The sequence below is a fragment of the Ranitomeya imitator genome, chromosome 5 (genome assembly GCF_032444005.1).
Source record: "Ranitomeya imitator isolate aRanImi1 chromosome 5, aRanImi1.pri, whole genome shotgun sequence".
Taxonomy (NCBI): Eukaryota; Metazoa; Chordata; class Amphibia; order Anura; family Dendrobatidae; genus Ranitomeya; species Ranitomeya imitator.
The window spans coordinates 542,197,852-542,486,209 of record NC_091286.1 but is presented as its reverse complement, the minus strand read 5'-3'; the positions used below and the strand labels follow the sequence as shown (position 1 = coordinate 542,486,209).

General features: G+C 45.2%; 1 protein-coding gene across 1 annotated transcript; it reads right to left on the bottom strand.

The window, feature by feature from the left end:
* Window positions 1-48,444: 48,444 nt before the first annotated feature.
* Window positions 48,445-197,892, bottom strand: LOC138638365 (type-1 angiotensin II receptor A-like). Its single transcript, XM_069727598.1, has 3 exons — window positions 197,771-197,892; window positions 197,630-197,662; window positions 48,445-49,710 (listed from the first exon to the last, which is right to left on the bottom strand). The coding sequence occupies exon 3, from the start codon at window positions 49,664-49,666 to the stop codon at window positions 48,581-48,583; it is 1,086 nt and encodes a 361-aa protein (XP_069583699.1). The 5' UTR covers window positions 49,667-49,710; window positions 197,630-197,662; window positions 197,771-197,892; the 3' UTR covers window positions 48,445-48,580.
* Window positions 197,893-288,358: the final 90,466 nt, after the last annotated feature.

Here is a 288,358-nt window from a genome sequence, read left to right as displayed (position 1 = left end):
TGCGTGACTTGGTTTTTTGATGAGACGCAGCACAGGTGTCCAAAATAACGCCTTGGTGCTTGGAGCAGCTTCCTGAGCGTTGTTATTTGCTGTACAGGAGTCTGCGCTCTTGTGTTATCCCTTGGCAATGCCCTGTTAGCGCTGCCCATCTTATGACATCATTTCATGTTGGCCGGTGCGGTTAACGATGGCCATAAATCCCAGACCCACAGTGTCTTTTCATAAAGCCACACTGCGGTGCTGGGATTCGTGGCCTTGAGCAGTAAATATTTTGGCCGCTCACACACGTCCTTACACCTGCTTCAGACTGGGCGGCCTCTGCTGATCCCTTCTCGCATGCCGCGGCCATGAGGCTGCACAGTCTGAAGAAGGCTGAAGGAGATGAGTTAAGACAGGCGAAGATATGCACTGCTCGTGCCCATCAATCACACCCTCGCAGTCAAAATAATTAAGACAACGAGGAGCATTTTATTCAGGCAGGGCGGACGAACAGGCGCAAGTAGCCAACCAATGATGTCAGAAGACGGGAAGCGCTACCAAGGGGGGTGCTGCGTATCATTAGAAAGGAAAGTCACACCTCAGGGACAGTGGAATGGTCTCAAAGAGACACATTTTGTACGTGTTGAGTTCCACGTGGGCAAGGAGAAAAAGTCAGCCACCTCGTACAAATGCAGCAGTACTGCTGTACAAGGTGGCTGTTATACATAGAAACACCTGTGGGTGGGGGGCAGGCTCCCTTCAATTTCAGTTCATGTGCCTGCGTGGCGTTTGCAGGTCACGTTGCAAGCTACACAGCAGGGGAACAGCTGGCGTTGCTGAACCCCACTGACACATTGACTGGTGTTTTTCTCTGTGCAGATTGCATGTCCGGGCAAAAACTAGCGGTGTTAGAGCCCAGGGTCAGCAGGAGGAGGAGGAGAGGAGCAAAGTGTAGGCCGAAGCCTGCACTGGTGGCAGCTTTTGGTCGGTTGTGCCAGCGTGGCTTGTGCTGGACACGATGCCGGCTACACAGCGGGGGAACAGCTGGCGGTGCTGAACCCCACTAACACATTGGCTGGTGTTTTTCTCTGTGCAGCTAGCATGTCCGGGCAGAAACTGGCGTTGTTTGAGCCCAGGGTCAGCAGGAGGAGTAGAGGAGCAGAGTGTAGGCCGAAGCCTAGTTGAACCAATTTCAAAGGTTACCTTTAACCCCCCCCCTCAGGTGTTGCAAGGTACAAGAGCCACACCTTGAACAGCATTAATGATGCACAAGTCAAAGGTTGCTCTATTTAATTTTGCTCCTTGCACACGCTGAATTAAACACGTACACTATTTAGCCCATTATACTGTCAAACAGTTGTGGAGGCGTGACTTGTCTTTTTAACGAGACGCAGCACAGGTGTCAAAATTTGCACCTAGGTACTGGGCGCAGATTCCTGAGCGTTGTTATTTGCTGTACAGGAGTCTGCGCTCTTGTGTTATCCCTTGGCAATACCCTGTTAGTGCAGGCCGTCTCATGACCTCATTTCATGTTGGCCGGTGCGGTTAACGATGGCCATAAATCCCAGACCCACAGTGGCTTTTCCTAAAGTCACACTGCGGTGCTGGGATTCGTGGCCTTGTGCAGTAAATATGATCGCCGCTCACACATGTCCTTACACCTGCTTCAGACTGGGCGGCCTCAGCTGATCCCTTATCGCATGCCGCGGCCATGAGGCCGCACAGTCAGAAGAAGGCGGAAGGAGGGGAGTGAAAACAGGGGAACATATGCACTGCTCGTGCCCATCAATCACACCCTCGCAGTCAAAATATATGAGACAACGGGGGGCGTTGTGTCGGACAGGGGGGACGCACAGGCACAGCCAGCCAACCAATGATGTCAGGAGACGGGCAGCGCTAACAATGGGGGTGCTGCGTGTCATTAAAAAGGAAAGTCACACCTCAGGGACATTGTAATGGTCTGTAATGAGACACATTTTGTACTTGTTGAGTTCCACGTGTGCAAGGAGAAAAAGTCAGCCACCTTGTACAAATGCAGCAGTACTGCTGTACAAGGTGGCTGTTATACATAGAAACACCTGTGGGTGGGGGGCAGGCTCCCTTCAATTTCAGTTCATGTGCCTGCGTGGCGTTTGCAGGTCACGTTGCAAGCTACACAGCAGGGGAACAGCTGGCGTTGCTGAACCCCACTGACACATTGACTGGTGTTTTTCTCTGTGCAGATTGCATGTCCGGGCAAAAACTAGCGGTGTTAGAGCCCAGGGTCAGCAGGAGGAGGAGGAGAGGAGCAAAGTGTAGGCCGCAGCCTGCACTGGTGGCAGCTTTTGTTCTGTTGTGCCAGCGTGGCTTGTGCTGGACACGTTGCCGACTACACAGCAGGGGAACAGCTGGCGGTGCTGAACCCCACTAACACATTGGCTGGTGTTTTTCTCTGTGCAGCTAGCATTTCCGGGCAGAAACTGGCGTTGTTTGAGCCCAGGGTCAGCAGGAGGAGTAGAGGAGCAGAGTGTAGGCCGAAGCCTAGTTGAACCAATTTCAAAGGTTACCTTTAACCCCCCCCTCAGGTGTTGCAAGGTACAAGAGCCACACCTTGAACAGCATTAATGATGCACAAGTCAAAGGTTGCTCTATTTAATTTTGCTCCTTGCACACGCTGAATTAAACACGTACACTATTTAGCCCATTATACTGTCAAACAGTTGTGGAGGCGTGACTTGTCTTTTTAACGAGACGCAGCACAGGTGTCAAAATTTGCACCTAGGTACTGGGCGCAGATTCCTGAGCGTTGTTATTTGCTGTACAGGAGTCTGCGCTCTTGTGTTATCCCTTGGCAATACCCTGTTAGTGCAGGCCGTCTCATGACCTCATTTCATGTTGGCCGGTGCGGTTAACGATGGCCATAAATCCCAGACCCACAGTGGCTTTTCCTAAAGTCACACTGCGGTGCTGGGATTCGTGGCCTTGTGCAGTAAATATGATCGCCGCTCACACATGTCCTTACACCTGCTTCAGACTGGGCGGCCTCAGCTGATCCCTTATCGCATGCCGCGGCCATGAGGCCGCACAGTCAGAAGAAGGCGGAAGGAGGGGAGTGAAAACAGGGGAACATATGCACTGCTCGTGCCCATCAATCACACCCTCGCAGTCAAAATATATGAGACAACGGGGGGCGTTGTGTCGGGCAGGGGGGACGCACAGGCACAGCCAGCCAACCAATGATGTCAGGAGACGGGCAGCGCTAACAATGGGGGTGCTGCGTGTCATTACAAAGGAAAGTCACACCTCAGGGACATTGTAATGGTCTCTAATGAGACACATTTTGTACGTGTTGAGTTCCACGTGGGCAAGGAGAAAAAGTCAGCCACCTCGTACAAATGCAGCAGTACTGCTGTACAAGGTGGCTGATATACATAGAAACACCTGTGGGTGGGGGGCAGGCTCCCTTCAATTTCAGTTCATGTGCCTGCGTGGCGTTTGCAGGTCACGTTGCAAGCTACACAGCAGGGGAACAGCTGGCGTTGCTGAACCCCACTAACACATTGGCTGGTGTTTTTCTCTGTGCAGCTAGCATGTCCGGGCAGAAACTGGCGTTGTTTGAGCCCAGGGTCAGCAGGAGGAGGAGAGGAGCAAAGTGTAGGCCGAAGCCTGCACTGGTGGCAGCTTTTGGTCGGTTGTGCCAGCGTGGCTTGTGCTGGACACGTTGCCGACTACACAGCAGGGGAACAGCTGGCGGTGCTGAACCCCACTAACACATTGGCTGGTGTTTTTCTCTGTGCAGCTAGCATTTCCGGGCAAAAACTAGCGGTGTTTGAGCCCAGGGTCAGCAGGAGGAGTAGAGGAGCAGAGTGTAGGCCGAAGCCTAGTTGAACCAATTTCAAAGGTTACCTTTAACCCCCCCCTCAGGTGTTGCAAGGTACAAGAGCCACACCTTGTGCAGCATTAATGCTGCACAAGTAAAAGGTTGCTCTATTTGTTTTGCTCCTTGCACACGCTGACTAAAACACGTACACTATTTAGCCCATTATACTGTCAAACAGTTGTGGAGGCGTGACTTGTCTTTTTAACGAGACGGAGCACAGGTGTCAAAATTTGCACCTAGGTACTGGGCGCAGATTCCTGAGCGTTCTTATTTGCTGTACAGGAGTCTGCGCTATTGTGATCCCTTGGCCATGCGCTGTGAGCGCTTCCTGTCTTCTGACCTCATTTCATGTCGGCCGTTGCGGTTAGCGATGGACATGAATCCCAGACCCACAGTGTGTTTTTAAAAAATCACACTGCGGTGCTGGGATTCGTGCCCTGGTGCACTAAATATGTTTGCCGCTCACACATGTCCTTACACCTGCTTCAGACTGGGCGGCCTCATCTGATCCCTTATCGCCTGCCGCGGCCATGAGGACACCCAGTCTGAAGAAGGCGGAAGGAGATGAGTGAACACAGGCAAACATATGCACTGCACATGCCCATCAATCACACCCTCGCTGTCCAAAAAAATAAGACACCGAGGGCCGTTGTTTCGAGCAGGGGAGATGCACAGGCGCAGCCAGCTAACCAATGATGTCAAAAGACGGGCAGCGCTAACAAGGGTGGTGCTGCGTGTCATTACAAAGGAAAGTCACACCTCAGGGACATTGTAATGGTCTCTAATGAGACACATTTTGTACGTGTTGAGTTCCACGTGGGCAAGGAGAAACAGTCAGCCACCTCGTACAAATGCAGCAGTACTGCTGTACAAGGTGGCTGATATACATAGAAACACCTGTGGGTGGGGGGCAGGCTCCCTTCAATTTCAGTTCATGTGCCTGCGTGGCGTTTGCAGGTCACGTTGCAAGCTACACAGCAGGGGAACAGCTGGCGTTGCTGAACCCCACTAACACATTGGCTGGTGTTTTTCTCTGTGCAGCTAGCATGTCCGGGCAGAAACTGGCGTTGTTTGAGCCCAGGGTCAGCAGGAGGAGGAGAGGAGCAAAGTGTAGGCCGAAGCCTGCACTGGTGGCAGCTTTTGGTCGGTTGTGCCAGCGTGGCTTGTGCTGGACACGTTGCCGACTACACAGCAGGGGAACAGCTGGCGGTGCTGAACCCCACTAACACATTGGCTGGTGTTTTTCTCTGTGCAGCTAGCATTTCCGGGCAAAAACTAGCGGTGTTTGAGCCCAGGGTCAGCAGGAGGAGTAGAGGAGCAGAGTGTAGGCCGAAGCCTAGTTGAACCAATTTCAAAGGTTACCTTTAACCCCCCCCTCAGGTGTTGCAAGGTACAAGAGCCACACCTTGTGCAGCATTAATGCTGCACAAGTAAAAGGTTGCTCTATTTGTTTTGCTCCTTGCACACGCTGACTAAAACACGTACACTATTTAGCCCATTATACTGTCAAACAGTTGTGGAGGCGTGACTTGTCTTTTTAACGAGACGGAGCACAGGTGTCAAAATTTGCACCTAGGTACTGGGCGCAGATTCCTGAGCGTTCTTATTTGCTGTACAGGAGTCTGCGCTATTGTGATCCCTTGGCCATGCGCTGTGAGCGCTTCCTGTCTTCTGACCTCATTTCATGTCGGCCGTTGCGGTTAGCGATGGACATGAATCCCAGACCCACAGTGTGTTTTTAAAAAATCACACTGCGGTGCTGGGATTCGTGCCCTGGTGCACTAAATATGTTTGCCGCTCACACATGTCCTTACACCTGCTTCAGACTGGGCGGCCTCATCTGATCCCTTATCGCCTGCCGCGGCCATGAGGACACCCAGTCTGAAGAAGGCGGAAGGAGATGAGTGAACACAGGCAAACATATGCACTGCACATGCCCATCAATCACACCCTCGCTGTCCAAAAAAATAAGACACCGAGGGCCGTTGTTTCGAGCAGGGGAGATGCACAGGCGCAGCCAGCTAACCAATGATGTCAAAAGACGGGCAGCGCTAACAAGGGTGGTGCTGCGTGTCATTACAAAGGAAAGTCACACCTCAGGGACATTGTAATGGTCTCTAATGAGACACATTTTGTACGTGTTGAGTTCCACGTGGGCAAGGAGAAACAGTCAGCCACCTCGTACAAATGCAGCAGTACTGCTGTACAAGGTGGCTGATATACATAGAAACACCTGTGGGTGGGGGGCAGGCTCCCTTCAATTTCAGTTCATGTGCCTGCGTGGCGTTTGCAGGTCACGTTGCAAGCTACACAGCAGGGGAACAGCTGGCGTTGCTGAACCCCACTGACACATTGACTGGTGTTTTTCTCTGTGCAGATTGCATGTCCGGGCAAAAACTAGCGGTGTTAGAGCCCAGGGTCAGCAGGAGGAGGAGGAGAGGAGCAAAGTGTAGGCCGAAGCCTGCACTGGTGGCAGCTTTTGGTCGGTTGTGCCAGCGTGGCTTGTGCTGGACACGATGCCGGCTACACAGCGGGGGAACAGCAGGCGGTGCTGAACCCCACTAACACATTGGCTGGTGTTTTTCTCTGTGCAGCTAGCATGTCCGGGCAGAAACTGGCGTTGTTTGAGCCCAGGGTCAGCAGGAGGAGGAGAGGAGCAAAGTGTAGGCCGAAGCCTGCACTGGTGGCAGCTTTTGGTCGGTTGTGCCAGCGTGGCTTGTGCTGGACACGTTGCCGACTACACAGCAGGGGAACAGCTGGCGGTGCTGAACCCCACTAACACATTGGCTGGTGTTTTTCTCTGTGCAGCTAGCATTTCCGGGCAAAAACTAGCGGTGTTTGAGCCCAGGGTCAGCAGGAGGAGTAGAGAAGCAGAGTGTAGGCCGAAGCCTAGTTGAACCAATTTCAAAGGTTACCTTTAACCCCCCCCTCAGGTGTTGCAAGGTACAAGAGCCACACCTTGTGCAGCATTAATGCTGCACAAGTAAAAGGTTGCTCTATTTGTTTTGCTCCTTGCACACGCTGACTAAAACACGTACACTATTTAGCCCATTATACTGTCAAACAGTTGTGGAGGCGTGACTTGTCTTTTTAACGAGACGCAGCACAGGTGTAAAAATTTGCACCTAGGTACTGGGCGCAGATTCCTGAGCGTTGTTATTTGCTGTACAGGAGTCTGCGCTATTGTGATCCCTTGGCCATGCGCTGTGAGCGCTTCCTGTCTTCTGACCTCATTTCATGTCGGCCGTTGCGGTTAGCGATGGACATGAATCCCAGACCCACAGTGTGTTTTCAAAAAATCACACTGCGTGGCTGGGATTCGTGGCCTTGTGCAGTAAATAGGTTGGCCGCTTACACATGTCCTTACACCTGCTCCAGACTGGGCGGCCTCAGCTGATCCCTTATCGCCTACCACGGCCAGGAGGCCGCACAGTCTGAAGAAGGCGGAAGGAGATGAGTTAAGACAGGCGAACATATGCACTGCTCGTGCCCATAAACCACACCCTCGCTGACAAAATAAATATGACAACGAGGGGCGTTGTTTCTAGCAGGGCGGATGCACAGGCGCAGCCAGCTAACCATGATGACAAAAGACGGGAAACGCTACCAAGGGGGGTGCTGCGTATCATTACAAAGGAAAGTCACACCTCAGGGACAGTGGAATGGTCTCAATGAGACACATTTTGTACGTGTTGAGTTCCACGTGGGCAAGGAGAAAAAGTCAGCCACCTTGTACAAATGCAGCAGTACTGCTGTACTAGGTGGCTGTTATACATAGAAACACCTGGGGGGGTGGGGCCAGGTTCCCTTTTAATTTCAGTTCCTGTGCCTGCATGGCGTTTGCAGGTCACGTTGCCGGCTACACAGCAGGGGAACAGCTGGCGTTGCTGAACCCCACTAACACATTGGCTGGTGTTTTTCTCTGTGCAGCTAGCACTTCCGGGCAAAAACTAGCGGTGTTTGAGCCCAGGGTCAGCAGGAGGAGGAGAGGAGCAGAGTGTAGGCCGAAGCCTGCACTGGTGGCAGCTTTTGTTCTGTTGTGCCAGCGTGGCTTGTGCTGGACACGTTGCCGACTACACAGCAGGGGAACAGCTGGCGGTGCTGAACCCCACTGACACATCACCTAGTGTTTTTTTCTGTGTAGACAACACTTCCAGGTGGCAACTGACAGTGTTGAAACCCAGGGAATCAAAGAGGAGCAGAGTGTAGGCCGAAGCCTGCAGTGGAGCAAGTTGAAAGGGAACCTTTAACCCCCCCCCCCAGGCATTTGTTGCTGAAAGAGCCATCTTGTACAGCAGTAATACTGCACATGGAAAATGGTGGCTCCGAAAATTATGCTCCTTGCAAACGCTGAAGTACACACTCATATAATGTGTCCCCTCACACCGTCAAACCATCCCGGAAGTGGGACTTTCCTTTGTAATGTGACACAGCACAGCCGTCATTCCAACCCCCTTGGTGCCGGGCACCACCTCCTCAACGTTGTTTGGTTCTGTCACGGAGCCCGCACTGTAATGTTATCCCTTGGCCATGCACAGTTAGCGGTGCCCGTCTTCTGACATCATGTAGGTGTCAGGCTGGCAGTGCCTGTGCGTCCAAGCTGCCCGAGATCCAACCTTGCAGTGTCATCTAATGTAGTCCCACTGCGGGCCAGGGATCCATGGGCATGCGCAGTGCATATCATCGCCTCTCACTCACCTCCTTCCTGCTTCTTCAGACTGTGCGGCGTCACGGCCGTGGCATGCTATTAGGGATCAGCTGACGCCGCCTAGTCTGAAGAAGCGTGAAGAAGGGGAGTGAGAGGCTAGTATATGCACTGCGCATGGCCATGGATACCAGGCCCACTGTGGGATCACATTAGACGACACTGCGAGGTGTGATTTCGGGCAGCGTGGACGCACAGGCGCAGCCAGGACGACAACAAATGATGTCAGAGGACGGGCAGCGCAAACTGTGCATGGCCAAGGGATAACATAACAGCGCAGGGTCCATGACGGAATCAAACAACGCTAAGGAGGCAGCGCACGGTGCCAAGGGGGTAGCAATGACGGCTGTGCTGTGTCACATTACAAAGGAAAGTCCCACCTCCGGGACGGTTGGACGGTGTGAGGGGACACATTACATGAGTGTGTAGTTCAGCGTTTGCAAGGAGCATAATTTCAAGAGCGACCTTTCCCTTGTGCAGTATTAGTGCTGCACATGGTGGCTCTTTCAGTAACAAACGCCTAGGGGGGGGGGGGGACAGGTCCCCTTACATTTTAGTTGTGCCAGCGTGGCGGTCGCATGACACGTTGCCGGATACACAGCTGGGGATCAGCTGACGTTACTGAACCCCAATAACAGAGGAGCGACTGTTGACTGTGCACACAGCACTTCCAGGCACCAACTGGCGGTGTTAGAGCCCAGGGACAGCAGGAGGAGCAGATTGGAGGTATTGCCGCACACACAGCTGGGGATCAGCTGACGTTACTGAACCCCAATAACAGAGGAGCGACTGTTGACTGTGCACACAGCACTTCCAGGCACCAACTGGCGGTGTTAGAGCCCAGGGACAGCAGGAGGAGCAGAGGAACAGAGTGTAGGCCGAAGCCTGATTGGAGCAAGTTGAAAGGAAACCTTTAACCCCCCCCCCCAAGACGTTTGTAGCTGAAAGAGCCATGTTGTGCAGCACTAAGGATGCAAAAGGAAAAGGTTGCTCTTTTAATTATGCTCCTTGCAAACACCGAAGTAAACACTAAAAATGTGTCCCTTTATACCGTTAAACCGTTCCGGAGGTGCGAATTTCCTTCGTAATGGGACACAGCACAGCTGTCATTCCTATCCCCTTGATGCCGTGCGCTGCCTCCTCAGCGTTGTTTTAAGCTGCCACGGAGCCTGCGCTGTTCTGTTAGCCCTTGGCCATGCCCAATTAGCGCTGCCTGTCTTCTGACATAATTTGGTGTCAGGCTGTCAGTGCCTGTGCGTCCACGCTGCTCCAGATCCCACCTCGCAGTCTCATCTAACGTAATCCCACTGCGGGCCTTGGAACCATGGGCATGCACAGTGCATAACCTCGACTCTCACTCCCCTCCTTCCCTCTTCTTCAGACTGTGCGGTGTCACGGCCGTGGCATGCTAGGGATCAGCTGACGGCGCACAGTCTAAAGAAGGCGGAGGGAAATGAGCGAGAGCCCGAGGGGAAGATATGCACTGCGCATGCCCATGGATCCCAGGCCCGCAGTGTGACTCAATCAGAAGACACTGCGAGGCGGGATCTCGGGCAGCGCGGCCGCACAGGCGCAGCCAGCCTGACACCAAATTATGTCAGAAGACAGGCAGCGCAAATAGGGCATGCCCAAGGGATAACAGAACAGCGCAGGCTCCGTGACAGCTTAAAACAACGCTGAGGAGGCAGCGCATGGCACCAAGGGGGTAGGAATGACGGCTGTGCTGCGTCACATTACGAAGGAAAGTCCCAGCTCCGGGACGGTATAACGGTATCAGTGAACACATTTTATAAGTGTTAAGTTCTGCGTGTGCAAAGAGCTAAAAAAAAAGAGCTACCTTTTCCTTGTGCAGCATTACTGCTGCACAAGATGGCTCTTTCAGTAACAAACGACGGGGGGGGGGGGGGGGGACAGGTTCCCTTACATTTAGGTTGTTGTGCCAGCGTGGCGGTCGCAGGACACATTGCCGGCTACACAGCTGGGGATCAGCTGACGTTACTGAAACCCAATAACACTGGGTCGTATGTTTTTACTGTGCAGCCTGCACTTCTGAGCCGCAACTGGCGGTGTTGGAGCCCAGGAATAGCAGTTCAGGTGGTAGAAAGATGAACACAGCAGGAGACCTGGATGACACCCAATTACTTAATCAGGCAGAGGAGTGGCAAATTCCTGCGAGATCCAGGCCTGGTTCATTTTCAGGAAAGTAAGCCGGTCAACGTTATCGGAGGATAGTCGCATGCGACGGTCTGTTAGTACACCACCTGCGGCACTAAAGACACGTTCCGATAAGACACTAGCCGCAGGGCAAGCCAGCACCTCCAATGCATACTGGCTTAGCTCTGGCCATGTATCCAGCTTAGAGACCCAAAACTTGAACGGGGAAGAGCCGTCTGGGAGTACAGTAAGAGGGCAAGCCATGTAGTCTGTCACCATCTGACGGAACCGTTGCCTCCTGCTGACTGGAGCCGCCGGTGATGGTGTAGACATTTGGGGCGGGCACACAAAAGTGTGCCAGAGTTGTGCCATACTGGGCTTGCCTTGGGCAGAGGCACTGCTTCTGCTCCCTCTTTGGGCAGAGCCTCCCCCACTGCCTCGACGCACTGAGCTGCTTTGTAAAGCACTAGCAGCACTCCTCTCAGTTGGACAGGAGAAGATGATGGAATTCACCAGTGTGTCGTGGTACTCCCGCAATTTACGCTCCCGGGTCAACGCAGGGATGAGGTTTTGGACGTTGTCCCGGTAGCGAGGATCGAGGAGGGTGAACACCCAATAATCAGGCATGTTGAGAATGTGGTCGATGCGGCGGTCGTTTCTCAGGCACTGCAGCATGAAATCCACCATGTGCTGCAGAGTGCCAACCGGCCCAGAAACGCTGTCCCCTGCTTGAGACATGATCTCTGCCCGCTCGTCATCACCCCACCCTCGCTGTACACACTGACCACTGGACAATTGTGTCGCTCCCTCCTCTGGACGGAGCTCTTCCTCCTCCATTGACTCCTCCTCATCCTCCTCACAAATTGGCCCCTGCGTACCCCTTTGTGAGGAACCACGTGGCGCTGACTCTCCAGAAGCTGATGGAAAAGGTGACTCCTCATCCTCCACCTCTTCCACCACATCATCCCTTAACCCTTGCAAAGTTTGCTGAAGCAGGCAGATAAGGGGGACAGTCATGCTGACTAGTGCATCATCTGCACTTGCCATCCGCGTGGAATAATCAAAAGGACGCAAAACCTGGCAGACGTCCTTCATAGTGGCCCACTCTGTGGTTGTGAAGTCTGATCGGCGCTGACTGCGACTTCTTTGCGCCTGATGCAGCTGGTACTCCATAACTGCTTGCTGCTGCTCACACAACCGCTCCAACATATGTAACGTGGAATTCCACCGGGTAGGTAGGTCACATATGATGCGGTGTTCCGGAAGGCGGAATCGGCGCTGCAGAGCAGCAATGCGGGATCTGGCCAAGCTGGAACGCCGCAAGTGAGCACACTCTAGGCGGACCTTGTGCAGCAGGGCATCAAGATCCGGATAGTCCCTCAGAAAACTCTGCACAACCAAATTGAGCACATGTGCCAGACATGGGATGTGAGTGAGGTTGCCAAGGGCCAAAGCTGCCACCAGATTTCGGCCATTGTCACACACTACCATGCCTGGCTGGAGATTCGCTGGCAGTAACCACACATCGCTCTCCTGCTTTATGGCATTCCAGAGCTCCTGCGCTGTGTGGCTTCGATGCCCCAATGAAACTAGTTTCAAGACGGCCTGCTGACGTTTGGCCACGGCTGTGCTCATGTCGGTCATAGGTAAACGTTCACGGGTCCATGTGGGGGTGGACTGTGACGGATCCTGCAGAGAGGAATCAGAGGAACTGGTGTAAGAGGAGGAGTCGATGCGTACAGACTGGATTCCTGCAATCCTTGGAGTGGGCAGGACACGTCCTGCGCCACTCGCACGATCTGTACCTGGCTCAACAACATTAACCCAATGGGCAGTGAGGGAAACATATCGCCCCTGTCCATGCTGACTGGTCCACGCATCGGTGGTGAGGTGGACCTTGCTACTGACGGCGTTCAGTAGCGCATGTTTTATGTTTGCCTCAACATGCCTGTGCAGGGCAGGGACAGCCTGCCTGCTGAAGTAAAAGCGGCTGGGCACCTTGTACTGTGGGACTGCCAATGCCATCAAGTCACGGAAGCTGTCAGTCTCCACCAGCCTGAACGAGAGCATTTCCAGGGACAACAGTTTGGCAATGCCTGCATTCAGAGCCTGTGCTCGGGGGTGGTTGGCCGAGAATGCCCGCCTTTTCTCCCATGCCTGTACTACCGATGGCTGTAGAGTAGACTGGGAGTGTGAGGATGACTGGGAAGGTGGTGCTGTGGGTGGAATTACACAAGGTCTCTGGGAGGAAGCCAAACCAGCTGTGCGTGAGCTGGAGGAAGAGGCAACACGAGCTGAAGAGGTGGTAGCTGCCGCTGTTGGTTGGCCTACATCTTCAGTGTGTTTCTGTAACTCCACCGCGTGCCTGGTCCGCACATGTTTCCACATATTTGTGGTATTGAGGTTGCTGACATTTTTCCCTCTTTTTACTTTATGATGACACAGCTTGCATTTGACAAAACAAATGTCATCTGCAACTGTGTCAAAAAAGGACCAGGCACTGCAAGTCTTGGGAGCGCCCTTTTTGGCTTTGGAAAGAGACAGGCTCCTAACGGGTGCCAAAGTGGAGGCTACAGGCTCCGCAGTCTTCCCCCTCCCTCTCCCTCTTTGGCCCGTAAGAGGAAGCTCTTCCTCTGAGCTGCTCCCACCACCTTCCTGTTCCTCACGCCACGATGGGTCAAGGACCTCATCATCTCCACTACCCTCTGCCACCAACTGCTCCTCCTGGGTAGTCTCAGCAGCACAGTACGCACGAGAAAGCGGCACCTGAGTTTCATCATCAGATGCGTACTGCGCTGTGGTCACCGGAGGCACTGGCCCACCTGCCTCTTCAGAGTCAGAGAGATAAAGCTTTTGGGCATCACTGCACACTGCCTCTTCTTCCATTTCTCCAATGCTGCTTGGCTGGCCCCCTGTTTCCAAGCCAAGAGATTCAGAGAACAGAAGTAGAGACGGCTCCTGTCCTGGGCTCTCTGACTGCCTGGCCAATTTGGCAGGTGGTGAAGAGACAGATGGCTGCTCTCCAGTGCTCTGTGCCTGAGAGGATGTGGCACTAACTGAAGTCGATGCCGAGGCGTTAGCTGCCATCCACCCGACAACGGCTTCAATTTGGTCTTCACGCAGCAGCGGTGCACGGCGCTCTCCGACAAAGCTGCGCATGAAGGACTGTTCCCTGCTGAAACTGAGTGACGACGAGTCACCGGCGCCCGCAGCAGGCACAGAATCACCACGTCCTCTCCCTGCTCCTCTCCCTGCTCCGCGCCCACGCCCACGTGCCTTACTCCCTGCCCTCTTCATCTTGGTTGACAGATAAAGATAAGCAGAAAAGTACTAAGGCCTTAGTGTGCTTATTCCTGTAATGCTCCTCCTAACAGGTGTAAGAAACACTAATGTTGTAAATTGTGGACTAAACTTTATTATTTTTCAAATGTGGCCTACACAAGTGTAAGTTGTGTTTGGTGAACTTAACCTTTTTTTTGGTGCAGATCGGGCTACAGAGCTAGTTTAAATCACACGGAGACCGTGCAGACAGCCGTAAACGGCGCTGCAAGGCCAAGAAACCCTCCTCTAGGTTATCCTATATAGTGTTTTTCCACTATTTAGCTGGATACAAGTGGAAAGACACTAATAGGAATTTTTTTTTTCAAATTTTAAACTGGCTGCACTATTTGAAAAAAAGGAAATTTTTTTTCAAGGTATGAGGCAGTAACGCACCCTGAGCTGAATCCAACCGGCTATGGCTGCACACAGACTACAGGGCGAGCTGGGCTCACACGGAGACCGTGCAGACAGCCGTAAACGGCGCTGCAAGGCCAAAAAACCCTCCTCTAGGTTATCCTATATAGTGTTTTTCCACTATTTAGCTGGATACGAGTGGAAAGACACTAATAGGAATTTTTTTTTTCAAATTTTAAACAGGCTGCACTATTTGAAAAAAAGGAAAATTTTTCTCAAGGTATGAGCCAGTAACGAACCCTGAGCTGAATCCAACCGGCTATGGCTGCACACAGACTACAGGGCGAGCTGGGCTCACACGGAGACCGTGCAGACAGCCGTAAACGGCGCTGCAAGGCCAAAAAACCCTCCTCTAGGTTATCCTATATAGTGTTTTTCCACTATTTAGCTGGATACGAGTGGAAAGACACTAATAGGAATTTTTTTTTTCAAATTTTAAACAGGCTGCACTATTTGAAAAAAAGGAAAATTTTTCTCAAGGTATGAGCCAGTAACGAACCCTGAGCTGAATCCAACCGGCTATGGCTGCACACAGACTACAGGGCGAGCAGGGCTCACACGGAGACCGTGCAGACAGCCGTAAACGGCGCTGCAAGGCCAAAAAACCCTCCTCTAGGTTATCCTATATAGTGTTTTTCCACTATTTAGCTGGATACGAGTGGAAAGACACTAATAGGAATTTTTTTTTTCAAATTTTAAACAGGCTGCACTATTTGAAAAAAAGGAAAATTTTTCTCAAGGTATGAGCCAGTAACGAACCCTGAGCTGAATCCAACCGGCTATGGCTGCACACAGACTACAGGGCGAGCTGGGCTCACACGGAGACCGTGCAGACAGCCGTAAACGGCGCTGCAAGGCCCAAAAACCCCCCTCTAGGTTATCCTATGTAGTGTTTTTCCACAATAGAGCTGGAGACTGGTGGAAAAACACTAATAGGAAATTTGAGAAAAAATGTGCAGCAGGCTGCACTAAGAGCAAAAAAGAACAACTGTGTGAGGCAGTGTGAACCCCCCCTGAGCTGAATACAACCGGGTATATGGCTGCACACAGACTACAGAGTGAGCTGCACACACACACACACACAGAGACCTTGCAGAACGCTGTTAAAACAGCGCTGCAAGGCAAGAGCAAGGTGAACAGTGAAGAACACACAGCGTTTTGCTAAATTAGCCTTTGGAAAGGAAAATAAAGCAATTAGCTAGCTCAACTGGCCCTCAGTTAGAACACAGCGTCCTGTCCCTAACTGAAATCACAGCAGAGTGAGCGCAAAATGGCGGCAGCGCTTTTTTATAGTGCAGAGTGACATCATTTCAGCAGCCAATCCAAGCCTTGCCAGTACTTACATGCCCACCATGCTAAACAGGATGTGCCCACACTTTCATTCATTCCTCATTGGCTGCTGCGTTCAATTTGAATTCTGGGAACTTCCGATTCCGGTATCCGATACGCGGGAAGTATCGGAATTCGGTATCGGAATTCCGATACCGCAAATATCGGCCGATACCCGATACTTGCGGTATCGGAATGCTCAACACTACTCAGCACATGTACGTACAACCAAAATATTTCTGTCTGATGGTGCAATATTTTAGCATTTAAGGCCCCACTTTAAACTTTTGTCCAGGGCCCTGATAATTACCATATATATTAGTATGGCAAATTGAACTTACATTCTGATATAGTAACTTATATAATAAGAATTACAATTTTGAAAGTCATTTTTATTAAGACACTGAAATGAATACACATTTTTAAAGTACTTTTTTTTCACAGAAAACACAACAGCTGAACCTTTGTTTATCCAGAACAAAACTATACCATCAATACTATAATCCATACATAAAAATAAATATAAAACATCATTATAAGGAGCAACTGTGTGGTATGTGTCATTTACTATATTCTATAATATTATCAAAATGTAAGTGTAAATGAAAAGATCCAATGCTTAAAGCCCTAACATTCAATATGGGCACAGTACAGTGTTGACTATTACGTGTATACAAATTATGAGACATTTAAAAGAGTTATCACAGACTTTTGTATTTTTTTCTTATGGAGGTAAGAACTCTTACAGGCAGGTAGCAACTATCTTTCTGCCTGTTCTTTCAAATATAACTAAGAAAATACAGCTGCATTCTGAAATGCTATAATGTGCAAACATTGAATATATGAATTTGGAAATTCATTTCTGCTATAGAAAATATGAAGCATGTTAGCACAAAAATTTGCCAATTCACAAGAGTCTATCAGTCACTACAAGGCATACCCATTTGATGGGACCCTAATCTTATTAGCCTCTCCTAGGCTGAAAGCCTGCATTTTAAGGGCAGGCAGGGTACAGCCTAATTAACCCCTTAAGCCCCGAGGGTGGTTTGCACGTTAATGACAGGGCCAATTTTTACAATTCTGACCACTGTCCCTTTATGAGGTTATAACTCTGGAACACTTCAACAGATCCCGGTGATTCTGACATTTTTTTCTCGACACATATTGTAATTCATGATAGTGGTAAAATTTCTTTGATACTGCCTGCGTTTATTTGTAAAAAAATTGAAATTTGGCGAAAATTTTGGAAATTTTGCAATTTTCCAAATTTGAATTTTTATGCCCTTAAATCACAGAGATATGTCACACAAAATACTTAATAAGTAACATTTCCCACAAGTCTACTTTACATCAACACAATTTTGGAAACAACATTTTTTTTGTTAGGGAGTTATAAGGATTACAAGTTGACCAGCAATTTCTAATTTTTACAACACCATTTTTTTTAGGGACACATCAAATTTGAAGTCATTTTGAGGGGTCCATGTGATAGAAAATAACCAAGTGTTACACCATTCTAAAAACTACACCCCTCATGGTGCTCGAAACCACATTCAAGAAGTTTTTTAAGCTTTCAGGTGTTTCACAGGAATTTTGGGAATGTTTAAAAAAAATGAACATTTAATTTTTTTTCACAAAAAATTTACATCAGCTCCAATTCTTTTAATTTACCAATGGTAACAGGAGAAAATGAACCCGAAAAGTTGTTGTACAATTTGTCCTGAGTACCCCGATACCCAATATGTGGGAGTAAACCACTGTTTGGGCGCATGGCAGGGCTCGGAAGGGAAGGAGCGCCATTTGACTTTTCAATGCAAAATTGGCTGGAATTGAGATGGAACTCCATGTTACAGTTGGAGAGCCAGTAATGTGCCTAAACATTGAAACCCCCCCTCAAGTGACAACAATTTGGAAATTAGAACCCCTAAGGAACTTATCTAGATGTGTGGTGAGCACTTTGACCCACCAAGTGCTTCACAGAAGTTTATAATGTAGAGCCGTAAAAATTAAAAACAATATTTTTTCACAAAAATGAAATTTTTGCCCCCAATTTTTTATTTTCCCAAGGTTACCAGAAGAAATTGTACCACAAACATTGTGCAATTTGTCCTGCGTACGCTGATACCCCATATGTGGGGGTAAATCACTGTTTGGGTGCATGGCAGAGCTCGGAAGGGAAGGAGCGCCATTTGACTTTTCAATGCAAAATTGGCTGGAATTGAGATGGGACGCCATGCTGCGTTAGGGAGCCCCTGATGTGCCTAAACATTGAAACCCCCACAAGTGACACCATTTTGGAACGTAGACCCCCTAAGGAACTTATCTAGGTGTGTGGTGAGCACTTTGACCCATCAAGTGCTTCACAGAAGTTTATAATGTAGAGCTGTAAAAATAAAAAATAATATTTTTTCACAAAAATGAAATTTTCGCCCCAAATTTTTTATTTTCCCAAGGGTACCAGAAGGAATTGTACCCCAAATGTTATTGTGCAATTTGTCCTAAGTACGCTGATACCCCATATGTGGGGGTAAACCACTGGGTGCATGGCAGAGCTCTGAAGGGAAGGAGCGCCGTTTGACTTTTCAATGCAAAATTGGCTGGAATTGAAATGGGACACCATGTTGAATTTGGAGAGCCCTTGATGTGCCTAAACATTGAAACCCCCACAAGTGACACGATTTTGGAAGGGAGACCCCCTAAGGATCTTATCTAGATGTGTTGTGAGAGCTTTGAACCCCCAACCCCCAACACAGAGCCGTGAAAATAAATATTATTTTTTTTCCACAAAAATGATTTTTTAGACCCCAGTTTTGTATTTTCCCAAGGGCAACAGGAGAAATTGGACCCCAAAAGTTGTTGAGCAATTTGTCTTGAGTACGTTGATACCCCATATGTGGGGGGTAACCACCGTTTGGGTGCATGGCAGAGCTCGGAAGGGAAGGAGCGCTATTTGGAATGCAGAATTAGATGGATTGGTCTGCAGGCACCACGTTGCATTTGCAGAACCCCTGATGTACCTAAACAGTAGAAACCCCACACAAGTGACCCCATATTGGAAACTAGACCCCCAAGGAACTTATCTAGATGTGTTGTGAGAACTTTGAACCCCCAAGTATTTCACTACAGTTTATAACGCAGAGCCGTGAAAATAAAAAATCATTTTTTTCCCACAAAAATGGTTTATTAGCCCCCCTACCTTTTATTTTTACAAGGGTAACAAGAGAAATTAGACCCAAGAAATTGTTGTCCAATTTGTCCTGACTACGCTGATACCCCACATGTTGGGGTAAACCCCTGTTTGGGCGTGTTTTACTTTTTCAACGCAGAATTGGCTGGAATTGAGATCGGACGCCAGGTCGCGTTTGGAGAGCCCTGATGTGCCTTAACAGTGGAAACCCCCAATTCTAACTTAAACCCTAACCCAAACACACCCCTAATTCCAAACACACCCCTAACCCCAACCCTGACCACACCCCTAACTCCAACACACCCCTAACCCTAATCCCAACCATAACTCTAACCACACCCCTAACCCTGACAAACCCCTAACGCAAATCCTAACCATAAATGTAATCCAAACCCTAACCCTATTCCTAGCCCCAACCCTAACTGTAACCCTAGCCCCAACCCTAACCCTAGCCCCAATCCTAGCCCTAACCCTAGCCCCAACCCTAGCCCTAACCCTAGCCCTAACCCTAATTCTAATGGAAAATGGAAATAAATAAATTTTTTTATTTTTTTTATTTTTCCCTAACTAATGGGGTGAAGAAGGGGGGTTTGATTTATTTTTAGAGAAGGTTTTTTTAGCGGATTTTTTTGATTGGCAGCTGTTGCACACTAAAAGACGCTTTTTATTGCAAAAAATTTTTCTTTGCGTTACCACATTTTGAGAGCTATTATTTTTCCATATTTTGGTCCACAGAGTCATGTGAGGTCTTGTTTTCAGCGGGACAAGTTGACGTGTTTATTGGTAACATTTTCGGACACGTAACATTTTTTGATCGCTTTTTATTCCGATTTTTGTGAGGCAGTATGACCAAAAAACAGCTATTCATGAATTTCTTTCAGGGGGGGAGGGGAGTGTTTATACCATTCCGCGTTTGGTAAAATGGGTAAAGCAGTTTTATTCTTTGGGTCAGTACGATTACAGCGATACCTCATTTATATATTTTTTATGTTTTGGCGCTTTTATACGATAAAAACTTTTATAGAAAAAATAATTATTTTTGCATCGCTTTATTCTGAGGACTATAACTTTTTTTTGTTTTGCTGATGACGCTGTATGGCGGCACGTTTTTTGCAGAACAAGATGACGTTTTCTGTGGTACCATGTGTGACGGGGTGTACGGCAGAGCAAGAAGGGACAACAGGCCAAGGGATGATTCCACAGATTTATTATCAAGAACGCTGGAACAACACATGCAGGTAGATCTACAGAGTCCACAATTAGTCCAGTGGAACAGGTTCGGGGGCACCTCCCGATAATCCTTGTGCCAGGTAACAAAGCAATAGTCCACAATTAGTCCAAGGGATCCCAAAACAATCTCACGAACGACGAGATATGTCCTCAGCTCAAGTCTCGCCCCGTTCGCTTCCGCAGTCCCAGATGGACATGGGGTCTTGCCTCAGCTAAGAATCCCCACTCCTTCTCCTTCAAGGATCAACTCACATCTGATCTCAAAATAAGAATGGATTGTCTGAGCTCCTGGGATCCGCCCATGAAGGGGGTAGGGGTCACACCTTCTATTCAATGGTTGGGTCCACCAGAAGATTCTAGACTGGTGGGCTCCACGTAGTCTATGTAGTATGTACATTTGACTAGCCACCTGCTGTGAGGAAGAATGGCTATTCCTCCACTAGTGATGTTGACAAAGCTTAATTACATTATAGCTTAGGGCTGCAAGTATTGGGGGAAGGAGACATATTGTTACAGGTGAACCCCCAGCACAAGAGAATACATAAATTACAGCTAATAGAAACCAGAGAACAGTTACATACATCAAATGGCGTATTATTCAAATACAGGACAGGGCAAAAGTACATATCATGACACCATGGTTATTTATATCTGTGTTTTTGATCGCGTGCTATTCCACTTTTTGTTCGGCGGTATGATAATAAAGCATTATTTTTTTTTATTTTTTTTACGGTGTTCACTGAAGGAGTTGACTAGTGGGACAGTTTTATAGGTCGGGTTGTTACGGACGTGGCGATACTAATTATGTGTACTTTTATTGTCGAGGGGTTCAAGAGAGGCCTGGATGTCTTCCTGGAGCAGAACAATATTGTATCATACAATTAGGTTCTGTAGAAGGACGTAGATCTGGGGATTTATTATGATGGAATATAGGCTGAACTGGATGGACAAATGTCTTTTTTTCGGCCTTACTAACTATGTTACTAAGTTACTATGTTATTTAAAGGAATGTATTTTTGGGAACAATATTTTTTTTCTTTATTTAAGAATTTTTTTTTTTTTTTTTTACACATCTAAATATTTTTTTTTTACTTTATAACATTGCCCCAAGGGGATCTGACACTTTGCAATGCACTATGTCAGATCAGCGATCTGACGTGCACTGCTCCAGGATTACAGGCGCTTGCTCTGAGCAGGCATTTGTAAACCACCTCCCTGCAGGACCCGGAAGTAGCCCTGTGGCCATTTTGGATCTGGGGCTTGCCGGGACAAATGCTTGGTACAAGGTGAGCACATCGCCTTGTACCTAGTATTTCTGGGAAGCACGCAGGAAGCCCCCTCCCTGCGCGATGCTTCCCTATGCCCCCGGAATGCTGCGATCTTGTTGATCGCAGTGTCCCGGGGGTTAATGTGCCCGAGGCGGTCCGTGACCTCTCCTGGCGCATAGTGCCGTGTGTCAGCTGCGATAGTGAGCTGACACCCGGCCGCGATCGGCCACGCTCCCCCCGAGAGAGCAGCCGATCGCTATGACCTACTATCCCGTCCCTGGGAATTAAGTTCCAGGTCTCCTTGACGGGATAGTACGTCATATGGGATTAAGGGGTTAAAAAAGCCTTAGGCTGTCTGTTCTGTTGGGCACCAATTTCTACATGCTCAGAGTAGTCCCGGACTGCTCCTGCCTGCTTTCTGCTGCTTCATTCAACCACACGTCAACAAAGCAGTCCTTTCTCTTCACTTTGTTGAGGGTCATCACTGCTGATATCATGCTGCTTGACAGCCAGCACTTTGGAGTTGGACAGCTGACTTTCAATCAGCATGACAGAGCAACAGAGCAGAGAGAAACAGAAGAAGCTGCTTTGATACACAAATCAGAAAGCAGGCAGGTAGTAACTACCTGCCCAGAAGTTCTTAGGTCCATAAGTAAAAAATACAAAAGTCCCAGATAATCCATTTAACTTGTATCTAAGACATGATAATCTATATTTTATACCCGTATATAATGTAGATGTTTAATGTTTTTACATCAATGACTTTACGATGTTGTGACAAATATCTTAACACCACAATTGGGCAAGTTCTAGAACTTTACAAAAACTCAATTATTTTAAACAGTGCCTGCAATCTATTTTTTAAAACATCCAACTTCTGATAATGTTTTTATTTCCTTTAATCAACTGACACATTCAATGCATTAAAAAAATATTATTCATAATTTTTTTTGTCATTTCCTTCATATGCAGACTAATACAATCTAGCAAACACATATGACGACAATACAACGGGCTGGTATGGGCACTTTGAAACTGAGAGTTGAATGGTAATAGGAGATTATAAAAGATAATACTGAACATGAAATATATAATAGAACACATATAACTCTGTTTTAAGCACAAACACATGGAAGACACACAAATATTTATCATCACTTTTTCACAGTTCATTAGAAAATCACTCACGAATAATAAAAAATTGTGTTGGAAAAACAATTCTAATATTTATTTTACAATTAACAATTACATTTAAGGAACAATTAATGACTATTTTATTCCGCTTTTTTCATTGACATGTTACTCAATTTTAACAAAATAGTTGCATTTGTGCCCATACCTAAGGCATAATCTACACCAGGATGGCACAAACTATAGCTCATAGGCCCATGATGTGTGGCTCATGACTGTCGGCCCATCGGGTGCATTAGTACCAGGTCTAGCAAACAGCTAATGAACATGTCTCCAAATTGTGATTTTTGTAAATAGTTAAACACAGAAGGGCACATTTGAATGACATATACAAGCCCTATGGGTAAGAGGGAAATATTTTTAGCTGGAGATAGGGTGATGCTGTCAGAGTGTCTGGGAACCTCTATACCAGAGGTCTCAAACTGCATTCCTCAAGGGCCGCAACCAGGTCATGTTTTCAGGATTTCCTTGTACTGCACAGGTGATAATTTAATCACCTACACACATAATGATTCCAGCACCTTGTGCAATGCTAAAGAAATCTTGAAAACACGCATGGTTTGCGGCCCTCGAGGAATGCAGTTTGACACCCCTGCTCTAGATGTAAGTATACTGCCTATAGGAGAGGGGTGGCACAATGTGTCAATGTGATTTCTGCAGGGAAGCTTTGGCTGTCATTATACTGGTAATAGGGATATCAGGATGTGGCTCCCAACTATTTCTCAGACCTGAATATGGCTCTTGAGGAAAGACCACTGATCTACACTATGAATGCAAATGTTTTCTTCAAGATCCCGTTTTCACGACATATAGCTAAAATAATTTGATATTGAGACTACTCTTATGCTTGGAAAACACTTTGTTTGGGCCGTATTATTTTTCAGATGATTTGAAAAATATTTCCATCATATGTCTCTAATGTTCTTACACAGTTGTGGACGTGAACACATCAATACAACTGGATGCCTCAAAGAATGTTGCAGACATCTAAGGCAGATTTCTCAAAATATCTGACCTAAAAGCTGCTCTATCATTTCAGATGACTCTTCAGAATTAACTTTCATGTGTGCACACATGAGGAAGAATACCATGTATTACCATTATATAAGTTGAATCTTGCATTTTCAACACTTATCTCTTAATTTTTAGTTATCTCTGAGCTAGTGGGTGAAATACTATATCTTCCATACATTAGCAAACACTTTGATGATTCATGCTATGTCTTTGTAGCACGTTTCAGGTACAGCAGCATAGAGAACATTATGCAACAGTACTGAACAGTATAGCTGTGAATCCAGCTCAGATGTGAGATACCCAATTACTAGAACGTATAGAAAGTTTTAACAGCACAGGTCTGTATGTGTCTATGTCTTTCTTTAATTTTGCTTCTCCCTCTAATCATTCCTTCTTCTCTCCTTGTCCTCCTTTAGACCTCAATAAGCAGCTTTAACACGATCCTTCAGTGATCTGGAAGCCAGTCTTTTTTTTTACGAAGATGTTTTTTGCTGTATTTAAAAGTGAAAGACTATTTCAAAAAGCAGGAAAAAGGAGGCATTGCTGATAGGTGGAGAAGGAAGCACATTTTCCAGATTAAATATTTTATAAAATGTCTTATATTTCCATGTATTTTATGCTAATTTTGTGTGGAACAACAGTAATTTTTTATTGTGAGCCTTACTGTCTACTTGCACCTTGCTATATTTTCTATTAAAATCCAGACTTCTGTCTATTTATTGTGCTCCTTCTTGCTGCAATTCCAACAAATTAGCATTTTCATTCATAAATGCAAATGAGGCTTTCCCCGGTCCCGCACGCTCGGTGCCTCGGGGTGATCCTTGACTCTACCCTCTCTTTCAAGCCACATATCCAAGCCCTTGCCTCCTCTTGCCGATTCCAACTCTAAAACATTTCCCGGATCCGTGCATTCCTTGACCATGAAACCACAAAAACACTAGTACATGCCCTTATCATCTCCCGCCTCGACTACTGCAACCTCCTACTCTCTGGCCTCCCCTCTAGCACTCTGGCACCATTCCAATCCATCCTAAACTCTGCTGCCCGACTTATCCACCTGTCTCCTCGTGACTCTCTTCACTGGCTTCCTATTGCCCAGAGGCTACAGTTCAAAGCACTAACAATGACATACAAAGCCATTCACAATCTGACTCCTCCATACATCTGTGACATGGTCTCCCGTTACCTACCTACACGCAACCTTCGATCATCTCATGATCTCCTTCTCTACTCCTCTCTCATCTCTTCCTCCCACAACCGCATCCAAGACTTCTCCCGTGCTTCCGCTATACTCTGGAACTCTCTACCCCAACACATCAGGCTCTCACCTACCACGGAAACCTTCAAAAGGAACCAGAAGACCCACCTCTTCCGACCAGCCTACAACCTGCAGTGATCTCCAGTCTACTGAGCCACCACATGACCAGCTCTACCCTCACCTAGTATATCCTCACCCATCCCCTGTAGACTGTGAGCCCTCGCGGGCAGGGTCCTCTCTCCTCCTGTTCTTGTGTGTGCCTTGTTTAACTCATGTTTATGGTAGTTGTCTATATTTGCCCAGTTCACATGTAAAGCGCCATGGAATAAATGGCGCTATAAAAATGAATAATAATGATAATAATAAAGGGCATATGTCACTAGGATCAACCCTCCTAAGTTGTGTATATGGGCTGCAGGTCATAGGAAGTTGAATAAAATGATACCTTGATATCTACGATATACTTTCTTGTTCCAAAGAAATACACATACTTCTTATATGTAAATTAGCTGTTTCAGACTATGAGCCGGACACTTAACTGCATGAGAATAAATTGGGGTATTACCAGTGTGAGACATGTAACAACTGACAGTCTGCAGTCATAATCACACACAGCTTTGTAGGAGATCAGAAATAACACAGTACAGCAGGATTTAAGGATCCTTTTACACAGCGTTGTGGCACCTGTTCCTTGGTCTCATCGGTGCTTATGTCCGAACCTTGCCCAAAATAAATATGGGCCTATTGAAAATGAATAGGTGGAAATGGAAATCAATAAGGTCCTTTCAAAACTGGATGTCGGATTAAATATTTTTGACTGGAATTATAAATATTACAAAATATAAGATCAAATACATATGCCCCTTGTTTCAATAAATTCCCCATGTCTTAAGCAATTCCAACATATTTCCTTAGAAAGGTTGTTAACAGTACTTTAAATGAAAAATAATGGATTTGAGTATGTCCAACGATGAACACCATTTCTTAGTATACATTTAGAAATATCAAACTTCACATCCAAGTACATTGGATTGCTTATCTAAGTATTTTAATCAAGAACTGCATTTACAACGGCTTGTGAGAACACATGACTTCCCAGCCCTTGATATGTGGCTCATGGCTCACTAATCAGGAGAGTGCCATATTCATTGCATCAGCGTCCACAGGGGTCATTATTAGGGTTGAGCAAAACGGATCGGACAAATTCAAAAATCGCCGACTTTCGGCAAAGTCGGGTTTCATGAAACTCGACTCGATCCTAGTGTGGGATCGGCCATAAGGTCGGCGATCTCCGCGTAAAAGTCGTGTTTCGTATTACGCTTTCAGCGCCATTTTTCAGCCAATGAAGGAGGACGCAGAGTGTGGGCAGCGTGATGACATAGGTCTCGGTCCCCACCATCTTAGAGAAGGGCATGACAGTGATTGGCTTGCTTTCTGCGGCATCACAGGGGTTATGAAGGGGCGTGCACGCCGGCCGCCATCTTACTTCTGCCGATCTTAGCATAGGGAGAGGTTGCTGGAGCTTCATCAGAAGAAGGGATATAAATAGGGAGGGAAGATTAACCCACAAACTGCTTGTGCTGTAGCGATTTCCACTGTCCAACACCACCATTTTTTTGCAGGGACAGTGGAGGCTATATTTTTGGGCACCAGCTCTGTAGCTTATTAGGCTGCCTTATAAGGCTCCCTGATAGCTGCATTGCTGTTTGCACGCCGCTGTGCAAACCAACTGCTTTTTTAAAAGCAAAAATCCTGTTGCTCCTTTCTGCACAGTTATCTTGTTTATTTGTCCACACTTTTGTGTGCAGCAGTCCTTTTTATTGCTGCCATACATTTTCTGAGATAATTGTAGGGAGATTGAAATTGTACTACAGTCCTTGTATTTTTTCATATATCTTCCAGCCACTTTCTGCCACTTACATTGTGTTGTTATATACACTGGGCCTGAGTTTTGGTTTAGTCTCCTCCAAAAAAAGTGAGATTCAAATTCTCACAAAGTGGATATACTTCAGTCCTGTTAGTTTGTCGTATGTCAGCCAGCCACTTTCTGCCACTTAGATTGCATTGCTATATACACTGGGCCTGAGTTTTGGTTCAGTCTCCCCCCAAAAAAGGGAGATTCTAATTCTCACAAAGTGGATATACTTCAGTACTTTTAGTTTGTCGAATATCCGCCAGCCATTTTCTGCCACTTACTTTGTGCTGTTTTATGCACAGGGCCTGAGTTTTGGTTCAGTCTCCCCCCCAAAAAAGTGAGATTCAAATTATCACAAAGTGGATATACTTCAGTCCCGTTAGTTTGTCATATGTCAGCCAGCCACTTTCTGCCACTTACATTGTGTTATTTTATACACTGGGCCTGAGTTTTGGTTCACTCTCCCCTAAAAAAAAGTGAGATTCAAATTCTCACAAAGTGGATATACTTCAGTCCTATTAGTTTGTCGTATATCAGCCAGCCACTTTCTGCCACTTAGATTGTGTTGTTTTATGCACAGGGCCTGAGTTTTGGTTCAGTCTCCCCCCCAAAAAGTGAGATTCAAATTCTCACAAAGTGAATATACTTCAGTCCTGTTAGTTTGTCGTATGTCAGCCAGCCACTTTCTGCCACTTAGATTGTGTTGTTATATACACTGGGCCTGAGTTTTGGATCAGTCTCCCAAAAAAAAGGAAGATTCTAATTCTCACAAAGTGGATATACTTCAGTCCCGTTAGTTTGTCGTATATCCGCCAGACACTTTCTGCCACCTACAATGTGTTATTTTATACACTAAGCCTGAGTTTTGGTTCAGTCTTCCTAAAAAAAGTGAGATTCAAATTCTCACAAAGTGGATATACTTCAGTCCTATTAGTTTGTCGTATATCAGCCAGCCACTTTCTGCCACTTAGATTGCGTTGTTATATACACTGGGCCTGAGTTTTGGTTCAGTCTCCCCAAAAAAAGGGAGATTCTAATTCTCACAAAGTAGATATACTTCAGTCCTGTTAGTTTGTCGTATGTCAGCCAGCCACTTTCTGCCACTTAGATTGCGTTGTTATATACACTGGGCCTGAGTTTTGGTTCAGTCTCCCCCCAAAAAAATGGAGATTCAAATTCTCACAAATTGGATGTACGTCAGTCCTGTTAGTTTGTCGTATATCAGCCAGCCACTTTCTGCCACTTACATTGTGTTGTTTTATGCACAAGGCCTGAGTTTTGGTTCAGTCTTCCCCTAAAAAAGTGAGATTCAAATTCTGACAAAGTGGATACACTTCAGTCCTGTTAGTTTGTTGTATGTCAGCCAGCCACTTTCTGCCATTTAGGTTGCGTTGTTATATACACTGGGCCTGAGTTTTGGTTCAGTCTCCCAAAAAAAAGGGAGATTTAAATTCTCAACAAGTTTATATACACCTTCTACCTTGTTTTACAGTACCATATAATGGTTGTTATTTTGATTAGATTTTCCAAAAAATGAGGAAGTCTGGTAGAAGAGCCCGGGGCGGTGGTTGCCAGCTGGTACTGATGGTGGTGGTGGTGGTAGTGCATCTGATGGTAGTGGCAAAAGCACAATAGCACCTAAGGCTGGAGATGTTGAGCCAGCATCATCGTCAGGCTACACAAGGCCTCGAAGGCTCCCTTATCTGGGAGTAGGAAAACAGCTTTTAAAACCGGAGCAGCAGGAAAAAGTTTTTGCTTTCCTTGCTGACTCAGCCTCTAGCTTTTTCGCCTCCTCTTCAGAAAGTTCCAAATATAAAAGCAGCGAGTCGTCAGTGGATGCTCCCAGTCAGGAACAAGATGTTTCCTTGTGTCCTTCACCCAAACCAAAAGTGAAGGATGTGTCAGGCGACACTACAGGCTACTTTATGGAGCTCTTTACACATACCGTGCCTGGGTTAGAAAGGGAAATTGTTAACTGCAAGATGAATCGGACATGGAGTGCACTGATGCACAGCCACAGCTAGATTATTATGCAGTTCCATTGACTCAGATCACTACATTGCCCTCGCAGTGTACTGAGCCAGAATCTGACCCTGATGAGACTATGGTGCCCTGTCCCGAACGCTATAGCACCTTACACGGTGACACAGAGGAAGGTGCACATGACATTGAAGAGGAGTTGCTAGATGACCCAGTTGTTAACCCAGATTGGCAGCCATTGGGGGAAGAGGGTGCCGCTGCCAGTAGCTCAGAAACAGAGGAGGATGATCCGCAGCAGCCATCTGCATCACAACAGCTGTCATCTGGCAGGCCCTTATCAGGCCAAAAACGTTTGTCAAAAACAAAAACAGTTTTAGGACAGCGTGGCCATCCGGTGAAAGGAGCACAGTGTGCAATGCCTGAAAAGGTATTCCATAGTAGGAAGAGTGTAGTGTGGCAATTATTTAACCAAGATCCGAATGATCAGTCAAAAGTTATCTGTAAGAAATGCTCAAAGACCTTTAGCAGAGGGAAGAATCTTCAAAATTTAAAAACAACGTGCATGCATAGACATTTAACCAGCATGCACTTGCAAGCCTGGACTAACTACCAAACGTTCCGTACCGTTGGTGCACCTGCTCAGAATGAAGGTAGTCAGCTACGCTACATTGATTCCCTCAATGTAAGCCCACCGGTTAGGACACCACCAGCAGCAAATGTGGAGGTATCGTCGCAAGGCCAAAGCAGTCAGGGAATCACAAGGTTATTGGTAGGAAACACTGTATGTAGGCTAACATCAAGAATACCATCACCAACCCTCTCTCAATCCGCCATGTCCACCATCACCTCCGCTAGTTCCACCATATGCAGCTCTCCAGTCCAGCTCACCCTACAAGAGACTCTCGTTAGGAAAAGAAAGTACTCATCCTCTCATCCGCATACACAGGGTTTGAACACCCACATTGCTATACTAATCTCATTAGAGATGATGCCCTACTGGTTGGTTGAAAGCAAAGCTTTCAAAGACCTGATGGCCTACGCAGTACCACGCTATGACCTACCCAGTCGGCACTTCTTTGCGAGAAAAGCCATCCCAGCCCTCCACCAGCATGTCAAAGACCGCATTGTTCATGCACTGAGGCAATCAGTCAGTGGAAAAGTACACCTCGCAACAGATGCATGGACCAGTATGCATGGCCAGGGACGTTACGTGTCCATCACGGCGCACTGGGTTAATGTGGTGACACAAGAGACTCTCGTTAGGAAAAGAAAGTACTCATCCTCTCATCCGCGTACACAGGGTTTGAACACCCACATTGCTATACTAATTTCGTTAGAGATGATGCCCTACCGGTTGGTTGAAAGCAAAGCTTTCAAAGACCTGATGGCCTACGCAGTACCACGCTATGACCTACCCAGTCGGCACTTCTTTGCGAGAAAAGCCATCCCAGCCCTCCACCAGCATGTCAAAGACTGCATTGTTCATGCACTGAGGCAATCAGTCAGTGGAAAAGTACACCTCGCAACAGATGCATGGACCAGTATGCATGGCCAGGGACGTTACGTGTCCATCACAGCGCACTGGGTTAATGTGGTGGATGCAGGGTCCACAGAGGACAGCCATAGTGGGACAGTTCTGCCTAGCCCACGGTCTATTACACAGTTGGCTGTAGGCATTTGCCACCCCTCCTCCTCCTCCTCCAGAAGCGAAAGCTCGTCCACAGAGCGCAGTCGCACGACCACTCCATCTGCAGCTGCCAGTGTTGCACATGAGGTGTCCCATTATCGAACAGCTAGTGGTAAGCATCAGCAGGCTGTTTTACAAATGAAGTGTTTGGGCGACAACAGAAACACCGCGGATATACTGGCTGAGCACTTGCAGCATCAAACTCAGTCATGGTTGGGCAGTGTACATCTTGAGGCAGGCAAGGTAGTCAGTGATAACGGAAGGAATTTTATGGCTGCCATAGCCCTTTCAGAACTTAAACACATACTGTACCTTGCCTGGCTCACACTTTGAACCTGGTGGTGCAGTGCTTCCTCAAAAATTATCCGGAGTTACCAGCCCTGCTCCTGAAGGTGCAAAGACTTTGCTCGCACATCCGCCGGTCGCCCGTACACTCCAGCCGTATGCTGAACCACCAGCGATCGCTGAATCTTCCCCAGCAATTCCTAATAGTTGACTTTGCAACAAGGTAGAACTCCACACTGCACCTGGTTCAGAGGCTGTGCGAACAGAGGTGTGCTGTAATTAATTTGTGGGAGGATACACATACACGGGCAGGCACTTGGATGGCAGACATAGAGTTGTCTGGTGTGCAGTGATCGAAGCTACAAGATCTCTGTCAAGTCCTTCAGTGTTTTGAGGAATGCACAAGGCTGGTAAGTGCAGACAACGCCATCATAAGCATGAGCATCCCACTAATGCATCTGCTGATACAAAGTTTGACGCACATTAAGGAGCTGGCGTCTGCAGCCGAGGAGGAGGGAAGCCTTGATGACAGTCAGTCATTGTCTGCTCAGGGAACTCTCCTGGATGAGGTGGCGGATGAAGAGGAGGAGGAGGAGGATGATGGGGATGAATATTTATGGGAGGAGGATGCTTCTCAGGGGGCAATACAAACTGGTGGCGTTGTAAGGTCAGGTACAGGGTTTTTGAGGGACATAAGTGATGTTGATTTGCAAGAAAGTGCTCCTCAACCCAGCACAAGCAGTGAATTGACACCTGGAACATTGGCCCACATGGCTGAATATGCCTTGCGTATCCTAAAAATGGACCCCCGCATTATCAAAATGATGACCGATGACGATTACTGGTTGGCCTGCCTCCTGGATCCATGATATAATGGAAAAATTACAAAATATCATGCCACATGGGAACCTTGAGCAAATATTGGCTACCAAACAAGCAACTCTTGTAGACCATTTGGTTCAGGCAGTCCCAGCACACAGCGGCGGTGATGGTTCTCACACAAGCCGTAGGGGGCAACATGGCAGAGGTGTTAGAGGTGCACGAATCCGAAGTAGCGTTGGACAGAGGGGTTTTATGACTAGTTTGTGGAGTGATTTCGCAATGACCGCTGACACGACAGGTACTGCTGCATCGATTCAAAGTGACAGGAGACAGCATTTGTCCAGTTTGGTTACCAACTACTTTTCCTCCCTTATCGATGTTCTCCCTCACAGGTCATTCCTCTTTGATTACTGGGCATCTAAAAAACACACCTGGCCTGAATTGGCAGAATATGCATTACCGGAGCTCGCTTGCCCTGCTGCTAGTGTGCTATCAGAAAGAGTCTTCAGTGCTGCTGGTTCAATACTGACCGAAAAAAGGACATGTCTGGCTACCCAGATTGTTGATGATCTAACCTTCATTAAAATGAGCCAATCATGGATTTCAAATTATTTTGCCCCACCTTCCCCTGCTGACACGTAGTTTGCCAGAAAAATGTCTTGCTTTTGGCCTCCTCTTACTGACTTCTCCAATTCCTCCATTTGCAGCTGCTGAATGTCCACCATAGGCCATTTTTATACCTCCCTAAATGGGCTGACTCCCTCCACAGGGCCGTGGTCACCACCTGGCGCAAGCACCTGTGCGAGTGCCGTTTGCCTGGACAGGTGGGTGGGCCCACTCTTGGGCGACGGCACTGGCACAGGGTCCCTCATAGTACAATGAACTGTCTCTGACTGTGGTGGTGCACAACCAACGTCAAAACACACCATTGTAATATGAGGGGCCCTGTTCCAGTACCGCCGCCCACAAGAGAGTGTTTCCCCCCCAGCTCGAACAGTGCTCTACCACTTGCAATACTTACATCTCCCTGCTCCACCACTGTGTAGTCTGTGTTGTTAAATCCTTCAATGGCACTGCCAATACAAATTTGTTGAAATGATAGATGATAGTTAAAATATACAGGGGCTCTGGCCTCCATTTAGACCAGTTAATACTTTGCGCCTACTACCACTGTCTGCTACTCAGCAGAGGAGCCCAACCCTGTTCCTAGCTATGCCACCTGTTTAGTCCTGTTACCAATTTTGAACTGCATTTAGCCTACTTTATTATTTGGGCCTACTAACTGTGTTTGCCACTCATTACAGTTGTCCTCCACTGAACAAAGCAATGCCGCCTGTTTAGTCCTGTTACCAATTTTGAACTGCATTTAGCCTATACCTATACTATACCACCCTACACGGGGACAAAGAGGAAGGGGCAGATAAAAGTGCAGGCTCCTTCAGCAGGTGGGGGGATGCATACTCGTATGCAACATCACTGCCACAGGGCCCCTCACCACAGGCCCTCCCCTTTTCCTAGCTCTGCCACTTGTTTAGTCCTGTTACCAATTTTGAACTGCATTTAGCCTACTTTATTATTTGGGCCTACTAACTGTGTCTGCCACTCATTACAGTTGTCCTCCACTGAACAAAGCAATGCCGCCTATTTAGTCCTGTTACCAATTTTGAACTGCATTTAGCCTACTTTATTATTTGGGCCTACTCACTGTGTCAGCCTCTCATTATAGTTTTACTCCACTGAACAAAGCAATGCCCCCTGGTTAGTCCTGTTACAAATTTTGAACTGCATTTAGCCTACTTTATTATTTGGGCCTAAATCTGTGTTTCCTCCTCATCCTGTCCATTGCCCAGCCACTGCTAGATGAGTCTGCTCGTACATTGACCCAGACCACTACATTCCCTTTGCACTCTACACAGCCAGAATCTGACCCTGCTGAAAGTCAGGTTCCCCTTCCCGCATACTATACCACCTTACACGGGGTCAAAGAGGAAGGTGCAGATGAAAGTGCAGGCTGCTTCAGCAGGTGGGGGGATGCATACTCGTTGGCAACTTCATTGCCACAGGGCCCCTCATAGTACACAAAAGTGTCTCTGCCAGTGGGAGGCGCCACTCGCCATCAAACACACCACCATACTATGAGGGGCCCTGTGCCAGTGCAAACGAGTGGGCCCCCCTTGCTTGCTCAGGATCACAGCACTTGCAAAGTTGAAATACTTACCTCTCCCTGCTCCACTGCCGTGACGTATTCCACGTTTCCTGGGCCCACAAAAATCTTGAGCCAGCCCTACCCCCCCACAACTTTAGAAAAATGACCCCCAGTTTTCAATGCCTAACTATTATTATAAAGAAAATTAAGATTGACAAGCTTAAGTAATAAGAATTGATGTTTTTGGTATTAAAATGGTTACTGTAGGTGTTTTCCTGTCCTCCCCTCACTGCTGACTTTGATTCCCCATTGAAATTGCATTGGGTTTCGTGTTTCAGTCGGCCCCCGACTTTTCGCAATAATCGTCCGATTTTACCCGACCCGACTTTTGACAAAGTCGGGTTTCGCGAAACCCGACTCGATCCGAAAAAAGTAAAAGTCGCTCAGCTCTAGACATTATTACTTGTTGAGGAGGGGACATTATTAATTGGCTTTGGGGCACTTATTGGCATGCTTACTTTATAAGCGACACTCAGGCCATTATTATTATTATAAGGGGGCACTAAGGATATTACTTTATTCTATAAGTAGCTTCTCAGAATGTTTTAAACTTCTGAGGGGCACACAAAGGGTTTCTATGATTATTTCACATAGAATTGAGGCTCATGACCATCTCTCAGAACTGAATTGGGCTCTTAAGGTCAGAAAGGTTGGAAAAATTCTACTTTAGAATCTTAGTTGGCTTATTGTCTGCACATTGTTAGGGTGGTTTGCATTTTCTTTGTACTAGGCAAGGTACTGTACTCCAATGTTAAAAGAATACCTCTGTCACTTTGTTAAAGGATCTGTTTAGGACGTATCTGAAAAAAATGCACCTAACGATAAGACAGTGTCCAGTGATTAATATGTTATGCGTTCCTTTATCTGAATGATGTTTTACTGTAGTACCAACCCCATTCTGAAATAGATTTTCAGTTGTAAATTTTTGCAGCAAATTTTGACATTCCAATCTCTAATTGCTATTTTAAATTACATTTTTGTTGCATATTTTACAATGTACCTGTGCTATCGACATCAGATTTCCAGCATACTATGGAGAAGAAGTTTAAAATGTGACGAGCGCGGCTGTCTCCATCCTGTCTCCCTGTCTCTGTCTCCCAGCCAGTAATTCACAGCTGTTCTGACCCTCAACATTCTCCAAATCTCACTCCAAATCTGACACCAGACCCGAGATGACACTGTTGCTGTAGCCCAGCGGATCCACTGTTGTACAGTAAAGAAAGAGAGAAGTTGAGGGCACATATGGCAAATTTACAGGGTACCACACTGAATATACAGCCATTTGCTCTTGAATTAATGTAGGCAGGAGGACTGGCTGTCAATCAAGTGACAGGAAATGCGGTTTGATACAGATTGGGATAATTGTGGTAAATTTCTGCGCTGCTGAATCACTAGAATTCCAGAATCATTAGTACATGTGGCTTTATTATTCTACGCGTTTCAGAGTTCAAAACTTCTTCATCAGGAAACACCACAGGAACATTGATGTAGAATAATAAAGCCATATGTACGAATAATTCTGGAATTCTAGTGATTTAGCAGCGCAGAAATTTACCACAATTATCCCAATCTCTATCTAACGGCTGGTCCTTCCTGGATTTGTGGACGTGCTGCAGCGAATCCTTTCAATTCTTCAACACAGCTACATCTGGTGAGTGCAATCTTATGGATTAACCCTTTAACCTTCTCAGATAAGACACTATTTGCCCTCTTTCCTTCAACAGTTTTCATAGGAAATGGGGTTTGTTGCAGCCCTCAGAAAAAATGTCAGACTCATTTTTAACTAAAAAAGCCTAACGGGATTTAAAACTTTGGGGTGCAAAATCTTGGTGACAAGTTCTTTAAATAATAACTCCAAGCAAACAAAAAAAAACCAGATATACTGTAGATTTTATATCTGTAGCTCGCAAAATCAACAGACAGCCCTGGCACACCAGCCTGACCAAAGAACTAAGGCGAGCTTCCAAGGCTGCTGAGCGCAGATGGAAAAGATCCCACTCCAACGAGCACATCATCGCGTTCAAACAGTCCCTCACTACTTTCAAGACCACACTCGTCACAGCTAAACAAACCTACTTCTCATCTCTCATATCCTCTCTGTCTCACAACCCTAAACAGTTATTCAACACCTTCAATTCTCTCCTCCGTCCCCCAGCACCTCCTCCGCTGAAGACTTTGTCTCATTTTTCAAGCAGAAGATTGATAGCATCAGAGACAGTTTTGGTCAACAACCCCCAGAGCCCTTCCTCCCGACTTCCCAGCCCTCCACCTCCAAAACCAACTTCTCCACCATTACAGAAGATCAACTCTCCACTCTACTCTCAAGATCGCATCTCACCACCTGTGCACTTGACCTGCTCTCATCCCACCTCATCCCAAACCTTACCACAGTCTTCATCCCAACCCTAACCCATCTCTTCAACCTATCACTAACAACTGGTGTTTTCCCCTCAAGCTTTAAACATGCATCCATCACACCTATCCTCAAAAAGCCCTCTCTTGACCAATCCTCTGTATCTAGCTATCGCCCTATATCACTACTCCCTTATGCCTCCAAACTACTGGAACAACACGTTTAGCTTGAACTGTCCTCCCATCTCTCTTCTTGCTCCCTCTTTGACCGCTTACAATATAGCTTCCGGTCACACCATTCCACTGAAACTGCCCTAACTAAGGTCACCAATGACCTCTTAACCGCCAAGAGCAAGCAACACTACTCTGTCCTCCTCCTCTACTCTGTCCACTATTTCATCCTTCTTCTCCACTAGATTTCTCAAACTCAACATGGACAAAACAGAATTGATCATCTTTCCCCCATCTCACGCGACCCCCCCCCAACGAACCTATCCATTACAGTAAATGGCTGCCCACTCTCCCCAGTCCCACAAGCTCGCTGCCTCGGGGTAATCCTTGACGCTGATCTCTCCTTCAAACCCCATATCCAAGCCCGTTCCACTTCCTGCTGACTTCAACTCAAAAATATTTCACAAATCCGTTCATTCCTCAACCAAGAATCTGCAAAAACCCTAATCCATGCCCTCATCGTCTCTCGCCTTGACTACTGCAACTGTTGTGAATTCTGTGGTCAAGCTCCCTCCTGTGGTCATGAGTGGTACTTCGGCTGGTTCTGTCCATGAGCTTCCTCTGGTGGATGTGAGTGGGGCTGCGGTTTCTGAGTTTCCTTCCTCAGGTGACGAGGTTAAGTCGTTAGGTGCTGCTCTATTTAACTCCACCTAGTTCTTTGTTCCTGGCCTCCAGTCAATGTTCCAGTGTTGGTCTTGCTCTCTCCTGGATCGTTCTTGTGGCCTGTCTGCCCTGCATAAGCTAAGTTCTGCTTGTGTTACTTTTGTTTGCTATTTTTTCTGTCCAGCTTGCTATATTGGTTTTTCTTGCTTGCTGGAAGCTCTGGGACGCAGAGGGAGCACCTCCGTACTGTTAGTCGGTGCGGAGGGTCTTTTTGCGCCCTCTGCGTGGTTGTTTGTAGGTTTTTGTGCTGACTGCAAAGCTATCTTTCCTATCCTCGGTCTATTCAGTAAGTCGGGCCTCACTTTGCTAAAATGTATTTTATCTCTGTGTTTGTATTTTCATCTTTACTCACAGTCATTATATGTGGGGGGCTGCCTTTTCCTTTGGGGGATTTCTCTGAGGCAAGGTAGGCTTATTTTTCTATCTTCAGGGCTAGCTAGTTTCTCAGGCTGTGCCCGAGGCGCCTAGGTCTGGTCAGGAGCACTCCACGGCTAACTCTAGTGTGGTGTGATAGGATTAGGGATTGCGGTCAGCAGAGTTCCCACGTCTCAGAGCTCGTCCTATGTTATTAGTAACTATCAGGTCACTTTGTGTGCTCTTAACCACCAGGTCCATTGTGGTTCTGAATCACCAGTTCATAACAGTACTGGAGGCCCAAAGTACTAATGCTTCTCAATAGAGGGAAAAGAGAATTTCTGAAACCATTTTTTTTTTCTCCGCACTGTGTTTTGTCTTTCTTTTCCCCTAGACATTTGGGTGGTTCAGGACACAGGTGTAGTGATGGACATTAAAGGTCTGTCTTCTTGTGTGGATCATCTCACTGCAAGAGTACAAAATATTCAAGACTTTGTGGTTCAGAATTCTATGTTAGAACCTAGAATTCCTATTCCTGATTTGTTTTCGGGAGATAGAGCTAAGTTTCTGAGTTTTTAATAATTGTAAACTATTTCTGGCTTTGAAACCCCGCTCCTCTGGTGACCCAGTTCAACAAGTTAAGATCATTATTTCTTTATTACGTGGCGACCCTCAAGACTGGGCATTTTCCCTTGCGCCAGGAGATCCTGCATTATGTAATATTGATGCGTTTTTTCTGCCACTCGGATTGCTTTATGATGAACCTAATTCAATGGATCAGGCAGAGAAAAATTTGCTGGCTCTGTGTCAGGGTCAGGATGAGGTAGAGATATATTGTCAGAAGTTTAGGAAGTGGTCTGTGCTCACTCAATGGAATGAATGTGCGCTGGCAGCAATTTTCAGAAAGGGTCTCTCTCAAGCCCTTAAGGATGTCATGGTGGGATTTCCTATGCCTGCTGGTCTGAATGAGTCTATGTCTTTGGCCATTCAGATCGATCGACGCTTACGTGAGCGTAAAACTGTGTACCATTTGGCGGTATTATCTGAACATAAACCTGAGCCTATGCAATGTGATAGGACTTTGACCAGAGCTGAACGGCAAGAACACAGACGTCGGAATGGGCTGTGTTTTTACTGTGGTGATTCCACTCATGCTATTTCCGATTGTCCTAAGCGCACTAAGCGGTTCGCTAGGTCTGCCACCATTGGTACGGTACAGTCAAAATTTCTTCTGTCCGTTACCTTGATCTGCTCTTTGTCATCGTATTCTGTCATGGCATTTGTGGATTCAGGCGCTGCCCTGAATTTGATGGACTTGGAGTTTGCTAGGCGTTGAGGGTTTTTCTTGGAGCCCTTGCAGTATCCTATTCCACTGAGAGGAATTGATGCTACGCCTTTGGCCAAGAATAAGCCTCAGTATTGGACCCAACTGACCATGTGCATGGCTCCTGCGCACCAGGAGGATATTCGCTTTTTGGTGTTGCATAATCTGCATGATGTGGTCGTGTTGGGGTTGCCATGGCTACAAGTCCATAACCCAGTATTGGATTGGAAATCTATGTCTGTGTCCAGCTGGGGTTGTCAGGGGGTGCATGGTGATGTTCCATTTCTGTCTGTTTCGTCATCCACCCCTTCTGAGGTCCCAGAGTTCTTGTCGGATTACCGGGATGTATTTGATGAGCCCAAGTCCAGTGCCCTACCTCCGCATAGGGATTGCGATTGTGCTATCGATTTGATTCCTGGTAGTAAGTTTCCTAAAGGTCGACTGTTTAATTTGTCTGTGCCTGAGCACGCCGCTATGCGGAGTTACGTAAAGGAATCCTTGGAGAAGGGTCATATTCGACCGTCGTCGTCACCATTGGGAGCAGGGTTCTTTTTTGTGGCCAAGAAGGATGGTTCGCAGAGACCTTGTATTGATTACCACCTTCTAAATAAAATCACAGTCAAATTTCAGTACCCCTTGCCGCTGCTGTCTGATTTGTTTGCTCGGATTAAGGGGGCTAGTTGGTTCACCAAGATAGATCTTCGTGGTGCGTATAATCTTGTGCATATTAAACAGGGCGATGAATGGAAAACAGCATTTAATACGCCCGAGAGCCATTTTGAGTACCTGGTTATGCCATTCGGGCTTTCCAATGCTCCATCAGTATTTCAGTCCTTTATGCATGACATCTTCCGAGAGTACCTGGATAAATTCCTGATTATATACTTGGATGATATTTTGGTCTTCTCGGATGATTGGGAGTCTCACGTGAAGCAGGTTAGAATGGTGTTCCAGGTCCTGCGTGCTAGTTCTTTGTTTGTGAAGGGGTCAAAGTGTCTCTTTGATGTTCAGAAGGTTTCATTTTTGGGTTTCATTTTTTCCCCTTCTACTATCGAGATGGACCCTGTTAAAGTTCAGGCCATTTATGAGTGGACTCAGCCAACATCTCTGAAGAGTCTGCAAAAGTTCCTGGGCTTTGCTAATTTTTATCGTCGCTTCATCAATCATTTTTCTAGTATTGCTAAACCGTTGACTGATTTAACCAAGAAGGGTGCTGATGTGGTCAATTGGTCTTCTGCTGCTGTTGAAGCTTTTCAGGAGTTGAAGCGTCGTTTTTCTTCTGCCCCTGTGTTGTGCCAGCCAGATGTTTCGCTTCTGTTCCAGGTCGAGGTTGATGCTTCTGAGATTGGAGCAGGGGCTGTTTTGTCGCAAAGAAGTTCTGATGGCTCGGTGATGAAACCATGTGCCTTTTTTTCCAGGAAGTTTTCGCCTGCTGAGCGTAATTATGATGTTGGCAATCGAGAGTTGCTGGCCATGAAGTGGGCATTCGAGGAGTGGCGTCATTGGCTTGAAGGAGCTAAGCATCGCGTGGTGGTCTTGACTGATCACAAGAACTTGACTTATCTCGAGTCTGCCAAACGGTTGAATCCTAGACAGGCTCGTTGGTCGCTGTTTTTCTCCCGTTTTGACTTTGTGGTTTCGTACCTTCCGGGCTCTAAGAATGTGAAGGCGGATGCCCTTTCTAGGAGTTTTGTGCCCGACTCTCCGGGTTTGCCTGAGCCGGCGGGTATTCTCAAAGAGGGGGTAATTTTGTCTGCCATCTCCCCTGATTTGCGGCGGGCGCTGCAAAAATTTCAGGCTAATAGACCTGACCGATGCCCAGCGGAGAAACTGTTTGTCCCTGATAAATGGACGAGTAGAGTTATCTCTGAGGTTCATTGTTCGGTGTTGGCTGGTCATCCTGGAATCTTTGGTACCAGAGATTTGGTGGCTAGATCCTTTTGGTGGCCGTCTCTGTCGCGGGATGTGCGTTTGTTTGTGCAGTCCTGTGGGATTTGTGCTCGGGCTAAGCCCTGCTGTTCTCGTGCCAGTGGGTTGCTTTTTCCCTTGCCAGTCCCCAAGAGGCCCTGGACACATATCTCTATGGATTTTATTTCGGATCTCCCCGTCTCTCAAAAGATGTCGGTCATTTGGATGGTTTGTGATCGCTTCTCTAAGATAGTCCATTTGGTACCCTTGTCTAAATTGCCTTCCTCCTCTGATTTGGTGCCATTGTTTTTCCAGCATGTGGTTCGTTGGCATGGCATTCCGGAGAACATCGTCTCGGACAGAGGTTCCCAGTTTGTTTCGAGGTTTTGGCGGTCCTTTTGTGCTAAGATGGGCATTGATTTGTCTTTTTCTTCGGCTTTCCATCCTCAGACAAATGGCCAAACCGAACGAACTAATCAGACTTTGTAAACATATCTGAGATGCTTTGTTTCTGCTGATCAGGATGATTGGGTGTCCTTCTTGCCTTTGGCTGAGTTCGCCCTTAATAATCGGGCCAGCTCGGCTACTTTGGTTTCACCGTTTTTCTGCAATTCTGGTTTCCATCCTCGTTTCTCTTCAGGGCAGGTTGAGTCTTCGGACTGTCCTGGTTTGGATACTGTGGTGGATAGGTTGCAGCAGATTTGGACTCAGGTAGTGGACAATTTGACATTGTCCCAGGAGAAGGCTCAACGTTTCGCTAACCGCAGGCGCTGTGTGGGTCCCCGACTTCTTGTTGGGGATTTGGTTTGGTTGTCGTCTCGTTATATTCCTATGAAAGTTTCCTCTCCTAAGTTTAAGCCTCGTTTCATTGGTCCATATAGGATTTCTGAGGTTCTTAATCCTGTGTCTTTTCGTTTGACCCTTCCAGCTTCTTTTTCCATCCATAATGTATTCCATAGGTCATTGTTGCGGAGATACGTGGCACCTGTGGTTCCATCCGTTGATCCTCCTGCCCCGGTTTTGGTTGAGGGGGAGTTTGAGTATATAGTGGAGAAGATTTTGGATTCTCGTATTTGGAGATGGAAACTCCAGTACCTGGTTAAGTGGAAGGGTTATGGTCAGGAAGATAATTCTTGGGTCTTTGCCTCTGATGTTCATGCTGCCGATCTGGTTCTTGCCTTTCATTTGGCTCATACTGGTCGGCCTGGGGGCTCTGGTGAGGGTTCGGTGACCCCTCCTCAAGGGGGGGTACTGTTGTGAATTCTGTGGTCAAGCTCCCTCCTGTGGTCATGAGTGGTACTTCAGCTGGTTCTGTCCATGAGCTTCCTCTGGTGGATGTGAGTGGGGCTGCGGCTTCTGAGTTTCCTTCCTCAGGTGACGAGGTTAAGTCGTTAGGTGCTGCTCTATTTAACTACACCTAGTTCTTTGTTCCTGGCCTCCAGTCAATGTTCCAGTGTTGGTCTTGCTCTCTCCTGGATCGTTCTTGTGGCCTGTCTGCCCTGCATAAGCTAAGTTCTGCTTGTGTTACTTTTGTTTGCTATTTTTTCTGTCCAGCTTGCTATATTGGTTTTTCTTGCTTGCTGGAAGCTCTGGGACGCAGAGGGAGCACCTCCGTACCGTTAGTCGGTGCGGAGGGTCTTTTTGCGCCCTCTGCGTGGTTGTTTGTAGGTTTTTGTGCTGACTGCAAAGCTATCTTTCCTATCCTCGGTCTATTCAGTAAGTCGGGCCTCACTTTGCTAAAATCTATTTCATCTCTGTGTTTGTATTTTCATCTTTACTCACAGTCATTATATGTGGGGGGCTGCCTTTTCCTTTGGGGAATTTCTCTGAGGCAAGGCAGGCTTATTTTTCTATCTTCAGGGCTAGCTAGTTTCTCAGGCTGTGCCCGAGGCGCCTAGGTCTGGTCAGGAGCGCTCCACGGCTACCTCTAGTGTGGTGTGATAGGATTAGGGATTGCGGTCAGCAGAGTTCCCACGTCTCAGAGCTCGTCCTATGTTATTAGTAACTATCAGGTCACTTTGTGTGCTCTTAACCACCAGGTCCATTGTGGTTCTGAATCACCAGTTCATAACATGCAACCTCCTGCTCTGTGGCCTCCCCTCTAACACTGTCGCACCCCTCCAATCTATTCTAAACTCTGCTGCCCGACTAATCCACCTGTCCCCCTGCTATTCCCCGGCCTCTCCCCTCTGTCAATCCCTTTACTGGCTCCCCATTGCCCAGAGATCCAGTACAAAACCCTAACCTTGACGTACAAAGCCATCCACAACCTGTCTCCTCCATACATCTGTGACCTCGTCTCCTGGTACTTGCCTACACGCTACCTCCGATCCTCACAATCGTACGCAAGACTTCTCTCGCGTATCACCCCTACTCTGGAACCATCTACCACAACACATCAGACTCTCGCCTATCATCGAAACCTTCAAAAAGAACCTGAAGACCCACCTCTTCCGACAAGCCTACAACCTGCAGTAACCACCGATCGACCATACCGCTGCATGACCAGCTCTATCCTCACCTACTGTATTCTCACCCATCCCTTGCAGATTATGAGCCCTCGCGGGCAGGGTCCTCACTCCTCCTGTACAAGTTATGACTTGTATTGTTTAAGATTATTGTACTTGTTTTTATTATGTATACCCCTCCTTACATGTAAAGCGCAATGGAATAAATGGTGCTTTAACTATAAATAATAATAATAATCTGTATCTTATTTGCAAATTATGCCCTTCATTTTGTGTAACTGTGTAGCACAGATGAATATTTGGCTCTGGAGAGATGTACCTTCTAGTAGTGGTGAAAAGTCTGTCGCTGTTAGATAGTGTATCCATAGTAACCAGTCTGTAGTAGTTCAGCTGTTTAGATCAAAGCTCGATGGGCACCGCGCTGACATCAGACAGAAGAGAAAGCCGCCATGTAGCTTTCAGGCCATTCCTCATCTCCCTCTTCTACTGTAAACTAAGAGCGTTCTAAACAATCATTTACCTATTAAATATCTTAAAGCTTCTTATGAAATTTGCTGGCCTTAGTGATGTGTTAAAGGGCTATTTTCTGCATAGTGCTTCCGGAGGGAACTTGTTTCTCTTGCTCTCTGCTTTAACCCCGCAGGTTTTCACCACCTCCAAAAGCAATGCTGAAGAATGTGAATGGCTGCATAAAGCACTGGTAGGGCACGTCATAAGAGAAACCTCTGATTATGATCTTTTCTTGTCACCTGACCACTACTGCCAGTCACGGTCTTCATGGGTCTTGTTGAATTCTGGATCACACAGACTTAGTTTCTGGAGCAACAAAGTAACCTGCTTTGTGATGGCAGAAAGTGAATATTCCTCTGTCTTTATTTTGAAAACATTAATGCTTAAATGCGTTGTCCGGTCTTAAGGTAAGTTCACACAGGGCATTTTTGCTGCTTTTTTATGCTAATTTTCAGCTGCTTTTTACAGTACCAGCAAAGTCTATGAGATTTCAGAAATCTCATGCACACAAATTGGGTTTTTGTGCGATCAGTATTTTGTGCTTTGCAGCGTTTTTTTTACATAGGGCATGTCACTAGGGTTGAGCGACCTTGACTTTTTTAGGGTCGAGCCGGGTTTCGCGAAACCCGACTATCTCAAAAGTCGAGTCGAGTGAAATCGGCCGATTATGGCGAAAAGTCGAGGATCGACCGAAACACGAAACCCAATGCAAAGCCAATGGGAATTATTATTTTTTTTCTCTCTCTCTCTCTCTCTCTCTCTCCTCCGTCCGTCCCTGAACTGAAAAGCTGTTGTTACACAGTGCAAATCGCTACAGCGCACAAGCGACAACATGGCGATAGGCGTCCACGCCCCTAAGACCTATGTCATCACTCTGCCCACGCCCCTTCATTGGCTGAAAAAAATGGCGCCAAGCGCATCATACGAAACGCGACTTTGGCGCGAAAGTCGCGTACCGCATGGCCGACCCCACACAGGGATCGGGTCGGGTTTCATGAAACCCGACTTTGCCAAAAGTCGGCGACTTTTGAAAATGAACGATCCGTTTCGCTCAACCCTACATGTCACTTCTTTCAGCGTGTTTTCAGCATTTTTCACCCATTGACTTGAATGGGTGGTGAAAAAACGCTGCAAATACGCTAGGTTGACTTTTCTTGCAGCGTATTTGATGCAGAAAAGTCAAAGAGAGCCGGATGTGACGTCACATTTGGCTCTGCTACATCTAGATGGCAGGCTGCATGATGCGTCCATGCAGCCTGTCTTCCAACAGCAGACCCCCCATTCACTTAAATTGGGGGTCCGACATTAACATTTGACACGCTGTCATGTGCATGACAGCGCGGCAAACACCGCTTCTGATCAACAGGGAGATCCTCCCTGCCGGTCAGAGAGCCGCGTCTCCCCGCTATCAGAAGATAGCGGGGATCGCTCAGCTGTGATCGGAGGTATAAACATTACCTCCGATCACTGGTGTCAGCTGATGGGACTACTAATCCTAATTACAGTGACAGCAGGTGCTGCCAATGGGAGTTTTCTTCTGCCACTCCTGCGCTATAAATAAATAATTAAAAAAAAAAAACGGCGTGGGTTCCCCCCTAATTTTGAAAACCAGACAGACAAAACTCACAGTTGGGGGATGCAACCATCAGCTTCAGCAAGGCTAGTTATCAAGAATAGAGGGGTCCTTACGCTTTAAAAAAAATAAAAATATTTAAATAAATAATATTAAAAAAGGCGTGGGGTCCCCCCATTTTTTACTACCAGCCTTGCTAAATCTCACAGCTGAGTGATGGTATTCTCAGGGTGGTAAGTGGCCATTAATAGAGGCCTCCCCCAGCCTAAAAATAGCAGCCCGCAGCTGCCCCCAAAAAGCTCATCTATTAGATGCACCAATTCTGGCGCTTTACCTGCCTCTTGCCACTTGCCCTGTAGTGGTCGGATATGGGGTAATAAGGGGTTAATGTCACCTTGCTATTGTAAGGTGACATTAAGCCGGCTTAGTAATGGAGAGGCGTCAATAAGACACCTATCCATTACTAATCCTATAGTAATTAAAGGGTTAAATAAACACTCACACACATGCAGAATAGTCTTTTAATGAAATAAAACACCACACAGTTTTGCAATCTTTTTATTGTTCTGCCATTCCAAAGCAAAGCCATCGATCGTCTGTAATAATAAATAAAATATAAAGGCAAAAGTATACTCCCTGATCCATCGTAGTCCGATATAACGAGTGTCCCACACATTATCTGGGGGAGACAAAGCTTACAACCTGGAGCTCTGCTAATGTGACCCCTCCAGGCTGTAAGCTACTGGGGAATGAATGAGCCGGAGCGGGCGCAGGCTCAGTAACTAGCAGTGACATCACCGAGCCTGCGCTCCCTCACTGCCTGACCTGAGGTAACCTCTACACCATGGGAAAATGCCGGGAAAGAGGTTACCGTGGGTAATGTATCTATTCTATCTATCTATTCTGTTGTGAATTCTGCTTTTGGGCTCCCTCCGGTGGTTGTAGGTGGTAATGCAGTTGTCCCTGGGTTGCAGTCCTGGTCAGGTGTATCTGCTGATTGCAGTTCTGACTGGGGTATTTAGGTGTGCAGGATTCATTAGTCCTTGCCAGTTGTCCTTGGTTGTTGGGAGGTGTTGGACCTCTGTCTGGTTCCTCCTGCCTTGCTTCAAATTCATACGTTCCATATCTTTAGTTAGATGGTGGAATTTTTTGTATTATCTGCTGTGGATATTTTTGGAAGGGTTTTAATACTGACCGCTTAGTATTCTGTCCTATCCTGTCCTATTTAGCTAGAGTGGCCTCTTTTGCTAAATCCTGTTTTCTGCCTGCGTGTGTCTTTCCTCTCCTACTCACAGTCAATATTCATGGGGGGCTGCCTATCATTTGGGGTTCTGCTCTGAGGCAAGGTAGAATTCCTATTTCCATCTATAGGGGTATTTAGTCCTCCGGCTGTGTCGAGGTGTCTAGGGTTTGTTAGGCACACCCCATGGCTACTTCTAGTTGCGGTGTTAGTTCAGGATCTGCGGTCAGTACAGTTTCCACCTACTCCAGAGAAAGTTTCATGCGGCTCCAAGGTCACCGGATCATAACACTATTCTATCAATCTATCTATCTAGCCTATCAATCTATATTCTATAAATCAATCTATTCTATCTATTCATTCAATCTACAGGAAGTTGTTTTTTTTTCGCTATGTGCACTCAACTTTATTGGCATGCACACAAAGAAAAGAAAACATGAAAAAAAGCACCAAAAACACCGCAAAAAGCACCTAAACCTGCGTTTTTGGCACAGCTTCTTTCCTGCCAAGAGGATCAGGTTTTGCTGCAGAAAAAAATGCAGCAAAAAATGCCCTGTGTGAACTTACCCTTAAGCTGCGAATTCTCACATCATGGCACTGCACGCCGCGAGGATTCTCCTGTACCGGGAGCAGGCTGCCATGTAACTGCAAGTATGCGATATGCATACTCCCAGCCACATTCCAACTAGACTGGCCTCGCTCAATACACCTGCATTGAGTGAAGCTGCACCCATCAGTCAGCATGTGATGACCACGCGTATGCAAATCACATACTTCCAGTCATGCACTCATTCCTCCCGATGAGAGTGCAATACATGCAATGTGAGGATTCACAAGTCTGCACTACATATTGTAAACTTGTCTCTACTTTTGTACGGGGTGTATGTGGCGCTGCAGTACATCACTTTCAGGTAAAGGAGGTTGAGCTGCCACACCAGACACAGCCTTTAGACTGAAGTGGTTCTGTTTCTGGAAAAGCATACTTTTTTTCTAATACTGGCTAACCCATATAATTGTGTCCCTTATTTAGAGCCCAACTTGAAGACAATAAGGCAACCAACACTAGTCTTCTTTAATGCTATCACTTTTGTATTGTCTTTCTAAATTAGTATTACTAGTTAGGCTACATGCACATGCAAGCATGTGTAAAATATAACGCTTTATTGGCTGATATGGGCAATTTGTAAAACAAAATAACAATGTTACATCAATTTTTGCAAATCTCTTAATTATGTTAAGAATAAGGTTGTATTTTGTGACACTGACTCCTTATTTACATAGTCTCTATATACACACACACACACACACACATATATATTTATTTCATTGTGTAAATTCTCTCTACATAAAAATAAAATATTAAGAAACATTCTTTACAAATAATGAGGTATAGTTATTAATGATCGTTTGAGTGGAATCCACACAAAGAATTGACATGCTGCAGAAAATACAATGCAGCGCTTCCGCTGATGGACAACTGCTCCGAATCCACAGCGACCAATCCACTGCGGATCCGCAGGCAAATCGCAACGTGTGCACATACCCTTAAAGGGAAAGTGTCAGCTTGATAATGCTATGCATTTTTTGAGCTGCAAGAACTGAATAAGTGCATCCACAGTTTTATGGAAAAAGATTCAGTCTAACTTTTATGTACTTAAATCATTGCTCAATCTGGACCTCATAATCAAGAAGGTGGTGCTAATCAATAATTCACAACCTTCCCTTGATAAATGTGTATACATAGATAGTTGTTGGTTACTGTTTAGGACGACCCACTTGACTCCTAAGGTCTAAATCAGTAGGGATTTCAATGAATAAAATGAAAGTTAAATTTTTTTTTTCCCCATAAATCTATACTTCAAACTGTTTGGCATCTCTGCCGCTGTAATATGATGCTGGGAGAGGATACTGCATGTACAATGTGACAGCTTCATTTTAAAAGTCTGTCTTGCTATCATACTATCCATTATACTAAATTATACAATCTCTTTATACAGCAAAAGTTTAGTAGCCACTGGATATGTGTTGTAAGTTTTGTAGACTTTTGATACTGGACAGAAGATGTGATTAAAACGACGAAAGTGAACATTAATTTCAAGGCTCCGAGGCCAATTGTGTTAACGCAAAATCTTTGAATAGTAGCAATTACTATTTTAGATGTGTCTAATGTGTATTTCTTCACGTTCACTTGAATGCAGCGAGTTTTTCAATGAAGCATTGAGGTGCTCCGATGGACGATATGAAAGTGTACTCAACTTCGTGTTCACGCTTGTATGTGACCGAAGTTTTGGTGGTATGTTTTTCAGAAGCTGTAGAAAGTGTTTCCTGAAATTCTTCCCAAAAAAGCCATACAAAAAAGGGTTCAAACAGCTGTTGAAGTAGGCAATGCAAATAGTGATAGGCATTCCGGTGTCTACAATGTCTTCAAATTGACAGTTTTCTATTATCTGAAACTGAATTAATATATCCAAGAAGGTAAAAATTTGATGTGGAAGCCAGCAGAAGAAGAACACCAGAACAATGGCCACAATCATCTTAAAGATGTCATCATTCCTAGTCTTGCCCCTCTGACCATGGAAGGTGGCCTTCAGTGTCTTACAAATCAAGGTGTAACTTGTTAATATGATCAAAAAGGGAACAAAGAATCCAAGAACGTTCTTTGTTATGTTCATCCCAGTCAAAACTGTTTTTGAAGAGTTGGTGGGATAGAAGAAAGCACACACTGTGATGTTGTCCTTGAGGGGTACTACTGTGCGATATATGAATGTAGGTAGGCTTGCCAGACATGCAATGATCCAAATGGAAATACAAATGATCTTACCAACCATTATTGTCCGGCGAATACGGGATATCATTGGATGGACAATGGCTATATATCGGTCAATGCTGAGGCAAGTAAGCAAAAATACAGTGGTGTACAGATTAAAGGTGACTGCTGCTGCGGATAGTTTGCACAAAAAGCTGCCAAAGGGCCAGTTATAGTGCATGGCTGTGTAGGCTGCCCATAATGGCAATGTGATCACAAAACACAAATCAGCAATAGCTAAATTCATGAGAAAGATGCTGGCCACTGTCTTCATCTTCATGTAACAGTAAATCACGATGACAACAAAGCTGTTTCCAAAGACTCCAATAATGAATATTGTGCTGTAGATTATTGGAACAGCAATAAATATGTAATTGTGTCTTCCTGCTGTGAAGCACGAAACTTCCACCTGATGTGATGAAATATTCGGCATCTTGAAATTTGTATGTTTTACAGTTCTCTTCTTTTCTCTTAAACCTAAAAATATACACACAAGCAAAAATATTAATGTCTTTGGATTCATAAGTAGTTGAATGACTTGGTATATTATCTTCATTTCTAGACATTTCTTTTGACTATCATTTTGTTATATACAATACATATATCTGTGCAGAGTAGAGCCCCATGCAAGAAGTTATAGAAAGTGTCATATTTAGTGTCAAACCACATATCCAAGTCCTTTCCACCTTCTGCCGACTTCAACTCAAAAATATTTCACGAATCCGCTCATTCCTCAACCAAGAATCTGCAAAAACCCTAGTCCATGTCCTCATCATCTCTCGCCTTGTCTACTGCAACCTCCTGCTCTGTGGCCTCCCCTCTAACACTCTCGTACCCCTCCAATCTATTCTAAACTCTGCTGCCCGACTAATCCACCTGTCCCCCCGCTATTCCCTGGCCTCTCCCCTCTGTCAATCCCTTCACTGGCTCCCCATTGCCCAGAGACTCCACTACAAAACCCTAACCATGATGTACAAAGCCATCCACAACCTGTCTCCTCCATACATCTGTGACCTCGTCTCCCGGTGCTTACCTACACGCAACCTCCGATCCTCACAAGATCTCCTTCTCTACTCCCCTCTTATCTCCTCTTCCCACAATCATATACAAGATTTCTCTTGCGTTTCACCCCTACTCTGGAACCCTCTACTACAACACATGGGCAGCACGGTGGCGCAGTGGTTAGCACAGCAGCCTTGCAGCGCTGGAGTCCTGGGTTCAAATCCCACCTTGGACACCATCTGCAAAGAGTTTGTATGTTCTCCCCGTTTTTGTTACTATAATAACCATGTATAAGTATATAAGGGGACAATACAAATATCTCGCTGAGGATCTGTTTATACCAAGGAAGGTGACGGGCACAAGGGGGCATTCTTTGCGTCTGGAGGAGAGAAGGTTTTTCCACCAACATAGAAGAGGATTCTTTACTGTTAGGGCGGTGAGAATCTGGAATTGCTTGCCTGAGGAGGTGGTGATGGCGAACTCAGTCGAGGGGTTCAAGAGAGGCCTGGATGTCTTCCTGGAGCAGAACAATATTGTATCATACAATAATTAGGTTCTGTAGAAGGACGTAGATCTGGGGATTTATTATGATGGAATATAGGCTGAACTGGATGGACAAATGTCTTTTTTCGGCCTTACTAACTATGTTACTATGTTACTATGTTACATCAGACTCTCACCTACCATCGAAACCTTCAAAAACAACCTGAAGACCCACCTCTTCCGACAAGCCTACAACCTGCAGTAACCACCGATTGACCAAACCGCTGCATTACCAGCTCTATCCTCACCTACTGTATTCTCACCCATCCCTTGTAGATTATGAGCCCTCGCAGGCAGGGTCCTCTCTCCTCCTGTACCAGTTATGACTTGTATTGTTTAAGATTATTGTATTTGTTTTTATTATGTATACCCCTCCTCACATGTAAAGAGCCATGGAATAAATGGCGCTATAACAATAAATAATAATAATAATAATATTTGTGCTAATAAACTGTAAACTGCGTGCGTGCTTCCCACTGGTGCTTCTTTCAGTGTGGTTTTAGGTCAGATTTCCATTTAACCGTACCATCAGATCAGTTTTCTTATGCCGTAACTGATACCAACTGATGTTGCTTTGACATCAGTTGTTATCAGGTTTTTTCACCAGTTTCTACTCCACAACTAGTGGGCAAAATCGAAAAACACAACATATAGTGTTTTCTCGTCTTGATTCTGGAAGAGTCTGGTGTAACCATTGATGCACTGGATGTATGTTAATAATGCCTTAGCAAACTAAGGTATGTATCCATTCTTGTATTATTTTCCGTCCAAGATTTCAATAATTGTATGAAACAAACTTGGCACGCAATATTTTTGAAGAAGGATAAGGCTGTTTATTTCACATCCTGACAAACAAATCAATTGCTGAACGTTTTTGGTCCGACATGGACCTTCCTCAGAGCAATGAAGTTTATCTTGAATGTATACAGTTTAGCCAATTTGCCCTTCGAGTAGTATTTGCGGTAGCCAATTTGCAATATGATGGCTGTTGTAATGGTAACAGTTTGTGCTGCTATAGGATGCGGTCCTTTTACACCGTGCACGGTATAATTGCTACAGCGCTGGTGGCGTCTTGTGTTGCTGGGGGAAGTGCTGGGGGAAGTATTTCAATGTCATGCTAGAATAGAAAAAGTTGAACGACTGTATAGATGAAAAGAATGCCTTACAGAAATATACAATTCTTCTAGGAAAACATAGTTCACTGCTGTGGTATTAAATGGAGTATGGTGTGGTATATTTATTGTTGGATTTATTTTGTATAAAATTACAGACATACCACAGTGTTCCATAAAGTTCAGTGAGGACATTATATTTTCCGGGATAATAAATTGCCCAATACTGTCAGTGTAATGTCTTCTAAAAAATAATAACCTTTTCATGGGAAACACATTCAAAGAGGGTAAAAGTGAGTAAAGTAAAAAAGAGGACCTGTCAACAGGTAAAAAGTGGCTAACTTTACTCTTATTCTATTCCTGTTGCTCCCTTGATAATTCCATATTTTTAAAATCCTCTGTATGGTTGCAGAAATATGGACATTTTGATTTATTACAATTTTTCAAAATCTTTACCAAGGAATTATTGCTCACATGGTAGTAATTCAGAGTTACCAGAAGAAATACAGCCAAATAATCCTGTGAACAACGCCACTTTGGCAAAGACAATAAAAATTAGCAATAAATTAAAAAAAGCCCATATCTCTGGAATTGTATGGCAAATTGTATAAAAGAGACAAAAATTGAAGAGTCAGAGCAGAAATAACATAAGTCGAAAAACTTTGGTGACACAAGTCTACATAAATTATTAACTAATTTTTAGTTTGATGTGGGTCCCACTCTTGGGACAGCCACCCATTGAAAGAATAAGACACTAAGGAAATGAAGTGAGAAGAGCACAACTTATTTCCTATGTAATGTTTTAGATGCCTTCTCCATCAGTGTCATGTACTTTGGTGTATTTGTGATCAGCAGTTTCATTCACCTCTTTCTGGCCACAATTCTGAAGCCACAGGAATAATAGATGGAATGTGGGACACAAATCCCCATTTTGATATACAGTAGGGCACCAGTGATGGAACCAGTGTTGGAACCCTCAACAATCTAAAAATTACTTCCTAATCAGTGGATAATTTATTTTAATAATTTATATAGACTGGAATACCCCTTTAACGGATTATTCATTGAAAATTGCATAGTTTACATAGTACGTATTCATTAGAGATTGGTAATAAATAAAAATAAAATAAATAACCTAGCAGAACTAGATAGACTGCCTACCAGTGGCCACTCTGGTGCTGTGTGACCCTACAAGACCCAGTGTGATCATATTTCGTAGAGGTGTAACTTGAGAAACTGGCAGCACATATCACTTTTAACACTTTCATAGCTGCTTTTTACAAATGATGATCTGTCCATCAGGCCAATTGACATTGAACTTGACAATCCATTTCATGTCAAGTTTATATGGTCTATAAATATGGTTCACTCTCTGGCTTCAGCAATGGGACATATACATATGAACCTGATGCAAATTTTTGGTCTGCAATTGCTGGTAGATCGGTACACCAGTGAGTAACTTCCTAGAGAGCTATGAGGGAGGGTATATTATTATTTTTCCAGTCTGTGTCCAGAAACAAATGTTTGTGCTAAAACTCTCCATTTGCGAATACCCCCTGATGTCTCTAAAGAGATGGCGGTACTGTAACTAAATGAACATCATCCTGTAATATGAACTATAATACTCAGGTAAATGAATCTTTAATTTCATTTTCTTTTAGGTAAACACTTATATTCAATGCAGAATATTGTAAAGAGATAATTGTCTATTAAGTCAAGAGGCTGAGAAACAGGATACTTTATATTAATGTGATTGTCATTTAATATTATAGCAAAGATGAATAATCTTAATTTCTGAAGCTGCTCTTTTGTGTTTGGCAATAATTCTTGCCCTACAACCTGCCATGCTGGTTATTTTTACGGTAAATATATCCATAACTATATTCCTGTAGCCAATGACCCACAAAACACTGCTGATTTTTCAGCTTTATCTTATCAGTGCTCAAAGATACTAATTATAGAGCAGCCGAAAAGAACAGGTCTCCAGTTTCCAGATCTTTACTTGAGAATCTGGTGTTGTTGAAACACCTGGTAAAATGTATTCTTTACATGTATCTGGTGAATGAAGTTATCAAATATAATTTGATCATTAATCACTTCTAATAATTTCATTGAATCTTCAGGTCTTCTACTGCTGAAGTGCATTCAGAGTAAGTAAAAATTCTAAAAAAGCATGTTCAATTTAAATTCCATTCTCTGCAAGCCGGGGTATGACCTCCCTTTCCTGAGCTGGAAATTACAGGTCCTTCTCAAAAAATTAGCATATAGTGTTAAATTTCATTATTTACCATAATGTAATGATTACAATTAAACTTTCATATATTATAGATTCATTATCCACCAACTGAAATTTGTCAGGTCTTTTATTGTTTTAATACTGATGATTTTGGCATACAACTCCTGATAACCCAAAAAACCTGTCTCAATAAATTAGCATATCAAGAAAAGGTTCTCTAAACGACCTATTACCCTAATCTTCTGAATCAACTAATTAACTCTAAACACATGCAAAAGATACCTGAGGCTTTTATAAACTCCCTGCCTGGTTCATTACTCAAAACCCCCATCATGGGTAAGACTAGCGACCTGACAGATGTCAAGAAGGCCATCATTGACAATGATGAATCTATAATATATGAAAGTTTAATTGTAATCATTACATTATGGTAAATAATGAAATTTAACACTATATGCTAATTTTTTGAGAAGGACCTGTATATTTAATGGCTTCCCAAAGACTGGTGTCCATAGATTGGGACCCGGTCCTTTTGTCTGCCCTTATTCACACACTGAGGTCAACTCTGACACATGGTAAGGTTTTTAATATTAGATAGCATAGGATCGTCCTGATCAGGTCACCTTGTCGACGGTGGGATGGCTTTTATGCTAGTTTTGATCAAAAACAGTATTACTAAGAACCCTGTGTTATTTAAATACACTTTTGCTTTTTACCTATTTAGTTACAGCAGGGTTTCTGCTCATTTTGTGTCTTGTAGGTTTTGTGTTCAATTTAATGTTTTGCATTATCATTTACATAGTAGTGCTCTCCAAAATTCATCCCTTCTTAATGTATTTTTTTTAAACACATGAAAAGGTATTCTCATCTTCAAATATGGACATAATTGGAAACGGCTTGTAAAAACAAGCCACCTTCTCATTAACTATTTACTAACATTTGAAGCACTTTTCCTGATATCACTGTTTTTCCATTTTTTTTGTGCATAGCGCACTGCCTAGGGGACTGGAACAATGCTTATAATGTTTTATTCTCTCAAGCTTGTAAGCAATGCACTGAAGCTGACTCAGATCATTAGAGCACACCGTTAGCTCTCGATCCGGGCCAGTGTCAGTGCTAATGCTCACCTCCGATGGTACAAAGGCAACGCTGCTTCATGTATTTGCAAATAAAATGCACAGTCCGAACCAGTGTGATGACAACGCTTTTGGTCAGACGTGACCACCCATGAGCATTGAAGAATTTGGCTGGCTGGGGAAAATTGGGCTACTGAAGAGAGAAGATGGGAGAGCTTTTTAATAAATCAGTAAATTTGCAGAGAATTGATAACGGAGAGTAAATTGTGATTAGAGAATTACCTGTTGCGTTCAATGTAATGTATGATATGGGTAATTTAGGAAAAAATACAGCTTACACATCAAAAGTTAGACCACAGTGTCTGGTAATATCAAATATTGTAGGTTACATCCTAGTTTTGGTATATCTTACTTCTTTAATTTGGTTACGACAAAACTTATCCATACAGCTGGTTAAGGCATATTGATGCAATAGAGGGATTCCACACATTGCAGAGCTGCTTTAACCGAGTTTGTACCAGGACCCGACTAGCTCTTGCATTTCATAGCCAGGCCAATACATTTATTGTAATGCTTTGTCTCCTCTGCAGTGAAGTTGCATAGGAAATTTGGATTTTCCTGCTTTCTCCAGTGATAACAGTCAACATCTTGGTACATAAACCTGTCCCAGAAGAAAGGGTGGTCCATATTGGACAACTCTTTCAAAGTGTTGGGTCAAAAATTTATGAGACTAGAAAAAAAGAGCTTCATATGTTATTTTTAGGTTAGGGTCACACCACCATATTTTCTCTCTTCTGAGAGAATTGGGTCTATCATGCTAATCACATTCCAATCAATATCTGATTAGAGTATGATCACAGTGTGAGCCAAACATCTCGGATGAAGAGAGGATGGGAAAAAAAAGCTGTCATCTTCTCCATTTTGTCAGTCCAAGTCATCCGAGCACAGTCAGATTTTTTCCACAGACTCATTGACTTGCATGGCTGAGTGCAATTCGAATATTGGATGCAAATCAAGCATGCTATTTTTTTTTCCTCGGACAGACTCACTCAGACATGTGCACGGCTTCATAAATTAACATTGGTCCGAGTGCGATCCTATGTTTTGTCGCATCACACTCAGACTGAAAAAATGGTTGTCTGCACAAGCCCTTAAAGTTGTCACGGGCATGCTGCATCTAGCTGCAGAAGGTCTCTGCATTTGGCTTTGCAGATATGTTCTTAACCCTTCTGACTCTTTGACCAAGTGGCAACCTTTCTCTGGTTCTAATTGACACACCTGGACCTGGGTGTTTATAGACTCCCAGCCTGCTACTGGGTGTTGCTGGTGATATTTCCATTTCCCATTGTTGAGGCTTGGAGCTATAGCAGTCAGCTATATTCTTTTTTGGTGTTGCTGGAGGACATCTGTGTTACACCTCTGAGTCTACTCAAGCTAAGTGTTCCCCTTGTTCGTCTATCCCAGCCCTCTTTAGTGGTAGGGGGATCAACTAGTGCTTACTCCATCATTCCCTAAGCAGGGCTTATCACCAGGGTCAGGCAGGAATTAGGTTCCAGCTCGACGATAGGTGCAGAACCTATATAGGGACGTTTAAGGCAAACAGGGTGACTTTAGATCTACCTAGGGGTCTCCACTCCCCCCTTCTCTAGTGTTGGTCTCCCCCTCATCCCTTCGTGTAGCACTTAGTCTTTCCTAGACTGTGCGTGACAAAAGTAGCTTAAGCGCAATGGCAAAGTACTGAGATGTACACAGGAATACGTTGTCCTGTTCATTCATTTGATCACCCAACTTTCAGCTATTATTTGTTTAGACACTTTTCTAAATCTGCAGCCTGATTTAGTGCACTGCACAATTCAGGATCTTGCATTTTCAAAGTGATTGGAGTTTGGATATTCAAAACCCCAAAATAAACAATTTATCATCCAAATCTTAGTAAAAAAAAACATGCAAATATTAATGATTTGAAATGGATCCTGTCCCTAATAGCCATCTCTCTATTTATATATTAACACATTAAGGCCTTGTGATTGGCCTTGTAGATCGCACACAAATGACATTACCTCTTAAAAAGCCCCTGGGCTATAATTAGGATGACATACTACTTGAAATCCACCTATAAAACAGCTTTGCTCCAGCGATCAGTGTCACACATAGGAGAAGAGGAAATGCAGGAAATTCAATTATGTCTGAAAGTTCACCTTTCATTCCAATTAAAGGCTAGAAAACACATGGGAATTGAGGGCTCCTTGGTTACAGCCTACTTGATTAATGTTCTTACAAATCCCATAATTTGAGATGAGAGCTGGGAACTAGGAGCTTTCTGCAGTCTACAGTCTGCAAGTAAATCTCTAACTTTTACAAATAATCAGACAAATGAAAATAATACATGTATAAACCCCTTGGCATCACAGAACATTTGGACCTTTTTTGCAGATCTTTTTTTTTCCAATTTTCTATTTGTCACGTTCCAGGAGTCAGATCTTTTATATTTTTTTGTGACGTAATCAGTCATATAGGTGCTTATTTTTTTCAGGACTATCTTTTATTAACTCTTTATAGGAAGAAATATGAACAAAACAACAATTCTGTTACTTTTTTTTTCATTATGATTTTGAAATGTAGCATATTGCATATTTGCGGTCATATGACTGCAGACTTTGTACCAAACCTGGATAACAGCTTTAAATTAAAACTGTGGATTAGTATGAGTATGGTAATAATACATTTGCATAGTTTTATGTAGGGTTTATTACTTTTGTACAATTAATACACTCTAAAAATTATTTGTTTTTTGGTTGCCATGTCCTCAGAGCCTCTAGTTTCACAATTTTCCATCAGCAAAGCTATATGAGGACTTCGTTTTTGTGGCATGAGATATAGTTTTTATTGATGACTAGTGTTGAGCATTCCGATACCGCAAGTATCGGGTATCGGCCGATACTTGCGGTATCGGAATTCCGATACCGAGATCCGATATTTTTGTGATATCGGGTATCGGTATCGGAAGTGTAAAATAAAGAATTAAAATAAAAAATATTGTTATATTCACCTCTCCGGCGGCCCCTGGACATCAGCGGGAGGATCCGGCGTCCGGCACGGCTTCTTTCTTCAAAATGCGCGCCTTCAGGACCTGTGGAATGACGTCCCGGCTTCTGATTGGTCGCGTGCCGCCCATGTGACCGCCACGCGACCAATCAGAAGCCGCGACGTCATTCCTCAGCTAAAGTCCTAGAATGAGCGCCTTCTAGGACCTGAGGAATGACGTCGCGGCTTCTGATTGGTCGCGTGGCGGTCACATGGGCGGCACGCGAGCAATCAGAAGCCGGGACGTCATTCCACAGGTCCTGAAGGCGCGCATTTTGAAGAAAGAAGCCGTGCCGGACGCCGGATCCTCCCGCTGATGTCCAGGGGCCGCCGGAGAGGTGAATATAACAATATTTTTTATTTTAATTCTTTATTTTACACTTTAATATGGATCCCAGGGCCTGAAGGAGAGTTTCCTCTCCTTCAGACCCTGGGATCCATGAGGATACATTCCGATACTTGATGTCCCATTGACTTGTATTGGTATCGGATATCGGTATCGGCGATATCCGATATTTTTCGGGTATCGGCCGATACTATCCGATACCGATACTTTCAAGTATCGGACGGTATCGCTCAACACTATTGATGACAATTTGTGATACGTGTGACTTTTTCATCACTTTTTATTACACACTTTGGTAGGCAGAAAGAACTAAAAGTACTTAAAGGAAACCTGTCATCTGATTCATGCTGTCCAAACCATGGGCAGAATGAATCAGAGCCTTATATATTTTTCTCTGGAACACTTGTGCGTTTCAGAGAAAAATATACTTTAAAGAGCTGTCGGGGAACCATAGCAGAGAAAAGTTTAGTCCAGCTTCTCACAGTTCTGCTTCAAGGGAACCTGTCACCTGAATTTGGCGGGACAGGTTTGTGGTCATATGGGCGGAGTTTTCGGGTGTTTGATTCACCCTTTCCTTATCCACTGGCTGCATGCTGGCCGCAATATTCGGTTGAAGTTCATGCTGTGTCCTCCGTAGTACACGCCTGCGCAAGGCTTCAATATCGCATCCTTGTCATCAATGCTGATCTTTTCTGCTGCTTTTATATCTTTGATATGCTCCAATGTACAAACACGTTGTTCACGTGTCGTCATCCCAACATATGCTAAATTGCATGGACAAGAGGCTAGAAAAATGACCATAGAGGTCCGACAATTAATGAAACATAGAATCTTATATTCACGTTCTTGTGCAGAGTCTTGAAAAATGTTTGAAATAATTTATAATTGGCACACTCCAGAAATGTGATGCAAAGGGGAATATTTAATGTACATACAATAGTTACAAAAGTTTCGGTCCACGTGGACCTTCATCAGTGTACTAAGTATATAACTGAGGTGGTGTAAACCGTATAAAGGGCCCCAATAAGAGTTTTGCTTGCATCAGCTGAATGGTGTTGAAGAAAAGACACTACAGGATGTCACAGTCCAGCAACTTGTAGGGAAACGCGCAATGGACTGAGTGCAGCTACGCGGTGTCCACCGAAAAATGTTTGTCCTAATCGTGTATTTGCAAGCTTTGTAGATACCACAACTGAAGGAGCCCCATTTTAGACCCTAAGACCACAAAATAAGTTGAGATGTAGCAGGTACAGTGGGGCAAAAAAGTATTTAGTCAGTCAGCAATAGTGCAAGTTCCACCACTTAAAAAGATGAGAGACGTCTGTAATTTACATCATAGGTAGACCTCAACTATGGGAGACAAACTGAGAAAAAAAATCCAGAAAATCACATTGTCTGTTTTTTTAACATTTTATTTGCATATTATGGTGGAAAATAAGTATTTGGTCAGAAACAAAATTTCATCTCAATACTTTGTAATATATCCTTTGTTGGCAATGACAGAGGTCAAACGTTTTCTGTAAGTCTTCACAAAGTTGCCACACACTGTTGTTGGTATGTTGGCCCATTCCTCCATGCAGATCTCCTCTAGAGCAGTGATGTTTTTGGCTTTTTGCTTGGCAACACGGACTTTCAACTTCCTCCAAAGGTTTTCTATAGGGTTGAGATCTGGAGACTGGCTAGGCCACTACAGGACCTTGAAATGCTTCTTACGAAGCCACTCCTTCGTTGCCCTGGCGGTGTGCTTTGGATCATTGTCATATTGAAAGACCCAGCCACGTTTCATCTTCAATGCCCTTGCTGATGGAAGGAGGTTTGCACTCAAAATCTCACGATACATGGCCCCATTCATTCTTTCATGTACCCGGATCAGTCGTCCTGGCCCCTTTGCAGAGAAACAGCCCCAAAGCATGACGTTTCCACCACCATGCTTTACAGTAGGTATGGTGTTTGATGGATGCAACTCAGTATTCTTTTTCCTCCAAACACGACAAGTTGTGTTTCTACCAAACAGTTCCAGTTTGGTTTCATCAGACCATAGGACATTCTCCCAAAACTCCTCTGGATCATCCAAATGCTCTCTAGCAAACTTCAGACGGGCCCAGACATGTACTGGCTTAAGCAGTGGGACACGTCTGGCACTGCAGGATCTGAGTCCATGGTGGCGTAGTGTGTTACTTATGGTAGGCCTTGATACATTGGTCCCAGCTCTCTGCAGTTCATTCACTAGGTCCCCCCGCGTGGTTCTGGGATTTTTGCTCACCGTTCTTGTGATCATTCTGACCCCACGGGGTGGGATTTTGCGTGGAGCCCCAGATCGAGGGAGATTATCAGTGGTCTTGTATGTCTTCCATTTTCTAATTATTGCTCCCACTGTTGATTTCTTCACTCCAAGCTGGTTGGCTATTGCAGATTCAGTCTTCCCAGCCTGGTGCAGGGCTACAATTTTGTTTCTGGTGTCCTTTGACAGCTCTTTGGTCTTCACCATAGTGGAGTTTGGAGTCACACTGTTTGAGGGTGTGCACAGGTGTCTTTTTATACTGATAACAAATTTAAACAGGTGCCATTACTACAGGTAATGAGTGGAGGAAAGAGGAGACTCTTAAAGAAGAAGTTACAGGTCTGTGAGAGCCAGAAATCTTGATTGTTTGTTTCTGACCAAATACTTATTTTCCACCATAATATGCAAAAAAATGATAAAAAAACAGACAATGTGATTTTCTGGATTTTTTTTTCTCAGTTTGTCTCCCATAGTTGAGGTCTACCTATGATGTAAATTACAGACGCCTCTCATCTTTTTAAGTGGTGGAACTTGCACTATTGCTGACTGACTAAATACTTTTTTGCCCCACTGTACATAATGACTGTGTATCAAAAAATCATGTAATGTTTTACCAGGTTTAGCAACAATGGACAGCTGCCTTGGTAAAAGCCATGAAAAAGAAGGGTCCTGCAATAAAATAGGCCAGAATTTGGATATGATGCTAGACATTTCCCGACATCTAGAGTGGTAATTGGTAATAAAACACACTTGACCATCTACTTGTTTATTCTTATTTTTCCAAATCAATCAAGATGGTTGTTCCATTCTTTTGGCCCTGGAATAAGCTCTCTGTATGTTGTCCATTTGATATCCACATTGCAAGAATGTAGATATGAGGTCATCTGCTTGTTTCTCAAAAGCATCATCCTGGTCACAAATGCGTCGTATTCACAAAAACTGGCCTGTGGGTATAGCTTGGATAACATGAGCTGAGTGTGCAGACTTGGCATGGAGTAATGCACTAACACTGGTCTTCTTGCGGGAAACATCAGTATGTAGTTGACCAAGGTCATCGTTGTAATATGGCCAATAATACAATATGAAAGGGAAGCTTTTAAACAGTTGAATGATCCCATATGCTATCAACGATTATCTCATGATCCCACTTTGACTTTTCAAAATGAAATATTTGCCATCTTGGATAATGGGTATAATTTCTAAAGGTATTTGGGAAGGATTAAGAATCGCGTCTCCATCTATACCTACCTTTTATTTACTTCCGAAGGTTCATAAGAACATAATAGATCGACCAGGACGTCCCATCATCTCTGGCAATGGTAGCCTAATAGAACCTATTTCCAAATTCTTGGATTATTATTTAAAACCTCTTGTTGCGGAACTGCCATAGTTTATCAGAGAAACCACGGAGGCATTGCAGAGATTGTATGGGATACATATCAGTGCTGATATGTATATAGTTACTTGCGATGTGGAGTCGCTTTATACTTCAATCTCTCATGATGATGGATTTTTTGCAGTTAAACAATACCTATCCAATCAGAACCTAGATGATTCATTGGTTGAGTTCTTGTTGGAATTATTAGAGTTTGCCTTGTCCCACAATTATTTTACTTTCAAGTTTCGTTCTTTTCTTCAGAAGACGGGCGAGGCAATCTGTGCGGCTTTTGCCTGTTCTTACACCAACTTATTTTTCGGCTTATGGGAGCATGATTACATCCAAAATGTGGACTTCATTTCATCAGGATCGGTGATTTCATATATGAGATTCATTGATGATATTCTATTTATTTGGCAGAGTTCACGGAATGACCTTGAGGAGTATCTTCTTTTGTCTTAATACGAATACCAGGAACATCAAACTTACCCATACCATACAGCAAGACTCTATCGACTTTCTGGATATAAAGATCTCTATTGATGACCTTGGACAACTACATACTGATGTTTTCCGCAAGAAGACCAGTGTTAATGCATCACTCCATGCCAAGTCTGCACACTCAGCTCATGTTATCCGAGCTATACCCACAGGCCAGTTTTTGCGAATAAGACGCATTTGTGACCAGGATGATGCTTTTGACAAACAAGCAGGTGACCTTATATCTACATTCTTGCAACGTTCATATCAAATGGACGACATACAGAGAGCTTATTCCAGGGCCAAAAGAATGGAACGACCATCTTTATTGATTTGGAAAAACAAGAATAAACAGGTAGATGGGCAAGTGTGTTTTATTACCAATTACCACTCTAGATGGTGGGAAATGTCTAACATCATCTTCAAATTTTGGCCTATTTTATTGCAGGACACTTCTATGTCAAGGCTTTTACCAAGGCAGCCGTCCATTGTTGCTAAACGTGGTAAAACATAACATGATTTTTTGGTACACAGCCATTATGTATCTCCTACATCTCAACTTATTTTGGGGTCTGAGGGTACAAAATGGGGTTCCTTCAGTTGCGGTATCTGCAAAGCTTGCAAGTGCATGATTAGGACAGACATTTTTCAAGACTCTGCACAAGAACGTGAATATAAGATTCTACATTTCATTAATTGTCGGACCTCTATGGTCATTTTTCTAGCCGCTTGTACATGCAATTTAGCATATGTTGGGATGACGACACGCTAACAACGTGTTCTTACATTGGAGCATATCAAAGATATAAAAGCAGCAGAAAAGATCAGCATTGATGACAAGGAAGCGATATTGAAGCTTAAACCTCTGACCAGACATTTTCGTAAATTTCACAATAACCAATTCCATTTACTGTGAGTCAGAGAGAATGATCGGCGAGTTTGACCCCCGGCGGTTTGAATGAACAATGGGGTTTCTCCAGTTTTTTGTAAAATATTTAATATAAAGGTGTTCTGTTCCCCCAATTCTCTCTTTTTTCTTTTTTTATTGTCTAATATTTTGGTTTCTAATAGACTTGTTCTGGATGAGATTAATGTATGTGCCATTGCCATCTTTAAATTATGTGTGAGGGTATTTTATTATTCATATTTATTATTTTTTCATTTATTTATGCTATTTATTTATTTTTGTTTTTATTTTTTATTATTTTTTATTAATATTTTTTTATTTTTTTGATCTTCATTCTGCCATCTTCTCACTCATTTTTTATCTTTCATCATTTTTCCACATTTAGCACCTCAATCATTATATAATTTACCTCACTCTAATCCCTCAATCTTCACATACAGTGGGGCAAAAAAGTATTTAGTCAGTCAGCAATAGTGCAAGTTCCACCACTTAAAAAGATGAGAGGCGTCTGTAATTTACATCATAGGTAGACCTCAACTATGGGAGACAAACTGAGAAAAAAAATTCCAGAAAATCACATTGTCTGTTTTTTTAACATTTTATTTGCATATTATGGTGGAAAATAAGTATTTGGTCAGAAACAAAATTTCATCTCAATACTTTGTAATATATCCTTTGTTGGCAATGACAGAGGTCAAACGTTTTCTGTAAGTCTTCACAAGGTTGCCACACACTGTTGTTGGTATGTTGGCCCATTCCTCCATGCAGATCTCCTCTAGAGCAGTGATGTTTTTGGCTTTTTGCTTGGCAACACGGACTTTCAACTCCCTCCAAAGGTTTTCTATAGGGTTGAGATCTGGAGACTGGCTAGGCCACTCCAGGACCTTGAAACACTTCTTACGAAGCCACTCCTACGTTGCCTTGGCAGTGTGCTTTGGATCATTGTCATGTTGAAAGACCCAGCCACGTTTCATCTTCAATGTCCTTGCTGATGGAAGGAGGTTTGCACTCAAAATCTCACGATACATGGCCCCATTCATTTTTCATGTACCCGGATCAGTCGTCCTGGCCCCTTTGCAGAAAAACAGCCCCAAAGCATGATGTTTCCACCACCATGCTTTACAGTAGGTATGGTGATTGATGGATGCAACTCAGGATTCTTTTTCCTCCAAACACGACAAGTTGTGTTTCTACCAAACAGTTCCAGTTTGGTTTCATCAGACCATAGGACATTCTCCCAAAACTCCTCTGGATCATCCAAATGCTCTCTAGCAAACTTGTACTGGCTTAAGCATTGGGACACGTCTGGCACTGCAGGATCTGAGTCCATGGTGGCGTAGTGTGTTACTTATGGTAGGCCTTGTTACATTGGTCCCAGCTCTCTGCAGTTCATTCACTAGGTCCCCCTGCGTGGTTCTGGGATTTTTGCTCACCGTTCTTGTGATCATTCTAACCCCACGGGGTGGGATTTTGCGTGGAGCCCCAGATCGAGGGAGATTATCAGTGGTCTTGTATGTCTTCCATTTTCTAATTATTGCTCCCACTGTTGATTTCTTCACTCCAAGCTGGTTGGCTATTGCAGATTCAGTCTTCCCAGCCTGGTGCAGGGCTACAATTTTGTTTCTGGTGTCCCTTGACAGCTCTTTGGTCTTCACCATAGTGGAGTTTGGAGTCAGACTGTTTGAGGGTGTGCACAGGTGTCTTTTTATACTGATGACAAGTTTAAACAGGTGCCATTACTACAGGTAATGAGTGGAGGAAAGAGGAGACTCTTAAAGAAGAAGTTACAGGTCTGTGAGAGCCAGAAATCTTGATTGTTTGTTTCTGACCAAATACTTATTTTCCACCATAATATGCAAATAAATTGTTAAAAAAACAGACAATATGATTTTCTGGATTTTTATTTCTCAGTTTGTCTCCCATAGTTGAGGTCTACCTATGATGTAAATTACAGACTCCTCTCATCTTTTTAAGTGGTGGAACTTGCACTATTGCTGACTGACTAAATACTTTTTTGCCCCACTGTATATTATTATATTTTTTTTCTATTTTCTTTTTTTATTAATATTTTTTCCCTTGCACACACTCATTATTTATTTTCATTTTATCCCTTGTCACCTTTTCACATTATTCCCCCCTTTTTCCTTTATTACCATACATTGAACATTATTAGCAAACTTCTCACTTTTTGGTCTACACATTGCACATTGGTATACATAACTCCCCTTTTTCTTAAGTATGCAGTATGGGCATTTCTTTCCCCTTACTAAGGCTACGTTCACATTAGTGTTGCGCGCCGCTGCGTCGGCGACGCAACGCACGACACACAAAAAAACGCACGCAAACGCACGCAAAAACGCTGCGTTTTGCGACGCGTGCGTCGTTTTTTGACGAAAATCGGACGCACGAAAAATGCAACTTATTGCATTTTCTTGCATCCGACGCTAGCGTCGGAAACGACACATGTGTCGGAAAACGCAAAAAAAAAAACGCACGCGTCCCCCATGTTAAACATAGGGGCGCGTCGCCGCTGCGTCGCCGCTGCGTCGCTGACGCAACAGCGACGCACATTAGCGGAACGCTAATGTGAACGTAGCCTAAGATGGCTGCGGGGATGCAGTGTGCCGCTCTGCGCATGCTCTCGCTTCGCTCCGTCTTTGGTTGTCATGGAGATGCGTCGCTGACTGTGACTCACGTCGCACTCCATGATGTGCTTCCAACTTCTGATTGCTGGAGCGTGGCGGGCTCGTGGTGAGTGCGGCTCCATGTAATGTGGCACTCCTGATTGTTAGTTATTATAGCTGATATGGCGAAACATAAACCCGGCATATCTCGTCCTCCTCACTCCCTGACAAAGCGGTAGCGAAATGCACGTTGGAGCGCAGTGAGGGGGTGGTGTGCGCTGTCTTGGTCAGTGTTTCATTATGCATTGATTTTTTTTCATCCCATTTTCGTTTGGTCATTTTTGCCTACATTCAATTATACAATATGATATGATGCACTATGCACTATGCACTTTTACTTCTAGTTTTCATTGTTCACAATTTGTATTGATAACTTGTATAAACAAATATAATTATTTGTTTTTTAGCTGCCACTAAACTTCTATCTCTCACTTCCTCCTTCGGCCTCACTCAATGGTCTTCTGCAGCCACTCACAAAGATGGTCACACATTGGACCTCACCTTCACCCGCCTCTGCTCCCTATCTAACCTCTCTAACTCACCTCTTCCACTCTCTGACCACAACCTTCTCACATTCTCATCTCTCTCCACTCCATGTCTACAATCCCCACCCCACAAACTTTCACACCCTCGCAGAAATCTTAAACATCTTGACCTACATTCATTCTCTGAATCCGTCCTCCCTCTCACAGATATAAGTTCCTTATACAATGCGGATGATGCTACCGCTCTATATAACACCACAATAGCTGTAACTTTGCAATCTGCTGCCCCACTAACACATACCAAAGCTCGCAGCCCTGTCACACCAGCCTGACCAAAGAACTGAGGCGAGCTTCCAGGGCTGCTGAGCGTAGATGGGAAAGATCCCACTCCAACGAACACTTCATAGAATTCAAACAGTCCCTCACTACTTTCAAGACCACACTCGCCACAGCTAAACAAACCTACTTCTCATCTCTCATATCCTCCCTGTCTCACAACCCTAAACAGTTATTCAACACCTTCAATTCTCTCCTCCGTCCCCCAGCACCTCCCCCCTCCCCACTTATCTCCACTGAAGACTTTACCTCATTTTTAAAGCAGAAGATTGATAGCATCAGAGACAGTTTTGGTCAACAACCCCCAGAGCCCTTGCTCCCGACTTCCCAGCCCTCCACCTCCAAAACCAACTTCTCCACCATTACAGAAGATCAACTCTCCACTCTACTCTCAAGATTGCATCTCACCACCTGTGCACTTGACCCGCTCCCATCCCACCTCATCCCAAACCTCACCACAGTCTTCATCCCAACCCTAACCCATCTCTTCAACCTATCACTAACAACTGGTGTTTTCCTCTCAAGCTTTAAACATGCCTCCATCACACCTATCCTCAAAAAGCCCTCTCTTGACCCATCCTCTGTATCTAGCTATCGCCCAATATCTCTTCGCCCCTATGCCTCCAAACTACTGGAACAACACGTCTACCTTGAACTGTCCTCCCATCTCTCTTCTTGCTCCCTCTTTGACCGCCTACAATCTGGCTTCCAGTCACACCACTCCACTGAAACTGCCCTAACTAAGGTCACCAATGACCTCTTAACCGCCAAGAGCAAGCGACACTACTCTGTCCTTCTCCTCCTCGACCTGTCGGCTGCCTTTGACACAGTGGACCATTCCCTATTATTACAGACCCTTTCATCCCTTGGCATCACAGACTTGGCCCTATCCTGGATCTCATCATACCTAACAGACCGGACATTCAGCATCTCCCACTCACACACCACCTCCTCACCTCTCCCCCTATCTGTCGGAGTCCCTCAAGGTTCAGTCCTTGGGCCCCTACTCTTCTCCATTTACACCTTTGGCCTGGGACAGCTCATAGAATCTTATGGCTTTCACCTCTATGCTGATGACACACAGATCTACATCTCTGGACCAGATATCACCTCCCTACTAACCAGAATCCTTCAATGTCTGTCCACTATTTCATCCTTCTTCTCCGCTAGATTTCTCAAACTTAACATGGACAAAACAGAACTCATCATCTTTCCCCCATCTCACGCGACCCCCCCAACAAACCTATCCATTACAGTAAATGGCTGCCCACTCTCCCCGGTCCCACAAGCTCGCTGCCTCGGGGTAATCCTTGACGCTGACCTCTCCTTCAAACCACATATCCAAGCCCTTTCCACTTCCTGCCGACTTCAACTTAAAAATATTTCATGAATCTGTACATTCCTCAACCAAGAATCTGCAAAAACCCTAGTCCATGCCCTCATCATCTCTCGCCTTGACTACTGCAATCTCCTGCTCTATTGCCTTCCCTCTAACACTCTTGCACCCCTCCAATCTATTCTAAACTCTGCTGCCCGACTAATCCACCTGTCCCGCCGCTATTCCCCGGCCTCTCCCCTCTGTCAATCCCTTCACTGGCTCCCCATTGCCCAGAGACTCTACTACAAAACCCTAACCATGACATACAAAGCCATCCACAACCTGTCTCCTCCATACATCTGCAACCTCGTCTCCCGGTACTTACCTACATGCAACTTCCGATCCTCACAAGATCTCCTTCTCTACTCCCCTCTTATCTCCTCTTCCCACAATCGTATACAAGATTTCTCTCGCGTATCACCCCTACTCTGGAACCCTCTACCACAACACATCAGACTCTCGCCTACCATCGAAACCTTCAAAAAGAACCTGAAGACCTACCTCTTCCGGCAAGCCTCCAACCTGCAGTAACCACCGATCGACCAAACCGCTGCATGACCAGCTCTACCCTCGCCTACTGTATCCTCACCCATCCCTTGTAGATTGTGAGCCTTCCCGGGCAGGGTCCTCTCTCCTCCTGTACAAGTTATGACTTGTATTGTTCAAGATTATTGTACTTGTTTTTATTACGTATACCCCTCCTCACATGTAAAGAGCCATGGAACAAATGGCGCTATAACAATAAATAATAATAATATATATATACACTCTTATATTTAATGTTTATATTATAGGCAGCATTACCATTGCTACCTTGGTTATTAATGTGGATGATCTTTAACAAGTTCAAACTTGTGCTGACCGAGCTTTGCACTTTGCTCCCTCACCTTATTACCATCAGGTTTTTATTAATATTTTTTTTATTATTTTTGTTTCAATCATGTTATCCATGATTTTTAATTGTGTTGTACAATTATGTTTTTAATTGTTACTCAATAAAATTTATACATGTGATATTTTGTTATGTTGGATACTTTCTTCTTTTTTTCTGGGATTTGTCTGAGCAAAGGGTCTGAACACTTATGACCATGTGATATTTCAGTTTTCTTTTTTAATAAATATGCAAAAATTTCTAGATTTCTTTTTTTTTTCAGTCAAGATGGGGTGCAGAGTGTATATTAACCCCTTCCCGACCTTTGACGCCACGTAGGCGTCATGAAAGTCGGTGCCAATCCGACCCATGACGCCTGTGTGGCGTCATGGAAAGATCGCGTCCCTGCAGATCGGGTGAAAGGGTTAACTCCCATTTCACCCGATCTGCAGGGACAGGGGGAGTGGTAGTTTAGCCCAGGGGGGTGGCTTCACCCCCTCGTGGCTACGATCGCTCTGATTGGCTGTTGAAAGTGAAACTGCCAATCAGAGCGATTTGTAATATTTCACCTATTATAACGGGTGAAATATTATAATCCAATACTGCAATATCATCGGCCATGGCTGGAAATACTAATGTGCCCCCACCCCACCCCACCGATCGCCCCCCCAGCCCCCCGATCTGGCCGGTACACTGCTCCGGCTCCCCTCCATCCAGTGCTCCGCTCCCCCCCGTGCTCTTGTCCGCTCCCCAGTGCTCCAATCACCCCCCCGTGCTCCAATCACCCCCCCTGCATTCCGATCCACCCCCCCGTGCTCCGTTCCACCCCCCGTGCTCCGTTCCAGCCCCCCCGTGCTCCGTTCCACGCCCCCCGTGCTCCGTTCCACGCCTGCCACGCTCCGATTCCCCCCCCGTGCTCCGATCCCCCCCCCCGTGTTGCCCCCTCACCCCATCATACTTACCGATCCTGCCGGGGTCCCGTCCGTCTTCTCCCTGGGCGCCACCATCTTCCAAAATGGCGGGCGCATGCGCAGTGCGCCCGCCGAATCTGCCGGCCGGCAGATTCGTTCCAAAGTGCATTTTGATCACTGAGATAGATTATATCTCAGTGATCAAAATAAAAAAAATAATAAATGACCCCCCCCCTTTGTCACCCCCATAGGTAGGGACAATAAAAAAATAAAGAAATTTTTTTTTTCCACTAATGTTAGAATAGGGTTAGGGGTAGGGTTAGGGTTAGGGGTAGGGTTAGGGGTAGGGTTAGGGCTAGGGTTAGGGTTAGGGTTAGGGGTAGGGTTAGGGGTAGGGTTAGGGCTAGGGTTAGGGCTAGGGTTAGGGGTAGGGTTAGGGGTAGGGTTAGGGTTAGGGCTAGGGGTAGGGTTAGGGCTAGGGTTAGGGCTAGGGTTAGGGTTTCGGTATGTGCACACATTCTGGTCCTCTGCGGATTTTTCTGCTGCGGATTTGATAAATCCGCAGTGCTAAACCGCTGCGGATTTATGGCGGATTTACCGCGTTTTTTTCTGCGCATTTCACTGCGGTTTTACAATTGCGATTTTCTATTTGAGCAGTTGTAAAACCGCTGCGGAATCCGCACAAAGAAGTGACATGCTGCGGAATGTAAACCGCTGCGTTTCCATGCAGTTTTTCCACAGCATGTGTACAGCGATTTTTGTTTCCCATAGGTCTACATTGAACTGTAAACTCATGGGAAACTGCTGCGGATCTGCAGCGTTTTCCGCAGTGTGCACATACCTTTAGAATTAGGCTATGTGCACACGGTGTGGATTTGGCTGCGGATTGGCCGCTGCGGATTCGCAGCAGTATTCCATCAGGTTTACAGTACCATGTAAACATATGGAAAACCAAATCCGCTGTGCCCATGGTGCAGAAAATACCGCGCGGAAACGCTGCGTTGTATTTTCCGCAGCATGTCAATTCTTTGTGCGGATTCCGCGGCGTTTTACACCTGTTCCTCAATAGGAATCCGCAGGTGAAATCCGCACAAAAACACTGGAAATCCGCGGAAAATCCGCAGGTAAAACGCAGGGCCTTTTACCCGCGGATTTTTCAAAAATGGTGCGGAAATATCTCACACGAATCTGCAACGTGGGCACATAGCCTTGGGGTTAGGGTTGGAATTAGGGTTGTGGTTAGGGTTGTGATTAGGGTTATGGCTACAGTTGGGATTAGGGTTAGGGGTGTGTTGGGGTTAGTGTTGGAGGTAGAATTGAGAGGTTACCACTGTTTAGCCACATCAGGGGTCTCCAAACGCAACATGGCGCCACCATTGATTCCAGCCAATCTCGTATTCAAAAAGTCAAATGGTGCTCCCTCACTTCCGAGCCCCGACATGTGCCCAAACAGTGGTTTACCCCCACATATGGGGTATCAGTGTACTCAGGATAAACTGCGCATCAATTAATGGGGTCCAATTTCTCCTGTTACCCTTGTGAATCTAAAAAAATGCTTGCTAAAACATCATTTTTGAGGAAAGAAAAATGATTTTTTATTTTCACGGCTCTGCGTTGGAAACGTCTGTGAAGCACTTGGGGGTTCAAAGTGCTCACCACATATCTAGATAAGTTCCTTGGGGGGTCTAGTTTCTAAAATGTGGTCACTTGTGGGGGGTTTCTACTGTTTAGGCACACCAGGGGCTCTGCAATCGCAATGTGACGCCCGCAGACCATTCCATCAAAGTCTGCATTTCAAAAGTCACTACTTCCCTTCTGAGCCCCGACGTGTGCCCAAACAGTGGTTTACCCCCACACATGGGGTATCAGCGTACTCAGGAGAAACTGGACAACAACTTTTGGGGTCCAATTTCTCCTGTTACCCTTGGGAAAATAAAAAATTCTGGGCTAAATAATTATTTTTGAGGAAAGAAAACGTATTTATTATTTTCACGGTTCTGCATTATAAACTTCTATGAAGCACTTGGGGGTTCAAAGTGCTCACCACACATCTAGATAAGTTCCTTTCGGGGTCTATTTTCCAAAATGGGGTCACTTGTGGGGGGTTTCTACTGTTTAGGCACATCAGGGGCTCTGCAAACGCAACGTGACGCCCGCAGAGCATTCCATCAAAGTCTGCATTTCAAAACGTCACTACTTCACTTCCGAGCCCCAATGTGTGCACAAACAGTGGTTTACCCCCACATATGGGGTATCACCGTACTCCGGAGAAACTGGACAACAAATATAGGGGTCAAATTTCTCCTGTTACCCTTGGGAAAATTAAAAAATTCTGGGCTAAATAATTATTTTTGAGGAAAGAAAACTTATTTATTATTTTCACGGCTCTGCATTATAAACTTCTATGAAGCACTTGGGGGTTCAAAGTGCTCACCACACATCTAGATAAGTTCCTTTCGGGGTCTAGTTTCCAAAATCGGGGGGGGTTTCTACTGTTAAGCCACATCAGGGGCTCTGCAAACGCAACGTGACGCCCACAGAGCATTCCATCAAAGTCTGCATTTCAAAACGTCACTACTTCACTTCCGAGCCTCGGCATGTGCCCAAACAGTGGTTTACCCCCACATATGGGGTATCATCGTACTCAGGACAAACTGGACAACAATATTTGGGGTCCAATTTCTCCTATTATCCTTGGCAAAATAGGAAATTCCAGGCTAAAAAATCATTTTTGAGGAAAGAAAAATTATTTTTTATTTTCATGGCTCTGCGTTATAAACTTCTGTGAAGCACCTGGGGGTTTAAAGTGCTCAATATGCATCTAGATAAGTTCCTTGGGGGGTCTAGTTTCCAAAATGGGGTCACTTGTGGGGGAGCTCCAATGTTTAGGCACACAGGGGCTCTCCAAACGCGACATGGTGTCCGCTAACAATTGGAGCTGATTTTCCATTCAAAAAGTCAAATGGCGCGCCTTCCCTTCCGAGCCCTGCCGAGTGCCCAAACAGTGGTTTACCCCCACATATGAGGTATCGGCGTACTCGGGAGAAATTGCCCAACAAATTTTATGATCCATTTTATCCTACTGCCCATGTGAAAATGAAAAAATTGAGGCGAAAAGAATTTTTTTGTGAAAAAAAAGTACTTTTACATTTTTACAGATCAATTTGTGAAGCACCTGAGGGTTTAAAGTGCTCATTAGGCATCTAAATAAGTTCCTTGGGGGGTCTAGTTTCCAAAATGGGGTCACTTGTGGGGGAGCGCCAATGTTTAGGCACACAGGAGCTATCCAAACGCGACATGGTGTCCGCTAACGATGGAAATAATTTTTCATTCAAAAAGTCAAATGGCGCTCCTTCCCTTCCGAGCCTTACCATGTTCCCAAACAGTGGTTTACCCCCACATGTGAGGTATTGGTGTACTCAGGAGAAATTGCCCAACACATTTTAGGATCCATTTTATCCTGTTGCCCATGTGAAAATGAAAAAATTGAGGCTAAAAGAATTTTTTTGTGAAAAAAAAGTACTTTTTCATTTTTACGGATCAATTTGTGAAGCACCTGGGGGTTCAAAGTGCTCACTATGCATCTAGATAAGTTCCTTGGGGCGTCTAGTTTCCAAAATGGGGTCATTTGTGGGGGAGCTCCAATTTTTAGGCACACGGGTGCTCTCCAAACGTGACATGGTGTCCGCTAAAGAGTGGAGCCAATTTTTGATTCAAAAAGTCAAATGGCGCTCCTTCCCTTCCAAGCCCTGCCGTGCGCCCAAACAGTGGTTTACCCCCACATATGAGGTATCAGCGTACTCAGGACAAATTGGACAACAACTTTCGTGGTTCAGTTTCTCCTTTTACCATTGGAAAAATAAAAAAATTGTTGCTAAAAGATAATTTTTGTGACTAAAAAGTTAAATGTTCATTTTTTCCTTCCATGTTGCTTCTGCTGCTGTGAAGCACCTGAAGGGTTAATAAACTTCTTGAATGTGGTTTTGAGTACCTTGAGGGGTGCAGTTTTTAGAATGGTGTCACTTTTGGGTATTTTCAGCCATATAGATCCCTCAAACTGACTTCAAATGTGAGGTGGTCCCTAAAAAAAATGGTTTTGTAAATTTCGTTGTAAAAATGACAAATCGCTGGTCAAATTTTAACCCTTATAACTTCCTAACAAAAAAAAATTTTGTTTCCAAAATTGTGCTGATGTAAAGTAAACATGTGGGAAATCTTATTTATTAACTATTTTGTGTCACATATCTCTCTGGTTTAACAGAATAAAAATTCAAAATGTGAAAATTGCGAAATTTTCAAAATTTTCGCTAAATTTCCGTTTTTATCACAAATAAACGCAGAATTTATTGACCTAAATTTGCCACTAACATGAAGCCCAATATGTCACGAAAAAACAATCTCAGAACCGCTAGGATCCGTTGAAGCGTTCCTGAGTTATTACCTCATAAAGGGACACTGGTCAGAATTGCAAAAAACGGCAAGGTCTTTAAGGTCAAAATAGGCTGGGTCATGAAGGGGTTAATGAGAAAAAAAATGAACTTTTTTGAGTTTACCAAATAGCTGCAATGAAATAACGAGTGAAAAATTAAAAGGGGGTCTGAATACTTTCTGTACTCACTGTATATGCTTGATTACGGGAAATCACCTGCAATCTAGAGGTATAGTTATGTCCATTTGCGGAAAGCGGTTAAGGGTACCGTCACACTATACGATTTACCTACGATCACGACCAGCGATATGACCTGGCCGTGATCGTAGGTAAATCGTAGTGTGGTCGCTGGGGAGCTGTCACACAGACAGCTCTCCAGCGACCAACGATGCCGAGGTCCCTGGGTAACCAGGGTAAACATCGGGTAACTAAGCGCAGGACCGCGCTTAGTAACCCGATGTTTACCCTGGTTACAAGCGTAAAACTAAAAAAAAACCAAACAGCACATACTAACATTCTGGTGTCCGTCAGGTCCCTTGCCGTCTGCTTCCCGCACTCACTGACTGCCGGCCGTAAAATGAAAGTGAAAGCACAGCCGCTGTGCTCTGCTTTCACTTTACGGCCGGCAGTCACAGTGCGGGAAGCAGATGGCAAGGGACCTGACGGACACCAGAATGTAAGTATGTGCTGTTTGTTTTTTTTTAGTTTTACGCTTGTAACCAGGGTAAACATCAGGTTACTAAGCACGGCCCTGCGCTTAGTAACCCGATGTTTACCCTGGTTACAAGCGAATGCATCGCTGGATCGCATCACTAGATCGGTGTCACACACACCGATCTAGCGATGACAGCGGGAGATCCAGCGATGAAAGAAAGTTCTAAACGATCTGCTACGACGTATGATTCTCAGCAGGATCCCTGATCGCTGCTGCGTGTCAGACACAGCGATATCGTAACGATATCGCTGGAATGTCACGAATCATACCGTCGTAGCGATCGAAATGGTATAGTGTGACGGTACCCTAAGAATGATAGGTGTGAATTATTAAAGAATGTAAGAATATCCTAGAATATACATGGCAAAATCACAGGAAGCTGTGATCCCACAGTAGTCTATAATACTAACATGGAGTTGGCCCCATATATATACAATCAACTGAGGGAAATGGTAATGGCGATGTATGTAACCTACTAAATGGGTTATCTGCCTGTCCTGCACTACGGAACTTGAGGTGGCAATTTGATCTCACACAAACAGAGCAGCTCTTTCTTTTTGGGCCTGCTTTGCCAATGGGGTGTCATTGCAGATGTCATACTGACAGCTGGTTTCCTGCAGTTGGCAGGGCAGGGCGGAAGAGAAGGCAGTGTTCTGCAACCAGCAAAAGCAGTCTGTGACCCCTCTGAGAAGGAACAGGTCATCGCACGGCAGAACAGGGAGGTAGTTAGCAACTACCTGCTGTTAAGATCTTTACCCAATAGCTAAAAAAAACAATGTCCCAGATAAACCCATTTAATATACAGGCAGTATGATCTTCTGATGTTCTGTGCCATTTTTTTCTTTCTTAATCCTTACCCCTCTGCAATCCAAGTGTTCTCCCTGACAGCTCAGAGCCTACAAATAAGCACTGAGGGATGGGCACAGAATGCAATCCTGTGCATCAACACCAAATATACATAAGTGCTCTAATTTACTTAGTAGATGTAGGTCTGGATGATTAGGAATCAAACACAGACACATGAGTTCCCAAGAGAGGCAGGAATACGTCACATAAGACAGGGATATTTAGGGCAAAAATTTGGTTGGATTCAGAAAGGAAGAAACTCCTAATCCTCATTAGCCACTCTCCTGTACTCATTATATATAAGATGGGCATCCCTTTGTATCAATGCTCAGTTTTAGGGCTCATGTGTACTACTATACTGCTGCTCTGTACTACTTTTCAGCATAAGAGTTCTTTTATAAGAGCTCTTTTTAATGGATATTTGCCTTTTGGAATGCCTGGGAGGCACCAGGGAATAGGGGAGACCTCCCAGACTTATGGAGGAGTTTTCAAAAACTGGAAAGAATGCTTTCACTAGGACTATTAATGTACCTCTGCATGCCTCCAAACAGAGTGATTGCAAGTTTTTTTTCATCTAAAATGTATTTATTTGTCAGACTCAGACAATATTGTGGTATACCTTCAATAAACGACTATTAGAACCCCTCAATGAAGGTAGAAATTGCGTAAAACGTTAATTAGCTTACAATATATTTAATAAAATACATTAATTTTTTTTACAGCCAGGAGCTCTGCTAATGCAGCGCTGCCCGTGGCTGTAAACCCCAGCGAATGAATGGAAACTAGGTCAATGACCTGTAGTTACCTTCATTCGCGGTGAGGCGCCCTCTCACGCCAATTTTTTCCGCCATTTAACCCTTTAATTAAATAATCCACCAAAAAAGTCATCCTTCAAACCACGAATAAAATCAATATATACTTTATTAAAGACATAATTAAAAAATATATACCAGATAAGTAACCACAACACAGGCACAAGGTGGGTTACACAAGGAAGCAAACTCCATACAAATATAGTAACAGAAATACAATCATGTAACAGACCGTAAGCACATAGTTGTGCTAGGTGACCATGTACTAACTTGCAGCCCAATAAATAAACAACAATATCATACAAGTGTAATAATAATAGTAATAACTGATAGTCACCTACGGAGAGCTCCTCGTGTCCCACCACACCCGACGCGCGTTTCGCACTGAAATGCTTCGTCCAGGGGTGGTTGGGAACTGGCCAGTAACGGTATATATCACACTAAGGACCAATGAGAGGGGTGATTAGGTAAAATGGATAATGCACTACTCCTGTGTCCGCATGCGCAATGGAGTCCATATTACCCAGTGAGGCAGGATAAACAAAACCTATGCGGTAAAAACAACCGCTAATGCTCAAACAAAGACATTAAACACCGGAAAAGATAGAAATAAAAACATACGGACTGAAGATCTCTTCCGATTCCTGTGAGACACATATAACCTTCTCACGCCGTTGCTGCTGTAACCATAGTAATGTATAGCCCCACGCAACTTCCGGTGCGCGGCATCGGATGGCCATGGTAACGTAACACAGCACAAGACTGACACACATTAGCGCGCCGCCGACGTAACATCCGGTGCGTCGCAACAGGTAAATACAATGGAAAAAATATACCGCTGCAATGGCACGCAACGACTGGCCACCAACGCAACATCCGGAACGCTGTAGTGGGTAACTATGGTACCAAACACAACGCTATATCGACACAGAAACTCCGCACAGGCGCAGAAGTAACTGAAAGCAGCCCATAGATGATATGGGAAAAAGATACAATACACATGTCACACCAACCAGTAAAGAATAAAAAAGTAAATGTATATACTGGAGTGTGTTACAAAAATAAGTAAGGTGCATAAACTGTGAACTATAAAGTGCGTAGTGACCCGAAAAGAGCTGTAAGGAAAAATAATTAACAACATATAACAACACATACAAAATTGTATGAACAAAAACACGATAAGAACATAATACAATAAGTGAAAAACCTATTATAATAATAATACCCCACAGAACCAGCAGTGGGATACTACCTAAAGTGCAAAGTGCAATTAAGGTTGCATAGTAAGTACATGGGCACCAACACACAACACATACAGAGACAAATAACATCCCTATCAAGAACAACAACCAGTGTGAAGAGATGGTAGATCCATAAATGTATTGCAACTCCCAGCGTCCATATCCAACACCGATATCAAAGTCCTAAAATAAACACAAGAACAACAATTAATTAAAACCAGCAAAAAAAACAAATCCAAAAAAGAACAGACAAGAGAAATCGATCAAACACAATGTCCGAGAACAAAACCATAAACATATCGAAACCCAATCCCATAGGACTAAACAGGCAGGAAAGGGGCATAACTGTTGTGATCATTAAGGCCCAGAGGTGTGATGGCATCCAGTTTGTAAATCCACCTAGTTTCCCTCTGGGCCAACATCTTCTTCCAATTGCCACCCCTCTGACCCAAAAAGATCCGATCAATACCTTTAATGCGCAAACCGTTGGGATCACACCCATGTAGGGCCTTAAAATGCCTTGGGATGGGTTTTAATCTGAGAGGGTCATCCACGGTCAACGCCCCCTTTATATCCAAGACGTGTTCGCGAACCCTTCTCCGAAGCTCACGTGTAGTCATTCCGACATAAATAAGGCCACATGGGCACGTCGCGTAGTACACCACAGCTTTAGTTGTACACGTAATGGTGTGGGTAATCCGATACACCCTGTCACCTTTCGAATTGAGGAAGTCAACGGCCGTGTCGATGTTAGAGCATGCTACGCACTTCCCACAGTTGGTGCAGCCCCATTTGGGACCCCGAACACCAAAAATAAAATTAGGGCCAGGACCTTTGTGGTAACTGTGCACCAACTGGTCTTTAAGGTTTGAAGACCGTCTGAAAGTGATAAGGGGAATTGGTCCCATACATTTGGCAAGAAGTTTGTCTGTCATAAGCACCGGCCAATACTTGTCAATGGCCCTCCTCACATCATCACTCCTAGAGTGAAAATCCAACACACACCTTACCTCATCATGATTGTTGGCTTGCTTTTGTTTTGACAGTAAGGAGTTCCTCTGGCTATAGTATGCCCTTTGATAGGAGTGGCAGATATCTCTCTTCCCATAGCCACGATTTTTAAACCGTGAACATAAGTCTTGGGCTTGTTTCTCGAAAAGTTCATCACTGGAGCAAATTCTTCTGGCACGTAGAAATTGTCCCGTCGGGATGTTTCTAATTAGATGACGTGGGTGCTGCGAAGACGAATGCAAGAGGGAATTAACAGACGTTTCCTTCCAGAATAAGTCTGTATAAACCATCCCATCACTCCCAACTATAATCGAGATATCTAAGAAGTCAATTTTCCTGGTCTCATGTTTGTATGTAAGTTTGATGTTTTTAACGTTAGAATTCAATACATCGATGAATGCCTCCAGCTCTTCCTGTGTCCCTTGCCATATCATGAGTACATCATCGATGTATCGCCACCATGAGACCACTTTGTGACTCAAGGGGTGTGAGTTGGTCTGAAACATTTCCCTTTCCCATAAACTCAAAAACAAATTTGCGTAAGAGGGCGCACAAGACGCCCCCATCGCGGTACCTTGCAATTGAAGAAAGAACGAATCCTTAAACGTAAAGAAATTATGTGTGAGAACAAAATCCAAGGCTTTAACCAAAAAGTTGCACAAATCCTGATCCAACCCACTATTGGCAAAGAAGAATGATGTTGCATGTAGGCCATCCTGGTGTCGAATTGAGGTATATAGCAATTCGACATCACAGGTGACCAAAAACATGTCTTTATCCAAATGTAAGCCGTCCAATTTCCTCAGGACATCAGTAGTGTCCTTAAGGAAAGACAGCAACACCTCAACCAATGGTTTCAAGTAAAAGTCGATTAGTTTAGAGATTGGGTCACATAAACTATTAACCCCAGACACAATCGGCCTACCTGGGGGTGTAATCGGATCCTTGTGGATTTTGGGTAGGAGATATATGCTTGCTACCATAGGGTCCTCATTCCACAAGCCATCCCTCTGTTTAGATGTCAAGACACCTCCTGATACTGTCTCCTGAAGAAGGTTAGATAATTTGCTTCTAAATTTCGACAAAGGGTTGAATGTTAATTTTTTATAGCATACAGGATCTTTCAACTGCCTCATCATCTCTTTTTCGTAGGCCAGTTTACACCATACCACTACATTGCCACCTTTATCAGATGGTTTGATGATTACCTCCTTTAGTCCTTTCAATTCTTTTAGGGCTTGTCTCTCATCATGATTAAGGTTGTCCCTCTTGATGGTTTCCGGGATAGCCTCGATGTCCTTCATAACCAGTTGAACGAATAAATCAATAGCAGGCACAGTACCAATCTGTGGGAAGTTCTTAGACTTGGGAAGCAAATACTTCGGGTACTGTTTAGAAGTAACCGCCTCCTCAGCAAGCTCCTCTAAAATCTGGAGTACTTCCGCTTCTGCTTCTATAGGAGATAAAGTTACAGAAGATTGTTGACAATATAATCTCCTAAAGAACATTTTACGTGCAAACAATTGCAAATCCTTCAAGATAGAAAAATGGTCGGGGGCAGAAGACGGGGAAAAGGATAAACCCTTCCTCAGAACCGCCACCTGGGCTTTAGATAAGACAATATCCGAGATATTAATTACCTTCATAAGGTTTCTCTGTGGTTCCTCATCACCATCATCCAAGTTGGCATTAGCCCTCTTCCTAGTGTTATATCTCCGGGAGCGGTCATCCCTTCGTCTTTGATTATATCGTACATAGTTCTGTTCACCCGTAATACTGGAGGACATAGACGTACTGGCACTGGATGCGCTCGCTGCTTCAGATGCAACTCCTCCTATATCTTGCATAGCGGAATGTGTCCATCTATAAACTTTATTCTCATTCTTATCTTGAAGGTCCCGTTGAAATTTATTATTCTTATTTGCAGATATATCTTTCTCCCATTCATCACAGGAAGTATCAATCTCTTTCTTGAAATTATCGAACTCCTCTTGTGTGCACTCCCTCTGGAGCTTTTTATAAATCACATCTATTTCCAAACCCAAATCATTGATAGATTTAGCATTGATGTCAACAAGAATGGCCATAAACGTTAGGGAACATGTGTGGCAAGCTGCCTCCCAACGGGTTCTCCACGCTATATCGTTAACGTGAAAAGAGGGAAAGATCTGTACCCGCAGACCTCTCGGGATTAGATTCTTAGAAATATAACTCTCTAAAAATATTTTGTTACACCAAATCTGCATGCGACGGTTCAGTAAATTCTTAAAAGTTCTGTGGGTTGGATCAGGATTTGTGCAACTTTTTGGTTAAAGCCTTGGATTTTGTTCTGACACATAATTTCTTTACGTTTAAGGATTTGTTCTTTCTTCAATTGCAAGGTACCGCGATGGGGGCGTTTTGTGCGCCCTCTTACGCAAATTTGTTTTTGGGTTTATGGGAAAGGGAAATGTTTCAGACCAATTCACACCCCTTGAGTCACAAAGTGGTCTCATGGTGGCGATACATCGATGATGTACTCATGATATGGCTAGGGACACAGGAAGAGCTGGAGGCATTCATAGATGTATTGAATTCTAACGTTAAAAACATCAAACTTACATACAAACATGAGACCAGGAAAATTGACTTCTTAGATATCTCGATTATAGTTGGGAGTGATGCAATGGTTTATACAGACTTATTCCGGAAGGAAACGTCTGTTAATTCCCTCTTGCATTCGTCTTCGCAGCACCCACGTCATTTAATTAGAAACATCCCGACGGGACAATTTCTACGTGCCAGAAGAATTTGCTCCAGTGATGAACTTTTCGAGAAACAAGCCCAAGACTTATGTTCACGGTTTAAAAATCGTGGCTATGGGAAGAGAGATATCTGCCACTCCTATCAAAGGGCATACTATAGCCAGAGGAACTCCTTACTGTCAAAACAAAAGCAAGCCAACAATCATGATGAGGTAAGGTGTGTGTTGGATTTTCACTCTAGGAGTGATGATGTGAGGAGGGCCATTGACAAGTATTGGCCGGTGCTTATGACAGACAAACTTCTTGCCAAATGTATGGGACCACGTCCCCTTATCACTTTCAGACGGTCTTCAAACCTTAAAGACCAGTTGGTGCACAGTTACCACAAAGGTCCTGGCCCTAATTTTGTTTTTGGTGTTCGGGGTCCCAAATGGGGCTGCACCAACTGTGGGAAGTGCGTAGCATGCTCTAACATCGACACGGCCGTTGACTTCCTCAATTCGAAAGGTGACAGGGTGTATCGGATTACCCACACCATTACGTGTACAACTAAAGCTGTGGTGTACTACGCGACATGCCCATGTGGCCTTATTTATGTCGGAATGAATACACGTGAGCTTCGGAGAAGGGTTCGCGAACACGTCTTGGATATAAATGGGGCGTTGACCGTGGATGATCCTCTCAGATTAAAACCCATCCCAAGGCATTTTAAGGCCCTACATGGGTGTGATCCCAACGGTTTGCGCATTAAAGGTATTGATCGGATCTTTTTGGGTCAGAGGGGTGGCAATTGGAAGAAGATGTTGGCCCAGAGGGAAACTAGGTGGATTTACAAACTGGATGCAATCACACCTCTGGGCCTTAATGATCACAACAGTTATGCCCCTTTCCTGCCTGTTTAGTCCTATGGGATTGGGTTTCAATATGTTTATGGTTTTGTTTTCGGACATTGTGTTTGATCAATTTCTCTTGTCTGTTCTTTTTTGGATTTGTTTTTTTTGCTGGTTTTAATTAATTGTTGTTCTTGTGTTTATTTTAGGACTTTGATATCGGTGTTGGATATGGACGCTGGGAGTTGCAATACATTTATGGATCTACCATCTCTTCACACTGGTTGTTGTTCTTGATAGGGATGTTATTTGTCTCTGTATGTGTTGTGTGTTGGTGCCCATGTACTTACTATGCAACCTTAATTGCACTTTGCACTTTAGGTAGTATCCCACTGCTGGTTCTGTGGTGTATGATTATTATAATAGGTTTTTCACTTATTGTATTATGTTCTTATCGTGTTTTTGTTCATACAATTTTGTATGTGTTGTTATATGTTGTTAATTATTTTTCCTTACAACTCTTTTCGGGTCACTACGCACTTTATAGTTCACAGTTTATGCACCTTACTTATTTTTGTAACACACTCCAGTATATACATTTACTTTTTTATTCTTTACTGGTTGGTGTGACATGTGTATTGTATCTTTTTCCCATATCATCTATGGGCTGCTTTCAGTTACTTCTGCGCCTGTGCGGAGTTTCTGTGTCGAGATAGCGTTGTGTTTGGTACCATAGTTACCCACTACAGCGTTCCGGATGTTGCGTTGGTGGCCAGTCGTTGCGTGTCATTGCAGCGGTATATTTTTTCCATTGTATTTACCTGTTGCGATGCACCGGATGTTACGTCGGCGGCGCGCTAATGTGTGTCAGTCTTGTGCTGTGTTACGTTACCATGGCCATCCGATGCTGCGCACCGGAAGTTGCCTCGGGCTATACATTATTATGGTTACAGCAGCAACGGCGTGAGAAGGTTATATGTGTCTCACAGAAATCGGAAGAGATCTTCAGTCCGTATGTTTTTATTTCTATCTTTTCCGGTGTTTAATGTCTTTGAGCATTAGCGGTTCTTTTTACCGCATAGGTTTTGTTTATCCTGCCTCACTGGGTAATATGGACTCCATTGCGCATGCGGACACAGGAGTAGTGCATTATCCATTTTACCTAATCACCCCTCTTAATGGTCCTTAGTGTGATATATACCGTTACTGGCCAGTTCCCAACCACCCCTGGACGAAGCATTTCAGTGTAAAACGCGCGTCGGGTGTGGTGGGACACGAGGAGCTCTTCGTAGGTGACTATCAGTTATTACTATTATTATTACACTTGTATGATATTGTTGTTTATTTATTGGGCTGCAAGTTAGTACATGGTCACCTAGCACAACTATGTGCTTACGGTCTGTTACATGATTGTATTTCTGTTACTATATTTGTATGGAGTTTGCTTCCTTGTGTAACCCACCTTGTGCCTGTGTTGTGGTTACTTATCTGGTATATATTTTTTAATTATGTCTTTAATAAAGTATATATTGATTTTATTCGTGGTTTGAAGGATGACTTTTTTGGTGGATTTTCAGTTGTTATTCCCTTCATGATCTATATATTGGATGCCTCTAGGTGTTTTCTTCCTTTAATTTAATAGCTAGAACGGCCAAATTTTGCACATACACACTACTAACGTTAGTAGTGTGGAATATGCAAAAAAAAGGGGGATATGACACGGTTTACTGTATGTAAACCATGTCTCATATCATGTCGGGTTTAGGAAGGAGATAGCAAAAGCTGTCAATTGAATTACCGGCTATTAAGCTATCTAGCGCTGGATGAAATATTAATATATATACATATATGTGTCTCACTGACATATACTGTATATATATGTATATATATATATATACCTATTCTATGTGTACACATTTATTCTACCTATTCTATTCTAAGCTGTCAGTGTGATTTTACTGTACACCGCACTGAATTGCCGGCTTTTCTCGCTACACCGCTGCGTATTTCTCGCAAGTCACACTGCTGGTCCGTGTGTAATCCGCATTTTTTGGGCCCCCATAGACTTGCATTGGCCATTTTTTTGCGCAATACGGAGACAAACGCAGCATGCTGCGATTTTCTACGGCCGTAGAAAGCCGTATAATACAGATCAGTAAAATACGGCAGATAGGAGCTGGGGCATAGAGAATAATTGAGCCGTGTGTAATGCGTGTTTTACGGACGTATTTAATGCGCTCATACGTCCGTAAAACTCGCTAGTGTGATGCCGGCCTTAGTATAAAAAGCCAAAACAGAATAACAAATTGCAGGCACGGTGTTGATTGGTGAAAAAATGTTGCAAAAATAATGATAGAGTTGACAGACAATTGACATAGTGCAAGGTTGTAAAAATTGCTTTGGTTCAAATCTGCTAGAAAAACTTAAGCGACATTCACATGTGATTTCAGAAATCTCATTTACTTTGTTAACACTGTAAAGTGCAGCATTTTTTACTGTTGAAAAATGAAAGGAAGCAATGCAGCCAAAATGCAGTGTGTAAACGAGCCCTACAAGATTAGTGAAACATTATACCTGTTGTGGAAATTCAGCAATTTAAATCCAAATAATCTATAGTAACCGCTACTTTTACAAGCAAGCAGCACTGCAAATTTTTGCACATCAATTTTCAGGGTGCAGCCAGGTCCATGATTTTTTTGACTTGTAAACTAGGGTGTCTGTTCTCATCAGCGGCTATTAGTTACTGCCGGGCAGCCCACCTAATCTAATAGCATGGGCATCAATAATAGGCTGTAAGCCTGGCACTGTGCAATACCTGAGTGTGACCAGTGCCCTATACAAGCAACTTTTGTGCAATGCAGTACTAAGCAATTATCCCTTAATTAATTGGTAGGTTGTGAGTGGTTGTCTAATCTTTACTATATGGGTTTACTGCATTCTGACAATGTGGCAGTTATAGTTCATAAAGATAAACTGTGGTGGTTATAATTTATAAGAGAGGACACTGATGTGGTTATAATTTTATAATGGGGACAGTGTGGAGTTAAGGAGTTATAAGAGCGACAGTGTGGGGGTCAAAGATTGAGCAGGGAGCACAGTGAGGGTCAATTAGTTATTTAGGTGCACAGCATGGGAAATATTGTTATTCATCTGGCATTATAATGATACTTTTAATTTTAACCCCTTTGTGATATTTGTCATAATAATACGTCTCTGTGCCCTGGGTACAGCCTGCAAAAAATGATAGTCCCATATTGGGACAAAATAAAGAAGTAAAACAAATATTTAAAATAAATGTAAAGATTATTTTACAAAATATCAAAATAATAACAAAAAAAAATCAAAAGGTATTGTATTTATCTACTATATAATTGTCTAAGGGTCACTTCCGTCTTTCTGTCTTTCCTTCTGTCTGTCCTTCTGTCTGTTACGGATATTCATTGGTCGCGGCCTCTGTCTGTCATGGAATCCAAGTCGCTAATTGGTTGTGGCAAAACGCCCACGACCATTGCCACGACCAATCAGCGATGAGCGCAGTCCAGCGGCAACATGGCCGCTTCATCCTCCCTGTAGTCAGTGCCCGCTCCGTACTCCCCTCCAGTCAGCGCTCACACAGGGTTAATGGCAGCGCTAATGGACCGTGTTATGCCGTGGTGTAACGCACTCCATTAGCGCTGCTATTAACCCTGTGTGACCAATTTTTTTTTACAATTGATGCTGCCTATGCAGCCTCAAAAGTAAAAAGATCCGACAACGATCCGACCTATAAAACTGTCCTACTAGTTAACTCCTTTAGTGAACACCATAAAAAATAAATAAAAACCAAGGCAAAAAACAATGCTTTATCATCGTACAGCCGAAGAAAAAGTGGAATAAAATGCGATAAAAAATATAAATACAAATGGTACAGCTGAAAACTTCATTTTGTCCTGCAAAAAACAAGCTGTCAAGCCACTCCATCAGTAGAAAAATAAATCAGTTATAGCAATCAGAATAAAGTGATGCAAAAATAATTATTTTATCTGTAAAATAGTTTTATTGCGTAAAAGCGCCAAAACATAAAAAAAAGGTATCGCTGTAATCACACTGACCCTAAGGGCTCATATTCACCTGTGGGGAACTCAGATGAGTCTCGCATGTCAATACCAGGCACTGCTGCCGGCACTCAGGAGCGGAGTGTGCGGCTGCATGTATTGCTGTTCTGTCGCATGCTCCTATCTTAGTGCAGGGTGCAGTACCAGGTATTAACATGTATGACTCATCTGAGTTTCTCGCAGGTGAATATGAGCCCTAAGAATAAAACTACCTTATCAATTTTACCTCACGCAATGTCATAACCCTCCTGTGAGGGACGATGTAAATGTCTCTCCCCTCCTGAAATGTGCCCCCACCCTTGGGATTCCACAGGATAATTGTTTTCTTTTAATTAAAACACCAGGAAGAAGCTCTTTGAAGCTGTAAACACAAGGGTGTGAACTTTCCTGCAGCTACAGCAAACTGAACTTTTTTGTCTGACTGAAGCACATGAAGACACCATGGCACAACAAGTCACAGCAAGGCTCGGAGGTATTGAATCTGGAAAATTACCTATAATAACAAAATGCAATATATCTGAAACTAGCTGAGCACATAATCAGATTCGGTATTCCTTCTGCCATACACCCGTGCATGTCAGCCACTTGCAGAACTCTGCGTTATTGAGTTATAAAGCATAGCTAACAGGAATCACAGAAATTATATACAGTAGGCATATTTAGACCTTATGTGCAGATAAAATCCAGCGGAACCCAGTGACCGTGTTGCCAACCCATTCAGAGCTTCTGGTGGAAAGTTATGGGCCAGCCACGGGTCTGCCCAGAAAATCAGAAAATCATATTCTCAGAAATGGGAGGGGAGAGGCTGTACAAGCCCATGGGTGGGAGCAGAGTGTGGGAGGAAGCAGCCTAGGAGATATAAGGCAGCCCCTCATTTTGGACTTGCTTTTTCTACTGGCAGGAGAATAAGTTAGCTAACGCTGCCAGGAAAGCCTGTAACTAAGATTTGGACCTGTGATCCATCAGCGCCTCCCTGTGGTCACATGCTACATAACATGGTAATTGCAACCTATCTATACCCTACCCTTGTACTGCACTCTTGACTATATACCTGTATATCTGCTTTCGGCGATTAAAGGGACACTGTCACCTGAATTTGGAGGGAACAATCTTCAGCCATGGAGGCGGGGGTTTTGGGTTTTTGATTTGCTTGTGCACGCCCTCATCATTTCCCGCCTTGACTACTGCAACATCCTTTTCTGTGGCCTCCCTGCTAACACCCTTGCACCTCTCCAGTCCATCCTTAACTCTGCTGCCTGACTAATCCATCTCTCTCCTCGCTACTCCTCCGCTTCCCCCCTCTGCAAATCTCTTCACTGGCTCCCATTCCCTCAGCGTATCCAGTTCAAATTGCTAATACTGACCTACAAAGCCATCCACAACCTGTCTCCTCCATATATCTCTGAACTAATCTCTCGATATCTTCCCTCACGTGACCTCCGGTCCTCCCAAGACCTCCTTCTCTCCTCCACACTTATTCGCTCCTCATCCAATCGCCTCCAAGACTTCTCCCGAATATCCCCCATCCTCTGGAACTCTCTGCCCCAACACGTCCGACTATCAACCACAGTCGGATCCTTCAGACGGAACCTGAAAACTCATCTCTTCAGGAAAGGCTACAGCCTGCACTGACACCGCTGCTGCCTCATCACCAACGAAGCTACCGCCTCACCAACACCGGAGCTACCGCCTCACCAACACCGGAGCTACCGCCTCACCAACACCGGAGCTCCTGCAACCCTCAACCTACTGTCTCCTTCCCCATAATCCTGTAGAATGTAAGCCCGCAAGGGCAGGGTCCTCGCCCCTCTGTATCAGTCCGTCATTGTTAGTTTACTGTATGTGATATTTGTAACTTGTATGTAACCCCTTCTCATGTACAGCACCATGGAATCAATGGTGCTATATAAATAAATAATAATAATAATAATAAACCCAAAAACCCCGCCTCCATGGCTGAAGATTGTTCCCTCCAAATTCAGGTGACAGTGTCCCTTTAAATATAAAATTAATCTTGGGCTGCTCTTTTATTTCGATTCACGAATCCCTACGTCTAAACTCTCGGTTGGTCAATTATACATTACTCTGGTATGGTTTCTGATGCAACATAAGCCTGTTGTGGGACGGGACTTATGTATAGTGAGGAACTGGTGGTGACATACCGTACCGTGTGTTAGTGAAGAACTCTGATAGTGATGGCTGGGAGGTTTACATATATGTCCCCAGCCTGGACTGCGAGCACCTGAGTAACTCATACCTATAAGGGAAGCCTTTCTGGCAACTATTTGCCCCCAGTACAGTTTCCTTACTGACCTGGAGCAAGTGGTGGTGCCAGAGAGCCGATCCGTGCTGGGTTCTTCTCTCCCCTTCCCCCGAGGTGAGCAAAGTCAACACCCCCTTCCCCTGTGTGATGCATCGCAGATTGGTCGGAGCATGGCGGGATCGAGATAATAGTGTGCATGGGATCCCTACTCCCAGACACTAAGGACTAACAGCAGTAACTTTGTCTGCTGGGGTCCCCAGCACTAGACAGTCCGAGTTGCCGCTGTGTCTATGACCAAGGGCTGAACAGACTAGCTGCAAGCACATACAGTAAACCATTTCATATCCCTTATATTTTTACATATTCCTCACTAATAATGATAGAAGTGTCTGTGTGTAAAATTTGAGAGCTCTATGTGTAAAAATAATGGGTTAAATCACGGAAAAAACTGGCATGGGCTCCCGCTCAATTTTCTTCCCCAGAGATATTAATAGCCTAGAGAGGGACCATGGTTATTGCCCCCCGGCTAAAAACATCTGCCCCCAGCCACCCCAGAAAAGGCACATATGTAAGATGTGCCTATTCTGGCACTTAGCCACTCTCTTCCCACTCCCGAGTAGCGTGGGATATGGGGTAATACGGGGTTAATGTCACCTTGCTAATGTAAGGTGACATTAAGCCAGGTTAATAATAGAGAGATGTCAATAAGGCACCTATCTATTATTAATCCAATAGCAATAAAGGGTTAAATAAACACACACATTATGAAGAAAGTATTTTAATTAAATAAATAAACAAACACATGGTGTTTTAATATCTTTATTGTACTCTCAATCCAACTGGCGACCCTCGATCTTCTGAAAAAAAAAAGAAAAATAAAAAAACAGCAACACCCCATACCTGTCCGCCGTACAGTCATGTCCTACGATGTAAATCCATCTGAAGGGGTTAAATAATTTTACAACCTGGAGCCTGCTAATGTAGCTGCCCGTTGACTTGCAGTGCTGCGCCCCCTGGTGGCATAAACTTATATAAACTCTAGCTTGAGAAAATATTCAGAAAAATTCCCACGCTTTACGGGTGTTAAGGGGCTTTTTGCATGTAGTTTCTTCAGGTGGAGTCACGCAGGGTGACAGATAGGTAAGTTCACAGCAATGGGGAAAGGGAGGTGAAAGCCCATCACTAGGGAAGTGGGGAGTTAAGACCACTAGGCAGATCTAAAATCACCCTGACTGCCCTAATCATTCCTATAAAGGTTTGGCACCTATAACCAAACGGGAACCTAATTCCTACCTGAAAATTGTGACTGGCCCTGGTTATTGAGGGGATGGGGTGTGCACTTGACAGTCCCCAGTACAACTGAAGACAAAGAGGGGTGGACAAACAAGGGGACACTTAGCTTGAGAAGACAACGGAGATGTCATGCGAGCAATCCTCCAAAAGTACTCTGAGAGGAAACTAACCAACTGTTAGTGCATCCAACTAGACAGAGACATGTAAGAGCTAACACCAGCAGCATGCTGCAGACACAAAGTGAATATAAACCTTCAGCACAGATGTCTAATAAGCAGCAGAAGGAGGAGGTAACCATTTGGTCCTAAAAGGAGAGGGATATCACTCCACAACAGAGATAAAAAAAAATCAGGAAGGTGCTTGAGCTAATTGCAAAGACAGTCTACAGCCGGATCCAGGATGATTGTCTGACACACCTGACACACCTGTGACAGGTGGGCACCACTCCACTGGCTCCTGGCTTATTTGTTGCAGGAGGCATTGCGGTCAATTCAGAACACTTTCTTTAGAAGACGTAGTGGTGCCCCCATTGGGAGTTGTGCCAAAAAAGGAACCCAATACATTCAGACTAATCCACCATTTGCCCCAAGGGGCAGGTCAGTAAACGACAACATTGACTCGGAACCAAGTACAGTACTATGTACTGTACCTCCTTTGATGAGGCAATCAGGCGGGTCAAGAAGTTGGGAAGGGGCACCCTAATGGCCAAAACAGACATTGAGGTGGTGTTCCAGTTACTACCCGTGCCTCCGAATAGTGTCCTCCCATTGGGCTGCTTCTGTTAAGGAGCATACTACATAGATCGCTGTTTGTCCATGGGGTGCTCCATGTCCTGCTCACTATATGAGGAGTTTAGTTGCTTCCTCGAATGGGTCGTCATGGATGTTTGTAAAGCGGCACATATTATCCAGTACCTCGGCGACTTAAGTGGCATCAATTTCGCCAGAGTTTTTTAAAACGGTTGGTGAGGTGATTTTCAAAAATCATCAAGCTTTTAGTCTCCCCAGGATGGCACAGGGGTAAAAAAAAGTCCTTGCGGGTCCAGGATTTGTGTATCTTGATGAACGTTAGTCTGTCTACATTGTCACTGGACAGCCGCGTGCGCTTATCTGTCAGCACATCACCAGCAGCGCTGAACACACATTCAGAGAGAATGCTGGCTGCGGGGCACAACAAGATCTCCAAGGCGTGAGTGGGAGCTCAGGCAATTTTTCAAGATTGGAAGCCCAAAATGAGCATGGGTCCAGTTCCACAGTCATGGCATCGATGTTAACTTGGAGATACTCTTGTACCATCCTCTCTAGGCGTTGGCTGTGCATCAGACTTCTTGTCTCCTGTGGCCTTGCAAAGAATGGTCTAAAAAAATCTTGAAACGATTGGAAAAAATTGCTGTTACCACCAGATACGATGTTACTACTACGGTTTGAGTGATGACTCGATAGTCCCACGGTTGGCAAGTTAGAACTCAGAGATTCACCACGTGCACTACTGGTGTTTTGTGGAAAAGCAGATGTAAGATTCTGTAACAGTCTCTGCTGATACTCCTGCATGCGTGAATCCCTTTCTATGGCAGGAATTATTTCACCAAATTAACTTTCGTACTGGGGATCTAAGAGTGTGGCAACCCAGTAGTCAGCATTACTTTGGATTCTGACAATCCGAGGGTCATGTTGCATGTAGTGCAGCAAGAAGGCACTCATGTGTCTTGCGCATCCAGGAGGACCAAGTCCTTGTTGTCTTGGTGGCGGCGAGGTGAGAGTCATGCTTCCTTCCTTCCCCCTCTCCCCCCAACCTCGCACAACAGGAATTTGATCAAGGTCTCCCTCATCTGATGAGTCTTCCATGCCCAGCGCCAGTTCATCCTCCACTTCTTCCTCACCTCCTGCACCTTCCTCAATAGTTTGGCTGCTACCATGTGCCCTCGATAATCCCTCTCCCCCAGCCTCCAATGCCAGCTGCCTTGGTGCTGCCGACCGTCTGGACTTTGGAGATATTATCCCTTTCCGCATACGACTCCTCCTGTTCCTCCTCCTCCTCCTCTTGTTCCACCACCTGACTCTGAATACTGTTTAAGGTGTGCTCCAGCATGTAAATTACCAGAATAGTCGTGCTGATAATGGCATTGTCAGCACTAAACATCTTGATTGCTATTTCAAAACTGTGCAGAAGAGTGCATTGGTCCTTGATCTGAGACCACTCCTGCAGCGTGATTTGCCCCACCTCTGGATCTTGTTGGCCCAGGCTATATGTTATAAAGTATAACCAGGGCTCGTCGGTGCTGCCACAGTCGCTGCAACATGTGCAGAGTTGAATTCCACCGAGTGGGCACATCACATTTCAGCCGGTGAACTGGCAGGCCCAACGACTTCTGTAGAGATGTAAGTCATTAAGCTGCAGGATGCGAATGGCGGAAGTGAGCACACAGCGACCGTGCTCTCTGCAGAAGCCCATCTAGTCCGGGATAGTTGGATAAAAATTTCTGGACAACCAAGTTCAAAACGTGAGCTATACAAGGCATGTGTGTGACATTGCCCCGGCGAAGGGCTGCACCCAGGTTTTCAGCATTGTCGCACACGGCCTTCCCTGGCTGCAGGTTGAGTGGAGACAACCTTTGATGGAACTCAGTCTCCAGAGCTGACCACAACTCCTCAGCTGTGTGACTCACATTTCCCAGACATTTCAATGTAAACGGCGTGATGCCATTGAGCCCTGGTGACAGCATAGTAGGGAGGTGTGCAGGATTCCTTCTGCGCAGTTACAACTCGGCATTACCAGACAAGCTTTGGGTGCAGGTGGAGGACCGAGAGGAGGCAGAAGCAGTGGAGGAAATTCTAGATACAGAGGATCGATGAGGAACTCGTGGTGACGGAAAGACTTGGACAGCAGCCCCTTCTCCTGATGTCACCAAAGTTACCCAGTGCCCAGTCACCGACATGTAACGCCCCTGTCCATGTCTACTCATCCAAGTGTCTGGTGAAATGCACCCTGTCACACACAGAGTTTCTCAAGGAAGCGGTGATGTTGTGTTTGACATGCTGGTGTAGCGCAGTCACAGCTTTCTTTGAGAAGTAGTGGCGACTGGGCATCTAGTACTGGGGCACTGAGACGGACATAAGGTCTTGAAAATCCTCTGTGTCCAGCAGGCGGAAAGGCAGCATTTCTGTAGCCAACAGCTTGCAGATGGTGAAATTCAATCTCTTAGCTTTGTCATGGCTAGGTGGAAATGGTCTTTTACTTGTCCACATCTGAGGGACTGAGGGCTGGCTGCCGTGCTTAGACGGAGTTGAGTAGTGTCTGTGAGGAAGGTGCAGGCGGAGATGTTATGTTCCCTTGATCAAAATGTGGTCTCAATGTCGGAGAGTGCTCAACTCCAGCAGGTGTTTCCACTTGCAATTGTCTTGACGACCTGCCAATCACACTGGCTGTTGCGGGTAAAGAGGTGGAAGGTCTGCGTCCAAAACCATGTGTGACTGCTGTCCCCAAAGTCACAGAGGATGAAGAGGACGTGGATGCACTTGATGGGGCAGACGGTGGTTGACCCGGCCCAGTAGGCCGCATTGTAGCACAGTGAGCTTCCCACTGCAACTTATGCCTCATATCCATGTGACGGTCCATGCATGAAGTACTCAAGCTAGTCATTTTTTGGCCTCTACTGAGATTTTGGTGACAAATCTTACAGACAACATGAGTTGGGTCATCCTTTGCGATGTCAAAAAATGCCCAGGCTATGCAAGGCTTAGAGCCGGTGCGACCTGAAGAGCCACCTTGACTTCTGCTCAGAGGCACAGTTGGGGTTGAGGATGCAGTTGTTGACGTGCTTCCAGTACTCTGTCTCTGTCCAGGAAGGCGCAACCTAACCTCGTCGTCAGACTCGTCACTAGCATCCTCCTCTACCACCTCTGCTGACCTCATGGACTGGTGGACTGTGGGTTGACAGTAAGTGGGGTCTCCAACCTCGTCATCATCATCCTGTGTGTTCTCATACCGTCGTCTTCAGAGCCAACCTCTTCCTGCTTTGACTGAAAAGTCAAGTTTTCATTCCAATCAGGTATCTCAGTCTCATCATCATCTTCCTCATTATCTCCACCAACAGGAGTTACAGTTTGGGAACGAGGGTCTATATTATGCTCAGAACCTTTTTCATCTGGGCCTGGATCTGACATACAAAGATTCTGGGCATCAGTGCAGATCATTTCCTCATCTGGATTCACAGAAGCTCTGGAGCAGACCTCTGATTCCCAAGCTATAGTATGAGTAAACAGCTCTGCAGACTCAACCATCTGTGTTGCCCCATACTCAGACGGGCGGCTGGAGACTTGGGAGTTGTGAGGAGGCAAGTGCGATTGGGGTGACAACTCTGAGGACTGAGTAGTTGTGATGTTGAAGTTGACATGAAGGAGAGCCCACTTGGACGAGCACTTGATATCCGTTCAAGCACCTGCTGTTTTTGTGCCTCATCTGGAATTTTTGGCGATGCTTGTAGCAATGGTCGTAAGTAGGGTTGAGCGACTTTTACTTTTTTAGGGTCGAGTCGGGTTTCGCGAAACCCGACTATCTCTAAAGTCGAGTCGAGTGAAATCGGCCGATTATGGCGAAAAGTCGGGGATCGACCGAAACACGAAACCCAATGCAAAGTCAATGGGATTTTTTTTTCTCTCTCTCTCTCTCTCTCTCTCTCTCTCTCTCTCTCTCCCTCCCTCTCCCTCTCTCTCTCTCTCTCCCCTCCGTCCCTGAACAGAAAAGCTGGTGATACACATTGCAAATCGCTACAGCGCACAATCGACAAGATGACGATAGGCGTCCACGCCCCTAAGACCTATGTCATCACTCTGCCCACGCTCCTTCATTGGCTGAAAAAATGGCGCCAAGCGCGTCATACGAAACGCGACTTTGGCGCGAAAGTCGCGTATCGCATGGCCGACCCCACACAGGGATCGGGTCGGGTTTCATGAAACCCGACTTTGCCAAAAGTCGGCGACTTTTGAAAATGAACGATCCGTTTCGCTCAACCCTAGTCGTAAGAAAGGGATCATATCAGATTGTCCACGAAAAGATGTAGACATCTCACTTTGGCTGGAAGATGGTCTTTCTTCTGCAGATGTTGCTGTTGCTTTACCACCTACCCCACGGACACAACCTTTTTTTCCCTTTCCAACACGCCTATTCCTTTTTTCACCAGCAGCAGGCCTTTTGCCGCTCATTTTGGTGCTTAACTAATTGGCAACTCTGTATCTGTAGTTGTTGGCACAAAAACCGATGGATGAAAACTGAGCAGAACTGAGTGGCCAACCTGTGGTACTAGGCCAAAAGTATTTTCTGGATTAGATGCAGTAAAAATTTAGATACATAGGCGGGCTACTCCGCTGACGTGCAGACACTGCTACTAAGCCCAAAAAGATTTACTGGGCTAGATGCAGTAAAAATTTAGGTACACAGGCAGTGTAGCTAGCTTCACAGGCGGGCTACTCAGATGACTACCAGACAATGCTACTAGCCCAAAAGGATTGGCTGAGCTAGATTACACAAAATGCTGTGACAAACACTTGCATAGCACTGGCACAGACCTGCCTGGCAAAAATTGCTAGGAACTGCTGTAACCTACCCTGAAAAAGGCTGATATTACAACTAGTCACGACTCCTGACTCCCTAAACCTATCTCTCTGTAAATTCGTTTCCAAAAAAGACTCTTAGTCTGTATAGCGCCCACAGCAGCAGTGGTTGTGTCTAACACTATGCTGCTGCAGTGGGGAAATGGTGGCGACGGGGAAAATGGCTGGTTCTTATAGGGCAAGAACATGTGACATACACAGCCAAAGACACATGCCCTTGCTTGTGTGCATCACATGCACATTGCTGTGTGTGTGTGTGTGCACTGCTGATAGGCTCAGAGACTGCACCGCCCCACTGTAAATGCGGGAAAGAAAAAAAAATGGAGATCGGCATTATTTCAGCACAGATCTATCCTCCGCCCCTATACACTGAAACAGTCTATTAACAATGATAAACAGTTTTAATGTGCAAATCAAGTTAAGCTTTTGGTGAACGAACAGTTATCGAACAGAAACTCGAACAGACGAATTTTAAGCAAATTGTTCGAGTTCGACGAACAACTCGAACACTGCCCAAAACAGCTCAAATTTGAAATTGGCGAACAGTTCAACTCGAACACCGCTCATCTCTGCTAATGATCCGACAGCTTCAGAGCAGCACAAGCAGGTTGTAAAGCACAGGGCCTACAAGTGGCTTGTGCTCCTTAAATGGGTGACAGATCATTCTGAGAGTGCAGGGTGGACTGTAACCTGGCAAGAAGCTGTACAATATATAATTAAACATCCCTACAACATTGAGAACATAATAAGAGATAAATTGCAAAGTTGTTGGTGTTTAGAAACTGTTTGAAAATTTACCCATTGAAATTGGGACAATTCCTTTAATTTAGTGACCTGAATATTTGCCCTAAAAAACCCCTAGATAACACTCTTCTCACAGCACACCATTATTCTGCTTCTATCAGGTTTGTGATTAGTTTCAAACTAATGATCCAGTTATTAATTCTTCTCTACCAAATCATCCATTAAGCCATAGTCCACTGGACATAGTAACACTATTGTACATCTTGTACTTATGATATATGTCTGAAGCCCACAGTAAAATGATATTTTATGCCAAATCTTAGCACTTCTATCTAGCGACAGTTTGCAGAGTTCACTGTGTAGAACACGGCTGGATCTGTGGCATTTTATGATTAATGAAGATGTGGAAGGACAAAATAATCTCATTAAGTCAGGTTTTTATTGTGCAATCTTTCTAGTAATCATTGTATGTTTTTGCTCTGCTTTTGACTTGCCTGTGTGAGAAACAGCAGATTTCCAATAACCTTTTGTTCTAGTTCAGCCATCAGTTCATAAGTTTGGACACTCAATAGCAATAAATCTTTGTTCAACTTGATAGTAACCTTTGCCATGTATATCTGTAGCAAGAACTATCCTTTGTCAGCACCATTCTTGCTGTAGAAGCAAGCCTAGCAGCTGCTGTTGGGTTTTTGCAGAGAGGGAGCCCAGTCCTGATTGGCTAACCACCGTATATCTTTGTGCCGGAAAGTACAAGTACCGTATTTTCAATTGGAAGAGAGAATAAGCAGCTCCCCCCTCCTGAACAAAAAGAAAAGATAATGATAAAGCATTGACATTTAACATGCCTGATCCTTTTTATCCTGACATCATCTGGGAAAATTTGGAGGGCCCTCATACACATAGGAACACAAGATAGTTGATGGGTTTAGCAAACTTTTCTCTAAACTGTATTGCAGCCTTCAGGTGTCAGACTACATTGTAACATGACTTAGTTGCCATTAATGTAGATTGCAGGGCACTTTTTTAGCAGCCGATATAGTTGAAAAATTATAGTTAAATGAGTTTCAATCAAAACAATAGAACTTACAAAAGTGACCATGATCCAGAGAGTGATCCCCTCATAAACATCACTAGCAGAGTAAAACTAGCTTAATAAACATCACCAGCAAAGTGACCCCCCTCATAGGCTATGCTTCCACGTTCCGGAAGCTCTGCGCTTTGGACACAGCGGATACCCTGCTCCGCCCAAAGCGCCGCGTCCTTTGTACGCACTGTGAATCACCGCATCCTATACATAGGACTGTGGTATTTATCTTGTGGAGACGGAACGTCTCCGCAAGATAAATAGACATGCTGCAGTCTAGAAAGACCTGCCGCATGTGCGTAAACGCAGGGCCGCCGGATGCAGCCGTGCACACATAGTGAAGACGGGATTTCATAAAATCTCCTCCTCTATGCTGTAACATCTGGACACTGCGGATTGGATGCTGCGGCTGTACGCAGCGTCCAATCCTCAGCAAATCCTGATGTAATACACTACATGGAAACATACCCATAAACATCACCAGTAGAATGACCACCTCAAACTCTTCCTGCAGAGTGACCACCTCATAAACATCACCAGCAGAGTAACCCCAAAATAAACATCACAAGCAGAATGACCACCTCATTAACACTGCCATCAGAGTGAGCCTCTCATAAACATCACCAGCTGAATGACCACCTCGTAAACTCTTCCCACAGAGTGGCCCCCTTATAAGCAGGGTCAGACTGGCCTGGTGGGGTATCGGGGAATTCCCCTGTGGGCCCTTGTCTCTCAGGGCAGGAGAGGAGAAGAAGAAGGAAAAAAAAGTGTCTGTGATTTTTAGGGGCATTGGCCCTTTAAAAGCGCAGGCAGAGTATGTGCAGGGACCCGCGTACGCAGTGTTTATTACCTGAACTGCTGCGGCGCACATTCTGATCAATAAAGCAAAGTGTGCGCCCATGACGTCAGTGTCATGCGTGCGCACACATTAACAACCACTTCTATGTCGGTGGCCATTTTTCTATGTGCACGCCGGACCTGCAGAAGAGAAGGAGGATGAGGATGCTGCACGGTGCTGGGAGCACAGGAAGGTAAGAGGAATCTTTTTTTCTTGTTCTCTTTTACTTCTCTCTATCTCCAAGGGGCCAGGATGGAGATACATGGGGAGGGGGACCAGGATGGAGACACATGAGGAGGGGACCAGGATGGAGACTCATTGGGAAACCAGGATGGAGACACATGGGGATGGAGGACCAGAATGGAGACACATGGGGAGGGGGACAGGATGGAGACATATGAGGGGGGACCATGATGGAGACACATGGGGAGGGGGAACCAGGATGGAGACACATGAGGGGGGACCAGGATGGAGACACATGTGGAGGGGGGACCAGGATGGAGACACATGGGAAGGGGGGACCAGTATGGAGACACATGGGTAGGGGGAGGGGGGACCAATATGAAGACACATGGGGAGGGGGACCAGGATGGAGACAGATGGGGAGGGGGGACTAGGATGGAGACACATTGGGGGAACCAGGATGGAGGCACATGGGGGGAACCAGGATGGAGACACTTAGGTGGCCAGGATGAATATATTGGGGTGGGGCATGACTTGTTGTCAGGATTATTACATCTGGTAGAGCCAGGATGCATATATATATGGGGGGCAGGATGGATTTATGGTGGGCTGGGGCAGGACAAGGGCCCGAAATGCATATATTGGGGGCCAGGATGGATATATGGGAGTGCCAGGATTGATATACTGTATCTATAATATAAGGCTGGGAGCATCACTCTGTCCGAAGCCTTTATAGACTGCGCAAGCGCAAGCGCCGGCGCAGTCTGGACCCCACAGAGTAACGCAGCCCAGGAGATCGCAGTATGCGTAAGCACTGAACGCACACCGCGATCTCCAACGGAGAAGCAGGGACGTGGCAGGAGGGTGAGTATAAGCTATATTCACCTCTCCCGTTCCAGCGCTGCGCTGTTATGACCTGGTGGTTAGGAGCACCCGGAATGATCTGATAATTAAACCTCATACAGGACGAGCTCTGCGATGTGGGAGCTCTGCTGACCGCAAGCCCTAATCCTATCACACACACTAGAAATAGCCGTGGAGCACTCCTGACCAGACCTAGGCGCCTCGTCACAGCCTAAGAACTATCTAGCCCTAGAGATAGAAAATAAAGCCTACCTTGCCTCAGAGAAATGCCACAAAGGTAAAGGAAGCCCCCCACATACTGTATATTGACTGTGAGTAAAGATGAAAGTCACAAACGCAGAAATGAAACAGGTTTCAGCAAAGGGAGGCCAGACTTACTAAATAGGCAGAGGACAGGAAAGGTAACTTTGCGATCAGCACATAAACCTACAAAAGACCACGCAGAGTGTGCAAAAAAGACCTCCGCACCGACTCACGGTGCGGAGGGGCCACCCTGCATCCCAGAGCTTCCAGCTAGCAAGACAAAATCATGAAAACCAGCTGGACAAGAAAACAGAGAACAAAATAAGACTATAAGGAACTTAGCTTCTGCAGGAGAAGACAGGTTACCAGAGAGATCCAGGAGCGAACTGAACGAATGCAAAAACATTGACAGCTGGCATGGAGTAACGATCTGAGAGGAGTTAAATAGAGCAGCCAACCAAAGGATAAACCACGTCACCTGTGTAAGGAACCTCAGAAGCAACAGCTTCACTCATAGCCACCAGAGGGAGCCCATAGACAGAACTCGCCGAAGTACCATTCACGACCACAGGAGGGAGTTCGACAGCAGAATTCACAACACTGCGCGTCGCTCCATCTTTCGGGTCCTCTGCCTGTGGCGTTCACAGTTCAGATGGCGCGATGACGCGCTTAATGCGCGCCACCCTCTGACTGAACAGTCACAGCCAGAGGACCCGGAACACGGAGCGGCACGCAGTGCTGGATCAGGGCCAGGTGACTATAGCAAGTGTCGGGGGCCTGAGCTAGCGGCAACTCCGGCACCTGACCCCCGCAGGGCACCGGTGTCTCCGCCTGCTCAGGCCCCCCCAGCACTCGGCACCCAGCGACGATAGGTGAGTATGTTATTTTTTTTATATATCACAGCAGTATACGGGACATATACTATGGAGCATCTTATGGGGTCCATCAACCATAATGGAGCAGCATATGATGCATATACTATGGAGCATCTTATGGGGGCCATCAACCATAATGGAGCAGCATACGGGGCATATACTATGGAACATCTTATGGGGGCCATCAACCATAATGGAGCAGCGTATGGGGCATATGGATGGGAGCAGCAAGTTACAGAACGGTGGTGCAGGAAGGGAGCAGCACATGACAGAATGGGGGTGCAGGATGGGAGCAGCACATGACAGAATAGGGCAGCACATGACAGAACGGGGGTGCAGGATGGCAGCAGCACATGACAGAATGGGGTGCAGGATGGAAGCAGCACATGACAGGATGGGGGCGCAGGATGGGAGCAGCAAATGACAGAATGGAGGTGCAGGATGGGTTCAGCACATGTCAGAATGGAGGCGCAGGATGGGTGCAGCACATGTCAGAATGGGGGTGCAGGATGGGAGCAGCACATGTCAAAATGGAGGCGCAGGATGGGAGCAGCACATGTCAGAATGGGGGCGCAGGATGGGAGCAGCACATGACAGAATGGGGGCGCAGGATGGGTGCAGCACATGACAGGATGGGGCGCAGGATGGGAGCAGCACATGACAGAATGGGGGCGCAGGATGGGTGCAGCACATGACAGGATGGGGGTGCAGGATGGAAGCAACACATGACAAGATGGGGGCGCAGGATGGAGCAGCTCATGACAGGATGGGGATGCAGGATGGAGCAGCACATGACAGGATGGGGACGCAGGATGGAGCAGCACATGACAGGATGGGGACGCAGGATAGAGCAGCACATACCAGGATGGAGACCATATACCAATATAAATGCTCTCCACCCGGGCGTAGAACGGGTTCAATAGCTGGTATATATATATATATATATAAGTGGACTTACTAAGCCAGTAGTCCAAACAATAAAACCATAATATAAACAAACAAGCTTTTATTGGAAATCATAAAATATACACAACAAAAAATAACTCATCAAGTGAATGCCAAGAGTGTGCAAAGCAGTCATCAAAGCAAAACGTGGCTACTTTGAAGAACCTAGAATATAAGACATAATTTCAGTTGCTTCACACTTTTTTGTTAAGTATATAATTCCACATGTGTTAATTCATAGTTTTGATGCCTTCAGTGTGAATGTACAATATTCATAGTCATGAAAATGCAGAAAAATCTTTAAATGAGAAGGTGTGTCCAAACTTGTGGTCTGTACTGTATATATATATATATATATATATATATATACACCGTATATACTAGAGTATAAGCCGAGATTTTCAGCCCAAATTTTTGGGCTGAAAGTGCCCCTCTCGGCTTATACTCGAGTCAAGGTGGGTGGCAGGGTCGGCGGGTGAGGGGGTGAGGGCGCTGAGGCATACTTACCTGCTTCCAGCGATCCTGACGCTCCCCGCCTGTCCCACGGTCTTCGGTGCTGCAGCTTTTCCACTGTTCAGCGGTCACGTGGGACCGCTCATTAGAGAAATGAATAAGCGGCTCCACCTCCCATAGGGGTGGAGCCGCCTATTCATTTCTCTAATCAGCGGTGTCGGTGACCGCTGATAGAGGAAGAAGCTGCGGCACCGAAGAAAGCTGTACGGGAGAAGGAGCCGGACGCCAGGACCAGGTAAGTATCGCATATTTACCTATCCCCGTTCCAGCCGACGGGCGCCGCTCCATCTTCCCGGCGTCTCTCTGCACTGACTGTGCAGGTCAGAGGGCGCGATGACGCATATAGTGTGCGCGGCGCCCTCTGCCTGATCAGTCAGAGGGGAGAGACGCCGGGACCGGACGCTGGGAGCTGCAAGCAAGAAAGGTGAGTATGGCATTTTTTTTTTTATTGCAGCAGCAGCAGCAATGGCACAGATATATGTGGAGCATCTATGGGGAAATATGAATGGTGCAGAGCACTATATGGGGCACAGCTATGGGGAAATATGAACGGTGCAGAGCACTATGTGGGGCACAGCTATGGGGCAATATGAACGGTGCAGAGCACTATATGGCACAGCTATGGGGAAATATGAACGGTGCAGAGCACTATGTGGGGCACAGCTATGGGGCAATATGAACGGTGCAAAGCACTATATGGCACAGCTATGGGGCAATATGAACAGTGCAGAGCACTATATTTCAGAGCTATGGGGCAATAATGAACAGTGCAGAGCACTATATGGCACAGCTATGGGGAAATATGAACGGTGCAGAGCACTATATGGCAGAGCTATAGGGAAATATGAACGGTGCAGCGCACTATATGGCACAGCTATGGGGCAATATGAACGGTGCAGAGCACTATATGGCACAGCTATGGGGAAATATGAACGGTGCAGAGCACTATATGGCACAGCTATGGGGCAATAATGAACGGTGCAGAGCACTATATGGCAGAGCTATGGGGCAATATGAACGGTGCAGAGCACTATATGGCACAGCTATGGGGAAATATGAACGGTGCAGAGCACTATATGGCAGAGCTATGGGGAAATATGAACGGTGCAGAGCACTATATGGCACAGCTATGGAGAAATATGAACGGTGCAGAGCACTATATGGCACAGCTATGGGGCAATATGAACGGTGCAGAGCACTATATGGCACAGCTATGGGGAAATATGAACGGTGCAGAGCACTATATGGCAGAGCTATGGGGAAATATGAACGGTGCAGAGCACTATATGGCACAGCTATGGGGAAATATGAACGGTGCAGAGCACTATATGGCACAGCTATGGGGCAATAATGAACGGTGCAGAGCACTATATGGCACAGCTATGGGGAAATATGAACGGTGCAGAGCACTATATGGCACAGCTATGGGGCAATAATGAAAGGTGCAGAGCACTATATGGCACAGCTATGGGGCAAGAATGATCTATTTTTATTTTTGAAATTCACCGGTAGCTGCTGCATTTCCATCCTAGGCTTATACTCGAGTCAATAAGTTTTCCCAGTTTTTTGTGGCAAAATTAGGGGGGTTGGCTTATACTCGAGTATATACGGTATATATATATATATATATATATATAAATATATACACTCTACCGTTCAACCGGTCAAACGTTTAGGGTCACCCAGACAATTTGTGTTTTCCATGAAAACTCAAACTTTTATTAATCAAATTGGCTGCCAAATGAATTTAAAATCTAGTCCAGACATTGACAAGGTTAAAAAAAAAGATTTTTCTTTGAAATAATAATTTTCTCCTTCAAACTTTCATTCGTCAAAGAATGCTCCCTTTACAGCAATTACAGCATTGCAGACCTTTGGCATTCTAACAGTTAATTTGCTGAGGTAATCTGGAGAAATTTCATCCCATGTTTCCAGAAGCCCTTCTCACAAGTTGGTATGGCTTGATGGGCACTTTTTGTGTACCATACGGTCAAGCTGCTTCCACAACAGCTCAATGGGTTTGAGATCTGGTGACTGCGCTGGTCACTCCATTACAGATAGAATACCAGCTGCCTGCTTCTTCCCTAAATAGTGCTTGCATAATTTGGAGGTGTGCTTTGGGTCACTGTCCTGTTGTAGGATGAAAATGGCTCCAATCAAGCGCTATCCACAGGGTATGGCATGGAGTTACAAAATGGAGTGATAGTCTTCCTTATGCAATATCCCTTTTACTTTGTACAAATCTCCCACTTTACCAGCACCAAAGCAACCCCAGACCATCACATTATCTCCACCATGCTTGATAGATGGCGTCAGGCACTCTTCCAGCATCTTTTCAGTTGTTCTGCATCTCACAAATGTTCTTCTGTGTGATCCAAACACCTCAAACTTGGATTCGTCTGTCCATAACACTTTTTTCCAATCTTCCTCTGTCCAATGTCTGTTATCTTTTGCCCATATTAATCTTTTCCTTTTATTAGCCAGTCTCAGATATGGCTTTTTCTTTGCCACTCTGCCCTGCCAGCATCCCGGTGTTGCCTCTTCACTGTAGACGTTGACACTGGCATTTTGCGTGTACTATTTAATGAAGCTGCTAGTTAAAGCTTTCTACTCTGGTTAGAGCCTGTTTGTGCTCTCCTCTGTAGGGAGTAGTACACACTGTTGTAGGAAATCTTCAGTTTCTTGGCAATTTCTAGCATGGAATGGCCTTCTTTTCTAAGAACAAGAATAGACTGTCGAGTTTCACATGAAAGTTCTTTTTTTCTGGCCATTTTGAGATTTCAATGGAACCAACAGATGTAATGCTCCAGATTCTCAGTTAGCTCAAAGGAAGGTCAGGTTTATAGGTTCTCTAATCAGCCAAACTGTTTTCAGCTGTGCTAACATACTCGCACAATGGTTTTCAAGAGTGTTCTAACCATCCATTAGCGTTCTTACACAATTAGCAAAAACAAAGTACCATAAGAACACTGGAGCGATCATGGTTGTTGGAAATGAGCCTCTATACACCTATGAAGATATTGCATTACAAACCAGATGTTTGCAGCTAGAATAGTCATTTACCACATTAGCAATGTATAGAGTGTATTTCTGAATCATTCAATGTTAGCTTCACTCAAAAGAACTGTGCCTTTCTTTCAAAAATAAGGAAATTTCTAAGTGACCCTTGCATCCCTCATAATATATATGCACTAGGTAAACTTATATATACTGAGAGTGTATTACATTTGTGTACAGAGGTTGGTACTAGTGTTTTATCAGTTCCCGTTTAGTTTGCAGAAGTTATTTGGTATATATTTTTCAGTATACTGCCTGTTTTAGAATGGATTAACATCCACTGGAAATTGGGAATTATTTATCTGATACATTGGAGGTGTATATGTACTATCTTGGATATGTATAGCCATTGATGCCGTTTTAGAGCCCCCCATTGGACATTCCTTTTTCTTTATTTTTGTAATATGTTAATTTTTGAGTTTAAAGGAAACTATTATCAGAAAATTAACTATTGTTTATATTTATGGCAGGTTATTTCCATATTATCACATTGATTAAAATAAAAAAAAAAAAAATAAAATAATAATCTTGCAATTTTCACACTGGCCACTGGGGCCTTTTTTAGACTCAGACTTTCTGTTCTTACAGGAAAGGTTTACAGCAAGGCTCCATATTATTGAAGGCAGGTTATGATGACAGGTAACAAGGCTATACACAGCAGATAACGCAGAAACCATCATCATAATAGGAGATGTCACTCCCTTCTCAATGACTTTTGCACAGACTGGTTAGACACATCAATACAAAAGAAAAGGTCGGGATCTGACTATTTTGGCTATATACTTGTGTTTTTGCTGAAACAAAAGGAAGTTAAAGTCTAAAAAATCCCGAGTGGCCAGTGTGAAAATTGCAAGAGTTCTATTTTTTTATTTTTTAATACAGATTGTGATATGAAAAAAATGCATTTAATATGAAAACCTGATTTAAAGAATGGCTCATTTTCTTATGATAGCCACCCTTTAACAGAATTATCAAGTAATTATTATTTTCCAGAATTAGAATTGTCCAATTATGATTTTTCCAGTATTGTGTTTCTGCTCTTTGTGATAATGACTTGAGCACTGTCTCTATTCTGTTAATGTTCTGGATAAATTGGCAATTGAGTTCTCAAATATTTTATTGTCTGCCAAATTACTAAGTAAATTATTTCCTGTTTGACCTTGTGGATTGCGGTAAAATGCAACAAACAAGAAGGTCATTTATCTCTCATCCAAAAGGAAAGTTAAATTGTTCACAATCACAACATATTCTCTCCAGTGTTTTCTCACTTTTACAATTTAATTTAAACCACACACTCTGATTCATACAGTATGTACTGTTAGGTCCAGTAATATTTGACAGTAACTGAATCATCGTGATTTGGGCTCTGCAGGTCACTTTTTTTCATTTAGAATGAAACAACTGAGATGCAGTTGAAGTGTAGACTTTCAGGTTTAATTAAAGATGTTGAACAAAAATATCTTGTGAAACATTAAGGAATTACAACATATTCCTACAAAGCTTAATAATTTCTGGGGCCCAAAAGTAATGGACAAAACAACTTTAATCCCTTCTTGACCTATGATATATGGGTACATCATAGTTCATGTCCCCGTAGTCCATGTGGGCTCCAGCGCTGAGCTCGCATATTTTCCGGCACATGTCAGCTGATTTCATAGGGGCCTATATGACAGAAAATACCCAAAAGTGACAGCATTCTAAAAACTACAGCCATCAAGGTACTCACAACCACATACATGAAGTTTATTAACCATTCAGGTGCTTCACTGAAAGTTTTGGAATGTGGAAAGAAAAAATAAACATTTATTTTTCTTTTACAAAAATTTTCCTTTAGACCTGATTTTTTTTACTTTTGCAAGGCTAACAAGAGAATATGGACCATGCAATTTGTTGTGCAATTTCTCCTAAGCACACAGATACCTCATATGTGAGGGAATACTACTGTTTGGGCACATGGCAGGGAAGGAGCGCCATTTTACATTTTGAAGGTCAAATTTGCTGGCACAATTAGCGGACGCAATGTCATGTTTGGAGAGCCCCTGATGTGCCTAAACAGTGGAAATCCCCTAAGAAGTGACACCATTTTAGAAACTAGACCCCTTAGTGAACTTATCTAAATGTCTATTGAGCACCTTTAACCCACAGCTGCTTCACAGAAATTTATAACATTAAGCTGTGAAAATTTAAAAAAATCACATTTTTCTCAGATAAATCTTTTTTAGCTCCAAATTTTGCATTTTCATGAGGGGTAACGGGAGAAATTTGTTGTGTAATTTCTCCTGAGTGCGCAGATATCCAAAATGTGGAGGAAAACAACTGTTTGGGCGCATGGCAGAGCTTGGAAAGGAAGGAGCGCTATTTGACATTTTGAACGTCAAATTTGCTGGAATAATTAGAGGATGCAATGTCTCGTTTGGAGAGCGCCTGATGTGCCTAAACAGTAGAAAACCCCAACAAGTGACACCATTTTGGAATCTAGACCCCTTTGGGAACTTATCTAGAAGTGTATTGAACAACTTGAACCCCCAGGTGCTTCACAGAAGTTTATAAAGTTAAGCTGTGAAAAATAAAAAATCAAATTTTTCCTGCAAAAATCTTTTTAGCTTCAAATTTTGTTTTTTTCACAAGGGTAACAGTAGAAAATGGCCCCCAAAATTTGTTGTGCAATTTCTCCTGACTTTACCGATGCCCCATATGTCATCAAAAACTACTTTTAAGGCACAGTGCAAGGCTCAGAAGAGAAGAAACGCCATATTACAGTGCAGATTTACATAGGAAACCTGGTGTAAGCGTTCAGTGCAGAGCACAGGATAAATGTGCCAGAGCCTTACTGTGATCTTTGGGAGGCAGAATGAAAAAATCAACAGCATGTGAAGAATAGGTTTTATTTATTTTTTGCGCCATTCCTCAAGCAGTATAATTGATATGGCGACTTTATTCTTTGAGTCGGTGGGATTACAACGATACCAGATTTATATCGGATTTTTATGATTGGCTGCTGTCACACACTAAAAGACGCTTTTTATTGTGAAAACTAGTTTTTGCTTCACTATATTTTGAAAGATATAATTTTTCCATATTTTGGCCAAAAGGGTCATGTTATGGCTTGTTTTTTGTGGGACAAGCTGACGTTTTATTGGTACCATTTTCGGGCACATTACATTTTTTGATCGCTTTCTATTCTGATTTTTGGCAGACAGAATGAACAAAAACCAGCAATTCAGGAATAGTTTTTTGGTGGTTTTTATTTATACCATTCCGCATGTGGTAAAATTGGTAAGGCAGCTTTATTCTTTGGGTCAGTACGATTACAGTGATACCCAATTTACATAGTTTTTTCAAGTTTTGCCTCACTTTAATTTGAGAGTTATAACTTATTTTTATCTTTCTGCTGATGGAGCTGTATGTTTTTTGCGGAACAAGATAACATTTTCAACAGTACCATTTTTATTAACATTTCTCTTTTTGATCGCATTTTACTGCACTTTTTGTTCAGAAGTATGAAGATAAAGCATTATTTTTTGCTTATTTTTATAGTGCTCACTGAAGGACTTAACTAGTTGGACAATTTTATAGAGCAGGTCGTTATGGACGTGGCGATACCAAATATGTGTACTTTTATTGTGTATTTGTATTTACATAAATGTATTTATTGGAAAAACATTTGTTTCTTTTTTTTACTTGAGGATTTAAAAAAAAACATTTTTTTTACACTTTTACATTTTTTTTCACATTGTCCCAGGATGGGACTTCTCTGTATAGTGTCAGATCGCTGTTCTGATACTCTGCAATGCTTCTGCATAGCAAAGTATCGGAGCAGTATCTGACAGACAGGTAAGGAGTCGTCTCAGGTTCTGCTCTCTGCAGGCACTGGGAAGTCACTTTCCCTGAAGAACTCCAAGGCCATCTTGTGGCCGGAGGTCTCCATGGATACCATCAGGACAACGCAATCGTGATTCTCTTCTATGTCGCTGTCAGTACTGACAGCAGCATCAGAGAGGATAAATGCCCGCAATCAGTTAAGCAGCAATCATGGGCATTGATGTGGGGTGTCAGCTCTGTATGAGAGCACCCGATCACCACGGCGCTCAGCGTGAGACCTCACGATTGTGCCGCTGTACATGTACTGCTGTTTGAGGGAACACAGTTCCTGCAGAGCAACGCAGACCCCGCAGAGTAGTTCATGTACGGCACATGTCGGGAAGGGGTTAATATAAGATGTCTACATTTATTTTTGGAAATCTGTTTTAATTGTCTGCTTTAGATACACGACAATACAGCCACAGTTGCTGCATGTTTGTGTAACACGGTGCAGAGTTGAGTATGTCACCACAGAACAGACAGACCAACTGTTGAGGGGGATTTATTAACAGGAGTAAGATTCTCCTTGCAGGGAGAAAACAGAGGGTTAGTAGAGATAAAGCAAACAGTATAACAATACACAACAAGCTAACTGAAGCTATGAAACAGTTAAGCGGAATACTCGACAGGTCAAAAGTGGTGCACTCTCCAAGTTACGTGGTGCTCAAAGGAAAACTAGTCGTATGTAGAAAGGATATCCTTCGGCACTCAACAAGTCCACAAGTATTTGTTCTCAATGAAAAACGATTTATTGATAGACAGCCAGCAAAAAAACAGACATCAGAACTCCAACGTTTCGGCATACAATGCCTTTGTCAAGGAAGTCTGCATATGATCCACAATATTTATGATACGCCGTTTTACCAAAGATGGCTTATTGAAGAAAAATAATGACTGCAATCATAGGAACAAATCGTGCTATGCCATTGCCAAATGATTAATGGCTACAAAAGATGAATGATAACGGAAGCCGGGTATTAGATCAGGGAGATCAACAATCGTGTGATCGCGTACCTAAGAGAAGTAAGTAACCATTTGGCAATGGCATAGCACGATTTGTTCCTATGATCTGACCACACTCCTCTCTTCCTCTCTGCCCCCAGCAGTCACATGGTCCCTCTGTCCAGGGCAGAAAGTCCTCCCCCCAACAACCCAGCTGTCCGACTAAGTGGTTCTAGTTAAGGAGCAGGGAAAGCAACCTTCTTTTGGCTCGTCTTCCTCTTCACCCCCTTACATTTGTTACCAGTATCAAACGAAAAAAAAAGAATATGGATCGCAGAGCAACAATAAAAAATAGAATTTTTATTGATAATTACATCATAGGATTTATCTTGGTAAAAATACATAAGTACACAATATAAAACAGAAGAAAAAAAGGGAATTAGTGACACCTTAGTGTCACGTCCAAAAATGTTTGGTTAGGTCAGAAAGGTAAAGTTAGGCCACATACATATATGTGTACACATACCTATTTCCATTGCAAGCAACTTGTTTGTATAGTTAATATTTGGTAAATAATACAAATAATGGCAGCTACTGGAAGGCTAATTATGGAGGTTGATAAGGGCCTCAATTCAAATATAAAGTGGCAAGTGCATACTATGTTGGAGGACAATCACATAAAAAGAAGCCAAACCATTACTGCCCTCATACAAAGAGCAGCATGATACAGACAGATTGCCATGCAGTACAGACTAATGGAAAGCATATAAATAATCAAAGTGGTTCAAACAAAACGCCCATAATAAACCAACCTTGAGAGAGGATGTGGAAGACAGACCCCAACGCGCGTTTCGCTATAATGCTTCCTCGTCATGAACCTACGTGTAGCAACTTATCATTTCATGTTTTATTAAATTACTTTTCCATATGGTTGAATGTCATTTTTGAAAAAAAAAATAAAGCACAAAGAAACAATAAGAGGTTAAAGTTTACTTATGCAGATATCTTTTAAATTTTAGTTTAGGGTTTTTTTTAACAAAGGTAGATTGTTAACAAAGTTTATAAACAAGCTATACTTTTGCCCAAAATGCAAAACCAAAACATGGCATGTGTGACGGACGTGGTAAGGTGATAGAGAAAAAAATTACTAATATGTAGTGATGGGCAAACCCAAAATCTCATCAGCGTACGCCTGCTGTCGCTGATAACAAGAGCTGGAGACGCTCATAGGAGTATTCATCAGCTGACACATGTGCATTAAAAAAATTAATTACAGAAAAAAATTACATGGGTCTTTTTATGTTTGCTAACAAGTGCAGTCAAAACTGACAGCTGTGGGATGCAGCTCTCAGCTGTCAGATTTTTCTTGGCTGGTTATCAAGAATAGAGGGGTCTCATGCCATTTTTAAACGATTTAAATAAATAATTTAAAAAAAACGTAGTGGAGTCCCCAATTTCTGACAATCAGCCAAGCTGAAGCAGACATCTGGGGGCTGGTATTCTCAGAATGGGAAGGGGTTATGGCTATTGCACCTCCCCAGCCTAAAAATAGCAGCCACCCCAGAAAAGACACATCTATTAGATGTGCCAATGCTGGCACTTTGCTCTGCTCTTCCCACTTGCCCTGGTGAGGTGGCAAGTGGGGTAATATCTTTGGGGTTCATGTCAGCTGTTTTATGTCCACTAACACCAAGCCCTAAGGTTAGTAATTGAGAGGCATTTATAAGACGCCACCATTGCTAACTCCATAGTAAGATGGCAGAAAGAAACACAGCCAGAATAAAGTCCCTTAATTGAACTAAAAGCACTAACTCCTTTATTTAAAAAAAAAAAAAAAGCAAAGCTATACGTTTACTACTTTTACTAATTTTAAACACCTACTACATTTACACTTAATCCACTGCAGCCCATGTCCCCTGTAAAAACAAAAAAATAAAAAACAGCCATATTCCTCATCTGTCTGATGAGAAGTTAATCCTCCGATGCCCATGTCCCCTGTAAAGACAAAAAATAATATGCAACCATATTCCTCACCTGTCCAGCGAGAAGATAGTCCAGTTGTCCCTTGAGGAGTCTAGCTCTGCTAAATCTAGATGCCATGCTGGACATTGGCATGATGCGATTGTTCAGCCTGGCAGCCAGCAGAGATACTAAGCTGCGCGTCATAGTGCAGCATCAATGTCTTGTGGTGACATGAATAAGGTGAGCGGAGTTCATAGCCGATGAAGTCCATTTTCCTTACCGATCTCACTGCTAGTGTGAGAAAGTTTACACTCCCTAACAGTACTGGAGCTACAGTGAGACTTGATGGCTTGAACTCCGGTGTCTTCAGTTTTCCAGCAGCTACAAGGCCTGGAAGCCTCATGGGAAACTTTGAGGGACATTTTAAGATTACTGAAGCTTCTAGCTGCTTTAGCACCTGGAGGTTGTGAACTAAGGTTACCTTGGGTGAGTATTTTACTGCACTTGTTAATACATTTAAAAAAAAATGAAAAACAGAATGAGGTCCCCTGTAATTTTCATAAACAGCTGATGGAAAGCTGATGGCTGGAGGCTGATGTTAATGTTCTGAGAACGGGCTAATGTCTATAATGGTTCCAGGCTATTAATATCAGCTCACAGTTGTTTGCTTAGCCTGTACTGGTTATTATAAAGGAGACCCCCCAAAAATGATGTGGTGTCCCCCCCTATATTCAATAACCAGCAAAGGCTAAACAGACAGCTGCAGACTGATATTAATGGCCTAGGAGGGGGCCATGGTTATTGACCCCCTCTCAGACTTAAAAATCAGATCTCTGCCACCCTGGAACTGGTGCATCCCTTAGATGTACCACTTCTGGCGCTTAGCCTCGCTCTTCCCACTTTCCGTGGTGTGGTGGCAAGTGGGATAATAGTATTGGGGTTAATGTCAGCTTTGTATTGTTTTTATATTTCTATTGTATTGTACTTTATTTTAATTCAAATAAAGTAGTCAGTGTTTTCATTTAAAATGACTTTATTCTGGCTGTGTCATTTTTACAATCTAACAGTGGAGTTAGTAATGGGGGTGTCTTATAGACTCATCTCCATTACTAACACCTGGGCTTTATGTCAGCGGACATAAAACAGCTGACATCAACCCCAAACCTATTGCTGCAACAATGCAAGTGGGAAGAGCCGGGCAAAGCACCAGAATTGGCACATCTAAAAGATCCATCTTTTCTAGGACAACTGCAGGCTGCTATTTTTAGGCTGGGGGAGCCAATATCCATTGTCCCTTACCAGTCTGAGAATACCAGGCTCCAGTTTTTTGCTTTAGTTTTGCTGGTTGTCAAAGATGGGGGGGATCCCTCGTCATTTTTTTTATTATTTATGTAAATAATTAAAAAAAAACTGCAATGGACCCCTCTATTTTTGATAACCAGGCATGATAAATGAAACAGCTGGGGTTTGCAGCCCCCAGCTGTCAGTTCTGCCACTACTGTTTACCCAGAAGAGAAGAGACCCCATGTCATTTTTAACATTTATTTATTGCACAGATGCCGGACCATTGCCGGTTGATAAATACTCTCATCAGCTTAACCTGCTTTTGCTGTCACTAGCAACAGGTGGCGTAATCTTTTTATCAGAGGTCACAGTTGCTGGCTCATGTACTGTCATCTGACACGATGGGAATCACAGCTCACTGACCGGTGGTAATGATATTACCGCCGATAAGAGCCTGTGTTTGTCGTGCTGTCACACAGATAACAGCGTGGCAAGCAACTGATGTTCATCTGAATGGGGTTCAGGTTCAGGCTCGTGTTCGGGTACTGTTCTGGTACCAGAACCGAACTTTTTTAAATGATCGGATGAACTGGCCAGGCCTAAACATCTACGGCTACGCCCATGTGACCGCTCACGCGACCAATCACAAGCCGCGACGTCATCGAAGGTCCTTCACGCGCTCATTCTTAGAAACAGAAGCATGGCGGTTGCAGCGGTTACAACCAGGGCGCGTCCGAGGGTAAGTATATCAATATTTTTTATTTTTATTCTTTATTTTACACATCAATCTTCATCCCGATTCCCGATATCGCAAAAATATCGGAACTCGGTATCGGAATTCCGATACCGCAAATATCGGCTGATACCCGATACTTGTGGTATCGGAATGCTCAACACTACCCATCACTACTAACAAGAGTAAAAATGGGCTTACAGCTACCAGCATCTCTAACACTACTGGTAGTTCTGACAGCAATAATTGTAGTACCAAATGCAAGTCACATTTTGACTTTTTTTTGCATTTGGCATTAGCAGGGAAGATTCTGAGTATATTTCTCATCTCTCATCCCAGTCACAGCGGGATTATATAGCCTCTTACAGCGACACCCCTTCAGCTGGAATAAGCATTTTACTCAGTCTACCTCCTGCCACCATAACAGTTAATGTTGTGCATAGTAGCATTTCCAATCTGTCAATGGCACTTATTTTAATTCTGCACCAATGTACACTACCATACAGCACCCTGGGAAATGAAGAACATATTACATCAAAAAAGTCAGTATTTGTTCTCGAAAACTATAATGCTGGAGGAGATGAACAACATGATTCTAATGCCAATTTGAATTACAGGCTCTTTGAGTTGAGGTCTTAGGAACACTGTTTATAGAAGTAGTATTCAGAGATAGGGCAAACCTTGCGGTGGGAATCAGGTGGTGAGACAGGGGTGGAAGGTGGGTGCAAGGAGCACTGGCCATTTTACACTCAAAGCCACAGACATGTCTGCCGAATCAGTTTGACAATGAAGACTATGATTCTGTATTCGACAAAACCTGGAAACCAGAAAAGGATAATGAAGAGTTGAGGTCACCAGAGGAAGAGGTTGCTGACAATGTTATATATAGCGCATACATGAGCCAAAAACATTCTCTGAGGCAAAATTAACTTTGGATTAGGTAATGCTGGGCATGATTAAGGTGGAAAAAGCATAAAAGTCCTGACATATACCTTTCAGACTTGTGTACTTGTGTATGTAGTGTACTGTCAGCATGTGTTAATATACTCACCTACCGTTATCTTCTCCGATATCCAGCACAGTTACTCACCTCTTCTGAGTAGCGTCACTGTTGTTCAGACTATCCAGCACACATATTCCTCTATGCATGAACCGGAAGTGTCTATTACAATGTAAGCGTATGTAGCCTTGTTCTGATACTCTATAGACTTACATTGTAAAAGCTACTACCAGGTCACACAGAACAATGTTACCCAGCTAATCTGAAGAGCAGTGACATCATTCAGAAGAGAAGCAGAGAAATGCTGGATAGCCGATGAGGTGGTTGGTGAGTATATTAATACACACATACACACCCTATACTCCATACTATACACATACTTAGAGTTCATGAGAGGGCTTCTTTAAGAATAATAATAAATGTAAGATTTAAAATATCCGTTACTCACCTTACTAGTTACCTCTCTGGCCCCTCCGCTCCTCACCGCCATCAGTCCAGTTCTTGTCATATCTTGTAATCCTCACTGCTCATGCTCAAATCTACCAGATGTCTCATACTAAGCTGGGTCTACTGGCTCTGATGAGTGTCCTGCACAAGTATATGAAAGGTCATGACAGCACAGTGTGCACTGTAACCATGTGTGTGCATGTGCTGAACCTCATGAGAGACAGAAAACATCATTCTTAGACGTCCAAGGTTTAACTTTGTGATAGACCTATATAGTTCTGAAAAATAGTGGCCAGCATCATTTTGTTGAATCCATGGCTTGTAGAAAGTAATTGCAAAAAATCTGCATTTTGGCAAATGCAGATTTTTATAAAGTTAAAGTAGAATTCAATTCCACTCATATATTTCCTCATCTCTAGTCGTCATGAAGCACTGTGATTTTTAGGGTCTGTTAAAATAGAGCATGAGAAAGTTGGTATAACATTAAACAAAATAGAAAACATATGTAAAAACTGTGAGAAGTTAAGCAAAACAAGATTCTGTCCTTCCGTAAATGTCCTAAAATTAATGTCTCATGTTCAAATTTTTCTGGCGTATCTTAAAAGAAGAAATAGGATTAGAGGTTTAACCCCTGAAGGTTCAATAATGACCCTCATGGAATTGATAACAAATGTGTATTGAGAAAGGCTAAGGAAATTATGGTGAGATAAAGAAACATGGTTATTTAACCCCTTTCTGCCATTGGACGTAATATTCCGTCCATGTGGGGTGGGCCTTAATTCCCAAGGACGGAATATTACGTCCAGCGCGATCGGCCGCGCTCACGGGGGGAGCGCCGCCGATCGCGGCCGGGTGTCAGCTGCTTATCGCAGCTGACATCCGGCACTATGTGCCAGGAGCGGTCACGGACCGCCCCCGGCACATTAACCCCCGGCACACCGCGATCAAAGATGATCGCGATGTGCCGGCGGTGCAGGGAAGCATCGCGCAGGGAGGGGGCTCCCTGCGGGCTTCCCTGAGACCCCCGCAGCAACGCGATGTGATCGCGTTGCTCCGGGGGTCTCCTACCTCCCTCCCTGCAGTAAGTCCCGGATCCAATATGGCCGCGGATCCGGGTCCTGCAGGGAGGGAGGTGGCTTACCAAGTGCCTGCTCAGAGCAGGCACTTGGTAACGCTGCACTGCTCTCAGACAGATCGGTGATCTGTCAGAGTGCTGTGCAAACTGGCAGATCACCGATCTGTATTGTCCCCCCCTGGGGCAAAGTAAAAAAGTAAAAAAAAAAATTTCCAAGTGTGTAAAAAAAAAAAAAAAAAAAAATCCTAAATAATGAAAAAAATATATATATATTATTCCCATAAATACATTTCTTTATCTAAATAAAAAAAACAAAACAATAAAAGTACACATATTTAGTATCTCCGCGTCCGTAACGACCCGACCTATAAAACTGGCCCACTAGTTAACCCCTTCAGTAAACACCGTAAGAAAAAAAAAAAAAAACGAGGCAAAAAACAACGCTTTATTATCATACCGCCAAACATAAAGTGGAATAACACGCGATCAAAAAGACGGATATAAATAACCATGGTACCGCTGAAAGCGTCATCTTGTCCCGCAAAAAACGAGCCACCATACAGCGACAACAGCAAAAAAATAAAAAAGTTATAGTCCTCAGAATAAAGCGATGCAAAAATAATTATTTTTTTCTATAAAATAGTTTTTATCGTATAAAAGCGCCAAAACATAAAAAAATGATATAAATGAGGTGTCGCTGTAATCGTACTGACCCGAAGAATAAAACTGCTTTATCAATTTTACCAAACGCGGAACGGTATAAACGCCTCCCCCAAAAGAAATTCATGAATAGCTGGTTTTTGGTCATTCTGCCTCACAAAAATCGGAATAAAAAGCGATCAAAAAATGTCACGTGCCCGAAAATGTTACCAATAAAAACGTCAACTCGTCCCGCAAAAAACAAGACCTCACATGACTCTGTGGACTCAAATATGGAAAAATTATAGCTCTCAAAATGTGGTAACGCAAAAAATATTTTTTGCAATAAAAAGCGTCTTTCAATGTGTGACGGCTGCCAATCATAAAAATCCGCTAAAAAACCCGCTATAAAAGTAAATGAAAAAAATGTATTTATTTCCATTTTCCCATTAGGGTTAGGGCTAGGGTTAGGGTTAGGGCTAGGGCTAGGGTTAGGGCTAGGGCTAGGGTTAGGGCTAGGGTTAGGGCTAGGGTTAGGGCTAGGGTTAGGGTTAGGGCTAGGGCTAGGGCTAGGGTTAGGGCTAGGATTAGGGCTAGGGTTAGGGTTAGGGCTAGGGCTAGGGTTAGGGCTAGGGTTAGGGCTAGGGTTAGGGCTAGGGTTAGGGTTGGGACTAGGGTTAAGGTTAGGGTTAGGGCTAGGGCTAGGGTTAGGGTTAGGGTTAGGGTTGGGGCTAGGGTTAGGGCTAGGGTAAGGGCTAGGGTTAGGGTTAAGGCTACAGTTAGGGTTGGGGCTAAAGTTAGGGTTAGGGTTTGGATTACATTTGCGATTGGGATTAGGATTACGGGTGTGTCTGGGTTAGAGGTGTGGTTAGGGTTACCGTTGGGATTAGGGTTAGGGGTGTGTTTGGATTAGGGTTTCAGTTATAATTGGGGGGTTTCCACTATTTAGGCACATCAGGGGGATCTCCAAACGCGACATGGCGACCGATCTCAATTCCATCCAATTCTGCATTGAAAAAGTAAAACAGTGCTCCTTCCCTTCCGAGCTCTCCCGTGTGCCCAAACAGGAGTTTACCCCAACATATGGGGTATCAGCGTACTCAGGACAAATTGGACAACAACTTTTGGGGTCCAATTTCTCCTGGTACCCTTGGGAAAATACAAAACTGGGGGCTAAAAAATAATTTTTGTGGGAAAAAAAGAGATTTTTTATTTTCACGGCTCTGCGTTATAAACTGTAGTGAAACACTTGGGGGCTCAAAGTTCTCACAACACATCTAGATAAGTTCGTGGGGGGGTCTAGTTTCCAACATGGGGTCACTTGTGGGGGTTTCTACTGTTTAGGTATATTAGGGGCTCTGCAAACGCAATGTGACGCCTGCAGACCATTCCATTTAAGTCTGCATTCCAAATGGCGCTCCTTCCCTTCCGAGCCCTCCCATGCGCCCAAACGCTGGTTCACCCCACATATGGGGTATCAACGCACTCAGGACAAATTGGACAACAACTTTTGGGGTCCAATTTCTCCTTTTACCCTCGAGAAAATACAAAACTGGGGGCTAAAAAATAATTTTGAGGTGAAATTTTTTATTTTATTTTCACGGCTCTGCGTTATAAACTGTAGTGAAATACTTGGGGGCTCAAAGTTCTCACAACACATCTAAATAAGTTCCTTGGGGGGTCTAGTTTCCAATATGGGGTCACTTGTGGGGGGTTTCTACTGTTTAGGTACATTAGGGGCTCTGCAAACACAATGTGACGCCTGCAGACCATTCCATCTAAGTCTGTATTCCAAATGGCTCTCCTTCCCTTCCGAGCCCTCCCATGCGCCCAAACGCTGGTTCTCCCCCACATATAGGGTATCAGCGCACTCAGGACAAATTGCACAACAACTTTTGGGGTCCAATTTCTCCTGTTACCCTCAGGAAAATACAAAACTGGGGGCTAAAAAATTATTTTTGTGGGAAAAAAATTTTGTTTTATTTTTACGGCTCTGCATTATAAACTTCTGTGAAGCTCTTATTGGGTCAAAGTGCTCACCACACATCTAGATAAGTTCCTTAGGGGGTCTACTTTTCAAAATGGTGTCACTTGTGGGGGGTTTCAATGTTTAGGTACATCAGTGGCTCTCCAAACGCAACATGGCGTCCAATCTCAATTCCTGTCAATTTTGCATTGAAAGGTCAAACGGCGCTCCTTCCCTTCCGAGCTCTCCCATGCGCCCAAACAATGGTTTACCCCCACATATGGGGTATCAGAGTACTCAGGACAAATTGTGCCACAACTTTTGTGGTCCAATTTCTTCTCTTACCATTGGGAAAATAAAAAATTGGGGGCGAAAAGATAATTTTTGTGAAAAAAAAAAGATTTTTTATTTTTACGGTTCTGCATTATAAACTTCTGTGAAGCACTTGGTGGGTCAAAGTGCTCACCACACCTCTAGATAAGTTCCTTAGGGGGTCTACTTTCCAAAATGGTGTCACTTGTGGGGGGTTTCAATGTTTAGGCACATCAGTGGCTCTCCAAACGCAACATGGCGTCTCATCTCAATTCCTGTCAATTTTGCATTGAAAGGTCAAACGGCGCTCCTTCCCTTCCGAGCTCTCCCATGCGCCCAAACAATGGTTTACCCCCACATATGGGGTATCAGAGTACTCAGGACAAATTGTGCCACAACTTTTGTGGTCCAATTTCTTCTCTTACCATTGGGAAAATAAAAAATTTGGGGCGAAAAGATAATGTTTGTGAAAAAAAATGATTTTTTATTTTTACGGTTCTGCATTATTAACTTCTGTGAAGCACTTGGTGGGTCAAAGTGCTCACCACACCTCTAGATAAGTTCCTTAGGGGGTCTACTTTCCAAAATGGTGTCACTTGTGGGGGGTTTCAATGTTTAGGCACATCAGTGGCTCTCCAAACGCAACATGGCGTCCCATCTCAATTCCAGTCAACTTTGCATTGAAAAGTCAAATGGCGCTCCTTCCCTTCCGAGCTCTGCCATGCGCACAAACTGTGGTTAACCCCCACATATGGGGTATCAGCGTACTCAGGACAAATTGTACAACAACTTTTGGGGTCCATTTTCTCCTGTTACCCTTGGCAAAATAAAACAAATTGGAGCTGAAGTAAATTTTTTGTGAAAAAAAGTTAAATGTTAATTTTTATTTAAACATTCCAAAAATTCCTGTGAAGCACCTGAAGGGTTAATAAACTTCTTGAATGTGGTTTTGAGAACCTTGAGGGGTGCAGTTTTTAGAATGGTGTCACACTTGGGTATTTTCTATCATATAGACCCCTCAAAATGACTTCAAATGAGATGTGGTCCCTAAAATAAAATGGTGTTGTAAAAATGAGAAATTGCTGGTCAACTTTTAACCCTTATAACTCCCTAACAAAAAAAAATTTTTGGTTCCAAAATTGTGCTGATGTAAAGTAGACATGTGGGAAATGTTACTTATTAAGTATTTTGTGTGACATATCTCTGTGATTTAATTGCATAAAAATTCAAAGTTGGAAAATTGCGAAATTTTCAAAATTTTCGCCAAATTTCCGTTTTTTTCACAAATAAACGCAGGTAATATCAAAGAAATTTTACCACTATCATGAAGTACAATATGTCACGAGAAAACAATGTCAGAATCACCGGGATCCGTTGAAGCGTTCCAGAGTTATAACCTCATAAAGGGACAGTGGTCAGAATTGTAAAAATTGACCCGGTCCATAACGTGCAAACCACCCTTGGGGGTAAAGGGGTTAAAGCTCCACCAGCTAAGGCATAATAGTATTGGTACAATGTGTTAGGGCTAGCAGAACGCACCAAAAAATAAGGTGCGTTCGCAGCCCGGGGTCCACCATGCAGAGATGGAACCTGCTGCTGAGTAATGATGGACTATATGGCGGTATAATGTGGATACACACACGGGTTAGCTTCAACCGGTATGAAGGAAGTGAACCCTGTTGCGTCACAGGGCCGCGGTACAACACAAAGAGCGCAAGCAAGGAGTCATAGAACTCTGTCCCAAGACTCAGGGAAAGAGTTCCTCTACACCTCTTGTGCTCTTGGGGTGTCAGAGATTAACAGAAATAATAATAATTTAATGCACAAGAGGGCGTGCAGTACCGCTCTGGCGGACGCCACTAACCACCCAAACTTGGGCCAGGAAAGCGCTCTATTAGCGCACGGCGCCGCACTGGCGATCACTGCTATCAGACGCTGTATCATGTGCTAGCTGTGCGGAATAGCACTGTCAGGCGCTAGCTAGCTTCCGCCATTCGCAAACAGTCAACAACACTAGGGAAGGGAATAATTTGGAGCTTCCATCCATCGACAGGCATACATCCACACACACACGTTAATAAGTTTATACTAGCGTATGGCCATGTGAACCTTTTATAGCGGAAGCTCTCCAGGACCCTCCTAATGATCCAACAGGATCTGCAACAGGACCTGAGCATGTGACCTCCGACCTCAAATGAGAGGTCATCCCTTGGGCATGCTCAGAAGAAGAAAATCAGGACTTCGTCCCAGGGACGCCTGCCCGCCACTGATCAGTACTAGTTTCAATGGCTGAGCCTGGAACGACAGCAGTAACCAGACCCACAGTATCAGCTAGAGCCAGATGCTGGGACCGACGTCTCTGCTGAGCAGGCTCCACTGCGGCTGAAGGAGACTGGGAGACCGCAGCAGAGATGGATCGAGATTCCCCCTGTGCAGTGGCAGGAACTCGACACCTAACATTACCCCCCTCCTTGGGCCTAGCTAAGCTCGAAGGCAGCAATGAGCTGTGGAGCCCGAATGTGCTCAACAGGCTCCCAAGACCTGTCTTCTGGGCCATGACTCTTCCAATCCACCAAATAGATTTTTTTGCCACGTACCACCTTACACCCCATGATGGCGTTCACCTCATATTCTTTCATGGACGAGCCCGATGTCCCGGCAGATGACTCAGAAACTGGGGCATGTGGATGGGCTTTAGGAGGGACACATGAAAGGTGTCGGTGATGCCTAGGTGTGGAGGAAGAGCCAGATGGTAGACCCCAGGATTAACCTGTTCCAGGACCTTGAAGGGACCTAGGTAGTGAGGTGCAAACTTAGTGGACTCAACTCGCAGCCTGATGTTATGGGCGGAGAGCCACACTAAATCACTAGGAGCAAAGGTCGGAGCGGGGCGCTGATGTGCATCGGCGGAGACCCTCATTCTCTCCTTGGAGGCCCAGAAAGCATCCTGTGTGCGGTCCCAAATATCACGTGCCTCCACAGCCCATTCTGCCACCCTGGAGTCGGCGGAAGACACGGGCATGGGTACAGGACCCCACAGATGCTGGCCGTAATTAAGGAGGAATGGGGTCTGCCCAGTGGAGTTGGCTACGGCTTTGTTCAGCGCAAACTCCGCCCATGGTAGCAAGGATGCCCAGTCATCCTGCCTGGCTGAGACAAAATGTCGCAGATATGTGACCAGGGTCTGGTTGGCCCTCTTTACCAGCCCATTCGTCTCGGGATGGTATGCTGAAGAGAGATTCAGCTCGATGCTGAGAAGATGACAAAGCTCTCTCCAGAACCGAGACGCAAACTGGGGACCCCGGTCACTAACAATTTTATCTGGAATACCATGTAGGTGGAAAACGTGCTTAATAAACAATGCCGCCAAGGCCCGTGCAGAAGTTAGTCGTGGAAGAGGCACCAAGTGCACCATTTTGGAAAAATGGTCGGTGACTACCCAATGGTGCAGCTGTGGGACTTGGGTAAGCCCACTACAAAGTCCATGCCGACCATTTCCCAGGGCCTGTCCGCTACCGGCAGTGGGTAAAGTAGCCCAGCAGGTCGTTGTCGAGTAGACTTATTCTTGGCGCAGGAGACACATGCCTGAATATAGTCTCTGACGTCACGGGCCATATGTGGCCACCAGTACGTCCTCGCCAGAAGCTCAGATGTCCTCTTGGTTCCAAAAGGTCCACCCACCCTGGACGAGTGAGCCCAAGAGAGAACCTCTGGTCACAAATTAGATGGCACAAAGGTCTTGCCTGGGGCAGAGACTCTAGCAAAACCGGGGCGACGGTCCTCAGGCTTTCCGAAGGGACAATTAACTGAGGCTCCTCCTCCTCCACTGATGACACTACGGAGTGGGAGACAGTGTCGGCAGGAATGTTCTTCTCCCTGGAAAGATAGTGGAGGGTGAAGTGGAAGCGGGAGAAGATCAAGGACCATCTAGCCTGGCGAGAGTTTAGCAGCTGGGCAGTCTGTAAATAAACCAAATTTTTGTGGTTGATATACACTTGGAAGGGAAAATGAGCCCCGTTCAGTAGGTGTCTCCACTCCGAGAAGGCCAACTTCATAGCTAGCAACTCCCTGTCCCCGATGGAATAATTCCTCTCCGCTGGTGTGGATGTCTTCGAGAAAAAGAAGCAAGGATGCTTCCGACCTTGAGCATCCTTTTGGAAGAGGACTGCTCCAGCACCAACGGATGATGCATCCACCTCCATTATAAATGGCTTATCTACATCAGGAGGATGTAGGATAGGAACACTAGCAAAATGAGACTTAATAAAGAGGAAGGCAATGGGACCCGTTGAAGTGCCGTAGAGCACGAAACGATCGTTTTCCGTGGCTGACCCTATCCCTCCCTGCTATCCGTTTGTTTATATGTCCTAATAAAGTGATATTCACCGCAACAGGGTAAGTGCGCGCCTACTTTTTCTTTTTTGCCATTTGGATTCTGCACACATTTTTCCTGGCAGCAGCACCCCGTTGATTCAGGTGTAATGGATTCATACAGCCAGTATCACTTTCTGTGGTGCTAGACCGATATTATAATACGGTCACTGAGTTGGACCTTTGAGCAGTGCGGATGTATGTTTTCTCTACTATTGGACTTAATAAAGAGGAAGGCCTTGGAGACCTCCTCTGACCATAATTTGGGATTTGCTCCCTTCTTGGTGAGGGCTACTAAGGGAGCTACCAAAGTTGAGAAGTGGGGAATGAACTGGCGCTAATAGTTAATGAACCCCATAAAGTGCTGCACCGCTTTGAGAGAAAGTGGTTCCTGCCAGTCCATCACAGCCTGTAGCGTGGCAGGATCCATAGCCAATCCCTGGTCGGAAATGATATAGCAAAGGAAAGGCAAGGACTCCTGCTCAATCACACATGTCTCCAACTTGGCATAGAGGGAGTTTGCCCGTTGGAGATTGAAGATTTTGCAAACATCTCTCCGGTGGGAGTCTATATCTGGAGAGTAGATGAGAATATCATCCAGATAGACTACCGAGGTAGTGAGCATATCCTGGAAGATATCATTCACAAAGTCTTGGAAAACGGCAGGAGCATTACAGAGCCCACAGGGCATCACCAGGTATTCAAAGTGCCCGTCCCTGGTGTTAAATGCTGTCTTCCATTCGTCCCTCTCACAAATGCGAATTGGGTTGTAAGCACCTCGTAGATCAAGCTTAGTAAATACCCTCGCTCCACACAACTTATCGAATAGCTCAGATATCAGAGGCAGAGGGTATTTGTTCTTAACGGTGATTGCGGTAAGACCCCTGTAATCTATGCATGGACATAGTTCTCCGTTCTTCTGCACAAAGAAAAACCCCGCCCCTGCGGGTGACACTGACTTCCTAATGAATCCTCTTGCCAGATTCTCCGGAATGTATTGGGTCATCGACTCCGTCTCCGGGAGAGTTAGGGGATAAACTTTACCCCGGGGAGGCTCTGCACCAGACAAGGGGTCAATAGGACAGTCATAGGGGCGGTGGGGTGGAAGGGTCTCCAGAGCCGTGTTGGAGAAAATGTCCGCATAGGGCCAATAGTGCTTGGGGAGAGAGGAAAGATCTGCGGGTACTTCAGTACTAGCAACCTGAACGCACTCCCTCAGACATCTATCCTCACAATATTCACTCCATCCCAGCATTCTCCCAGATGACCACTCTATATTAGAAGATTGGGATGGAGACATGGATAAAGTAAATGGGATGGTCTGGTGTGGTATTTGTGAGGGCAGAGTCGACCCATTCAACACTCGTTCAGCCACCGGCTTGGCGAGCATCACCAAGGGTATTGCGTGGCATTGGGACATAAAATTCCAATCCGCCCCCGAATCCACACAAAGCCCGACTGTAAGAGTGGATGGACCAAAGGTGATTGTCCCTTTGAAGGACAGTTTGGAGGAAAACGTCGCCGTGTCTAGTGTACCTCCTCCTGCATCCACTAGACACTGAGGTTTTCCTGACCGCTGGGAACATCTCTCTGCCTACACTTGTCTCGCTCCAACCTTCGCTCATTAAAATGAAGGTCAATGCGAGTTGATACAGCTATTAGCTCCTCCAGTATGGCGGGAATCTCCCTAGTGGCCAAAGCGTCCTTCACATGGTCAGCCAGCCCCCTCCAAAATACAGGGATGAGGGCTTTATTTGCCACTCCAGCTCAGATGCTAAAATCTGGAAGTGGAAGGAAAAATGTCTGACCAAGGATGAGCCCTGTGTCAGTGCCAGCAGATGGAGTGCCATATCATGGGTGACTTGAGGTCCCAAAAATACCTGTTTCAGAGTGCTCAGGAACCGCAGAGCACTCTGCACCACATGATCATCATGCTCCCACAGCGGTGTAGCCCACTCTAACGCCCTGTCCGACAAGAGAGATATTATGAATCCCACTTTAGTCCACTCTGAGGTGAAATGTGCAGCCAGAAGCTCAAGATGTATCGCACACTGGTTCACGGATCCCCTGCATGACTTGCTATTGCCAGAGTACTTATCTGGCAATGGGAGGTGGGATAAAGTCGGAACAGGGGTGGCAGTGGACACCAGTAACATCCACAGCCGAGGTTGTGCGCTCGAGAGCCGCCAACCTGCCCTGCAGCTGCTGGATGTACCGCTGCAGTCGCTGTTCATCCGCCATTACCAGCCAGACCCTGGTGCTAGTATAATGTTAGGGCTAGCGAAAAGCACCAAATAATTAGAAGGATGGTAAACGGTGCGTTCGCAGCCCAGGGTCCACCGTGCAGAGATGGAACCTGCTGCTGAGTAATGACGGACTATATGGCGGTATAATGTGGATACACACACGGGTTAGCTTCATCTGGTATGAAGGAAGTGAACCCTGTTGCGTCACAGGGCTGTGGTACCGCACAAAGAGCACAAGCAAGGAGTGACAGAACTCTGTCCCAAGACTCAGGGAAAGAGTTCCTCTAGACCTCTTGCGCTCGACACTGCCACTGGGGTGTCAGAGAATAACAAAAATAATAATAATGTAATGCACAAGAGTGCATGCCGTGCCGCTCTGGCGGACGTCACTAACCACCCAAACTTGGGCCAGGAAAGCGCTCTATTAGTACACGGCGCCGCACTGGCGGTAACTGCTATCAGGCACTGTATCGTGTGCTAGCTGTGCGGAATAGCACTGTCAGGCACTAGGTAGCATCCACCATTCGCAAACAGTCAACAACACTAGGGATGGGAATGATTCGGAGCTTTCATCCATCGACAGGCACACATCCACACACACAGTTTAATAAGTTTATACTAGCGCATGGCCGGGCGGACATGTGAACCTTTTATTGCGGAAGCTCTAAAAGGACCTTCCTAGTGGTCCAGCAGGAGCTGCTGCAGGGCCTGAGCATGTGACCCCCGACCTCCAATGAGAGGTCATCTCTTGGGCATGCTCAGAAGAAGAAAAACAGGACTTAGTCCCAGGGACGCCTGCTCGCTACGGATCAGTACTGGTTACAATGGCTAAGCCTGGAAGTACAGCAGTAACCAGCCGCACAGTATCAGCTTGAGCCAGATGCTGGGACCGATGTCTCTGTGGCTCAGTGGAAAGCACTGCCAGCCCTGCAGTGCTGAAGTCCTGGGCTCCAATCCCACCAAGGACAACATCTGCAAGGAGTTTGTATGTTCTCCCCGTGTTTGCATGGGTTTCCTCCGGGCTCTCCGGTTTCCTCCCACATTACAAGGACATACTGATAGGGAATTTAGATTGTGAGCAGAGGGCGCCTCACCGCGAATGAAGGTAACTACATGTTATTGACCCAGTTTCCATTCATTCGCTGGGGTTTTACAGTCAGGAACACAGCTGCATTATAGCTGAGCTCCTGGCTGTAAAAAAAATTAACCCCTTCAGATGGATTTACATCGTGGGACGTGACAGATCCTCAGAAGGTATGTATATTGTTGGTTTATTATTTTTTCTATGTCACAAAGCGAGGGTCTTCAGGTGGATTACCAGAATAATAAAATATTCAAACAACCTGTGTTTTTATTTAATTAAAAGACTTTTTAATAATGTGTTTGCGTTTTTTTTAACCATTTCAGACTATTGGATTAATAATGGATAGGTGTCATAATTGACGCCTCTCCATTATTAATCTGGCTTAATGTCACCTTACAATAGCAAGGTGACATTAACCCTTCATTACCCCATATCCCACCGCTACACGGGAATGGGAAGAGAGTGGCCAAGTGCCAGAATAGGCGCATCTTCCAGATGTGCCTTTTCTGGGGTGACTGGGGGCAGATGTCTTTAGCCAGGGAGGGCCAATAACCGTGGACCCTCTCCAGGCTATTAATATCTGCCCTCAGTCACTGGCTTTACTACTCTGGCGGAGAAAATTGCGCGGGAGCCCACGCCAATTTTTTCCGCCATTTAACCCTTTAATTTACTAGCTAGAACGGCGAAATTTTGCATATACACACTACTAACATTAGTAGTGTGGAATATGCAAAAAAATGGGAATATGACATGGTTTACTGTATGTAAACCATGTCAGATATCATGTCGGGTTTTGGAAGGAGATAGCAAAAGCCGGCAATTGAATTACCGGCTTTTAAGCTATCTCGCGCTGGATGAAATATTAATATATATATATATATATATATATATATATATATATATATATATGTGTCTCACTAACATATATATATATATATATATATATAGACAGTACATATGTTTTTATTATTTTTTGAGCACATGGATCCCTTGTATATCCGTATGTCGGTTTTGCAAGCCTGCGAGAAAAACACGCAGTACGGATGCCATACGGATTACATACGGAGGATGCCATGTGCAAAATACGCTGACACACCCTGCCTACAGAGGAGATACGGACCACTATTTTGGGGACTTTTCAGCGTATTACGGCCGTAAATTACGGACCGAATTTTTATACGCTGAGTGTGACACCGGCCTTAAAGGGAAGGTGCCATAAAAAAAAATTCCAGCGATTGAAAAAATGTAAGGAATTAATGTTTCAATTTTCTTAAAAGATATTATAATTTGTTTATATTTTAGTATAATATGAAAAATAATTTTAAAAGGTTTGGCATTTCCACTTTTAAACACTAGGGGGAGCAGCTAATGAAATTTGACGAAAACCTAGTGTACAACTAGCTCACATTACTGCACTGCAGTAATTATGGGCGGAGTCTGCTGACATGGCTGTGAACACAGTGAGAAGCCATTTTGTTGGTGACTGCAAAGTTGTACTTACAAGTAGACAGTCACCAAGGATGGCAGGCAGCAAGGATTCTGGGAGATATATGGTGGAGGGAGCAGGGTGACAGCAGCACGGAGTATTTCAGGAGAGCAGTGTGCTGGTCTATGGGGGGGGCACCCTGTTTGGTGCGCGGCACAGCCAGGGATTGTACATAGAGCACTGTCTTTTATACACATGGATGCTTGTCTGCTTTGTCTGCTCCACAGAAATCCAGGAAACATTTCTGTGGATTGATGGCCTGTTCTGATCCAGACTTTGCATGCAGACCCCATTCCCCTCCTCAGATCTTGTCTTCTCCATCCTGTCCTGGCAATGTGTGAGAGCGAGGCAACAGGCGCAATCTGGGGTGACACTGGGAAGGAAATGTAGCCATATAGTAACGATAAAAATGAGACCCCTCTCTTCAGCTGCCTCACCAGCCCTGACTGCACCTAACTGGAGGTCATGCTGCTCCCTCTATTACAGCAGACCCGTGTGCAGGTGCTCAGCCAGGACCACCCTAGAATGGGTCCCCTTTCTGAAGATAATACTGCCATAGTGTTCTCACATAATACCGCCATACAGACCACACATAACACTGTCCTATAGTTCAGGGGTGTCAAACTGCATTCCTCGAGGGCTGCAAACAGGTCATGTTTTCAGGATTTCCTTGTACTGCACAGGTGATAATTTAATCACCAACTCATTATTTGTGTAGGTGATTAAATTATCACCTGTGCAGTCAAGGAAATCCTGAAAACATGACCTGTTTGCAGCCCTCAAGGAATGCAGTTTGACACCCCTGCTATAGTTCTCACATAATACCATCATATAGATCGCAAATAACGACGCCAAAGTGTTCTCACATAATACTGCCATATAGATCACACATAATACCGCCATAGACTTCACACATAATACCGACATATACTTCACACATAATGACGCCATATAGATCTCACATACCACCAGTGTTCTCACAATACCGCCTTATAGATCACACATATATGCTTCACACATAATACAGCCATATAGATCACACATAACAGGGGGGAGAGGAGTGCATAGGAGAGGATTAGATACATGGCCCAGCAGTTAGTATCACACATAGGAGTATTAGATACACAGCTCAGCAGTCAGTTTCACACCGGATAGTATTAGATACACAGCTCAGACAGTATCGCACATTATAGGATTAGATACTGTACACGGCTCAGCAGTCAAGATCACACAGGGGATACAGCAAAGTATCACACAGGAGAGGATTAGATACATGGCTCAGCATACAGTAACACACAGAATAGGATTAGATACACGGCTCAGCACACAGTATCCCACAGGAGAGGATTAGATACACGTCTCAGCACAGTATCACACAGGGTAGGATTAGATACACGGCTCAGCAGACAGCATCACATAGGAGAGGATTAGATACACAGCTCTGTCAGTATCACACAGGATAGGATTAGATACACAGTCAGCACAGTAACACCCATGGGAGGAGATACACTGCTCAGAGGTTATAACTCTGGAACGCTTCAACGGATCTCAGTGATTCTGACACTGTTTTCTCGTGACTAGTGTTGAGCGATACCGTCCGATACTTGAAAGTATCGGTATCGGATAGTATCGGCCGATACCCGAAAAATATCGGATATCGCCGATACCGATATCCGATACCAATACAAGTCAATGGGACATCAAGTATCGGAAGGTATTCTCATGGTTCCCAGGGTCTGAAGGAGAGGAAACTCTCCTTCAGGCCCTGGGATCCATAGGGATGTGTAAAATAAAGAATTAAAATAAAAAATATTGATATATTTACCTCTCCGGCGGCCCCTGAACTCAGCGCGGGTAACCGGCAGGCTTCTTTGTTCAAAATCAGCGCTTTTAGGACCTGAGAATCATGTCCCGGCTTCTGATTGGTCGCGGGCCGCCCATGTGACCGCCACGCGACCAATCACAAGCCGCGACGTCACCGCAAGCTATTAACGCTCTCATTTTTAAAAATGAGCGCGTTAATGACTTTCAAAGACGTAGCGGCTTGTGATTGGTCGCGTGGCCGCGACCAATCACAAGCCGCTACGTCTTTGAAAGCCATTAACGCGCTCATTTTTAAAAATGAGCGCGTTAATAGCTTGCGGTGACGTCGCGGCTTGTGATTGGTCGCGGCCACGCGACCAATCACAAGCCGCTACGTCTTTGAAAGCCATTAACGCGCTCATTTTTAAAAATGAGCGCGTTAATAGCTTGCGGTGACGTCGCGGCTTGTGATTGGTCGCGGCCACGCGACCAATCACAAGCCGCTACGTCTTTGAAAGCCATTAACGCGCTCATTTTTAAAAATGAGCGCGTTAATAGCTTGCGGTGACGTCGCGGCTTGTGATTGGTCGCGTGGCCGCGACCAATCACAAGCCGCTACGTCTTTGAAAGTCATTAACGCGCTCATTTTTCAAAAATGAGCGCGCTAATAGCTTGCGGTGACGTCGCGGCTTGTGATTGGTCGCGTGGCGGTCACATGGGCGGCCCGCGACCAATCAGAAGCCGAACGTGATTCTCAGGTCCTAAAAGCGCTGATTTTGAACAACGAAGCCTGCCGGTTACCCGCGCTGAGTCCAGGGGCCGCCGGAGAGGTAAATATATCAATATTTTTTATTTTAATTCTTTATTTTACACATCTCTATGTATCCGATACCGATACCCGATACCACAAAAGTATCGGATCTCGGTATCGGAATTCCGATACCGCAAGTATCGGCCGATACCCGATACTTGCGGTATCGGAATGCTCAACACTACTCGTGACATATTGTACTTCATGTTAGTGGTAAAATTTCTTTGATATTACCTGCATTTATTTGTGAAAAAAAATGGAAATTTGGCGAAAATTTTGAAAATTTCGCAATTTTCCAACTTTGAATTTTTATGCAATTAAATCACAGACATATGTCACAGAAAATACTTAATAAGTAACATTTCCCACATGTCTACTTTACATCAGCATAATTTTGGAACCAAATTTTTTTTTTTTAGGGAGTTATAAGGGTTAAAAGTTGACCAGCAATTTCTCATTTTTACAACACCATTTTTTTTAGGGACCACATCTCATTTGAAGTCATTTTGAGGGGTCTATATGATAGAAAATACCCAAGTGTGACACCATTCTAAAAACTGCACCACTCAAGGTGCTCAAAAACACATTCAAGAAGTTTATTAACCCTTCACGTGTTTCACAGGAATTTTTGGAATGTTTAAATAAAAATGAACATTTAACTTCTTTTCACAAAAAATTTAATTCAGCTCCAATTTGTTTTATTTTACCAAGGGTAACAGGAGAAAATGGACCCCGAAAGTTGTTGTACAATTTGTCCTGAGTACGCCGATACCCGACATGTGGGGGTAAACCACTGTTTGGGCGCATGACAGAGCTCGGAAGCGAAGGAGCGCCATTTGACTTTTCAATGCAAAATTGACAGGAATTGAGATGGGACGCCATGTTGCGTTTGGAGAGTCACTGATGTGCCTAAACATTGAAACCCCCCACAAGTGACACCATTTTGGAAAGTAGACCCCCTAAGTAACTTATCTAGAGGTGTGCTGAGCACTTTGACCCACCAAGTGCTTCACAGAAGTTTATAATGCAGAACCGTTAAATAAAAAATCACATTTTTTCACAAAAATTATCTTTTCGCCCCCAATTTTTTATTTTCCCAAGGGTAAGAGGTGAAATTGGACCCCAAATGTTGTTGTACAATTTGTCCTGAGCACGATGATACCCCAAATGTAGGGGTACACCACTGTTTGGGCGCATGGGAGAGCTCGGAAGGGAAGGAGCGCTGTTTGACTTTTCAATGCAAAATTGACAGGAATTGAGATGGGACGCCATGTTGCATTTGGAGAGCCACTGATGTGCCTAAACATTGAAACCCACCACAAGTGACACCATTTTGGAAAGTAGACCCCCTAAGGAACTTATCTAGAGGTGTGGTGAGCACTTTGACCCACTAAGGGCTTCACAGAAGTTTATATTGCAGAGCCGTAAAAATAAAACAAAAATTTTTTCACACAAAAATTATTTTTTAGCCCCCAGTTTTGTATGTTCCCGAGGGTAACAGGAGAAATTGGACCCAAAAAGTTGTTGTCCAATTTGTCCTGAGTACGCTGATACCTCATATGTGGGGGACCACCGTTTGGGCGCATGGGAGGGCTCGGAAGGGAAGGAGCGCCATTTGGAATGCAGACTTAGATGGAATGGTCTGCAGGCGTCACATTGCGTTTGCAGAGCCCCTAATGTACCTAAACAGTAGAAACCCCCTACAAGTGACACCATTTTGGAAAAAAAAAAACCCCCCAAGGAACTCATCTAGATGTGTTGTGAGAGCTTTGAACCACAAAGTGTTTCACTACAGTTTATAACGCAGAGCCGTGCAAATAAAAATTATTTTTTTACCCCCCAAAATTATTTTTTAGCCCGCAGTTTTGTATTTTCTCAAGGGTAACAGGAGAAATTGGACCCCAAAAGTTGTTGTCCAATTTGTCCTGAGTACACTGATACCCCATATAGAGGGGGAGAACCACCGTTTGGGCGCATGGGAGGGCTCGGAAGGGAAGGATTGCCATTTGGAATGTAGACTTAGATGGTATGGTCTGCAGGCGTCACATTGCATTTGCAGAGCCCCTAATGTACCTAAACAGTAGAAACCCCCCACAAGTGACCCCATATTGGAAACTAGACCCCCCAAGGAACTTATCTAGATGTGTTGTGAGAACTTTGAACCCCCAAGTGTTTCACTACAGTTTATAACGCAGAGCCGTGAAAATAAAAAATCTTTTTTTCCCACAAAAATTATTTTTTAGCCTACAGTTTTGTATTTTCTTAAGAGTAACAGGAGAAATTGGACCCCAAAAGTTGTTGTCCAATTTGTCCTGAGTACGCTGATACCCCATACATGGGGGGGAACCACCGTTTGGGTTCATGGGAGGTCTCGGAAGGGAAGGAGCGCCATTTGGAATGCAGACTTAAATGGATTGGTCTGCAGGCGTCACGTTGCATTTGCAGAGCCCCTAATGTACCTAAACAGTAGAAACCCCCCACAAGTGACCCCATATTGGAAACTAGACCCCCCAAGGAACTTATCTAGATGTGTTGTGAGAACTTTGAACCCCCAAGTGTTTCACTACAGTTTATAACGCAGAGCCGTAGAAATAAAATATCATTTATTTCCCACAAAAATGATTTTTTAGCCCCAAAATTTTTATTTTCCCAAGGGTAACAGGAGAAATTGGACCCCAAAAGTTGTTGTCTAATTTGCCTGAGTACGCTGATACCCCATATGTTGGGGTAAACCCCTGTTTGGGCACACGGGAGAGCTCGGAAGGGAAGGAGCACTGTTTTACTTTTTCAACGCAGAATTGGCTGGAATTGAGATCGGAAGCCATGTCGCGTTTGGAGAGCCCCTGATGTGCCTAAACAGTGGAAACCCCCCAATTATAACTGAAACCCTAATCCAAACACACCTCTAACCCTAATCCCAACGGTAACCCTAACCACACCTCTAACCCAGACACACCCCTAACCCTAATCCCAACCCTATTCCCAACCGTAAATGTAATCCAAACCTTAACCCTAGTTTTAGCCCCAACCCTTACTGTAGCCTTAACCCTAGCCCCAACCCTAACCCTAGCCCTAACCCTAGCCCTAACCCTAACTCTAGCCCTAACCCTAACCCTAGCAATATCCCTAACCCTATCCCTAGCCCTAACCTTAGCCCTAACCCTAGCCCTAACCTTAACCTTAACCCTAGCCCAAACCCTAACCCTAGCCCTACCCCTAGCACTAACCCTAGCCCTAACCCTAACCCTAGCCCTAACCCTAGCCCTAGCCCTAACCCTAGCCCTAACCCTAACCCTAATGGGAAAATGGAAATGAATACATTTTTTAAATTTTTTAATTTTTCCCTAACTAAGCGGGTGATGAAGGGGGGCCTGTTTTTCTTTTATAGTGGGTTATTTAGCGGATTTTTATGATTGGCAGCCGTCACACACTGTAAGACGCTTTTTATTGCAAAAAATATTTCTTTGCGTTACCACATTTTGAGAGCTATAATTTTTCCATATTTGAGTCCACAGAGTCATGTGAGGTCTTGTTTTTGTGGGACGAGTTGATGTTTTTATTGGTAACATTTTCGGGCACTTGACATTTTTTGATCGCTTTTTATTCCGATTTTTGTGAGGCAGAATGATCAAAAACCAGCTATTCATGAATTTCTTTTGGGGGAGGCGTTTATACCATTCCACGTTTGGTAAAATTGATTCAGCAGTTTTATTCTTCAGGTCAGTACGATTACAGCGATATCTCATTTATATCTTTTTTTATATTTTGGCGCTCTTATGCGATAAAAACTATTTTATAGAAAAAATAATTATTTTGGCATCGCTTTATTCTCAGGACTATAACTTTTTTATTTTTTTGCTGATGATGCTGTATGGCGGCTCGCTTTTTGCAGGACAAGATGATGTTTTCAGCGGTACCATGGTTATTTATATCTGTCTTTTTGATCGCGTGTTATTCCACTTTTTGTTCGGCGGTATGATAATAAAACGTTTTTTGCCTCGTTTTTTTTTTCTTACGGTGTTTACTGAAGGGGTTAACTAGTGGGTCAGTTTTATAGGTTGGATGTGTACTTTTATTGTTTGTTTTTTTTATTTAGATAAAGAAATGTATTTATAGGAATAATATTTTTTTTTCTTTATTTAGGAATTTTTATTTTTTTTATTTTTTTTACACATGTGGAATTTTTTTTTTTTACTTTGTCCCAGGGGGGGGGACATCACAGATCGCTGATCTGACAGTTTGCACAGCACTCTGTCAGATCAGCGATCTGACCTACAGTGCTGCAGGCTTACCAAGCGCCTGCTCGGAGCAGGCACTTGGTAAGCCACCTCCCTCCCTGCAGGACCCGGATGCCGTGGCCATTTTGGATCCGGGCCTTGCTGCAGGGAGGGAGGTAGGAGACCCTCACAGCAACACGATCACATCGCGTTGCTGCGGGGGTCTCAGGGAAGCACGCAGGGAGCCCCCTCCCTGCGCGATGCTTCCCTGTACCGCCGGCACACCGCGATCATGTTTGATCGCGGTGTGTCGGGGGTTAATGTGCCGGGGGCGGTCCGTGACCACTCCTGGCACATAGTGCCGAATGTCATCTGCGATAGGCAGCTGACACCCAGCCGCGATCGGCCGTGCTCCCCTCGTGAGCGCGGCCAATCGCGTATGACGTACTATCCCGTCGGTGGGCATACGGGCCCACCCCACCTCGATGGGATAGTACGTCAGATGTCAGAAAGGGGTTAATAATAAAAAAATGTTAAAGTTAAAAAAATGTAAATTTGTATTAAAAATAATTGTTTATATAAGCAATTATTTTTAATACAAAAAATAAAATGCGGCACCTTCCCGTTAAAGGATATACATAAACCATTAAGTGTGAATTCATGTCAAATTCCATAAAGTACATTATAGTAGATCAGATTCTCTTATCCTCATGAAACCAAACACTTTGGAACATTTTGGAACATGGGAGATTTATTTTACCGCTGGGGTTATCATTAGCATATTGTAGATGATTTTATTTGAAAGGAAAGGTGTTTAATTCCAGTATTGCAACACACATGGATTATTTTGAAGTGTTTGAAGTTTCTGACCAGCCAATTCATCTTAAGGATTTATGAGCAGAGACTTAATTATTTTTGGAGCTATAATTTTGTTATATTTTCAAGAAATTCAGTCAGCCAAAATTATTCATCAGAAATCTCATTATTGAAACAGCAATATTGTTGGAAAGTTGAAAAGCATTCCATCAAAAAAAATGTCCAATATTTGTAAAATGTAGAACTGGAAGAAGATTTAGCAAGTTGAAGAGTTGTGAAGAAGTGCGGTGGCATATTTTTAACGCTGGTAAAGAACTGTGTGAAAAATGATTAGTAAGGTGAATATTTTGACCATATGCTTATCGAATGCTTCTTGGATGAAGCAGATCAGGTGATGTGTATTTGTGTAAAGAGGGATGTTGTGGCCTAGGGATATCAACATATTTTATCTAGGTGTGCTGAATTATTAGACTGTTTGTTTTCTCAGGCAAAATAAAAAAAATGGTCTGAAATAACATTTTTGTTGTAAAAAATGTATTTTTTTTTATTTTCACGGTTCTACGTTATAAACTTCTGTGAAGCACCTGGGGATTCAACGTGCTCACCACACAACCATATATATTTCTTGAGGGGTCTAGAGGTCTTGTTTCAACTGTTTAGGCACAGCAGGGGCTCTCCAAATGGGATATGGCGTTCACTAATGATTCCAGCAAATTTTGCGTTCTAAAAGTCAAATGACTCTCCTTTCCTTCCAAGTCCTGCCGTGCGCCCAAACAGTAGCTTTCTCTCACATATGGGGTATCGGCATACTCAAGAAAAATTACACAACAAATTGTATGGTGCAATTTCTCCTATTACCCTTATGAAAAATTTGGGGCAAAAAAATATTTTTGTGGGGAAATGTGATTTTTTTTCATAACTCAATGTTGTAAACTTCTGTGAAGCACTTGGAGGTTCAAAATGCTTACCACACATGTAAATACATTCCTTGAGGGGTTTAGTTTCCAAAATGGAGTCACTTGTCTGGGATTTTCCCTGTTTAGTCACATCAGGGGCTCTCCAAACGGGACATGGCTATTGAGTTCAGCAAATTTTGCGTCATAAAAGTCAAATGATGCTCCTTCCCTTCTGAACCCAGCTGTGCGCCCAAACAATAGCTATTTCCCTCATATAGGCATATCAGCATACTCAGGAGGAATTGCACAAAAAATGTATGATGCAATTTTTCCTGTTCCCCTTTATAAATACAAAATTTGAGGCTAAATAACATTTTTGCGGGGAAAATTTGATTTTTTTATTTTCTCGGCTCAACATTATAAACTGTGAAGCACCTGGGGGTTCAACATGTTCACCACACATCTAAATACATTCTTTGAGGGGTCCAGTTTCCAAAATGGGGTAGTTTGTGGTGGATTTCCACTGTTTAGGCGCATCAGGGGTTCTCCAAATGGGACATGGCGCCTGCTAATGATTCCAGCAAATTGTGCATCCAAATAGACAAATAACGCTCCTTCTTTTCCAAACCATGCTGTGCGCCCAGTGTTTTTCCCCCACATATGGGGTATTGGCATGCTTAGGAAAAATTACACAACAAATTTTGGGGTCCAATTTGTTTCTGTTACTCTTGTGAAAATGAAAAAATTGGGGTCTAAAGAAAAATTTTTGTGAAAAAAAGTTAAATGTTAATTTTTTTCCACTTTGCAAAAATTCCTGTGAAGCACCTGAATGGTTAATAAACTTCTTGAATGTGGTTTTGAGAAGCTTGAGGGGTGCAAAGTTACTTCAAATGTAATGGTTTTGTAAATTTTGTTGGAAAAATTAGAAATTGCTGGTCAACTTTTAACCCTTATAGCTTCCTAATAAAAAAATTAGTTTCATGTAAAGTAGACATGTGGGAAATATTATTTATTAACTATTTTGTGTGACATCTCTCTGATTTAAGGGCATAACAATTCAAAGTTTGAAAATTGCTACATTTTCCAAACATTTGGCAAGTTTCTGTTTTTTTCACAAATTTTACCACTATCATGAAGTACAATATGTCATAAAAAACAGTCTCAGAATCAGTGGGATCTGTTGAAGCATTTGAGAGTTATAACCTCATAAAGTGACACTGGTCAGAATTGTAAATATTGACCTGGTCATTAACGTGCAAACCACCTTGGGTGGTTCATACACAGATGAAGAAATGTACAGGGCCACATAGTATCGAGGCAAAAAGTATTAAACAGAGTACTCACTTAGCAAAAATAATTATTATCTGTACCCTGGTGGTCCAGAGAAGTGAAGGCAGGGCCGTATTTGCCACTAGGCACTTGAGGGCACGTAACTAGGGCGGGACGATGCAGGGGGGAGGCACCTGAGCAAGTGTTTTGTTCTGTTTTTTTTTTTAAATTTAAGTCCAGGGTCTCCTCCCTGCTTGCGCCCGCTGGCCTCCCACCTTACAACCCCCCCACTTGAGAACGTCATACTCACCTACTCCAGCGATGCCTGGTCTCAGCGCCTGCAGCGAGTCCTGTGTGAGTGGTCACGTGGTACCACTCATTAAGGGGATGAATATGGACGCATATTCATCACGTTAATGAGCAGTACCACGTGACCGCTCACGCAGAAAGAAGCTGCCGCGCCGGGACAGAGCTGGGTTCGGCGTGTTGTGGAAAGTTGAGTATGACAGCCAGGGAGGATGGGGGGAGGATTAAGGAGGGCGGAGGGAGGATGGGGGAGTGAGCCATGCGTGCAAGATGGGAGCAGGAGCCGGGGAAAGCTGAGCCATTCATACAAGAGGGGGAGAGCTGAGCCATTTATACAAGGGGGGGAAACTGAGCCATTCATACAAGGGGGGAAACCTGGGCCATTCATACAAGGGGAGGAAACTGAGCCATTCATACAAAGGGGAGGAAACTGAGCCATTCATTCAAGGGGGAGAGAGCCATTCATACAAGGGGGAGGAAAATGAGCCATTCATGCAAGGGGGAGGAAACTGAGCCATTCATACAAGGGGGGAAACTGAGCTATTCATACAAGGGGGAGAGAGCTGAGCCATTCATACAAAGGGGAGGAAACTGAGCCATTCATATAAGGGGGGGGAAACTGAGCCATTCATACAAGGGGGGGAAACTGAGCCATTCATACAAGGGAGGAAAGCTGGGCCAGTCATACAAGGGGAGGAAACTGAGCCATTCATTCAAGGGGGAGGAAACTGAGCCATTCATTCAAGGGGGAGAGAGCTGAGCCATTCATACAAGGGGGAAGAAACTGAGCTATTCATAGAAGGGAGGATGAAAGCTGGGCCATTCATACAAGGGGGAGGAAACTGAGCCATTCATGCAAGGGGGAGGAAACTGAGCCATTCATACAAGGGGGGGGGAACTGAACCATTCATACAAGGGGGAGAGAGCTGAGCCATTCATACAAGGGGGAGGAAACTGAACCATTCATAGAAGGGAGGATGAAAGCTGGGCCATTCATGCAAGGGGGAGGAAACTGAGCCATTCATACAAGGGGGGGGGGAAACTGAGCTATTCATACAAGGGGGGAAAGCTGGGCCATTCATACAAGGGGGAGGAAACTGAGCCATTCATACAAGGGGAGGAAACTGAGCCATTCATACAAGGGGGGAGAGCTGAGCCATTCATACAAGGTGGAAGAAACTAAGCCATTCATACACGGGGGAGGAAACTGAGCCATTCATACAAAGGGGGGGAAGTTGGGCCATTCATACATGGGGGAGGAAAGCTGAGCCATTCATACAAGGGGGGAAAGCTGAGCCATTCATACAAGGGGGAGGAAAGCTGAGCCATTTATAAAAGGGGGGGAGAGCTGAGCCATTCATACAAGGGGGGAAAGCTGAGTAATTCATGCAGGGAGAGGAAAGCTGAGCCATTCATACAAGGGGGGGAAAGCTGAGCCATTCATACAGGGGGAGGAAAGCTGAGCCATTCATACAAGGGGGTAGAGCTGAGCCATTCATACAAGGTGGGGGAAAGCTGGGCCATTCCTACAAGGGGGGAAAGCTGAGCCATTCTTACAAGGGGAGGAAAGCTGAGCCATTCATACAAGGGGAGGAAACCTGAGCCATTCATACAAGGTGGGAGAGCTGAGCCATTCATACAAGATGGGAGGGGGGAACTGAGCCATTCATACAAGATGGGGGTGGCAAGCTGAGCCATTCATACAAGATGGGAGGGGGGAACAATTTGCGTGGGGATGGGGGGATTTATTATGTCTATGGTGAGTTTGAGTGGGGATGAGGGGATTTATTATGTGTGGGAACAATTGGAGTGGGGATGAAGGGATTTATTGTGTGTGGTGACAATTTGAGTGAGGATAGAGGGATTTATTATGTGTGGGGAGAATTGTAGTGGGGATGGGGCATTTAATGTGTGGGGGGATATTTGAGGACACAAAATGAAGAGCAAAGCGGGAGATGGGGATAAAGTATGGGGATTGGGGGCATGTTGTTGTGAATTCTGTGGCAGAGCTCCCTCCTGTGGTCACAAGTGGTACTTCGGCTGGTTCTCTCTGTGAGCTTCCGTTGGTGGAGGAAAGTGGTACTGCGGCTTCTGAGTTTCCTTCCTCAGGTGATGTGGTGAAGTCGTTAGGTGCTGCTCTATTTAACTCCACCTAGTGCTTTGATCCTGGCCTCCAGTCAATGTTCTAGTATTGGACCTGTTTCCTCCTGGATCGTTCCTGTGGTCTGCTGCTCTGCATAGCTAAGTTACTCTTTGCTATTTGTTTGCTGTTTTTTTTCTGTCCAGCTTGTCAATTTGTTTTTTTCTGCTTGCTGGAAGCTCTGGGACGCAGAGGGTGTACCTCCGTGCCGTTAGTTTGGTACGGAGGGTCTTTTTGCCCCTTTGCATGGTTTTTGTAGGGTTTTGTGTTGACCGCAAAGTTACCTTTCCTATCCTCGCTCTGTTCAGAAAGTTGGGCCTCACTTTGCTAAATCTATTTCATCTCTACGTTTGTCTTTTCATCTTAACTCACAGTCATTATATGTGGGGGCTGCCTTTTCCTTTGGGGTATTTCTCTGAGGCAAGGTAGGATTATTTTCTATCTTCAGGCTAGCTAGTTCCGCAGGCCGTGCCGAGTTGCATAGGGAGCGTTAGGCGCAATCCACGGCTGCCTTTAGTGTGGTTGGAAAGGATTAGGGATTGCGGTCAACAGAGTTCCCACGTCTCAGAGCTCGTTCTTGTTTTTTGGGTTATTGCCAGGTCACTGTATGTGCGCTGACCTCTATGTCCATTGTGGTACTGAATTACCTTTCATAACAGTACTGGAGGCCCAAAGTACTAATGCTTCTCAATAGAGGGAAAAAAGAAGTTCTGAGACCATTTTTTTTTCTTTGCACTGTGTTTTGCCTTTTTTTCCCCTAGACATTTGGGTGGTTCAGGACACAGGTGTAGTGATGGACATTAAAGGTCTGTCTTCTTGTGTGGATAATCTCACTGCAAGAGTACAAAAAATTCAAGACATTATAGTTCAGAAATCTATGTTAGAACCTAGAATTCCTATTCCTGATTTGTTTTCTGGAGATAGAACTAAATTTCTGAGTTTCAAAAATAATTGTAAACTATTTCTGGCTTTGAAACCTCGCTCCTCTGGTGACCCAGTTCAACAAGTTAGGATCGTTATTTCTTTTTTGCGTGGCGACCCTCAGGACTGGGCATTTTCTCTTGCGTCAGGAGATCCTGCATTAAGTAATATCGATGCATTTTTACTGGCGCTCGGATTGCTGTACGATGAGCCTAATTCTGTGGATCAGGCAGAGAAGAATTTGCTGGCTCTGTGTCAGGGTCAGGAGGAAATAGAGGTATATTGTCAGAAATTTAGAAAGTGGTCCGTACTCAGTCAGTGGAATGAAGGTGCGCTCGCAGCTATTTTCAGAAAAGGTCTCTCTGAAGCACTTAAGGATGTCATGGTGGGATTTCCTATGCCTGCTGGTCTGAATGAGTCTATGTCTTTGGCCATTCAGATCGGTCGACGCTTGCGCGAGCGTAAATCTGTGCACCATTTGGCGGTATTACCTGAGCTTAAACCTGAGCCTATGCAGTGCAATAGGACTTTGACCAGAGTTGAACGGCAAGAACACAGACGTCTGAATGGGCTGTGTTTCTACTGTGGTGATTCCACTCATGCTATCTCTGATTGTCCTAAGCGCATTAAGCGGTTCGCTAGGTCTGCCACCATTGGCACGGTACAGTCAAAATTTCTTCTGTCTGTTACCTTGATCTGCTCTTTGTCATCATATTCTGTCATGGCATTTGTGGACTCAGGCGCTGCTCTGAATTTGATGGACTTGGAGTATGCTAGGCGTTGTGGGTTTTTCTTGGAGCCCTTGCAGTGTCCTATTCCATTGAGAGGAATTGATGCTACGCCTTTGGCCAAGAATAAGCCTCAGTACTGGACCCAGCTGACCATGTGCATGGCTCCTGCACATCAGGAGGTTATTCGCTTTCTGGTGTTGCATAATCTGCATGATGTGGTCGTGTTGGGGTTGCCATGGCTACAAGTCCATAATCCAGTATTAGATTGGAAATCCATTTCTGTGTCCAGCTGGGGTTGTCAGGGGGTACATGGTGATGTCCCATTTCTGACTATTTCGTCATCCACCCCTTCTGAGGTTCCTGAGTTCTTGTCTGATTACCGGGATTTATTTGATGAGCCCAAGTCCGATACCCTACCTCCGCATAGGGATTGTGATTGTGCTATCGATTTGATTCCTGGTAGTAAATTCCCAAAAGGTCGACTGTTTAATTTATCTGTGCCTGAGCACGCCGCTATGCGGAGTTATGTGAAGGAGTCTTTGGAGAAGGGGCATATTCGCCCGTCATCGTCGCCATTAGGAGCAGGGTTCTTTTTTGTAGCCAAGAAGGATGGTTCACTGAGACCTTGTATAGATTACCGCCTTCTAAATAAGATCACGGTTAAATTTCAGTACCCCTTGCCATTGTTATCTGATTTGTTTGCTCGGATTAAGGGGGCTAGTTTGTTCACCAAGATAGATCTTTGTGGCGCGTATAATCTTGTGCGTATTAAGCGAGGCGATGAGTGGAAAACTGCATTTAATACGCCCGAGGGCCATTTTGAGTATCTAGTAATGCCGTTCGGACTTGCCAATGCTCCATCAGTGTTTCAGTCCTTTATGCATGACATCTTCCGAGAGTACCTGGATAAATTCCTGATTGTGTACTTAGATGACATTCTGATCTTCTCGGATGATTGGGAGTCTCATGTGAAGCAGGTCAGAACGGTGTTTCAGGTCCTGCGTGCTAATTCATTGTTTGTGAAGGGATCAAAGTGTCTCTTTGGTGTTCAGAAGGTTTCATTTTTGGGGTTCATCTTTTCCCCTTCTACTATCGAGATGGACCCTGTTAAGGTCCAAGCCATCCATAATTGGACTCAGCCGACATCTCTGAAAAGTCTGCTTAAGTTCCTGGGCTTTGCTAATTTTTATCGTCGTTTCATCTGCAATTTTTCTAGTATTGCTAAACCATTGACCGATTTGACCAAGAAAGGTGCTGATGTGGTCAATTTGTCTTCTGCTGCGGTGGAAGCTTTTCAAGAGTTGAAGCGTCGTTTTTCTTCTGCCCCTGTGTGGTGTCAACCAGATGTTTCGCTTCCGTTCCAGGTCGAGGTTGATGCTTCTGAGATTGGAGCAGGGGCTGTTTTGTCGCAGAGAAGTTCTGATTGCTCGGTGATGAAACCATGCGCCTTCTTTTCCAGGAAGTTTTCGCCTGCTGAGCGAAATTATGATGTGGGCAATCGAGAGTTGCTGGCCATGAAGTGGGCATTCGAGGAGTGGCGTCATTGGCTTGAAGGAGCTAAGCATCGCGTGGTGGTCTTGACTGATCATAAGAACTTGACTTATCTCAAGTCCGCCAAGCGGTTGAATCCTAGACAAGCTCGTTGGTCGTTGTTTTTTGCCCGTTTTGACTTTGTGATTTCATACCTTCCGGGCTCTAAAAATGTGAAGGCGGATGCTCTGTCTAGGAGTTTTGTGCCCGACTCTCCGGGTGTATCTGAGCCGGCGGGTATCCTCAAAGAGGGAGTAATTGTGTCTGCCATCTCCCCTGATTTGCGGCGGGTGCTGCAAAAATTTCAGGCTAATAAACCTGATCGTTGCCCAGCGGAGAAACTGTTTGTCCCTGATAGGTGGACGAATAAAGTTATCTCTGAGGTTCATTGTTCGGTGTTGGCTGGTCATCCTGGAATCTTTGGTACCAGAGAGTTAGTGGCTAGATCCTTTTGGTGGCCATCTCTGTCGCGGAATGTGCGTACTTTTGTGCAGTCCTGTGGGATTTGTGCTCGGGCTAAGCCCTGCTGTTCTCGTGCCAGTGGGTTGCTTTTGCCCTTGCCGGTCCCGAAGAGGCCTTGGACACATATCTCTATGGATTTTATTTCAGATCTTCCCGTCTCTCAAAAGATGTCAGTCATTTGGGTGGTCTGTGATCGCTTTTCTAAGATGGTCCATTTGGTATCCTTGTCTAAATTGCCGTCCTCCTCTGATTTGGTGCCATTGTTTTTCCAGCATGTGGTTCGTTTACATGGCATTCCAGAGAATATCGTTTCTGACAGAGGTTCCCAGTTTGTTTCGAGGTTTTGGCGAGCCTTTTGTGGTAGGATGGGCATTGACTTGTCTTTTTCCTCGGCTTTCCATCCTCAGACTAATGGCCAGACCGAACGAACCAATCAGACCTTGGAAACATATCTGAGATGCTTTGTTTCTGCTGATCAGGATGACTGGGTGTCCTTTTTGCCTTTGGCTGAGTTCGCCCTTAATAATCAGGCCAGCTCGGCTACCTTGGTTTCACCGTTTTTCTGCAACTCTGGGTTCCATCCTCGTTTCTCTTCAGGGCAGGTTGAGTCTTCGGACTGTCCTGGTGTGGATACTGTGGTGGACAGGTTGCAGCAGATTTGGACTCATGTAGTGGACAATTTGACTTTGTCCCAGGAGAAGGCTCAACGTTTCGCTAATCGCAGACGCTGTGTGGGTCCCCGACTTCGGGTTGGGGACTTGGTTTGGTTATCTTCTCGTCATATTCCTATGAAGGTTTCCTCTCCTAAGTTTAAACCTCGTTTTATTGGTCCATATAGGATTTCTGAGGTTCTTAATCCTGTGTCTTTTTGTCTGCTCCTTCCAGATTCTTTTTCCATACATAACGTATTCCATAGGTCATTGTTGCGGAGATACGTGGCACCTATGGTTCCATCTGTTGATCCTCCTGCCCCGGTTTTGGTGGAGGGGGAGTTGGAGTATATTGTGGAGAAGATTTTGAATTCTCGTGTTTCAAGGCGGAAACGCCAGTATCTGGTTAAGTGGAAGGGTTATGCTCAGGAAGATAATTCCTGGGTCTTTGCCTCTGATGTCCATGCTCCCGATCTTGTTCGTGCCTTTCCTATGGCTCATCCTGGTCGTCCTGGGAGCTCTGGTGAGGGTTCGGTGACCCCTCCTCAAGGGGGGGTACTGTTGTGAATTCTGTGGCAGAGCTCCCTCCTGTGGTCACAAGTGGTACTTCGGCTGGTTCTCTCTGTGAGCTTCCGTTGGTGGAGGAAAGTGGTACTGCGGCTTCTGAGTTTCCTTCCTCAGGTGATGTGATGAAGTCGTTAGGTGCTGCTCTATTTAACTCCACCTAGTGCTTTGATCTTGGCCTCCAGTCAATGTTCTAGTATTGGACCTGTTTCCTCCTGGATCGTTCCTGTGGCCTGCTGCTCTGCATAGCTAAGTTACTCTTTGCTATTTGTTTGCTGTTTTTTTTCTGTCCAGCTTGTCAATTTGTTTTTTTCTGCTTGCTGGAAGCTCTGGGACGGAGAGGGTGTACCTCCGTGCCATTAGTTCGGTACGGAGGGTCTTTTTGCCCCTTTGCGTGGTTTTTGTAGGGTTTTGTGTTGACCGCAAAGTTACCTTTCCTATCCTCGCTCTGTTCAGAAATTTGGGCCTCACTTTGCTAAATCTATTTCATCTCTACGTTTGTCTTTTCATCTTAACTCACAGTCATTATATGTGGGGGCTGCCTTTTCCTTTGGGGTATTTCTCTGAGGCAAGGTAGGCTTATTTTCTATCTTCAGGCTAGCTAGTTTCTCAGGCCGTGCCGAGTTGCATAGGGAGCGTTAGGCGCAATCCACGGCTGCCTGTAGTGTGGTTGGAAAGGATTAGGGATTGCGGTCAACAGAGTTCCCACGTCTCAGAGCTCGCTCTTGTTTTTTGGGTTATTGCCAGGTCACTGTATGTGCGCTGACCTCTATGTCCATTGTGGTACTGAATTACCTTTCATAACAGCATGTATGAGGAAACAGTACTGGGGAATGGGGGGCATGTATGAGGAAACTGTACGGGGAATGGGGGCATGTATGAAGAAACAGTACTAGGCAATGGGGGCTTGTATGAGAAAACAGTATGGGGGAATGGGGGGGCATATATGAGCAATGGGGGGCATGTATGAGGAAACAGTATGGGGGGATGGGTGCAGACAGCATGGGGAGCAAACGGGGGAATATATGCGGGCACAGTATGAGTATCAATGTGAAAAATGTATGTGGACAGAGTATGGGGAGTGAGGTTGATGGGATGTGTGCAGACACAGTATGGGGAGTCAGGTGCACAGGCAGTATAGAAAGCGAGGGGGTAAATATATGAGGAGACAGTATGGTAAACAGGAGGGATGTGAGAGGAGGCAGAATGAGGAGGGAGGGGAATAGTGTGAGGAGACAGTGTGGGGGGACAAAAGTGAGTGGGCACAGAATAGAAATTGAGTAGTGGGGGCATAGCATGGGGGGACAGTGTAAGGCCACAGCCAGGAGGGGACAGTATACCAAGGAGGGGGAATGTGATGAGAGAGTACAGTATAAATACTGGGCCCTATAGGGAGGACACAGTAAGAGAGGACAGTGTGAAGAGGGGGCCGATATGGAAAGGAGACGTCAGTGTGAAGGTCATGTACCATAAGAGTGACAGTGTGGGGGTCATGTTTTGTGCAGACAATATAGTGTGGGGCAATTTTTCATTCAGAAGCATTATAATGACACTTGTATCTTTAAGGGCATCATGCGGAGATTTTCTGCAAAAGAGCAGAGAAGATAGAGGTCTGCAGAGACGGCTGTGGATGAGAAAACTCATCATGGGGTCTGGACAAGATGAAGAAAAGAAGGAGAAAGGCTCCAGAAGCGACGTCATCTATCAGGTACCTGGATGTAAATGTTATTTGTGATACTAACTAACTCTCATATTTTATTTATGTTAGGAGTATTAAAGGGGAAGTCCAGGTTTGTTATGAGTCTGCAGTCATTCTTTGTGACTGCAGACTTCTGACTTTTCACAGTGCGCACTGCACGCTGTCAGGATTCTCTCATGCTGGCAATTTACATACATGCGGTCACGTGCTGACTAGACATGTGTGGCCTCACTCTATGGAAATGAACTGAGCGAGGCTGGGAACGTCTAGTCGGAATGTGGTCAAAAGTATACAAATCACATGTTTGTGCTGACATGACTGTCCATCGGCAAGGGAAAATCCTAAAAGTGTGCAGTGCATTAGTTGTGAGAATTCAGTAGCCTGCAATGTCAGGATTCAGCTCTGCAGGTTTCAGTAGTTGTCACATGGGCACTTCACTCACATGCGACTTTCACACTTATGTACCTGTGACATCGAGCTTCTCTATTGCTTCTCTCTGTTTTTCACTGAACATTGAGAGCATTAGGGAGAGGTGCTCGTCGGTACATGACAGTGTGCAAATCGCATGTGTGCTGGGGGGCGCCAAAATGAATTCTTTCCCTGGGTGCCAGAAAAGCGACATACACCTCTGCCGGTATGCTACTGCGAGCGGTGATTACCGGGTCCGGTGGAGGGATGTCTGTGCACTGGCAGTGAGGCAGGGACTGAGGGTGTGCACAGCGAGAGACTGGAGACCCAGAGAGTGCCCGTCCCAGTCTACGTCGTAGCCTGGAGCCCTCATTATCAGAAGAATGTCAGTTAATAAATTGTTTTTCTAAAGCTTTATAGTGTAGTTTTAGGTCAGAGAGGGATGGTTAGGGATGAGCTAGCAAGGTGAAGGGACAGGTAGTGATGTCTATTTGTGGACATGTGCGGCACTTGCGGTTTTGCACTTGCAGTGAGACAAAAAACACTGCTAACAGCATTTTTTTTCCATTGCTGCAAGTACCGCATTTGCCGGATCACATGTCGCACATGTCCGCAAGTCCCATAGGGAATGAATGAGGCCGAACGCAGTATTGTCGTAAGTGTTCTGTTACGCGGCAGATGTGGAAAAACTGCCTGATCTGCTGCAAAGGCTACTTTCACATCACTGATTTTTGCCAATGTCACTGCCGATAGTGTCATACTCACCAAAGGGGGAGGCAGCACTAAAAGTGCCTAGGGCAGCAGAAACTCTAAATATGGCCCTGAGTGAAGGGCTTCATGACTGCATTCATGGGGCTCTAGGGCAGTAAAATGCTAATACCAGCAACTGTTGTGAGCTATGGCAGTAAAGATATTACTGTAATTTGTAAAGCGCTGCGGAATATGTTGGCGCTATATAAATAAAATTATTATTACTGTAAGGCCGTAGTCACAAAATATAGCGAGATACGGCCGAGTCTCGCAGGTTAAAAACAAGCTCTGGCACCGACACTCCGGAGCGGAGCATGCCGATCCATGTATTTCTATGCAGCCGCACGCTCTGCTCTGGAGTGCCGGTGCCAGAGCTTGGTTTTAACCTACGAGACTCGGCCATATCTCACTGTGTGTGATCCCGGCCTAAGAGAGCATTCCTGGTGGTCTGTACCAATGAAGGAGTTAATGTCAGTTTATTGCCTCCATTGAGGAGGCTAAATCCAGTATTCAGAGGTGCTCCCCCTGATCATCAAGAGGATAGTTCGGAGAAATTGCACAGGAGGACACTTTCCCTAAACAAGCAGCTTGCCTGAGTTATACTGCTGAGCTGCCATGCATAAAGTACTTGTCATACTCTGACAAAATTATATTTTCTAGCACAATTTATCCACTTACAGAGAAGGTCCACATTGAGACATTCTGTGGCATCATTTCTCATAACAATGCTTTGTTTGATGATTTCTCATGCAAATTTCCTTTTCAGAGACGAAGCGGACTAGAGCTTTAGTGCCACATATTGGAAGTAGCAACCCTAAAAGTCAATGTCAACCCTTTAACCCCTTCACCACATTGGATTTTTCTGTTTTTGAGTTTCCGTTTTTAGCTACCCTTCTTCCCTGAACCATAACTTTTTTTCCATCAATATGGTCATGTGAGGGCTTGTTTTTTGCGGGACAATTGGGTTTACCATATAGTGTACAGCAAAACGGGAAAAGAGACACAATTTTTTTACCATGTTCGCTTACCTACCATTATAATTCTCTAGGTCATTTTGAGTTTGTACATACCAAACATGTATGGGTTCTGTTTTATTTAAGAGATGAATAAAATCCCAAATTTGAAAAAATATAAATAAAAATCGCCATTTTCAGAGACCCATGGTGTCTCCATTTTTGATCTCGGACTGCTGAGGGCTTATTTTTGTTCATGCCGAGCTAACATTTTTATTGATGCCATTTTCATGTAGCTACGCTCTTTTAATCACCCATTATTGCATTGCAATGCAATTTTGCGGCGACCAAAAAAACATAATTTTATTTCGATTTTTTTTTCTCATTACGCCGTTTACCGATCGGATTCATTCTTTTTATATATTGATAGATCGGGCATTTCTGAACGTGGTGATACCAAATATTTGTATTTTTTTTTAGTTTGTAAAGAGGGATGATTTAAACATTTGTATATTTATTATTTTTTATATTTTTAAAAACATTTTTTTAAATATAGCAGCTCTGCTCTGTGTAGCAGAAATGCTCACTTGCTCGTAGCTATCTGACAATGACAACCACAGGTGTCTCCTGCAGACCCCGAGTTGTCATGCCATCCCGTCGGCGACCAGCGGTCATGTGACATGGGTGTCGATGGACGGTGCTTATGACGGGCTTAAGGTGCGATCATGGTAACACTAGAAGTCCCAGAAATTTCAAGCTCCAAAGGTTCCAAAGGTAGAAATGTTAAATGACCACTCTCTGGGACTTCTAGTGTTAAATGCCGCTGTCAGAGATTGACAGCGGCATTTACAATGGTAACAGATGTGGGTGAATCACGATTCCACTAGAGGCTTTTCGGGGTGAAATCAGCTGACATGTGCCGCAAAAGTTGCGGGCTCATCGCCGAAGCCCTCGGCATACTGAGGGAGGTGATCTTAGACGTACCTTTTAAGTCTAAGGTCTGAAAGGTGTTAATGATGCCTTGCCACATGACATGATAAAAGCCAAATCGGGATTTCTATTTGCACATATGGTGTTTCGGAGTGTTGCCCCTCACCAGTGCAAATTATGAGATCTTGTGTAGCTAGGTGAGAGACTTCCGACCAGGATCTGAGGGATATCATTTCTCCTTATGGAGTGTAGAAAAATGACACACTGAATAAAGCTAGAGCAATGATAGGAAGAGTTGTAAATACTCATCAAGTGATGACCAACGCGGGGGCGCATGTCTGCCTACACTATCATGACCACACAGGTAAAAAGTGCCATCGACTACAATTATTTTATCAGACCATTATACAATCACTTTTTACAGTACTGTGGTCTCCTATTCTGCAGCATGGGGATCTTTCTTTTGACTGGTATTCTTACCTTTCCCATAGTCTGGTAATCTATTGTGGCTGTCAGATCTTCTTGGCGCATGCACTTTATTTGCACTGGCTTGTTTTATATGTATGACATTATATGTGAGTTACAAAGCTTTCTCTATCTGCTATATTTGTGGTGATTTGCCACACTGACATTTATTATATATATCCCAAAATAGATACATTTTTTCATTTGGAGTCTTTGTACCATATTTTTGCACACTACGTGCAGTTTCTTAGATGGATATGTATTTAGTATTGATTGGTGTGATGTACATTGTCCCCCTACTCTGTGATTGATTTATACTTAGTATTCATTAATGTCAGTATTTTATTTTATTTTTGTGGTCATTTTTTGTGTTATGGGCAGATAAACACTGTTTGTTGGTTGCATCCTGTCATTATTTTTTACTTCCTTGTTTGCCCTCAATAATTATCTTTGGTACTCTATCCACGTATTGGTTTTTACTTCTGTATAGGACCATACTGTACAGTTAGTTTTTTTCTTCCTTATGGAGTGTGACTTGCATGGTCTGGCTCAAAAGCCATGCAAAGTTCCTCAGGGAAATGGAATACGCAAATTGCCTCTTCAGAGAGAAAGATGACTAGATCTCTAGCGCCACCTTTTGGAAATAGCAATCCTAAAAGTCAGTATAGACTCTGTAACAAGCCTTACCATACTCAGGAACAGCGCAGTCATTGTGCTCTTATTTACAACTTATACCAGTGTTGTTCTGATTCAACAAAAGCGACATTTCCGACAACTGACTTGAAGACCCAAATATCTTAGGACCTTTTTGTTTTTAATTATTTTTGGTTTTGCATTTTCATTTTTTGCTCCCCTTCTTCCCAGAGCCATAACTTTTTTATTTTTTTTGGTCAAAATGATCATGTGAGGGCTTGTTTTTTGCGGGACGAGTTGTATTTTTGAGCAACACTATTGTTTTTATCATGTTATGTACTCGAAAACGGGAAAAAAATTCCAAGTGCTGTGAAATTGCAAAAAAAAAGTGCAATCCCACAGGTTTTTTTTTTAAGCATGTTCACTAAATGCTAAAACTGTCCTGCCTTTATTATTTTCCAGGTCAATACAAGTTTATATACGCCAAACATGTCTAGGTTATTTTTTATTTAAATGGTGAAATGAAAAAAAATTCCAAAGTTTGTTAAAAAAAATTGAGCCATTTTCTGATACCCTTAACATCTACATTTTTCGTGGTGTGGGGTTGGGTTAGGGCTTAATTTTTGTGTGCCGAGCTAACGTTTTTAATTATACAATTTTGGTGCAGAAACGATCTTTTGGTCTCCCATTATGGCATTTAAATGCAATGTCGCGGTGACCAAAAAAATGTAATTCTGGTGTTTTCACTTTTTTTCTCCTCATGCCCTTTAGCGATTGGGTTAATTCTTTTTCTTAAATTGATAGATCGGGTGATTCTGAATGCGGCAATACCAAATATATGTATGTTTGATTTTTTTATTGTTTTATTTTGAATGGGGTGAAAGGGGGGTGAATTGAACTTTTATAATTTTTCTTTTTTAAAATATTTTTAAAAACATTTGTTTTTCACTTTTTGCATGGTTCAATAGTTTCCATGGGTGACTAGAAACTGTCATAACCCAATCTGCTCTGCTAAATACAGGCTATGATCCGATCACCTGCATGTAGCAGAATTGCTTACTTGCTATAAGCGCCGACCACCGAGTGGTGCTAATAGCATTCTGGCAGTAACAACCAGGCTAGGTTCACATTGCGTTAATGGCATCCGTTAGACAGACTACGTTACACCGCGGCATAACGCGGTGGTAACATAGTCCCTAACGCCGCCATTAACTCCAATGTCGGACGCATCGCTAGCGCACGCCCACAATGAGCGTGCACTAGCGATGTGCCGTCATTGAGTGACAGACCCTGAGATGCGGGCTGCAGCGTTTCCGGGTCCATCACTGCTAGCGCAGATAGAGTGCGGTGCCAATACCGGCACTTGCGTTAATAGCAGCCCGTTCACATATATGTTGAACGGGCTGCTATTAACGCAATGTGAACCAAGCCTAACAGCCGCAGGTGGATCATGATTACATCTGTGGCTGTTAGAGACACATGTCAGCTGTTTAAAACAGCTGACATGTGCCAGAAAGATGTGGGCTCAGCGCCAGAGCACCTCATTAAAGGGAAGGAGTCCGATGTTGCCGTACTATTACGCTCAATGTTGAAAAGGGGTTCAAAACAATTTTCAGTATAGTTTTTAGTCTCTCAACCTGCTGTTGTTGGATTGCGTATTCAATATACTGCAATACATTGTAGTATGAAGCTAAAATCAAAGTGTCTTATGAAGCCAAGCTTTTGGTTGTGTTACATAGGAGTACTGAAATGGCAGCCATTGAGACCTTCATCAGGCCCCTTAAATTAATGGCAGCCTATCAACACCCTGAAATCATATTACAGATTTGCAAAAGCCACAGGAAATATTGCACCTCTGGAACAAAGATTAAAAGCAGCATTTGAGGGTTAACAGGTTTACTATTACAGGCAGATGCCAGCTATGTAACATATAAGAAAAGAAGAAAAGCAGCATCCATACCAGGTGATGAAAATCCAAAACGTATCTTTATTCTGCCATGGTAAAATACAACGTTTCGGCCAGGTTGGCCTTTGTCAAGTATACTAAGTGTAACATAGTCAGCCTCTACTGGGAACTAGTGCATTCCAAGTCGGTAAAGGGGTAAAAGAAAGTGAAAACAGGACAAGATGTCTTTTATTTTGCTGTTTCCTGTACTACCTTTTATAGAAAATTTCAACATCAAATCTGAATTAGTGATGAGCGAATAGCATTGTTGCTCTGATCTCCCCGTGTATGCTCGGGTGATCTCCGAGTACTTGTTAGTGCTCGGAGATTTAGTTTTCTTCACCTCAGCTGCATGATTTATGGCTGCTGGACAGCCTGAATACATGTGGGAATTTCCTAATAAACAGGCATTCCTCACATATATTCAGCCTGTCTAGCAGCCCTAAATCATGCAGCTCCGGCAAGGAAAACTAAATCTCCGAGCATTAACAAATACTCGGAGACGACGGAGACCACTCAAGCATGCTTGGGAAAACCCCAGCAACGAGTATACTCGGACATCACTAATCTGAATGTAAAACCCCATTCTATATTATTGAATTCAATGAAAATATTGCTATAGAGAAGATTCTACTCAGGAGAGTGATTAAAAAAACAAATACCAATGTCAGATTAGTCATTCTCTGAGGTTCTTTTATCCCAATGTGAACTTAACAAGGGAGCATACATGACATTTAGGACTCACGCATCAGTTTTCTACATAGGAGTTCTATATGTGGTTTTTTATTGCATAGAACCTATTAGGCTGTTTACATTTCTGTGCATTTGTATGGAATCAGGGATCTGCTCAAAATCAGAGACTTGTCTGATTGGGATCCGAGCCTCAGATCAAACTCAACACTACAAGTCTGTAGGTCCTTGAAAAAAATTGGAGAGCGCTTAGATGCCATACTTGTGCTGTTCATTTTTATGGACTGTTAGATATTAGAAGCTTGACATTGGTATAGTCGATCTTAGGTGGGTGACTTCGCTTTGCCAACTTCCCACTGGACCCAAGGGTCCCCCTTCTTGACCCAGAAAAGACACCAAAGCCAGTGTTGGATAAAATTGGCCACAGCAGCCTTTTATTTAAACAAACAATGATATACATTACATAAGTAACCCTAAATAAAAATTGGGGACGGGTCCTTGAAGCTTGAAATCTGGTGATTAAACAAACCGTAAATGCAGTGGACAATTTGACCATAACTTACTCCCAGTCGTTACCCCCCTGGCTTGGGAGCACCAAATAACCCCGAAGGGTGCCATTGTCCACTCAACCCCTGAGGATCAGGCCAACACTGGGCTAAATTCCCCCCAAATCACCAGACTAAATAACCACAACATAACACCAACTGAGGAATCCATATACCCACGGACCCCCCAGAGCAATTTAGCACCAACTTCAAGGACCCCTCCCAACCGCCATAATGAGGGTCTCTTGACCACCTCAAAGACCCAAGACCCCACCACACCGAACCGCCATGGCCCTCTCAATACCCTGTTGTAAACCGAGTGCCCACAAATCAATGCCCACAGCATTTAAGTGCACACCATCTCCCAACAGAAACTTCTTACCCCCTTCCTCCAGTTCAAAGTGCTGAACCGCCACTCCCCCATTCTGCAGGACAAAACCAGACACTGCCCGATTAAGTTTAATTCGAGCCTTATTAATCCTGTCTACAGATCTTGCGTAGCGCCAACATCTGCGTGGCACAATATCCGACCAGACCACAGTTAAGCCACTATACGACAGCCACAATCGTAACAGGTAATGTTTTATGTCCTTCACCAATTCACAGAAAGGGCGAACTCCCAAGTCGTTACCTCCAACATGGAGTTCCAAGATATCTGGAGGCCTATAAAGCTGAGCGCTGTTATGAACCTCCTGTGTGACCCTGTTCCATTCCCTGCCCCTGAAACCCAACCAGCGGACTACCAACAAATCCCGATGGAAACCGAGCTGCCGTCCTTTGTGCCGCATATCCGCCCGCCGAGCGCCCAAATGGACATAGGAATGGCCCAGGATCCAGACCAAGAGGGGTTTGGCACCTACAACAAAAGAGAAAATTTAACAACGTACACAGTGACAACCAAAGCGCACTATACCTCTGTAAAAAACCTTGCCCACTAAGGCCTAATGTAGCTCCTATAGCAATTGGAATCCCACCTCCCAATTCCCTGCACCACTTCCGGCGGCAAACTAACCAATGCCGACTTGGTCGCCGTCCCGATCCGAAACCAATGAGATGCGAAACGAGACGTATCGAAACTCAACAGCGCTAAACCTTGCCGAAAAACCATTGCAAATTGAAACTTTGAAAGAAACAAACCGTCAAAATGGCACAACAATGGACCCGTATTATCAGTCTGAAAATTAATAAAAGCTTGAAAACAACAGACAGGGCACATCAAAGAATCTGCCACTGCACCCAACACCACTCTTTGACCCCTTCCCATTTAATCAGTTTTAGATGGCTGAATAGAAAACTCTAGCTGACCATTAGCAAGCAACACATCCTTGGCCAGCAAACCTCCTAGCCTGCACCTTCTTGGAGCCACAAGTTCCCCGATCCGTAATGCCCCAAAGAAAGCCAACGAAAAAGCCAAACGAAAAAGTACCATTTCAAAATCGGAGGCGCAGACTTCCGACAAACGCTCCCCCAGTTGTTACAACATTTGAAAAGAAACCGGGCGCCTGCGTTCCCCCAAGCCGCTTCGTTGTCCGAACCCCTTCAAAGCATGCCGAACCAAAAACACTTTAGTCAATGCTCTCTGTTCCCGCAACTTAAAACCGAACGCCAACCCAGCACAAATACGCCCTGCTTTAGCAGCGGACCACCCTTCCCCGGCCCCGTTACTCAGCCACAGCAATAAAGCTCCTAACTGATCTTTCGCAGAACCACTAATCCTACACGATTCCCACCACCCTTCCCATAACCCCCATACCGACTGATAAGCGGCCCACATGCTGGGAGCCAAGGAAGCCCGTATCAATTGTTCTGCCGCCAGGAGACCACCCTCCAGAGTTCCGGTGGACACTCTAAACCCAGTTCCTCGGCTTCCAGAGCCAGCAAACGAAAACGCTCCCACTGCAAACGAGACAAGGAATCAGCGATAGAATTCTGAATGCCAGGAACATGAGAGGCGGTAACATGTGAATTTATCGACAAGCAAAACAAAACCAGCTGCCGCAGGACCCATATCACTGGAGGTGAAGACGCCGATAGGCTATTGATAGCACAAACCACACCCATATTGTCTCAATTGAAATGGACTCTCCTGTTTTGAAACTCAGCCTTCCACAACTGCACGGCCACCAGGATGGGAAAAATCTCCAGCAGCGTTACATTTTTGACCCAACCGTTCGTAAACCATTCAACGGGCCACCTCATAGCACACCACTGTCCTCTGAAATAGGCCCCAAAACCTATGTCACCAGAAGCATCTCTAAAAAGATCCAATTCTGCATTGCCCACTACATCATCCAAGAGCAAAGATATACCATTGTAGTCCATGAAAAAGTGGTGCCCGGACCCCACTCGTGGCGGCGGACAACCTACGAGAAAAAACCATCCCCCGCTTTATGATTCGGCAAGCAAAATTCAATTTACCAAGAAGCGATTGAACCTCTTGTAACTGCAACTTCTTCACCCCGTCTCGCCCTCGAGACCTCGTCCTGTAAAGCAACCACCTTCTCTTTAGGTAACCGACATTCCCAGTTCACTGTGTCAATAACAATGCCTAAGAAGGAGAGGCACGTACAAGGTCCTTCTGTCTTACCCGGAGCCAACAGCACACCAAAGTGCTCCACCACCCAACAAACCGTTTGCAAAATCAACTCACAGTACCTGGATTCCGCAGGACCAATGCACAAAACATCATCCAGGTAATGGATCAAAGAATCAAAACCCGACGTGTCCCGGACAACCCACTCAATGAAAGAACTGAACGCCTCGAAATATGAACAAGACAATGAACAGCCCATAGGCAAACATCTATCCACGAAAACCCACCCGTTACAAAAACAACCCAACAATCTCAAACTCTTGTGGTGAACTGGCAATAAACGGAAAGCAGATTTGATATCCGTTTTTGCCAAAAGGGCTCCTCTACCACAACGACGTACCTAACGAGCCGCTTCATCAAAAGACGTGTACACAACGGAACAGAGTTCAGGGTCAATCCCGTCATTTACTGATCTGCTCCGAGGATACGACAAATGGTGAATGAGCCTGAACTCATTTGGTTCTTTCCTAGGCACCACACCCAAAGGCGAGACCACCAATTCCTCTAATGGGGGGTCCTGAAAAGGTCCGGACATTCTGCCCAAAGCAACTTCCTTATTTAATTTCTCTGTAACAATATCAGCATATTCCTCAGCTGACCTGAGGTTTTAAAAAACCTCAGGTCAGCTGAGGAATATGCTGATAGGAATCTCAAAAGGAGGAACCGGGATCCTAAAACCATCCTGAAAACCCGACCATAGAAGCTCAGCCCCATTCCTGTCCGGGTATATATTTAGTTAAGGGGCCATCACGCCCAGCTTCACTGGCGTCACCCCATTTTGAATTACCAGATTCTGGCTTCGACTTGTTCATTTTAAAACATCTTGCGGCACCGTAGAAGGAACCACTGCAGTGCAAGCATACGTGCTAGAACTTACATGTGGATCCGAATTTACTCTGGCCCTCATTGAATTCCCAGCATAAGCCATGTTTCTGGGCTCCCGACTGAACCCCGACCCCTGCTGCCGTCCCTTGTGAGGTAGACTGGCCGGTGCCCCCGCCCCCCCTGAAATGGATGGCCCAACCGCGTGGGTGCCATCACCCGCAGCCATAAACCAATATCCTTTTGATCCTAGCGTGATATGGGATCACTTTTCTCTGCCTGATCTGCTCGTCGTACCACAGCCATGCCTGGCCCCCATACACTCGGTGTGCCTCCCAGATCAAAGCCATGTAGCAGAAAAGACCAGAGCAATTTTCAGAAGCTTTCTCACCAACAAAGCTCACCAGAATGGTGGATGCCTGCAACCAATTAACAAAAGTTTGCAGGATAAGGCACCACCTACGCTTCTTCTCCTCCTCCTTCTTACTCTCATCCTTTTTTTCCTTTATCTAAATTAAATTTTTCCAAAGGAAGAAGAGAAAAATTTCCACATATTCATGCTTCCAAATCTACTCCCTCACTTCTTTCTTAAGATGAACCCCAAGTGGGCCCTCAAAGCAAACGTACACTTCACCATGTGCCCTGTCATCCAAATGGATCCTGCATTCTTTTTCTTTTTCCGTCTGCACTGAGACCGATACTGGCATTGAAGAGCCGCAAGGTGCAACCAAACCCCAACCCGGAAACATGTGTCAAACACCCCGAGGCCCTACCCAGATAGCCAGCTGACCTGGCATTGACCTGTCACCCTCCAAACGCGTAATCAAATCCCTCACATTACTCAGCAGTTCACTAATGTCAGCGTCCCCTAAACCAGCTACAGCCGCCGCACCCTGACTCGCTACCAATGGTGCCCCCACCTGACCAACCCACACAGACTAACATAGAGGAAGTGACGGAGATGAACATGACATAGAGCTATGCTCACCAGGCTGCGAAGGAGCTGTGATCCCCCCAGCCGCCGAACGTGCGTCCATGCAGCCTATCGATGCTCGAACAACTCCCAAATGACCCTACGGAGCTGGAGGTCCACCTACGAATGACCCAGAGGATCCGGAAGATGATGATGTGGCCACAGGCCTGACGGCCCTCGAAACGCTGGATCCGTAGCCCACAGCTGAGCCGGCAGGCCCAGCTGTAGAATCACCCCTGCGATTTTCAGGCCCGCCGCCTGCTCCACCATGCGGAGATAAGTGCCGTGAACCCTCGCCGGCTGTCCTAGGCTGATGTGCAGGAGAACCGCCATCCCCTGGCAGGTCCAGCAGCCCCGAGTCCACTGAGGTGCTACCTGCCGCTGCATCCACTGCGGAAATCCCACGCTCTCGCACACCAGGCGAAGAAGCAGGTCACCCACCAGGCGCGTTACCTCGGCGACCTGCCATGACATCCCGGTCATTTACTGCAGCAGTGGCATGTGCAGGCTCTTCCCCCAGCACAGGAGGAGAAGGCCCGCATGATGCCGTAGGCCTCAGCCCGGCCGGTGGATTCCTCCCAGACCGGGACCTGCTGGGGCGCTTGCATGCAGGCACCCGGCCCGGAGGGTCCCCGGAAAGGCTCCTGTGTTGGCGCTGAGGCCTGTGAGGTACGCCCGGAGACAGCTGTTCAGGGGGACGTACCCGTCGGGACCGCCGTGTTCCTCCAGAATCCCCCGACGCCGACGCCGACACGCTGCTGCCTCCTAGGATGCCGCCCACCTGGTTCTCTAGCCAACCAGGCGGCTGCCTCTCCGCTGCCTGCTGGAGGGCCTCCAACACCTGCGCTACTGATCCCATGATAAGTACTGCAGCGGGGGAACAATTCGCTGCAGCTCTGAGCAGGAAAGGGCACGACTCCACCCCCATCTGGCCCTATAAACCCCCATCTACATAAACCCACCCCCTTAAAGTAACTCACCCCCTCTCCAAACCCCTGTCATGCGGCCTTCGCTCAGCGCAGCGTGGGGGGGGGCGTCTTGCTACGGCCTGGGCTTGAGAAACCTTTAGCTATTTTTTTTCATCCAAGAAAACTGTTGAAACTCTGACCAAGCTCTAATTATAAAAACTGTTACCCTGACCTAACTCTGATGACTAGGGTTGAGCGACCTTCACTTTTATAGGATCGGGTCGGGTTTCACGAAACCCGACTTTTGGAAAAGTCGGGTCGAGTGAAATCGGCCGATCCTATAAAAAAGTCGGGGTCGGGGTCGGCCGAAACTCGAAACCCAATGCAGTGCATTGGGTTTCCATGGTTCCCAGGGTCTGAAGGAGCGGAAACTCTGGGATCCATATTTAAGTGTAAAATATAGAATTAAAATAAAAAATATTGCAATACTTACCCTCTGACACGCCCTGGTACTAACCGGCAGCCTTCCTCCTTCGAATCCGCGCTTCTAGGACCTTGCCGTGACGTCGCGGTGACGTCGCGGCTTGTGATTGGCCGCGCGGCCGCCCATGTGACCGCTCGCGCGGCCAATCACAAGCCGCGACGTCACCCGCGACGTCACCGAAGGTCCTGGAAGGGCTGATTCTTAGGAAGGAAGGCTGTCGGAAGGAAGCAGGGCGCTTCCGAGGGTGAGTATATTCCTATTAGAAGGAGGAAGGCTGCCGGTTAGTACCAGGGCGCGTCAGAGGGTAAGTATTGCAATATTTTTTATTTTAATTCTATATTTTACACTTTAATCTGAATTCCGATACCAATTCCCGATATCTTAAACATATCGGGAATCGGGATCGGAATTCCGATTCCAGATTCAAAAGATCGCCGACTTCATGGCCGACCCCCCACTGGGGTCAGGTCGGGTTTCATGAAACCCGACCTTGCCAAAAGTCGGCGACTTTTGAACAATTTCGACCCGTTTCGCTCAACCCTACTGATGACTATTTGATCAAAGCACTGATGATTGCGGGACTGTTTTTGTGTATGAAAAAAAATCACTGATGACTGAGAGGTAAAGAGAGGGGGATAGGGGGAGAGGGAGAACAAGAGGAGTGATGGAATGTGAATTCCAAATTTTAATACTGCAATAAGGATGAGAAATTTGTGTAATTTGAAAGCATTACTGATTACACTGGCACTGCTACTGCCGCCTGCCCAATCACTCCTTCCTATTGATGTAACTAAATGTTTTTCATCATTAGTGTCTATTTTTGTCTCTATAAGTAATGAGCTATGTGCTCTGAGCTATCTAAACACACTAAAAACTTGAAATGGAGCTGCTTGACTGCCCCCATCTTTTATACTGGCATGATTGGCTGCTCTAGACCATGTGATGTACGGCATTTTGGGGAAGCCTGCCAGGCCATGCCGGTCATCATTAGCCTGCCCTGTGAGTCTTCAACAGTGTATGAAATGGCATAAGGAATTTTTCGCAGGGACCTAAGACTTTTAGGAAATTCAATTCCAATTGGATTTGCCACAGATTGATCCAATTATTTCTACAGGTGATATACAATGATGAAAATAAGTATTTGATACAGTACCAATTTTGCAAGTTTTCCCACCTACAAAGAATGGAAAGGTCTGTAATTTTTATTGTAAGTACTCTTCAACTGTAAGAGACAGAATCTAAAAATAAAAAAACAGAAAATCACATTGTATGGTTTTTAAATAATTAAATTGCATTGGGCCCCCATTGAGGAAGTATTTTGTAAAATGGCGCTGTCGGGGTGAAAGGAAGAGGCATCTGGAACCCTTGCACTTAACACTTTAGAGGTATTTTATCATCTTTTACTTGCAAGGTCCCACTGCTCATGCCAGCCTGTTTTAAGTTCATCTATGACCATTTGGATGATCCTGAGGAGACATGGGAGTAAGATGAGACCAAAATAGAACTTTTTGGTATCAACTCCACTCGCTGCGTTTGGAGCAAGAAAAAGGATGAGTGCAACCCCAAAAACACAGTTCCAACTGTGAAGCATGGTGGGGTGAAACATCATACTTTGGGAGTGCCTTCTTGCAAAGGGGACATGAAGACTGCACCATATTGAAGGGAGGATGGATGGGGTCATGTATCATGATATTTTGGCCAACAAACTGTTAGGAGTCGAGTTTCCTCTGCTGCACAGGGGGAATCTCGATCCGTCTCCGCTGCGGTCTCCCATTCTCCTCCAGCCGCAGTGGAGTCTGCTCAGCAGGGACGTCGCTCCCAGTGTCTTGCTCGCTCTCACTCTGTACAGAGAGTTACTGCTGCTTCTTCAGATCCTGCCATTAAAGTCAGTGCTGGTCAGCGGCGAGCGGACTTCCCTGGGACTAAGTCCTTGTTTGCGCACACTGAGCATGCCCAGAGCAAGATCTCCCGTTGGAGATCGAGGGTCATGTGCTCTGGCTCTGCAGCGCATTCCATTGGTCCTCTTGGCAGGCCCTGGAAGGGCAAAGTTTCTGTGGCCACTTCCTGTCCTGCAATTATATAAACTGCGCATGACCGCACGGCCATGCGCTAGTGTACAATTGAATACGTGTGTTTGTTGTGAGTGCAAGTCGTTCATTAAATACCCCTACCCTATTGTATGACTGTTCGCGTATGGAGTATGGCTGCTATCTAGCGCCCGACAAATCACTCAACGTGTCACACACGTATCAGCGTCTATTGCTGTGACCGCCAGTGTGGCGCCACGCGCCAGTAGTGCGCTTCCTGACCCACGTCTGGGTGCTTAGTGGTGCCTGCCAGCACGGCACAGTTCGCACTTCGGTGCTCTAATTATAAGAGTTGCCTAACACACCCTGTTGCGGTGTTGTGTCAGCAAGTGGTCTAATCGGACTTCAATCCTAGTTGGGGTTAAGTTCGCTGACTGCTTGCTCGCCTTCTATGTGCGGTACCGCGATCCTGTGACGCAACAGGATCGCTTCCTTCACGTTGGGTGAAGTTTAACCCACGCGAGTATACTTATGAGTACCGCCATATAGTAAGTCATTACTCAGCAGCAGGTTCCATCTCTGCACGGTGGACCCCGGGCTTCGAACGCACCGTACACTATCAGTCTTATTATTTGGTGCGTTCCGCTAGCCCTAACATTACACTAGCGCCAGGGTTGGAATGGGCTACGCCGCTGTGGGAGCGTGGCGATCATGTGGTGCAGAGTGCTCCTCTGTTTTTGAGCACTTTAAAACAGGTCTTTTTAGGACCTCAAGTCACCCATGACACTGCGCTCCAACTGCTGGCATTAACTCAGGGTGAGTCCTTGGTCAGTCATTTTGCCGTCCAATTCCGCACTTTAGCATCTGAGCTGGAATGGTCGGATAAAGCTCTTATCCCCATATTTTGGAGGGGCTTGGCTGACCATGTAAAGGACGCTCTGGCCACTAGGGAGATTCCTGCCACACTGGAGGAGTTAATAACAGTCTCCACTCGAATTGACCTCCGTTTTAACGAGCGGAGGTTAGAGCGAGCCCAGTGTAGGCAGAGGTTTCGGCTGGCTCCTACTTTCGCCAAACCTCTGGAATCTCCGGTCTTGGTTCCTGAGTCACATGAGGCCAGGGAAGTGTCACAAGCGGGACCTAAGTCCCGGACCGCTTGTGCACTCAGGGTCTGTCATGTTTGCCAGCAGTCTGGACATTTAGCCACCAGATGTCCTCAGCGGTCGAGGAAACGTCAGCGTCTAGTGGTCGTAGGTGGAGGTACACTAGACACGGCGACGTTTGCCTCTAAATTGTCCTTTAAGGGGACAATTACTATAGGCTCATTCTCCCACTCGGTAGGGCTCTGCGTGGATTCTGGGGCGGAGGGCAATTTTATGTCTTCTGCCTTCGCCCAACGCCACGCAATACCTGTGGTTATGCTAGCTCAACCTGTAACAGTACGAGTGGTGAATGGGTCGACTCTGCCCTCACAGATAACTCACCAGACCATCCCTTTTACTCTGTCCATGTCGCCATCTCATCAGGAGATTATTTCTCTGCTCGTCATTCCAGAGGGAATTGATGAAGTCCTGTTGGGAATACCTTGGCTACGGTACCACTCTCCTCATATCGAGTGGTCCTCAGGCAGAATTCTGGGATGGGGTGAATCTTGTGGGGGTAGGTGTCAGAGGGAGTGCGTTCAGGTAGCTACAACTGAGGTACCCGCAGATCTTTCCTCTCTCCCCAAGCAGTATTGGTCGTATGCAGACGTATTCTCCAAAAAGGCGGCGGAGACCCTTCCGCCCCATCGCCCCTATGACTGTCCTATTGACCTCTTGCCTGGTGCTGAGCCTCCCCGGGGTCGAGTCTATCCGCTATCTCTCCCGGAGACGGAGGCAATGTCACAGTACATCCAGGAAAATCTGGCAAGAGGGTTTATCAGGAAGTCAGTGTCACCTGCTGGGGCAGGGTTCTTCTTCGTGCAGAAGAAGAGTGGGGAATTGCGTCCATGCATAGACTACAGGGGTCTTAACGCCATCACTGTTAAGAATAAATACCCTTTGCCTTTGATATCTGAACTGTTCGATAGGCTTCGGGGAGCAAGGGTATTTACTAAATTATATCTGCGGGGTGCTTACAACCTGATTCGCATCCGTGAGGGGGACGAATGGAAGACGGCTTTTAACACCAGGGATGGGCACTATGAATATCTGGTGATGCCCTTTGGGCTCTGTAATGCCCCAGCCGTATACCAAGACTTTGTGAACGATATCTTCCGGGATATGCTTTCCACCTCGGTCGTAGTCTATCTGGATGATATTCTCATCTACTCTCCAGATATTGACTCCCACCGGAGAGATGTTTGCAAAGTCTTCGACCTCCTACGGGCAAACTCCCTCTATGCCAAGTTGGAGAAGTGTATGTTTGAGCAGGAGTCCTTACCTTTCCTAGGCTACATCATCTCAGCCCAGGGATTGGCTATGGATCCTGCCAAACTACAGGCTGTGATGGACTGGCAGGAACCCCATTCTCTTAAAGCGGTGCAGCGCTTTATGGGGTTCATCAATTATTATCGCCAGTTCATCCCGCATTTCTCAACTTTGGTAGCTCCCTTGGTTGCCCTCACCAAGAAGGGGGCGAATCCCAAATTGTGGTCTGAGGAGGTCTCCAAGGCTTTTATCTCTATAAAGTTACACTTCGCTAGCGCTCCCATTCTTCATCGCCCCGATGTTGATAAGCCATTTATCATGGAGGTGGATGCCTCTTCTGTTGGTGCTGGAGCAGTCCTCTTCCAAAAGGATGCTCAAGGTCGGAAGCATCCTTGCTTCTTTTTCTCCAAGACCTTCGCACCAGCAGAGAGGAATTATTCCATCGGGGACAGTGAGTTGCTAGCCATGAAGTTGGCTTTCTCGGAGTGGAGACAACTCTTGGAGGGAGCACGTTTTCCCTTCCAAGTCTTCACAGATCACAAAAATTTGGTGTATCTGCAGACAGCTCAGCGGTTGAATTCTCGCCAGGCCAGATGGTCCTTGTTCTTCTCCCGGTTTCATTTCATCCTCCATTTCCTTTCTGGGGAGAAGAACATTCGGGCCGACGCTCTCTCTCGCTCCGTTGTGTCATCTGCGGAGGAGGAGGAGGAGCCTCGGCTTATTGTCCCCACCGAGAGTTTGAGAACCGTGGCCCCGGTTTCGCTGGAGTCTGTGCCCCTGGGCTAGACTTTTTTTCCATCTAGTTTGCGACCGGAGGTTCTCTCTTGGGCGCACTCGTCCAGGGTGGGTGGACATTTTGGTACTAAAAGGACATCAGACTTACTGGCGAGGACATACTGGTGGCCGCATATGGCTCGTGATGTCGCGGAGTACGTTCGGGCGTGTGTCTCTTGCGCCAGGAACAAGACTCCTCGGCAACGGCAAGCTGGGTTGCTTTATCCTCTGCCCGTGGCTGACAGGCCCTGGGAGATGGTCGGGATGGACTTTGTGGTTGGCTTACCCAAGTCTCGTAATTGCACCATTATCTGGGTGATCACCGATCATTTTTCCAAAATGGCGCATTTGGTGCCTCTTCCACGGCTACCATCTGCACGGGCGTTGGCTGTCTTGTTTATCAAGCATATCTTTCGTTTACACGGTATGCCAGACAAAATTGTTAGTGACCGGGGTCCCCAGTTTGCGTCTCGATTCTGGAGGGAGCTATGTCGTCTACTCAGTATTGAGTTAAATCTCTCTTCGGCATATCATCCCGAGACGAATGGGTTGGTAGAAAGGGCCAACCAGACCTTGGTCACATATCTGCGACATTTTGTTTCTGCCAGACAGGATGACTGGGCATCCTTGCTACCCTGGGCAGAGTTTGCACTTAACAATGCCGTAGCCGACTCTACCGGTCAGACTCCATTCCTCTTAAATTACGGCCAGCATCCGCGTGTTCCTGTGCCCATGCCTGTGTCTTCCGCTGATCCCAGGGTGGCAGACTGGGCTGTGGAGGCACGGGACATTTGGGATCGCACGCAGGATGCCATTCGGGCCTCCAAGGAGAGAATGAGGTCCTCCGCCGATGTTCATCGGCGCCCCGCTCCGACTTTTGCCCCTGGCGACTTGGTGTGGCTCTCCGCCCGTAACATCAGGCTGCGAGTTAAGTCCACTAAGTTTGCTCCTCGCTATTTGGGTCCCTTCAAGGTTCTCGAACAGGTTAATCCTGTGGTCTACCGCCTGGCTCTTCCTCCACGCTTGGGTATCACCGACACCTTTCATGTGTCCCTCTTGAAACCCGTATACATGTCCCGGTTTTCTGAGTCATCTGCCGGGACATCGGGTTCGTCTACGGACGATTACGAGGTGAACGCTATTTTGGGGTGCAAGGTGGTACGCGGCAAAAAGTTTTATTTGGTGGATTGGAAGGGTTATGGTCCAGAGGACAGGTCTTGGGAGCCTGCTGAAAACATTCGGGCCCCACAGCTCATTGCTGCCTTCGAGCGTAGCGAGGCCCAAGGAGGGGGGGGGCCCTAGGAGGGGGGATAATGTTAGGAGTCGAGTTTCCTCTGCTGCACAGGGGGAATCTCGATCCGTCTCCGCTGCGGTCTCCCATTCTCCTCCAGCCGCAGTGGAGTCTGCTCAGCAGGGACGTCGCTCCCAGTGTCTTGCTCGCTCTCACTCTGTACAGAGAGTTACTGCTGCTTCTTCAGCTCCTGCCATTAAAGTCAGTGCTGGTCAGCGGCGAGCGGACTTCCCTGGGACTAAGTCCTTGTTTGCGCACACTGAGCATGCCCAGAGCAAGATCTCCCGTTGGAGATCGAGGGTCATGTGCTCTGGCTCTGCAGCGCATTCCATTGGTCCTCTTGGCAGGCCCTGGAAGGGCAAAGTTTCTGTGGCCACTTCCTGTCCTGCAATTATATAAACTGCGCATGACCGCACGGCCATGCGCTAGTGTACAATTGAATACGTGTGTTTGTTGTGAGTGCAAGTTGTTCATTAAATACCCCTACCCTATTGAATGACTGTTCGCGTATGGAGTATGGCTGCTATCTAGCGCCCGACAAATCACTCAACGTGTCACACACGTATCAGCGTCTATTGCTGTGACCGCCAGTGCGGCGCCACGCGCCAGTAGTGCGCTTCCTGACCCACGTCTGGGTGCTTAGTGGTGCCTGCCAGCACGGCACAGTTCGCACTTCGGTGCTCTAATTATAAGAGTTGCCTAACACACTCTGTTGCGGTGTTGTGTCAGCAAGTGGTCTAATCGGACTTCAATCCTAGTTGGGGTTAAGTTCGCTGACTGCTTGCTCGCCTTCTATGTGCGGTACCGCGATCCTGTGACGCAACAGGATCGCTTCCTTCACGTTGGGTGAAGTTTAACCCATGCGAGTATACTTATGAGTACCGCCATATAGTCCGTCATTACTCAGCAGCAGGTTCCATCTCTGCACGGTGGACCCCGGGCTTCGAACGCACCGTACACTATCAGTCTTATTATTTGGTGCGTTCCGCTAGCCCTAACACAAACTCCTTCCCTGAGTAAGAGCATTATAGATGGGTCATAGCTGGGTCTTCCAGCATGACAATGACCTAAAACAGACAGGCAGGGCAAATAAGGAGTGGCTCCATATGAATCATTTTTATTAGAATTTTTTTTTTACAGTGAAGGTGATCAATGAGTGGAACAGGCTGCCATGAGAGGTGGTGAATTCTCGTTCAATAATGGAAGTCTTCTAACAGAGGTCATTATGAGTTCACAGACACCAAACATGTATAGGTTCTTTTTTATTTAAGTGGTGAAAAAAATTCCAAAATTTGTTAAAAAAGGCGCCATTTTCCGACACCTGTAGCATCTCCATTTCTTCTAATCTGGAGCTGGATGAGGGCTTTTGTATGCCGAGTTGACATTTTCATTGATACCATTTTGGTGTAGTTACGATCTTTTGATCGCTAGTTATTGAATTTTACTGCAATGTAGCGGCGACCAAAAAAAACATAATTCTGCCGTTTTGAATTTTTTCTCGTTATGACATTTATTGATTTGGTTAATTCTTTTTTTATATTGATAGATTGGGGGATTCTGAACGCGGCAATACCAAATATGTTTATATTTGAGGGTTTTTTGGGGGGGCGAAAGGGTGTGATTTGAACTTTTATATTTTTTATAGTTTTAAAAACTTTTGTATGTTTTACTTTTGCATGCTTCAATGGTCTCCATGGGAGATTAGAAGCAACACTCTGATCACCTCTGCTACACACATCAATGATCAAATCGCCTGTGTGTAGCAAAAATGCTCATTTGCTATGAGTGCTGACTATGGGGTGGTGCTCATAGCAATCTGGAAATAACAACCATAGAAGTCTGCTGCAGACCTCTGATTGTCATGCCAACCCATCAGTGACCTGCGATCATGTGACAGAGTCATCGATATCCAGAATTAGTGACACACCTCCCCTAAGCGCGAGTTAAATGCCGCTGTCAGAGATTAACAGCCACAGATGGATCGCAATTCCACCCATGACTTTTGCGGTCACATGGCAGCTGTATAGATCAGAGTCTGCCTGTATTGATACAGGGTCTGACTATGAGACCTCATATGCAATATAAGGCAGCCCCCATAGGCAGACTCTGAAGTATAAGGCAACCCCCATAGGCAGACTGTGCAGTATAAGGCAGCCCCCATAGGCAGGCTCTGTAGTATAAGGCAGCCCCATAGGTAGACTCTGTAGTATAAGGCAGCCCATATAGGCAGACTCTGCAATAAGACCACCCCCCATAGGCAGACTCAGTAATAAGGCAGACACCCCATAGGCAGACTCTGTAATAAGGCAGCCCCCCATAGGCAGACTCTGTAATAAGGCAACCCCCCTATAGGCATACTCTGTAGTATAAGGCAGCCGCCATAGGCAGATTCGAGGGCCCGCACATCTCAAGACAGGAGAGCCAGGTAATGACATCATCGCACCCGCTGTCAGTGTCAGCGTCAGTGACTTCAGATGCTGACAGGGGGATGATGGGAGAGGGAGTGCAATGCTCCTTCTCTTATCAACATGGTCAGCTGTATCGGCATATAGCTGATGCAGCTGAACCTGCAATGACAGGCGGGGGGCCACTGCTGATACTGGGCCCTCCCGCCTGCTCAGGGGCCCCATTGCGGCCAGGCGGCAGAGCAGGGAGATCGATTCTCCCTGCTCTGGCGCAGAATGTATCTGTATCGGAGCACTGTGCACACGCCGATACAGTTACAGTAGCGTCGCTCCGGTTGGGCCCCTCAGAGCGCGGGGCCCAGGGTAATGGCCCACTCTTCCCCCTGGTAGCTACGCTACTGCATTATGGAGATAGTAGATGGCAATTGGTTTTCTCAAGTTTCCATGTAGAGGAGGGATGGGGGGTAGTGTTTTATCTAGATATTCCTCCTCCTCTCTACATAGAATCTCACAAGTAGCAGCTGTCATATCCTACCTCAGTAATGGAAAAGCCTGTCTTCACTGCATACAGATTTTACTTCAGAATTGAGAATTTTGTAAAATATTAATCAATTCTAACAGGGAAAGAAGCAGATTTCTCTGCTAAGATATTTTACAGTTTCCTTTTTTCGTGTGTACTATTGATTCATGAAAAAAAAATTAAAACAATAGTTATACTTTAATAATGCTATGACAGCATCAGTGTAAAGTCATGTTCTGCTCACTTGCTTTGGATGATCATTGTATGATTTCATTTACTCACAATTTGGAACATTCTGTCTTTTTTACAGTTTGTATTGACCTAATATTAATCCAAACAAACATCGTTTATAAAGTCAGGACAAGAAAGATTGGAACTATGTATTTCTGAGTCATTAGATGTGGTAGATGGCTATCTTGACAGAAGTTGTTTTGAATGTATTTTTCATGTGGTTTTATATTCTGACAAGTACTCCGGATATTATTACACAAACAACAAACATTAACCACAGAGAAGTCACCACATTGCCAATAAAAATGTATCACTGTCTGCAAATAAATCTAGCATGTATCACAAGAACACAGAATTCCACTGGCGACATTTCATTTTTCCAGCTTTCATAATTAGTAGTGCAGGCTTCTTGTTTATAATGCCATATCCTTGGGTCTGTAGTTATAAGGGGCTTTTCTTTTATTATTTTTATTTGAACTTTATAAAATATGAAAGCTGAGCTAAGAGCTAAGGGATAGTAAAGAAAGTTTTTTTTCTCAGTTTTGATAAATTAGGTCCCATATACTGTACACTGCTCGAAAAATAAAGGGAACTCTTAAGCAACACAATGTAACTTCAAGTGAATCACACTTCTGTGAAATCAACCTGTCCAGTTATGAAACAACACCGATTGTCAATCAAGTTCTCTTGCTATTGTAAAAAAATGGAACAGACAACTGGTAGAGATGATAGGCAATTAGCAAGACAACTCCTATAAAGGAGTGGTTCTGGCAGGAGTGACGACAGACCATTTATCTGTTCTCATTCTTTTTGGCTGTTGTTTTGGTCACTTTTGCATTTTGTCATTGCTCTCACACCTAGAGGTACTGTATAGTAGCATGAGCCAGTGTCTACAACCCACAGAAGTTGCTCAGGTAGTGCAACACATCCAGGATGGCACATCAATACAAGTTGTAGCAAGAAGGGAAGCTGTGTCTGTCAGCAGGGTCCAAAGCGTGGAGCAAATACCAGGAGACAGGCCAGCACACTAAGAAGCATGGAGGGGGCCATAGGAGGGCAACAATCAAGTAGCAGGACTGCTACCTCCTCCATTGTGCAATGAGTAACAGAAGGAGAAGTGCTAGAGCAATGCAAAATGCCCTCCAGGAGGCCATATCCATATGTCTGCTCAATCTGTCAGAAACAGACTCCATGAGGGTGGTATGAGGGTCCAAAATCCACAAGTGGGTATTGTGCTTACAGCCCAACACCATGCAGGCCAATTGGCATTTGCAGAAAACACCAAGTTTTGCAGATTTGACATTGGCGCCCTATGCTCTTCACGGATGAGAGAAGGTTCACAATTATCACATGTGACAGATGTGACAGAGTCTGGAGATGCCGTGGAGAACATTCTGCCGCCTGCAACATCGTCCAGCATGACCAGATTGGCAATGGGTCAGTAATGGTGTGGGGAGACTCTTCTTTAGAGGACCGCACAGCCCTCAATGTGCTAGTCAGAGGTAACCTGACTTGCATTAGGTACCGGGATGAGATCATCAGACCCACTGTGAGATCATATGCAGTTATAGTGGACCCTGGATTCATCTGATGCATGATAATACTGGACCTCATGTGGCTGAAGTGTATTAGCAATTCCTCCATGATGAAGGTATCGATGCTATGGACTGGTTTGTCGGTTCCCCAGACCTGAGTAGAATTGAGCACATATGGGACATCAAATCTGGTCCCATCCACAAACTCCACATTGCAACACAGTCTGTCCTGGAGTTGACTGATGTTTTAATTCATGTCTGGGAGGAGATCCCTCAGGAGAACATCTGCCACCTCATCAGGAGCATACTCAGGCATTGTAGGGAGTTCGGTCACAATGGCACATGTAGGCCACACACACTACTGAGCATCATTTCCTTGTCTTGAGGCATTTCCACTAAAGTTGGATCAGCCTGTAATTTGATTTTCCACTTTGATTTTGAGTTTCTTTACAAATCCAGATCTCCATTGGATATTAGTTTTAATTTACATTTATCATTTTAATGTTTCATTATTCTCAATGCATTCCACTATGCAGTGAATAAAGATTTGCAGCTGGAGTATTTCATTTAGTGATATCTAAAATGTGGTATTTCAGTGTTCTCTTTGTTTTTTGAGCAATGTACAATATTGCCCCAGGCAATTTGGCAAATGAACACCTGATGAGATGTAGTACAAACAGAAATTGTGAATACAATCTGCAGATTGTTGGTCTATTTAGTTCCCTTTGCACCATTTCTATAACTTTTCTATGTTATTAGGGTCTTCCTGATGTGATGTCCTCTTGTTCTGCGGCCAATGATCATTACCCCACCTTAGGGCTCCTTTCCACTTGCGAGATAAACGTCCATGTCTCGCATATGAAAACCAAGCTGTGGTGCCGGCACTTGGGAGCGGAGCGTGCGGCTGCATGTATTGCTATGCAGCCATACGCTCCGCTCTGGAGTGCCGGCGCCACAGCTTGGTTTTCACATGCGAGACATGGACGTTTATCTCGGAAGTGGAAAGGAGCCCTTACTATGAGGGTTGCGAACAGAAATTCCAGGACAGTTCATAAAAATATGACCCATTTTTGCCCTGTCCGTAAAAAAAATTTTAAGCTTTTTTGAAGCTGAAGAAACTTATAAGGTTTTTAATGACTGTATTATTATGACAGTTTACAGTGATGCAGCAGATGTCTTCATGTCAGAATTATTGGTTGTCTACATGGATCACTTATAATCATAATGAATTACCGTATATACTCGAGTATAAGCCGACCCAAGTATAAGCCGACCCCCCTAATTTTGCCACAAAAAACTGGGAAAACTTATTGACTCGAGTATAAGCCTAGGGTGGAAAATGCAGCAGCTACCGGTGAATTTCAAAAATAAAAATAGATGCTCCATACCATTCTTTATTGCCCCATAGATGCTCCATATAAAGCTGTGCCCTATATAATGCTCTGCACCATTCATTATGGCCCCATAGATGTTCCATAGAAAGCTGTGCCATATATAATGCTCTGCACCGTTCATTATGGCCCCATAGATGCTCCATAGAAAGCTGTGCCATATAGATTGCTCTGCACCATTCATTATGGCCCCATAGATGCTCCATATAAAGCTGTGCCACATATAATGCTCTGCACCGTTCATTATGGGCTCATAGATGCTCCATATAAAACTGTGCCATATAGAATGCTCTGCACCGTTCATTATGGCCCCATAAATGCTCCATATAAAGCTGTGCCATATGGAATGCTCTGCACCGTTCAGTATGGCCCCATAGATGCTCCACATAAAGCTGTGCCATATGGAATGCTCTGCACCGTTCATTATTGCCCCTTAGATGCTCCATATAAAGCTGTGCCATATATAATGCTCTGCACCGTTCAGTATGGCCCCATAGATGCTCCACATAAAGCTGTGCCATATGGAATGCTCTGCACCGTTCATTATTGCCCCTTAGATGCTCCATATAAAGCTGTGCCATATATAATGCTCTGCACCGTTCATTATGGCCCCATAGACGCTCCATATAAAGCTGTGCCATATATAATGCTCTGCACCATTCAGTATGGCCCCATAGATGCTCCACATAAAGCTGCCCCATATATAATGCTCTGCACCGTTCAGTATGGCCCCATAGATGCTCCATATAAAGCTGTGCTATATACAATGCTCTGCACCGTTCAGTATGGCCCCATAGATGCTCCACATAAAGCTGTGCCATATATAATGCTCTGCACCATTCATTATTGCCCCTTAGATGCTCCATATAAATCTGTGCCATATATAATGCTCTGCACCGTTCAGTATGGCCCCATAGATGCTCCACATAAAGCTGTGCCATATATAATGCTCTGCACCGTTCATTATGGCCCCATAGATGCTCCGTAGAAAGCTGTGCTATATATAATGCTCTGCACCATTGATTATTACCCCATAGATGCTCCATATATAATGCTGCTGCTGCTGCAATAAAAAAAAAATCACATACTCACCTCTCTTGCTCAGGACGCCGGCGCTTTCAATATTTACCTGCTTCTCATGCGGCTTTGTCTCCAGCACTGACGCTCAGCAGAGGGCGCGCACTGACTACGTCACCACGCCCTCTAACCTGAGCGTCACTGCCAGAGGACGCTGCAGACGGAGCCGCACCGGAGCGAGGAGCAGGTAAATATAGCGCAGCCTTCCCCTCCCTGTATACTTACCTGCTCCGGCGCGGTCCCTGCAGTCCCTGCTTCTTCCAGCGCTGCATCTTCTTCCTGTACTGAGCGGTCACAGTTACCGATCATACATTAATGAATATGTGGCTCCACCTCTATGGGAGGTGGAGCCGCAAATTCATGACTGTAATGAGCGGTAACTGTGACCGCTCAGTACAGGAAGAAGATGCAGCGCTGGAAGAAGCAGGGACTGCAGGGACCGCGCCGGAGCAGGTAAGTATGATTACACAGCCCCCGCCCCCCCTCCCCTGCCGACCCCGGGTATGACTCGAGTATAAGCCGAGAGGGAGACTTTCAGCCCCAAAAAATGGGCTGAAAATGTCAGCTTATACTTGAGTATATAGAGTATTATGGGTTTCCGAAGGTTAAAAAAAATACTGTCAGTCTGTGATTTTTTTTTTGAATAGCGGTGGAACATGGCCTGCACTTTACCTCCTGATTTGTTTCCACCTATGGTAGAGGCACTTGTGATGACCAAAGACCACGCCATCAATTACCTCTGATTATCACAGCTTTGCAAATATTGTTTTTCCTAACATTGAATTATATACACCACAGATCTCAACTTGACTAGACAATGAAAAAAAATGCATTTTTATGTGTTGCTCATGAAAACCCACTTTTTTAGCAATCTTTCCTTCATACCATAGTACTGAATATTAAAATAATATTCCCTGTAACTTTAAAGGCCATTTGTTTTAAACTTTGGCTCATCTAAGGGTTAACACAATGACTAACAAAATTACAAAGTACTTGCTATTTACAAAAAATGATATTTTATGCACCAAAAAAGACATGATGGCCACTAGGCATTTTTTATCACCTTGCTGTCATACACAAGTAGTCAAAACGGTCACAGAAATAACTTGAATCTGACAAAAGTAATAATAAATAAAAAATCTATGAAAATGAACAAATAAAAGTCAGACATTACTTTTAAACCATGCTTCCACAAAATGTTTAAAAAAATTAAACTCGGATGAAATATTAATTAGTACAGAAGAAACATGGGGAACAACAGAGCCACAATTGGGTGAGAGATGGGTACGTGCTTGGTTATCGCTTGCCTGGTGGAGTTGTGACAGGCACAACTCCTATGTCAGCATGAAGAAAAGGAGCTGCTGGATTAGGCTACTTTCACACTAGCGTCGGATTCGGCCTGTCGCAGTGCGTCGGGCCGAGATTCTGACGCTAGCGTTTGATGCGCCGCACAACGCGTGCAGCGGATGCATTTCTCCGGCGCATCCGCTGCTCCATTGTGAAGTGCGGGGAGGTGGGGGTGGAGTTCCGGCCGCGCATGCGCGGTCGGAAAAAGCGGTCCGTCGGCAGCAAAAAACATTACATTTAACGTTTTTTGCTCCCGGTGGTCCGCCATAACACAGCGCAACCGTCACACGACGGTTGCGACGTGTGTCAATACGTCACAATGCGTCGGTAATGTTACTCTATGGGGCAAAAACGCATCCTGCAAACAACTTTGCAGGATGCGTTTTTTCCCCTAAACGACGCATTGCGACGTATTAAAAAAAACGCCGGTGTGAAAGTAGCCTAAGGCTAGGGTCACATTGCGTTAGTGCAACCCGTTTAGCGCTAGCGCTAGCGGGTTGCGCTAACGCAATTTTTTTAATGGGGCCGCGTCCTGGGGTCGCGGTAACGTCCCCGCTCTCGCAGATCCCCGATCATGGCACGCGCTAGTGCTGCGCGTTCCCATTGCCGTGAATGGGCACGCTAACGGACGCATTGCACGGCGTTAATTTCGCCGTGCAACGCTGTCTGTTAAGCGTGATCCCATAACGCAATGGGAACCCAGCCTTAGACACGTTAGATGGGTTGCATTGCTGGAGTAAATTGATTCTTCAACAATGATGACGATAATTTTTTTTTTTACCCAAGCGCGTTTCATTGCCGTATTAGTATTTTAAATATAGTGAAAAATAACAAATGACAGTTTTTCACTTGATAAAGATGCTGATATGGCATTGAAATGCATTGTGAAAAAAACCCTCTATTATCATTGTTGAAGAATCGATTTACTCCTGCATCACAGCCCATCTAATGTGCTTCATCCAACTGGATCCCATGTACTTGATACAAGCGCACATAAGATGTCTTAGTGCTCATATACTTTGGACCATGTTGTAAATGAGAAATTGCTGAAAGAATATTCATGAACCTAACAGAGGAAAAGATACTTGTGTGTGACTTGTTTTTTAGGATCATTTGATGCATTCGTGTATCCACTATCCCAGAGTAAAAGCTGCTCCAATACATTACATTCTTTCCTTAGTATCATAATTAACCCACGGGAATGCACAAACAGATCATTGCTATTAATTATTGCAGGGTTCACAGTATAACAGTGATGACAGCTTGTTGCACATGGTCTTTTGCCTTGTACATTTAAGTACAAGTAGAACAGGATTCAGCTAGAATTTCTGTCTGGATATGACTGGATAGAAAAAAAAAATATTTTAAGCTTGAATTCAGTAGAAGGGATGCAAAATACACAACATTTTGTGAAAATAGAAAACACATGCAAGTCTTCTTTGTGGGGAGAACATTCCAGTGCAAAATGGCATGAAATGCTCTCAGGGGCGATATCCTTCTCTAATTCCTTAAGGAGGCATAAATATTTATTGCTTCTCAAACTTTCTGGAAAGGACTTATATAGGATATTACAAACATAAAGCATTGCCCCTGGGAAAAGAGATTCCCAAGCAAGAATGGGAAAGGCACATTTATTCCAGATGCTTATTCCTACCTTTCACATCACCCCTCTGGTTCCTAAACACACTCCAGAGATGGATATGTCATGCATGGCTTTAGATCTAGCTTTATCCTGGAATGTCCTCTGAAAACACTGTGAACAAGCAGAAGGGGCGGTATCATAAGTGGATACTGATCCCTTCAGCGAAAACATACAGATCTAGTAGAGGTTCAACTGAGTCAATTAACACTGATTTCACAGAACAAAAAGTCTAATGCAATACCTAACTTAACGTTAATCAGTGACTTGCGTAGTGTTAAAGAGGACCTGTCAACAGAATATAAGTGACCAGTTTTTGCTCTTTATTGTTGTCGCTCCTCTGATTTTTTTTCTTTTTGAATCCACCATGTGGTTCTAGAGATATATTGACCAATTTCCCAGTATGCTTTTTTATCTGCACAAAAGTGCATTTCTCATAGGATCCTCTGCAAAAATACCCTTGGTAAAGATCATAACAATTTGTATACTGGGTATAATAGATAAAAAGGCCTATCTCGAGAACCATATGACAGAATTGAAAAAAAAGCAACAAACAAAATAGAAACAGAATACTCTAGTGGAGTAGGAGGAATAAAGTAAAACCAAAAACTGGCCACTTTTTGTTCTGGCAAGGGATCCTTTTAATGTTATACTAATCCTCTAAAAGGGGATGTCCACAACTCATACAACCCCTTCTCAAACACTTTGTATCCCCTGAATAAAATAATCACAGCTAAACTTACCTCCGGTGCCATTGTCCCCTCCTTCAGATGTAATTGACATCCGGAGGAAGAGAGAAAGCAGCCGCAGCTGTCACTTCCTCCAGATGTCAATTATGTTAGACGGAGAGGAAAGTGAAGTAACCACTGATTGGTTGTATGGACAGTGTGACATAATGCTGACACTACTGGAATAATGCTGGCACCGTTTGTGAGTAGTGATGGGCGAACCTGTAGATGTTCAATTCCGGCAGGTTCGGCTGAACATCTAAAATAAGTTCGGTTCAGGCTCCTTTTGCATCAATTACTGCATCAATTCAGTGTGGCATGGAGGCGATCAGCCTGTGGCACTGCTGAGGTGTTATGGAAGCCCAGGTTGCTTTGATAGCAGCTTTCAGCTCGTCTGCATTGTTGTGTCCTGTGTCTCTCATCTGCCTCTTGACAATATCCCACAGATTGTCTATGGGGTTAAGGTCAGGCAAGTTTGCTGGCCAATCAAGCACAGTGATACTGTTGTTTTAAACAAGATATTGGTACTTTTGGCAGTGTGGACAGGTGCAAAGTCCTGCTGGAGAATGAAATTTCCATCTCCAAAAAGCTTGTTGGCAGAGGGAAAAATGAAGTGCTTTAAAATTTCCTGGTAGACAGCTGTTCTGACTTTGGTCTTGATAAAATACAGTGAACCTACACAAGCAGATGACATGGCTTCCCAAACAATCACTAACTGTGGAAATGTCACACTAAACTACAAGCATCCTGAAAGATGAGAAAAAGAAGTTAGATTATATTCACCCAGGGGCGGTCCCGGTCCGGTTCGAGTCCGATGGGTGTCACAGTTCAGTCCAGGGCCTCCCATCTTCTTACAATGACATCCTCTTCTTGTATTCACGCCGTGGCTCCGGTGCAGGCGTAGTTGCCCTGAGAGCAAAGTACTGCAGTGCGCAGGCGCCGGGCCTCTCTGACCTTTCCCGGCACCTGCACACTGCAGTACTTTGCTCTAAAAAAAGAAAGGAATGTCCAGTTTCACCGATTCCGTAAAAAAGAGTTTTCTTTATTCACATACTTTAAACTTGGAGGATACAGACTTCAGCACAACCATATGGGTAAGAATCTCAACGCGTTTCTGGAGACTAGGCTCCCTTAATCATGACTAATCCGTAAAACTCTTTTTTACGGAATAGGTGAAGCTGGACATTCCTTTCTTTTTTTGGATCTTGTACGCCTGGACACAGCGGGTCCGTGCTCCCGAGGTTTGGTTCTTGCATCACGGGTGCGCTGGTTTATGTTCCTTCTTACAAAGTACTTTGCTCTGCCCTCAACAGGGCAGACAAAGTAAGCCTGCGCCGGAGCCATAGCGTGAATAAAAGAAGAGGACGTCATTGTAAGAAGATGGAAGGCCCCGGACCGGACCGCGATGCCTAACAGACCAGAACCAGACCGCGACCGCCCCTGGGTGAGTATATTCTAACCTATTTTTCTCATCTTTCAGGATATATCGGGGGCTTATCTACAGCATTACAGAATGCTACAGATAAGCCCCTGGTGCTTGTGGGTTTAGCTCACCTTCGATTTTGGGGGTGACAGGTTCCCTTTAAATGCTTAGGAAGCCTTTGCAGGTATTTTTTGTTAATTTTTCTAATTTACTGAGATAATGACTTTTGGGTTTTCATTGGCTGTAAGTCATAATCATCAACATTAACAGAAATGAACACTTGAAATAGATCACTCTGTTTGTAATGACTCTAAATAATAAATGAGATTCACTTTTTGTATTCAAGAACTGAAATAAATTAACTTTTGAGGATATTCTAATTTAGTGAGAAGCACTTATATGTCAGTACACTTATATGTCAGCACATGTGAAAAAAACAGTACCTGGCAAATTCTAACAGGGCATCATATAGCTAAGATAGATCAACAAATATGAAATATCAATGGAATGATCCACCCAGTTGATGCAGACAATGTACCTCTGACAACCGTTTATGGGAAGTCCTGTTAAACATTCAGCATCAAAGTGCTATGTAGATTGCTGTATCTTGGATCATCATGATGTCAGTAAATAAAGAAAACCACCTCCCAACGCGTGTCATCCCTCCTGGGACTCATCAGGGGATATGGCAGACAGGATGAAGGAATTAGCCTTTCAGGGCAGTAACAAAAAGCCTTCTCTAATGTACAGGTCTCTGTACAGGGTTCATTTAAATAGGTGTGCAGACCCCGGTTAATACATGCATTTCCCATCACCTGACCTGTCAGCCACCAATGGGCGAGCCTACACACCTTCAAAAAGCACCACAGAACCTGTCTATGAGACAGAAATGGGTGCAATGAAATGCATATGTGATGTCCGGTTTGTAGGCAAAGTGAAGCCCCATTGTTGAATGCCATGGACCACAAGGTATGGTGGAACGCGCGCATTACTTCCGGAACGCGTGTGCAGCAAAGTACCACTCGCAGCTGTGGAACGCAAAGTGCAATGCACTGCACACATCACTTCCGGCACACAGGTAGTGCAGGGTGCCGCTAACAGCTGTGGACCGCATGTCTCACTTCTGGCGGGTGGTCCATACCATAACCAGGAAAAGTCATAGCAATAGAGATAGGTAGACAACAGCAAGCGCAGCTAAGTAGACAAAGTTGTGTCTATGGCTGTTCAACATTACTGTGTGCATAATGTGAAATTTAGTACCCAGAATGAAAAACAGAAAACTGAGCAATACCATTACTCAGTGTAAAAACGAGTGTTTTGGCTGAGCTTATAAAAATATCACCTGAATAGAGGTCAAAGAAGGAGACCTGGAGCAGACCATCTGAGACATCAGCACCCACACACAAGCACAGGGAACCAAAAGGAGCTCAGACATGGCTAATCTATTATGATCCCTATGCTTGCAACTCACTCTTCAAATAACCCTACCTAACAGCAGAGGTTGGCACCCTATAACCTGCGCAGTGGCGCCCCTGCTCGGCATTGGCTCACCCTGAGTAGAAGACCCTAGCAGAACTGCACTAGGGAAAGCAACCAAAGGTCAGCTGATCGTTCATACCCCCAGGAGAAAAGGATCTGAGGCGATAGATCCACCTCGCTTCAAGTTGAAAGATTGATCTATCCCAGTCACCACCAAGCCCCGTTGTTTCCACATTCTCAATTCCCATGAATTTTACAGTGGACACAATACCCCCATAAATAGAATTTACGTGTCTCACTAGAGGTGTATCCCTTTTTTGATTATGTCTCTCAGGAGTTCCCCAATCATTCTCCTAAACTCCCTGATGGTCTTTCCAACATAAATCAAACCACACATACAGGATGCCCTATAGATGATTCCTTTACTTCTACAGTTAATGTACAATCTTATCTCATATTTTCTGCCTGTAGTTATGCCACATAAAGTCTTGCCAACTTTGATGGACTTGCTGGTCACACACCCACCAATTTTCTGGTTAAAATAAAAGGTGCTATTGCCTATCCTCAAGAGGATTGATCACCTTGTGAAATGAAACAGTACTCATATTGCATCATGATTCATGATATTTCATACCGTAAATTAAAGGGAACCTGTCACCCCCAAACTCAAAGGTGAGCTAAGCCCACCAGCATCAGGGGCTTACAGTATCTACAGCATTCTGTAATGCTGTAGATAAGCCCCTGATGTATCCTGAAAGATGAGAAAAAGAGGTTAAATTATACTCATGCAGGGGCGGTCCCGGTAAGATGGGCGTCGCTGTCCGGTCTGGGGCCTCCCATTTTCTTACGATGACATCCTCTTCTTGTAGTCATGCTGTGGCTCCGGCGCATGTGAACTTTGTCTGCCCTGTTGAGGGCAGAGCAAAGTACTGCAGTGCGCAGGCGCTGGGCCTCTGTGACCTTTCCCGGCGGAGGCCCCGGACCGCAGTGGGAACGCCCCTGGGTGAGTGTAATCTAACTGGGTTTTTCTCATCTTTCAGGATACATCAGGGGCTTATCTACAGCATTCCAGAATGCTGTAGATAAGCCCTTGATGCTGGTGGGCTTAGTTCACCTTCGATTTTGGGGGTGTGAGGCTGTGGCCTCTGATACAGCTAGGGGGCGCTGTTTGTTATACACTATACACCAGATTACAGGATAATTGCCACTCAAAATGTAGCTTTTTATCAGATTGAATATCATGCGTCAACTAATCGCTTCTCTAAATACATTAGGGCACTATAGCGTGCTATTACTGGCCATTATCTATTTATTGTTTAATATTTCAGGATAAAGCTCTCAGGCCTGATATTGTTCAGGGAACATGGTGCCTTCATGCTTCTATTATGGTTTTTAATTGGGTTTGTGGATGTATACAAATTGATGTAATACAATTACATGGACTAGCTGTGTAACACTAATCGCTATCATATCATTTGTGTTTTCCCATGACGGCAATTTGTGCTCTTTTCTCAACACAGATTGGTCGGCCCTTGGACCTGTATTGTACTGTACGCGAGAACTACCATTTGGGAGTTATAATTTATAATCATAAAATGTGCAGTTCATTATTTTGGGATTTATCACTTAGGTTTCTCTTGAACTGTGTCAGAAAACACCGAATGTCTTTGGTCTCTGCTCTATGTTACAATTTGTAGACTTGAAGGTCATGTGGAACAGAAAATCTTTGGCCAAGAAGTCATTTAATTTGCAGCACTGCTGTAAAGAGCTTGTGATTCATTTTTAAATGTCTTATGATGTATTCAATTCTTAGGAACTTGTTGAGCTGGCAAACGTTTTTCTAGCAGAGCCATTTGCTCTGTCTTGTTATCGCCAGCACTGGAATGTTGACCCCATGTTTGGATAAACCGTAAGTCAACGCACAATATAGTCACCATTGTATCTGCTGTATGCAGTGTAAAAAATACTATTTTAAAGAAACACAATTGTCATTTTAGGCTTTATGAATCTAGCCTAATAAAGTCATGGACAGTTTTCTAATAAATGCCATTCAAATGTTGTAAAATATGAATAAATAAAACCTTACTAAACTTTAACCTCTTATTCTTTCTCCTTTCAATGAAGCTTACAAATATTTGCAGCATATATTGGGTCATACAATACATGCTGCAAGCATACGGTTTCCTTTGCTTGCAGGTGCACATTCATGGAATCACTGCTGCAGAGCAACTGTTAAAGGGAATCTGTCATCAGGTTTTTGCTATAACATCTGGGAGCAGCATGATGTAGAGACAGAGACCCTGATTCTAGAGATGTGTCACTTACTGGGCTGCTTATCGCAGAAGATATAGCAGTTCTCTGAATGCTGATCTCTGCATAACCTCACCCAGACCATTGATTGGCAGTTTTCTGTCTTTTAACATTGTATTCAGCAAACTGCCAATCAGTAGGATTAATGTTGTTGGACTACTTGGCAGCATGCCAACAAATTGTCTAGTAATAATCTCCTGCTGATAAAACAGTGATATTATAAAAAAAAAAAAAATACTGGAGCTTAGTAAGTGACACATCACTGAAATTAGAGTCTCTGCATCATCATACTGCTCCTCTCATAATACCGTATTATTTGGACTATAAGATGAACAGGACCATAAAACGTAATTAGGTTTTAGAGGAGGAAATTAGAAAAAAAAGTAAGCAAAATATGTGGTCAATTCTGTACTAATATCCCCTATTTTTGGTATATATGGTCACCTCATCACAATCCTGGTATGCATGGCCCCCTGCATCCCTATCCTGGTATGAATGGCCCCCTTTCTCTTATCCTGGTATGCATGGCCCCCTCAAACCTTCCCTGGTATACATGGCCCCTTCATCCCTATCCTGGTATGCATGTCCTCATCCCTTTCCTGGTATGCATGGCCTTCACATCCCTATCTTGGTATGCATGACCTCCTCATCCCTATAATGGTATGCATGCCCCCCTTTTTCCTATTCTGGCATGCATGGCCCCCTCATCCCTACCATGGTATACATGGCCCTTTCATCCCTATCCTGGTATGCATGTCCTCAACCCTATACTGGTATGCATGGCCCCCTCGTCCCTAGCCTGGTATGCTTGGCCCCCTCATCTATAGGCTGGTAGGCATGTCCCCCTAATCCCTAGCCTCATACACATGGCCCCCTCATCCTTATCCTGGTATACAGGGCCCTATCTCTGTCCTTGTATGCATGGCCCCTGGGATCCTGGTATGATTGTCCCCATCCTGGTATACATGCCCCCCTTCAGAAAACATTAAAAAAACACATAAAGAATTATACCTAACTTCCTTTGCTCACTCACATCACCTTGTTCCGATGCCAGCAGCTGATTTATGCTTATAAGCAGTGCATGGCAGGGTCATCATCATGTGCTGCTTACAAGCAGAGGACAGCTGCTAGAATAGTCACTGCTCTCCACGTCGGGACTATGTGCATTGAGAGCAGTGAATATTTATTACTCTTTAATAGCGGGCACAGTGTTAGCCACAGCCGCCAACTTCCTGCAGCTTCTGGGCATTATAATAATTCACGTGTGCCCAATGCTTAAGGGAATTAATATTCACTGCATTCCGTGCCTATGAGAGTGGAGAGCAGTGAATATTCATTGCCTTAAGTAGCGGGTACACGTGAAAGCCTGGCAATTGCAGAAAGCCGACTGCTGCAGCTAACAGCATCTCCGCTATTAAAGAGAAATGAATATTCACTGCCATCCATACCCATGGGCATGGATTGTAGTGAATATTCATTTCTCTCTAGCAGTGGGCACAGGAGATAGCCAGAGAAGCATGCTCCTGCCTCCTGTGACCCGCTGCTCTGCCGCTGACACTTCCCCACCTCCCTACCACAGCCAGAGCACGTACATCTGGACTATACGATGCACCCCCCATTTTCCACCTTGGAGGAAACAAGTGTGTCTTATAGTCCAAAAAATATGGTAATTAAGTAGCAAAAACCTGCTGACAGATTACACTTAATGAGTACTGTTTGTTCTGGAGATTCCCAGTGGGTATAGAAAGTCTTAGGGTATGTGCACACGTGAGGATTTCTTGCAGAAATTTTCCTGAAAAAGACCAGACATTTCTGCCCGAAATCCGCATGCGTTTTTACTGCGATTTTACCGCGATTTTTAACGCGTTTTTTGGTGCGTTTTTTGTGCGTTTTTTCCCAAATGCATAGAATTGCGGGAAAAATGCAGAAAATCCGCAAAAATAATGAACATGCTCATTTTTTACCGCGAAAAAAACGCATCCATGTGCACAAAACATGCAGAATGCATTCTAAATGATAGAATGCATAATGTATGCGCTTTTAATGAGTTTTTATAGCGTTTTTAGTGTGAATAAACGCAAAAAAATTCAAAAAAACCTGAACGTGTGCACATAGCCTTACAGGCAATAATTCCTGGTAAGAGTAGATAAACCTTGAGTCATAGTTCAGAAGAATAGAATTTTCAACAACTAGTCTTTGTCTAACTTTATTTAAAGGATTAACCACATGAGAAGCCCACACTTATCAACATCGTTAGTCAATTAGCTCTAGAAAAAGTCATTATTCTCCCTGTATATGGCTTATTTTTTCGATTCTTCATATGATATATGGATGTGTGCTACTAGTTTGTCTATATCATGTATATACAGTGCAGACACATAGGGAATTCCAAGCTCGCACTAGCTTTCTCTCTCTCACTACTCACACACACATTAAGCAAAATTGAAGATGAAAGTAATTAATAATTTTATAATGATTTTTTTTATTTGTATAGCGCCAACATATTACGCAGCACTTTACAATTAAGCGGGGACATGTACAAACAATAAATTCGGTACGAGTTAAGACAATTTAAACAGTGACGTTAGGAGTGAGGTCCCTGCTCGCAAACTTACATATCTACAAAGTAGATATAAAACTCGCGCTGCCGATGATCCAATATACATTAGGAGACCAGTTGAAGAATGGTCTTGAAACACATTGATAAAGCCACATTCCCACCGCATCTGGTCTCGTATTGTTTGCCTATCTCCAAGTTTGCTTACTATCTGTTTGGTGGATCTGCAGCAGATATCTTTGCTTCAGGGTATGTGCACACGTTCAGGTTTTTTCACTTTTTTTGCAATAAAAATGCTATAAAAACTCATTAAAAACGCATACATTATGCATCCTATCATTTGGAATGCACTCTGCATGTTTTGTGCACATGATGTGTTTTTTTCCGCGAAAAAAACGCATCACGGTAAACAAAAGCATCATATTCATTAATTTTGCAGATTTTCTGCGTTTTTCCCGCTATTCTATGCATTTGGAAAAAAACGCACAAAAACACACCAAAAACGCATCAAAAACGCATGAAAAACGCATGCTGATTTCTGGCAGAAATGTCCGGTTTTTGTCAGGAAAATTTCTGCAAGAAATCCTGACGTGTGCACATACCCTAAAAGCTAATACAGGTCCTTCTCAAAAAATTAGCATATAGTGTTAAATTTCATTATTTACCATAATGTAATGATTACAATTAAACTTTCATATATTATAGATTCATTATCCACCAACTGAAATTTGTCAGGTCTTTTATTGTTTTAATACTGATGATTTTGGCATACAACTCCTGATAACCCAAAAAACCTGTCTCAATAAATTAGCATATCAAGAAAAGGTTCTCTAAACGACCTATTACCTTAATCTTCTGAATCAACTAATTAACTCTAAACACATGCAAAAGATACCTGAGGCTTTTATAAACTCCCTGCCTGGTTCATTACTCAAAACCCCCATCATGGGTAAGACTAGCGACCTGACAGATGTCAAGAAGGCCATCATTGACACCCTCAAGCAAGAGGGTAAGACCCAGAAAGAAATTTCTCAACAAATAGGCTGTTCCCAGAGTGCTGTATCAAGGCACCTCAATGGTAAGTCTGTTGGAAGGAAACAATGTGGCAGAAAACGCTGTACAACGAGAAGAGGAGACCGGACCCTGAGGAAGATTGTGGAGAAGGACCGATTCCAGACCTTGGGGAACCTGAGGAAGCAGTGGACTGAGTCTGGTGTGGAAACATCCAGAGCCACCGTGCACAGGCGTGTGCAGGAAATGGGCTACAGGTGCCGCATTCCCCAGGTAAAGCCACTTTTGAACCATAAACAGCGGCAGAGGCGCCTGACCTGGGCTACAGAGAAGCTGCACTGGACTGTTGCTAAGTGGTCCCAAGTACTTTTTTCTGATGAAAGCAAATTTTGCATGTCATTCAGAAATCAAGGTGCCAGAGTCTGGAGGAAGACTGGGGAGAAGGAAATGCCAAAATGCCTGAAGTCCAGTGTCAAGTACCCACAGTCAGTGATGGTGTGGGGTGCCATGTCAGCTGCTGGTGTTGGTCCACTGTGTTTCATCAAGGGCAGGGTCAATGCAGCTAGCTATCAGGAGATTTTGGAGCACTTCATGCTTCCATCGGCTGAAATGCTTTATGGAGATGAAGATTTCATTTTTCAGCACGACCTGGCACCTGCTCACAGTGCCAAAACCACTGGTAAATGGTTTACTGACCATGGTATTACTGTGCTCAATTGGCCTGCCAACTCTCCTGACCTGAACCCCATAGAGAATCTGTGGGATATTGTGAAGAGAAAGTTGAGAGACGCAAGACCCAACACTCTGGATGAGCTGAAGGCCGCTATTGAAGCATCCTGGGCCTCCATAACATCTCAGCAGTGTCACAGGCTGATTGCCTCCATGCCACGCCGCATTGAAGCAGTCATTTCTGCCAAAGGATTCCCGACCAAGTATTGAGTGCATAACTGAACATTATTATTTGATGGTTTTTTTGTTTGTTATTAAAAAACACTTTTATTTGATTGGATGGGTGAAATATGCTAATTTATTGAGACAGGTTTTTTGGGTTATCAGGAGTTGTATGCCAAAATCATCAGTATTAAAACAATAAAAGACCTGACAAATTTCAGTTGGTGGATAATGAATCTATAATATATGAAAGTTTAATTGTAATCATTACATTATGGTAAATAATGAAATTTAACACTATATGCTAATTTTTTGAGAAGGACCTGTATATGGTTGTGAATTTCACTACTCCCCCCAGATGAGCAAATCCCATTTTACTATTTCCTTTGTAATCCGGATAAGACATTATTGTGCTTATTGCCATTACAGTTTTTAATTATAAAGGTACTCAAACACACACACACATAAATATTGAGTACTATGCAAAAGTTTTAAACAGGTGTGGAAAAAATGCTGTAAAGCAATAATGCTTTCAAAAATAGAAGTGTTTTTAATATTTTTTTTAAACAACTAACAAAATACAAAGTGAATAAACAAATGAGAAATCTAAATCAAATCAATCTTTGGTGTGACATCACATTGCCTCAAAAACACTATCAGACCATCAACTCTTCTAAGTACACTTGTACGTGCTACAGTTTAAGAACTCGGTAGGTAGGTTGTTCCAAACATCATGGAGAACTAACAACAGATATTCTGCTTATATAGGCTTGTGTAAATCCTTCCTTCTCTTCATGTAGTCCCAGACATTTCGTAATAACTTGATCAGGGCTCTTTGTCGTCCATATCATCACTTCCAGGAATATTTTCTCTTTACATTGATGATAGCTCTTAATAATCGTAGCTGTATGAGAATAATGATGATCCCTCTACACTGTGACTTCCCTTCAGGTATTTGTAGACAGCTATTAAGTCTCCTCTTAGCCTTCTTTTTTTGCAAGGTAAACATTCCCGGGTGTGAATGAAGACATTGTGTTCACTGAAGGGCTGGGGAATAGTGCAATAATTAGTGACTGCAGGGAGCAATAAACCATGGAGGAGGTTTATTGTAAAATTGGAGCTGTCTTGCAGCATATGGAGTTGGAGGTTTGGTCAGTATTATTGGTATCCTCAATACTGAGAAATACTGGCAGATACTTATCCATCATGAAATACCATGCGGAAGGTGTCGGACTCCAACTTTATTCTGCAGCATGACAATTACTTAAAACCTGCAGTCCTGGAAGTGATAATATGGCCCCCAGAGAGCCCTTAGCTCAACATTATAGAGTCTCTGGGGCACTACATGATGAGACAGAAGGTTTAGTGTAAGCCTATATCCAGGGTCATATATGCCACTAGGCACCAGAGGGCCAGCGCTTTTTAATTATTTCCCCTTTCCCCTTCTAGTCCAAATAGCAAAACTGGTGTCTTTGCAGAGGAGTTGGTAGTGAGGAAGTTTGGGGAGGGGAAGTAGTTGACAGTTCCCAGCATTTATTTGTACAGTATAGCATAGTGTGGGATGCACCATGTCAGGTTCCTTTTAAAAAGGAGCTTTCCAAATATTGATATATTAGTTAGATGGATAATATCTGAACAGAGGTCTGACTTTTGGACTCTCTCAGATCCTTCATGGTGGGGAGAATATCAGGCATGCACAGTCGTTGATTTTAGTTTACTGGAAATAAAGTGAGAGACTAAATGCAAACAATATGCCATAAATGTAAAACTTCTTTAGAGGGAATCTGCCACCACATTTGACCTATCTAAACGTATATATGGGCACACATGTTATAGACTGCTGATTAGAGTGACACCAGTATATCTCATATCAGATACCTTGCTGTGGATGTATCATCTTTTATCACTTTATATAAATGACCTCTTCCAGGCTCTGGGGAGGACGTCGCCTGGAAGAAAACTCTGCCTCCAGAGCTTAATATATATATATATACTGTATATATATATTATTTTAAAGAAATGTTTTGTAGCAATCTAATGACACCACGTGAAGTAAAACCCATTGTTTCTTGATGATTGATCTTTAAAGAAATGACATGTGATATTAGAATAACCAGCGGATATATATCCTTAAACTAATTTCCAATGTGTGCCAGCAGTAGCACAATAACATTACATCACTTTGAGATATGGACATTATTACCTATTGTTTTTGTTTCAATCTCCTTTAACAAGAGTACCACGGCAATGTGGAACTTTTTGATCATCATAAAAGAATCTGACATAACAATGGCTTACATTCCAGTGGGCTTATGACTTTGTGTGTATTTTTGTCATGCTTTGAACTTTCAGTTTTCTAATACAAATATTATAATAAAATGCTAATGTTGTACAAAATGAATAGGCAGCATTGGAAAACCCTCACCCTAAAAACCTAAACTAACCTATGTCTACTATATTCTATGAGGATAGCAAAAATATGTAGCAAATTGCAATTCTATCTGATTTAGGTTGAAGAAAAAAAAAAGAAAATTCCGTCCAAGAATAAACACAACTAATATTCTGTGACTTATTTTGCTTCTGGTATGGAATGTGAATTTGAGGGTCATTAATTATATGTTGTTTATTACTATAGACCGAAATATTTAATATAAAATAAACATGGTGTTCTCTGCTTCTCTCTGTAGGAAACATTCACAAGGAGTCACTTCATAAAAAGCTATCTGTATTCTCTGTCCAGAGAAGAGCCATGCAGAACCCTGCAAACAACTTAAGAGTTAAATTTCTACATTTTATCATTTTTGTTATTTAAAAATATCAAAACAGAATATAGATGTTTCTTAGAAATTATGCTCTTGTTTCCGATTTCAGACACATTTGCAGACACATCGGACAGGCATGTTAAAAATCAGCATTCCTCACTCTAATTTGCTGTACACCCACTCGTCATTAATATAGAAGCACAGTTTATTTTGGAAAACTTCCATCTTTCACAAACTCATTGTCGTGAGCAAAATGACCAACAACAGACCACTAGTGAATGTGCTACTGATGATATAATGACAGGACATTAAGGTGGCTCAGTGGTTAGCACTGCTCTTTTGCAACACTGGGATCCTGGGTTCTAAACCCACCAAGAGCTACATCTGCAAGTAGTTTGTTTTCCCCAATTGTGCGTGGTTTCCTCCGGGTTCTCCGGTTTCCTCCCACACTCCAAAGATGTACTGATATTGAAAGTAGAACCCCAATGGGGACAGTGATGATGATGTTATGAAATGCGCTGCAGCATATAATGGCGCTTTATAAGCAAGGCATAATAATAAAAAACATAATAACTTAAATATCTCATATTTATTAATAAGAAAAGGAAGGAAAATGTTATTCTTTTATGGATTTTACCCTTTATGTTATGGAAAATCAAGTATCTATTATTGTATATAAAGCAATGTTCTTCACAAAAGATTAACAATATAAATTTGTGTTAGGTCTTGGTCAACAGTGCCAGTGGCAGTCATTACACTGGTTACCCATCCACTCCAAAATCCAGTACAAACTTATTACCCTCACCCACAAAGCACTGCATGGCTCAGCACCACCCTAAATCTCTTCCCTCGTCTTAGTCTACCACCCTACCCATGCCCTCCTCCATTGAGGTTAACATCCTCAATAATCAGAACCTCCCACTCCCATCTCCAAGACTTTTCACATGCTTCGCCAATTTTTTGGAATGCACTACCAAGGTTAACCTTCGTCCGGCTGAGTAGGTACAATTGTAACTGTTCCGTTTTAAAATTGCAATAACTTTTTTTTTTCGAAAAGCCGTAGAGGGCTGAAATTTCGTGACATCTCTGCAGTTTTGGTCCAGGATATATTAGCCAAATTTCAATAAAATATATATGAAGGTACAATTGTACCTCTGCAGCCTGTTAACATTGTAAAATTATGCAGCCTGACGAAGGTTAATACGATTAATCCCAATCCCCACAGTTTTTTAAACGTGGCCTAAAAACGCATTTGTTCAGACTGGCCTACCGCCTCAACACATTAACCTAACTATCCTTTTGTTGCCCATTAATTTTTTTTACCATAACTAGGTTCCTCACCTCATGCTCTCACATGCTTCATGCATCTAATAGCCCTCTGTGTCTGCATTGTTACATACTTAGGCTGATAACCGATTCATGCAGCTTTTATATGAACACCCGATTCTTACACTATGGCTGGTCCGAACAATGAAAACAATTGTTACTATCCACCTTTCATGTCTCCCCTTTTCCTCTTACATTATGGCTGGTCCGAACAATGAAAACAATTGTTACTATCCACCTTTCATGTCTCCCCTTTTCCTCTTACATTATGGCTGGTCCGAACAATGAAAACAATTGTTACTATCTACCTTTCATGTCTCCCCTTTTCCTCTTACATTATGGCTGGTCCGAACAATGAAAACAATTGTTATTATCCACATTTCATGTCTCCCCTTTTCCTCTTACATTATGGCTGGTCCGAACAATGAAAACAATTGTTACTATCCACCTTTCATGTCTCCCCTTTTCCTCATAGACTGGAAGCTTCCGAGCAGGGCACTTTTTCCTCTTGGTATCTGTTTTGATCTTTGTGTTTATTGTTATGCTGTAATGTCTATTGTATGTACAAATCCCCTCTAAGGCTATGTGCACACGTTCAGGAATTCATGCAGAAAATTCCTGAGAATTCCGGACATTTTCTGCATGAAATCCGCAAGAAAACCGCATGCGTTTTTGCCGCGGTTTTGACGCGTTTTTGCCGCGGTTTTGACGCGTTTTTGCCGCATTTTTTTCCGGACACTTCCCAATGCATTTTGGAGTGGGAAATCCGCAAAAAAAAAACGCAAAAAGATAGAGCATGTCCGGATTTTGTGCGGTATGCGTTTTTTATGCGGAAAAAAACGCATCATGTGCACAAAACATGCGGAATTCATTCTAAATGATGGGATGCTTATTGTATGCGGGTTTTTTTTTGCGGTTTTATAGCGTTTTTATCGGGAAAAACCGCGAAAAAAACGTGAAAAAACCGCAACGTGTGAACACAGCCTAAAATGTAAAGTGCTGCGGAAAATGTCGGTGCTATAGAAATAAAATTATTATTATAACAGTGGTACCTCAAAACTAACTCAAGAAGTTTCCTTATAATCTCTTAGCTTCCTCAAAATGTACATATTCAAAACATTTTTACCAATATATCATTTTAATAGAACCACAGGGGACTAACTATTATTTCCCACAAAGTTACTAGGAGCAGAAGTGCTGGTGCTATGGTTCCAGGATTGGTGTCAGCATAAGCAAACCTTGGCAGAAGGGAAGTCCTATTTATCTAGGACAGTGATTCCCAAACTCCTAGTTCACATGTCCCCCAACAGATCATGATTTCAGGATTTTCTTACTATTGCACAAGAGATGGAATTATTATCAAGCTAGCAGAGATTGCCACATATTCTCTCACCTGTAATATGCTAAGGATATCCTGAAAACATGGCCTGTTAGGGGCTGTGAAGACTGGAGATTGGAAAACACTGGTCTAGGAGAAGAGGGTTGCCATGACACTCTACAAAAATATACCCTTATCCCAGTGAGGCATGGGCAGACGTTAATTTTAAGCCACAGGCACACATAAATCTTACGCCAAGACTGAATGCTCCACCAAATATATACTTATAGACCTTACTGCCGAGCATCACCTATCAACTATGGAGCCTCTTAAGCTTTGTTGACCCACTGCCTATCACACAACGCATGCAAAAAGTTTTTCACTAGGGAGTTCTAAAAGACTTCTAAATGAAAAATTACAAGATGGGAAGTGTACTTTTGAACTAAACCAGAGTTTCCCTAATGGAAGAGATTAATTCATAATATCTATGAGTTATATTTAGTATGTGAGCATTGTCCTCTTTAGCATTCAGTAGGTTGAAGCTCCCAAGCTGAGGACAGTTAGGGTGCTTTCACATGGAAAAAGCGCAATGTGAAGACACCCTTAGTAATGTGCCATCTTGCTGTTTTATCAAGTGAACGCACTTCTAGAATAATTAATAATGTAATCTACAATGTGCTACAATGTTTATTTAAAGGGACATTTAATCAGCAACTGTGCAGCAACAGATGTTCTCTACTTGTACCAAAGGCAAAAGGGGAACATTGTAATTAAAGGAATGCAATAAATTGTGCACGTTTTTATTAAGGAATAGATATGAGGCTTTGTAGTCAGTTATTTTATTGCTAGATTCAGATGATAACGTAATGAAAGGCTGAGCCTGATGTATCTGTTATTTATAATTGCCTTGCATTGTTATATGTAAGCTGCCATATCAGAAAAATGTCTTCACTCATTATCACCACTGAAGCCCATATATCTCTAGGTCTGCTTTAAACATCATTACATTTTTTTTTACATAATTTTATTTTTAATAAACTGCAATTAATTTTTAGAACTGAGATAACTTAAAAAAAAACAAAGTTTAGAATTTCAATATTTAAATTATCATACTTGTTAAACCGAACCTGACAGCTTCCTGATATATAAACTCTAGTAAATACTTGCATTTTCAATAAAACACTTCTAAACTCTGCATTGTGTCCTTGTACAATTGTTGGCTTAACATGACTACAATATTGCTTTTCCTTAGTATTAGGGCACTTTCCCACAAATGTGTACCGGCAGCACTGATTAAACTTATTAAATGAAACTGATTAAATTATTTTTCTACGTATAGGGTAGGAATGCCCCATTGACAAGGTGTGGGGTAATAACCAATTGTTCCAAAGACATACTGATAGGGAATCTAGATTGTGAGCCCCATCTGGGACAGTGATGATAATGTGTGCAAAAACTGTAAAGCGCTGCGGAATATGTTAGCGCTATATAAAAATAAAGATTATTATTATTATTATTAAAAAAAAAAAATTGTTAATTTATTCATTAACTTCCTGGAGAAATAACAAGTTGAACTTCACAATGCAGAGTTCTAAAAAAAAAAAAGTTATTAAATGGAGAATGCAAACAGGCGTGTCAGGAGGTCTGACGGGAATATTTTACTAAAGTAGAGTCGCCTAAAAGTTGAGTAATTGAAGTGCAACAATTTTATTAATATGCATTATATCCAAATATATTAAGACAATGTAATATTTAAGTAATCAATATTTAATCTTAAAAGTCTAATCACATTGCTTTACAAAGGAATATAACATGCAGCTATAAAGACCATTGTAGTAAACCTCTCCCAGCATTATCCTCCACTCCTGGGAAAGTTTTGTCTTTTCAGATGTACATGGAACTTTACTATATTACATGACTTTCACGGAAAGCTGTGTATTCAATAAACTACATCTCAGCATCAAAATAAAATCATGATTAATGAAAATTACTTGATTTATAGTGAGCAGGAAAGCACATTGCTAAGATAGCAGCTTTAGCTCTTATATATGCTGCTTAGTCTGACAATAGTCAGACTAAGCAGCATATACAGTGGGGCAAAAAAGTATTTAGTCAGTCAGCAATAGTGCAAGTTCCACCACTTAAAAAGATGAGAGGCGTCTGTAATTTACATCATAAGTAGACCTCAACTATGGGAGACAAACTGAGAAAAAAAAATCCAGAAAATCACATTGTCTGTTTTTTTTAACAATTTATTTGCATATTATGGTGGAAAATAAGTATTTGGTCAGAAACAAACAATCAAGATTTCTGGCTCTCACAGACCTGTAACTTCTTCTTTAAGAGTCTCCTCTTTCCTCCACTCATTACCTGTAGTAATGGCACCTGTTTAAACTTGTTATCAGTATAAAAAGACACCTGTGCACACCCTCAAACAGTCTGACTCCAAACTCCACTATGGTGAAGACCAAAGAGCTGTCAAAGGACACCAGAAACAAAATTGTAGCCCTGCACCAGGCTGGGAAGACTGAATCTGCAATAGCCAACCAGCTTGGAGTGAAGAAATCAACAGCGGGAGCAATAATTAGAAAATGGAAAACATACAAGACCACTGATAATCTCCCTCGATCTGGGGCTCCACGCAAAATCCCACCCCGTGGGGTCAGAATGATCACAAGAACGGTGAGCAAAAATCCCAGAACCACGCGGGGGGACCTAGTGAATGAACTGCAGAGAGCTGGGACCAATGTAACAAGGCCTACCATAAGTAACACACTACGCCACCATGGACTCAGATCCTGCAGTGCCAGACGTGTCCCACTGCTTAAGCCAGTACATGTCCGGGCCCGTCTGAAGTTTGCTAGAGAGCATTTGGATGATCCAGAGGAGTTTTGGGAGAATGTCCTATGGTCTGATGAAACCAAACTGGAACTGTTTGGTAGAAACACAGCTTGTCGTGTTTGGAGGAAAAAGAATACTGAGTTGCATCCATCAAACACCATACCTACTGTAAAACATGGTGGTGGAAACATCATGCTTTGGGGCTGTTTCTCTGCAAAGGGGCGAGGACGACTGATCCGGGTACATGAAAGAATGAATGGGGCCATGTATCGTGAGATTTTGAGTGCAAACCTCCTTCCATCAGCAAGGGCATTGAAGATGAAACGTGGCTGGGTCTTTCAACATGACAATGATCCAAAGCACACCGCCAGGGCAACGAAGGATTCGTAAGAAGCATTTCAAAGTCCTGGAGTGGCCTAGCCAGTCTCCAGATCTCAACCCTATAGGAAACCTTTGGAGGGAGTTGAAAGTCCGTGTTGCCAAGCGAAAAGCCAAAAACATCACTGCTCTAGAGGAGATCTGCATGGAGGAATGGGCCAACATACCAACAACAGTGTGTGGCAACCTTGTGAAGACTTACAGAAAACGTTTGACCTCTGTCATTGCCAACAAAGGATATATTACAAAGTATTGAGATGAAATTTTGTTTCTGACCAAATACTTATTTTCCACCATAATATGCAAATAAATTGTTAAAACAACAGACAATGTGATTTTCTGGATTTTTTTTTCTCAGTTTGTCTCCCATAGTTGAGGTCTACCTATGATGTAAATTACAGACGCCTCTCATCTTTTTAAGTGGTGGAACTTGCACTATTGCTGACTGACTAAATACTTTTTTGCCCCACTGTATAAGAGCTAAAGCTGTTATCTTAGCAACTTTACCACTAAGAAATTAATGAAAGTTTACTCTCAGTCCGATGTTTAACCACAAATTGGGTATAGTGAGATGGAGCGATACAATGACCAGATAGCTAGATAGATAATAGATAGATGATAGATAGATAGATAGATAGATGATATATATAGATAGATGATAGATAGATAGATAGATAATAGATAACAGATAGATAGATGATAGATAGATAGATGATAGATGATAGATAGATGATAGAAAGATGGATGTATTAGATACATGATTAGATGGATAGTTTTGCATTTAGCCATTTTATAAAATGCTAAACATAAATGTAATTTTCACATTTATGCAATCATAGATTAAACACATGGAAGTGACAATAGTTTTGATAAAATTACATTGTTTCATTGTTGCAAAAGTAACACGGCAAACACAAATGCTGTCAATGCAAAAATGTCAAGATGTAAATTACGTCAAGCTTAACTTTCTTTAATTATTCGAGCAAAATTCAAGGGAGAAACTATACAATTTGATTGATGTGCTGTGTTATATAGAAGAATGAAAAAAGAAACACTTACTTGGTTCACAGCTTGAGGACGCAATCAGACAACCTAAAAGAAACGTCAGTGAGTATCCAACATATTCATCACATAGCAGGTCATAAAATATAAAAAGTTACAAAATGATATATTGTGAAGGGTCTGTTCTCTCACTCCTACCTGAAGAACAGATTCTGGCTCTCAGGTTTCAGCTTACAAGTAGAGCTGAACAGAGCTAGAGGCAAGCATCTGTGATGGTCAAGGAAGAAGTTAATTTTGTGATCCTTCACTCCCAGCTGTACTGCAGTTAGAACAGATTTCTCCCTTATCCTTTCCATCTGAAGCAAGGGCACGCCTCTGCTGATCTCATCTTACTCTGTCTAAGAAAACACAGGATGGACAAACATTTAAAGGCATAGTAATACTTTCGTGCTCACAGGAAATGCATTTTGCTATGAAACAATTATTGAATTACTTACAATCTACATTTCAAAACATCTACATTAAGTACACTAGCACGTTTTGTCATGAATGGAAAATTAAGTTTGAAATAAGCTTTCTGTCATGTGTCTGGGTTCAAGCCCTTGAGCCTGTGCTTTGTGGTTGGCTTCTCTGTCTACTGAACAATGGAAGATACACCTTTTTCTCCAGGTGCTTAGATTCTATTATCCTTGTTGCAGCTTTTTTAGGCTAACGCGTGCTTTCAGTAACTCATTTGTCTTTCCTATCACCTTTCAGGTATAGTTTTATATTCCTTCCCCCTGTTGGTACTTCCTGCTGGTCATAGTCTCTTTTGTTTTTCCAGCCATACTGCTGTAGTTTAAGCCAGTTAATGAAAGATCAACTAGGGTTTATCTCTTTGATGTTTATGGGCATAAACCTGCACCTATCTTCTGTTTCTTTGGGAATTAGGTGACTTATTTTCTAACAATACGTATTTAATCCTTTTGTATTTCATGGTTTATTTTACTCATTCTGAGATCTTTTCTATTTTCAGCACACAATCCCTTCTGTAAGCGACGAAGCTCGCAATACCGTGCACTATCTCACCAGGATTCCTCCTCCTCCACAAGCATTCAGGTAACTCCCTTTACTAAATGTTTTGATAAAACCAGGGCTGCGACATACCTTTCATACATTCTCGTGTACTTCCATCTTGTACACAGTGGGCTGAACTGTTCAGGGCACTAATCTGGTCTTATCCTCACTGTTCCAGGTATATTGAGATTGCTTTGAAGCTACAGGAAGTCTACACCAAGAATCATAGAATTTTCTGCACCCTTTAATAAAAGGAACCTTATTCTCACAAAATATTGCTACCTGAATGTCAAGTTTGTTTGCTACTGTACATCACGGGCTGGATACTCTACTTGGTCACCTCATCCTTTGTGGTAAGAGTGCAGTATATAATCTTGTACTGTCACATTTGAAGTGAGTTTGGGGTGTCAATATGACAGAAAATGCCCAAAAGTGAAACCATTTTAAAAACTGCACCCCTCAAGGTGCTCAAAACCACATTTAAGAAGTTTATTAACCCTTGAGGGGTGCAGTTTTTAAAATGATTTCACTTTTGGGCATTTTCTGTAATATTGACACCCCAAACTCACTTCATATCAGTATACTCAGGAGAAATTGCACAACAAATTTTGTGGTCCATTTTCTCTTGTAACCCTTGTAAAAGTTTAAAAGTTTGGATCTAAAGTAATTTTTTTGTCAAAAAAAGTAAATGTTAATTTTTTCCTTCCAAATTGCTTTAGTGCTCGTGAAATTAACATTTACTTTTTTTGAGTATACTGATATCCCGTATGTGGAGGAATGCCACTGTTTGGGCACATGGCAGGGCTCAGAAGGGAACGAGCACCATTTTACTTTTGACATGTCGCGTTTGGAGACCCCCTGATATACCTAAGCAATGGAAACCCACCAATTCTAACACCAACACTAACACAGCCTTAACCCCATCCGTAACCCAACACAAAAACCCAACACAAACCTAACCCAAACACAACCCTAACCCCAACACACCAACACAACCTTAACCCCAACCCCTGCCCCATCCCTAACCCTTGCCTCAACCCTAAGCTTAGCCCCAACCCTAACCCTAGCCCCACCCTAGCCAACCCTATTCCCAACCCTAAACATAACCCTAGCCACAACCCTAACCCTAATGGAAAAATGGAAAAATCTTCTATTGTTGCCGGCCATCAGATCATGGTGGGCGCACTGCGCATGTGCCTGCCATTTTCTTTCCGCAAGAAGACGCAAAGGGCCGGGGACAGAGTCAGAGGGAACAGGGGGAGGCTGAAAGTACTGGGGGGCTCGGTGGACCCAATGTCTCACTCTTCTGGTATGCTAGATCACATCAGAGATCAGCACAATAAATGGGAAATTTGACTTTTTAAATTTTTTTGCGGTCACCGTTATTCGGTGAATAACAGCAATCGCAACACTGGGGATAGTAAAATATGACCCAAATCATGTTCTCTGGGGTCTCAGCTACCCTCAGTAGCCAAGTCCTCAGAGATTTTCTGATGCTGGGGGTGCTATAACTGTTGTGAATTCTGCTATTGGGCTCCCTCCGGTGGTTATGATTGGTAGTGCTGCGGTAGTTGGATCGCAGCATTTATCAGGTGTATCTATTTTTTGCAATTTGGGCTGGGCTATACAGCCTTGCTTAATCCTTTAGTCAGTGCCAGTTGTCCATTGTTTTTGGAGGATTCACATCCCTTCTGGTCTCTCCTGTTTGCTGTGCTTTTCTTCAAAGATAAGTCCTGGCTTTGTTTTTGCTGTCCACCTGCTGTGGACCTTATAGTTCTGTGCATTTTCATGTTTTTGTCTTGTCCAGCTTAGTCTTTGAAGTATTTTTTGCAGCCTAGCTATTTCTCTGGAGATGCAGATATACCCTCCATGTCTTTAGTCAGATGTGGTGTTTTGTATTTTCTGTGGTGGATATTTTCTAGTGTTTTAATACTGACAGCATAGTACTCTGTTCTATTCTTTCTTTTTAGCTAGTATGGCCTCCTATGCTAAATCCTGATTTCATTTCTGCGTATGTTATTTCCCTCTCCTCTCATAGTCAATATTTGTGGGGGGCTGTCTTTCCTTTGGGGATTTTCTCTGAGGCAAGATAGGTTTCCTGTTTCTGTCTTTAGGGGTAGTTATTTCTTAGGCTGTGTCGAGGGGTCTAGGGAGTGTTAGGTGCCCCCCACGGCTACTTCTAGTTGCGCTGTTAAGTTCAGGGTTTGCGGTCAGTACAGGTTCCACCTTCTCCAGAGTACGTCTCATGCTGCTCCAAGGCCACCAGATCATAACAATACAACTGGCCAACAATGAGTTAATTGCATCTCTGAAGAAGGGAGGAAAGATTTTGAGCCATTTTTTTTTCCTTAGCCTGTTTGGTCTGTTCCCCCCTCTTAATCTCTGGGTGGCTGCGGAACCTAGTAATAACATGAGTGTTCAGGAGTTAGTTTCTCGTGTGGATCAGCTTGCTGCTAGGGTACAGGGTATTTCAGATTATATTGTTCAGACTCCTGCCTTAGAACCTAGGATTCCCACTCCTGATTTATTCTTTGGTGACAGATCCAAATTTTTGAGTTTCAAAAATAACTGTAAACTGTTTTTTGCATTGAGACCCCGGTCTTCTGGTGATCCCATTCAGCAGGTCATAATCATCATATCCCTTCTGCGTGGTGACCCACAGGATTGGACATTTTCCCTGGAAACTGGCAATCCTGCTTTGCTTAATGTTGATTCTTTCTTTCAAGCATTGGGGTTATTGTATGATGAGCCTAATTCTGTGGATCAAGCTGAGAAAATCTTGCTGGACCTGTGTCAAGGTCAAGAAGCGGCAGAATCGTATTGTCAGAAATTTAGAATATGGTCTGTACTGACTAAATGGAATGAGGATACCTTGGCGGAAATTTTCAGAAAGGGTCTTTCTGAATCCGTTAAAGATGTTATGGTGGGGTTCCCCACGCCTTCTGTTCTGAGTGATTCTATGTCTCTGGCCATTCAGATTGATCGGCGCTTGCGCGAGCGCAGAGTTGTGCACACTGTGGCGTTGTCCTCTGAGCAGAGCCCTGAGCCTATGCAGTGTGATAGGATTTTGTCTAAAGCTGAACGTGAAAGATTCAGGCGTCAGAATAGGTTGTGTTTTTACTGCGATTCTGCTCATATTATTTCTGATTGCCCTAAGCGTACAAAGAGAATCGCTAGTTCTATTACTATCAGTACTGTACAACCTAAATTTCTGTTATCTGTGACCTTGATCTGCTCATTATCATCATTTTCTGTTATCGCATTTGTGGATTCACGCACCGCTCTGAACTTAATGGACTTAGAATTTGCCAGACGTTGTGGTTTCCCCTTGCAGCCTTTGCAGAACCCTATTCCTTTAAAAGGCATTGATGCTACACCGTTGGCTAAAAATAAACCTCAGTTTTGGACACAGCTGACCATGCGCATGGCACCAGCCCATCAGGAAGATTGTCGTTTTCTAGTGTTACATAATTTGCATGATGATATTGTGCTGGGTTATCCATGGTTACAGCTACATAATCCGGTGTTAGATTGGAAATCTATGTCTGTGACTAGTTGGGATTGTCAGGGGGTCCATGGTCACGTTCCTTTCATGTCAATTCCTCTTCCCCCTCTTCTGAAATTCCTGAGTTTTTGTCAGATTTCCAGGATGTATTTGATTAGCCCAAATCCAGTTCCCTTCCACCACATAGGGACTGTGATAGTGCTATTGACTTGATTCCAGGTTGTAAGTTCCCTAAAGGCCTTTTCAACCTGTCTGTGCCAGAACATGCCGCCATGCGGAGCTATATTAAGGAGTCTTTGGAGAAGGGGCATATTCGGCCATCTTCTTCACCATTGGGAGCAGGTTTTTTTTTGTTGCCAAGAAGGATGACTCCTTGAGACCCTGTATTGATTATCGCTTCTTGAATAAGATCACGGTCAAATTTCAATACCCGTTGCCTTTGCTTACTGATTTGTTTGCTAGGATTAAGGGGGCTAGCTGGTTTACTAAGATTGACCTTCGAGGGGCATATAATCTTATTCGTATTAAGCAGGGTGACGAATGGAAAACTGCATTTAATACGCCCGAAAGCCATTTTGAATACCTTGTGATGCCATTCGGACTCTCTAATGCTCCATCTGTGTTCCAATCCTTCATGCATGATATCTTTCGGAGTTATCTTGATAAATTCATGGTTGTATATTTGGATGATATTTTGATTTTTTCCGATGATTGGGAGTCTCATGTGAAACAGGTCAGGATGGTATTTCAGATCCTCTGTAATAATGCTTTATTTGTGAAGGGGTCAAAGTGCCTCTTTGGAGTGCAGAAGGTTTCTTTTTTGGGCTTCATTTTTTCTCCCGTATCTATAGAAATGGATCCGGTTAAGGTTCAGGCCATTCATGATTGGATTCAGCCCACATCTGTGAAGAGCCTTCAGAAATTATTGGGCTTTGCTAATTTTTATCGTCATTTCATTGACAACTTCTCCAGTGTGGTTAAACCTCTGACCGATTTGACGAAGAAAGGCGCTGATGTGACGAATTGGTCTTCTGCAGCTGTTTCTGCCTTTCAGGAGCTTAAACGCCGATTTACTTCTGCCCCTGTGTTGCATCAGCCGGATGTTTCTCTTCCATTTCAGGTTGAGGTTGACGCGTCTGAGATTGGGGCAGGGGCCGTTTTGTCTCAGAGGAATTCTGATGGTTCCTTGATGAAACCGTGTGCCTTTTTTTCTCGGAAGTTTTCGCCTGCGGAACGCAATTATGATGTCGGCAATCGGGAGTTGTTGGCTATGAAGTGGGCATTTGAGGAGTGGCGACATTGGCTTGAGGGGGCCAAGCACCGTATTGTGGTCCTGGCCGATCATAAGAATCTGATTTACCTCGAGTCTGCCAAACGGCTGAATCCTAGACAGGCTCGATGGTCCCTGTTTTTCTCCCGTTTTGATTTTGTGGTCTCGTACATTCCTGATACTAAGACTGTTAAGGCGGATGCCCTCTCTAGGAGTTTTTTTCCTGATTCCCCTGGGGTTCTTGAGCCGGTCGGCATTCTGAAGGAAGGGGTGATTCTTTCTGCCATCTCCCCTGATTTACGTCGGGTTCTTCAGAAGTTTCAGGCTGATAAACCTGACCGCTGTCCAGTGGGGAAACTGCTTGTTCCTGATAGATGGACTAGTAAAGTGATTTCTGAGGTTCATTGTTCTGTGTTGGCTGGCCATCCTGGGATTTTTGGTACCAGAGATTTGGTTGGTAGGTCCTTTTGGTGGCCTTCTTTGTCGCGGGATGTGCGTTCTTTTGTGCAGTCCTGTGGGATTTGTGCGCGGGCTAAGCCTTGCTGTTCCCGCGCTAGTGGGTTGCTTTTGCCTTTGCCGGTCCCTGAGAGACCTTGGACACATATTTCTATGGATTTTATTTCAGATCTTCCGGTTTCCCAGAGGATGTCGGTTATCTGGGTGGTTTGTGACCGGTTTTCTAAGATGGTTCATTTGGTACCTTTGCCTAAATTGCCTTCCTTTTCTGATTTGGTTCCGTTGTTTTTTCAGCATGTGGTTCGTTTGCATGGCATTCCGGAGAATATTGTGTCCGATAGAGGTTCCCAGTTTGTTTCTAGGTTTTGGCGGGCCTTTTGTGCTAGGCTGGGCATTGATTTGTCTTTTTCTTCCGCATTTCATCCTCAGACAAATGGCCAGACTGAGCGAACTAATCAGACTTTGGAAACTTATTTGAGATGCTTTGTGTCTGCTGATCAGGATGATTGGGTGGCTTTCTTGCCATTGGCCGAGTTTGCCCTTAATAATCGGGCTAGTTCTGCTACCTTGGTTTCGCGTTTTTTTTTTAATTTTGGTTTTCATCCTTGTTTTCCTTCAGGGCAGGTTGAGCCTTCTGATTGTCCTGGTGTGGATTCTGTGGTTGACAGGCTGCAGCAGATTTGGGCTCATGTGGTGGACAATTTGGTGTTGTCTCAGGAGGAGGCTCAACGTTTTGCTAACCGTCGTCGGTGTGTTGGTTCCCGGCTTCGGGTTGGGGATTTGGTCTGGTTGTCTTACCGTCATGTTCCTATGAAGATTTCTTCCCCTAAGTTCAAGCCTCGGTTTATTGGTCCTTATCGGATTTCTGAGATTATCAATCCAGTGTCTTTTCGTTTGGCCCTTCCAGCCTCTTTTTCCATCCATAATGTGTTCCATAGATCTTTGTTGCGGAAGTATGTAGTGCCCGTTGTTCCCTCTGTTGATCCTCCAACCCCGGTGTTGATTGATGGGGAGTTTGAGTATGTGGTTGAGAAGATTTTGGATTCTCGTTTTTCGAGGCGGAGGCTTCAGTATCTGGTCAAATGGAAGGGTTATGGCCAGGAGGATAATTCTTGGGTTGTTGCCTCCGATGTTCATGCTGATGATTTGGTTCGTGCCTTTCATTTGGCTCGTCCTGATCGGCCTGGGGGCTCTGGTGAGGGTTGGGTGACCCCTCCTCAAGGGGGGGTACTGTTGTGAATTCTGCCCTTGGGCTCTGTTATGATTAGGTAATTCAGTACCACAATGGACATAGAAGTCAGAGCACATACAGTGACCTGACAATAACCCAAAAACATAGAACGAGCTCTGAGACGTGGGAACTCTGCTGACCGCAATCCCTAATCCTCTCCAACCACACTAAAGGCAGCCGTGGATTGCGCCTAACGCTCCCTATGCAACTCGGCACAGCCTGAGAAACTAGCTAGCCTGAAGATAGAAAATAAGCCTACCTTGCCTCAGAGAAATACCCCAAAGGAAAAGGCAGCCCCCCACATATAATGACTGTGAGTAAGATGAAAAGACAAACGTAGAGATGAAATAGATTTAGCAAAGTGAGGCCCGACTTTCTGAACAGAGCGAGGATAGGAAAGGTAACTTTGCGGTCAACACAAAACCCTACAAACAACCACGCAAAGGGGGCAAAAAGACCCTCCGTACCGACTAACGGCACGGAGGTACACCCTCTGCATCCCAGAGCTTCCAGCAAGCAAGAAAAAAACAATTAAGCAAGCTGGACAGAAAAAACAGCAAACAAAAATAACAAAAGCGGAACTTATCTATGCAGAGCAGCAGGCCACAGGAACGATCCAGGAGGAAGCAAGTCCAATACTAGAACATTGACTGGAAGCCAGGATCAAAGCACTAGGTGGAGTTAAATAGAGCAGCACCTAATGACTTCACCACATCACCTGAGGAAGGAAACTCAGAAGCCGCAGTACCACTTTCCTCCACCAACGGAAGCTCATAGAGAGAATCAGCCGAAGTACCACTTGTGACCACAGGAGGGAGCTCTGCCACAGAATTCACAACAGTACCCCCCCCCTTGAGGAGGGGTCACCGAACCCTCACCAGAGCCCCCAGGATGACGAGGATGAGCCATATGAAAGGCACGAACAAGATCGGGAGCATGGACATCAGAGGCAAAGACCCAGGAATTATCTTCCTGAGCATAACCCTTCCACTTAACCAGATACTGGAGTTTCCGTCTTGAAACACGAGAATCCAAAATCTTCTCCACAATATACTCCAACTCCCCCTCCACCAAAACCGGGGCAGGAGGATCAACAGATGGAACCATAGGTGCCACGTATCTCCGCAACAATGACCTATGGAATACGTTATGGATGGAAAAAGAATCTGGAAGGGTCAAACGAAAAGACACAGGATTAAGAACCTCAGAAATCCTATACGGACCAATGAAACGAGGTTTAAACTTAGGAGAGGAAACCTTCATAGGAATATGACGAGAAGACAACCAAACCAAATCCCCAACACGAAGTCGGGGACCCACACAGCGTCTGCGATTAGCGAAACGTTGAGCCTTCTCCTGGGACAAGGTCAAATTGTCCACTACATGAGTCCAAATCTGCTGCAACCTGTCCACCACAGTATCCACACCAGGACAGTCTGAAGACTCAAACTGCCCTGAAGAGAAACGAGGATGGAACCCAGAGTTGCAGAAAAACGGCAAAACCAAGGTAGCCGAGCTGGCCCTATTATTAAGGGCGAACTCAGCCAAAGGCAAAAAGGACACCCAGTCATCCTGATCAGCAGAAACAAAGCATCTCAGATATGTTTCCAAGGTCTGATAGGTTCGTTCGGTCTGGCCATTGGTCTGAGGATGGAAAGCCGAGGAAAAAGACAAGTCAATGCCCATCCTAGCACAAAAAGCTCGCCAAAACCTCGAAACAAACAGGGAACCTCTGTCAGAAACGATATTCTCTGGAATGCCATGTAAACGAACCACATGCTGGAAGAACAATGGCACCAAATCAGAGGAGGAAGGTAATTTCGACAAGGGTACCAAATGGACCATCTTAGAGAAGCGATCACAAACCACCCAAATGACTGACATTTTTTGAGAGACGGGAAGATCTGAAATAAAATCCATAGAGATATGTGTCCAAGGCCTCTTCGGGACCGGCAAGGGCAAAAGCAACCCACTGGCACGAGAACAACAGGGCTTAGCCCGAGCACAAATCCCACAGGACTGCACAAAAGAATGCACATCCCGCGACAGAGATGGCCACCAAAAGGATCTAGCCACTAACTCTCTGGTACCAAAGATTCCAGGATGACCAGCCAACACCGAACAATGAACCTCAGAGATAACTATATTCGTCCACCTATCAGGGACAAACAGTTTCTCCGCTGGGCAACGATCAGGTTTATTAGCCTGAAATTTTTGCAGCACCCGCCGCAAATCAGGGGAGATGGCAGACACAATTACTCCCTCTTTGAGAATACCCTCCGGCTCAGATAAACCCGGAGAGTCGGGCACAAAACTCCTAGACAGGGCATCCGCCTTCACATTTTTAGAGCCCGGAAGGTACGAAACCACAAAGTCAAAACGGGCAAAAAACAGCGACCAACGAGCCTGTCTGGGATTCAACCGCTTGGCAGACTCGAGATAAGTCAAGTTCTTATGATCAGTCAAGACCACCAGGCGATGCTTAGCTCCTTCAAGCCAATGACGCCACTCCTCGAATGCCCACTTCATGGCCAGCAACTCTCGATTGCCAACATCATAATTTCGCTCAGCAGGCGAAAACTTCCTGGAAAAGAAGGCGCATGGTTTCATCACCGAGCAATCAGAACTTCTCTGCGACAAAACAGCCCCCGCTCCAATCTCAGAAGCATCAACCTCGACCTGGAATGGAAGCGAAACATCTGGTTGACACAACACAGGGGCAGAAGAAAAACGACGCTTCAACTCTTGAAAAGCTTCCACAGCAGCAGAAGACCAATTGACCACATCAGCACCCTTCTTGGTCAAATCGGTCAATGGTTTAGCAATACTAGAAAAATTGCAGATGAAGCGACGATAAAAATTAGCAAAGCCCAGGAACTTTTGCAGACTTTTCAGAGATGTCGGCTGAGTCCAATCATGGATGGCTTGGACCTTAAAAGGGTCCATCTCGATAGTAGAAGGAGAAAAAATGAACCCCAAAAATGAAATCTTCTGAACACCAAAGAGACACTTTGATCCCTTCACAAACAAAGAATTAGCACGCAGGACCTGAAACACCGTTCTGACCTGCTTCACATGAGATTCCCAATCATCCGAGAAGACCAAAATATCATCCAAGTATACAATCAGGAATTTATCCAGGTACTCTCGGAAGATGTCATGCATAAAGGACTGAAACACTGATGGAGCATTGGCAAGTCCGAATGGCATTACTAGGTACTCAAAATGGCCCTCAGGCATATTAAATGCAGTTTTCCATTCATCGCCTCGCTTAATACGCACAAGATTATACGCACCACGAAGATCTATCTTGGTGAACCAACTAGCCCCCTTAATCCGAGCAAACAAATTGGATAACAGCGGCAAGGGGTACTGAAATTTAACCGTGATCTTATTTAGAAGGCGGTAATCTATACAAGGTCTCAGCGAACCATCCTTCTTGGCCACAAAAAAGAACCCTGCTCCTAATGGCGACGATGACGGGCGAATGTGCCCCTTCTCCAAGGACTCCTTAACGTAACTCCGCATAGCGGCGTGCTCAGGCACAGATAAATTAAACAGTCGACCTTTTGGGAATTTACTACCAGGAATCAAATCGATAGCACAATCACAATCCCTATGCGGAGGTAGGGTATTGGACTTGGGCTCATCAAATACATCCCGGTAATCAGACAAGAACTCTGGGACCTCAGAAGGGGTGGATGACGAAATAGACAGAAATGGGACATCACCATGTACCCCCTGACAACCCCAGCTGGACACAGACATGGATTTCCAATCTAATACTGGATTATGGACTTGTAGCCATGGCAACCCCAACACGACCACATCATGCAGATTATGCAACACCAGAAAGCGAATAACCTCCTGATGTGCAGGAGCCATGCACGTGGTCAGCTGGGTCCAGTACTGAGGCTTATTCTTGGCCAAAGGCGTAGCATCAATTCCTCTCAATGGAATAGGACACTGCAAGGGCTACAAAAAAAACCCCCATCGCCTAGCATACTCCAAGTCCATCAAATTCAGGGCAGCGCCTGAATCCACAAATGCCATGACAGAATAAGATGACAAAGAGCAGATCAAGGTAACGGACAAAAGAAATTTTGACTGTACCGTACCAATTGTGGCAGACCTAGCGAACCGCTTAGTGCGCTTAGGACAATCAGAGATAGCATGAGTGGAATCACCACAGTAGAAACACAGCCCATTCTGACGTCTGTGTTCTTGCCGTTCAACTCTGGTCAAAGTCCTATCGCACTGCATAGGCTCAGGTTTATGCTTAGATAATACCGCCAAATGGTGCACAGATTTACGCTCACGCAAGCGTCGACCGATCTGAATAGCCAAAGACATAGACTCATTGAGACCAGCAGGCATAGGAAATCCCACCATGACATCCTTAAGGGCTTCAGAGAGACCCTTTCTGAAAATAGCTGCGAGCGCACCTTCATTCCATTGAGTGAGTACGGACCACTTTCTAAATTTCTGACAATATACCTCTATCTCATCCTGACCCTGACATAGAGCCAGCAAATTTTTCTCTGCCTGATCCACTGAATTAGGTTCATCGTACAGCAATCCGAGCGGCAGGAAAAACGCATCAATATTACACAATGCAGGATCTCCTGGCGCAAGAGAAAACGCCCAGTCCTGAGGGTCGCCACGTAAAAAAGAAATAATGATCCTAACTTGTTGAACTGGGTCACCAGAGGAGCGAGGTTTCAAAGCCAGAAATAGTTTACAATTATTTTTGAAACTCAGAAATTTAGTTCTATCTCCAAAAAACAAATCAGGAATAGGAATTCTTGGTTCCAACATAGAATTCTGAACCACAAAGTCTTGAATATTTTGTACTCTTGCCGTGAGCTGATCCACACATGAAGACAGAACTTTAATGTCCATCGATACACCTGTGTCCTGAACCACCCAAATGTCTAGGGGAAAAAAAAGGCAAAACAGTGCAGAGAAAAAAAAAAGGTCTCAGAACTTTTTTTTTCCCTCTATTGAGAATCATTAGTACTTTTGGCTTCCAGTACTGTTATGATTAGGTAATTCAGTACCACAATGGACATAGAAGTCAGAGCACATACAGTGACCTGACAATAACCCAAAAACATAGAACGAGCTCTGAGACGTGGGAACTCTGTTGACCGCAATCCCTAATCCTCTCCAACCACACTAAATGCAGCCGTGGATTGCGCCTAACGCTCCCTATGCAACTCGGCACAGCCTGAGAAACTAGCTAGCCTGAAGATAGAAAATAAGCCTACCTTGCCTCAGAGAAATACCCCAAAGGAAAAGGCAGCCCCCCACATATAATGACTGTGAGTAAGATGAAAAGACAAACGTAGAGATGAAATAGATTTAGCAAAGTGAGGCCCGACTTTCTGAACAGAGCGAGGATAGGAAAGGTAACATTGCGGTCAACACAAAACCCTACAAACAACCACGCAAAGGGGGCAAAAAGACCCTCCGTACCGACTAACGGCACGGAGGTACACCCTCTGCGTCCCAGAGCTTCCAGCAAGCAAGAAAAAAACAAATAAGCAAGCTGGACAGAAAAAACAGCAAACAAAAATAACAAAAGCGGAACTTAGCTATGCAGAGCAGCAGGCCACAGGAACGATCCAGGAGGAAGCAAGTCCAATACTAGAACATTGACTGGAAGCCAGGATCAAAGCACTAGGTGGAGTTAAATAGAGCAGCACCTAACGACTTCACCACATCACCTGAGGAAGGAAACTCAGAAGCCGCAGTACCACTTTCCTCCACCAACGGAAGCTCATAGAGAGAATCAGCCGAAGTACCACTTGTGACCACAGGAGGGAGCTCTGCCACAGAATTCACAACAGGGCTCCCTCCGGTGGTTATGAGTGGTAGTGCTGCAATAGTTGGATCGCAGCATTTATCAGGTGTATCTATTTTTTGCAATTTGGGCTGGGCTATATAGCCTTGCTTGATCCTTTAGTCAGTGCCAGTTGTCCATTGTTTTTGGAGGATTCACATCCCTTCTGGTCTCTCCTGTTTGCTGATGCAGATATACCCTCCATGTCTTTAGTCAGATGTGGTGTTTTGTATTTTCTGTGGTGGATATTTTCTAGTGTTTTAATACTGACCGCATAGTACTCTGTTCTATTCTTTCTTTTTAGCTAGTATGGCCTCTTATGCTAAATCCTGATTTCATTTCTGCGTATGTTATTTCCCTCTCCTCTCACAGTCAATATTTGTGGGGGGCTGTCTTTCCTTTGGAGATTTTCTCTGAGGCAAGATAGGTTTCCTGTTTCTGTCTTTAGGGGTAGTTATTTCTTAGGCTGTGTCGAGGGGTCTAGGGAGTGTTAGGTACCCCCCACGGCTACTTCTAGTTGCACTGTTAAGTTCATGGTTTGCGGTCAGTACAGGTTCCTCCTTCTCCAGAGTACATCTCATGCTGCTCCAAGGCAAACAGATCATAACATATAACCTTATTTCTCAGTGCTGTTAAAAAGCGGTCCTGAGGAATAAGTACCCTTAACTGCCACCATTAAAAGGCATATCGGTGGTCAATAAGATGCCTGGATGTCTTCCTGGAGCGTAACAATATTGTATCTTACAATTATTAGGTTCTTTAGAAGTACATAGATCTGGGGATTTATTCTGATGGAATATAAGCTGAACTGGATGGACAAATGTCTTTTTTTCAGCCTTGCTAACTATGCTACTATGTTACTATGATATGGGGTTAAAAGTAGTGTTGAGCATTCCGATACCGCAAGTATCGGGTATCGGCCGATACTTGCGGTATCGGAATTCCGATACCGAATTCCGATACTTCCTGCGTATCGGATACCGGAATCGGAAGTTCCCAGAATTCAAACTGCACGCAGCAGCCAATGAGGAATGAATGGAAGTGTTGGCACATCCTGTTGAGCATGGTGGGCATGTAAGTACTGGCAAGGCTGGGATTGGCTGCTGAAATGATGTCACTCTGCACTATAAAAAACGCTGCCGCCATTTTGCGCTCACTCTGCTGTGATTTCAGTTAGGGACACGACGCTGTGTTCTAACTGAGGGCCAGTTGAGATAGCTAATTGCTTTATTTTACTTTCCCAAGGCTAATTTAGCAAAACGCTGTGTGTTGTTCACTGTTCACCTTGCTCTTGCCTTGCAGCGCTGTTTTAACAGCGTTCTGCAAGGTCTCTGTGTGTGTGTGTGTGCAGCTCACTCTGTAGTCTGTGTGCAGCCATATACCTGGTTGTATTCAGCTCAGGGGGGGTTCACACTGCCTCATACAGTTCTATCCATTGTCCTTTTTTGCTCATAGTGCAGCCTGCTGCACATTTTTTCTAAAATTTCCTATTAGTGTTTTTCCACCCGTCTCCAGCTAAATTGTGGAAAAACACTACATAGGATAACCTAGAGGGGGGTTTTTGGGCCTTGCAGCGCCGTTTACGGCTGTCTGCACGGTCTCCGTGTGAGCGCAGCTCGCCCTGTAGTCTGTGTGCAGCCACAGCCGGTTGGATTCAGCTCAGGGTAAGTCACTGCCTCATACCGTGAAAAAACTTTTCCTTTTTTTCAAATAGTGCAGCCTGCTGAAAATTTTTCCCAAAATTTCCTATTAGTGTCTTTCCACCCGTCTCCAGCTAAATAGTGGAAAAACACTAAATAGGATAACCTAGAGGAGGGTTTTTGGGCCTTGCAGCGCCGTTTACGGCTGTCTGCACGGTCTCCGTGTGAGCGCAGCTCGCCCTGTAGTCTGTGTGCAGCCACAGCCGGTTGGATTCAGCTCAGGGTGCGTTACTGCCTCATACCGTTAAATAACTTGTCCTTTTTTTCAAATAGTGCAGCCTGTTGAAAATTTTTCCAAAAATTTCCTATTAGTGTCTTTCCACCGGTCTCCAGCTAAATAGTGGAAAAACACTACATAGGATAACCTAGAGGAGGGTTTTTGGGCCTTGCAGCGCCATTTACGGCTATCTGCACGGTCTCCGTGTGAGAGCAGCTCGCCCTGTAGTCTGTGTGCAGCCACAGCCGGTTGGATTCAGCTCAGGGTGCGTTACTGCCTCATACCGTTAAATAACTTGTCCTTTTTTTCAAATAGTGCAGCCTGTTGAAAATTTTTCCAAAAATTTCCAATTAGTGTCTTTCCACTCGTCTCCAGCTAAATAGTGGAAAAACACTACATAGGATAACCTAGAGGAGGGTTTTTGGGCCTTTCAACGCCGTTTACGGCTGTCTGCACGGTCTCCGTGTGAGCACAGCTCGCCCTGTAGTCTGTGTGCAGCCACAGCTGGTTGGGTTCAGCTCAGGGTGCGTTACTGCCTCATACCATTAAATAACTTGTCCTTTTTTTCAAATAGTGCAGCCTGTTGAAAATTTTTTAAAACATTTCCTATTAGTGTCTTTCCACCCGTCTCCAGCTAAATAGTGGAAAAACACTACATAGGATAACCTAGAGGAGGGTTTTTGGGCCTTGCAGCACCGTTTACGGCTCTCTGCACGGTCCCCGTGTGAGTTAAACTCGCTCTGTAGCCCGATCTGCAGAAAAAAAAAAAGTAAAGTTCACCAAACACCACTTAACACTTGTGTAGGCCACATTTTATAAATAATAAAGTCTAGTCCACACTTTACAACATTAGTGTTTCTTACACCTGTTAGGAGGAGCATTTCAGGAATAAGCACACTAAGGCCTTAGTACTTTTCTGCTTATCTTTATCTGTCAACCAAGATGAAGAGGGCAGGGAGTAAGGCACGTGGGCGTGGGCGCGGAGCAGGGAGAGGAGCAGGGAGAGGACGTGGTGATTCTGTGCCTGCTGCGGGCACCGGTGACTCATCATCACTCAGTTTCAGCAGGGAACAGTCCTTCATGCGCAGCTTTGTTGGAGAGCGCCGTGCACCGCTGCTGCGTGAAGATCAAATTGAAGCTGTTGTCGGATGGATGGCAGCTAACGCATCGGCATCGACTTCAATTAGTGCCACATCCTCTCAGGCACAGACCACTGGAGAGCAGCCATCTGTCTCTTCACCACCTGCCAAATTGGCCAGGCAGTCAGAGAGCCCAGGACAGGAGCCGTCTTTACTTCTGTTCTCTGAATCTGTTGGCTTGGAAACAGGGGGCCAGCCAAGCAGCATTGGAGAAATGGACGAAGAGGCAGTGTGCAGTGATGCCGAACAGCTTTGTCTCTCTGACTCTGAAGAGGCGGGTGGGCCAGTGCCTGCGGTGACCACAGCGCAGTACGCATCTGATGATGAAACTCAGGTGCCGCTTTCTGGTGCGTACTGTGCTGCCAAGACTACCCAGGAGGAGCAGTTGGTGGCAGAGGGTAGTGGAGATGATGAGGTCGTTGACCCATCGTGGCGTGAGGAACAGGAAGGTGGTGGGAGCAGCTCTGAGGAAGAGATTCCCCTTACGGGCCAAAGAGGGAGAGGGAGGGGGAAGACTGCGGAGCCTGTAGCCTCCACTTTGGCACCCGTTAGGAGCCTGTCTCTTTCAAAAGCCAAAAAGGGCGCTCCCAAGACTTGCAGTGCCTGGTCCTTTTTTGACACAGTTGCAGATGACATTTGTTTTGTCAAATGCAAGCTGTGTCATCAGAAAGTCCAAAGAGGTAAAAGTGTCAGCAACCTCAATACCACAAATATGTGGAAACATGTGCGGACCAGGCACGCGGTGGAGTTACAAAAACACACTGAAGACGTAGGCCAACCAACAGCGGCAGCTACCACCTCTTCAGCTCGTGTTGCCTCTTCCTCCAGCTCACGCACAGCTGGTTTGGCTTCCTCCCAGGATCGCCATGGAAGAACCTCTGGCACTTTTGTCCAGAGACCTAGTGTAATTCCACCCACAGCACCACATTCCCAGTCATCCTCACACTCCCAGTCTACTCTACAGCCATCGGTAGTACAGGCATGGGAGAAAAGGCGGGCATTCTCGGCCAACCACCCCCGAGCACAGGCTCTGAATGCAGGCATTGCCAAACTTCTGTCCCTGGAAATGGTCTCATTCAGGCTGGTGGAGACTGACAGCTTCCGTGACTTGATGGCATTGGCAGTCCCACAGTACAAGGTGGCCAGCCGCTTTTACTTCAGCAGGCAAGCTGTCCCTGCCCTGCACAAGCATGTGGAGGGACACATAAAACACGCGCTACTGAACGCCGTCAGTAGCAAGGTCCACCTCACCACCGATGTGTGGACCAGTCAACATGGACAGGGGCGATACATTTCCCTCACTGCCTATTGGGTTAATGTTGTTGAGCCAGGTACAGATCGTGCGAGTGGCGCAGGACGTGTCCTGCCCACTCCAAGGATTGCAGGAATCCAGTCTGTACGCATTGACTCCTCCTCATACACAAGTTCCTCAGAATCATCGCTGCAGGAGCCGTCACAGTCCACCTCCACATGGACCCGTGAACGTTTACCTATGACCGACATGAGCACAGCCGTGGCCAAAAGTCAACAGGCCGTCTTGAAACTAGTTTCATTGGGGAATCGAAGCCACACAGCGCAGGAGCTCTGGAATGCCATCAAGCAGGAGAGTGATGTGTGGTTAGTGCCAGCGAATCTCCAGCCAGGCATGGTAATGTGTGACAATGGCCGAAATCTGGTGGCAGCTTTGGCCATTGGCAACCTCACTCACATCCCATGTCTGGCACATGTGCTCAATTTGGTTGTGCAGAGTTTTCTGAGGGACAATCCGGATCTTGATGCACTGCTGCACAAGGTCCGCCTAGAGTGTGCTCACTTGCGGCGTTCCAGCTTGGCAAGATCCCGCATTGCTGCTCTGCAGCGCCGATTCCGCCTTCTGGAACACCGCATCATATGTGACCTACCTACCAGATGGAATTCCACGTTACATATGTTGGAGCGGTTGTGTGAGCAGCAGCAAGCAGTAATGGAGTACCAGCTGCATCAGGCGCTAAAAAGTCGCAGTCAGCGCCGATCAGACTTCACAACCACAGAGTGGGCCACTATGAAGGACGTCTGCCAGGTTTTGCGTCCTTTCGATTATTCCACGCGGATGGCAAGTGCAGATGATGCACTAGTCAGCATGACTGTCCCCCTTATCTGCCTGCTTCAACAAACTTTGCAAGCGTTAAGGGATGATGTTGTAGAAGAGGTGGAGGATGAGGAGTCACCTTTTCCATCAGCTTCTGGAGAGTCAGCGCCAAGTGGTTCCTCACAAAGGGGTACGCAGGGGCCACTTTGTGAGGAGGATGAGGAGGAGTCAATGGAGGAAGAAGAGCTCCGTCCAGAGGAGGGAGTGACACAATTGTCCAGTGGTCAGTGTGTACAGCGAGGGTGGGGTGATGACGAGCGGGCAGAGATCATGTCTCAAGCAGGGGACAGCGTTTCTGGGCCAGTTGGCAGTCTGCAGCACATGGTGGATTTCATGCTGCAGTGCCTGAGAAACGACCGCCGCATCGACCACATTCTCAACATGCCTGATTATTGGGTGTTCACCCTCCTCGATCCTCGCTACCGGGACAACGTCCAAAACCTCATCCCAGCGTTGACCCGGGAGCGTAAAATGTAGGAATACCACGACACACTGGTGAATTCCATCATCTTCTCCAGTCCAACTGAGAGGAGTGCTGCTAGTGCTTTACAAAGCAGCTCAGTGCGTCGAGGCAGTGGGGGAGGCTCTGCACAAAGAGGGAGCAGAAGCAGTGCCTCTGCCCAAGGCAAGCCCAGTATGGCACAACTGTGGCAAACTTTTGTGTGCCCGCCCCAAATGTCTACACCATCACCGGCGGCTCCAGTCAGCAGGAGGCAACGGTTCCGTCAGATGGTGACAGACTACATGGCTTGCCCTCTTACTGTACTCCCAGACGGCTCTTCCCTGTTCAAGTTTTGGGTCTCTAAGCTGGATACTGTTATGTTTGCTAATGACAGGTGTTATGAAGGCAATCCAGAAACACAGTGTGCTTAGCGATCAGAGCGCACACAGTGATCTGACAAATACCCAAAAATACAAGAACGAGCTCTGAGACGTGGAAACTCTGTAGACTGCACACCTGATCCTATCCTAAACACAACTAAAAGCGGCTGTGGATTGCGCCTAACAACTACCTAGGCAACTCGGCACAGCCTAAGAAACTAGCTAGCCTGAAGATAGAAAAATAGGCCTGACTTGCCCCAGAGAAATTCCCCAAAGGAAAAGGCAGCCCCCCACATATAATGACTGTGAGTAAGATGAAAAGACAAAACGTAAGGATGAAATAGATTCAGCAAAGTGGGGCCCGATATTCTAGGACAGAGCGAGGACAGTAAAGCGAACTTTGCAGTCTACAAAAAACCCTAAAGCAAAACCACGCAAAGGGGGCAAAAAAAAAAACCCACCGTGCCGAACTAACGGCACGGCGGTACACCCTTTGCGTCTCAGAGCTTCCAGCAAAACAAAAGACAAGCTGGACAGAAAAAAAGCAACAAAAAAGCAAAAGGCACTTAGCTATACAGAGCAGCAGGTCACAGGAACAATCAGGAGAAGCTCAGATCCAACACTGAAACATTGACAAGGAGCAAGGATAGCAGCATCAGGCGGAGTTAAGTAATGAAGCAGTTAACGAGCTCACCAGAACACCTGAGGGAGGAAGCTCAGAAGCTGCAGTACCACTTGTGACCACAGGAGTGAATTCAGCCACAGAATTCACAACAGTACCCCCCCCATGAGGAGGGGTCACCGAACCCTCACCAGAGCCCCCAGGCCGACCAGGATGAGCCGCATGAAAGGCACGAACAAGATCGGAAGCATGAACATCAGAGGCAAAAACCCAGGAATTATCTTCCTGAGCATAACCCTTCCATTTAACCAGATACTGGAGTTTCCGTCTAGAAACACGAGAATCCAAAATCTTCTCCACAATATACTCCAATTCCCCCTCCACCAAAACCGGGGCAGGAGGCTCAACAGATGGAACATAGGTGCCACGTATCTCCGCAACAACGACCTATGGAATACATTATGTATGGAAAAGGAGTCTGGGAGGGTCAGACGAAAAGACACAGGATTGAGAACCTCAGAAATCCTATACGGACCAATAAAACGAGGTTTAAATTTAGGAGAGGAAACCTTCATAGGAATATGACGAGAAGATAACCAAACCAGATCCCCAACACGAAGTCGGGGACCCACACGGCGTCTGCGATTAGCGAAAAGTTGAGCTTTCTCCTGGGACAAGATCAAATTGTCCACTACCTGAGTCCAGATCTGCTGCAACCTATCCACCACAGAATCCACACCAGGACAGTCCGAAGACTCAACCTGTCCTGAAGAGAAACGAGGATGGAACCCAGAATTGCAAAAAAATGGAGAAACCAAGGTAGCCGAGCTGGCCCGATTATTAAGGGCGAACTCAGCCAACGGCAAAAAGGACACCCAATCATCCTGGTCTGCAGAAACAAAACATCTCAGATATGTTTCCAAGGTCTGATTGGTTCGTTCGGTCTGGCCATTAGTCTGAGGATGGAAAGTCGAGGAAAAGGATAGGTCAATGCCCATCCTACCACAAAAGGCTCGCCAAAACCTTGAAACAAACTGGGAACCTCTGTCAGAAACAATATTCTCAGGAATGCCATGCAACCGAACCACATGCTGAAAGAACAAAGGTACCAAATCAGAGGAGGAAGGCAATTTAGCCAAGGGCACCAGATGGACCATTTTAGAAAAGCGATCACAGACCACCCAAATGACTGACATCTTTTGAGAAACGGGAAGGTCAGAAATGAAATCCATCGAAATATGTGTCCAAGGCCTCTTTGGGACCGGCAAGGGCAAAAGCAACCCACTGGCACGAGAACAGCAGGGCTTAGCCCTAGCACAAATCCCACAGGACTGCACAAAAGTACGTACATCCCGTGACAGAGATGGCCACCAGAAGGATCTAGCCACTAACTCTCTGGTACCAAAGATTCCAGGATGACCAGCCAACACCGAACAATGAAGTTCAGAGATAAGTTTATTAGTCCACCTATCAGGGACGAACAGTTTCTCTGCTGGACAACGATCAGGTTTATTCGCCTGAAATTTTTGCAGCACCCGCCGCAAATCAGGAGAGATGGCAGACACAATGACTCCTTCCTTGAGGATACCCGCTGGCTCAGATAAACCCGGAGAGTCGGGCACAAAACTCCTAGACAGAGCATCCGCCTTCACATTTTTAGAGCCCGGAAGGTACGAAATCACAAAGTCGAAGCGGGCAAAAAATAACGACCAACGGGCCTGTCTAGGATTCAAGCGCTTGGCAGACTCGAGATAAGTCAAGTTCTTATGATCAGTCAATACCACCACGCGATGCTTAGCTCCTTCAAGCCAATGACGCCACTCCTCGAATGCCCACTTCATGGCCAGCAACTCTCGATTGCCCACATCATAATTACGCTCAGCGGGCGAAAACTTCCTGGAAAAGAAAGCACATGGTTTCATCACTGAGCAATCAGAACCTCTCTGTGACAAAACCGCCCCTGCTCCAATCTCAGAAGCATCAACCTCGACCTGGAACGGAAGAGAAACATCTGGCTGACACAACACAGGGGCAGAACAAAAACGACGCTTCAACTCCTGAAAAGCTTCCACAGCAGCAGAAGACCAATTAACCAAATCAGCACCCTTCTTGGTCAAATCGGTCAATGGTTTGGCAATGCTAGAAAAATTACAGATGAAGCGACGATAAAAATTAGCAAAGCCCAGGAACTTTTGCAGACTTTTCAGAGATGTCGGCTGAATCCAATCCTGGATGGCTTGGACCTTAACTGGATCCATCTCGATAGTAGAAGGGGTAAAGATGAACCCTAAAAATGAAACTTTCTGCACACCGAAGAGACACTTTGATCCCTTCACAAACAAAGAGTTAGCACGCAGGACCTGAAAAACCATTCTGACCTGCTTCACATGAGACTCCCAATCATCTGAGAAGATCAAAATGTCATCCAAGTAAACAATCAGGAATTTATCCAGATACTCACGGAAGATGTCATGCATAAAAGACTGAAACACAGATGGAGCATTGGCAAGTCCGAACGGCATCACTAGATACTCAAAATGACCCTCGGGCGTATTGAATGCAGTTTTCCATTCATCTCCTTGCCTGATTCTCACCAGATTATACGCACCACGAAGATCTATCTTAGTGAACCAACTAGCCCCCTTAATCCGAGCAAACAAGTCAGATAACAATGGCAAGGGATACTGAAATTTAACAGTGATCTTATTAAGAAGGCGGTAATCAATACACGGTCTCAGCGAACCATCCTTCTTGGCTACAAAGAAGAACCCTGCTCCCAGTGGTGATGACGATGGGCGAATATGTCCCTTCTCCAGGGATTCCTTCACATAACTGCGCATAGCGGCGTGTTCGGGCACGGATAAATTAAATAATCGACCTTTAGGGAATTTACTACCAGGAATCAAATTGATAGCACAATCACAATCCCTATGCGGAGGTAGAGCATCGGACTTGGGCTCTTCAAATACATCCTGATAATCAGACAAGAACTCTGGGACCTCAGAAGGGGTGGATGACGAAATCGACAAAAATGGAACATCACCATGTACCCCCTGACAACCCCAGCTGGATACCGACATGGAATTCCAATCCAATACTGGATTATGGGTTTGTAGCCATGGCAACCCCAACACGACCACATCATGCAGATTATGCAACACCAGAAAGCGAATAACTTCCTGATGTGCAGGAGCCATGCACATGGTCAGCTGGGCCCAGTATTGAGGTTTATTCTTGGCCAAAGGTGTAGCATCAATTCCTCTCAATGGAATAGGACACCGCAAAGGCTCCAAGAAAAACCCACAACGTTTAGCATAATCCAAATCCATCAGATTCAGGGCAGCGCCCGAATCCACAAACGCCATGACAGAAAACGACGACAAAGAGCATATCAAGGTAATGGACAGAAGGAATTTGGACTGTACAGTACCAATGACGGCAGACCTAGCGGACCGCTTAGTGCGCTTAGGACAATCAGAAATAGCATGAGTGGAATCACCACAGTAGAAACACAGACCATTCAGACGTCTGTATTCCTGCCGTTCAACTCTAGTCATAGTCCTATCGCACTGCATAGGCTCAGGTTTAACCTCAGGCAGTACCGCCAAATGGTGCACAGATTTACGCTCGCGCAAGCGTCGACCGATCTGAATGGCCAAAGACAAAGACTCATTCAAACCAGCAGGCATAGGAAATCCCACCATGACATCCTTAAGAGCCTCAGAGAGACCCTTTCTGAACAAAGCTGCCAGCGCAGATTCATTCCACTGAGTGAGTACTGACCATTTCCTAAATTTCTGACAATATACTTCTATATCATCCTGACCCTGGCACAAAGCCAGCAAATTTTTCTCAGCCTGATCCACTGAATTAGGCTCATCGTACAGCAATCCGAGCGCCAGGAAAAACGCATCGACACTACTCAATGCAGGGTCTCCTGGCGCAAGAGAAAATGCCCAGTCTTGAGGGTCGCCGCGCAAAAAAGAAATAATAATCAAAACCTGTTGAATAGGATTACCAGAAGAATGAGGTTTCAAGGTCAGAAATAGCTTACAATTATTTTTGAAACTTAGAAACTTAGTTCTATCTCCAAAAAACAAATCAGGAATAGGAATTCTTGGTTCTAACATAGATTTCTGATCAATAGTATCTTGAATTTTTTGTACATTTATAACGAGATTATCTATTGAAGAGCACAGACCCTGAATATCCATGTCCACACCTGTGTCCAGAATCACCCAAATGTCTAGGGGGGAAAAAAAAAGTGAACACAGCAAAAAAAAAAAAAAAAAAAAAAAAATGATATCAGAACTTTTTCTTTCCCTCTATTGAGAATCATTAGTTTGGCTCCTTGTACTGTTATGTTTGCTAATGACAGGTGTTATGAAGGCAATCCAGAAACACAGTGTGCTTAGCGATCAGAGCGCACACAGTGATCTGACAAATACCCAAAAATACAAGAACGAGCTCTGAGACGTGGAAACTCTGTAGACTGCACACCTGATCCTATCCTAAACACAACTAAAAGCGGCTGTGGATTGCGCCTAACAACTACCTAGGCAACTCGGCACAGCCTAAGAAACTAGCTAGCCTGAAGATAGAAAAATAGGCCTGACTTGCCCCAGAGAAATTCCCCAAAGGAAAAGGCAGCCCCCCACATATAATGACTGTGAGTAAGATGAAAAGACAAAACGTAGGGATGAAATAGATTCAGCAAAGTGGGGCCCGATATTCTAGGACAGAGCGAGGACAGTAAAGCGAACTTTGCAATCTACAAAAAACCCTAAAGCAAAACCACGCAAAGGGGGCAAAAAAAAAAACCCACCGTGCCGAACTAACGGCACGGCGGTACACCCTTTGCGTCTCAGAGCTTCCAGCAAAACAAAAGACAAGCTGGACAGAAAAAAAGCAACAAAAAAGCAAAAGGCACTTAGCTATACAGAGCAGCAGGTCACAGGAACAATCAGGAGAAGCTCAGATCCAACACTGAAACATTGACAAGGAGCAAGGATAGCAGCATCAGGCGGAGTTAAGTAATGAAGCAGTTAACGAGCTCACCAGAACACCTGAGGGAGGAAGCTCAGAAGCTGCAGTACCACTTGTGACCACAGGAGTGAATTCAGCCACAGAATTCACAATAGGATACATGGCCAGAGCTAAGCCAGTATGCATTGGAGGTGCTGGCTTGCCCTGCGGCTAGTGTCTTATCGGAACGTGTCTTTAGTGCCGCAGGTGGTGTACTAACAGACCGTCGCATGCGACTATCCTCCGATAACATTGACCGGCTTACTTTCCTGAAAATGAACCAGGCCTGGATCTCGCAGGAATTTGCCACTCCTCTGCCTGATTAAGTAATTGGGTGTCATCCAGGTCTCCTGATGTGTTCATCTTTCTACCACCTGAACTGCTATTCCTGGGCTCCAACACCGCCAGTTGCGGCTCAGAAGTGCAGGCTGCACAGTCAAAACATACGACTCAGTGTTATTGGGTTTCAGTAACGTCAGCTGATCCCCAGCTGTGTAGCCTGCAATGTGTCCTGCGACCGCCACGCTGGCACAACAACCTAAATGTAAGGGAACCTGGCCCCCCCCGGCGTTTGTTACTGAAAGAGCCATCTTGTGCAGCAGTAATGTTGCACAAGGAAAAGGCAGCTCTTTTAGTTTAGTTCCTTGCACACGCAGAACGTAACACTTATAAAATGTGTTCACTGATACCGTTATACCGTCCCGGAGCTGGGACTTTCCTTCATAATGTGATGCAGCACAGCCGTCATTCCTACCCCCTTGGTGCCATGCGCTGCCTCCTCAGCGTTGTTTTAAGCTGTCACGGAGCCTGCGCTGTTCTTTTATCCCTTGGCCATGCCCAATTTGCGCTGCCTGTCTTCTGACATAATTTGGCGGTGTTAGAGCCCAGGGTCAGCAGGAGGTGGAGAGGAGCAGAGTGTAGGCCGAAGCCTGCACTTGTGGCAGCTTTTGGTCTGTTGTGCCAGCGTGGCTTGTGCTGGACACGTTGCCGGCTACACAGCAGGGGAACAGCTGGCGGTGCTGAACCCCACTGACACAATGGCGGGTGTTTTTCTCTGTGCAGCCAGCACTTCCGGGCCCTAACTGGCGTAGTTAGAGCCCAGGGTCTGCAGGAGGAGCAGAGAGTAGGCTGAAGCCTAGTAGAACCAATTTCAAAGGTAACCTTTAACCCACCCTCAGGTGTTACAATGTTGAAGAGCCACACCTTGTGCAGCAGTAATGCTCCACAAGTGAAAGGTTGCTCTTTAAATTTTGCTCATTGCACACGCAGAATGAAAGACGTACACAATTTTGCCCATTGTACAGTAGAACTGTATTGGAGGTGTGACTTGTGTTTTTAAGGAGACGCAGCACAGGTGCACATAAATAACGCCTTGGTGCTGGGCGCAGCCTCCTGAGCGTTGTTATTTGCTGTACAGGAGTCTGCGCTATTGTGATCCCTTGGCCATGCGCTGTGAGCGCTGCCTGTCTTCTCACCTCATTTCATGTTGGCCGGTGCGGTTACCAATGGCCATGAATCCCAGACCCGCAGTGTCTTTTAATAAAGTCACACTGCAGAGCTGGGATTTGTGGCCTTGCGCAGTAAATATGTTCGCTGTTCACACATGTCCTTACACCTTCTTCAGACAGGGCGGCCTCAGCTGATCCCTTATCGCCTGCCACGGCCATGAGGCCGCACAGTCTGAAGAAGGCGGAAGGAGATGAGTTAAGACAGGCGAACATATGCACTGCACATGCCCATCAATCACACCCTCGCAGTCAAAATATATGAGACAACGAGGGGGGCAGGGCGGATGCACAGGCACAGGCAGCCAACCAATGATGTCAGAAGACGGGCAGCGCTACCAAGGGGGGTGCTGCGTGTCATTAAAAAGGAAAGTCACACCTCAGGGACATTGTAATGGTCTGTAATGAGACACATTTTGTACGTGTTTAATTCAACGTGGGCAAGGAGAAAAAGTCAGCCACCTTGTACAAATGCAGCAGTACCGGTTTTACGGTATAAGGGGACACATTTTTAGTGTTTACTTCTGTATTTGCAAGGAGCATAATTAAAAGAGCAACCCTTTCCTTTTACATCCTTAGTGCTGCACAAGATGGCTCTTTCAGCTACAAACGTCTTGGGGGGGGGGGTTAAAGGTTCCCTTTCAACTTGCTCCAATCAGTCTTCAGCCTACACTCTGTTCCTCTGCTCCTCCTGCTGTCCCTGGGCTCTAACACCGCCAGTTGGTGCCTGGAAGTGCTGTCTGCACAGTCAACAGTCTCTCCTCTGTTATTGGGGTTCAGTAACGTCAGCTGATCCCCAGCTGTGTGTGCGGCAATACCTCCAATCTGCTCCTCCTGCTGTCCCTGGGCTCTAACACCGCCAGTTGGTGCCTGGAAGTGCTGTCTGCACAGTCAACAGTCGCTCCTCTGTTATTGGGGTTCAGTAACGTCAGCTGATCCCCAGCTGTGTGTGCGGCAATACCTCCAATCTGCTCCTCCTGCTGTCCCTGGGCTCTAACACCGCCAGTTGGTGTCTGGAAGTGCTGTCTGCACAGTCAACAGTCGCTCCTCTGTTATTGGGGTTCAGTAACGTCAGCTGATCCCCAGCTGTGTATCCAGCAACGTGTCATGCGACCGCCACGCTGGCACAACAAAAATATAAGGGAACCTGTCCCCCCCCTAGACATTTGTTACTGAAAGAGCCACCTTGTGCAGCACTAATACTGCACAAGGAAAAGGTCGCTCTTGAAATTATGCTCCTTGGAAACGCTGAACTACACACTCATGTAATGTGTCCCCTCACACCGTCCAACCGTCCCGGTGGTGGGACTTTCCTTTGTAATGTGACGCAGCACAGCCGTCATTCCTACCCCCTTGGCTCCGTGCGCTGCCTCCTTAGCGTTGTTTGATTCCGTCATGGACCCTGCGCTGTTATGTTATCCCTTGGCCATGCACAGTTTGCGCTGCCCGTCCTCTGACATCATTTGTTGTCGTCCTGGCTGCGCCTGTGCGTCCACGCTGCCCGAAATGCCACCTCGCAGTGTCGTCTAATGTGATCCCACAGTGGGCCTGGTATCCATGGCCATGCGCAGTGCATATACTAGACTCTCACTCCCCTTCTTCACGCTTCTTCAGACTAGGCAGCGTCAGCTGATCCCTAATAGCATGCCACGGCCGTGACGCCGCACAGTCTGAAGAAGCAGGAAGGAGGTGAGTGAGAGGCGATGATATGCACTGCGCTTGCCCATGGATCCCTGGATTGCAGTGGGATTACATTAGATGACACTGCGAGGTTTGATCTCGGGCAGCTTTGACGCACAGGCACTGCCAGCCTGACACCTAAATGATGTCAGAAGACGGGCACCGCTAACTGTGCATGGCCAAGGGATAACATTACAGCGCGGGCTCCATGACAGAACCAAACAACGTTGAGGAGGTGGCGCACGGCACCAAAGGGGTTGGAATGACGGCTGTGCTGTGTCACATTACAAAGGAAAGTCCCACTTCCGGGACAGTTTAACGGTGTGAGGGGACACATTATAGGAGTGTGTACTTCAGCGTTTGCAAGGAGCATAATTTTAGGAGCCACCATTTTCCATGTGCAGTATTACTGCTGTACAAGATGGCTCTTTCAGCAACAAATTCCTGGGGGGGGGGTTAAAGGTTCCCTTTCAACGTGCTCCACTGCAGGCTTCGGCCTACACTCTGCTCCTCTTTGATTCCTTGGGTTTCAACACTGTCAGTTGCCACCTGGAAGTGTTGTCTACACAGAAAAAACACTAGCTGATGTGTCAGTGGGGTTTGGCACCGCCAGCTGTTCCCCTGCTGTGTAGTCGGCAACGTGTCCAGCACAAGCCACGCTGGCACAACAGACCAAAAGCTGCCACCAGTGCAGGCTTCGGCCTACACTCTGCTCCTCTCCTCCTCCTGCTGACCCTGGGCTCTAACACCACCAGTTTTTGCCCGGACGTGCTAGCTGCACAGAGAAAAACACCAGCCAATGTGTCAGTGGGGTTCAGCACCGCCAGCTGTTCCCCTGTTGTGTAGCCGGCAACGTGTCCTGCAAACGCCACGCAGGCACCTGAACTGAAATTAAAGGGACCCTGCCCCCCCCAGGTGTTTCTATGTATAACAGCCGCCTTGTACAGCAGTAATGCTGCATTTGTACAAGGTGGCTGACTTTTTCTCCTTGCCCATGTGGAACTCAACACGTACAAAATGTGTCTCATTAGAGACCATTACATTGTCCCTGAGGTGTGACTTTCCTTTTTAATGACACGCAGCACCCCCATTGGTAACGCTGGCTGTCTTCTGACATCGTTGGTTGGCTGCCTGTGCCTGTGCGTGCGCCCTGCCCAACACGACGCCCCTCGTTGTCTGATGTATTTTGACTGCGAGGGTGTGATTGATGGGCACGAGCAGTGCATATCTTCGCCTGTCTTCACTCCCCTCCTTCCGCCTTCTTCAGACTGTGCGGCCTCATGGCCGCGGCATGCGATAAGGGATCAGCTGAGGCCGTCCAGTCTGAAGCAGGTGTAATGACATGTGTGAGCAGCGAACATATTTACTGCGCAAGGCCACGAATCCCAGCCCCGCACTGTGACTTTATGAAAAGACACTGTAGGTCTTGGATTTATGGCCATCGTTAACCGCACCAGCCAACATGAAATGAGGTCATAAGACGGGCAGCGCTAACTGGCCATGGCCAAGGGATAACAAGACCGCAGACTCCTGTACAGCAAATAATGCTCAGGAGGCTGCGCCCAGCACCAAGGCGTTATTTTTGGACACCTGTGCCGCGTCTCCTTAAAAAGACAAGTCACGCCTCCAATACAGTTCTACTGTACAATGGGCAAAATTGTGTACGTCTTTCATTCTGCGTATGCAATGAGCAAAATTTAAAGAGCAACCTTTCACTTGTGGAGCATTACTGCTGCACAAGGTGTGGCTCTTCTACATTGTAATACCTGAGGGTGGGTTAAAGGTTACCTTTGAAATTGGTTCAATTAGGCTTCGGCCTACACTTTGCTCCTCTCCTCCTCCTGCTGACCCTGGGCTCTAACACTGCCAGTTTTTGCCCGGAAGTGCTAGCTGCACAGAGAAAAACACCAGCTAATGTGTCAGTGGGGTTCAGCACCGCCAGCTGTTCCCCTGCTGTGTAGTTGGCAACGTGTCCAACACAAGCCACGCTGGCACAACAGAACAAAAGCGGCCACCAGTGCAGGCTTTGGCCTACACTCTGCTCCTCTCCTCCTCCTGCTGACCCAGGGCTCTAACACCGCCAGTTGGGGCCCGGAAGTGCTAGCTGCACAGAGAAAAACACCAGCCAATGTGTTACTGGGGTTCAGCACCGCCAGCTGTTCCCCTGCTGTGTAGTCGGCAATGTGTCCAGCACAAACCACGCTGGCACAACAGAACAAAAGCTGCCACCAGTGCAGGCTTCGGCCTACACTCTGCTCCTCTCCTCCTCCTGCTGACCCTGGGCTCTAACACTGCCAGTTTTTGCCCGAAAGTGCTATCTGCACAGAGAAAAACACCAGCCAATGTGTTATTGGGGTTCAGCACCGCCAGCTGTTCCCCTGCTGTGTAGCTGGCAACGTGTCCTGCAAACGCCATGCAGGCACATGAACTGAAATTAATGGGAACCTGACCCCCCCCCAGGTGTTTCTATGTATAACTGCCACCTTGTACAGCAGTAATGCTGCATTTGTAGAAGGTTGCTGACTTTTTCACCTTGCCCACGTGCAACTAAACACCTTCAAAATGTGTCTCATTGGAGACCATTACACTGTCCCAGAGGTGTGACTTTCCTTGTTAAGGATACGCAGCACCACCCTTGTTAGCGCTGCCCGTCTTCTGACATCATTGGTTGGCTGCTTGTGCTTGTGCGTCCGCCCTGCCCGACACAACGCCCCTCGTTGTCTCATATATTTTGACTGTGAGGGTGTGATTGATGGGCATATGCAGTGCATATGTTCGCCTGTCTTCACTCATCTCCTTCCGCATTCTTCAGACTGTGCGGCTTCATGGCCGCGGCATGCGATAAGGGATCAGCTGAGGCCGCCCAGTCTGAAGCAGGTGTAAGGACATGTGTGAGCGGCAAACATATTTACTGCGCAAGGCCACGAATCACAGCCCCGCAGTGTTACTTTATGAAAAGACACTGTGGGTCTGGGATTCATGACCATCGCTAACCGCACCGGCCAACGTGAAATGAGGTGAGAAGACAGTCAGCGCTCACAGCGCATGGCCAAGGGCTAACAAGAGCGCAGACTCCTGTACAGCAAATAACAACGCTCAGGAGGCTGCGCCCAGCACCAAGGCGTTATTTTTGGACACCTGTGCCGCATCTCCTTAAAAAGACAAGTCACACCTCCAATACAGTTTTACTGTACAATGGGCAAAATTGTGTACGTCTTTCATTCTGCGTGTGCAATGAGCAAAATGTAAAGAGCAACCTTTCACTTGTGGAGCATTACTGCTGCACAAGGTGTTGCTCTTCTACATTGTAACACCTGAGGGTGGGTTAAAGGTTACCTTTGAAATTGGTTCAATTAGGCTTCGGCCTACACTCTGCTCCTCTCCTCCTCCTGCTGTCCCTGGACTCTAACACCACCAGTTTTTGCCCGGAAGTACTAGCTGCACAGAGAGAAACACCAGCCAATGTGACAGTGGGGTTCAGCACCGCCAGCTGTTCCCCCGCTGTGTAGCCGGCATCGTGTCCTGCAAACGCAACGCAGACACAAAGCTGCCTCCAGTGCAGGCTTCGGCCTACACTATGCTCCCCCTGCTTACCCTTTGCTCCAACACCGCTAGTTGGGGCTCTAGGAACACAATCTTGAATAGGCAACGAATCCGGGTTCTCGGCAGTGTTTTTGTCACGGGTACTCCCTCGTGCCCAGCCTGGTTCCAGCACCGTCAGCTGTTTCTGGGTACTGTCAAGCTCACTGAGACACCTATGCGTTGCCCCGTCGTGTTGCGGTCGGGTTAGTCAACTCCAGGGTGCCTCCAGTTTAGGAGCTTCCTATGTGGGCTGTGTGAATTGGCAGTCAAGGCTGGTTCTGTAGTGCCAGTAGGCCAAGCTCCCCTGTAGGACTTTTGGGGTTCGGTAACTGCGGCTGCCTCGCGGCCTAGCTGTTCTCTCCTCTCCTGTGGACCTTCTGGTCCACCACCTGGTTCCAGCACCATCAGCTGGTTCCGGGCAGAGCCTTTAGCTTAGGTGCCTCCTCCTGGGGTATCCGATTTCCGCCAACGCCAGGCGGTCCTTGGTAGTGCTTTTAAGCGCGGGCACCTACAGCTTAGTATCCGGGTTCCAGCACCGTCAGCTGGTCCTCGGTGCCATTGGCTCTTGCACACTGGGGCAACGCATCCGGGTTCCAGCACCGCCAGCTGTTTCTCGGCAGTGTTTTTGTCACGGGTACTCCCTCGTGCCCAGCCTGGTTCCAGCACCGTCAGCTGTTTCCGGGTACTGTCAAGCTCACTGAGACACCTATGCATTGCCCCGTCGTGTTGAGGTCGGGTTAGCCAACTCCAGGGTGCCTCCAGTTTAGGAGCTTCCTATGTGGGCTGCGTGAATTGGCAGTCAAGGCTGGTTCTGTAGTACCAGTAGGCCAAGCTCCCCCTGTAGGACTGTTGGGGTTCGGTAACTGTGGCTGCCTCGCGGCCTAGCTGTTCTCTCCTCTCCTGTGGACCTTCTGGTCCACCACCTGGTTCCAGCACCATCAGCTGGTTCCGGGCAGAGCCTTTAGCTTAGGTGCCTCCTCCTGGGGTATCCGATTTCCGCCAACGCCAGGCGGTCCTTGGTAATGCTTTTAAGCGCGGGCAACTACAGCTTAGTAACCGGGTTCCAGCACCGTCAGCTGGTCCTCGGTGCCATTGGCTCTAGCACACTGGGGCAACGCATCCGGGTTCCAGCACCGCCAGCTGGTTCCCGGCAGTGTTTTTGTCACGGGTACTCCCTCGTGCCCAGCCTGAATCCAGCATTGTCAGCTGTTTCCATGTAGTGTCAAGCTCACTGAGATGCTTATGCTTGCCCCGTCGTGTTGCGGTCGGGTTAGCCAACTCCAGGGTGCCTCCAGTTTAGGAGCTACTTATGTGGGCTGCATGAATTGGCAGTCAAGGCTGGTTCTGTAGTGCCAGTAGGCCAAGCTCCCCCTGTAGGACTGTTGGGGTTCGGTAACTGCGGCTGCCTCGCGGCCTAGCTGTTCTCTCCTCTCCTGTGGACATTCTGGTCCACCACCTGGTTCCAGCACCGTCAGGTGGTTCTGGGCAGAGCCTTTGGCTTAGGTGCCTCCTCCTGGGTATCCGAGTTCCGCCAACGCCAGGCAGTCCTTGGTAGTGCTTTTAAGCGCGGGCACCTACAGCTTAGTAACTGAGTTCCAGCACCGTCAGCTGGTCCTCGGTGCCATTGGCTCTTGCACACTGGGGCAACGCATCCGGGTTCCAGCACCGCCAGCTGGTTCCCGGCAGTGTTTTTGTCACGGGTATTCCCTCGTGCCCAGCCTGGTTCCACCACCGTCAGCTGTTTCCGGGTAGTGTCAAGCTCACTGAGACGCCTATGCTTGCCCCGTCGTGTTGCGGTGGGGTTAGCCAACTCCAGGGTGCCTCCAGTTTAGGAGCTACCTATGTGGGCTGCGTGAATTGGCAGTCAAGGCTGGTTCTGTAGTGCCAGTAGGCCAAGCTCCCCCTGTAGGACTGTTGGGGTTCGGTAACTGCGGCTGCCTCGCGGCCTAGCTGTTCTCTCCTCTCATGTGGACCTTCTGGTCCACCACCTGGTTCCAGCACCGTCAGCTGGTTCCGGGCAGAGCCTTTGGCTTAGGTTCCTCCTCCTGGGTATCCGAGTTCCACCAACGCCAGGCGGTCCTTGGTAGTGCTATTAAGCGCGGGCACCTACAACTTAGTAACCGGGTTCCAGCACCGTCAGCTGGTCCTCGGTGCCATTGGCTCTTGCACACTGGGGCAACGCATCCGGGTTCCAGCACCGCCAGCTGGTTCCCGGCAGTGTTTTAGGAGCTTCCTATGTGGGCTACGTGAATTGGCAGTCAAGGCTGGTTCTGTAGTGCCAGTAGGCCAAGCTCCCCCTGTAGGACTGTTGGGGTTCGGTAACTGCGGCTGCCTCGCGGCCTAGCTGTTCTCTCCTCTCCTGTGGACCTTCTGGTCCACCACCTGGTTCCAGCACCGTCAGCTGGTTCCGGGCAGAGCCTTTGGCTTAGGTGTCTCCTCCTGGGTATCCGAGTTCCGCCAACGCCAGGCGGTCCTTGGTAGTGCTATTAAGCGCGGGCACCTACAACCTAGTAACCGTGTTCTAGCACCGTCAGCTGGTCCTCGGTGCCATTGGCTCTTGCACACTGGGGCAACGCATCCGGGTTCCAGCAGAGCCAGCTGGTTCCCGGCAGTGTTTTTGTCATGGGTACTCCCTCGTGCCCAGCCTGGTTCCAGCACCGTCAGCTGTTTCCGGGTAGTGTCAAGCTCACTGAGACGCCTATGCTTGCCCCGTCGTGTTGCGGTCGGGTTAGCCAACTCCAGGGTGCCTCCAGTTTAGGAGCTACCTATGTGGGCTGCGTGAATTGGCAGTCAAGGTTGGTTCTGTAGTGCCAGTAGGCTAAGCTCCCCCTGTAGGACTGTTGGGGTTCGGTAACTGCGGCTGCCTCGCGGTCTAGCTGTTCTCCCCTCTCCTGTGGACCTTCTGGTCCACATCCTGGTTCCAGCACCGTCAGCTGGTTCTCGGCAGTGTCTTTTGCTCTTGTACCTTCTGCTCCCCATCCTGGTTCCAGTACCGTCAGCTGGTTCCGGGCAGAGCCTTTGGCTTAGGTGCCTCCTTCTGGGTATCCAAGTTCCACCATCGTCAGGTGGTCCTTGGTAGTGCTTTCAGGCACGGGTACCTCCTGCTTAGTAACCGGGTTCCAGTAACGTCAGCTGGTCCTCGGTAGTTCCATTGGCTCTTGGACCTTCGGCTACCCATTCGGGTTCCAGTACCATCAGCAGGTTCTCGGCAGTGTCTTTTGCTCTTGTACCTTCTGCTCCCCATCCTGGTTCCAGTAACGTCAGCTGGTTCCGGGCAGAGCCTTTGGCTTAGGTGCCTCCTTCTGGGTATCCGAGTTCCGCCAATGTCAGTCGGTCCTTGGTAGTGCTTTTTAGCACGGGTACCTCCTGCTTAGTAACCAGGTTCCAGTAACGTCAGCTGGTCCTCGGTAGTTCCATAGGCTCTTGAACCTTCAGGTAGCCATCCAAGTTCCAGTTCCATCAGCTGGTTCTTGGCATTTTCTCAGCCTTCTTGTATCTTCTGCTACATTTCCAAGTTGAAGACCCTAAAGACGACGACCCGGAAGACCACCCCTAAGATGATGACGACACCAGAGTCGACAACCAGTGAGATGACGACGACCCTGGAGATGACGACCCTGAAGACCACCCGATGACGACGATGACAGGGGGAGACGACGACGGCGGAGACGACGACGGCGGAGACGACGACCCTGGAGACGACGACATGGGAGCCTGAGAAGCAGAAGAACAAGAGGCTGCAGAACAAAGAGCAGAAGAACATTAAGCATAACACTTAATATCAGAGCAAAAGATATTATCTAAATTATATGCAGAAGAAGACTAAGCAGTGTATGGGGGTGAGTCCGTTCCTCCTCGTGGTGCCCCTGGATAAAGCCTGATGCTGCAGGCCAAACTGAACGCAGACAAATGTAACTTTTGTGACAGGCAGAACGGAAGGTGTAATCTTCAAACTTTTATAGATAACAACTACGGGAATGCCTGTCACAAATGAGAATATGATGAAGAAGTAGAATAGGAAGAATAATAATAGTTGAATAAAATGAATATGTAGAATAGGAAGAATAATAATAGTTGAATAAAATGAATATGAAGAATGTAATAAAAAAAAAAATAGGTAGAAGATGAAGAAGAAGATGAATAAGGTGAAGAAGTTGATGTCAAAGATGCTGATGATGATGAAGATGAAAGTGTGGGAAAAGTAATACAAAGAAGGGGAAGGGCGTGGAATAGTGAAACATCAATATCTGACAAAATAAAAAAAAATTTACATAGTCAATATCTTTGTCACTCCGAACGTCTTTAAAAAAAAAAAAAAATCATGCTATTCTATTTGATTGGGCTAAACCTCTATGCCTTTAATGTCTCCGCCACCTCCCCAAATACATCCTGCATTATTCTTACTTGTTTTCCTTCATGTAGAATGAACCTACAAGGAAAGAAAGGGTTTATTTTAATTCCGATATTTTGGTCCCATTGACTTGCATTGGGATCGGGTATCGGTATCGGCGATATCCGATATTTTTTGAATATCGGCCGATCCAATCCGATATTGATACTTTCCGATATCGGAAGGTATCGCTCAACACTAGTTAAAAGTGAAGTGAAAAACATTGTCATATGACATAGGCTCATATTAATGATAATTCTGTGCTCATAGATTGTTCATCTAAATAGGCTAGTAAACAACCGAAGATTGGTTTGTATATAGCCAATTTGTGATCATTTTATGGCCTGGATTGGCCCATGTGGAAGGGGAATAAAGCAAGAGGTACACTATTAATTAATTAGACTATCTGTCTTATTAGAACTGAGCCATCAGATTACATTGCAATCATTTTTATAGCTATACCCTAACATAATAGAAGAAGGGGCCAAGTAGCCAACAGAAAACTAACAGATAGGTGGAATCCAAGGGAAAAAAGCCTGAACATAGGAAAAAGAATTTAATAAACTAATTTAATATGGCAGCACAGTGGCGCAGTGGATAGCACAGCAGCCTTGCAGCGCTGGAGTCCTGGGTTCAAGCCCCTCTAAGGACAACATCTGCAAAGAGTTTGTATGTTCTCTCCGTGTTTGCATGGGTTTCCTCCGGGTACCCCAGTTTCCTCCCACAATCCAAAGACATACTGATAGGGAATTTAGATTGTGAGCCCCAATGGGGACAGTGACGATAATGTGTGCAACCTGTAAAGCACTGCAGAATATGTTAGCGCTATATAAAAATAAAGATTATTATTATGACATTGAAAGCTGATGCTTGTCATACTTTACACAAACAGAACTCTATGACAGTAATTTCGCCAATCATCCCAATCTTAAGAAGTCAGTCAGTGGTGAGGTACATAAATTCATTGGGAACCTGTGAAAATTGACCAGAAAAAAAATGCATTTTAACAAGTTCAGTATTTCGTATCCCATACGTGTGCAATGATCAGGGCACCAGTAAACAGTAAAAATATCAACTAACAAGCTGACCACATTTTTGCTCATGATTTATCACTAATGTGTCATTTTGTTCCATTATATGCTGAAGGGAACGGACAGTCCTTATTTCTGCATAAAACATAAGAAATACAAATTGCGTAAAAAAAACTAGATCACTCTCTGACTTGAATTTGCAGATGTAACCTGTATATTTTCTTTCAGTATGAGGCACATTCAATAAAGACATTTCCAATATTGTATTTTTGTACTGACACATTATTAAACCCATCGGTAAGGCCTAGATTATTGCAAACGGTAAATTGTTTTGATTTTCCTATTACGTTGTCAATTTTGTAATGTGTTCATTAAGTTTTCATCTTCATTTGCATGAGGTCACATTATGAATAACATTATGAATAAGTCATCACTAACAGCTGCTGCCTTGTGATCAGTCTATGGCTGTGGAGTAATCGTTAAAATTACTAATGACAGTATTATCATATTGGAAATAGCATGTCGTGCCTGATACTATAAAACTTTTTCTACTGATTTCACTTCTTAAAAAATTATTTATTAATAATATTGAAATACATATATAACATGTAAAAACATGTTTTTTTCAAGATGGATCTTCGGACCCTTGAGACCAATTGGCATGAACAAGCAGAGAATGTTTTAATGGGGAACTCACTTCAGATAATGCAATCATAGTACTATACCTGAGCTGAAAAGCAATCTTATAAAATGGTCTTCACTAGAGTTGAGCGACCTTGACCTTTTTAGAGTCGAGCCGGGTTTTGCGAAACCCGACTATGTCCAAAGTCGGGTCGAGTGAAATCGGCCGATTATGACGTAAAGTCGGGATCGACCGAAACACGAAACCCAATGCAAGTCAATGGGGCAGCATAGTCGGCAGTGAGTGGGGGCCAGGAAAACACCTAGAGTACCCATTTTAATGTCAAAACCATCCATTCTTCTTAATGAAGCTTGTCAAGCGTAATTTACCTTATAATAATTGGAAGGCATTTGAAATTGGGGGTCATTTGGCTAAAGTTGTGGGGGGTAGGGCTGGTTCAAGTAATTAGTGGGCCCAGGAAATCTGGACCACGTCACGGCAGTGGAGCAGGGAGAGGTAAGTATTTCAACTTTGCAAGTGCTGTGAACCTGAGCAAGCAGGGGGGGCCCACTCGTTGGCATTGGCACTGGCACAGGGCCCCTCAAAGTACAGCGGTGTGTTTGCACGGCGGGGGCGCCTCCCACCGGCAGCAACACTTTTGCGTACTATGAGAGGCCCTGTGCCAGTGACGTCGCCAACTAGTATTCCTCCCCCCACCTGATGAAGGAACCTGCACTTTCATCTGCACCTTCCTCTTTGTCCCCGTGTAAGGTGGTATGGTATGCGGGAAGAGCAACCTGACTTTCAGCAGGGTCACAATGTTGTTGTGTAGCGTGCACGGGGAATGTTGCGTTATGGGTCAATGTACCAGCAGACTCATCTATCACTGGCTGGGCAATGGGCACGATGAAGTGGAAACACAGATATAGGCCCAAAGAAGAAAGTGGGCTAAATGCAGTTCAAAATTGGTAACACAGGAATAACCAGGGGGCATTGCAGTGGAGGACAACTGGAATGAGAGGCTGACACAGAGAGTAGGGCCAAATCAGTAAGTAGTCGAAATGCAGTTCAAAATTGGCAACCGTAGTAAACAGGCGGCACAGCTTTGTTCAGTGGAGGAGAACAGCAAGGAGTGGCAGACACCGATAGTAGGCCCCAACCCAACTAGTAGGCCAAATGCAGTCTAACATTAACAACTACTTAACGAGAGGCTGAAAATGGAATTTCAGGACAGGAAACCAGGAGAACAGCAAGGAGTGGCAGACACCGATAGTAGGCCCCAAACCAACTGGTACGCCAAATGCAGTTGTTCCATTTAACCACAATTTAATGAGAGCCTGAAGATAGAATCTCAGGAAAGGCAACCTGGGGAACACCTTGGAGTGTAACACACCATCTCTCTCCACCCCATACCCATTTTGTAGGCCTAATGCTGTGTACTTTTCTACAACTACTAAACGAGAGTCGGAAGACCGAAGCAATGGCAAGGAAACCTGGGGAACACCTTGGAGTGTAACACACCATCTCTCTCCACCCCATACCCAATTTGTAGGCCTAATGCAGCCTACTTTCCGACACCTACTAAACGAGAGCATGAAGATCGAAGTTCAGGAAAGGCAACCTGGGGAACACCTTGGAGTGTAACACACCATCTCTCTCCACCCCATACCCATTTTTTAGGCCTAATGCAGTGTACTTTTCTACAACTACTAAACGAGAGTCGGAAGACCGAAGCAATGGCAAGGAAACCTGGGGAACACCTTGGAGTGTAACACACCATCTCTCTCCACCCCATTCCCCATTTTTTAGGCCTAATGCAGCCTACTTTCCGACACCTACTAAACGAGAGCATGAAGATCGAAGCTCAGGAAAGGCAACCTGGGGAACACCTTGGAGTGTAACACACCATCTCTCTCCACCCCATACCCATTTTGTAGGCCTAATGCTGTGTACTTTTCTACAACTACTAAACGAGAGTCGGAAGACCGAAGCAATGGCAAGGAAACCTGGGGAACACCTTGGAGTGTAACACACCATCTCTCTCCACCCCATACCCAATTTGTAGGCCTAATGCAGCCTACTTTCCGACACCTACTAAATGAGAGCATGAAGATCGAAGCTCAAGAAAGGCAACCTGGGGAACACCTTGGAGTGTAACACACCATCTCTCTCCACCCCATACCCAATTTGTAGGCCTAATGCAGCCTACTTTCCGACACCTACTAAACGAGAGCATGAAGATCGAAGCTCAGGAAAGGCAACCTGGGGAACACCTTGGAGTGTAACACACCATCTCTCTCCACCCCATACCCATTTTTTAGGCCTAATGCAGTGTACTTTTCTACAACTACTAAACGAGAGTCGGAAGACCGAAGCAATGGCAAGGAAACCTGGGGAACACCTTGGAGTGTAACACACCATCTCTCTCCACCCCATTCCCCATTTTTTAGGCCTAATGCAGCCTACTTTCCGACACCTACTAAACGAGAGCATGAAGATCGAAGCTCAGGAAAGGCAACCTGGGGAACACCTTGGAGTGTAACACACCATCTCTCTCCACCCCATACCCAATTTGTAGGCCTAATGCAGCCTACTTTCCGACACCTACTAAACGAGAGCATGAAGATCGAAGCTCAGGAAAGGCAACCTGGGGAACACCTTGGAGTGTAACACACCATCTCTCTCCACCCCATACCCATTTTTTAGGCCTAATGCAGTGTACTTTTCTACAACTACTAAACGAGAGTCGGAAGACCGAAGCAATGGCAAGGAAACCTGGGGAACACCTTGGAGTGTAACACACCATGTCTCTCCACCCCATTCCCCATTTTTTAGGCCTAATGCAGCCTACTTTCCGACACCTACTAAACGAGAGCATGAAGATCGAAGCTCAGGAAAGGCAACCTGGGGAACACCTTGGAGTGTAACACACCATCTCTCTCCACCCCATACCCATTTTGTAGGCCTAATGCTGTGTACTTTTCTACAACTACTAAACGAGAGTCGGAAGACCGAAGCAATGGCAAGGAAACCTGGGGAACACCTTGGAGTGTAACACACCATCTCTCTCCACCCCATACCCAATTTGTAGGCCTAATGCAGCCTACTTTCCGACACCTACTAAACGAGAGCATGAAGATCGAAGCTCAGGAAAGGCAACCTGGGGAACACCTTGGAGTGTAACACACCATCTCTCTCCACCCCATACCCAATTTGTAGGCCTAATGCAGCCTACTTTCCGACACCTACTAAACGAGAGCATGAAGATCGAAGCTCAGGAAAGGCAACCTGGGGAACACCTTGGAGTGTAACACACCATCTCTCTCCACCCCATACCCATTTTTTAGGCCTAATGCAGTGTACTTTTCTACAACTACTAAACGAGAGTCGGAAGACCGAAGCAATGGCAAGGAAACCTGGGGAACACCTTGGAGTGTAACACACCATCTCTCTCCACCCCATTCCCCATTTTTTAGGCCTAATGCAGCCTACTTTCCGACACCTACTAAACGAGAGCATGAAGATCGAAGCTCAGGAAAGGCAACCTGGGGAACACCTTGGAGTGTAACACACCATCTCTCTCCACCCCATACCCATTTTGTAGGCCTAATGCTGTGTACTTTTCTACAACTACTAAACGAGAGTCGGAAGACCGAAGCAATGGCAAGGAAACCTGGGGAACACCTTGGAGTGTAACACACCATCTCTCTCCACCCCATACCCAATTTGTAGGCCTAATGCAGCCTACTTTCCGACACCTACTAAACGAGAGCATGAAGATCGAAGCTCAGGAAAGGCAACCTGGGGAACACCTTGGAGTGTAACACACCATCTCTCTCCACCCCATACCCATTTTTTAGGCCTAATGCAGTGTACTTTTCTACAACTACTAAACGAGAGTCGGAAGACCGAAGCAATGGCAAGGAAACCTGGGGAACACCTTGGAGTGTAACACACCATCTCTCTCCACCCCATTCCCCATTTTTTAGGCCTAATGCAGCCTACTTTCCGACACCTACTAAACGAGAGCATGAAGATCGAAGCTCAGGAAAGGCAACCTGGGGAACACCTTGGAGTGTAACACACCATCTCTCTCCACCCCATACCCATTTTGTAGGCCTAATGCAGCTTACTTTTCTACAACTACTAAACGAGAGCATGAAGATCGAAGCTCAGGAAAGGCAACCTGGTGAAAACCTTGGAGTGTAACACAACCTGTCTCTACACCCCATACCAAATTTGTAGGCCTAATGCAGCGTAGTTTCCACCAACTACTAAACGAGAGCCGGAAGATCGAAGCTCATGAAAGGCAACCCGGGGAACACCTTGGAGTGTAACACAACCTCTCTCTACACCACGAAAGGGCTGATTCTTAGGAAGGAAGGCTGTTGTAAATAAGCATTGCGCGTTCGAGGGTGATTATATTCTTATTCGGTATCTACTCACCCTCGGACGCGCCATGCTTCTTGATTTGTAATTAATGTTTATTTGCAATGTGCTTTTGACTTACTCAATTATTTTTTTAATTATTGATTTTATTAAATTAATAGTTTAACATCTTATTGGAAATAATTTAAAGGAGACGCGACAGGACAACACTCGGTGGATGCCATATCTGTGTTAACAACTCCAAAAAACTTTCAGTTAACTTCTTGCAGGACAAAGAAATTGTAGCTGTTGGACCTTTGTAGTACAGTTCCAGATATTTGTTGTGTGTTTGTTTTGATTGTTAAAATGTCTGCATTTGAGATCTCAACACGATCTTATTTTTTATAATCAAATTAATTTTTTAAATATTTTATTAGGTTGGTTCAAGGGGTACACGGGCCGCAGTAGACAGGTCAGTGGAGGCCTAGTGGAAGGAGGGACCGCAGATGCGCCACTGTTTCACCCATACACAATTAGTAGGCCTAATGCAGCGTAGTTTCCAATAGCTACTAAACGAGAGCCGGAAGATCGAAGCTCAGGAAAGGCAACCTGGGGAACACCTTGGAGTGTAACACAACCTCTCTCTACACCACGGAAGGGCTGATTCTTAGGAAGGAAGGCTGTTTTAAATAAGCATTGCGCGTCCGAGGGTGATTATATTCTTATTCGGTATCTACTCACCCTCGGACGCGCCATGCTTCTTGATTTGTAATTAATGTTTATTTGCAATGTGCTTTTGACTTACTCAATTAATTTTTTAATTATTGATTTTATTAAATTAATAGTTTAACATCTTATTGGAAATAATTTAAAGGAGACGCGACAGGACAACACTCGGTGGATGCCATATCTGTGTTAACAACTCCAAAAAACTTTCAGTTAACTTCTTGCAGGAGAAAGAAATTGTAGCTGTTGGACCTTTGTAGTACAGTTCCAGATATTTGTTGTGTGTTTGTTTTGATTGTTAAAATGTCTGCATTTGAGATCTCAACACGATCTTATTTTTTATAATCAAATTAATTTTTTTTATATTTAATGATGTTGGTTCAGGGGGTACACGGGCAGCAATAGACAGGTCAGTGGAGGCCTAGTGGAAGGAGTGACGGCAGACAGGCATCAAAGGCCTAACATTGGGCTGGCTGTAGGCAAGTTAAAATTGGTTCCAGGGGAACACGGCCATCAGTGGCCTGGTCAGTGTAGTTGTAGTTGAAAGAACGGGACGCAGACAGGCTTCGAAGGCCTAACATAATAACATAGGGCTGGCTGTAGGCAAGTTAAAATTGGTTCCAGGGGAACACGGCCATCAGTGGCCTGGTCAGTGTAGTTGTAGTTGAAAGAACGGGACGCAGACAGGCTTCGAAGGCCTAACATAACAAACTTGGGCTGGCTGTAGGCACTTTTAAATTGGTTCCAGGGGTACACGGGCAGCAGTGGTCTGGTCAGTGGAAGTCTAGTGGAAGGAGTGACCGCAGACAGGCTTCCAAGGCCTAACATAACAAACTTGGGCTGGCTGTAGGCACTTTTAAATTGGTTCCAGGGGTACATGGGCAGCAGTGGTCTGGTCAGTGGAAGTCTAGTGGAAGGAGTGACCGCAGACAGGCTTCCAAGGCCTAACATAACAAACTTGGGCTGGCTGTAGGCACTTTTAAATTGGTTCCAGGGGTACATGGGCAGCAGTGGTCTGGTCAGTGGAAGTCTAGTGGAAGGAGTGACCGCAGACAGGCTTCCAAGGCCTAACATAACAAACTTGGGCTGGCTGTAGGCACTTTTAAATTGGTTCCAGGGGTACATGGGCAGCAGTGGTCTGGTCAGTGGAAGTCTAGTGGAAGGAGTGACCGCAGACAGGCTTCCAAGGCCTAACATAACAAACTTGGGCTGGCTGTAGGCACTTTTAAATTGGTTCCAGGGGTACACGGGCAGCAGTGGTCTGGTCTGTGGAAGTCTAGTGGAAGGAGTGACCGCAGACAGGCTTCGAAGGCCTAACATAACAAACTTGGGCTGGCTGTAGGCACTTTTAAATTGGTTCCAGGGGTACACGGGCAGCAGTGGTCTGGTCAGTGGAAGTCTAGTGGAAGGAGTGACCGCAGACAGGCTTCCAAGGCCTAACATAACAAACTTGGGCTGGCTGTAGGCACTTTTAAATTGGTTCCAGGGGTACATGGGCAGCAGTGGTCTGGTCAGTGGAAGTCTAGTGGAAGGAGTGACCGCAGACAGGCTTCCAAGGCCTAACATAACAAACTTGGGCTGGCTGTAGGCACTTTTAAATTGGTTCCAGGGGTACACGGGCAGCAGTGGTCTGGTCTGTGGAAGTATAGTGGAAGGAGTGACCGCAGACAGGCTTCGAAGGCCTAACATAACAAACTTGGGCTGGCTGTAGGCACTTTTAAATTGGTTCCAGGGGTACACGGGCAGCAGTGGTCTGGTCAGTGGAAGTCTAGTGGAAGGAGTGACGGCAGACAGTCTTCGAAGGCCTAACATAACAAAATTGGGCTGACTGTAGGCACTTTTAAATTGGTTCCAGGGTAACACGGCCAGCAGTGGCCTGGTCAGTGTAGTAGTTGTAGAAAGAAGGGACCGCAGACAGGCTTCGAAGGCCTAACATAACAAAAATGTCAAAACAATGGTATTGTCAGTGCCAGGCATTGAAGGATGTCAGCGCCTAGACTACACATTGGTGAAGCTGTGAGAGATAATTTTGCTAGTGGTAGAGCACTGTTTGAGCTGGGGGGGGGAACTGTCTTGTGGCCGGCGGTACAGGCACAGGGCCCCTCATATTACAACGGTGTGTCTGACGTTGGGTGCGCACCACCACCGCCAGAGACACTTTATTGTACTATGAGGGACCCAGTGGCAGTGCCGTCGACCAAAAGCGGCCACACCCACCTCTTCAGACAAACAGCACTCTCAAGGGTCCAAGCGCAAAGTGGCGATAGCACGGCCCCGTGTGGGGAGTTTGGCCATTTCGTGAGGTGGAAACATGTCGTATGCTGGACAATCAGGTGAAGAAAATTACGAGATTGGAAAAGTCATTCAGAATAGTCCACAGGCAAGACCTTTTCATAGGAAAGCTAGGTGTCAGCCGGGCAGGGTGGGGCAAAAGATTTTGAAATCCAGTTGTGGTTCATTTTAATGAAGGTTAGATCATCTACATTTTGGGTAGCCAGACGAGTCCTTTTTTCTGTTAGTATTGAACCTGCAGCACTGAATACTCTTTCTGATAGGACACTAGCTGCCGGGCAAGCAAGCTCCTGCAATGCATATTCTGCCAATTCTGGCCAGGTGTCTAATTTGGATGCCCAGTAATCAAATGGGAATGACGGTTGAGGGAGAACGTCGATAAGGGATGAAAAATAGTTTGTAACCATACTGGACAAATGTTGTCTCCTGTCACTTTGAATTGATGCTGCAGTACCTGTCCTGTCTGCGGTCATAGAAAAATCACTCCACAACCTGGTCAGAAAACCCCTCTGGCCAACGCCACTTCTGATTTCTGCCCCTCTTACACCTCTGGTCTGCTGGCCCCTGGAGCTCGTGTGAGAACGATCACGGGCGCTGTGTGCAGGGAATGCCAGAAGCAAACGGTCAACAAGAGTTGATTGTTTTGTTGCTAATATTAGTTCCAAGTTCTCATGTGGCATAATATTTTGCAATTTGCCTTTATAGCGAGGATCAAGGAGGCAGGCCAACCAGTAATCGTCATCGTTCATCATTTTTGTAATGCGTGTGTCCCTTTTGAGGATACGCAAGGCATAATCCGCCATGTGGGCCAAAGTTCCCGTTGTCAAATCTGCGGTTGTGCTTGGTTGAGGGGCAGTTGCAGGCAAATCTACGTCACTTGTGTCCCTCAAAAAACCAGAACCCGGCCTTGCCACGCCACCAATTTCCCGTGCCCCCGGGAAAGCTTCCTCATTAAAAATATACTCATCCCCATCATCCTCCTCATCCTCCACCTCCTCTTCGCCCGGTACCTCGTCATGTACACTGCCCTGACCAGACAATCGCTGACTGTCATCAAGGCTTTCCTCTTCCTCTGGTGCAGACGCCTGATCCTTTATGTGCGTCAAACTTTGCATCAGCAGACGCATTAGGGGGATGCTCATGCTTATTATGGCGTTGTCTGCACTAACCAGCCGTGTGCATTCCTCAAAACACTGAAGGACTTGACACATGTCTTGAATCTTCGACCACTGCACACCTGACAACTCCATGTCTGCCATCCTACTGCCTGCCCGTGTATGTGTATCCTCCCACAAAAACATAACAGCCCGCCTCTGTTCGCACAGTCTCTGAAGCATGTGCAGTGTTGAGTTCCACCTTGTTGCAACGTCTATGATTAGGCGATGCTGGGGAAGGTTCAAAGAACGCTGATAGGTCTGCATACGGCTGGAGTGTACAGGCGAACGGCGGATATGTGCGCAAAGTCCACGCACTTTGAGGAGCAGGTCGGATAACCCCGGATAACTTTTCAGGAAGCACTGCACCACCAGGTTTAAGGTGTGAGCCAGGCAAGGAATGTGTTTCAGTTGGGAAAGGGAGATGGCAGCCATGAAATTCCTTCCGTTATCACTCACTACCTTGCCTGCCTCAAGATCTACAGTGCCCAGCCACGACTGCGTTTCTTGCTGCAAGAACTCGGACAGAACTTCCGCGGTGTGTCTATTGTCGCCCAAACACTTCATAGCCAATACAGCCTGCTGACGTATGCCAGTAGCTGCCCCATAATGGGAGACCTGGTGTGCAACAGTGGCAGGTGCGGATGGAGTGTTTGTGCGACTGCGGTCTGTGGACGAGCTCTTGCTTCTGCAGGAGGACGAGGAGGAGGAGGAGGAGGAGGGGGTGCGAACGGCTACAGACAACTGTTTACTAGACCGTGGGCTAGGCAGAACTGTCCCAAACTTGCTGTCCCCTGTGGACCCTGAATCCACCACATTTACCCAGTGTGCCGTGATGGACACGTAACGTCCCTGGCCATGCCTACTGGTCCATGCATCTGTTGTCAGGTGCACCTTTGTGCTCACAGATTGCCTGAGTGCATGGACGATGCGCTCTTTAACATGCTGGTGGAGGGCTGGGATGGCTTTTCTGGAAAAAAAGTGTCGACTGGGTAGCTCGTAGCGTGGTACAGCGTAGTCCATCAGGTCTTTGAAAGCTTCGCTTTCAACTAACCGGTAGGGCATCATCTCTAACGAGATTAGTCTAGCTATGTGGGCGTTCAAACCCTGTGTACGCGGATGCGAGGCTAAGTATTTCCTTTTTCTAACCATAGTCTCATGTAGGGTGAGCTGGACTGGAGAGCTGGAGATCGTGGAACTAGCGGGGGTGCCGGTGGACATGGCAGACTGAGAGACGGTGGGAGATGGTATTGTTGCCGCCGGTGCCCTAGATGCAGTGTTTCCTACTACGAAACTGGTGATTCCCTGACCCTGACTGCTTTGGCCTGGCAAAGATACCTGCACAGATACAGCAGGTGGTGCGCTAAATGGTGGTCCTACACTGCCGGAAGGGATGTTGCATTGATGACTAGCTTCATTGGCCGAGGGTGCAACAACCTTAAGGGACGTTTGGTAGTTAGTCCAAGCTTTCAAATGCATGGTGGTTAAATGTCTATGCATGCAACTAGTATTGAGACTTTTCAGATTCTGACCTCTGCTTAAGGAAGTAGAACATTTTTGACAGATGACTTTGCGCTGATCAATTGGATGTTGTTTAAAAAAATGCCAGACTGCACTCTTTCTAGCATCGGATACCTTTTCAGGCATTGCAGACTGAGCTTTAACCGGATGGCCACGCTGTCCTCCACCAGGTTTTGGCTTTGCCACGCGTTTTGGGCAAGATACGGGCCCGGCAGATGGAACCTGTGGCGATGTTGATGCCTGCTGCGGCCCCTCCTCCTCCTCTGCTTCAGAACTGCTGCCGCCTGCACCCTGTTCCCCCAATGGCTGCCAATCGGGGTCAAGAACTGGGTCATCTAATAACTCTTCTTGTACCTCCTGCGCAACTTCGTCTGTGTCACCGTGTCGTTTGGTGGTATAGCGTTCGTGATGGGCAACATAGTCTCATCAGGGTCTGATTCTTGATCAGCACCCTGCAAGGGCAATGTTGTGGTCTGAGTCAAAGGACCAGCATAGTAGTCTGGCTGTGGCTGTGCGTCAGTGCACTCCATGTCAGATTCAATTTGTAATGGGCATGGACTGTTAACTGCTTCACTTTCTAAGCCAGGGACGGTATGTGTAAAGAGCTCCATGGAGTAACCCGTTGTGTCGCCTGCTGCATTCTTCTCTGTTGTTGTTTTTGCTGAAGAGGACAAGGAAGTGACTTGTCCCTGACCGTGAACATCCACTAACGACGCGCTGCTTTTACTTTTACCAGTTTCACGAGAGGAGGCAAAAGAGCTAGAGGCTAAGTCAGCAAGATAAGCCAAAACTTGCTCTTGCTGCTCCGGCTTTAAAAGCGGTTTTCCTAATCCCAGAAAAGGGAGCGTTCGAGGCCTTGTGTAGCCGGACGACGAACCTGGCTCCACAGCTCCAGACTTAGGTGCAATATTTTTTTCCCCACGACCACCTGATGCTCCACCACTACCACTACCCTCATTACCAGCTGACAATGAACGCCCCCGGCCACGACCTCTTCCACTAGACTTCCTCATTGTTTTAAAAACGTAACCAAACTAACGTTATTTGTTGCAGTCACACAACTTACACGGTGAGCTATAACTTCAGTATGATTTAGCTACCCCTTTACAGGTTGGTGAGACCACAGCGAAAATCAGGCCCAATGTTACACACTCTTTTTTTGGTGGCTGCAAATTAGAGAGATGCCCCACACGCAGGACTGTCACTGAAGCACAAATGTTAATATTAATGTCACACTATTATTTTTTTTTTATTTTTATTTTTTTCAGGAACACTTTAGAAACCCCCCCAAAAAAAAAAAATTGGATTTTTGCAGGGAGAATTTAGAAAACAAATGTAACAAACTATATGCTTTCTATGGGCCACTGAGTGAGAGATGACGCACACAGGAATCAGGAGTGGCACACAAGCCCAGAGGCCAATATTTTTCTACCAATGATTGATGTAGTTATTTTCTCTGGTAGATTTTGGAACCCAAATCAAGGAAAAAAAATATAGGCTTTCTATGGACCACAATTGGAGAGAGAGAGAGAGAGAGAGAGAGAGAGAGAGAGAGATGGCACACCCAGGAGTCAAGACTGGCACACAAGCAGAAAGGCCAATATTAATCTCCCACTGTTTTTTTTGTTTGTTTTTTTTTTTTTTTTTTCAGGGAGACTTTAGAAAAAAAAATAATAAAAAAAATATGATTTTATCAGGAAGAATTTAGAAACCAAATAAAATAAAATGATTTTTTCAGGGAGAATTTATAAAACAAATAAAAAGAAAAATAGGCGTTCTATGGCCCACTGACTGAGAGATGACGCACACAGGAGTCAGGAGTGGCACACAAGCCCAGAGGCCAATATTTTTCTACCAATGATTGATGTAGTTATTTTCTCTGGTAGATTTTGGAACCCAAATCAAGGAAAAAAAATATAGGCTTTCTATGGACCACAATTGGAGAGAGAGAGAGAGAGAGAGAGAGAGAGAGAGATGGCACACCCAGGAGTCAAGACTGGCACACAAGCAGAAAGGCCAATATTAATCTCCCACTGTTTTTTTTGGTTGTTTTTTTTTTTTTTTTCAGGGAGACTTTAGAAAAAAAAATAATAAAAAAAATATGATTTTATCACGAAGAATTTAGAAACCAAATAAAATAAAATGATTTTTTCAGGGAGAATTTATAAAACAAATAAAACCAAAAATAGGCGTTCTATGGCCCACTGACTGAGAGATGACGCACCCAGGAGTCAAGACTGGCACACAAGCAGAAAGGCCAATATTAATCTCCCACTGTTTTTTTTTTTTTTTTTTTTTTTTCAGGGAGACTTTAGAAAAAAAAATAATAAAAAAAATATGATTTTATCAGGAAGAATTTAGAAACCAAATAAAATAAAATGATTTTTTCAGGGAGAATTTAGAAAACAAATAAAACCAAAAATAGGCGTTCTATGGCCCACTGACTGAGAGAGAGAGAGAGATGGAACGCTTAGTACTGGCACACAAGCCCAAAGGGCAATATTAATCTCCCTTTTTTTTTCAGGGAGAATTTCTAAAACCCAAAAAAAAAAAAAAATAGGCTTTCTATGGCCCACTATTTGTGAGAGAGATGGGACGCTCAGGACTGGCACAGATGGCACGCTCAGGACTGGCACAGAAGCCCAGAGGCCAATATTAATCTCCCTTTTTTTCTGGGAGAATTTATAAAACCAAAAAAATATTTAAATAGGCTTTCTATGGCCCACTATTTGTGAGAGAGATGGCACGCTCAGGACTGGCACAGATGGCACGCTCACAACTGGCACACAAGCCCAGAGGCCAATATTAATCTCCCTTTTTTCAGGGAAAATTTATAAAACCAAAAAAAAAATTAAATAGGCTTTCTATGGCCCACTATTTGTGAGAGAGATGGCACGCTCAGGACTGGCACAGATGGCACGCTCACAACTGGCACACAAGCCCAGAGGCCAATATTAATCTCCCTTTTTTCAGGGAAAATTTATAAAACAAAAAAAAAAATTAAATAGGCTTTCTATGGCCCACTATTTGTGAGAGAGATGGCACGCTCAGGACTGGCACAGATGGCACGCTCACAACTGGCACACAAGCCCAGAGGCCAATATTAATCTCCCTTTTTTTCAGGGAGAATTTATAAAACCAAAAAAAAAATTAAATAGGCTTTCTATGGCCCACTATTTGTGAGAGAGATGGCACGCTCAGGGCTGGCACAGATGGCACGCTCAGGACTGGCACACAAGCCCAGAGGCCAATATTAATCTCCCTTTTTTTCAGGGAGAATTTATAAAACCCAAAAAAAAATAAAATAGGCTTTCTATGGCCCACTATTTGTGAGAGAGATGGCACACTCAGGACTGGCACACAAGCCCAAAGGCCAATATTAATCTCCCACTGTATTTTTATCAGGGAGAATTTATACACCCCACAAAAAAAAATACAGAAAAATGAAAAGGCTTTCTATGGCCCACTATGTGAGAGAGATGGCACACACAGGGATGGCACTCTAGCAGAAATGCCAAATTGCCAATCTTAATCTCCCACCAAAAAAAAAAAAAAAAAAAAAACAGGGAATGTCCTACAATTACTATCTCCCTGCCTGCAGTAATCTCAGCCAGGTATGGCAGGCAGCTACTATCTCCCTGCCTGCAGTAATCTCAGCCAGGTATGGCAGGCAGCAATAAGGAGTGGACTGATGCACAAATGAAATAAAAAGTGTGGACAAACAAAAAAGATAGCTGTGCAGAAAGGAAGGAACAAGAGGATTTGTGCTTTGAAAAAAGCAGTTGGTTTGCACAGCGGCGTACACACAGCAATGCAGCTATCAGGGAGCCTTCTAGGGCAGCCCAATGAGCTACAGCGCTGAGGGGAAAAAAAAAAAAAAAAAAACTTCCACTGTCCCTGCACACCGAGGGTGGTGTTGGACAGTGCAAATCGCTGCAGCACAAGCGGTTTTGTGGTTAATGGACCCTGCCTAACGCTATCCCTGCTTCTGACAAAGCGGCAGCAACCTCTCCCTAAGCTCAGATCAGCAGCAGTAAGATGGCGGTCGGCGGGAACGCCTCTTTATAGCCCCTGTGACGTCGCAGACAGCAAGCCAATCACTGCAATGCCCTTCTCTAAGATGGTGGGGACCAGGACCTATGTCATCACGCTGCCCACACTCTGCGTTTACCTTCATTGGCTGAGAAATGGCGCTTTTCGCGTCATTGAAACGCGACTTTGGCGCGAAAGTCGCGTACCGCATGGCCGACCCCGCACAGGGGTCGGATCGGGTTTCATGAAACCCCGACTTAGCCAAAAGTCGGCGACTTTTGAAAATGTTCGACCCGTTTCGCTCAACCCTAGTCTTCACCGCAGAATAAAAATATGGTGGAATAAGATGTTTTTAGAAAATTATCTTGGAAAAAATTTGATTCCTAGGGGCCTACAGGTGCAACTTTTTCCGTCATATGGTAAGAATGATCCTATTTTTTCATCAGCATGGGAAAAAATTTGTGATACATGTTCTCGTTCTTTCTTGACTCTTATTATTGAATTTAACTCTCAGTCTTTATTACGACTTGAAAAAGAAATTGAGGATCTCCAGAGAGATTTTAACAAAGTATTGACTACCTCTGAGAGTGAAAAGTTCAAGAAGAAACTGGAAGACCTGCACATTACATGGGAAAAACTAATTAAAGACACTAAGACTAAAAAATATACAAGAAACCTTTCAGATTTGGAGAACAATAGTGTTTATAAATCAAAACTCCCCCCACGTAACACTAGAGGCAGAAGTGCTTCATTCACTTCCACCACCTCTGTTGAATCCACTAGTTCTGGTCAACGTAGGACATATAATACAAGATTTTACAAACGAAAGAACAATCCAGGATGTACACCCCCAGGCAAGCAACCAGCTAACACCGGTATTCCCAATATGTCTGGACTTAACAACAAGGTAATTAATTTGTCAGATATAGAACTTACTAAACCGCAATTGGAAGTCCTAAATCTAGGACTAAGTTTTTCATCTGTGGCTAAATTCGATCCCTTTTTGGCAGTGAAAGATGTACATCTATTTGCCCGCAAATTACATTTGAAGAAATTACAACATAAATCTTCAGTAATGGGATCATCAATTGTGGGATCGGAACTAATATCTGGGACTGCTGATGAATTGGAAATATTGGAGAACTTGACTGAGCTTTTGACTGAACAAGAACATTCTTATGAGAGTAAGTTCCTGAGAGCATTGATCCCTAAATCAAAAAAATTTCCATCACTGACATTGATCACGAACATTGATCTGTTTGTGAAATTGGTCACCGCCGATCTAAAAAATGTTGAAACCACAGTGAATGATCATAATTGCTCACTTGAACATAAAATGGCCATTGAACACCTGGCCAAAAGAACTGACATTGTCATTAAACCATCTGACAAAGGTGGGAATATTGTAATATGGCCTTGTACAATGTATGAGAAAGAAGTACCGTATTTTTCGCTTTGTAAGACGCACTATATTTCCCCCAAATTTGGGGGGGAAATGGGGGTGCGTCTTACAAAGCGGATATACTGCTTACCATTACAGGCTGGGATGAGGGCGTGTCCACCGCCGCTGCCATGGTTGTCCGCTGCTGCTGCTCAGGGTGATGCTGGAGTCTCCGGTGCTGCAGGGGGCTCTGGCAACATTTTGTGAAAAGGCCAGAGCCCCCCAGCAGTTCATCCATGCTTTCCTGTGCGACGGACTCTGGTAAAATGGCCGCCGGCATCTCAGGAGATGACATTTCAGAACTGAGATCTCATCTCTCGAGATCGGGGTCCCAAGATCTCCATGTGTGCACCCGGCAGCCATTTTCTCAAAGTCCACCGCACAGGAAAGCATTGACGAACTACCGGGTGGCTCTGGCCTTTCACAAAATGTCCCCTTACTATCGGGGTTCCGCAGGGCTCAGTCCTGGGCCCCCTCCTCTTCTCTCTATACACTGCCCCTATTGGACAAACAATCAGCAGATTTGGGTTCCAGTACCATCTCTATGCTGACGACACCCAATTATACACTTCTTCCCACGACATCACCCCTACCCTAATTCAAAATACCAAGGATTGTCTGTCTGCTGTCTCTAACATGATGTCCTCCCTCTATCTGAAACTAAATCTCTCCAAAACTGAGCTACTTGTGTTTCTCCCTTCTACTACACTCACTCTACCCAACATCGAAATTACCCTGGAGGGTTCAACCATAACTCCCAAACAGCATGCCTGCTGTCTTGGGGTCATATTCGACACCGAACTTTCCTTTACTCCCTATATCCGATCACTCACTCGCTCCTGTCACCTGCATCTTAAAAACATCTCCAGAATCTGACCTTTTCTCACCTTTGAAACTGCTAAGACTCTTACTGTTGCTCTTATTCATTCTCGTCTGGACTACTGCAACTCTCTTCTAATCGGTCTCCCTCTTTCCAAACTTTCTCCTCTCCAATCCATCTTGAATGCGGCAGCCAGGGTCATATTTCTGTCCAACCGCTTCACCGATGCCTCCATCTTGTGCCAGTCATTACACTGGCTACCCATTCGCTACAGGGTCCAGTATAAACTCATCTCTCTCACCCACAAAGCTCTCCGCAGTTCTGCACCACCTTATATCTCCTCTCTCATCTCCGTCTATCGCCCTACACGTGCCCTCCATTCTACAAATGACCTAAGACTAACATCCCCCGTAATCCGAACCTCGCACCTCCGTCTCCAAGACTTCTCTCGTGTTGCGCCAGCTCTCTGGAATGCACTTCCCCAGACGATCAGACTGATACCTAGCCCCGACCTATTCAAACGCCCTTTAAAAACGCATCTCTTCAAACAAGCCTACCACATCAACTACTCAGTAAACTAACTTTGTCCTGTTCCCTCCTTCCAAATATTATCTGCATGTGAATCTGCACCCCACTATTCATCTGTCTCCACACCCTCCATGCACACGATAACTGCACTTGATACTTGACTATTGCACTTAAACACACGAGCTGATGACCGGATCATGCAGCTTCATATGAAAATCCCTATTTATTATAATTGCCAGACCTGAAATAACAAGCACTTTTCACCTATTGTGTCCCCCCATTTCCTTGTAGATTGTAAGCTTGCGAGCAGGGACCTCACCCCTAATGTCAGTGTTTAAATTGTCTTAACTTGTACTGAATTTATTGTCTGTACATGTCCCCGCTTAATTGTAAAGTGCTGCGGAATATGTTGCCGCTATATAAATAAAAATTATTATTATTATTATTATATTCTTTTATATATCATATATGGTCTATGTGCTTCTAATGGAACACGCTATTTTGTTGTTATTCTCTTTTTGTGCGCCGATTGCGCTCCACTGTGGAGCGCAATGGTGCTTCCGCTTTGCATTGGTCTTAGTACGCAATGCAGGAGCTATTATTTCCATGGAAACATGTCATCTGCTTTTCTTCCGGTCTTAAGGTCACATGCACTCCATTGCAGAGCGCACCTGATACTTCCGGTCCGCGCTGCACTTCGGCAGTGTGGAATGTGAAGTTTATTTGCTCCTCTTCGTGTGTTTATGTGGTGATATGTTTCTCTATACTTTGACACATCTCGGTTCAGGAATTTGTGCATTACTGGCAATTATTCTATGCCACAGTTTCTCTGATCACTTCCGGTCTGGGGGCAGTGTGACGTGCGTTTCAGATGTAAACATGCTTTCTATAGCATCTAACAATATATGCCTTATTTTAGTTAGTCTTTTATTAGGAGGGATCTTTGGATTCCTTTTGTATGGTATTTAATAAATAATTTAAATAATTATGCCACAGGATTTTCTCAGGGAACTTTTGTTCCTGATTGACCTGTGCGGCATATAAATATCTATCCCTTTCTACTTCCTTTCACCCCTTGAAAAAGCCATTATCAGGCGAAACGTGTGTTGGAGGACACAGGAAACTATTGGGTATGAACTTTGAATATTAAAATTATATATTTACTCTCTTCATTCTATTACCTATGCATTTTTGACTTGGTGAATGCATGTTTGCAAATGTATGTAGGCTATATGTAATGTTTTTTTTTCCATTAAAATGGTAGTTCATGATGTGGCCCATATACCCACTCCAATTATAGCACTGGGGTTTTTTGCATTGTCTGTTATTTGTTTGTCCCCCTCTTTTTGCATGTTATATACTGTATATATGTCCCATAGAATGTAAGTCCGCAAGGACAGGGTCCTCTCCCCTCTGTACCAGTCTGTCACTGTAAACCTGTTTACTGTAAACGATATCTATAACCCTGTATGTAACCCTTTCTCATGTACAGCACCATGGAGTTAATGGTGCTATATGAATAAATAATAATAATATATGTATTTCAATATTATTAATAAATCATTTTTATTATTATGCTTTTGTATTTTTATTCATTCACCTTATCTCTTGAGTAGGTTTTAGTAATACTATTGGGTGATATTCTATTTATTATTATTATATAATTTATTTGTATTGTATTGATTTCACTTATTGGCAACTTACAATCAGTTTCTTGTATTTCAAATATTTCAATCGTTTTCAATTCAGACAACCTGGATAATACATTTTTACTCCAACCCAAAATGGAGACATGTATAAAGATGGCCATGAGTTAGGCTATTTTTTAAATGAAGGCCAGTTTGAAGTCTGCAGTTAAATGAATGTTTTTTTCAGCAAAATACCTATAATAATCCAATCAAATGACAGAGAAAAGTTGCCACCAAAGACCTTGTGTGATGATTATCCTTAGTTAAGATAGGAAAATTACATTACGTGTAAGCTACACTTTTACCAGTCAGCCCTTGGGAGGAATTCTGCAAAGTCTCAAGTGGATTATTATTTTCTAAACATACTAGTGACTAATGACAATGATCTATGAAGCTTAAATAAGTGCAACACAATTTAACTATCAATTCTTATTGCAGTAACCATACCAGACTCTCTATAGCAAGCTAGGATAGATATTCTATAACTACATGTCTGATATGGCAAGTAATCCTTTTGGCTCCTATAAATATTTATTGAGACAGATCCTTAGATTTCTCAAGCCCCCCTCCCCACACACACACATCCTTAGTGTGAGAGACAGAGAGAGGGAGAGGGTTCAAGAGCACTTGCACAGCACATGATGCTTCCAATATTCATAATTGATCAAAGATTCCTATGCACAAAGTAATACTTCCAATTTTTGGGATTTATTTTGAGTGCCAGCACACCCAGTGATGCTTCCAATTTACCACTTGCACTAGTGACCAAATTCCATCACATCACCTCCAGTCCATTTTTCCTGCTGTCACCACTCACCTAACAAAAATATTCAACCCCTCTCTCTCTCGTCTGGTATCTTTCCCTCCTCATTTAAACATGCCATCATACATCCATTACTTAAAAAAACATCCCTCGACCAAAACTGTGTCTCTAATCTTCCCTTCATCTCTAAACTCCTGGAACGCCTGGTCCACTCCTGATTTCAGCTTTCTAATACATACTTTCCATGTGCAGGATATATGCTTAATGCCAGCAAATATTTTGCAAAGACTGGAATCTTCCATAGACGAAGTGCAAGCTGCATGACCACTGTAACCTCAGCAAAACTTTTCCTACAGCTGCTGTATCATGTTGCAATGTTGATGATGTTTTCATGCATTTCACCTGGTAGACCGGTTTCTTCATAGAAATCCATAATAAGTCACTTTTATCCAAATTTCTGCAAGGGTACCACTATTAATAGCACGTAGGCTTAACTTCATAAAAGCCTTTAGGCTTGAAAAGTGGTGTAAAAAGTGTTGAAAAGTCACAAAATTTCTGCACAACATGAGGCTGTGCATAGTGTTGAGCATTCCGATACCGCAAGTATCGGGTATCGGCCGATATTTGCGGTATCGGAATTCCGATACCGAGTTCCGATACTTTTGTGATATCGGGAATCGGTATCGGGATTGATATTAATGTGTAAAATAAAGAATAAAAATAAAAAATATTGATATACTCACCTCTCCGACGGAGCCTGGACCTTACCGATGTAACCGGCAGCTTCCGTTCCTAAGAATGAGCGCTTGAAAGACCTTAGATGACGTCGCGGCTTGTGATTGGTCACGTTGCGGTCACGTGACCGCTCACGTGACCAATCACAAGCCGCAACGTCATCTAAGGTCTTTCAAGCGCTCATTCTTAGGAACGGAAGCTGCCGGTTACAACCAGGGCGTGTCAGAAGGTGAGTATATCAATATTTTTTATTTTTATTCTTTATTTCACACATTAATATGGATTCCAGGGCCTGAAGGAGAGTTTCCTCTCCTTCAGACCCTGGGAACCATACAGGATACCTTCCGATACTTGGTGTCCCATTGACTTGTATTGGTATCGGGTATCAGTATCGGCGATATCCCATACTTTTCGGGTATCGGCCGATACTATCCGATACCGATACTTTCAAGTATCGAAGGTATCGCTCAACACTAGCTGTGCATAAAATGTGTGACTTTTGGTGTTCTCAGTGGGCAGAGCTGGTGGCAGGACAAGAGGGGCATGTTGACTGGTGGCAGATTTTTGGTGAGGTGCACATAGAGGCGAAAGTCACTTTGCACCTCACCTGATTCATTAAGAGTAGTATTGAGCAATACCTTCCGATATCCGGAAATATCTGTATCGGATTGGATCGGCCGATATCCAAAAATATCGGATATCGCCGATACCGATACCGGAAACCAATGCAAGTCAATGGGACAAAAATATCGGAATTAAAATAAACACTTTCTTTACTTGTAGGTTAATTCTACATGAAGGAAAACAACTAAGAATAATGTAGAATATATTGGGGGAGGTGGAGGAGACTAAAGGAGATTAAAGGCATAGAGGTTTAGGCCAATCAAATGGAATAGCAAGAATTAATTTTTTTTAAGCTGTACGAAGTTACAAAGATATTGACTATGTTAAGCTTTTTTATATTTTGTCAGATATTTATGTTTCACTGCTTCCATGCTCTTCACCTTCTTTTTTACTTCTCCCACACTTTCTCCTTCATCATCCTCAGCATCTTTTTCATGAACTTCTTCATCTTATTCATCTTCTTCTTCTTCACCTTCTTCCTACTATTCCTTTTTTTTACATTCTTGATATTCGTCTTATTCAACTATTATTCTTCTTCATATTCTACTTCTTCATCTTCTTCTTCTTCATCATATTCTTATTTGTGACAGGCATTCCTGTAGGTGTTATCTATAAAAGTTTGAAGATTACACCTATCGTTCTGCCTGTCCCAAAAGATTTACAACAGGATTTGTCCGCGTTCAGTTTTGCCTGCAGCAGCAGGTTTTTTCCAGGGGCACCACAAGGAGGAACGGACTCACCCCCACACACTGCTTAGTTTTCTTCTGCTTATAATTTAGATAATATCTTTTGCCTTGATTTTCAGTCTTATGCTTAATGTACTTCTGCTTTTTGTTCTACAGCTTCTTGTTCTTCTGCTGCTTGGTCTTCTTCGGGGTGGTCTTCAGGGTAGTCGTCTCCAGGGTCATCATCTCTGGGGTCATCGTCTCTGGGGTCGTCTTCTTCGGGGTGGTCTTCAGGGTCGTCGTATCCAGGGTCCTTGTCTCCAGGGTCCTCGTCTCCGGGGTCCTCATCTCTGGGGTCATCGTCTTCTTCGGGGTGGTCTTCAGGGTCGTCGTCCTTAGGGTCGTCAACAGGGAGATCCAGAGTGATTAGCAAAAACCATTTCCAAAGGCTTGAACTTGGAAATGTAGCAGAAGGTACAAGAAGGCTGAGGAACTGCCGAGAACCAGCTGACGGTACTGGAACCCGGATGGCTACCCGAAGGTACAAGAGCCAATGGAACTACCGAGGACCAGCTGATGGTACTGGAACCCGGTTACTAAGCAGGAGGTACCCGTGCCAGAAAGCACTACCAAGGACCACCAGACGTTGGTGGAACTCGGATACCCAGAAGAAGGCACCTAAGCCAAAGGCTCTGCCTGGAACCAGCTGATGGTACTGGAAACAGGATGGGGAGTAGAAGGTACAAGAGCCAAAGACACTGCTGAGAACCAGCTGACGGTATTGGAACCAGGATGGGTAGCAGAAGGTACAAGAGCCAATGGAACTACCGAGGACCAGCTGACGGTACTGGAACCCAGTTACTAAGCAGGAGGTACCCGTGACAGAAAGCACTACCAAGGACCACCAGACATTGGTGGAACTCGGATACCGGAAAGGAGGCACCTAAGCCAAAGGCTCAGCCTGGATCCAGCTGACGGTACTAGACCCAGGATGCGGACCTATTCAAGATTGACTTCCAAAGAACCAGCTAATGGTGCTGGAACTCAGATAGGAAGCAGAAGGTCCACATGAAACAAAAATTGGAAGGCCGGGAGCCGGCCGGAGTTACTGAAAACCCAAAGTCCTACAGGGGGAGCTTTTCCTGTTGGCACTACGGAACCAGCCTTGATTGCCAGATCCCGCAGCCCACATAGGTAGCACCTAAACTGCAGGCACCATAGAGTCGGTTGACCCGACCGCAACACAACAGGACAACGTATTGGAGGATAAGTGACCTTGACACTACCCGTAAACAGCTGGCGTGCTGGAACCAGGCTGGGCAGGAGGGAGTACCCGTGCCAAAGACACTTCTGAGCAGCAACTGGCAGTGTTGGAGCCAAGGAAATGCAGGAGAAGCAGAGTATAGGCTGAGGCCTAATTGGAGCAAGTTGAATGGGAATCTTTAACCCCCCAGGTGTTTGAAACTAAAAGAGCTACCTTGTGCAGCACTAACGCTGCACGTGGAAAAGGTGGCTCTTTTAATTATGCTGGTTGTTCACGCTGAAGTTAACACTTACAAAATGTGTCCCCTCATACCCTAAAACCATCCCGGAGGCGGGACTTTCCTTCTTAATGAGACACAGCACAGTCGTGATTCACACCCCCTTGGTGCCGTGCGCCGCCTCCTCAGCATTGTTTGAATCTGTCCGGGAGCCTGCACTGTTATGTTATCCCTTGGCCTTGTGCAGTTAGTGCTGCCTGTCTTCAGACATCATTTGTTGTCAGGCTGGCTGCGCCTGTGCGGGTGCCCTGCCAGAGATCCCGCCCTGCAGTGTCTTCTGATTTATTCACACTGCGGGCCTGGGATTCATGGGCATGCGCAGTGCATATCTTCGCCTCTTACTCAGCTCCTTCCACCTTCTTCAGACTGTGCCGCTTCAGCTGATCCCAAATCGCATGCCACGGCCGTGACGTGGCACAGTCTGAAGAAGGCGGAAGGAGATGAGTGAGAGGCCAAGATATGCACTGCGCATGCCCATCAACCCCAGGCAAGTGTGAATAAATAAGACACTGCGAGGCATGATCTCGGGCAGGATGGCCGCACAGGCGCAGCCAGCCTGACAACAAATGATGTCAGAAGATGGACAGCGCTAACTGCGAATAGCCAAGGGATAACATAACAGCGCAGGCTCTGGGACAGATTCAAACAACTCTAAGGAGGCGATGCCCGGCGCCAAGGGGGCATGAATGATGGCTGTGCTGCGTCTCATTAACAAGGAAAGACCCACCTCCACGACGGCTGGAAGGTATACGGGGACACATTTTATAAGCATTTAGTCCAGCGTGTGCAAGGAGAATAACTAAGAGAGACATCTTGTCCAAATGCAGCATTAGTGCTGCACAAGTTGGCTCATTTAGTTACAAATGCCTGGGGGGACTGGTTCCCTTTAATTTCTGTTTTAGTGTCAGCATGGAGGTTGCAGGACACATTGCTTGATACACAGCAGGGGAGCAGCTGACATTACTGAACCCCAATAACACGGCAGCAAGTGTTGACTGTGCAAACGGCACTTCTGGGCAGCAACTGGCGGTGTTGGAGCCCAGGGATTACATGAGAAACACAGTGTAGGCTAAGGCCTAATTGGAGCAAGTTTCAAATCTAAATAAATAAAAATAGCGGCGCTGGTGCAGATGGAAGTGAGACGCAGCAGGTAATATTCTGTACCACACACAGAAAAAATGAATAAATATATATGAAATACGTAAAACCTGCGCTGTCTACTATATATACACAAAAATCTTGTAATCTTGTACTGTGATCGCTTGATTTTTGTGTATATATAGTAGACAGCGCAGGTTTTACGTATTTCATATAAGTTTCAAATCTGTAGTAGTGTGAATGTAGATGGAGCAGGCGAAATTGGTGCACACACAGCTGGAGATCAGCTGACGTTACTGAACCCCAATAACAGAGGAGCAACTGTTGACTGTGCAGACAGCACTTACGAGCAGCAACTGACTGTGTTGGAGCCCAGGGAAACCAGGAGGAGCAGACTTGAGTTATTGCCACACACACAGCTGGGGATCAGCTGGCGTTACTGATGCCCAATAACAGAAGAACAACTGTTGACTGTGCGGACAGCACTTCCGAGCAGCAACTGGCAGTGTTGGAGCCCAGGGAAAGCAGGAGGAGCAGACTTGAGTTATTGTCGCACACACAGATGGGGATCAGCTGGTGTTACTGAACCCCAATAACAGAGGAGCAACTGTTGACTGTGCGGACAGCATCTCCGAGCAGCTACTGGCAGTGTTGGAGCCCAGGGAAAGCAGGAGGAGCAGACTTGAGTTATTGTCGCACACACAGCTGGGGATCGGCTGGCGTTACTGAACCCCAATAACATGGCAGCAAGTGTTGACTGTGCAGATGGCACTTCCAAGCAGCAACTGGCGGTGTTGAAGCACAGGGAATCCAGGAGAAGCAGAGTGTAGGCCGGGGCCTAATTGGATCAATTTAAAAGGGAACCTTTAACCCCCCCAGGCATTAGTAACTGAAAGAGCCACCTTGTGCAGCAGTAATGCTGCACAAGGAAAAGGTGGCCCTTTTAGTTATGCTCCTTGCACATGCTGAACTAGACACTTATAAAACGTGTCCCCTCATACCGTGAAAGTCCTGGATGCGGGACTTTCCTTTCAAATCAGACAGGGCACAGCTGTCATTCACACCCCCTTGTCGCCGGGCGCTGTCTCCTCAGCATTGTTTGAATCTGTCCCGGAGCCTGCACAGTTATGTTAAACCTTGGGCATGGGCAGTTAGCGCTGCCCACATTCTGACATCATTTGTTGTCAGGCTGACTGCACCTGTACGGGTCTGCTGCCCGAGATCCCGCCTTGCAGTGTCTTCTGATTTATTCACACTGCGGGGCTGGGATTCATGGGCATGCACAGTGCATATCTTCTCCTCTCATTCATCTCCTTCCACCTTCTTCAGACTGTGCGGCGTCATGGCCATGGCATGTGATTAGGGATCAGCTGACAGTGCTTTGTCTGAAGAAGGCAGAAGGAGATGAGTGACAGGCAAAGCGATGCACTGTGCATGGCCATGAATCCCAGCCCCGCAGTGTGAATTAATCAGAAGACACTGCGAGGCGGTTTCTCGGGTAGAGCGGCCACACAGATGCAGTCAGCCTGACACCAAATGAAGTCAGAAGACGGGCAGCTGTTGTGAATTCTGTGGTCAAGCTCCCTCCTGTGGTCATGAGTGGTACTTCGGCTGGTTCTGTCTATGAGCTTCCTCTGGTGGATGTGAGTGGGGCTGCGGCTTCTGAGTTTCCTTCCTCAGGTGACGAGGTTAAGTCGTTAGGTGCTGCTCTATTTAACTCCACCTAGTTCTTTGTTCCTGGCCTCCAGTCAATGTTCCAGTATTGGTCTTGCTTTCTCTTGGATCGTTCTTGTGGCCTGTCTGCCCTGCATAAGCTAAGTTTTGCTTGTGTTACTTTTGTTTGCTGTGTTTTCTGTCCAGCTTGCTATATTGGTTTTTCTTGCTTGCTGGAAGCTCTGAGACGCAGAGGGAGCACCTCTGTACCGTTAGTCGGTGCGGAGGGTCTTTTTGCCCCCTCTGCGTGGTTGTTTGTAGGCTTTTGTGCTGACCGCAAAGCTATCTTTCCTATCATCGGTCTATTCAGTAAGTCGGGCCTCGCTTTGCTAAAGTCTATTTCATCTCTGTGTTTGTATTTTCATCTTAACTCACAGTCATTATATGTGGGGGCTGCCTTTTCCTTTGGGGAATTTCTCTGAGGCAAGGTAGGCTTATTTTTCTATCTTCAGGGCTAGCTAGTTTCTCAGGCTGTGCCGAGTTGCATAGGGAGCGTTAGGCGCAATCCACGGCTACCTCTAGTGTGGTATGATAGGATTAGGGATTGCGGTCAGCAGAGTTCCCACGTCTCAGAGCTCGTCCTATGTTAGTAACTATCAGGTCACTTTGTGTGCTCTTAACCACTAGGTCCATTTTGGTTCTGAATCACCTGTTCATAACAGTACTGGAGGCCCAAAGTACTAATGCTTCTCAATAGAGGGAAAAGAGAAGTTCTGAGACCATTTTTTTTTCTCTGTACTGTGTTTTGTCTTTCTTTTCCCCTAGACATTTGGGTGGTTCAGGACACAGGTGTAGTGATGGACATTAAAGATCTGTCTTCTTGTGTGGATCATCTCACTCAAAGAGTACAAAATATTCAAGACTTTGTGGTTCAGAATTCTATGTTAGAGCCAAGAATTCCTATTCCTGATTTGTTTTCTGGAGACAGAGCTAAGTTTCTGAGTTTTAAGAATAATTGTTAATCCACATAGAGCTATAGAATGGGACGGCACTAGAACGATACCATATACAGCAGTCAGGACTTGAGATGGGATCCAGAGTATTAGGCGTCACGCTTACTCCGGGGTATGAGGTGCTCAGCAGCTGAAAACTAATAGTTCATTTGTACTCATAAGTAAGAAAATATGCGGCACTCACCCCAAATTCTGCAGTGGAAAGCGTGAATTTTAATGGAAAACTTCAACAGATAAACATCCGTTACAACATAAGGTAAGCAGGAGGAGTCCAAGCTCCAACACCGCACCCTCCTGCTTACCTTATGTTGTAACGGATGTTTATCTTAAGAATAATTGTAAACTGTTTCTGCCTTTGAAACCCCGCTCCTCTGGTGACCCAGTTCAACAAGTTAAGATCATTATTTCTTTACTACGTGGCGACCCTCAAGACTGGGCATTTTCCCTTGCGCCAGGAGATCCTGCATTATGTAATATTGATGCGTTTTTTCTGGCGCTCGGATTGCTGTATGATGAACCTAATTCAGTGGATCAGGCAGAGAAAAATTTGCTGGCTCTGTCTCAGGGTCAGGATGAGGTAGAGATATATTGTCAGAAGTTTAGGAAGTGGTCTGTGCTCACTCAATGGAATGAATGTGCGCTGGCAGAAATTTTCAGAAAAGGTCTCTCTGAAGCCCTTAAGGATGTCATGGTGGGATTTCCTATGCCTGCTGGTCTGAGTGAGTCTATGTCTTTGCCTATTCAGATCGGTCGACGCTTGCGTGAGCGTAAAACTGTGCACCATTTGGCGGTATTATCTGAGCATGGACCTGAGCCTATGCAGTGCCATAGGACTTTGACCAGAGCTGAACGGCAAGAACACAGACGTCAGAATGGGCTGTGTTTTTACTGTGGTGATTCCACTCATGCTATCTCCGATTGTCCTAAACGCACTAAGAGGTTCGCTAGGTCTGCCACCATTGGTACGGTACAGTCGAAATTTCTTTTGTCCGTTACTTTGATCTGCTCTTTGTCATCCTATTCTGTCATGGCATTTGTGGATTCAGGCGCTGCCCTGAATTTGATGGACTTGGAGTATGCTAGGCGCTGTGGGTTTTTCTTGGAGCCCTTGCAGTATCCTATTCCATTGAGAGGAATTGATGCTACGCCTTTGGCCAAGAATAAGCCTCAGTACTGGACCCAGCTGACCATGTGCATGGCTCCTGCGCATCAGGAGGATATTCGCTTTTTGGTGTTGCATAATCTGCATGATGTGGTCGTGTTGGGGTTGCCATGGCTACAAGTCCATAACCCAGTATTGGATTGGAAATCAATGTCTGTGTCCAGCTGGGGTTGTCAGGGGGTACATGGTGATGTTCCTTTTCTGTCTATTTCATCATCCACCCCTTCTGAGGTCCCAGAGTTCTTGTCGGATTACCGGGATGTATTTGATGAGCCCAAGTCCAGTGCCCTACCTCCGCATAGGGATTGTGATTGTGCTATCGATTTGATTCCAGGTAGTAAGTTTCCTAAAGGTCGACTGTTTAATTTGTCTGTGCCTGAGCACGCCGCTATGCGGAGTTACGTAAAGGAATCCTTGGTGAAGGGTCATATTCGCCCGTCATTGTCGCCATTGGGATCAGGGTTCTTTTTTGTGGCCAAGAAGGATGGTTCGCTGAGACCTTGTATTGATTACCGCCTTCTAAATAAAATCACGGTCAAATTTCAGTACCCCTTGCCGCTGCTGTCTGATTTGTTTGCTCGGATTAAGGGGGCTAGTTGGTTCACCAAGATAGATCTTCGTGGTGCGTATAATCTTGTGCGTATTAAACAGGGCGATGAATGGAAAACAGCATTTAATACGCCCGAGGGCCATTTTGAGTACCTGGTTATGCCATTCGGGCTTTCTAATGCTCCATCAGTGTTTCAGTCCTTTATGCATGACATCTTCCGAGAGTACCTGGATAAATTCCTGATTGTATACTTGGATGATATTTTGGTCTTCTCGGATGATTGGGCTTTGCTAATTTTTATCGTCGCTTCATCAATAATTTTTCTAGTATTGCTAAACCGTTGACTGAGTTAACCAAGAAGGGTGCTGATGTGGTCAATTGGTCTTCTGCTGCTGTGGAAGCTTTTCAAGAGTTGAAGCGTAGTTTTTCTTCTGCCCCTGTGTTGTGCCAACCAGATGTTTCGCTCCCGTTCCAGGTCGAGGTTGATGCTTCTGAGATTGGAGCAGGGGCTGTTTTGTCGCAAAGAAGTTCTGATGGCTCGGTGATGAAACCATGTGCCTTCTTTTCCAGGAAGTTTTCGCCTGCTGAGTGTAATTATAATGTTGGCAATCGAGAGTTGCTGGCCATGAAGTGGGCATTCGAGGAGTGGCGTCATTGGCTTGAAGGAGCTAAGCATCGCGTGGTGGTCTTGACTGATCACAAGAACTTGACTTATCTCGAGTCTGCCAAACGGTTGAATCCTAGACAGGCTCGTTGGTCGCTGTTTTTCTCCCGTTTTGACTTTGTGGTTTCGTACCTTCTGGGCTCTAAAAATGTGAAGGCGGATGCCCTGTCTAGGAGTTTTGTGCCCGACTCTCCGGGTTTGTCTGAGCCGGCGGGTATTCTCAAAGAGGGGGTAATTTTGTTTGCCATCTCCCCTGATTTGCGATGGGTGCTGCAAAAATTTCAGGCTAATAGACCTGACCGTTGCCCAGCGGAGAAACTGTTTGTCCCTGATAAATGGACGAGTAGAGTTATCTCTGAGATTCATTGTTCGGTGTTGGCTGGTCATCCTGGAATCTTTGGTACCAGAGATTTGGTGGCTAGATCCTTTTGGTGGCCGTCTCTGTCGCGGGATGTGCGTTCGTTTGTGCAGTCCTGTGGGATTTGTGCTCGGGCTAAGCCCTGCTGTTCTCGTGCCAGTGGGTTGCTTTTGCCCTTGCCAGTCCCGAAGAGGCCCTGGACACATATCTCTATGGATTTTATTTCGGATCTCCCCGTCTCTCAAAAAATGTCGGTCATTTGGGTTGTTTGTGATCGCTTCTCTAAGATGGTCCATTTGGTACCCTTGTCTAAATTGCCTTCCTCCTCTGATTTGGTGCCATTGTTCTTCCAGCATGTGGTTCGTTTACATGGCATTCCGGAGAATATCGTTTCTGACAGAGGTTCCCAGTTTGTTTCGAGGTTTTGGCGAGCCTTTTGTGCTAGAATGGGCATTGATTTGTCTTTCTCCTCGGCTTTCCATCCTCAGACAAGTGGCCAGACTGAACGAACCAATCAGACCTTGGAAACATATCTGAGATGTTTTGTTTCTGCTGATCAGGATGATTGGGTGTCCTTTTTGCCTTTGGCTGAGTTCGCCCTTAATAATCGGGCCAGCTCGGCTACTTTGGTTTCGCCGTTTTTCTGCAATTCTGGTTTCCATCCTCGTTTCTCTTCAGGGCAGGTTGAGTCTTCTGACTGTCCTGGTGTGGATACTGTGGTGGATAGGTTGCAGCAGATTTGGACTCATGTGGTGGACAATTTGACATTGTCTCAGGAGAAGGCTCAACCTTTCGCTAACCGCAGGCGCTGTGTGGGTCCCCGACTTCGTGTTGGGGATTTGGTTTGGTTGTCATCTCGTTATATTCCTATGAAAGTTTCCTCTCCTAAGTTTAAGCCTCGTTTTATTGGTCCGTATAGGATTTCTGAGGTTCTTAATCCTGTGTCTTTTCGTTTGACCCTTCCAGCTTCTTTTTCCATCCATAACGTATTCCATAGGTCATTGTTGCGGAGATACGTGGCACCTGTGGTTCCATCCGTTGATCCTCCTGCCCCGGTTTTGGTTGAGGGGGAGTTGGAGTATATAGTGGAGAAGATTAGATTCTCGTGTTTTGAGATGGAAACTCCAGTACCTGGTTAAGTGGAAGGGTTATGGTCAGGAAGATAATTCCTGGGTTTTTGTTCATGCTGCCGATATGGTTCGTGCCTTTCATTTGGCTCATCCTGGTCAGCCTGGGGGCTCTGGTGAGGGTTCGGTGACCCCTCCTCAAGGGGGGGGGTACTGTTGTGAATTCTGTGGTCAAGCTCCCTCCTGTGGTCATGAGTGGTACTTCGGCTGGTTTTGTCTATGAGCTTCCTCTGGTGGATGTGAGTGGGGCTGCGGCTTCTGAGTTTCCTTCCTCAGGTGACGAGGTTAAGTCGTTAGGTGCTGCTCTATTTAACTCCACCTAATTCTTTGTTCCTGGCCTCCAGTCAATGTTCCAGTATTGGTCTTGCTTTCTCCTGGATCGTTCTTGTGGCATGTCTGCCCTGCATAAGCTAAGTTTTGCTTGTGTTACTTTTGTTTGCTGTGTTTTCTGTCCAGCTTGCTATATTGGTTTTTCTTGCTTGCTGGAAGCTCTGAGACGCAGAGGGAGCACCTCCGTACCGTTAGTCGGTGCGGAGGGTCTTTTTGCCCCCTCTGCGTGGTTGTTTGTAGGTTTTTGTGCTGACCGCCAAGCTATCTTTCCTATCCTCGGTCTATTCAGTAAGTCGGGCCTTGCTTTGCTAAAGTCTATTTCATCTCTGTGTTTGTATTTTCATCTTAACTCACAGTCATTATATGTGGGGGGCTGCCTTTTCCTTTGGGGAATTTCTCTGAGGCAAGGTAGGCTTATTTTTCTATCTTCAGGGCTAGCTAGTTTCTCAGGCTGTGCCGAGTTGCATAGGGAGCGTTAGGCGCAATCCACGGCTACCTCTAGTGTGGTATGATAGGATTAAGGATTGCGGTCAGCAGAGTTCCCACGTCTCAGAGCTCGTCCTATGTTAGTAACTATCAGGTCACTTTGTGTGCTCTTAACCACTAGGTCCATTGTGGTTCTGAATCACCTGTTCATAACAGGCAGCGCTAACTGCCCATGCCCAAGGTTTAGCATAACAGCGCAGGTTCAGGGACAGATTCAAACAACGTTGTGGAAGCGGCACCCGGTGACAAGGAGGTATGAATGAAGGCTGTGTTGTGTCTCATTACGATGGAAAGTCCCACCTCCGGGATGGTTTCATGGTATGAGTGGACACATTTTATAAGTGTTAAGTTCAGCGTTAAGTTCATTATTGCTGCACAAGGTGGCTCTTTCAGTTGCAAATGCCTGGGGGGGACAGGTTCCCTTTAATTTCTGTAGTAGTGTGAATGTGGAGGTAGCAGGAGCAATTGCCGCACACACAGCTGGGGATCAGCTGGTATTACTGAACCCCAATAACAGAGGAGCAACTGTTTACTGTGCGGACAGCACTTCTGAGCAGCAACTGGCGGTGTTGGAGCTCAGGGAAAGCAGGAGGAGCAGACATGAGTTATTGCCGCACACACAGCAGGGTATCAGCTGGTGTTACTGAACCCCAATAAAAGAGGAGCAACTGTTGACTGTGCGGACAGCACTTCTGAGCAGCATCTGGCGGTGTTGAAGTCCAGGGAAAGCAGGAGGAGCAGACATGAGTTATTGCTGCACACACAGCAGGAGAGCAGCTGACGTTACTGACCCCCAATAACAGAGGAGCAACTGTTGACTGTGCGGACGGCACTTCCGAGCAGCAACAGGCGGTGTTGGATTCCAGGGTCAATCAGGGTGTAGGCCGAGGCCTAATTGGAGTGAGTTTAATATCTGAAGTTGTGCGAGTGTGGAGATAGCAGGAGCAATTGCCGGATACACAGCAGTGGAACAGCTGACGTTTCTAAACCCCAGTAACACAGGAACGAGTGGTTTTTCTTTGTGCAAACGGCACTTCCAAGCAGCAACTGGGGGTGTTGGAGCCCAGGGTCAATCAGGGCCCAATTGGAGTGAGTTTAATATCTGAAGTTGGAGTGTGGAGATAGCAGGAGCAATTGCCGAAAAGGGAAAAGAAAGACGCTGCTACAAAAATTGCACACCACCCGGTATATGAACATGCAAAAAACACTTTATTGGCATAGACAATAAAAACAATTAAAAACATAGAACCACTGTAAACCACCTGGACATAAATACATGTGTATATACATAGCAATAATTATACAGCCTATCAATATGTCCATAGGGAATATACACCCTATATTATTATTATTATTATTATACATTTTTATAGCGCCATTTATTCCATGGCGCTTTACATGTGAATACGGGGCAAATATAGACAAATACATTAAACATGAGCAGATAACAAGGCACACGAGTACATAAGGAGGGAGGACCCTGCCCGCGAGGGCTCACAGTCTGCAGGGGGTGGGTGAGGATACACTAGGAGAGGGAAGAGCTGGCTGTGCGGCTGTTCAGTAGGTTGAGGATCACTGCAGGCTGTAGGCTTGTCGGAAGAGATGAGTCTTCAGGTTCTTTTTGAAGGTTTCTATGTCGCAAGTCTGATGTGTTGGGGTAGAGAGTTCCAGAGTATGGGGGAAGCACGGAAGAAGTATTGGATGCGGTTATGGGAAGAAGAGATGAGAGGGGAGTAGAGAAGGAGGTCTTGGGAGGATCGGAGGTCGCGTGTAGGTAGGTACCGGGAGACCATGTCACAGATGTATGGAGGAGACAGGTTGTGGATGGCTTTGTATGTCAGTGTGAGGGTTTTGAACTTGAGTCTCTGGGCGATAGGAAGCCAGTGAAGGGCTTGACACAGGGGAGAGGCTGGGGAATAGCGGGGGGACAGGTGGATTAGTCGGGCAGCAGAGTGTAGGATGGATTGGAGTGGTGCCAGAGTGCTAGAGGGGAGTCCAGAGAGTAGGAGGTTGCAGTAGTCGAGGCGGGAGATGATAAGGGCATGCACTAGCGTTTTTGCAGTATTGCGGTCAAGGAAAGCACGGATCCGGGAAATATTTTTGAGTTTGAGACGACAGGAGGAGGCAAGGGCTTGGATATGTGGCTTGAAAGAGAGGGCAGAGTCGAGGATCACCCCGAGGCACCGGGCGAGTGGAACTGGGGATAGTGAGCAGCCATTGACATTGATGGATAGGTCTGGTGGAGGGGTAGAGTGAGATGGGGGAAAGATGATGATGATGTCCATGTTCAGTTGTAGAAAGCGAGCAGAAAAGAAGGCTGAAATGGCAGACAGACAGTGCGGGATTTTGGTAAGCAAGGAGGAGAGGTCAGGTCCGGAGAGGTAGATTTGCGTGTCGTCAGCGTAGAGATGGTACTGCATACCGTGGGATTCTATGAGCTGTCCCAGGCCAAAAGTGTAGATGGAGAAGAGTAGGGGTCCTAGAACAGAGCCTTGAGGAACACCGACTGACAAGGGGCGAAGTGAGGAGGTGGTGTGGGGGAGGGAGACACTGAATGTTCGGTCTGTTAGATATGACGAGATCCAGGAAAGGGCCAAGTCTGTGATGCCATGTATGCTGGTAAACACCTACCAAATGGCTCATGAGGACTCTGAATACAAGCCTATTATAAAAGGGATATATATCCCGCAGAACCCACAGGCAAGTGTGTCAAATAATGACCACCCACCTGCTCATATGAAGGGAAAAAAAAAAAAAAGAGCCTAAGCAGTGAGGGCAAGATATCCCCAACCCAAACCTGTACCAACCTATGTCCGATAAGCTGAGGTGTCCAGGGGGAGAGACAGTGGACCCTAACCCCACGCGTATCGCCTCCTTAATGAGGCTTCGTCAGGGGAAGTACTTGATACTTCATACTTCATATGAGCAGGTGGGTGGTCATTATTTGACACACTTGCCTGTGGGTTCTGCGGGATATATATCCCTTTTATAATAGGCTTGTATTCAGAGTCCTCATGAGCCATTTGGTAGGTGTTTACCAGCATGCATGTCCATATAGGGTGTATATTCCCTATGGACATATTGATAGGCTGTATAATTATTGCTATGTATATACACATGTATTTATGTCCAGGTGGTTTACAGTGGTTCTATGTTTTTAATTGTTTTTATTGTCTATGCCAATAAAGTGTTTTTTGCATGTTCATATACTGGGTGGTGTGCAATTTTTGTAGCAGCGTCTTTCTTCTCCCTTTTTGTCATTTACTATGCTGCTACTTGCACCCCCCTTTTATGTGTATAGTTTATAGCTGTGCGCCAGTTCTTTTGGTATGTTTAGCAGGAGCAATTGCCGGACACACCGCAGGGGAGCAGCTGAAGTTACTGAACCCCACTGACACAGGAGCGAGTGTATTTCTCTGTGCAGATGGCACTTTGGAGCAGCAACTGGTGGTGTTGGAGCACAGGGTCAATCAGGGTATAGGCCGAGGTCTAATTGGAGCGAGTTTAATATCTGAAATTGTGTGAGTGTGGAGATAGCAGGAGCAATTGCCGTATACACAGCAGGGGAGCAGCTGATGTTACTGAACCCCAATAACAGAGGAGCAGGTGTTGACTGTGCAGACGGCACTTCTGGACAGCAACTGGCGGTGTTTGAGCCCAGGGTCAATGCTAGAAACTGAGGGTATGCTGAGGCCTACACCAGAGGCAGTTTAACATCTGTTGTAGTGTGAGAGTGGATGGAGCAGGAGACATTGCCGGATACACAGCAGGTGGGCAGCTGATGTTACTGAACCCCAGTAACACTGGGTCAAGTGTTGACTGAGCAGACCGCACTTCTGAGCAACAACTGGTGGTGTTGGAGCCCAGGGATTACAGTTCAGGTTGTAGAAACGTGAACCCAACAGGAGACCTGGATACTGTTGCCAACCAATTATTTAATCTGGAAGAGGAGTGGCAAATTCCTGCGAGATCCAGGCCTTGTTCATTTTCAAAAAAGTAAGCCAGTCAACGTTATCGGAGGATAGTCGCATGCGATGGTCTGTTAGTACACCATAAGATGCGTTCCAATAATACACGAGCAGCAGGGCAAGCCAGCACCTCCAATGCATACTGGCTAAGCTTTGGCCATGGATCCAACTTAGAGACCCAAAACTTGAAGGGGGAAGAGCCGTCTGGGAGAACACTGAGAGGGCAAGACATGTAGTCTGTCACCATCTGATGGAAACGTTGCCTCTTGCTGACTGGAACCGTCTGTGATGGTGTAGACATTTGTGACGGGCACACAAAACTTTGCCCCTTTTGGCCCAAACTGGTCTTGCCTTGTGCTGAGGCACTGCTTCTTCTTCCTCTTTGTGCAGAGCTTCCTCCACTGCCTCGACGCACTGAGCTGCTTTGTAAAGCACTAGCAGCACTGCTCTCAGTTGGAATGGAGAACATGATGGAATGCATCAGTGTGTCTTGGTACTCCCACATATTACGCTCCCGGTTCAACGGTGTTAGGAGGCTTTATAAGTTGTCCCAGTAGCTAGGATCTAGGAGGGTGTACACCCAATAATCAGCTGTGTTGAGAATGTGGGTGATGCGGCGGTCTTTTCTCAGGCACTGCAGCATGAAATCAACCATGTGCTGCAGACTGCCAACTGGCCAAAAAATGCTGTCCGCTGCTTGAGGCGTGATCTCTGCCTGCTCTGCATCACCCCACCCTCACTCTACATACTGATAACTAGAGCATTGTGTAACTCCCTCCTCTGGACAGATGTCTACCTCCTCAATTGACTCTTCCTCATCCTCCTCAGAAAGTGTGCCCTGCCTAGGCCATTGTGAGGAACCACGTTACGCAGACAATCCAGAAGCAGATGGCATTTGTGACTCCTCATCCTCCACCACTTCCACAGCCTCCTCCCTTAGTGCTTGCAGTGTTTTTTCAAGCAGGCAGATAAGGGGGATTGTCAAGCTAACTAGTGCATCATCTGCACTCACCATCCACGTGGAATCATCGCAGGCACGCAAAACCAGGCAGATGTCCTTCATAGTGGCCCACTCAGTGGTGGTGAAGACTGAACGGCGCGCAGTGCAACTTTTTTGCACCTGATGCAGCTGGTACTCCATTACTGCTGCCTGCTGCTCACACAACCGCTCCAACATATGTAACATTGAATTCCACCTGGTCGGTAGGTCACATATGATGCGATGTTCCGGAAGGCGGAATCGGCGCTGCAGAGCTGCAATGCGCGATCTTGCAATGCTGGAACGCCACAAGTGAGCACACTCTAGGTGGACCTTGTGCAGCAGTGCATCAAGATCTGGATAGTGTTAGGAGTCGAGTTTCCTCTGCTGCACAGGGGGAATCTCGATCCGAGTCTGCTGCGGTCTCCAATTCAGCATCAACCGCAGTGGGGTCTGCTCAGCAGAGACGTCGCTCCCAGCGTCTCGCTGAGGCTGATTCTGTGCATAGGGTCACCACTGCCTTTTCTGGCTTTCCTATGGTACCCTGCACTGATCTGCGGCGAGCGGGTCTCTCTGGGACTAAGTCCTTATTTGCACACACTGAGCACGCCCAGGGCAAGGTCTCCCATTGGAGGTCGAGGGTCACATGTCCGGTCACATGTTCAGGTACTGCAGCGCATCAAACAAATATGAAGTAGAACGGCACTAGGGTGGAGCGCATCCAAAACACAGGACTTATGGACGGACAGCTGTGTATTCAGGCGCCACAATCACCGAGGGAACCGGTGCTCTGCACAAATATCCAACAAGCAATCCATGCGTAGTAGAGAAGAAGAAAATATGCGGCACTCACCCCAAATTGGCTGTGAAGATTGTGGTCTTTATTGGAGAAAAAATATATAAATTACATCCGTCAGGACATCAGGTATGTACGAGGGTGCGGTATAGGAGCTCGGACAGCTCCTATACCGCACCCTCGTACATACCTGATGTCCTGACGGATGTAATTTATATATTTTTTCTCCAATAAAGACCACAATCTTCACAGCCAATTTGGGGTGAGTGCCGCATATTTTCTTCTTCTCTACTACGTATGGACTGCAGCACATCCCATTGGTCCTCCAGGAAGGTCCTGAAAGGGCAAAACTTCGGTAGCAGCTTCCTGTGCTGCATCTATATAAACTGCGCATGACCGCACGGCCATGCGCTAGTATTGTCTTATGTTATGAGCTTTGCGCCAGTGTGGTCACATGTATGTGTGTTCAGGGACCCGGCTGAAATAAGCCCCTAGAATGCTGGCTCCTCCGGCGAGGAGATTGAGTCTGAGTGTATTCAGGGACCCGGCTGAAATAAGCCCCAAGAATGCTGGCTCCTCCGGCGAGGAGTTTTGTGTGTTTGTGTGACCACTGACTGCTCTCTGTTTGGGCAGTTAGCCTGTGCCTCTGTGGAGTCTAACAGGGCACAGTGCTTTCCTTTCACGGCTACTCAGTGAGATAACTGAGTTAGTCTATACCGCCATATAGCTCCGCCGTTTGCTAGCAGCAGGTACTCCTGCATGGTGGACCCCGGGCTGCGAACGCACCAATATCAATAAACATCTCTATTTACTCGGTGCGTTCCGCTAGCCCTAACAGAATACTAGCGCCAGGGTCTGGCTAGTAAATGGCGGACATTCAGCAATCTTTGCGGTATATCCAGCAGCTGGAGGGTAGGTTGGCGGCTCTCGAGAGCTCAACCTCAGCTGTGGATGTTACCGCAGTTGCTGTACAGGCTGCTAGCGTGGCTGCAGCAACCTTGTCAACTGCTACCCCTGTTCCGACGTTATCTCGCCTCCCGCTGCCAGAAACATTTTCTGGAAATAGCAAAACTTGTAGGGGATTCGTGAGTCAGTGCTGTATTCACCTCGAGCTCCTGGCTGCACGTTTTCCTACAGAGCGGGCTAAGGTGGGATTTATTGTGTCTCTTTTGTCGGACAGGGCGTTGGAGTGGGCTACGCCGCTGTGGGAGCGTGGTGATCATGTGGTGCAGAGTGCTCCGTTGTTCCTGAGCACTCTGAAAAAGGTCTTTTTAGGACCTCAAGTCACCCATTACACAGCGCTCCAACTACTGGCATTAACTCAGGGTGAGTCCTTGGTCAGCCATTTTTCCGTCCGCTTCCGTACTTTAGCTTCCGAGCTGGAGTGGTCGGATAAAGCCCTTATCCCCATATTTTGGAGGGGCCTGGCTGACCACATTAAGGACGCTCTGGCCACTAGGGAGATTCCTGCCACACTGGAGGAGTTAATAACTGTCTCTACTCGTATTGACCTCCGTTTTAACGAGCGGAGGTTGGAGCGAGCCCAGTGTAGGCAGAGGTTTCGGCTGGCTCCCACCTTCGCCAAACCTTTGGAATCTCCAATCCAGGCATCCGAGTCACATGAGGCCTTAGAGGTGACACGAGCGGGATCCAAGTCTCAGTCCGCCCGTGCACATAAGGTCCGTCATGTTTGCCAGCAGTCAGGACACCTTGCCTCCAACGGTCCTCAGCGGTCGGTGAAACATCAGCGCCTAGTGGCAGTTGGAGGAGGTACACTAGACATGGCGACGTTTGCCTCAAAGTTGTCCTTCAAGGGGACAATTACCATAGGCCCATCCACTCTTATGGTCGAGCTATGCGTGGATTCTGGTGCACAGGGTAACTTTATGTCTTCCGCTTTTGCCCAGCGTCACGCAATACCCTTGGTGATGCTCGCCAAGCCAGTAACCGTTAGAGTGGTAAATGGGTCAACACTACCTTCACAGATTACCCACCAAACCATTCCTTTCACGCTATCTGTGTCTCCATCACATCAGGAGATAATCTCTCTATTAGTCATTCCTGAGGGAATTGATGAGGTCCTGTTGGGGATACCATGGCTTCGCTACCGTTCTCCTCATATTGAGTGGTCCTCTGGGAGAATTTTGGGATGGAGTAAATCCTGCGAGGGTAGATGTCTGAGGGAGTGCGTTCAGGTTGCTACTACAGAGGTACCCGCAGATCTTTCCTCCCTCCCCAAGCACTATTGGCCCTATGCAGACGTGTTCTCCAAAAGAGCTGCGGAGACCCTTCCGCCTCACCGCCCCTATGACTGTCCTATTGACCTCTTGCCTGGTGCTGAGCCTCCCCGGGGTCGAGTCTATCCGTTATCCCTCCCGGAGACGGAGGCAATGTCCCAGTACATCCAAGAGAATCTGGCAAGAGGATTCATTAGGAAGTCAGTGTCACCGGCAGTGGCTGGGTTCTTCTTCGTACAGAAGAAGACTGGAGACTTACGTCCATGCATAGGCTACAGGGGTCTTAACGCCATCACCGTTAAGAACAAGTACCCATTACCCCTGATATCTGAGCTGTTTGATAGGCTACGGGGAGTGAGGGTATTTACAAAGTTAGATCTGCGGGGTGCTTACAACCTGATTCGCATCCGTGAGGGGGATGAATGGAAGACGGCTTTTAACACCAGGGATGGGCACTATGAATATCTGGTGATGCCCTTCGGGCTCTGTAATGCCCCAGCCGTTTTCCAAGACTTTGTGAACGACATCTTCCGGGATATGCTCACCACCTCGGTCGTAGTCTATCTGGATGATATTCTCATCTTCTCTCCAGATATTGACTCCCATCGGAGAGATGTTCGCAAAGTCTTCGACCTCTTACGGGCAAACTCCCTCTACGCCAAGTTGGAGAAGTGTGTGTTTGAGCAGGAGTCCTTGCCTTTCCTTGGTTATATCATCTCTGCCCAGGGTTTGGCTATGGATCCTGCCAAGCTACAGGCTGTAATGGACTGGCAGGAACCCCATTCTCTTAAAGCGGTGCAGCACTTTATGGTTTTCATTAATTACTATCGCCAGTTCATTCCACACTTCTCAACTTTGGTAGCTCCCTTGGTTGCCCACACCAAGAAGGGAGCAAATCCCAAGTTGCGGTCAGAGGAGGTCTCCAAAGCCTTTCTCTCGATCAAGTCACACTTCGCTAGCGCTCCCATCCTACATCGCCCCAATGTTGATAAACCATTTATCTTGGAAGTGGATGCCTCATCCGTTGGTGCTGGAGCAGTCCTTTTCCAAAAGGATGCTCAAGGTCGGAAGCATCCTTGCTTCTTCTTCTCCAAGACCTTCACACCAGCGGAGAGGAATTATTCCATCGAGGGCAGGGAGTTGCTAGCCATGAAGTTGGCTTTTTCAGAGTGGAGACATCTCTTGGAGGGAGCTCGCTTTCCCTTCCAAGTCTTCATTGACCACAAGAACTTGGTATATCTGCAAACGGCCCAGCGGCTGAATTCTTACCAGGCTAGATGGTCCCTGTTCTTCTCCCGGTTCCATTTTACTCTCCATTTCCTCTCCGGGGAGAAGAACGTTCATGCTGACGCTCTCTCCCGCTCCGTAGTGTCATCGGAGGAGGAGGAGCCTCGGCTTATTGTCCCTTCTGAGAGCCTGAGAACTGTAGCTCCGGTTTCGCTAGAGTCTGTGCCCCCAGGCAAGACTTTCGTGCCAGCTAACTTGCGACCGGAGGTTCTCTCTTGGGCTCACTCCTCCAGAGTGGGTGGGCATTTTGGGACCAAGAGGACATCTGAGCTTTTGGCGAGAACATACTGGTGGCCGCATATGGCCCGAGATGTCAGGGACTATATTCAGGCGTGCGTTTCTTGCGCCCAGAATCGATCTCCTCGGCAATGGCCTGCTGGGTTGCTTTATCCTCTACCGGTGGCAGACAGGCCCTGGGAGATGGTCGGGATGGACTTTGTGGTGGGCTTACCCAAGTCGCGTGGCTGCTCCATTATTTGGGTTGTCACCGACCATTTCTCTAAGATGGTGCATTTGGTGCCGCTTCCTCGGTTACCCTCAGCACGGGCCTTGGCGGTGTTGTTCATCAAGCACGTTTTCCGATTGCATGGTATGCCTGATAAGATTGTCAGCGATCGGGGTCCCCAGTTCGCGTCTCGGTTTTGGAGAGAGCTCTGCCGTTTACTCAGCATAGAGTTAAACCTCTCCTCTGCATACCATCCCGAGACAAATGGGATGGTGGAGAGAACCAACCAGACTCTGGTGACATATTTGCGCCATTTCATCTCTGCTAGGCAGGATGACTGGGCATCTTTGCTACCTTGGGCGGAATTTGCCTTGAACAACGCTGTAGCCGATTCCACTGGTCAAACACCTTTTCTCCTTAATTACGGCCAGCATCCGCGTGTCCCTGTGCCCATGCCCGTGTCATCCACCGATTCTAGGGTGGCAGACTGGGCGGTGGAGGCACGTGACATCTGGGACCGCACACAGAATGCCATCCGGGCCTCCAAGGAGAGAATGAGGGTTTTGGCTGATACACACCGGCGCCCCGCTCCGGTCTTTGCTCCTGGCGACTTAGTGTGGCTCTCCGCCCGTAACATCAGGCTGCGAGTTGAATCCACTAAGTTTGCTCCTCGCTACATTGGCCCGTTTAAGGTTCTGGAACAGGTCAACCCTGTGGTCTACCGTTTGGCTATTCCTCCACGCCTTGGTATCACCGATACTTTTCACGTTTCCCTCTTAAAGCCCGTTCATTTGTCCCGGTTTTCTGAGTCATCTGCTGGGACATCGGGTTCATCCACGGATGAGTTTGAGGTGAATGCTATTGTGGGGTGCAAGGTGGTACGTGGCAAGAAACTTTATCTGGTGGACTGGAAGGGTCACGGCCCAGAGGATAGAACCTGGGAGCCTGTGGAGCACATTCGGGCTCCGCTACTTATTGCAGCTTTTGAGCGTAGTGAGGCTCAAGGAGGGGGGGGGCCCTAGGAGGGGGGGTGATGTTAGGAGTCGAATTTCCTCTGCTGCACAGGGGGAATCTCGATCCGTGTCTGCTACGGTCTCCCATTCAGCATCGGCCGCAGTGGGGTCTGCTCAGCAGAGACGTCGCTCCCAGCGTCTTGCTGAGGCTGATTCTGTGCATAGGGTCACCACTGCCTTTTCTGGCTTTCCTATGGTACCCTGCACTGATCTGCGGCGAGCGGGTCTCTCTGGGACTAAGTCCTTATTTGCACACACTGAGCATGCCCAGGGCAAGGTCTCCCATTTGAGGTCGAGGGTCACATGTTCGGTCACATGTTCAGGTACTGCAGCGCATCCCATTGGTCCACCAGGAAGGTCCTGAAAGGGCAAAACTTCGGTAGCAGCTTCCTGTGCTGCAACTATATAAACTGCGCATGACCACACGGCCATGCGCTAGTATTGTCTTATGTTATGTGCTTTGCGCCAGTGTGGTCACATGTATGTGTGTTCAGGGACCCGGCTGAAATAAGCCCCTAGAATGCTGGCTCCTCCGGCGAGGAGATTGAGTCTGAGTGTATTCAGGGACCCGGCTGAAATAAGCCCCTAGAATGCTGGCTCCTCCGGCGAGGAGTTTTGTGTGTTTGTGTGACCACTGACTGCTCTCTGTTTGGGCAGTTAGCCTGTGCCTCTGTGGAGTCTAAAAGGGCACAGTGCTTTCCTTTCACGGCTACTCAGTGAGATAACTTAGTTAGTCTATACCGCCATATAGCTCCGCCGTTTGCTAGCAGCAGGTACTCCTGCACGGTGGACCCCGGGCTGCGAACGCACCAATATCAATAAACATCTCTATTTACTCGGTGCGTTCCGCTAGCCCTAACAGATAGTCCCTCAAAAAACTCTGCACGACCAAGTTGAGCATATGTGCCAGACATGGGATGTGAGTTTGTCTAGGCCCGGAGCTGCCACAAGATTTCAGCCATTGTCACACACTACCATGCTTGGCTGGCGATTCGCTGGCACAAACCACACGTCGCTCTCCTGCGTGGTGGCATTCCAGAGCTCCTGCACTGTGTGGCTTCAATTCCCCAAAGAAATTAATTTCAATACGGCCTGTTGACATTTGGCCACGGCTGTGCTCATATCGGTCGTAACAGGTAAGTATTCACGTGTCCATGTGGGGGTAGACTGTGATGGCTCCTGCAGCGCTGATTCAGAGGAACTGGAGTATGAGGAGGAGTCAATGTGTACAGACTGGATTCCTGCAATCCTTGGAGTTGGCAGAACACGTACAGCGCCACTCTCAAGATCTGTACCCGGCTCCACAACATTTACCCATTGGGCAGTGAGGGAAAGGTATTGTCCCTGTCCATGGTGACTGGTCCACACATCGGTGGTGAGGTGGACCTTGCTACTTATGGCATTTAGTAGCGCATGTTTAATGTTTCCCTCCACATGCTTTTGCAGGGCAGGGACGGCTTGCCTGCTGAAATAAAAGCGGCTGGGCATGTTATACACTGCGTGCAGAATTATTAGGCAAGTTGTATTTTAGAGGATTATTTTTATTATTGATCAACAACTATATTCTCAATCAACCTAAAATACTCAGAAATATCAAAGCTTAATATTTTTGGAAGTTGGAGTGGGTTTTTTTTTAGATTTGGCTATCTTAGGAGGATATCTGTTTGTGCAGGTAACTATTACTGTGCAGAATTATTAGGCAACTTAAAAAAACCAAATATAATCTCATCTCACTTGTTTATTTTCACCAGGTAAACTATTAAAAATGCACAAAATTTAGAAATAAATATTTATGACATGCAAAAATAAAACCCCCAAAAATGAGTGACCGATATAGCCACCTTTCTTTATGATGACACTCATCAGCCTTCCATCCATAGATTCTGTCAGTTGCTTGATCTGTTTACGATCAACATTGCGTGCAGCAGCCACCACAGCCTCCCAGACACTCTTCCGAGAGGTGTACTGTTTTCCCTCCCTGTAGATCTCACATTTTATGAGGGACCTCAGGTTCTCTATGGGGTTCAGGTCAGCTGAACAAGGGGGCCATGTCATTATGTTTTCTTCTTTGAGACCTTTACTGGCCAGCCACGCTGTGGAGTAGTTGGAGGCATGTGATGGAGCATTGCCCTGCATGAAAATCATGTTTTTCTTGAACGATATAAAAAATGCGTGTAACCTGCGCTGTCTATTATATATACAAAAATCAAACAATCACAGTGCGAAATTACCTGTCAGGTGAAGAATATTGATCGAATTTGGAGTGTATATATATACTCAAACAGGTGCAATAAGCAACTATAGGGGAAAAAGGAACAAGAAAAGGAAGATCAATAAATAATTCCTGTTTAAAAATATATAGTGAAGATACCGCTATACTATATATACTAATCTTATCAAAATGGTAAAAAATATATAAAAATATCTAATATATAATTGCCTAGAATACTACTTCCTGCAATTTGTGCCAACTTCCTGTCCGGAGCTAATGTCCAGAGCTAATGTCCGGAGCTAATGTCCGGAGCTAATGTCCGGAGATAAGTGACGTCAACAGTGTCCAGTGTCTGATTGGTTGCCGCCTGCTGCGAGCGACCAATCAGAAACGTGCCGTACTGTGACACACTCCGCCCGCCATTTTGGTGTGATTTTTGAATTTTTACCTCACAGCAAGTTTCTACTGCGTGGAGGCGGGCCCAGTGACGTTGCTCTTCAAGCTCCTGCCGAATTTCGTCAAAAAAATGATAATACCATTTACCAAAACTATATATATTTAGTTGTGAAGTGGTTCAGTGACATTTTCACACCAATTTTGAACTTTTGTTTGGTGTTTTCTCCATATACTGCCTATTATTTTTGTTCTTTCTTACTATTATTTATTAATTGTATTATTCTTACATTTGAATAAATAAAGTATATATGGATTCTAGACTCCCGATTCTTTAGAATCGGGCTGCCATCTAGTATTATGATAAAATGATATGCTCCTGTAGTTTGAGCGCTGTTAGTGAAACACCTGTAGCTGACTGAAAATAGAATCAGTATAGTAGCAGACAAGTGCTCGTATGTAGTGCAATTCAAACGTAGCAGCTACACGTGTAGTCCCAGTGCAGTACCTGTAATGTAGATAGCTGTCTGAAAGATCTCCGTAGTTGCTGCAAATGGATGCTGCTGAATGCTCAGCTTGTGGACACGAGAATGGTAGTCTTCCGAGCGGCTTATGCAGGCGCTGTCCCGGCCGGTGACAGACGCTTGCGCGGCCGCGGCTTGAAAGTCCTGGTAATATGCTTCGCAGGACCTGCAGTGACGTTCGGGTCATGTGTTCTTGAGTCACGTGGTGCCCCTGGAGACACTACGGATCGCAGTGGGAGCCAAAAACCAACGCGTTTCGGAATGAGGTCCTGCGAAGCATATTACCAGGATTTTCAAGCCGCGGCCGCGCAAGCGTCTGTCACCGGCCGGGACAGCGCCTGCATAAGCCGCTCGGAAGACTACCATTCTCGTGTCCACAAGCTGAGCATTCAGCAGCATCCATTTGCAGCAACTACGGAGATCTTTCAGACAGCTATCTACATTACAGGTACTGCACTGGGACTACACGTGTAGCTGCTACGTTTGTATTGCACTACATACGAGCACTTGTCTGCTACTATACTGATTCTATTTTCAGTCAGCTACAGGTGTTTCACTAACAGCGCTCAAACTACAGGAGCATATCATTTTATCATAATATATTTTTATATATTTTTTACCATTTTGATAAGATTAGTATATATAGTATAGCGGTATCTTCACTATATATTTTTAAACAGGAATTATTTATTGATCTTCCTTTTCTTGTTCCTTTTTCCCCTATAGTTGCTTATTGCACCTGTTTGAGTATATATATACACTCCAAATTCGATCAATATTCTTCACCTGACAGGTAATTTCGCACTGTGATTGTTTGATTTTTGTATATATAATAGACAGCGCAGGTTACACGCATTTTTTATATATTTTATTCATTTTTCTGAGTGTGGTACAGAATATTACCTGCTGCGTCTCACTTCCATCTGCACTAGCGCCGCTATTTTTACTTATTTTGCTCTATATTTTTTTTTTCTTGAACGATACCTACTTCTTCCTTTACCACTGCTTGAAGTAGTTGTCTTCCAGAAGCTGGCAGTAGGTCTGGTAGTTGAGCTTCACTCCATCCTCAACGCAAAAAGGTCCCACAAGTTCATCTTTGATACCAGCCCATACCAGTACCCCACCTCCATTTTGCTGGCATCTGAGTCGGAGTGGAGCTCTCTGCCCTTTACTGATCCAGCCTCTGGCCCATCCATCTGGCCCATCAAGAGTCACTCTCATTTCATCAGTCCATAAAACCTTTGAAAAGTCAGTCTTAAGATATTTCTTGGCCCGTATTGACGTTTTATCTTATGTTTCTTGTTCAAAGGTGGTCATTTTTCAGCCTTCCTTACCTTGGCAATGTCCCTGAGTATCGCACACCTTGTGCTTATTGATACTCCAGTAACGTTGCAGCTCTGAAACATGGCAAAACTGGTAGCAAATGGCATCTTGGCAGCTTCACGCTTGATTTTCCTCAATTCATGGGAAGTTATTTTGCCCCGTTTTGCCCAACACGCTTCTTGCGACCCTCTTGGCTATTTGCCATGAAATGCTTGATTGTTCGGTGATCACGCTTCAAATGTTTGGCAATATCAACACTGCTGCATCTCTCTGCAAGACATCTCACAATTTTGGACTTTTCAGAGCCCGTCAAATCTCTCTTATGACCCATTTTGCCAAAGGGAAGGAAGTTGCCTAATAATCACACACACCTCATATAGGGTGTTGATGTCATTAGACAACACCCCTCCTCATTACAGCATTACAGAGATGAACATCACATGATTTACTTAATTGGTAGTTAGCTGTCAAGCCTGAACAGCTTGGATTAGGACAACATGTATAAAAAGTATCATGTGATCCAAAAAACAACTTGCTTAATAATTATCCATGTATTGTGGGACTGCCAATGCCATGAAGTTACGGAAGGTGTCAGTCTCCACCAGCCTGAATGACAGCATTTCAAACGACAGTAGTTTTGCAATGCCAGCATTCAGAGCCTGTGCTCGGGGGTGGTTTTCCGAGAATGGCCGCCTTTTCTCCCATGCCTGTGCTACCGATGGCTGTCGACTGGGCTGGGAGTGTGAGAATGACAGGGAACGTGGTGCTGTGGGTGGAATTACACTGGGTCTCTGTACAACAGTGCCAGAGGTTCTTCCATGGTGATCCTGTGAGGAAGCCGAACCAGCTGTGTGTGAGCTGGAGGAAGAGGCTACAAAACGAGCTGAAGAGGTGGTAGGTGGCTCTGTAGGTTGACCTAGGACTTCAGTGTGTTTTTTTAACTCCACCGCATGCTTGGTCCGTACATGTTTCCACATATTTGTGGTATTGAGGTTGCTGACATTTTTCCCTCTTTTCACTTTCTGATGACACAGCTTGCATTTGACAAAGCAAATGTCATCTGCAACTGTGTCAAAATAGGACCAGGCACTGCAAGTCTTGGGAGCGCCAGTTTTGGGTTTTGGAAGAGGCATGCTCCTAATGGGTGCCGAAGTGGAGGCTACAGGCAACCCAGTCTGCCCCCTCCCTCCCCCTCCTTTTTGGGCCATTCGGGGAATCACTTCCTCAGAGCTGCTCCCACCACGCTCCTGTACCTCACGCTATGATTGGTCAAGACCTCATCATCTACACTACCCTCTCCCAACAACTGCTTCTTCTGGGTAGTCTCAGCAGCACAGTACGCACCAGAAAGTGGCACCTGAGTCTCATCAACAGATGCGTACTGAGGTGTGCTGACCATAGGCACTGGCCCACCCGCCTCTTCAGATTCAGAGAGACAAAGCAGTTGCGCATCACTGCATACTGCCTCTTCTTCAATTTCTCAAATGCTGTTTGGCTGGTCCCCTCTTTCCAAGCCAAGAGATTCAGAGAACAGAAGTAGAGATGGCTCCTGTCCAGGGCTCTCTGACTACCTGGGCAATTTGGCAGGTGGTGAAGAGACAGATGGGTGCTCTTCAGTGCTCTGGACCTGAGAGGATGTGGCACTAATTGAATTCGATGCGTTAGCTGCCATCCATCCGACAATGGCTTCAATTTGTTCGTCCCGCGGGAGTGGGGTACAGCGAGCACCTACAGAGCTGCGCATAAAGGACTGTTCCCTGGTAAAACTGGGGGATGCTGAGTCACTGGTGCCCCCACGTCCTCTCCCTGCAGAAACTCGACGCCCATGACCACATGCCTTACTCCCTGCCTTCTTCATCTTGGTAGACTGATAAATATAGGCAGAAAAGTACTAAGGGGTTAGTGTGCTTATTCCTGAACAGCTGCTAACAGGTATAAGAAACACTAATTTTGTAAAGTGTGGACTTGACTTTAATATGAGCTAATGTGGCCTACACAACTGTAAAGTGGAGTGTTTGGTTAACTTTATTTAGATTTTTTTTTTTTACAAAAAAAATAGATGTGCCCAAAGATGTAAAACTGATAGTATCACAAACTTTTTGTAGCTATTACAATGCAGGAAGGTAACCTACAATGCAATTGATGAGGCTCCAAAAAATAGGCTAATACTAATCTGGCTGGGGCTGCAGGGCATATAGAGGAGCCTTTCTGCAGCCTTATGCTGCAGAAAGGCTCCTCTATCTACTCCTATATAGTGCACGCAATCTAGCTGGAAATGGATGGAAACACACCACTAATAGGAGAAATCAGGAAAAATTGGCTGCACTAATGGAAAAAAGAACAATGTATGAGGCAGTGGCGCATGCTGAGCGGACTACAACCAGATGTGGCTGTAGAACACACTGCAGCGAGAGCTGCACTCACACACAGAGACCTTGCAGACCGCCGTGAACGGCGCTGCAAGGCTGCAGAAAAGCTCCTCTATCTAGTCCTATACAGTGCATGCAATCTAGCTGGAAACGGATGGAAACACACCACTAATAGGAGAAATCAGGAAAAATGGGCTGCACTATTGAAAAAAAGGACAATGTATGAGGCAGTGACGCACGCTGAGTGGACTACAACCAGATGTGGCTGCAGAACACACTGCAGCGAGAGCTGCACTCACACACACAGACCTTGCAGACAGCCATGAACGGGGCTGCAAGGCTGCAGAAAAGCTCCTCTATCTACTCCTATATACTGTTTGTATGCTACCTATCTGGATACGGATGGAAACACAGTAATAGGATAAATCTGGCAAAATGTGCAGCAGCACAAATGCAAAAAAGGACAATGTAACAGTATGAGGCAGTGACGCACGCTGAGGGAACTACAACCAGATGTGGCTGCAGAACACACTGCAGCGTGAGCTAAACTCACACACACAGAGACCTTGCAGACAGTTGCGAACAGCGCTGCAAGGCCAAAAAAAGGTTCTCACATAGCGGTTGCAACAGTAGCATGGGTAAAGCACAATGAAGCAAATCGCTATCTCAAACTGTCCCTCAGTCAGAGGAGCAGCGTCCTGACCCTAACTGAATTCACAGCAGAGTGAACCCAAAATGGCGGTGGCGGCTTTTATAGTGCATCATGACATCATTTCAGCAGCCAATCACAGCCATGCCAGTAGTTACATGCCTAACATGCATAACAGGATGTGCCCACACTTCTTAGGATTCCTCATTGGCTGAATTAAATCAAACTGGCTCATATCATTATGGGAACTTCCGATTCCGGTATCTGATATTGCAAAAGTATCAGAACTCAGTATCAGAATTCCGATACCACGAATATCGGCCGATACCCGATATTTGCAGTATCGGAATACTCAACACTAATTAAGAGGCATACACTTCTTAATGAATCACTCCAGCATGCTCGTTCACCAAGATCAGCTTGAAAAGTGATGAATCAGAACCATAATGTATAGATATATTACACAGACCTTTCTTTTACACTGCACCCCTCACAAAGCTGGGTGAAAAGAGCCTTGAACCACACACCTGACAGGGCTCTACATTATAACGATGCAAGATTGCATCCTCTGCTCTTCTATTTGATGCATATGTTAACCAACAGGGAAAGTACTGCAGTAGATACAGTATGCGGGCATACTAACTATATAAGGTCTATAGCCTTGGGAGCTTTGTTATTAGCCCTCTTTTGAGCTACTTTAATTTTTAACAAAATCTGGTGTGATATTTTATATTTAATAAAGTTGATTTATTTATGGGATATTTTGTGGCACTATTTTTCTTTTGGTTTATTTCTTGATATTTAGGTGCATATCTCTTGTTCAGTCGGATATATTTTGGTTATAGCAATATTTATTGGTCTCAATAAAGGGTTAGACTATACGGCAGCCACCTATAGACACCATTAGAGTTTCCATCTATTTCCTTTTGCATTAAAGCTGTTTTCTATATATGTTAGTACAAAAAACTTTTTGTTTTTGAATTTCTCTTAAATTCTGAAAAAGAAAAAAATATAACAACTAGTTTTTTTTAAACAGGCTAAAATGCTATAAAAATGAACTTATTATGGTGCAAGTATTTCTGGCAACTTTACTAAGCGATGGCCTCATAATTGTGTGATAACTTCAGGCCTTGTTTTAAATGTGTTTAATTAAAATTAAGAAGAAAACTAATTGGCTGTGTAATGCGCCTTTCTTAAATAATTATGCACAATTAAATTACTGAAATATCCTCACAGGCAGTTCCGGAAATTTAAGATGAAGCCCACTGCCGATCAAAATTAAAAATGTATTCATTTCCAATTAACTAATTTTTAAAACATAGAACCTGGACCCATTACTTTTAACATGAGCGTCATACATAGGAAATTGGCTCAGTAGGGCTCATGGTTGCTAATGACCAAGAAGAGGGTTAATTTCTTATTACAGGAGACATTGACTGAGTAACTGCAGAGTGTCCTGCTAATTCTTGGTGCAGAGTATGATGTTTCTCAGCTTCAAATATTAACGAGAAAATGACGACATTACAATTATTATTGGACATCCAGTTCAGTAATTAACAGCTTTTAACAAAATCTTCAGACAGCAGAGACAAAAAGCTTGTGTTCTCTACCATGGCCAATTACTTTGATTTTTACCTGTCACTGGAAAGGAAACACGTCTTCTTTACTATTAGAAAAAAGTTTCATTTTTTACTTCATAGTTTGTTTTTTCTTTACAAGGACCTGTCAGTCACAAAGTCAATAGTGACCTGTTTATTACATTTGATTTATCCGTGGTGCTCTCTTTTAGGATGTGTATTTAAACCCTTGATTAATGATAATTAAACCTTTCAAAGTTTGGTTCTGTTCAGGCAACACACATGAAGAAGACACAAAATGAAGTCCAAACATTTCCAAAAATGAAGGGCAGACCCTAGAAAGAGTGGTATTAATTGACCCACAGTATAAATTTGATAATGGCACAGCAGCAGTAAGCCAATGGCCATTCATGAGGTATCAGGGTCTGAACCAGCATTTAGAACTTTGAACTAAAGTTTCAATTAAGATAGGCGAGTGAGTGACAGGTGTTAGCCTGCTGTGCTGGGAGCCCTGATAGCTCATTCAACAGCTTCAACTGGATTTTTGTTCAGTCACACTCAGGTGCCACAAACATCAGTTTTGTAGACTACTATTGATAGAAAAATGAAAGGCTAGTTGACTGGTGATCAATTTACCGACAGTAGACATTTGATAATGGCACAGAAGCAGTTAGCCATGGGACATACATAAGGTATCAGGGTCTGGGCCACCATTTGCAGTTTTGAAGTTTCAATGAAGATGAGGTGGGTAAGAGACCGGTGTAAGCCTGCTGTGCTTGGAGCCCTCATACCTCAACTGGCTTTTTGCTCAGCCACACTTAGGTGCCACAAACATCAATTTTGTAGACTACTAGTGGTAGAAAAATGTAAGGATAGTAACACAGGGAGTTGACTGATGATCAATTCACCCACAGTAAAAATTTGATAATGATACAGCAGCAGTCAGCCATGGGCAATGCATGAGGTATCAGGGTCTGGGCCAGCATTTACAGCTTTGAATTGAAGTTCCAATTAAGATGAGGGGATTGAGGGAGCAGTGTAAGCCTCTTTTCTGGGAGCAATGATACCTCATACAACAGCTCCAACTGGATTTTTGCTCAGCCGCACTCAGGTGCCACAAATATCAGCTTGTAGACCACTAATGTTAGAAAAATGTAAGGAAAGTAACACAGGTAGTTGACTGAAAGTAAGTGCAGGTCTACTGGTCTGTGGGCCCCACTGTTACAGGCAAGACACATGAAGATGACCCAACTTGCAGTGCAAACATTTCAAACACACCACTAAAGTGACTTTAATTTCCCCAGAGTACGAATAGTATAATGGGCCTCTGACACCACTTCAACTACAAGTAACCCACCAGATGGAGACCCAACTTGTCACACATCACTTTCAAAAAATTGTTTGGAACATCAGCAGCAGTAATAATAGCAGACACAGAAGCCACAACAAAGGTATAACAGACTGCAATAATGTGAGGTCAATGCATTACCCAAAAAAGGTCAACATTGCCTAGTCTGCTCAGTCTGCCATTATGGTGCAAAAGTCATTGGAGATCGATGACTTGTTCATCTTGATGAAAGTTAGGCAGTCTACACTTTCAGGGGACAGCCGGATGCGTCTATCCATCAGGACACCCCCAGCAGCACTGAAGACACGTTCTGAGACAATGCTGGCTGCCAGGCATGACAAAACCTCAAAGGCGTGATTGGTGAGCTCAGGCCACTCTTCCATTTTTGAAGACCAAAATTATAAAGGGTCCAAACCTCCCCCTTATGGCATCGATATTGAGCTCAAGATACTCCTGCACCATCTTCTCCAGTCGTTCACTGTGTGTCAGACTTGTACTCTC

Coding starts and splice junctions, on each gene's coding strand:
- LOC138638365 (XM_069727598.1), bottom strand. CDS start 49,666: ATGCCGAATATTTCATCACATCAGGTGGAAGTTTCGTGCTTCACAGCA.